This window comes from Lissotriton helveticus, chromosome 6 (genome assembly GCF_964261635.1).
Source record: "Lissotriton helveticus chromosome 6, aLisHel1.1, whole genome shotgun sequence".
Taxonomy (NCBI): Eukaryota; Metazoa; Chordata; class Amphibia; order Caudata; family Salamandridae; genus Lissotriton; species Lissotriton helveticus.
The window spans coordinates 881,741,954-882,030,311 of record NC_136067.1 but is presented as its reverse complement, the minus strand read 5'-3'; the positions used below and the strand labels follow the sequence as shown (position 1 = coordinate 882,030,311).

The following is a 288,358-nucleotide window of genomic DNA, read 5'->3' as shown; positions in this document are numbered from 1 at the left end:
TAAATGGGCTGACCTAGAGGCTATGGAAGAAGCAAGGGTAGGAGGGACTAAACCAGAAGCTGCCATCCTGACTTTGCCCGGTAAAATAATGACATTTATGAAGACACTTTTACCGGAAACTGTCATCAATTGGGATAAAATAAACGCCTGTAGACAGCGAAAAGATGAAAATGTGGCTGATTTCTTCACCCGTTTTGAGACTGAATACAAGGGGCATAGTGGTTTGGATCCCCGGACCCCAGGTTCTGGCCCAGTGTTTGTCGACAAATTTGTCAGCAATTTACTTCCCGAGATCTCTGCCAGGCTTAAGAAGGTTAGAGTACATGGTCTGCTCAAACTATGACCGGTATCTTGGCTATGGCTCAATACCACGATAATAGGGAGAACGAGGATAAAGATAAGGAAAGTAAGAAGGTTAGGGATCTTAAAACTAAGGCACTTTTACAGCAAGCTTATCCTCCCCGAGGTCCCGATGCCCACAGAAATTTTAGACCGCAACCCCAACCCCCTCCAAGGGCTCGCCAGTCCACGCCCTCCAGTCCTCAAGGTACGGGAGCCCTCCAAACAGATCATTGTGCTTATTGTAAGGGGTACGGCCATTGGATAGATGAGTGTCCCGTATTAGCAGAAAACATAAGAACAGGGAGGACTCGGCCTCGCGCTCCTAGGGAAGCGAGGCCGACTCGGGATCATGGCCCGCCCCATCCACAGGATAAAGAACGTAGGCCCAGGGATGATGCCCCTATCCCGCAGCGCCCAACCAACAGGTTTGATGGGAACGAGGCAACACGCACTTATTATAATGACGATTATGATGAAGTTGATGAGACAGGATCCTACCAAGCATAGGACAGCCAGGAAAGGGGTATTACCAGAGTGCACATTCCAGTAGATCAGAAGGGCCCGTATGTTAAAATGTCGTTTGTGGGGAATGATAAGAATTTTCTTTTGGATACTGGGGCCACCAGGTCTTCTATTGCACTCTGTCAGTCCCGGAGGCACCCCTTTCTGGCAATATGAATGTCTCCGTGGGTTTTGCAGGGACGCCTGTGACCAGTCCTGTCTCAGAACCCCTCCCTCTCAACATTGGCCCTGCACATATTGACGCTCCCTTAGTCCTTACTACAGGTTGCAGTGAGAACTTGCTAGGTTTGGATTTACTAAAAGCCCTGTATGCGACCATATCATGTAGTCTCCAAGGTGTATCCCTAACAATCTCCCCGACTGCAGCTTCCTACATGTATCTGTCCGGTCCTCTCCCACCAGAGTTGCAGTCTTTACCTTCCTCCCTCTGGGCATCATCAGACACTGATGTAGGGTGTCTCAAAATACCCCCTCATGTGGTACGCATCCAACCAGGTGCACTTCTCCCCCGCCTCCGGCAGTATCGACTGCCCGCGGAAGGAGAAATGGCCCTGTTGACAATAATATCCGAATTGATGGACAAGGGCGTAGTGGAGGAGACACGTGGCAATATCTGTAACAGTCCCATTATTCCCATTCTTAAAAAGACTAATGGAGATGCTCTCTCCCCTAAAATATACAGATTTGTGATTGACCTGAGAGCCCTTAACAAAATAACAGTATCTCAATATCCTGTTGTCCCCGACATCACTGCCATCTTGACGATGGTTCCTTCTGACGCCAGGAATCACAACATTTCCCAGGCAGTAGCCCGAGGAGGGAACAAGAGGCAGTAGGGTGCTGGTGGACGGTCAGCCTCCAGTCAAATCTAGTAAACACAATAGAGACCGTTCCCAGCGTGAGACCAAATCAAAAGAAGGGTGAGGTGCTTAATGATCGTGGGGCATCTCACAAAAAGTGATAGACTGGCATCACACACCACCAGGTGTCATGCTTCATCATCTGCCAGTCCTCGCCCTCCAGAAACCGCATTTGGTGGAGGACGGGCATGCACCTGAAGACAGGGTTGCACTTCTAAGTGAGTGGGGGCCCAGAAAGAAAAAAGGTGAGTATTAAAAGGCCATCACAGTACACCCATAAATACTTTATTCAAAAGGGAGACTGTGTGGAATTAAAAAATGGAAAGTGTGGTGAATAGGGATACTATCATCCCATCACCTCTGTGAAATTTTTAGAAAAGGTCAACATGTTTCTGCCACTTGTCCTTATGGGTACTTGGCATTCATCAGGACCAGATTAAGTAGGGGCTCCAATCTTACCAAAAGCGATTTGGTAGTGCCACTCTGTGGGAGTAACCACTAACACTCTCCACTGGCTGGGTCCATGGACCTGTAGTGATATATAAAGAAAAGTGCAATTTACTGACACATTATTATGAAAGGATTTGCAGCCTGATTCATGTACGGGCCGTTTTGCGTGTCCCTAATAGCGATTTATAGCGACTCGCTATAGAGGAAACGCAAAACGGCATTCATGTACTTTTCGGGGAAAAAATAGCGACTCGCACGCGGGCGCTAAAGCCGTTAGCGACCAACTAAAAACGCAGAAAAATCGCTATTCCCGGCTACCTGCGATCGGGAATGCGACTCGCAATCCCGTGCGATCGGGAATGCGACTCGCAATCCCGTGCGATCGGGAATGCGACTCGCAATCCCGTGCGATCGGGAAAACGGGAAGACGCATTCCGAGCACCGTGATGACATCACATCCAGGAAGCAGGCAGTTCCCACCCCCAAACACCACAGTGACGCTATCCTACGAGTGAGCACGTCAGAAAGCAGACGCCTAACCAGCGATAGCGACTCCAGAAACGCCTGAAATAGCGACCGCCATGTCTGAGGAACCTGTCCCTGGCCCCAGCAACAGCGCAGGACGAAAGCGAAAGCTCAAGTTCTCAGAGCAGGAGCTCGAGAACCTAATTGAAGGGGTGGTGGCCAACCATGACAGGTTGTTCGGCGTCAACTCCAGGAAGGTCCCAGAGCAGGACAAGCGGAGGATCTGGCTGGGAATAGCCTCCAGCGTAAACTCGGTGGGTGTGGCCGATAGGTCATTGGAGGAGCTAAAGAAGCGCTGGTACGACCTCCGAGGTCGTGCCAAGGAGAGGGTGGCGGAGCGCCTTGGTGAGGCATCGGGCACTGGAGGTGGCGGACCGACAGTCCCACCCAACACACCCCTGGAGGACCAGGTTGAGAACACCTTGGAGAGGGAGGCGTGCGTTGGCGTGACCCCTCTGGACTCCTCCCGCCCCACCCAAGGCACCCAAGGTAAGTGGCATGCGACTGCGACCCTGTCCCCTATGACCGTCCCTGACCAAATAGGCTCACTCATTGGCCCTTAGTCATGCCTATGTTGTGCATCAGGAAATGCCCTGAAGCATTGTGGGAGATGTAGTATGTCCACAATGTAGTAGTACCACAATGCAGCCAGAAAGGTTCCAAAGTACGCTAATCCACAGCCATCCAGGGAATGTCACCCAGCATGCATGTAACATCTGCACGTCTGACAGTCACATGCAACTAATGAGTATCCACTTACCCTCACAGGTGGCGCAGATAGCAGTGACAGCGAGAGGCTGCAGATTGATGAGGAGGCCCAGGAGGAGGATTCACAACCCGAAACCCAGGCACCAGCCCCTGCCGCTGCACCAACACCAGCAGCCAGGCCCCCCACCGTTGTGGCCCCTGCATCTAGCATCCCACCGGCAGCCAAGGCCAGGCCCCCCACCGTAGCTGCATCTGGATCTGCCGCACCACCGGCAGCCAAGGCCAGGCCCCCCACCGTACCTGCTCCTGCATCTGCCGGCCCACCGGCTGCCAAGGCCAGGCCCCCCACCGTACCTGCTCCTGCATCTGCCGGCCCACCGGCTGCCAAGGCCAGGCCCCCCACCGTACCTGCTCCTGCATCTGCCGGCCCACCGGCAGCCAGAGCCAGGCACCCCACCAATGTGCCTCCAGTTCCTGCCGCACCAGCAACACCTGCTGCGACACCACCTGCGGCTCGTGCAACGAGATCTGGGCCTGCGACAGCGGCAACACAGCGGCCGATCAGCAGGAGGGGCAATGGGCATCTCCATGCCTGTATGAGCGTCGAGCGGCGCATGCTCAGAATCCACCAGCGCCAGTCGCAGCAGCAAGGAGCCATCCAGCTCCAGCTGCACAAAATTGGCCGCAATGTGGCGGGAGTTGGAGACAGGATGGACCGCATGACGGCGGCCATGGGCCGCATGACTGCAGCCATGGAGGAGAACACTGCTGCGCTCATCAAGCACCGCAGTGTAGCAAGCAGGCGCCACCACCAGCTAATGAGCCGGCTGTCGTCCTATAGTAGGTCAAATTATGTGGCAGCAAATGCCACCACCCAGTTGTCGCGGCGCTCTCTCACCCAGCAGCACCAACTGGTCCAGTGCTGCGAGGACATAACCAGGGTCCTGGAGCACCTAACCACCGCCGTGACGGCACTTCACACACCTGTGCTACCGGCCACTGTAGGGGGAGACGATGCCAGTGAGGGTGCCTCCAGCGTGAGCAGCCAATCTGCCACGCAGGTCCCGCCACCTAGGCGCAGCACCAGGGCAACGCCTGGTACAGGTGCCCAGGATGAGGATGAGCCTCACAGGCGCCTGGGCATTACCCGCCGGAGGCGCCTTTGACACTGTCTGAGGGACACTGGCACAGGCTGACGCTAAGCCTGCCAAGAACCTTCACACTGCAGTATGCAGGAATACTGTAATTTGTAAATAGTTGAAACCATAACCTTTTTCTTGTGAATGGAACAAATACATTTATTTTGCTGCACACATTAGCCTTGTGTAATCATTACATTTTGCATGCAATTGTGATATGTGGGGTGGGGGAAGAGGGTGGGCTAGAAATTGTTCGCTGTGATGTGGTTGCGACGTCTGTGGCCTTCAGCTGGGTTCTCCCCGCGTGCATGGTGCGCATGTGCTGGTGGCCGGTCGTCCCCCTCAGATTCACTGCCTGAGATGTCAACAGGTATCCGGCGCTTGGTTGCAATGTTATGAAGCATTGCACAGACAGCCACAATGCGGCAGCACGCTGCAGGACTGTAATACATCGCCCCACCTGTCTTGTGCAGAATACGGAACCTGCTCTTGAGCAGGCCAAATGTCCTTTCTATACAGTTCCTTGTCCGGATGTGCGCAACATTGTAGCGCCGTTGCTGAGGTGTGGCAGGGTTGAGGTAAGGGGTCAGGAGGTATTCCCGTAGTGCGTAGCCACTGTCACCTGAATGAGAGGAACAGATGTTGATTGCCTGTGCAGCGCAGTTACTTCATAGCAATGTGACATTGTCGACAAAGTGTACTTACCAAGTAGGTGTCCTTCCCCAAACTCTCCCCTGAGCAGTCGTGTGTGGAGTCCGCTGTGCCTGAAGATAAAGGAGTCATGGGTACTCCCTGGGTACTGGGCCACAATGTCAGTGATGATGGTCTTGGCATTGCAGACCATCTGTATGTTGAGGGAGTGGTAGGACTTCCTGTTGCGGTACATATACTCCGTAGCAGCTGGTGGGCAGATGGCGACGTGGGTACAGTCTATGCAGCCGAGGACATGGGGAAAATGGGCGACATTGTAAAAGTGTAGTTTTGTCAGGTCCAATTCCTGTTGGCTCGTGGGAAATGTGATGTGGCGGTGGAGCTGGCTGAGCATGGCGTCAACAAAAGTGTGGAGGCAGCGTGACATGGTGGGCTGGGATATCCCCCCAGCAGCGGCTACTATGCCCTGGAAACTGCCGGAGGCCAGGAGGTGCAGGCTGCACAATACCTGCACATGTGTGGGCACAGAATTGTTTCGCCTTGTTGGGTGCTGCATGATGGGGTCGAGTTCTTGTATCAGCCAGGTGATCATTTCCCCATTCAGCCTGTATTTAGCATAAATCTGTTCTCTGGTTTGGCCCAGCAAGGTGACCCGCTGCCGGTAAATCCTTTCCTGCCTCATGCGTCTCCTCCGTGCTGCTCGCTGTAGCCTTCGCCGCCTCACCACCATGTACATCCCTGGCATTGTGGAACGCCTAATGCTGCTGCTGAATGTCCTTATGTGTGATTGGTCAGGCCTGGACCTGTTGGTGATTGGCCAACAGTTTTTCAAATTTTACTTAATCATGGCTTTTATGGTTACCACCTGCTTTGAGTTGTCCTTAAATTGCGCTGCGCAAACGTGCGAATTTGCGCTTTTTCGCTATTGTATTTTTTTCATGAATGCCGATTGAGACAATATTGCGTTTCGCTATTCATTTCGCAGATTCCGTGGTTGGTCGCTATTTCCGTATCGCTAATGCTCGACTACCCGGAGTCTGCGACTATTATAGCGTAATCGCTATTTGAATCGCTATTCTGTGTTTGCGAATTCGCTATTTTGTACTTGAATGCCGATTCCGTGTTTTGCACCCGCAATTGCATTTTCGCAGCCATTGCGGGCGCAATTTCGCTTCATGAATCAGGCTGTTGGTCTCTAACTATTTTAATCCACATACTAAATTGTGGGATGCAGTAGTGAAAGTACCAGTTCTCAGTAATTATGCTGAAATCTGGAAAGGCTCAAATGTAATGTCTTACCCTTCTAGAAGGATGACTTGCCCCATGGGAGGGGGGGTTCTGATGCCACACATTTCTCTGTCATTGACCTAAAGAACGCCTTCTTCAGCATACCCATACATCCTGACAGCAGACAATTTTTTGGTTTCTCCCTTGGTGGGCGGAGTTTTAGATTCTGCCGCGCCCCTCAAAGATTTACCGAGAGCCCCAGTATCTACAGCCAAGCCCTAAAAAGCCAACTAGATTCCTTAGAACTTCCTGACAATTCAACACTATTGCAGCATGTAGACGACCTCCTCATAGCTGCAAATTCTGCCCCAACATGTAAAGAAGCTACTCTCTGTCTGTTACGCCACCTTGCCCTCCACAACCATAAAGTCTCTTTGAAAAAGCTTCAGTTTTGTCAAGAGAAGGTGACCTATTTAGGTCATCTCCTCTCGAAGGAGGGAATGCAACTCACTGCTGATCGTGTAGCCATTATCAATGCAATGACGGCCCCACGAACACAAAAGCAGGTACGAGCTTTCATAGGCCTAACCTCATACTGTAGACAGTGGATTTCCAATTTTTCGGCCATAGTCAAACCCCTTCTTGCCCTCACCACCAAGGATGTATCAGACAGTTCCTTTCCATGGACTACAGAGCATGCGCAGGCCTTTGAAGATTTGAAGAGGGCCCTGTGCACTGCTCCAGTCCTCGGTTCCCCTGACTATAGCAAACAATTTTTTCTTTTTGTACATGAGACAGGTGGCTGTGCATGCACAGTCCTGACCCAGATGTTTGGAGGTCACCAACGGCCATGTGCCTATTTTTCAGCCACCTTAGATCCTGTTGCGAGGGCTCTCCCAGGATGCCTACGGGCGACAGCTGCGGCCGCCCTCATGGTCCGTCAGAGTGCGGGAATCATCATGAACTCCCCTCTGACCCTGATGGTCCCCCATTCTGTAGACACCCTCCTTAACAACACCAAGACACAGTACCTCACTAGCGCACGACTTACAGGGTATGAACTTACACTCTTTTCCAGCCACGTTAATATCAAAAGATGCACTGCACTAAACCCCGCCACATTACTCCCACTGGACACTCCAGATGCCTGCTTAGACCCACATGACTGCATTTTAAGGACAGAGGACCAGACAAAGGGACGGGTTGACTTACAGAATACCCCGATAGAGGACCCAGAAGGTACACTATATGTGGACGGATCATGTCTCAGAAGGCCAGATGGTAACACCTCAGCTGCCTACGCACTCACAACATTAGAAAAGGTAGTCGAAACAGCTCCGATTCCACAGTGCTCTGCCCAGGCAGCAGAACTAGTAGCCCTCACTAGAGCCTGTGAATGAAGCAAGGGTATAACGGTAAATATCTACACCGACAGCCAGTATGCCTTCGGGGTGGCCCAAAACTTCGGGAGGTTATGGAAAGAAAGGAATGTCCTTACTTCCCATGGGACCAAGATCCAACATGGCCTCCTAATACACAGACTGTTAGACTCTCTGTCACTCCCCAAGAAGGTGGCCATTATGAAATGTCAAGCCCATAATAAAGTGACAGACGATGTCGGGAAAGGCAATGCTCTGGCTGATCAGAGCAGGAGAGAAGGTCGCCGAGCGTTTGCCAGAGCACCTTGGAAGAGTCTACATAAGAGACCTTTCCAGTTTTACTTACGGGCATTTGTTATAACAGTAAGAGACATGAGTTGTGGTTGTAATATTTGACAGGCAGCCTAGCCCGGCTGGGCAGGCCGCGCTGCTGGTCCGGTGTAGCATTTGGAGCCACGTTGATGTTATTGGAGAAAATATTAGTTTGCTGCCCAAGTCCTGAGGAGGCCTTAAGAAATACAGGTTGAAACGCATCAGCTTTAGTTCACATTGGCATCACTGAAATATTGAACTAATTAAAAGGTTTTTTTGAAAGCCTAAATTTTAAAAGGAAGCATAAAGGGTGTTTCTTCCAAGGCTTTTTTGTTTAAAACACAGTGATGACCAAGACTAAGGAATAAGGCTTTATAATCATGTGCCATTTCTTTCCTTGTTTATAAATATTTGGGCACTAGAACCAGATACAGGGTTCTTGAGATAAATTGTCATACTATTTTTATATTTACAATTACGTTTGTAGATACTGTGTATATTGTATAGAAATGTATATATGTTCAAAAAAATGATTTAAATGTATACATGCTGTGAAAAAATGCAAATGTAAAATATTTTAGAAAGATAATGAAAACTACAAAAACAATTTCAACAAAAAATTGGTTTACTAAAACAAGTTTTGAAACCAAAATTTGCTTTATTTGAATTATTGATTAGATAGCAAATGGATGAAGCAAGATAGAGTGATATTTTGATTAATTCATGAAGTAGGTTTACTAAACCGAAGACCGTTAATTTGCGGTACCTGTCTTAATAAAGGTTCTTAGAATTGTTACCATAGGCATCATTGTGTAAAAGTCTGGCTGATCAGACGGCCAGACAAACAGCGCTGAGGAAGAGGGAAGGAATGTATGTAGGAGGTCCCGCTAGGTGGGTGACAGAAGGGGGCATGGTTGAAAATACAGTACAGAGTGTGCTTGACATTCAGTCCCATACTACTCCTGAAGAACTAAGAGTGTGGGAAGATCATTTAGCAAAGGAGGGAAGTGATGGTTGTTGGGTCCGCACAACCACGGAGAGACAATGGATGTTGCCTGATAGTCACGTGCTGGCAGTAGTTACAATGGCCCATGGTCCTGCCCACATTAGCGCGAAAGGAATTTGCAAACTGTTGGAACCTACATGGTACAACTCCAAAATACCTGCATATGCTGAAAAGCTGGTTAGAACATGTATGGTCTGCCTAATGTACAACCCTGGAAAAGGCACCGTTACTCCTAAGGGAGGATTCTCTCCTCCTACCTTCCCCTTTGAAGTCCTCCAAATGGACTACATCCAGATGGACAGGTGTATTAACTTAAAATATGTCCTGGTAGTGGTCTGTGCATTCAGTCGATGGGTGGAAGCGTACCCCGTCAAAGACTGCACTGCCATCACTACCGCCAAAGTACTACTCAAGGAATATTTCCCACGCTTTGGTTTGCCCTGTTTGGTCTGGAGCGACAACGGGACACACTTTACAGCTCAAATCATGGACCATGTCTGTACAGCACTAGGCATAAAGCAGAGATGTCACGCCGCTAACCACCCCCAGTCAGCAGGTCTAGTGGAGGTATACAATGGCATCCTAAAAACTAAAATGGCCAAAATAGTAGCTGAGACAGGTGTCACTTGGGTTAATGCTCTGCCCTTGGCCCTACTGTCGACTAGAACAACGGCCCTCACCAGGATAGGATTATCACCCCATGAGATTGTGTTCGGGAGGCCTGCCAATTTCTGGGGTGTCCCTCGACCTAAGAAACTGTCCAATGTTGAATACCTTGTATTGACTGATTACCTGTACAATCTAACCCACAACTTTCGTACTCTTTATCACCAGGTGCACAAGGCCATACCAGACAAAAGCGAGAGCCCAGGACACGTCATCTAACCTGGCGACTGGGTCCTGGTGAGGAACTTCCAGCAGACCAAGAGCCTCGAGCCCTGCTGGACACAACCACGCCAAGTCCTATTGGCCACCCGCACTGCTGTAAAAGTGGATGGCCGGAAAAACTGGGTGCACTCTACCCACTGCCGGCGTGTCCCTCTGCGTCTCCCCTATGATCAGTGGGTGAGGGAAGGACTGGGAGACACAGAGACAGAGACAGTTCCAACCTTTGTCCCATTCAGCGACGCCAGGCTGCATTCCACGTCCACTGAAGCGGAGAGTGACAACATCCTAGGAGGAAGGGTGGAACCCTCCCTTAACACTGCTCAGCATCAAGAACTACTGTTTCCTGATCATACTGTCCCTGCTTCCGACAGGCATAATCTACGTTCCAGAGGGAAGGCTTGCCCTTGACTTCGCCAGGTGCCAAAGGCTGTAGGGCTGTGATCCTCCCAGGCTGAGAGTAGTGCCGTTTGTAAGACTGAGGTAAACCACAAGGGCCCTCGGCCCTCTGCATTCTGGTGAAGCAACCACCAATCACAGACAGCCACTAGGGGTCCCTGGCTTAGCACAATAGACGTTGAGACGTTGAGACAGGACGAATAAAGTTTTTTCGGCATAAAACAAAGGTTTTTGGAATAATCGAAGAAATCACGTAATCGCGAGATATCAACATAACAGAGGCATTTTCCATCAGTGGACTGAGTTTGGTCCCGTTCTAAGATGGCGGTATCCTTCCGCGTCGATACATATGTCAGACGCCGATCACGTGGGGTCTTAGACGCTCATCGAGCTGAATAAAGAAGGGAGCCTGTAACGGGCAGACATTGAGGCTGATGAAACGTGGCATGCTCGTCGCCCTATCGGTAAGGAGAAGGGGAGGTTTGTGGTCGAAAGACAGGAAGGGTTACATCGAGACCTTTAGGACCCCTTGATTTAATATTGAGAGATTTATTATTGAGGGGTTATACTCCGTGCAATGAATACTCGGACACGAAGTGGGTCCGGTCAAGAGCGACATAATAACAGAGAGAGGCTGTTTCTTCATATTTCCATATCGGAGAGTTTTAAGGAAGAGGGGTTATAACACACTAAATAATCCGTAATAAGAACACCAGATAAGTGGGAATGCGTAACAGAAGAGGCAGTAATTAAGGATGCTCTATTTCTTGCAGTGAAAATTACCGAAGGGAAACAGAAGCGACTTACATTGGGAGTCTCAAATAAACCCCAGAAGGGTCCCGCCCTCTCGGCTGGTACGAGTCAGTTTGGCTGATTGAGGGTAACTATTATAGAGTTATGTGCATTTGGATTTACCCGCACCTAAACAGGTGTTTTTTAGAAGGCAGGTTGACAATTATGTGTATTATATGTTTTATAGTTGTGAAGACTACATTTGTCCGATGCAGTGGCAAGAAATTGTGACGCCCTGAAGAAATTGCCTAAAACTTTGAAATTACTGAGAGGAGGGGTCCCAGCAATTTGAAAAGGATTTAAATAAAATAGCAAAGGTATAAATCAAAATTAAATAGCAAACAGTTAGCATACATTGTTGTTTATTCACAATGTAGACACATATTATATATCACGACAGTGAGTTGATAATATACTTCAACGGTACTCAAAAAAGTGCCCCTAGAAGGGAAGGGAGTGGTATGGTGAAGGATAGTGCAAAAGAGGTAGTGACATAAAAAGGCTAAATAGCCACACTGTACTATGTATATTCAATTAGACATAGATAGAGCCATCATCAACACAAAAGTTCCTTGGGGGTAAACATACTCCACATTGTACATTTAATGTTATATTCGTGGGGTGGAGCTGAAAACAACAAAAAGCTGTGGACGTTTCGACCCCTATTGGGATTGGCAGGCGTTAATAAAGTCCTTGCAGCGGGGTCTTCATCAGGACGGGGGCGGGGCACAGGACCTATTCAGTAAATAATAAATAGTTTCAATATATCGTATCAATCAGGAATTAATGATATTGATAAGCACATGAATAACAGACAAGACATACCAGGCGGTCGCTTGTCATTGGTGGAGATAGATAATGCTCCTACTGGCGAGAGCTCCAATTCCTGTGGAGAAGAGGAGGTACGGTTGTTGGGACTCTAATGATCAACTTTAATAACTGAGTGGTAAAGGAAGTAAAAAGAGACTCACGGTGGTTGAAACCCCAAAACGGTCATCCAATCTAAGGGAAAGGCAGAACACACAGTGTAACTACCACGCATCTATTTTGTAAGTATAACTAGAAAATACTGATCAGGCAGAGAGAAAATGTACTGGGCTTACTGTGGTGAAGAAGTAGTAGAACCGCCCACAGGTCGGTAGCAACGCGGTAGAAGCCGCTGTAGTACGCAGACGTCATCGGCTGATTTTAACGTCTGGAAAGAGGGGTATAGTCAGAATTACTACTAAGGTTAGGTTGGAGACAAATTGCATCGTAACACGCGTAGTGGTACGAGTTCATACCTGATGGGTAGAGAGTGAATCCGTCTATTCCCAAAGCGCGGTCAGCAATGGAGACCGGCTTCCTCCTGTTGAATGTATCACCTAGAATACAAGGTCACGTGATTGCTGATGTCCTCAACAGAAAGGGAAGAGAGACTCGGCAAACGCCGGTCACATCCCCCATTGTTCAGTACAGCTCTAAATTAGTCCAGAGGGGATAAAAATTACTATTGAGCCAATTTAAAATATCAAGTCTGCACGTGATATACAATAGATAAACCAAATAACACAGTGCAGCACAGGTCAAATGACGTTCTTATAACATTTGAACAGATATGGTGTATGTACACAAGTTTTGTAATTAGTAATCAAGATGGAGCAGCGTACCTGTCAAATGACGGTAAAGGCTGCTTGTATCTAGAAATGACTATCCAAATAGAGATGCATGTAGTCTAAAACTATAGTGGGTCAGCATATCACAACCTAACATCTTAGGTCAGTAGATCACATTCAATTAAGGGTAGCTATTTGCGAGAAAGAACTATCATTCTCATTGAGGCCATTACGGATTGAATCAAAATAGAACATCCATTTGGATTCGCAGATGTTTAGAATGTTGGTGATACTCCCACCACGAGGTCCCAATGTGGTCTTTTCAAGAATTACCCACTTGAGGCTTTCAGGGTGGTGTTTTGCCGCTTTAAAGTGTTCAACCAATGGTGCACCCTGTACATCACATCGTATCCGACTCGTATGTTGTAGAATACGTGCCTTGGCTTTTTGTTGGGTCTGTCCAATATAGATCTGGTTACAGGGGCAGACTATGGCATAAATGATACAACAAATAAGCTCTCGCAACTACAGGTGTGTATAACAAGACAGGGTACAATGACCAACAGTAAAAGGAAACGCAGATGCAGGTTCTTTGGTGTGAAGTTTCTTATTACAGCAAGACGTTGACTTTTCTCCAGACTTAAAAATGATATCAAACGCCGACACGTGTTTCGTCGTGTACGGGTGAGTCAAACACGACTCTTCAGGGCTTATACTCCCAATCCACAGTGTGGTTGGAGTAAGTCTGGGTCTTTAAAAGCTCAGTTATAGGCAATGGGTATTTGGTGTGTTCATATATAGACGAAACTGGTTGATAGGGTGATTAATTGCGGTAAGAGAATGGAGTTGTCCAATCCCGTAGGTAGTCTTGTAAGATTGTAAAAGCGCTGTATCCTGTTGTGTCATCAGGCGGTAAGCCGGGAGGGGATTCTTAAAGAGTGCCGGCTTGAGGAAACGAGTCTGTCTCCTCTGAGGCGGTGTGCCGCTTCGTGTAATCCCTCCTCTGTTTGTTCCCGGCGGTCGTCTCTCGTGTACACAACAGGATACAGCGCTTTTACAATCTTACAAGACTACCTACGGGATTGGACAACTCCATTCTCTTACCGCAATTAATCACCCTATCAACCAGTTTCGTCTATATATGAACACACCAAATACCCATTGCCTATAACTGAGCTTTTAAAGACCCAGACTTACTCCAACCACACTGTGGATTGGGAGTATAAGCCCTGAAGAGTCGTGTTTGACTCACCCGTACACGACGAAACACGTGTCGGCGTTTGATATCATTTTTAAGTCTGGAGAAAAGTCAACGTCTTGCTGTAATAAGAAACTTCACACCAAAGAACCTGCATCTGCGTTTCCTTTTACTGTTGGTCATTGTACCCTGTCTTGTTATACACACCTGTAGTTGCGAGAGCTTATTTGTTGTACTATTGTCTTGTCTTTTGACCTGTTGAGACGGTTAAGGGCGTTTTGCCGTCTGCTCTTTACGCACTACACAACGACACGTTTGTTCCTTACACACTTTGTAACGTTTAACCCAGGTAGTGCGCCCCTGTAGTCCTACTTTTCTAAAAAAACCCATGCACAGTATCTATGGCATAAATGATATTCGTTGAATTGCAGTTCGTGTGTGTTTTCAGCTGTGCTGTCCAATGATTATGTTGAAAATCTTTGGTTTGAATGGTTGTTCCACAGGCCTTACAATGTCCACACCTATAGTGTCCCACAATCAGCGGGAGATTCCACATGGTTGTCACGGTCTGTTCTTCCCTAGGTTGGAGGTAAGAACGAACCACATGGTCCCTGATGCTTTTGGCTCTTCTAAAAGCGTGTAATGGTGTGTTTTTTTGATCAACATCACCCGCAATCAGCTTCCAGTGTTCATTGATAGTTCGTTTGATCATGTTACTCTTGCTGGAAAAAGTGGTAACACAGACCAATCTGTCTGCTTGTGAGTCTGTCTTTTCTTTGGGAGTTAGCAGATGTTCCCATGGGTTAAACCACGCACGTTTTCTAGCCCTTTTGATGATTCCTTTGGGATATCCGCGTTGTAGGAGCCGATTAGACAGGTCAGAAGATTCCTCCATATAGTCATCCTTAGTGGAACAGTTCGTACGAATTCGTAAGAACTGACCAAAAGGCAGATTGTCGCGAAGGGCTCGTGGGTGGTGGCTGTTGTACTGTAGGAGAGAGTTCCTCTCTGCCGGTTTCTGGTAGAGAGTAGTTTGAAGAATGCCAGCCTCCTCATAGATCGTGATATCCAAAAAAATCAATTTTCTTATTGTCCGATTGAATGGTAAACTTCAAGTGAGGCGACTGTTGGTTGAGCCAAGTATAGAAGGTTGTAAGCTCAGCTTGTTCACCGTTCCAAATCAGTAATATGTCATCTATATATCTCATCCAGAGACCAAGATGGTCTCTGAATGGATTGAAGGAATTTAGAATCACTTTGTCCTCAAACATCGACATGTACAGGATAGCTACATCCGGGGCAAATGTAGCCCCCATGGCTACACCTTTTATCTGGAGGAAAAATTGTTTTTTGAATATGAAAAAATTCTTCATCATCGCAATCTTCAAGAGAGCCACAATAAATTCAGTGGGCACTGCCACAGGTGCTGGGCGTTTGTTAAGAAAGCTGGTAACCACCGCTAGGGCCTCCTCCTGGGGAATTGAGGTGTATAGGGAGATGACGTCACATGTTTCCAGAATCTGCTTGCTGGTGTCAAAAGTGCGGCCCTCCACAAGATTGATGGTGTGCATCGTATCCCGAAGATATGTATATGTTGATTCCGCAATAGGTTTCAAGAAGTGGTCTACGTATCTCCCAATCGGTTTAAGCATGGAACCACAGCCCGAGACGATCGGTCGCCCTGGGGGGTCAACCATACTTTTGTGTATCTTGGGGAGTGGGTAGATTGTTGGTAGCCTGGGGTTCTTCTGGTTCAAGAAGTTGAATTCTTGTTCACTTAGAAAACCCTGTTCCAACCCTTCTTTGGTGATTTCAAGAATTTCCAGGGCAAGCGGTAGAGATGGATCGGCCATGAGTTGTTTGTAGCTGATTCCGTCATTCAACTGTTTAAGAATCTCAGCTTCATAGTTGGAGACGTTCTGGACGACTATTGCTCCACCCTTGTCGGCCGGTTTGATAACGACCTCTCTGTTCTGGGCATGGGATAGGAGTGCCATTCTTTCAGTTTTACTTATATTGTACATCGTGTAAGTTCTGTCTTCCAGAATTCTGTCAATGTCGCTCCAGACAATTGATTCATTTGCAAGAATCCTTGATGACATGGCATTAGCGGGAGGGACAAAGGTGGATGGAATCCTCAAGCCTGTGTGGCTTCGTTTCTGGTAAGGTAAGGAGTCACGGAAGAAATATTTGAGGTGAATCTTTCTAAAGAACTTGAACAGTTCAGTTCTCACTGTGAATTTGTCCGGTAGATGTGTGGGGATGAATGACAGCCCCTTGCACAAAACTTTATATTCTGCATCGCTTAGGGTGTGGTCAGAGATGTTGATAACTGGGTCCAAGGTAGATGTTTGATTTACCAACGATATGTTTTTCGGCGTGTGGTCCTCTCGCCATGTTGTTCTTGTTGAAAGTGTACTTGTTTCTGCGGTTGACCCCTGCCACCATACCAGGTGTTGGTGTTCTGTTGTTGACCCCGCTGTCCACGCTGTATGCCCCTGGGCCAGATGTTGCTTCTGCCTCTTGGTGGTCTCCATTGGTCCTGGCCTTGTACCTAAAAAAGGAGGGTATTGGTTGGGGTTATATCCGTAGTCTTGTCCGCTGTAGGCGTGACTGGGGCCTGCCTGATCTGGCTCGCCCTCGGAGCTGTAGGAGGAATCTGAAAATGTTGTATAGGTGCGTCTACCACGGTAGGCACCACGTCCTCTATAGGTGAAGCGACCCTGGTTATCTTGGCGGTAGTAGTCCTCTTGTAGATAAGGGTAGGTTTTATTTTTGTCGTACAAGCGCAGATCACGTGCAAGTTTCTCAATTTTCTTATTTTGTGTGGTAAGTTCAAAGTCTTTCAGAGAAGCATCAAGGTTGGTTAATGCATCCTTGGCATTGCTAAGGGTAGCGTCACCGTTGATCTCTGCCTTGAGTGCACTGATTTCTGCTGTTATAATCTGGATTTGTTCTGCAGCGGTTTCCACACCTAACACCATCCAATGGCGTGAACAGTATTTAGCCACGTGACCTTGTATCCTAAGTGATACATTCAACAGGAAGAAGCCGGTATCCATTGCTGACCGCGCTTTGGGAATAGACGGATTCACTCTCTAGCCATCAGGTATGAACTCGTACCACTACGCGTGTTACGATGCAATTTGTCTCCAACCTAACCTTAGTAGTAATTCTGACTATACCCTTCTTCCCAGACGTTAAAATCAGCCGACGACATCTGCGTACTACAGCGGCTTCTACCGCGTTGCTACCGACCTGTGGGCGGTTTTACTACTTCTTCACCACAGTAAGCCCAGTTCATTTTCTCTCTGCCTGATCAGTATTTTCTAGTAATACTTACAAAATAGATGTGTGGTAGTTACACTGTGTGTTCTGCCTTTCCCTTAGATTGGATGACCGTTTTTGGGTTTCAACCACCGTGAGTCTCTTTTTACTTCCTTTTCCACTCAGTTATTACAGTTGATCATTAGAGTCCCAACAACCGTACCTCCTCTTCTCCACAGGAATTGGAGCTTTCGCCAGTAGGAGCATTATCTATCTCCACCTATGACAAGCGACAGCCTGGTATGTCTTGTCTGTTATTCATGTGCTTATCAATATCATTAATTCCCGATTGATACGATATATTGAAACTATTTATTATTTACTGAATAGGTCCTGTACCCCGCCCCCGTCCTGATGAAGACCCCGCTGCAAGGATTTTATTAACGTCTGCCAATCCCAATAGGGGTCGAAACGTCGACAGCTTTTTGTTGTTTTCAGCTCCACCCCACGAATATAACATTAAATGTACAATGTGGAGTATGTTTACTCCCAAGGAACTTCTGTGTTGATGATGGCTCTATCTATGTCTAATTGAATATACATAGTACAGTGTGGCTATTTAGCCTTTTTATGTCACTACCTCTTTTGCACTATTCTTCACCATACCACTCCCTTCCCTTCTAGGGGCACTTTTTTGAGTACCGTTGAAGTATATTATCAACTCACTGTCGTGATATATAATATGTGTCCACATTGTGAATAAACAACAATGTATGCTAACTGTTTGCTATTTCATTTTGATATATACCTGTGCTATTTTATTTAAATCCTTTTCAAATTGCTGGGACCCCTCCTCTCAGTGCCTACAGTACCCAGGTCCCAGCGACTTATACTGGGTGAACCCCCATTGCATACTCTACCTTTAGCAGGCGCTGGCCTGCGAGGTTCTTTGTCCTGTTGAATTTATTTCAAACTAGCACATAATGGTTGAGAGAGAACTCCTTTCCTACTCAGAAGATTATATCGATCAACTGTTACAAAACCCCAATCATAATTTTCTATCTACCAGCATTTGTAGTGTAGCTCCTATTTTCCCAATAGGCTCTGCGCATTGGAATAGTACCTACAGCAGTAAAGGCCTAGACCAGACGTTAACTAGGTCTACTACTGTCGATACTAGACTTAATTTTTGGGTTTGCCAGCTAAGCTCAGAGTTCGCTAGAAACTTTCTCGAATGTTCAAGGAAGGATTAACTCCCCTGATTAGACAAGAAGGGATTTAGTTTCTGACAACCATAGAACATGACAACTTTGCTCTCCCCTAATCAAGAGTCAATCTCAAGAGTCGTGTGAGCACAAGGCAATTATTTTACTCAGTCAGTACGTGCATTCTTAGTCTCATCAGAATGTAGAGAAAAGGAAGAGACGGGCGTGTTCAATAAAAAGGTGTTATTTATTGATCAGTCTCTTTTCTCGTACAAGAGAAATGGATCGATATTATTGCAATACTTATAGTTAAGTAAAGTGCATACATTAAAAGCAATAGTATAAAATAATACTGTAAAAACATTGATATGGTTTCTGAGCCATATGATGTTTTAAAATGATTAAAATATATTTACATACACATATACATTTGACTAAACGTACTCAACTGGTGTTTCTAAATACGCCTACCCCGTGTACCTGACCTAAGTCTAATGCGTGGGCGGGAATAGAAAGTTACAGTTTAAGTTAAGTTTGTTTTTGCCAAGTGAATAACTAAAGAATTCTCTGTGAGGGGTTATTCAGTTCTGTACCTGGAAGTTAGGATGAATGAGGAATGGTATCTCTTTCTCTGCTCTCGATATTCCAGGCTGCCTGCGAGGGCTACCCGGAAGCGCCGGTGCTGGGTCTCTCGGCTTGAGATAGCAGCGCGTCTCTCAGCGCGTCAGGAAGGCGGGGCTGCTGCCAGCGGGGTCTGCTTCTGCTCTCGGCTTCGGCAAGTATGGCTGCTCCGTCTTGTCACCACGCGTGTGTTTGCATAGGGCAAGGTCGGCAATATTTATACCTTAAAGGTGCCGAGATTGACGTAAGGATGGACATAGGTACGTCAATAAAGATGTCATACGACTTGCTCGTTAGCACATTCTTTACTAAAGTTCTCTGTGAAATCAAAACAATGGCCGCACGGATTATCCAGGTTGTCATAGGTTTGATTTGTTATGAGAACGTCGTATGCCTTATCAGGGGCTGGAGGAATGTCGCTTGTCTAATTAGATCTCAAGCGTTATGACCTAATCAGATAACACGTTCCTGTGCCGTAGTGTGACTGCGTCAGATAACGGTATCTGCATCATGGGGGATTTCTTGCCTCATGGGCTGACTGTTAGTTAACTTGATAGTTAGTTTAACCAGAATAGGGTCAGGAATAGGGGGATCGATTCAGAACCTATAGAAATACACGACACCCACTCCACGCTAACTATGGTCATATCTACTAATCTATGCATAGTATAACATAGTACAACATACTATAGAGTATAGTGTATACCTTACCACCCCAAAATACATAAATGCATTTCGAAATTTTCCAATATACTGAAAAATTGCAGTCATATATATTGTATGCACTTAAGCTATGAGTTAAATGCAAAAGTAAACACGCATTTTTATGCATTATTGCTTTTTGGTATATGAGTAGTACACATGAAATGGCTCTTAATATAGCTATACAGAAAGGAAAGTCGAGACCATTTCATCACAAAATAAAATATTTGTGAACATACCAGCGGGCAGCTAAAGTCTATATAAAGTATCTAAAAATAGAAATCTTAGTTCTCTAGGAATAGTTTCTTACTATAAGCAGAAGATCAGTGTCCCGGGAAAAAAATATATAGAAAAATATTTTAAGGGGCTTGCTGAAAAAGGTTGCTGTCCGTGAACTGGATTGTAATTGTTCATGTGACTTTATTTTTTAAAAGTTGAAGGCCGAATTCAGGGAACGCCGTGTGCGAGTTTACTCAAAAGTCTCTATTTCTGTTCCGGAGAGAACATCATATCATTCAGGCTTTCGAAAAAACTGTCAACAGCTTCATGGGAAAGTTCCACTAAGTCGGAAATAGGTGTAACCATGCATTCATGCGCATGATTGTCTGCATTGACATTCTGATTTGCATTGCTGACAGAAGGTCGTACCTGTTCGATGCTGCTTTCATCTTGAACTTCACTACCCTTCAATCGTAGTGGTGAAGATTCCAGGAATGCCGTCATCAGAATTGGCAGCCTTTAGGGCAGCACAAAGCGTGAACCTTGGTAGGAACCAACAGTGTATCTGCATCCACCGGCGCATCCGATTGTAGCGTCAGACAGGTGTCTAACACGCATTCTTCTCCGCATAGCAGACACCTTAGTACAGGTAAAACACACCTTTGCCACATTGGTCGAAATGATAGAAACCAAGTCATGTTTAGGTCTCTAAGCCGGGAGAGTCCCAGGATTTTTGATATCCGGTCCCGGTATCCAATGGCTAGGATCGTATCTTCCATTGTCGCGAGAGTTTGATCTGTGACATGGGTTGCCATAACGAAAAATAAGGACTAGGAATAGGATTCCTGCAATTAGTCCTAGGATCAGGGGAAGTCCGCCAAAAATCGAATGGACGAAATCTGGAAAAATACCCAGTATGGCTTTGAATGGTGTTAATGCCATCGAAAATACTGTCTTAAATACCTTTGAGACCCCAGTGGTATCAGAAATATTTAAGATTTCGCTCAGGATTTCCGCGAAATGTACGGGGGAATTGGTTGATAATAATGTATGTATCTCTGCAGTCGTCCTTGCGACTTGTAGATCATACGTTTCTTTAGATGACGTGAGCCTTGTAGGCGTCTGAAGAAGCACTGTTTTCATTCTGCTTAAAGTGTCTATTCGAATAGAAGTAATTTTCAAACTGGGCCATGCCCTCGCCTCCCTGTCTGGAAAGGAGCTGGGGAACAAAGAACGTCCACAGCACTTGACCTTCGCCGTCGTAGTGACGAGATAAGGAGTCCCGGGCATAAGACTACAACATCTGCGGTCTACAATAAGAATGTAACTCCCATTATAGAGTCTTTGAAAGAATGGTTCTATTTCAGTTGCAGGTGCGCCTTGCTGGTGACATGAAAGGTTGTATGAATTCCCTTCACAGGCTCCGTGCAAACTAATACCGTTACACAGAAGTGTGCCTCTTAGTGACATAGCACAATTGTTGCCACTAAGAAACACTTTCTGTCCTTTATTACTGACACATGCATGTGAATAGGGCAGGTTCCAAGTTGTTTTAAGGTACCCCTTTCCCAATTTCTCGTACATGCCAGCCTGTATATATTTTTGGCGGTATTGAAACCTGAAGGTTGAGATTGGAATATTTATGATTCCGTGGATTATCCATTCACTGACAGGTCGTTCTGACTTTGTCATTGGTAATCTTTCTAGTTTTTCAATGCTCAAGATTGTATAATCAGCACCCTTTTGCGCCATACCGATTTGTCTATCAGTAAGGTTAAAGATTTGGAATAGTGACGTTGTGTTGATTAAACGCCAAGGCACATAGCCTGAACGCAGATTTTGTAACGTCCAGCCAAGCTGTACAATAGAACGCAATTGTGACTGACCATGTTGTAATAACAGTAAGTCTTGCGATAATATATCGATTGCTGAAGACACAATGCTGTCCAATGAAAATATTCTGGAGGACAGAGTCATTAACCCATTGTCCACTACAGAAAGTGATTTTTCCAAATTAATACGATCAATTTCACGTATTCTCTCTGCTGTTTCAATTTGAGTAACCTTCCAGGCCTCATTGTATGCTGCATATACAGAGGCTGCTATGAAACGCTTTTGACGCTGTTTGCGTGGTCCCAGTATGAAATCACGCAAGTCAGCACCATCAGTAAGTAAAGTTAGGTGTTGCTTAATTTCTGGCAGTGTGGAAGTCTGTAGCCATTGAAGGCATAATTTGCCCACACTGTAGGTTGTTATTATCCCTGGGTGATGTCTTTGGGGATATCTAGGGTCTGGCCTGGTCATTTTGAAACCCTGTGTTTTATTCAGGAATCTATCTTGACAGTTATTTGTATCTGTGGGCCAGATCAACCATTGTTTCCAATCAGGATGTGTTCTGTTTTGGTTAAGTATATGGTTTATGTCTATTTCTTCATCTGTTTCAGAGCTATTGCTAAACATTGTTGGCTTTGGAATAGACGGGTTATTTAAATCTTTGATTTTGGCTAAGCCAAGACAGGTGGTTTGTTGAACAGTGTCATTTAAAAATATCATTTGTTCTGGGATCATGCAGGCTCTAAACAAAGCTTCTAAACCCTGTACTTGCCATTCTTTTGTACCCCAAACACTTTTCAAATCAACATTTTTGTCCCAATAATCAAATCCAAAAGTATTCATCTTTTCAAAGAATATATCTGAATATATCAATTTTGTGTTCGTTATCATGGTTTTCATCCCTGTCTTGTTTGACAATTTATAATAAAATGTTTCAGCATTACTAGTGTTAAAACCTTGAAAGTATGAATATTTGTCATAAACGGTTCTAGAGCTCCCTTTTGGAGGTGTAGCACAATGTTCCCATTGATTATAATTTAAAACATTTCTTGGTTGTGCAGATTTATGCAAAAAACTGTTACCATAATGGTTATAGCAATACATACTATCATAATTTGTAGAACCTTGCAAATAATCATGTTTTGTAAATTTAGCAGACATTACTAAGTCAGACATCATATTGTTTATACTTTCAAAGTCCCAATCATCAGCAAATGAGTTTGGTTTTGCAAAGTCACTCAAGGAGATCTTGATTTGGTGTGGATATTTCAGGATCTCGACCGGACCATAAATTTCATAGTCAGTGTTGTCCCAGGCTACCCCACCAGGTATCGGAATTGCTGTGAAGTTGGCTGAAGAAAGTTCTGAAGTAAGTTCTCTTTTCTCGACGTGTGAAGATGTGTGTGGTTTGAGGACCAAGTTGATGTTCTGACTTGCTGTGTCCATTTTAGCATATTTTCCCTCAATGAAGCGTCCCAAAGTAAATACCATGATGAGCCAAAATATGAGGATAAATGCACCAAAACCCACCCAAAATTCAATCCATGGAGAAACCAGATATGTTTCTTTCAGTTGTTTCAAAAGTTCCTTAGCTTTGTCTTTAAAGGATTTTGATGATGGCTGTGTCTTTTGTTCGCTGAAACCTTCAGAGGAATCATCGAAGTTGATTAAGTAACCAGATGCAGTTCTGTCAATTGTTCCAATTGGTTCAGGATTTTTGTTTCTTGCATTTTCACTTGGAACTTCATTGTAGATTGGTGTGTCTCTGCTAAATGTTTTTATTTGGGTTTTCAGAGGTCTTAGTTCTATTGCATTGTTGCATAGTCCTTGTTGTTCTTCAGTAGGCGTTTCGAATGTGATGAGCCTCTTTGATAGGACCTCTGTACTGGTAGCAAACCTTGGTGTTCTGCTACCTATTGGGAGTCCACTTGGCCTACCGTTTGTTATCGGCCACATGTTGTGGTTTTACCAGGTCGATGGATACAACTCGGTTCTCCTTTTTTCCAGCAAGTGGCGGTAGTACAACTGATCTTGTCCCGTTGACAGACAAGACAGGAACTGCTTTTCTGTAAGAAGGCCCAAATTCCTTCTTTACCGCGATCTTCTCCCTGACTAGATCCCCGACTTTTGGAATCCAGACAGGTCTTGCTGGGACAGGTGGTGATTCTTCAGTGGTTGTTGGCTGTTGTTTCAACTGTATGTTGCTCAGGTCTTTTCTTGTTTTGTTTAAGTCCTGCAAAATAGCCAAACGGTCTTTGACATCAAAGGTTTTTTCTATTACCACTGAAGTCTGACTATCAAGGTCAGAGATCAACATCCTAGTTCCGAATAATAATTCGTACGGACTGAATCCCTTCAGAGAATTTCTTGGCAAGTTGTTTAGACTACGTTGGACACTTATTAGATGTTTGACCCACCCAGCTCCCGAACCTAATATCCTTTCTATTATAGATTGCTTTCTGCCTTTGTTTTTTCTTTACACCATCCCATACCCTCAGGAAGGAAGTGAGAAGATTCCCGCTGGGCTGTGCTCATTTGGCCATGTTTCCCCCCCAGGCTGGTTTGCCTGAGTGAGAGAAATGGTCGAACGTAGCATGCTCTTAGCGTATATGCCATTTAGACTCGCAAATCTTGTATAATAGTACGGACGTCAGCCGAGTGCTGTGGATCTACATTATAAGTGGAAACTAGCCTGTATATGTTAATCGCAAGCCATTCTTTTTGCTGGTAATATTATCTGCCTTGATACGACGAGGTATTAAACTGCTTCTCTCCCCACTGCGATCTCTGTTGCAGTTTGGGCAGTTTTTTACAAACATGGTGTAGTGCAGGCTCATGCCTGGCCACCAGTACCGTGATTGTAATTCTTCCAGAGAATCTTTTAATTTAAGGTGTCTGTGACCCTCGCCCATGTGTGCGTCTGCGATTAACAAGTTTCTCCTGTCCATGTTTGGAATCACTCTATCCCCCACTCCAGGGATTCGAGCAAAAGGGACGGAGTTTGCATCGATTATGTATGTATAATTGAGTGGATAGTTGATCGGTAACGCTGAGCAGTCGCCTTTTGATGACGTTTTCACTGCCAGCAATGTTTCGCCGTCAATGTATTTTAATGCACGCTTTTTTCGATCTACGGGAGCCAGTTTAGTGGCTGCCGCTGCGGCTTCTTCAGCCAATGAATTCCCCACAACGTGAACGCCATCACGTTGATGACTCAGTGAGTGTGTCACGTGAGTCTTTGGTAGTTCTTTTTTCAAAAGAGCTACTTGTTCCCAGAGTAGTCTCTGCTTTATTGGTGCATCTGTGTCATCTTTGTAACCGTTCTGAATCCATGTCTGCAAATCCTTGTTATATGCTTTGACGCAGTAATATGAATCTGACACTATAAGTGTCGGGAATTCGCGATCCGCATTATCTAGCGCCATTTTCAAAGCTATTATTTCAGTTTGTAGTTCTGAATTAGTTTCTACTGAGTGTGATTTTGTTAATAGAGGTCTTAGTTTACCTCCGCGCCACACTTCTTTTGTAATCTCACATGTGGGATTGTATGCATGTTCTCCCCAAACGGAGGGTTGAGCATGTCCGTCTGTATAGATTACACAGGCGTAATGTCGTAGAGGCAGAATGTCGATTGGCAGAGGATACGTCTTTTCATATTTTAGATTTTTTAATTCTTCTAGTTCTCAAAAAATTGTCAACCAGGCTATACTTGATAATTCATATCCTTCGTATAGAACTTTTAGATGGGCAATTCTGGATTTTTTAAAGTTGAATTTGTAACCCTCTGCAGCGAAACCAAGTATTATGGTGTGCACCCTTTTCAAGTGAGTCTCCAAGTCATCGTCTGTTAAGTAAATGTCATCGACATAAGATAATGCTTCATCATCATATAGTTGTAGTAATTCTGTTACTCTCGCTGAGAATACCCCTGGGCTGTTCTTGTACCCCTGGGCTAACCGACAGAATTCTTTTGAGTGCCATTTACTGAGAATGCAGTTAAAGATCTGCTCTCTGGTGCTATGTTTTGACAAAAGAATCCATTGGAGATGTCCAAGGTTGTTTTGTATTTTTTGCGCACTATGTTATTCATTAGTGCAGCACTGTGTGAGTTTTGCACTGCAAAGGTTTTGCAACATGTGTTAAGGTGTCGGTAATCCAAAACTAGACGGTATGAATTGTCTGGTTTGGAGACCGGAAACAAAGGATTGTTCATTTGTGAGGTGCAAGTTTCAATCACCCCCTGGTATTCTAGCTGGTCTAGTATTTCATTTACCTTTTTTTTAGCTTCTTGCTTAATTGGGTACTGCCTTTGTGCAGTTGGTTGTGATTTTAACTGGATTTTGTGAGGAGGAGAATCCTCATCCCATCCTACATGATTTTTATATAAAGCAGGTGCTAAGGCCACTGCCCACTTTCTAGCAAGTGTATATTTTTTATGAATCGGGATTTGATTCGAGAAGGCAGGCATAATTACTTCTTCGCCATGAGGGCACTCCCTGACAAACTCTGGTGGCCAGTCTTTTTCAGCTAGAAGGATGTCATAGCCCTTGGATAGGTTATCCCAAAATAGTCCCCTTATTTTCCTAGTCTTATCTCCCTCTATACGTAATGTTATCTCGTATATCTTGTGGGGCTTGCTAACTCTGGTATCTGCAGTTTCCACTTGAAGGTATTCATTCGTGTCCACTGTCTCCAGATGATTCATAAGGACTTTGCGAGCTATGCTCACCTCTGCTGCGCTGTCTAGCATTGTCTGAGCCCACTCTCCGTTTTTCAGTTGTGTCCTCAGTATTCTCGGCATTGTTGACTACCTTGATACTGGCTACCTTCTTTTTTGGAAATTGTAATTTCTTTTTCAGTTGAGCAGGTTCCTTGTCTTTGGACTTGGCGTGCTCTTCTGATCGCCCTCTTCTTTCCGATTTCTGCGAGGAATTCTGAAAAGATTGAGAGGGACGTGTATCAATGTCTTGATATCTATCAGGTTTTTTAATATTATCCCTATTTCTAAGGTTATATCTATTCCCAGAGGGGTCACTCTGGGGTGACCTTTGTCTCGGGTTTGGAGATTTCTCTCTTCGCCTAGGAGACCTTCCTCTGGACTGGAATTTCTTTTCTTTAGGATTGGATTGTTTGTTTCCATCCCAGTTCTTTTTTGGTGAATTATTATTATTGTTAAAAAACATTTTTTCTGGACTTGTAGTCAGTTGCGGTTTTACTGGTATTCCACCTAGACTATCTCTGCCTAGTTCTTCATAGGATTTTTCTATGATTCTGGCAATTTCAGCTGGTTGGTCTGCTATATCTGTCTCTTTTAACCTCTGGCGGATCGCCACGTTCGCTGCTTCACCTTTTATGTTGGCTAGTAATATAGCCGAGACCTGCTTGAAGTCTTTCAGTAATTTCATACCAAGAGTTAAAGCAGGTTCTGGACCGTATTCATCTTGAATTTGTTTAAGCACATCTGGTATTACCGAAATGGATGGAACACCGTGTGTTTTTGTGTAGATGGAAGCAAAGACTGTACCCCAAGTGTCACAGTCCTCAATGTGTGGTGCGATTCCCATTGGGAGACATATAGTCAGAATCCTGTGTTTTTCCAGCGGGGTGGTGTCAGGAAACACCGCCTCTATTTGGGTAATTTTCTGTGCCAACCAGAATGGTATTTGTTCCCGTTTAGCTGGAACCTTACCTAGGCAGGATTGGATGTTCTGTGGTGTAATTTTATTTGTGTTCCCCTGGTGTGGGGTCAGCTGTGGTAGTTTAATCGCTGGCTGAATTGTTGAAGTCCGCATTACATACTGAACTAATTGTCTATGAATTTTTAGTAATTGTTTCAGCTGTGTTAATAATTCAGCTGCAGGCATCCTATCGATGTCTGGATGTGGTGTGCATCCGGCTAGGACCGGCCACGTTGCTCCTGGTCTTCCTAAAGGACCGAGCCTTGTAATGTGATTGTTATGTATTAGGGCGCCATCAAATAAGAGCAAATGCTCTTGGAATTTGAGTGGTACTTCCACCTCCTCGAAAGGAGTGTAAATGTCAGGAGGTTCCTCTACTTTGTAATAGTGGAAGTACTTTGTTACAGCATTTGCTGCTGGAAAATTTATCCATGTATAGTATACCTCTGTCTGCCGATATTCGTGTGCCTCAATTACGAATATGACTGTGCCACCTCTAGGTGTCAGTCCATTTTCTATAAGTTTTAAGGTTATAGATCTCCTTTTGGCGACCTGGATGAGTATTATATCCGGGTCTGCTGTTTGCATGGTAGCATCAGCATCTGCTATTTCAGTAGCTAATCTAATTGCTTCTCTTTCTTCATCACTGTCTCCCATTTTACAGACAGGATGGTATTATGTTTATTTGCAGATCAGGTTTCTTTATGGAAACAGAGATTAGATGCACAATATTCTGGAACTGTTTTATCCTTCAACGTTGACTTGACCAAAAACCATACATAGGAGTTCCCTCCTGCGAGGTTTTGGAGGATATAACCTTTCACCCACTCCAGACGTCTTTGGAGTATTTGGGAAAAGGGGTCTGAGTGAGAAAGCACGACTGAGTTACTCTAAATGTCTTACGTTAGTTTTATCGCCCTTTCCAAACGCGTTGGGCGCCATGTAGTGTAGCTCCTATTTTCCCAATAGGCTCTGCGCATTGGAATAGTACCTACAGCAGTAAAGGCCTAGACCAGACGTTAACTAGGTCTACTACTGTCGATACTAGACTTAATTTTTGGGTTTGCCAGCTAAGCTCAGAGTTCGCTAGAAACTTTCTCGAATGTTCAAGGAAGGATTAACTCCCCTGATTAGACAAGAAGGGATTTAGTTTCTGACAACCATAGAACATGACAACTTTGCTCTCCCCTAATCAAGAGTCAATCTCAAGAGTCGTGTGAGCACAAGGCAATTATTTTACTCAGTCAGTACGTGCATTCTTAGTCTCATCAGAATGTAGAGAAAAGGAAGAGACGGGCGTGTTCAATAAAAAGGTGTTATTTATTGATCAGTCTCTTTTCTCGTACAAGAGAAATGGATCGATATTATTGCAATACTTATAGTTAAGTAAAGTGCATACATTAAAAGCAATAGTATAAAATAATACTGTAAAAACATTGATATGGTTTCTGAGCCATATGATGTTTTAAAATGATTAAAATATATTTACATACACATATACATTTGACTAAACGTACTCAACTGGTGTTTCTAAATACGCCTACCCCGTGTACCTGACCTAAGTCTAATGCGTGGGCGGGAATAGAAAGTTACAGTTTAAGTTAAGTTTGTTTTTGCCAAGTGAATAACTAAAGAATTCTCTGTGAGGGGTTATTCAGTTCTGTACCTGGAAGTTAGGATGAATGAGGAATGGTATCTCTTTCTCTGCTCTCGATATTCCAGGCTGCCTGCGAGGGCTACCCGGAAGCGCCGGTGCTGGGTCTCTCGGCTTGAGATAGCAGCGCGTCTCTCAGCGCGTCAGGAAGGCGGGGCTGCTGCCAGCGGGGTCTGCTTCTGCTCTCGGCTTCGGCAAGTATGGCTGCTCCGTCTTGTCACCACGCGTGTGTTTGCATAGGGCAAGGTCGGCAATATTTATACCTTAAAGGTGCCGAGATTGACGTAAGGATGGACATAGGTACGTCAATAAAGATGTCATACGACTTGCTCGTTAGCACATTCTTTACTAAAGTTCTCTGTGAAATCAAAACAATGGCCGCACGGATTATCCAGGTTGTCATAGGTTTGATTTGTTATGAGAACGTCGTATGCCTTATCAGGGGCTGGAGGAATGTCGCTTGTCTAATTAGATCTCAAGCGTTATGACCTAATCAGATAACACGTTCCTGTGCCGTAGTGTGACTGCGTCAGATAACGGTATCTGCATCATGGGGGATTTCTTGCCTCATGGGCTGACTGTTAGTTAACTTGATAGTTAGTTTAACCAGAATAGGGTCAGGAATAGGGGGATCGATTCAGAACCTATAGAAATACACGACACATTCCAATGATTGACTTTACCTTAAAAGAAAAAATATCTCATCTTGAACGACTCGAGAAAAAACTGATTCGGACTCGCTGGCATGGCCACCTTATGACCAGATATCTGAGAGAGAACATTATTCCCATTGGCCTCCAAATAAAAATAGAACCAGCTATTTTTGTTGAAGTACCAAAATTCAAAGAAGGTTTCAGCCATGTGGCTAATAACTGTTCACGCCATTGGATGGTGTTAGGTGTGGAAACCGCTGCAGAACAAATGCAGATTATAACAGCAGAAATCAGTGCACTCAAGGCGGAGATCAACGGTGACGCTACCCTTAGCAATGCCAAGGATGCATTAATCAACCTTGATGCTTCTCTTAAAGACTTTGAACTTACCACACAAAATAAGAAAATTGAGAAACTTGCACGTGATCTGCGCTTGTACGACAAAAAGAAAACCTACCCTTATCTACAAGAGGACTACTACCGCCAAGATAACCAGGGTCGCTTCACCTATAGAGGACGTGGTGCCTACCGTGGTAGACGCACCTATACAACATTTTCAGATTCCTCCTACAGCTCCGAGGGCGAGCCAGATCAGGCAGGCCCCAGTCACGCCTACAGCGGACAAGACTACGGATATAACCCCAACCAATACCCTCCTTTTTTAGGTACAAGGCCAGGACCAATGGAGACCACCAAGAGGCAGAAGCAACATCTGGCCCAGGGGCATACAGCGTGGACAGCGGGGTCAACAACAGAACACCAACCCCTGGGATGGGGGCAGGGGTCAACCGCAGAAACAAGTACACTTTCAACAAGAACAACATGGCGAGAGAACCACACGCCGAAAAACATATCATTGGTAAATCAAACATCTACCTTGGACCCAGTTATCAACATCTCTGACCACACCCTGAGCGATGCAGAATATAAAGTTTTGTGCAAGGGGCTGTCATTCATCCCCACACATCTACCGGACAAATTCACAGTGAGAACTGAACTGTTCAAGTTCTTCAGAAAGATTTGTCTCAAATATTTCTTCTGTGACTCCTTACCTTACCAGAACCGAAGCCACACAGGCTTGAGGATTCCATCCACCTTTGTCTCTCCCGCTAATGCCATGTCATCAAGGATTCTTGCATATGAATCAGTTGTCTGGAGCGACATTGACAGAATTCTGGAAGAGAGAACTTACACAAAGTACAATATAAGTAAAACTGAAAGAATGGCACTCCTATCCCTTGCCCAGAACAGAGAGGTCGTTATCAAACCGGCCGACAAGGGTGGAGCAATAGTCTTCCAGAACGTCTCCAACTATGAAGCTGAGATTCTTAAACAGTTGAATGACGGAATAAGCTACAAACAACTCACGGCCGATCCATCTCTACCGCTTGCCCGGGAAATTCTTGAAATCACCAAAGAAGGGTTGAAACAGGGTTTTCTAAGTGAACAAGAATTCAACTTCTTGAACCAGAAGAACCCCAGGCTACCAACAATCTACACACTCCCCAAGATACACAAAAGTATGGTTGACCCCCCCAGGGCGACCGATCGTCTCGGGCTGTGGTTCCATGCTTGAACCGATTGGCAGATACGTAGACCACTTCTTGAAACCTATTGCGGAATCAACATATACATATCTTCGGGATACGATTCACACCATTAATCTTGTGGAGGGCCGCACTTTTGACACCAGCAAGCAGATTCTGGCAACATGTGACGTCATCTCCCTATACACCTCAATTCCCCAGGAGGAGGCCCTAGCGGTGGTTAACAGCTTTCTTAACAAACGCCCATGACCCGTGGCAGTGCCCACTGAATTTATTGTGGCTGTCTTGAAGATTGCGATGATGAAGAATTTTTTCATATTCAAAAACCAATTTTTCCTCCAGATAAAAGGTGTAGCCATGGGGGCTACATTTGCCCCGGATGTAGCTATCCTGTACATGTCGATGTTTGAGGACAATGTGATTCTAAATTCCTTCAATCCATTCAGAGACCATCTTGGTCTCTGGATGAGATATATAGATGACATATTACTGATTTGGAACGGTGAACAAGCTGAGATTACAACCTTCTATACTTGGCTCAACCAACAGTCGCCTCACTTGAAGTTTACCATTCAATCGGACAATAAGAAAATTGATTTTTTGGATATCACGATCTATGAGGAGGCTGGCATTCTTCAAACTACACTCTACCGGAAACCGGCAGAGAGGAACTCTCTCCTACAGTACAACAGCCACCACCCACGAGCCCATCGCGACAATCTGCCTTTTGGTCAGTTCTTACGAATTCGTAGGAACTGTTCAACTAAGGATGACTATATGGAGGAATCTGCTGACCTGTCTAATCGGCTCCTACAACGCGGATATCCCAAAGGAATCATCAAAAGGGCTAGAAAGCGTGCGTGGTTTAACCCACGGGAACATCTGCTAACTCCCAAAGAAAAGACAGACTCACAAGCAGACAGATTGGTCTGTGTTACCACTTTTTCCAGCAAGAGTAACATGATCAAACGAACTATCAATGAACACTGGAAGCTGATTGCGGGTGATGTTGATCAAAAAAACACACCATTACACGCTTTTAGAAGAGCCAAAAGCATCAGGGACCATGTGGTTTGTTCTTACCTCCAACCTAGGGAAGAACAGACCGTGACAACCATGTGGAATCTCCACCGATTGTGGGACACTATAGGTGTGGACATTGTAAGGCCTGTGGAACAACCATTCAAACCAAAGAATTTCAACATAATCATCGGACAGTATAGCTGAAAACACACACGAACTGCAATTCAATGAATTTCATTTATGCCATAGTCTGCCCCTGTAACCAGATCTATATTGGACAGACCCAACAAAAAGCCAAGGCACGTATTCTACAACATACGAGTCGGATACGATGTGATGTACAGGGTGCACCATTGGTTGAACACTTTAAAGCGGCGAAACACCACCCTGAAAGCCTCAAGTGGGTAATTCTTGAAAAGACCGCATTGGGACCTCGTGGTGGGAGTATCACCAACATTCTAAACATCCGCGAATCCAAATGGATGTTCTATTTTGATTCAATCCGTAATGGCCTCAATGAGAATGATAGTTCTTTCTCGCAAATAGCTACCCTTAATTGAATGTGATCTACTTACCTAAGATGTTAGGTTGTGATATGCTGACCCACTATGGTTTTAGACTACATGTATCTCTATTTGGATAGTCATTTCTAGATACAAGCGGCCTTTACCGTCATTTGACAGGTACGCTGCTCCATCTTGATTACTAATTACAAAACATGTGTACATACACCATATCTGTTCAAATGTTATAAGAACGTCATTTGACCTGTGCTGCACTGTGTTATTTGGTTCATCTATTGTATGTCACGTATGATGTATATATATATCTTTACATTTCTCAAGCTTCGACAATCTACCATGAAAATTTATGTTTGTGCAGACTTGATATTTTAAATTGGCTCAATAGTAATTTTTATCCCCTCGGGACTAATTTAGAGCTATACTGAACAATGGGGGATGTGACCGGCGTTTGCCGAGTCTCTCTTCCCTTTCTGTTGACGACATCAGCAATCACGTGACCTTGTATCCTAGGTGATACATTCAACAGGAAGAAGCCGGTCTCCATTGCTGACCGCGCTTTGGGAATAGACGGATTCACTCTCTACCCATCAGGTATGAACTAGTACCACTACGCGTGTTACGATGCAATTTGTCTCCAACCTAACCTTAGTAGTAATTCTGACTATACCCCTCTTTCCAGAAGTTAAAATCAGCCGACGACGTCTGCGTACTACAGCGGCTTCTACCGCGTTGCTACCGAGCTGTGGGCAGTTCTACTACTTCTTCACCACAGTAAGCCCAGTTCATTTTCTCTCTGCCTGATCAGTATTTTCTAGTTATACTTACAAAATAGATGCGTGGTAGTTACACTTTGTGTTCTGCCTTTCCCTTAGATTGGATGACCGTTTTGGGGTTTCAACCTCCGTGAGTCTCTTTTTACTTCCTTTTCCACTCAGTTATTACAGTTGATCATTAGAGTCCCAACAACCGTACCTCCTCTTCTCCACAGGAATTGGAGCTCTCTCCAGTAGGAGCATTATCTATCTCCACCTATGACAAGCGACCGCCTGGTATGTCTTGTCTGTTATTCATGTGCTTATCAATATCATTAATTCCCGATTGATACGATATATTGAAACTATTTATTATTTACTGAATAGGTCCTGTGCCCCGCCCCCGTCCTGATGAAGACCCCGCTGCAAGGACTTTATTAACGCCTGCCAATCCCAATAAGGGTTTAAACGTCAACAGCTTTTTGTTGTTTTCAGCTCCACCCCACAAATATAACATTAAATGTACAATGTGGAGTATGGTTACCCCCAAGGAACTTTTGTGTTGATGATGGCTCTATCTATGTCTAATTGAATATACATAGTACAGTGTAGCTATTTAGCCTTTTTATGTCACTACCTCTTTTGCACTATCCTTCACCATACCACTCCCTTCCCTTCTAGGGGCACTTTTTTGAGTACCGTTGAAGTATATTATCAACTTACTGTCGTGATATATAATATTGTCTACATTGTGAATAAACAACAATGTATGCTAACTGTGTGCTATTTAATTTTGATTTATACCTTTGCTATTTTATTTAAATCCTTTTCAAATTGCTGGGACCCCTCCTCTCAGTGCCTACAGTACCCAGGTCCCAGCGACTTTTACTGGGTGAACCCCCATTGCATACTCTAAAACCTTGAAATGGCAATGAAACATGTCGGCAGTAAGTAGAGTATGGTGGGATAGGTAGGAGCCATACCTACTTTTTTAGAGTCCATAGCCAACACGAAAGAGACAGAATAAAGCTAGAGATCCGTGTTGTTTGTGGTTTTATATGTTGTTTTTACACTTTATGTGTTGGTCGTGGTTTTTCTACACTGCATACTTTCACAAACACACTGTTTGTTTTTAGACACATTTTTTCTTTTGAGATTGATGGTGCCAATGATGAGAACAGGGCAATCCTGGTGAGTACCTGCCAGGTTCCCGTTGGTGGTTCGCACGTGAGGTGCCCTCTCGCTCACACACACTTTTTTCTTTGTCTGAGTCTGACACATGGGTGTGTGGAGTGTGTCTCACAACGTCTGTCAAAAGGGAATGGGCTATTTTTAATGTGGCACAACATAGGTGTATCTCCTACCCCATCAATTAAAATAGGGGAGTTAGTTGGAATGGTTTTCCAACACAAGATACACTATCGAAATAATTATTTGTTAGGTGCCGACTTGGTCTAGGTCATATTTGTGGAAAGTTAGCACAATGGCCGCCTTCCCAAACACCTGTATCCGGAAGCGAGATGCCAGTCTCCGGCATAGCAGATGCTTCCTGGACACCGTGGTAACGCTGTTTATCTCCCTCCTCCTATCTATCATTGGTTGGCTCTTACTGATCTTCCATCCTTCTACATCACCAACTCCTATCCCGACTCCTGCAGAACATCAATATTATTCTGTTGTATTCGCCCTGTGCCATGCGTCACTGTCATTGTCGCGCGCTGTGCTCGCGCTGCCGACTTGGTGACATGTCTCGTGTTCGGTCCAACGGTCGTCAGTGGCCCGTTTGGTTCCGTCCACGATGGTTGGGTTTTCTACGTCGTATCTAAATAAACGACCCTGCCTGACACGACGCTGGTGTGCCGCCTCTTACTTCTATTTATAACATTTTGGCGACTTTGACGACGGCCGGAGGCGGAGGATAATCCAAGGAAGAAAAACAGAGTTTAAAAAAAAAAACGACGCAAGTAAAGAAACCCGACCAGAGGAGATTTTCACTGACAAGAGGAAGCCTTTGAAGCATAACGTAAGCCTCTCCTGAAGGTATGTCAGAAAATCACTCACCGTGAAGGGAACCGCGTTTAAAACTGTCTTCGCCCCAAGCCTGACGGAGTGTTAACTCTTCCTCCTCAGCCGGTCTACGTTGCCTCCTGTATTAAAGGGGAAGTCGTTGCTTAAAGGGGAAGCCTGTGATTAAAGAAAGGCAAAACAAGTGAGCCCCACTGCCCGGAGGGAGGAACGAATTAAAGGGGACACGCACACCTTAAGGAAAAGCTTTTCGAGCAGATTTCAGCGCAATTCTGCCTACAGTGACACACTCACTTCCAAGCAAAATCGCTTCTGTGTGTCACGCAGCCACAAAACGTTTGTCAATAAAGACGACCGTCTTGGAGGAAAGCAAATTTACAGTGACACACACACTTTAAAATCGACCTCGTCACAGTGTGTTACTCAGCTTCTGTCAACTTAAGTGTCAGTGACACACACACTTTAAATTGGGACATTGTGAAATTTACTGAGTGTGCAAAAGATTTTATCCTGTTTAACTTTTCCTCTTTTGTGTTTTGTGCATCACTTTTTGGTATTCACTATGAATGTGAGTAATGCCATTCAAGCACCTGTTCCTTTTCTTAGTGCCCCTGGTGAACCCTCAATGGAATGGGATGACTGGTGTGAGGCGTTTGAAAATTATATCATAGCCTTGGATGGTACAAAGTTTTCTGCCATCAGGAAGAAAGCGTTGCTTCTGGGTGCCCTAGGGAAGGAGGGACAAAGAATATTTAAATACTTGCCAAATCCGCCTCTTGACATTGATGATGTGTACAAAGATGCTCTGTTTAGACTTTACACTAGATTTGCTAAGCAAGAAAATGTTGTGATGCGCAGGCACAGATTCTATACTGCTCCTCAAAAGGAAAATGAAACAATAGATGAATTTGTCTCTAGGCTAAGGGAACTCTCTATGAAATGTCAGTTTGGGAACATACAAGATGAGATGATTCGAGATCAGTTAATTGTACAATGTTTTAGTAAAAAAACACAGGAAAAGTTGTGGGCAGCTAAAAACCCCACCCTTACTGAGGCAATTACCATTGCCAAAGTCGGTGAAGAAAGCGATAGGTGTATGAAGGAGCTTAAAAGAATACAATTGGGACACAATAGTTGTCAGGAGGTTGCGAGTTTACAGGCAGATGCTTCGGAGAGCATTGGTTTAATACAAGGGAAACAGACGAATAAGGGGGGGAAACCCACAACCTCTTTTAATAAAAGTGGTACAAGCAAGTTCAGACCGCCTACACGGTCTTGTAATAGGTGTGGAAGTCCTTTTCATTTAGCTGATTGCAAGAATTGTACGGCTTTGTCCAGGGATTGTTTAAAATGTGGGAAGAAAGGGCATTATGCACGGATGTGTAGAACTATTGGCTCAAGAAAGGTTGCTATGGTTGAGAGCGAAATTACTGATGATGAGGCGGAAGTAATGATGATTACGTCTGCTGGCAGCTTGGAGTCAACTGAGGGTGTTGTCCTATCTCGGCCTAAAGCAGATTTTGAATTGAATGGTATTGTTGTTAATTTAATGGTGGATACAGGGTCGCTTTACACAATCATCCCTAAGAAATTGTATAATTCAGCTTGCACTGGTTCCATTTTAGTGAAATCTGACATCACACTAAGGGGTTACCAAGGTGTGAGCATTGGTGTCCTTGGATACTTTGAGGCCAATATTGAGTTCAAAGGGAGAGTCACCCAGGGGAAAGTTTATGTGTCCCCACATGGCCCTGCTATTTTAGGGTGGCTACACCAATACGAGCTCAACATAAGGGTGAACCCGAGAGCTGATCCACCTGTTATGTGTGTTGAAGTTGAGAGTGCAGCATGCAATATAGTACAGGAGAACTTAGTGGTTATTCTTAAAAAGCATGAAAGCATTTTCAGTGAGAAGTTGGGGGAGGCCATTGGTTACCAACATGTTATCAAAACAAAGAAAAGTGTAGCACCTGTGAAACATACTGCTAGGAAGATACCCCTATCTGCAAGAGATGAGGTCAGAAAGGTTATCAAGCAATTATTGGAGGATGACATAATTGAGCCTGTGGAGGCCACACAGTGGTTGAGTCCTGTGGTTATCACACAGAAACCGGACAAATCCTTGCGCTTCTGTGTGGACATGCGGAGCCTTAACAAAGCCGTGATAATGGATAACTTTCCGCTTCCAAACATTAATGAGATTGTCCTGAGTTTGGGTGGAGGCAAAAGTTCTCTCTGCTCTTTCAAGGGCAGGCTTAACATTGCGCAGAGAAAAATGTGTGTTTGCTGTGGAGGAAGTAGATTACCTGGGTTACCACGTATCTGGCCGTGGCATACAACCCAAAAAAGACCTAGTAAGTGCTATTTGTAATGTGTCTGAACCTGATGACAAAGACAAACTAAGGTCCTTTATGGGCATGGTTGAGTACTATGCGAAATTTGTACAGAACTTTGCAGAAAAGGTTGAACCCTTGCGAATTATTTTGCGAAAAGGGAAAGGTTTTACTTGGGGTGCAGATCAGAGGAATGCCTTTCTATTGATCAAGCAGAGCATATTGGATGCTAACATTCTTTCAAGTTTCGTGCAGTCATATCACACCATTCTCACTGTTGACGCCAGTTCTGTTGGGATTGGTGCCGTTCTAACACAAAAAGGGGGTGGCAAACAGAACACTATTGCTTTTGCGTCGCGTTCTCTGACTGAGACTGAAAGGAATTACTCAGTCATAGAACGTGAAGCACTGGCGGCTGCGTGGGCAACTCGGTATTTCAGGGTGTATTTGTGGGGAATCACCTTCACACTCAGAACAGACCATAAGCCCCTGTTGAAGGTTTTAGCCCCTGGGGGGATTAGGAACTGCTCTGGGAGGTTAGCGAGACTTGCTGTCAGTGTGCAGGAGTTTACATATAGTGTGGAATACTTGCCTGGTTGGTGCAACAGTGTAGCGGACTGCCTATCTAGATTACCTGACACTAAAGTGTCGCCTAAGGAGTTGGTGACCGAAAGTGTGGTCGCGTTTTTGGATGACTTAGAAAGCGACTTACCCAGCTCTATATCTAGGAGGGAATGGATTGAGGAAATGGGGAAAGATCCTGTTATGGTTGGCCTATTCAAGATGTGCAAAGAAGGGGCGTCAAGGCAAAGTACAGTCTCACCTGCTCTTAGGCCTTATGTTCAGTTACAGGATGAGATTTCTTTACAAGGGGAGCATATCCTTGTGAGGGGTGAGAAATATATACCTCCGGTATCCCTCAGACCCCGTATCATTGCCCTGGCGCATGAGGGCCATCTAGGCCAAACCCTTACTGGCAAACGGGTCAAAGCTGATTTCTGGTGGCCGGGGGTAGATGCACAGGTGAGGAGTTGGGTTGAGCAATGCCAGCCCTGCAAGGAGTCTGAAAAGAGGTTGCAGGTTTGTGCGGGCAAAGGTGACATGGGGAAAATTATCACAGACGATGGTGTATGGCAGAAAGTCTGCATTGACTTTATAGGCCCCTTTCATGACTTGACTGATGCTGAGAAGTTCGCCTTAGTATTGGTGGATTCTACTTCAAGGTGGGTTGAGGTTGCTTTCATGAAAAGCATTACTGCTGAGTCCACTGTCAGGGCCCTTGATGAGATATTTCGGCGTGAGGGTATTCCCTCAATGGTGTTAACGGATAATGGCACGCAGCTTACCTCTGCCATTATGGAGGATTACTTTATTTTTCTGGGAGTAAAGCATTTGCGTACATCGCTTTACAACCCACAAGGGAATGGACTTTGTGAGCGAATAAACAGGCTGGTTAAGGGCACTATGCAGCTCGCCTTAGCGTCAGGACGCCCTGTGCAGAAAGAGATTAAAGAAATGCTGTGGGCATACCGCACAACTGTTCATAACAATATGTCTGTAACACCTTTTGAGCTCATGAGGGGGAGGGTGCCAGGCACGAAACTCATTCCTACTTGGCTACATGAGAAAAAGAACAAGGTGGGAGGCTACATCCGGGGCAAAGCCCTCTCTACCAAAATAGCTGAAGGGGACCTGGTAAAAGTTAAACCGGGAGGTAATCAAAAGATGTTCAACAAGTTCAGGGGACCCTACCTGGTCAAGTCTGTAGTTGACAATTATGTGAAGTTGCAAAATGGTCAAACGTGGAACCTCCGCAGGGTAGCACTTTACCAGAAAAGGGTTAAATCTGTGCCTTTAGCTCAAACTTCTAAGAATGTGGTTGCAGATAAGGTTTATAGACCTATTCGCTGTAAGGTTGCTCCTGCCTATTTGAAAGACTATGTGTAATTCCGTTTGCTTAAGGGAGGATGTGGGGTTGAATGGCCTGTTTTACCTTGTCCTGCATTCTCAAGTGTAGCTAACATGTTCGATTCTGCTTTGTTCCTTTTGGTGTTTCACCTTTTCTCCGCAGAAGGTTACTGTGAAGCTTTTGACTTATGTATTCTACTGCTTTCTTTTTATTCTCTGTTTAAGGAAAAGAGATGTGTTGTATTCGCCCTGTGCCATGCGTCACTGTCATTGTCGCGCGCTGTGCTCGCGCTGCCGACTTGGTGACATGTCTCGTGTTCGGTCCAACGGTCGTCAGTGGCCCGTTTGGTTCCGTCCACGATGGTTGGGTTTTCTACGTCGTATCTAAATAAACGACCCTGCCTGACACGACGCTGGTGTGCCGCCTCTTACTTCTATTTATAACATATTCCTTACCAGGCCACGAATTACCCCGCCGTGCAGAATTTTTCAATAACACCTTCATCCAAATGCTGCATCACCACCAACTGATCATGAACACTTCCAACTGCTGGGTGTGCAGACTGATGCCTTATTCCCTGCTGCATCCTGTCCCTTTCTTTCCTTATCCATTTTCCATCTCTGGGTCTTGCCTTGCATGGTGGATGTAGATACAGGAGGCCTTCACTGTCAATGGCACTGCCCATCCTGTCCTTGGAACATTCCGTGATGACTTCTGGCGGAACAGATCTGGCAATACCAGTGCTCCTTTTTGAAGCAGGGTAAGGTTTTGATGTCAGTAAAAACGGGCGCACAGCTTAGAGATCAAACGCGCATGAATGTGCAAAATAACAACCAAAGATTGGTGGTGCAACTGGGTGAATGGAAAACCTATGAAACCACTCAGTGGTCCAACCAGCGAGCCGGTGAGACCCAGACTTAAAAGAGCAGATACCCTATGCACACACACTGGCAAGTACATACAATAGTCATATCATTGGATAAGTACAAAGTCATAAAAGGTAAGGTGGCAGAGAGACGAAAGAGTCTTGTGTAGACTGAAATCCTCAGTTCTTTATTTTCATGATAGAGAAACAGCAGCCAGCCGACACGTGTTTCATCGCTCACGCGAATCTTCAGGGCTCGGACGCCACTGTATACGCAGAGTAGGTCGCTCTGCCGGTAATACTTCCGACCCGGTGGGGCCCTTGACCAATGTAAATGTATCCAGGAATCCGGGAGTTTTGAATGCCGTTGCGCACTTCGCGTCTTTTCTCTCTAATACGTCTTCCATACTACTTTTTGGGGACTCCTCCATCTCAAGTAAAGAAAGTGGACGGATAAGACTCACGATATTTGATAGTGGGTTCACTTTTCCAAAATTGGCATCCCTATCGTCACCACGTATAATTTCTCAACAGTCCTGACCGATGCTACTCAGTCGGAGGTGACCTTCCTCATATTTCTGCTATCATTTACATTGGTCAAGGGCCCAACCGGGTCGGAAGTATCACCAGCAGAGCGACCTCCTCTGCGTATACAGTAGCGTCCGAGCCCTGAAGATTTGCGCGAGCGATGAAACACGTGTCGGCTGGCTGCTGTTTCTCTATCATGAAAATAAAGAACTGAGGATTTCAGTCTACACAAGACTCTTTCGTCTCTCTGCCACCTTACCTTTTATGACTTTGTACTTATCCAATGATATGACTATTGTTTGTACTTGCCAGTGTGTGTGCATAGGATATCTGCTCTTCCAGTGCTCCTTTTTGCTCGACCAGCTCTTCCACATTGCTACTACCACCAGATGAACTTGGTGAGACGGTAGTATTCAATTCCACCACTCAACCAACATTTTCAAGGTTCCGCACAAGAAAGATACTGCCCAATGAAAGAGACACTTTGAACGTCAAAAATGTACAAGGCCGTGTCTGCATCCATGGCCTAGGGACTAAGAATGGTGATGGATTAAACCCAGATCAGTTGACTGGGGGTGGGTGTTTGATTTGCTCAAACGCTCCGTCCATCATCCCCTTTTGTATCGCTTTGTTCGCCCTGAGTGTGGCAGGGTGTGCTCAGACGTGAGTCCCTTGCTCACTTGGCCACTGGATTCAAGATAGCTGTAAGGATTTCGTCACCGCGCCTGCCTAGACTAATAATTAACTACAACTTCCAGGAGCCTTTGCTGTAGGAAGTATATGATGGGAAGCGCCCGGACGAAGGTGCGCGTAATTCTGAGTCCGTCGTCAGTCTTGGCGGCTAGTTCCAGCCTTCGTCGGTTGTAGGAGCGGCTGCTTCTGCCACGGAGTGCAGCAGTTGCGGAGCCAAGGGAATAGAAAGGTACTGTTTGGGGTTATATCGCTGGGAGCCGTAGCTCGCGTTATTTCCCTGCGCCTTGGATCATTGTACTTTTGTGTTTACTCGTATCGGCTGATGCGAGCTGGGATTTTCACTGTCGTTTGTTTTGCTTAAGGAGCGCTGTGGCGGGTGCTGCGCGCTGCCTTGGAAGCTCTGACATTGGAGTTTAACGGATTCAGAGAGGACTAGCAGCGGAGCGTCGTGGTGTTCCACACGCTGCCGTGTGTTGTTTGTTTTCAGGTCTGGAGCGGTGAGGTGGTCGCAACTTCCCGCTGCCGGATAGTCGTTTGTATAGGGCACATTGTTCAAGCGGAGCCTAGGGGTGTCATAACTCCATGCTCCATTGATTTTTACATTGCCATCTCGTGGCAAACACCTTCACAGGACCCACCTGGTCGTTTTTCTCTTGTACAAGGAAATTTCTATCAGCACAACAAAAATCCATTTTTGTAGGCCTGCATTTCTGCCCAGGAACTGTCACCCGCCCAACCCCCTGTTCTCTGCAGTTCATCAGAAAGCCACATGGCCCTCACCCCAAGTTAATGATTCATCTTTCCTCTCCTGCTCCCAGCCTGATAACACATCCTTGACATCCTGATCAGGGTATCTGGACAATGGTCTGACTGCTGGCTCCTAATCAGGGTGGGTAAAAAATGACTTGAAAAACCCGGCTTTGATCAGACAGTTGAACAATCACCTGAAAGAAAGAGCCCTGATCAAAGCAGAGTGGACAATGCTCTGTGTACCAAGCCTTGACCAGGTCACCAACTACAATCATAGAGTGGACAATGCTCTGTGTACCAAGCCTTGACCAGGTCACTAACTACAAACACCGCCTGGGTCCAGCTAATCAACAACAAACACTGCCCTGAGTGAATAATGGACTAACAGCCAAATGAATGTACTAAGAAACATATAAAAGGCATGTACGCTACCGAGTGAAGTAGCAGCCTCCTTTGCACTGTCCTTTGACTCGCTTGGGACTCTGTTCCATAGCCCGGGCTATTAAAATAAATCTGGGTTCCTCCTGCAGACGAAGGCTCCTGTGTCTCCTTTTTATTAAGTATGCAAGGTATGGAAGACTAGGGCGGTTCCCCCGTCGCCGAGACCCCGTGAGTGGGTTATCCCGGTTCTTCAGAGCTAAGGGATCTGAGGGTTCAATGTGTGGGTCACTGTGGGGAGGCATAGCATTTTTAATTTGTATTGGTGGGAAGGTCATGAAAGTCTAAAACAAGAGGGTTAAGTGGGGCAAATTTTGGCAAGTGCAGACCGTCTCTAAAGAAGTCTGTCATACACTATGCAATGCTTTACTTTTGTTGCACCACTCCACCCAGTAGGTATCCAAGGGAAAGTAGTCAATCCTCAAAGTACGTTGGTTTGTGCGATCTTTGGTTACTCCCAATATCCATGGACTTTTGGTGTCAATGGAAGGGAGGTGTCTTCCATAGGCTTTAATGGGTGTGGTCTTTTTTAGGTTGTCTTACTTTCTTTTTCAGGTGGGTTTAATGGGTTGCTTCATTCCCACTGTGGAGCATAACGTATTTTTTTCTAATCTAGACTGTCCCTCCTGGGTTGAGGAGCTTTTTTGTGTTAGGTTTGCATAAATTGGGTCTTTTGGTAGTAATTTTGTGAGACAATTAACATTGCCGAGATTATTCAGCCATATTTAATAGTCTTGAAGGCTAGATAGGTCTTGCTAGTTGGGATGAGAAGTGAGGATTGTTACTTGTAGACTTTAGGAGGGAGTCACGTGGGTACAAAAGTTATAGTTGGTTTGGCCAAGCCAGTTTGGCATTCTTGGAGATCCAGTTAACTGGCAGGCTTTGGTGTCCCCATAGGTCTGGTGGGGAATAAAAGAATGATGTATCCGTGTGTCCAGGGGAATGAAGGTTACACATGTAGGGAAAGATGGAATAGAACTGTAGTTAGGTAAAATAACAAGTGGAGGTATGGTCAGTTCAAGACAGGGAACTGCCAGGCCTGTTTTTGAGAGGCAGCAGCAAGAAAGGACATGTGAGCCCTGGGCTGAATATCAAGGCTGATAGAAATGAGAGGGATCTGCATAAGGGGCTGATTTGCATTTGTGAGTTCCTTAGGTTACTGTGTAAAGGTGATGCAACCAGATGCTATACATTTTATAAGTGCAGCCCTTAGCTCTAAAAGAACATCTTCTACACTATGGAGTGTCTGCTGGTTTTGCTCCCTTTCTAATAGATGACTGGCCGCTGATGGTGCAAAACACACACAAATCATGAGACGGGTCATCAAACACAAGTATAGTGAGGTACACAAAGCTTATTATTTTTTTAGGTCTCTGGCATGTAGATTAAAGCATATAAAGGTGCAATGTATTTTTTTTACATATTTTTAATGGCATTTGTAGTTTACAAAGACATGGTGCATTAGGAAACATTGGTTTGCTTGTATTCATTGCATTTTATAGCATTATACATTGTTAATCATACAGTAGATAGACATGCATCCTGCCATTATGAAGGACTAGCATTCAATGTTTTCTATATAAAGGTGCAATGTATAATAAGTATAAGTTCTGAATATAAATACATTCGTTTTCAAACAGTATGATTTTCAAATGTCTTTTGATGCAGCGGCACCGATACACAGAGGCGTGCTTAGCATGGTACTGTCTGAAACGAGTGTCATTTTGGGACTACGCAAACACACCATGGCTGGGAGGGCCTCCCTCTCAAATGAGTAAGACTCACTTCTAGTGAGTGAAGTGGATGAGCGCGTGGGTAGGGCAGAATCTGGCTGTGGTGAAAAGCGAGTGGGTAGGGCAGGAGTCTGGCTGTGGTGAGGAGCGCGTGGGTAGGGCTGGAGTCTGGCTGTGGTGAGGAGCGCGTGGGTAGGGCCGGTGTCTGGCTGTGGTGAGGAGCCTGGCTGTGGTGAGGAGCGCGTGGGTAGGGCCAGAGCCTGGCTGTGGTGAGGAGCTCGTGGGTAGGGCAGGAGTCTGGCTGTGGTGAGGAGCACGTGGGCAGGGCAGGAGCCTGGCTGTGGTGAGGAGCGCGTGGGTAGGGCAGGAGTCTGGCTGTGGTGAGGTGCGCGTGGATAGGGCAGAAGTCTGGCTGTGGTGAGGAGAGCGTGGGTAGGGCAGGAGTCTGGCTGTGGTGAGGAGCGCGTGGGTAGGGCAGGAGTCTGGCTGTGGTGAGGAGCGCGTGGGTAGGGCAGGAGTCTGGCTGTGGTGAGGAGCGCGTGGGTAGGGCAGAAGCCTGGCTGTGGTGAGGAGCGCGTGGGTAGGGCAGAAGCCTGACTCTGGTGAGGAGCGCGTGGGTAGGGCAGGAGCCTGGCTATGGTGAGGAGTGCGTGGGTAGGGCTGGAGTCTGGCTGTGATGAGGAGCGCGTGGGTAGGGCAGGAGTCTGGCTGTGGTGAGGAGCCTGGCTGTGGTGAGGAGCGCGTGGGTAGGGCAGGAACCTGGCTGTGGTGAGGAGCGCGTGGATAGGGCAGGAGCGTGGCTGTGGTGAGGAGCGAGTGGGTAGGGCAGGTGCCTGGCTGTGGTGAGGAGCGCGTGGGTAGGGCCGGAGCCTGGCTGTGTTGAGGAGCGTGTGGGTAGGGCAGGAGTCCGGCTGTGGTGAGGTGCGCGTGGGTAGGGCAGGGGTCTGGCTGTGGTGAGGAGTCTGGCTGTGGTGAGGAGCGCGTGGGTAGGGCAGGAACCTGGCTGTGGTGAGGAGCGCGTGGATAGGGCAGGAGCGTGGCTGTGGTGAGGAGCGCGTGGGTAGGGCAGGTGCCTGGCTGTGGTGAGGAGCGCGTGGGTAGGGCTGGAGCCTGGCTGTGGTGAGGAGCGCGTGGGTAGGGCAGGAGTTCGGCTGTGGTGAGGTGCGCGTGGGTAGGGCCGGAGTCTGGCTGTGGTGAGGAGCGTGTGGGTAGGGCAGGAGTCTGGCTGTGGTGAGGAGCGCGTGGGTAGGGCAGGAATCTGGCTGTGGTGAGGAGTGCGTGGGAAGGGCAGGAGCCTGGCTGTGGTGAGGAGAGCGTGGGTAGGGCAGGAGTCTGGCTGTGGTGAGGAGCCTGGCTGTGGTGAGGAGCGCGTCGGTAGGGCAGGAGTCTGGCTGTGGTGAGGAGCCTGGCTGTGATGAGGAGCGCGTGGGTAGGGCAGGAACCTGGCTGTGGTGAGGAGCGCGTGGATAGGGCAGGAGCGTGGCTGTGGTGAGGAGCACGTGGGTAGGGCAGGTGTTTGGCTGTGGTGAGGAGCGCGTGGGTAGGGCCGGAGTCCGGCTGTGGTGAGGAGCGTGTGGGTAGGGCAGGAGTCTGGCTGTGGTGAGGAGCGCGTGGGTAGGGCAGGAGTCTGGCTGTGGTGAGGAGTGCGTGGGTAGGGCAGGAGCCTGGCTGTGGTGAGGAGCGCGTGGGTAGGGCAGAAGTCTGACTCTGGTGAGGAGCGCGTGGGTAGGGCAGGAGCCTGGCTGTGGTGAGGAGCGCGTGGGTAGGGCTGGAGTCTGGCTGTGATGAGGAGCGCGTGGGTAGGGCAGGAGTCTGGCTGTGGTGAGGAGCGCGTGGGTAGGGCAGGAGTCTGGCTGTGGTGAGGAGTGCGTGGGTAGGGCAGGAGCCTGGCTGTGGTGAGGAGCGCGTGGGTAGGGCAGAAGTCTGACTCTGGTGAGGAGCGCGTGGGTAGGGCAGGAGCCTGGCTGTGGTGAGGAGCGCGTGGGTAGGGCTGGAGTCTGGCTGTGATGAGGAGCGCGTGGGTAGGGCAGGAGTCTGGCTGTGGTGAGGAGCGCGTGGGTAGGGCAGGAGTCTGGCTGTGGTGAGGAGTGCGTGGGTAGGGCAGGAGCCTGGCTGTGGTGAGGAGCGCGTGGGTAGGGCAGAAGTCTGACTCTGGTGAGGAGCGCGTGGGTAGGGCAGGAGCCTGGCTGTGGTGAGGAGCGCGTGGGTAGGGCTGGAGTCTGGCTGTGATGAGGAGCGCGTGGGTAGGGCAGGAGTCTGGCTGTGGTGAGGAGCCTGGCTGTGGTGAGGAGCGCGTGGGTAGGGCGGGAGCCTGGCTGTGGTGAGGAGAGCGTGGGTGGGGCAGGAGCCTGGCTGTGGTGAGGAGCGCGTGGGTAGGGCAGGAGCCTGGCTGTGGTGAGGAGAGCGTGGGTGGGGCAGGAGTCTGGCTGTGGTGAGGAGCGCGTGAGTAGGGCAGGAGTCTGGCTGTGGTGAGGAGAGCGTGGGTGGGGCAGGAGTCTGGCTGTGGTGAGGAGAGCGTGGGTGGGGCAGGAGTCTGGCTGTGGTGAGGAGCGCGTGGGTGGGGCAGGAGTCTGGCTGTGGTAAGGCAGGAGCCTGGCTGTGGTGAGGGGCGCGTGGGTAGAGCATGAGTCTGGGTGAGTCTGGCTGTGATGAGGAGCGCGCGGACTCCCTGGTTCTCACTCCTGGGCTCACAGCATCTGCTGAGCGCCTCTGCAGGGCCCGGCCCCCGTGTTTCTCTTTCCCGCCCACAGCGCGAGGGGAGGAGCCACAGGGAGCGCTGGAAGTCCGCGCTGCTCCCGGGTGACAGCAAACGGGGAGCCCCGAGAGGAACTCCCGCAGCACCCGGGCGCGAGCGAGGTACTGGCCAGCACCGCTGCCACCCGCCACCCGCCACTTGGAAGGAGGGAGCAGCGGGGCAAGGGTGGAGGTCTGACTGGAGCAAGAGCGGAGGGCCGGCTGAAAGTTAGCAGTGGAGGAGCCTGGGAGACGAGGAAGGAACCGGTGCTTGAGGAACATGCCGCGGCCGCCGGGGAGCCAGGAAGCCGGCCGGGGCTCCTGCCTGCTGCTGGTGCTGGGCGTGCTGCCGCTGCACTGCCTGCTGGCTGACACCCTAGGTGAGTCCGTCCGTCCAGGGTCTGGTGGCAGTGGGGTTGCAGTGCGGGCAGTGTCGTTGGAGCAAAGTGCGGATAGAGCGCGCAGTGCTGCAAAGTGCTCACTGGGCACAGGAGAAGGCGAGTACCATGCTCGCTGTGCACTTGTCGAGCCAGGAGGATTGGGGGGCTCGTGCTTTAATGGGGCAGTGGCAAAGCACGCCTCGCTGGGGGCAGATACAGTGTTAAATGCGCACAGGAGTTGTTGTAAGTGCAGTGCATTAAGTGTCGGGTGCAAAGGGGTGGCGTGAATCACCGTGTGTCTGCCCCATGGGGGTGCAAACAACGGCGGGTGTGATGCCCGGACCTGCTCTGCTTAATATCTCGGGACAGGCGCTCTGTGTGAGGAGGCAGCGTGGGTTGTGGTTTAGTGAGAGCGGCACTTCAGCCCTGCACAGGCGGCTTATTGTTATGCTTTCGAAGTCAGCAGGGGCGTGCAGGAGACCGGGAGTTGCTGTGGGACAATGGCAGAGCAGAGCTGTGGGTGGGCACTACCTAGGAATCCATGTATCTTTGATGCAACAGAAAAATGCACCAAATCCATTCTCTGAAATTGTTATTTTGACGTGGAAGCCTGCTTTTGTCGAATTCGTTCTGTGATTCGTGTGTTTGCTTTACTTGTTTCCACTAGAATGTTTTTTTTTTTTGGCATCGCTGGGTAAAGTGGAAACCCCGTCATTTAACTATTCACATGCGTATAGCGCTCCGTGCTGCAGGTGACAGGTTACACGCCAGTTACTCGCCTCCATCCCTCCCCCAGTGTGCGTGGACGTCAGCTGTGACACTTTGTTGTATGTAAGCCGAGGCAGGAAGGTCGTAATTAACAGGGCGATTTCTACAGTTTTCACTCTGTCACTCTTGGCCCAACCAGATGTGCTACTGGGAGAAAGAATGACAGTTCATCTGAGTAATATTTCCAGGGGAATTTGCACCCCCCAAGGCGTATGTGGCCCACAAGCTTTCGTTTCGGAGATGTCTATCAGATACGATCTAAACACCAGAAAATGATGTTAATCATTTAAAAAGTTATTGAGCAGCTACTAATTTAATAGAATGTCTTGTCACAGAAATGAAGCACCTGTACCCGGAGGGGTGCACATAGGCTCAGAAGCTGCCGCCCACAGGGCCCGACAGAGACACAGAACCTTGCAGGGCAGCAGGCATCAGTTGAGGGTCTTTGACAGGCCGTTCAAGAAGCACTGCTCGCCCCGGAAATACACGCAGCAGACATGCTCTTTGCTACCTAATGGTCAATCAATAGGTAAAGAAGCCAAAGCAATTTTTATTAATTCATATGCTGACCACGTGACTCCTTCTTCAATCGACCTTTATGTGAAATGATCTTGTCTCCTTATTTTACTGGATGTAAACGGCAGTACTACGATAATTTGCAGACGCAGACTTTTTTTTTGAGAGCGGAGTATTTGCAAAATGTGAAAAGTACCATGCATACGTGAACCCACTGTTGTTGCAAAGTCCCATCTCCATGCTTGGTTTTCCCAGTGCTTACCTGAAGCCAGGTTGTATGATCGAGGGTTGTTTTTTATTTAAATCACCAGTTAATTGAGCAAACTGCCCCTGGGTGTACAATGTGTGTTCATTAGTTACATGAATTGTTTTCACGCGAACAGTGTTCCCAGATCTATCAGACCGTGGTTCATCCCCGGGCCTTGAACGTGTTACTGTGTATTGTAACATAAGTGACACTTCCGGGCGGAGGCGTTCTTACATTGTGGCGCTAAAAACAGCACGTCTGGACCCATGCCAGGCGGCAGACAGGACACCCAGAGGGGCGAGAGCACAGTTAAACTGTCTTATCTTTAAAACAGTATCCATTTTGTCACTTGGAGTTCTGTCTACGAGCTCTTTTTTTTTTTGTATCACAGTATTTCTGGCAGGTGGGTTGTTTTTTTACCCTAACGAAAGAGCTGCGTTTGAACATGTTTGTGTAACGCCTGGGCTAACATTTGTTTTTCTTTTGGCTCGGCCTTTTTTACTGTTAAAAAGGTGATAGCAGCTGGTGACTTTATTTTCTTGAAGGAAGAGTACAGTGAGTTGTGGCACAACTTTACCAGTTTTTTTTTACCAAAATGTTAAATGCCCTGACCGGAAACTGTGGCAGATTGCGCTAATGGCCCCCTAAATAGGGCACGTGCATAATGTATAGTTCTCAGCGGATTTCACCCAAGGGAGAACTGTCACCATTATGTGAATGTTGAAAATGGCGAAACTTCCAAATATGATGCATGGCACATTCTACACATTTAGCCCTTGGTGATAGCCCATTTGTGTATCTTCAGGGAGTATTGCAAGCTCTCTTAGTGCAGAAGAGTACATGCCGGCCATTCATCACAGGACGTCCTCAAACGACACCTCTTGTTAGGGGTTTGCATTTGTCCCCAATTAACGCTTTCAGCATGAACCTAAATGGTTTTCTAATTGACCACTTTAACATTTATTTTCTTTTCCACATACCTTTTCATGTTAGAATTGTTGGCAGAGAAGTGCTGCTTTATAAACTTTGAATATCCGTTTTTTCAGTAGGGTAATCAGACCTAACTAATTTAGAACATCATTAGCGGTTATGGTGGGCTGATTGCATGAGGAATTCCTAAATCATTTGGACTTTAAATAAAACTTCAGGATTCATTTCCGATGTATACTACTTGGACATCTTATGTAATGCAGATTTGTAGAATGCACTATCACTCAGGAGGATATTCTAGCATCGAACAGGTGAGTCTAGCCAGGCCTGGGCTCTAGTGGGGCTACTCGAAAAGCCAGGTTTCTTGCAGAATTCAAGAAGTGAGAAGGAGGCTCTTATATGTAGCGGCAGGCCATTACACACTTTAGGAGCAATGTAGGAGAAAGTTAGACCGCTGGATCTGATTTTCCATATGTGTGGGATTTATGCAAGTGTGTCATGAAAATGCCTCCAGCTTTTTCAGTTCTGTTTATAGGATGGGCAGATTAAAAAAAATAACAACAAAATAACGAAATATTTAATAAACATAGAAGTGGGACTAAAACTTGTGAACTTAGGAGGGCTTCAGAATGAGTTAGGGCAAAAGTTGCTGACATAGAAAACACAGACAACGAGTATACATTTAATGCAATTACACGGATAGTCGTGTGTGTGTTGAATTGATTCCTGAAAAAGTCCTGACAAAAATTGTGCTTGGAAGACATAAAAGCATTACACTCCTTAAAAACCGGGACGTGAGTTGAAATCCGTGAAATTTGCCAGGATAAATTATGAAAACCGGGACATCTAGTCAACCTATTTATAAAGCCCGTACTTTGGTCATTATGTCAAAGCACTGACAATTATTGAAATCTTATGACAACACTAGTGTCTCAATACAGACACCCCTGATACAGATGAAGCTTTGCAACAACTTGTTTTCAGAAAAGCGAGCACAACTCTACTGCAGTTTTGTAAGCTTAATAGCCGTGTATGCTTATTTTAATTATATATAACTGCGTCCAAAATTACAGTTGTGTGCCTGTATGGTTACAGTTTCCTACCACATCCTATATTTGAATCGGTGCTGCTGTATTCCTTTTGACGTAAATAGTGCTGGAGGTTTCTCTGGGAGTTGTTTGAGCGCGGCGTATTGCTTTTTCCTGTCTCCCATTTTTATATCTAATCTAGGTGCGTTGATAATGTCAGCCACCTTAAAAGGAAAGGGGGTCGAGTTTGTCTGAACACAGTTATGTTGTTTAGACTATTCATATTTAAACAGCTGCACATTAGCCTGCTATGCTAAGGTCACCCTCTTGCATTTTCTTGTAGTTGGAGACTGTGTTGTGGAAATGGACTTTTACTACTAAGTCAGTTGTATTCTGAAGACAAATGTTCTGGACACCTCTTTACCTATTCTCATGAATAAGGAGGGACTTCATGGGTGTCTCTTAAAGAAATTATTTTATACTGTGTAGCCTGAGCAATATGGTACGTGAGATGTGTTGTGGTTAGGTTGCTGGTTGTGCCTCATCTAAGATGTAGGTTGTGATCCATCTAGCAAGTCTGACCCGAGTGGTGTTGTGACTAGATTTGACTGTGGGCCTGTCTGTCCGAGTGATCTTATGGCTAGGTTGTTGGGCCATCTGATCTTTGGGGCTGATGTTTGTCCGTCTGCCCTGAAGGATGGCGTAACCAAGTTGTTGGGTGTTGACACTTCTGAACCACAATCCTGCTTTCACCTAGTTGACAACCAACCTGAACTGAGTTGCTGTGTGGCACAGTTGTTGACTCAGCTACTCGGACCAGAAAGGTGGTGTGGCTAGGTCTTTGGCCTGTATGACATAATGGTATTGTAGGTATATTACTGCCTGTGAGCCCACCTGACCATACTCGTCTTTTGGGTAGGTTGTTTGCCTGTTTGGCCTAAGTGGTTTTGGAGATGGTTTATTGGTTGGAGCCAGTCTGACTTGAGAGATGACGTGGTTAGGTTTTCGTCATATTGGATCTAAGTAGTAACTCTTGATTCTCAAGTTAACCAAATCTTTTGATTGTCAATCAATCATTTGATCACACAGTGCCTAGTTTTGAGTGCCACAGTAATCAATCTAACTCCGTGTTGCGCAATATATGAAAAACATGACATTTATATTTCCACTTTATCTTGAGTGACACTCTGGGAATCTGTAGGGACCTTCGCTTCCACTACTGCAGTTATGCACCTTAAATGGTTTCCCATGATTGCCACGTCATTAGGTACAACTTTTTTTATATGATCTGCTTGTCTCCTGGTTACTGCTCTCCTATGACTGCATTTTTGCATTAGTGCCTTGCTTTTAGAAGTGTGTAACTTTTCTACAAGTCTTCATGGAGTTTTTCTAATTATTTTTACAATTCCTCGCATTTATATGCTGTGACGAAAAGATGACACTACTCCCAAGCCTCTAGTTATTAAATGAGTGTCACTCGTTTTAGGCTGAAATGCTGAAATGCAAGAAAAACCTGTTCTGATGCAAGATACTTGAGACAACGCCTCCGTCAAAAGGAGGGTGACTCTTCGGACTTGCCTGTTTTTACAATTTGTGACTGTACGTTTCTCCAATGATTGCTTTTGTGGTCACCCTTGAAGCGCACATTTGGATGGTTTGTCACTACATATATTGAAATCTACATAAAACAACACAACTCTAAAAGAATAAATGCAAAAAACTCCTGATAGATACTTTTATGAAATGTTTAATATTGGGAAAATGAGCGAAATGATAAGCTGCTGTTTATCTTTTTTTATACATGTTTCTCTGTGAAGGAGTTAGTCAAGTCTTGTTGAGCGCTTTACAGTTAATTAAAGGTTCTATATCTGGTTGTGCAGCAAAAGCTGAACATGCAGATATATCAAACCAAGAGGTTTTTGTGGCCACCTGTGGGTATAAATAATGCTTAAGTGACCAACGACAAGGTTATCAGAGAGCAAGTCTTGTAAGGTTAAACTGCACAACCCTGTGGCATTGTGGGTAGTCAGTTAAGCAACACTGAGAAGCCATGCGTCTTGTTCTTTTAATCTCAGTAAGTAGTAACTTTCTTTTGCCTAACTATATTCCAGTCATGTTACGCAATATTGCAGTTAAAAGAGATGTTAACAGAACAGACCAAGCCTTCGTTTTTTTACCTGATCAAATATCTTAGTAGGGTAAGACATAATCTAGAGACAATATAAATGTACATTCAACATGTCCAACTTAATTCATCCGTGCGGTTAGTAGTGTCTGCCTCTCCTGCAATAGAGTACTTGGCTTGTTGTCTGCCAGATAACAAATGGTTACTGTTTTTGAAAGCAATGGATACCTAGTTGATTGGAAAAAAGCTGCTCTAAAATGGATAATGTAAGTTAAGACTCTTCGATATGGTTTCACGTCTTTTCTTGGTTCTGTTCACCTTGTTGGTTTAGGTCCTTTTTAGTGCTTCACAGCAAAGGCTGGTTTTGAGGTTTGCTTAAAAGTAATACAGAGGCATTACTGACATACTGGGGGAAGTCAGTCATATTCTCTATTGACTTGGGGTCGTATATAAATGCTGAATCATTAAGGGATCAATTTCAAGCTTATGGCTGTGATAAACCACACTTTCTGGCCACTGCACAGCATGTGCGATCATTCCATCCCTGATGTCCTCCCCAGACTCACAGCGGGATCTGAGAAACCTGGTGCTCAGCAATCGTCGTCCGTCACATTCCAGGTGGGGAGGTCTAGGATATTGGGTATCACTGCTTTACTCTCAGCAGTCCACAGCTGATCATACCATGCCACCAGCCTCTCTCACCTCATTACAAAGCCAGCGTCAAATTATATTGTATAGGAGCGCCTTGAGATTGCAAATGGTTGTCAACTGATGTAATGCTCCTCTCGGCCTTGCCAAGGAACATTACTTAGAACAAGAGTGATAATTAAACCCTGGTCTGCGTCCAAGGGCACATTTCTGAGCACAGTGGTATCTTCCATGTAGTGCAAGCTCAGTCTTTAATTAAAATAATATCTGCTTTTCTTAACCTTTTCAATGCTTAGGTGAAGACTGGAAGGCTAGCCACAGCTTGCGCAGTATCCCACTGAAAGCAAAGGTAGTGTTGATAGAAAGCTGCTGGCCCCAAGGCAGAAATATTCATCTACCTCGACTGTTCGCAATATATATAGTATTTTGCTAGGCGCGCCATTTAGCGAAACAACCCTTGACTATCGATCACAGCTCGCTCTTGTCAAAATGGCTTCAGCTTTGTTTAGAATAATTTTCACAGCTTATATTTTGAGTATAGGCCTTGGGCAGACAGTGCCCGGTTGGGATCAACCACTGTCCTCTTGCTGTCTCTGATGTTTTTCTTGTGTTGTAAACTTGATTGTGAGCCTCTTCGTTTGACAGAAGGCTTAAAACACTTTTTATCCTTAAAGTTGTAGTTTTTACCTGATTCAGTGACTGTAATTTTGGGCAACCTATCAGAAGATATTTCCCCGCATTCAAGATGTGCAAATTGCACCTAATTCTCTATTGGGAAAGACATTTTGGCAACTTTGGCCTTATCTTTGACTTACGCAGTTCGCTGTCAAGTCTTTAAACTGTTGAAAGGTGATGTGATCCTTGGTGTTTCAGAGTAGATAATCACCACGTCAAATGTCCAGTTATCTTTGCAGCGTCATCTTGAATCATCGGATACTAATACTGTGACCATACTTATTTTCTTTCATAGCCGAAAGAGATGCTGTCAATATTTAACATGTGTTTGCTACCCAGCGGCACCCTTCAGATAAGTACTGTTGTAAAACTTCTGTTTAGGATGGGTCTGTCGAGCTTGAAGTTCTTGCAGCTGAGGTTCTCTTCTTCACCTAGGAGGAGCAGCCGCAGTGTTGATTGAATCTATCAGTTTTTCCAGGATCACAAGCCCATAATGATGTTTGTACTTTATCGATTTGCTGCTTATTGACCGGTATCTTAATTAATTTATCTGCAGTTGCTTTATATATCAGGCTCCTAGTTTTCTGTTTTTACAGATTTTTACAGATAAACACAGACACAAAAGTTTTTGCTTTCTGTATTTATTTTTGAAAGCAGAAAAATACAGAAAACCGTGATTCATGTTGGTGACTCGCCATGCTATCTTTCGTGATTTCCAGGACAATAGCTGAGCCGATAGACAGCATGGGAAGTAAAAAAAAAAAACAGGTTGAGATTTCCCTAAATACAGACATACGTGGACATATATTTGTGTTATAATGCTGATATTTACCTATGGGTGTAGTGTTTCGCTATATTTGACTGTTTAATTTGCCAAAACGTGACAGGGAAAAAAGTATGAGTGCATATTTATCAGTAAAATAAATGTGGAAATATACCATGTTACAACTCCATTTATTCTCAAAACCTAAAATAAATGTGGACAAATAGCAATAAGGTGGCCAAAAAATAACTACGGATAAATACAGGTGGAAATGTTAAAATAATAAATACCATAAAACTGGGAGCCCTATTTATACAAAAACCGTAATCAGTTTCTCCAGTCTCCAGCTTTTTCAGTGGCAGTTTGCTGGTCACTGCTGGTATGTGTTGTGTTGGAGTTCTTTGCTTGCACTCCTTGTAAGTCATCCTCCTGCTTCTCTAAACGTGTCCCTCATTGGCATCATTTGTGCATCCACATGTCTGTTAGTAACGCGCTATTACTCACTGGTGGTGGCTGTAGAGCAAATTTGTTTTTTTCTCCTAAGACAATGCGATATTTTTCCCGTCATCCTCCTGCGCCATCTGGCACAAGGGTCAACCTGGCTCCTTTCAGGGCCGATCTTGTAGGAGCCTCTGCTGGTAACCCATAGAGCTGACCCTGTTTGTCTTTCTTTTCTGTCTGCTCCGCCGATTCCCATTTTAAGTCACATGCTCATAGTGAAGGCTGAAGTTAACCCAATTTAGACTTCTTTGTACAGGAAGTAGGAGTTATCACTATCCCTTACATTCATTGACTCAGCTCAGTAAAAACATTTCCAAATCCATGACCTGAAGCGCTCCTTGTACTAATCATTGAAGTATCTGTGGAGAAGCTCAAAGATAGTTGGTTTCCTCTTGACCTAAGCGGATTAAGAAATTCACACCCTGAAAGCTTTGCAGCGATTCTTTGCAACAGTCCTCTCTTTTTGAGAATCTTAGTGAATGAAGTGTCTTGAATTCCAAGCTTCAGTGGCACAGTATGGACCAGGAAGTGCATACCATAATAAAATAGGAATGGCAGTGGGCATTGACTTGTGTGTCCTGAGGAATGGAACCCGTGACCTTCTTTGTTACGGTTACAGTAGTTTAGTTTTACTGGACAAGTGGACTTGGTAGTTTTATAAGTACTTCTCCATCTTATTCTTTGGTGACTTGTGGAAGGCACGTTCGCATTTGTATTAAAGTTGTTTACTGTGGGAGTAAAATGTGTGCATTAGGAACCAGCGTCCCAGAAGTGGAGCGATGTCTGTGTAAGTAGATGAAGTGAGTCTGCGGCTTCAAATGCTGAAAGGCAGAACCGCTCCTAAAGTCAGTATGTGACACCACGCTGTTACATCTCAGCTTGTTCAGTCTTTCTTTTATGGAGAACTGCAGCAAATATTTTTTCTCTTTTGTGAGAAGATGGAATAAATGTGGGAATAAAACCCTACAGTGTAATGGGATTTAAATTTTTTTTTTATGCATTTAGCCATTACAGCCAAGTATAAAATCACATTGCCTGCACATGATCTTTATGTTGAATTTTTTACAAGAATCTTTGATGTTAAAAATAGTCTTCCTCCAAGGAATTTGTGCATCACTGCTGCCCCTGCTTGCACTCTGCAGTCTTGAGTGAAATCTATAAATAAAGTGGCTGGTGGTATTCAGAAGTTCGTTGGAGATGTCCTTTTTAATGCTGGTTGTTCAAAAAAAAAAAAAAAAAACTCCCATGCAGAATTTCTCTCATAGGAGAGATTCAGAGTGCTAGATTCCACACTAGTGCTGCATTTGTGTTTTACTGAAATTATAGGATGCGTTTTTGTGTAACATTTGCATGTGTGAGTTTTCTTGCCAGTAAATGTTTTGCTAATGCTGCGACTGCTTCATTGTTGAGACACCATAAGTGTTGTGCTTGACATTGCTTGGATGTGTGTCTTCAAGTGTTAATACATTGGACATCTTGTTTTTTTGTTTTTTTTTGTCCTCCTACAACCTTTGTTTGCAAAGTCAAGCCTGACATCCGACCTGTACCACCCCCAGGCTATTTGCAATACCACAAATATTCCTGCGTTCCAGCCCAACCAGTTTCCTGGTTGCTGGTTCGACGCAGGTGTAATCATAGGACACAATGGATTACGTTCTTATTATACCATTCCAGTTCAGGAAATCATCCCAGATCATAGTTTGTGTGTCAACCTCGATTCCTATGTCCATTTTACAGATATGTTAACCGCCTGGAGCCAGTCCCAACTATGAGGTGATGCAGCGTCTATCCATTTTTTACAAATCACTCTTCTGGCGAGAAGGATCAGATAGAAGAGTTCGCCGATAGGGGCAAGGTCGGCTGATCCTCCACCCCTATCATAATAAATGTTAAGCTCATATTAATATTGGTACACAGAATTTCGTTTATTACTTTCTCGACTGAAGACCAATAGTCCTATAACAATGGGCATTCGAAAAACATATGCTGATTATCCGCACTTAACATACCACATCTATGACATCTTGGGGCTACGGCTGTAACACATTTTTACAACTTTTGGGGTGTCCAATATAGCCTATTGACTGTAAAAAAGTGGTTCCTTTTCAGATTTGCTGGCTTGACCACTCTATAAAGTAGTTTGAATGAAAGTTGCCACATTCTCTGTGGCTCAATCCTATCTAAATAGCACCATCCCAGATCTCATGAGGTGATTTCAACTTCTTGTCTTCAGAGAACACCAGAGTCCAATACCAGTCAGTAACTTCCTTCCTTCCCAGGGGCCTCGTTCTGCAATTTCTTTTCGAACTCCCAGATTCCCCCGATCTCTCTCCAGTTTGCCTCCCCCCAAGATAGCAACTGCAGGTATTTAAACTTTGAGAGGGAACCCCCTGTCTTAGCCATCAAGATTTCCTATGGGACCACCTCTTTCATCACCATGAGATCCCCCCCCCCCCCCCCAATAGTTCAATTCCCGCCCTTCTTAATGGGATACTTAACTGGTCCTGCAAGCATTCTGGTGTACCTGGTGAGTCCCATATTGTTGCACCATCCGAAAAGTACCCTGTTCCAAGTATGTTCCTTATTCCTACCCATAGGATAAGTGCTGCCTTCAGCGTCTTCAGTCTAACTTAAAAAAAAAAGAAATTTGCCCCAAATTTGTAAAGAAAACTTTCGAGCCCTACTCATTAACTATCTCCTCCAGTAGTCCACCCCACTCCAAGGGCCCCGGTGTACCTAAGAGAGCTCTGCAATTTTTGAACTGCAAGGCCATGCAATATAATCTTAAATCCAGGAGTGTCAATCCGCCTTCTCCCGGTTTACGCCTCAATTTTTTCCAAGACAACCGTGCTCCCCTGGCTGCCCAGACAAAAATGCCCAATTTGCCCTGCATTTTATCGATCAAGCCTTTGGGAAAAGTAAGAGGGACTTAATTAAATAGGAATGTCAACTTGGGAAGTAACACCATTTTAATGAAATGTACTCTTCCATATAGTGACAAATGCAAGTTCTTCCATCTATTAAGTATTTTCTCGATTTCTTGTACTACCCTCTCTAGATTGTGCTGAGGGATTCCCTCTAATGAATTAATAATGCCTATTCCGAGATACCTGATCTCTCTCTGGACACTCCCCCTCCAATTTGAGACGTTCCAGCACATTATCCCGGTTTTCTCATTATTTACCAAACAGCCTGAAAAAGCTCCAAATTCTTTTGCTAATAGCTCCACCCTGGGGATTGTGACAGCCAGATCTGCTGTGTATATTATAAGGTTATATGCATACAACGCGATTTTCTTTTTATATGCACCTGCACGGAAGGCGATAACCTGATTATCCTGGCGAAGCATCTGGGCAAATGGTTCGATGTATATATCGAATAATAATGGGGAAATGGGGCACCCCTGTCTCGTCCCTCTAAGAATCATAAAACTCCTAGTGAGAGAACCGTTGAGGAGGATCCTAGCTGTAGAGCGATAATATAGAGCCTTTAGTGTTGTTACACAATTTGGCCCAAAACCCATGATCTCTAATCCTGCCCATAAATACTCCCAGCAAACACGATCAAAAGCCTTGGCAGCATCCAATGTGACCGCCGCCAAGGGTACTGATCTAGATGTAGCTATGTCGATACCACCGATCAGTTGCTGGGTCAGTTCGTGCATCAGTCTCCCAGGGATAAAGCCCTTCTGATCTCCATGTTTGAGCTGAGGAGCAATTCTAGCCAGCCTCCCTGCTAAAATGTTAACAAAGATCACATAGTCTGCATTTAGAAGGGATATCGGTCGATATGACTCTGCTTTCGCCGGGTCCTTGGCTGGTTTTAATATCAAGACTATAGAGGCCTCTCTCCATGATTCTGGGGCCTGTGTCTCCCCCTTATATACCATATTAAACCGGCCTTCACAGACAGGCAGTACTTCCTCTATTAACATTTTATATACTTCTGAGGGGATAGCATCTAAACCAGTGGCCTTCCCATTCTTATGTCTTTTTATTGCCACCCTAATCTCCTCCTGAGTGATTGGCAGTTCCAAAAATTTTTTTCCCCTTCACCATTCAGCACAGGTAGATCAAGAATGCTAAGCCCTCTTTTGAGTTTTTGGGAGTTTGGGGTAATATCTTCCTAGTAGAGCTGTGAAAAGAGTGTCACTACATGTTCCTGCATTGCAGCCCAGCTGTCAAACACCTCCCCTGACTCCCCCTTCAGCTCCTTTATCTCATTCCTGGTTCTTTCGACCCTGGACTTCCAGGCCAGCAAAGCCCCCGCTTTCTCTCCATACTCTAATTCCTCCACTTTGCAGCTTGTCATCTTTCCTTGCACTTCAATTCCAGCCTGATCCTATATTTTAGTTGTGCCTCTTCTAAACTCCTTTCCAACCTCTCTCTTTCCTCTCCCACGCTTATAGATTGCAAAGCTTCCTCAACGTTGCCCACTTCTTTTTCGATGTTTAATAATTCCGCCCTTTCTTCTCTGCTTTTTTTGCAGGCTAGGCTTTTTAGGACCCCGCTTGTATATGCCTTAAAGGCATCCCATATTATTTTAGGGGAGGTAGTATCTTTATTATTGATAAAGCATTCTAATGGGGCCTTTTTCAAAGTATTCTAATGGTGCCTTTTTCAAAGCTATCTCCACTCCCCCATCTAGGAGAAGGGCGCGCTTTAGCGTCCATCTCTTGCAGGGCTGCGGTCCTGGAGCCTGTCAACTAATAATAACTGCTGAATGATCCGAGATGTGGGCTGGAAGATGCTCAATCTTTTTGATATTGGTTGCAAAGCATCTATCTACCAAAAAGTAGTCTAGTCTTAAGAAGTGATGGTATTTTTTAATATGATAATTATACCCTCTCACCTTCCCTCTCAGATGCCTCCAGATATCTAGTAGGTCTAGATCCTGTATCGGATTTTTCAATGCATTCCTCATTCTGGGAAGAGGAACATTCTCCCTTCACGTTGAACAATCCATTATAGGATCCAACAGCACAATAAAGTCCCCGCCCGCAATCGCAGGTGCTGAGATATCCGCCAATCTCAATTCTATAATGTGCTGTGGATCGTCCTCATTGGATCCATAAAACCCGACACACATAAAATCACTATCCGCCCATCTCATTCTGGCTAGAGCCCATCTACCAGTGCTGTCCATACTCGACGACTTAAGCTCGATCCCACTGCCACTTCAAATTATGATTGCAACCCCCTTTCAACATAGTGCTTGATCAGAGGTAATGACATTTTGGACCCAACCACACCTACCAAACAACTAAATACTTCAGCACTTTCCTCTGTCTGGGTTTAGACCTAAGACTATTCACCTTCCATGTGAGTATGTCAATGCTTGGAATTCCGGCCATAATACTTCCTCCCATATTCCACCTCCTGCTTCATTATTGACTTATTAAAACACTTCCACGTAGGAGGTTCTGGGGACTGCACCCCACCCCCTTTAGCCAACCCCGGGGAACCCTCCTTCTCTTTTTAGGCATACAAATGCCTATGGGCACACCATTGGGGGAATTGAAACTAATTCAGCAATATACACAAGAGAGCAAACTATCCCAGTGGTCCAAAGTTGGTCACTTAGCAATATCACCCTTCTTTTTTATCCTATCAATTAAGGGACTCAACATCTTCTACTGTCCAAAAATTGTACCCTTGATTATCCCACATAATGTGCAGTATTGCGGGAAATTTTAACTGAATCTTTGCTCCCAACTTCCGTAGCTCCTCCATCTTGCTTCCTAGCTTCCACTGCCTTTGTTCTGTAGCTTTACATAGGACCAACCTAACTAGCAGTGAGTAGCCATCTACTAGGAAGGGCCATATTTTAGGGCCCCGCTGAGAATCTCTTCTTTGATGGTATAAGAGAGAAAATTCACAAGGATCTTCCTAGGTTTAGCCCTTTGGAGACTGCAACGAAAAGGCTCTCTGTGTGCCCTTTGAACTTCATGCTCAAGATTAATATCTTCCCTGCCCTTCAAGATCGTATTCCGTAGCAGCTTGATGACAAAAGCCTTCATATCGGACCCTTCCTCGGCTTACAGGACATTCAGAAATCTCAATTTCTTCCTTCGGGAATGGTTCTCCACTCTCTCAATGTCTTCCCTTAAGGTTTGGTTTTTCCTTGCTAGCTTAGAGATCACAGAAGCGTTTTTCCCCACACCCTGCTTAACAATGACCACCTCTTCCTCTAGTTTCTTTGTACGAAAGGTTACGTCATCCAGTTTTTGAGCTAACTCCAAGCAGGATGCTTGTATGCCTAACTGATTTGCTTCTGAGACCTCAAATCGATGCTTGATTTCATTTTTCAGACCCAATAGAATGCTTGCCAGCGAGGCTTCTGAGACTTCTGAGTTCCCCTGGCTCACTTCTGATATTCCCGCGCCCAATCTGCTCTGCATATTTCCATTCTGAGCTTGAACAGGAGCTCCTGGCACAATATGGTGCAAACGAGTGAAATGAGTGACGTTAAGCAAAATAAGAGGATAATGGAAAGAAAAGTCAAATAGTACGTGATGAGGCAAAAGTGTGAAAAATAGTTGCGGAGAAGTCAGAAAAAAATACATGCAAGCGTAAGGAGGAGATTGTGATATGCCTAAAGATAAGGTAGGGAGCAGGTTGATTATCATATTGTCTGCATTCAGCCATAATGTTTAATCAAAAAATTGACGCAATTGAAAATGCAAACCGATGATTGCCTTAAGATCTTGTTTACTGCTTTGCAACCCTTGTCTGTAGTATACCTAATGTAATTTTTTTTAATGAATTCAAATAATTGTGTGCGAGGTACAGTATCATAACCTAAACTCTTCAGTGAGACGTTTGGATCTAAGAGAGTGCACCTGGTGTTTGGAAATTTGGGTACATTTTCAGTTGTGACTGTGACTGCACTCTGTTTATCCTGTTTGCTCTTGCTGAGGTTATTGGGAGATTCCATTGGTTGCATGACAATGTGGACCCATGCTCCCAACCCCACTGCATACATTACTACCGTAACCATAGGCGATTGCTGAAGTTGCTAAACACTCAATCTGCTCTTTTGGGGCTGGTGCGGGTCCAAGGCAGTTGGGCTAAAGGAGGGCAGAGTTAAATGTGGGAGAATTACCCAGGAGCATAAGCTCCATCTTGTCCCCATTAAGTTTGAGGCAAGAGAGCTCCATCCATCTGGCAACCTCCTCTAGGCAACAACCTAGGGTGCTAGATGACTGCTCGTGTTGGTTTAGCGCCACCACGAGTTGAGTGTCATCTAGTAGGTGATGATTTTTATACCAAATTGATGGACAATCTCTGCCAGGGGCTTCATATACACGTTAAACAGTGCAGGGCTCAGAGAGGAGCCCTGAGGCACCCCACAGTTAAGAGGCCATTGATTGGAGACCGCATCACCTTCGAAGACCTTGAATGACCGCTCTTTTAAAAAGGATTGTATCCATGTTAGAGCAGTACCGGATACTCCCAGGATTTTAAGTCGGAGGATGAGGGTTTTATAATTTACAGTGTCAAAGTGGCACTGAGGTCGAGGAGGATAATCGCAGCATTTCCTCCTCCATCCAAGATCCTCCTTGCCTCCTCAGGTGCTGCGAGCAGAGCGGTATCAGCCCCAAAGTGGGGGCGAAAACCGGTCTGGGAGGGGTGGAGTAAATTATTTGACTCCAGGTAATGCACCAGAGTAGTATGAATGTGTTTCTCGAGAATTTTGCTCACCCAGGGAAGAAGGAAAAGGGGCCGATAGTTGGAAAGATCGTCCTGATTTAAGTTGGGTTTCTTTGGGATGGCTTTAACCATGGCACACTTCCAGGCTGGGGGAACAATGCCCGATGAAATGGAGGAGTTCACAAGGTCAAGAATAACCGGGCAAATGATATTGTTGGCTAACGTAAGGATGTGCGGGGGAGCAGGGTCTGTCGGGGAACCAGATTTGAGTTTCGTAATGATTGAACCCAGTAGTGCAAGATCAAGAAGGGGGTACTGTCCAAGGGAAATTTGGATTCCAGGTTGTGGATCTGGTATAGATGACACAACAGGAAAGTTCTGAGGAGTTGGAAATGAAACATAAATGTTTTGAACCTTCTGAGAAAAAAATTCCGCCAAGCTATTACAGCGTGAAATAGCGCCATCCGACGAGGGCTGTTTCTGAGGCAGTTTGGTGAGGGTTTTGGTGATACGGAAAATTTCTTTGGGAGAATTAGCAACTGAGTAAATTATTTCTTCATAGAACACAACTTGGGCAAGTTTAATTTCAAGTTTATACATGAAGAACGCAGACTAAAGCGTTGATTCTTATTCCAAAGTGAAAAGCCTCTTGTTGCTAATAGATAGTAGACATCAAATTAACTCTGATCTCTTGGTTTTTGATCCGCTAATTTGTACAAAAGATATGTTCCCACTGCTCTCCCTCTTATAGACTGATGGACGTTCCAGGTGTTTTCTCCTTCAATTGGAAGTACTCCTGTGCTCCACTTTGAAGAAATCTGAACTCCTTCTCAGGGGTCTCACTGATACTTAGTCCATTCAAACCAATAATAAAGAATTTGGGCATGAAGCTGAAATATAAAAGAACATTTTTATTAACCTTAAATTAGGTGAGACTACGTCACACAGAAGCCTTAGCAACTGAATGAGGCAGTCTGCTAGAATGGTCTTACTTCACATCTTATATACTCTTTATCCTGCCCCAGGCATGTAAGGGAGTTGTACCAATTACATTCCTAAACAAATGGAAAATCTGGAGGGGTCAGCAGGTGAGTAGCCTTTGGGGTTTTAGCAGTGTTAGAAGGGGCGATCTCAGAGGGCCAGGTTATGCTCACCCGACCACCCCGGGACCCACCTCTCCCACAAGTAATGCCGAGTCTTAACGTGAGGTCCTCGCCGGGGAGGACGTCGGGTCTAGGATCATACACACTGAGCTCACACCACACTTACGAACGGTTACCACACCGTAGGTTTTCAGTAACAAGTTCTTTATGAACAGTAAAAAGGGATCAGCACTCTTATTTACAAGCAATCGAGGGATCGTAAAGTCTCAGGAATTCGGGAAGCGGGACAGTCTCAGTCTTTAGGCTAGTACGAAGCGTACCCTGTGCACAGCTCTCAATCCTCGAGCCGGGGGATATGGAAGATGATGGTCGTACTGGCGGCTTCACTCACTTCGAGTCGACTCGGGTCGTGTTGGTAGCGTCGATGGTCCAGCCGGACCAGAGTACTCCTCGAGCCGCGACGAGGTCAGCAGGGCTCGATCCGGAGGTGTTCTTGAGGAGCCGCGACAGCGTCAGCAGGGCTCAGGAGGTTTCACGAAGATCTCTTTAGAGTTCAAGCTCGAGCCGCGACGAGGTCAGCAGGGCTCCGAGGTTATTGTTCCGTCTTTACGAGGACGAGCCGCGACAGCGTCAGCAGGACTCCGATGTTCCAGTTCCGTGTTACGAGAAGGAGTCGCGACAGCAGGGATCCGATGTTCCGATGTTCCAGTTCCATGTTACGAGAAGGAGCCGCGACAGCGTCAGCAGGGCTCGAAGGGTTCAGAGGTTCAGTTCTCCTCAAGGTTCAGCCGCGATCAGATCAGCAGGGCTTTCTTGTCCAGAATACAACTGCCCGCTAGTTGTTGGGCGGGCCTTGATATAGTCCAGTGGCCCTTTGATGTCCGGACCCTCGCAGGCGGAGGTCTCAGGCCTTGGGGGCTGGTCGTTGGAGAGGTCCGTTGGTTAGCCCTTTGATCCTTTTGAAGATGCGTCCGGGAATTCCCAGACGCCCAGCAAGGTCTGGAGCCAGCTCTCGGGGAGGCCAGAGGTACGATCGAAACCGGCCCACAGGGGAGGCCAGAGGTGTGAGAGAAACCAGTCTCTCAGGGGAGGCCGGAGGTGCAATCGAAACTCCCCTTTACCCCCCAGCCGGGACTGGCGCGCCTTGGAGTCTAAGTTTCGCTGGGGCCGGGGCCATGCTAGGCCCAGGGAGTCAGGGACCTCGGGAAGGGAAAATGGCTGCCGGGGGCCCAGTGGGGTGATGCAAGTTCTGGGCGCTCGGAGCCAGGAAGGAGGCCAGGGGCATGCGGGGCTGGTCGTCGGCTGGCGGGGTCATGCAGGGAGTTTGGACGTACAGGGAGCAGGACGACCAGGGGCTTCTGGGTGCAGGGCTAGGCTAACAGGGTGCTGAGGAACGGGGGGGAACCACGCCACGAGGCCAGGTCCAACACGCAGGATATGGGCAAAACATTATAATTACATAGTTCACAAAGGTTAATCTGATTTAGATGGCACTGCAGGGCATGGCATGATTACATGTACAGAATCCCAACCCAAAAGTTAATCATTAGGAATGTCCCAAATTCAATCTCCAAAAGCCAGACAAACCTATAATTGAAAGCATAACTCATGTAATGAAGAAACATAAAAAAGAAACAGTAACAGATGATGAACAAGATAAGGCATATGCAAGGAAACTAAAAGTTAATGATGTCCTGAACATTGATTGGCAATCTCAGACAAAGATCGATCAGGGAAATTGGCTTTGCGAGGTCAGTTTCAGGTGAAGAGGTCCGTTTCTTACAGTTCATTCCAGAGTCGGAAAGAAACCTAGTTAATGTATACATGGACTAAGAAGGCCAGGCCACTTTGTTCGCCAGGCTACCTTCACAGGCCTACGTGAGGGCAACACGAAAATGGTGGCACAATATAAAATGGAGTCAGTCTCGAGAATTACAGAACCTCAACATGGTTGTCTTGGGAGCCACACCTGCACAAATTGCTGGTACAACATTACCCAGGAGCTGGTTTGATTTCTGGTTTGGAAGCAATTATCATGCCATTACTTCTACTGTAGTTGTCAGACGAGGAGCTATCTGAATTAAGAGAATACCTAGTAGTAATAAAGGTAAATATGGATGAGCATGAGATTCCTGCACAGCCATGTACTTTCTTGAGGGCTGCAGTTTTGCCCGAGAAAAATGATTGTTCTCCCTATTGGGACATGTTTGAAGTTACATCAGTTAATATTTAGTTAGAGGATTATTATATGGAGCATTCTGCCGAATACTATCCATTCTCGTCTGTTCTGGATATCCATGTTCCCCATCCCTCGAGTTCTGCAGTACACTTTTGTTTCTTAGCTTCAATTCAGGTGTCTTTGTTCAGTGGCCACTGTACAGGCAGCACGCCCTGGTCTAGGAAGGTGTAAGAAGTACGCATCACTACAGGGCCCGCTTTATACCTCTTTGTAAGAGCATCAACAATTCCCTTGTTTACATATGTAAGCATCTGCCTCTGCTTTCTTACCAGTGTTGTTATTATTGTGTCAGGTTTACTGTCTGTATCTACTAGCCTTTGCCTTTTTCTAGGTGTATATAAGGGATCTTGGACTACTTTTTAGATAGACCTGCTTCAGTTTTAAATATGGGTGCTCCCACCATTGGGTGAATGTACATTGTATATTGTCTTGTCCTTCAAAAAGCACGTAGTGTTACCATCCTTTCCAATAATTCCGAGTTTTGTGGAATAGATGAATCATAAAAAAAGTTTCACCCATTAAGGATCACTTTGCTAAAATTTTGTTCTAGGTGGAAAAGGAAGGTTCTAATGATATGACTGTCAACAAATTTTCATTTTGCTATTTCATAGATTAGTTTGGCTGCACACAGTCTTACAACATCTGTAGCATAGGCAATTTTGTAAGATCCTTTTTTTGGTACGTACACTGGGATCAATATATACTGATCCTTAGGGGGGTGGCAGAGCTGCCAGGGTCTAGAAAACCTGTAGTATCACAAACGCAAATGATAGAAATTGCATGATGTGCTTCACCAGTAGAACATCGTGATCCAGCACACATTCCAGGCTATGTACAGAGATAAGTTTTTTTACCGACTCTTCTGGCGTTCACTCAAGCCTGGCAAAGGTTTTAATAAGCTTGTGAGCTCTTTACTTCCTTGCTTCGCTGATTGCAGATTGTGCCACATATCCTTGTCATAAGGATGATAATTTATTCCAATGAAAAGCTGTAAAGACTTTTGATGTGCTTTGTATTCGATCCCCAATTAAGAACAGAGCAAAAAGTAACACCGGACAAAGTCTTAGCCAACAAAGCCTTAGCTGTACTAGCCTTGCATGGTCAGAACTAGCAACAGGTGAGTATGTTTGTAAGTTCTTGTTTGAGTAGTAGCCTGTTAATCCAACACATTTGGCAAGAAAGGCAGGTTTGCTGTATAACGATAGCTCAGTTTTTTTTTGCAGTACATTGGTTTTATTGGATATGGATATTTTTTAGCAGCTGGGATCTTAGATTAACACAGGTTTTGGAATAAAAATTGCAATGGGCTCTACTTCAAAGTGTATTGGCACTTTAGATGATAATCTATGGGAGACTTGTACCCCTCTGATACGAGTATAAACATTGTCACATTTAGAGCAACACATGTATAGGTGACCAGGTGATATTGGAGGATTTACTCTCTCATGAGGTCGGGGTCTGTGCTCTCCCATTTAGTAAAGGTGAGGGGCAACATGTTGTTCTGTCTCAGCAGGCCTCACAAGGTGTCTTATGTGTGTGAAATAGAAGCTGATCCATGTTTTGGGCACCCATGACAAAGCTGCGGTTTCCTTATGGGGCTTCTGTGCACGGGCCCTGTTCTGCTGTGAAAAGGCATCAGCAGCATGTGATTGCGGTTGTAGGAGAGTAGGCTGCCAGCATTTTGGGGAAGGGAAGCGCTGATGGCCGCAACGTGCTTTCACTATCCCGCAGTGTACTTGCAAGTAAATGTGAACATTTCAACCCCTATGGGAAGTAGGGGCTGGAAGGGGCAGCTCTGAATCTACTACAGGAACTGGCTATAAGCATATCTTGTCCTATCCACTGAGCCCCCAGTACAGTGGGCAATTGGATGGCGTTGCTGTCCCTGCCCCGCCCCTCTTCACTGTCTTTGCCCTTTAAATGCCGCTTAGCTCCTGTAGCTCAATCAGACTTGATGGTGTCTGAAGACTTAAACAAAGCATTTCAAAAATAAAGAAAACGGAGGTGAGGGAATGAAATTCTCTTCCAACTATCTATTTAGAAAATTCGTGAGCATGTAGAAATATGATTTTGATCATGTTTGTTCCGTTAATGTGTAGGATTGAAGGATTGTTCATAAGTCTAGTTACACCAGTTGTCTGGTCTTTATTGCTGAGTAGTTCCAGCATTTCCAGATACCAAACACTATGTCGTTGGCCCAATGCTGAGAAAAGTCTAATTTGAGCTCTCGTACAACCTTTGTAAAGCTGTCATGCTTAAAGGTAGCTCCTCTTAAATTTAATCTTTCTTTTCAGTTAATTAAGTTCCTCGAGCCCTATCATGAGTGCATATGCTGCATTACAACGGACGGAATTTTTCAATAACATGAGGTAGTACAAATATTAGTCCTGCGCCTGTCTCACTTCTCCTCACATAAACTTCCATCCCCATACAGTGGGACCAGAAAGAAGCAATACAAGACTGGTACACTGCATCCATGCCCCTCTATTCAGTCCTTTTGTCCAGCTCTACGCATTTACTGCGGTTCACTGTCCTTTTTGGCACCATTCAAGGATAGGGATCCATTTTCTGTTTTAAGATTGACTTTGCTTGTTTGTGCCTACGTTATTTGTACTGCTTTTTTGGTTGTAGTTTGTTTGCCACTGTACTGGTAGTTACTGAGGTGGGTCAGGTGAGGAGCACCCCAACAAAAGAGGCTCTGTCTGCTTCATATGATCCCCATGTCAAAATCACAGGCAAGAGCGAGTTGTCTAAAACTAGTGGTTGGTCTTCTAATGTTGACCATAGGATTGCATCTGCCTAGTGCTTGAACTCACACACTTTGGATCGGATCAGTTCTACATGTTGAAAACTGAGATTTGGGCAATTCCTTCTGTGTAGGTTAATGGTCCATGTTCCAAGCTCACAAGGTTTCAATAAATACCATTGCAGTCGTCAGCACCAGTCCTTTCACCCGTTCATCAACCGTAACATCTGTGGAGGAAACTTCAGAGAACTTGTGGGGCGTGTTGTTCCCTTTTTTTTTAACCAATAACTTCTTTGAATTTGAGCGCTTAGGTTTGTCCAATAGGCTATCAGCCACACTTGTTCTGTAAAGATTATAGAGCCTGCTAAGGTATATGCTAGCCAGACTTAATGTTACCCAGGTTTCTACACTCACGGTCTCTGCTTATAAAACAGATACACACCCTTAAAATATCTGGTAAATTCTGAGCTGCTCAGTGTCTAAAACTAGGATTATTCAATTCATCACATCAGAATGCACTGCTCAGTTGTAATGAAGATAATGAATTCATGCTAAACATAAACAGGGCAACCTAGTATTCACCCAGGGGGACTGGGTCAATCTATAATATTGTAAATAAATGGATGTTTAATTGGGATTGTGAACCTACGCAAGTTGAGAGAAGTCTACGCCTCTCGAAGATCCTTGGATAAACTCCAGAGTGTGGGATCTTACTTTTAGAGCGGTGTCGGTATTGATTTTGTTGATTTAATTTATTCCTATGTAATCATTGATATATGTGGGTCTATTTAATACAATTTGTACAGAACAGTACCCTTTTCTGATGTGAGTTTATTCTGTGTTTTTTTGAGAACTGTTGGATCCCATCACCAACCGAAAAGAAAAGTTTGAATACATCCTTCAGGAAGATTGTTAGTTGTAACTGTTCATGAATGCATGACATTTGCTCTTGGCGCCTTAACCTACTCATGAACAAGGTATTATTTAATGCCAGTGTCACACGCACCATGACTCCTAACACTTTTTGGGTCACTAAGGTGTGGTTCTAAGGAATGTACATGTGTAGTAGAAGCAGGCGACTTTCAACAGTAAGGTATGTTTCTAAGCAATAAGTCTAAGGTATCAAGATATGATCCTTTACTTCTGTGAGTCACTGCATTCATGTCTGCTGTCCAGGTGGTACCGCTGCTCCCTTGTCTTTAGCCCTTGGCAAAGACTGCATACAGAAGACAAGGGACTTTCCAGAATAGAGGCCCGCCTTTATATCAGGCAAATTCTGCAGCAGTCATTGGTAGACGCAAGACAAAAGAAAAAGAGAAATAAACAAGCATTGGCAAAGCATAAAGGCATCTCCTACTAAATGAGAGCTATTGGCTTCGTAGGTCTTTTTAGTTATATTGTAATAGCAGCATAACCGCTGTGCAGCATGGCTGAAAGTAACAAACATATTTAAGAGGTATGATATAGCCAGCGGCATTGCACTTTTTTTTATTGTTAGAAGGAGGGAGTGCTGGGTGGTAGGCAACACGGATGGAGGGAGTAGAGGTATTGTATTGTAATTGCATTTATATAGCGCTTACTACCCCTGACGAGGCGTCGAAGCGCTTTTTCGGCGAGTAGCACGCTACTCCAGGACCCATAGAGGATTAGTGTTGAATTAGTATAGTGAAACATGAAAGTACATTTTAAGTGGTGGATAGGTTAGTCAGTTATTTGGATTTGGAATGATAGCAGAAGGATAGAGGAGGACAAAGGTTTGTATTTATATAGCGCTTGTTGACGCACCCTATTCAGGAAGCCCATAAAGGATTAGTGGTGAATTAATATGGTGAAATATGAAGTAATTTCAGTGGTGGATATTTAGTCAGTTATTTGGAGTGTAGCACAGTGGTCGGGTTGGGATCAAAATGGATAATGAAGGGTGTGGGGGTAAAAACTGCTATGATGCAGCCAGAGATTTCCCTCATACGAAAGCAAGTTTTGACAAATTTTGACACTTACATGGCGTGCTGCTGACATTACCAATTTGTGTTTGTGTACTTCAGAGCTGGTGCATACATATGCATCTGCAAAACTAATTGTGCAGGAGTGTAGCATCAATTTTTTCATGCATAGGTCAGCCCTCGCTCCCCAGTGCTATCGGGTCCATTTTGGATTGGAAGATTGTACCTCAAGCATTCCAGGGAACACAGCTAACACTCCCAAAGAGACATTAAAAAATGTTGAGGCTGAAATATGTCTGTGGACTGTGCCAAAATGCCATTGAAAATGTCTCCAGCCAATAGCTGAAGGGTTTTGGAGTAAAAGAAGCCCGTTGCTGAAGAAGGCTGACTGACTCAAAGCCCATTAAAGTAAGCATAGTATATATTAACTATGAATGGAGCAAGCTCCTTTACTAGTGTACCTAAAAAGATAGTGGAAAATGAAAAACAAGCATTGGCAAAGCCAATATATCTTGCCTTTGGAACCCACTGACGTTGTCAATGTTTCTAGCCATGTAGTACAGCTGTGCAGCATATCTTTTAAAAAAGAGGAAAAAAGCATAGGAAGCAAGCACTTTTTTCTTTTTGTTTGCCAATCTGAGTTGCGTCGGTAAACTAAAAGAAAGAAAAAGCACAAGTGTGGGGAAGGAACACAGAGTGGGGGCGTTCAGAATTACAGAGGACTGTGGATGCAACAGGAGATAAGGTAACGTGGGGCGTAGATGGAAGTGGGGTGAGGGAAACTATGGGCGCCGGTGTGGAGAAGCAAAGAAAGAGGAACGTTGGCGGTGGGCAAACAAATGAGGGAAAGTGCAAGGTGGGATCGAGAAGAGCCACAAGGGAGAACAAGCATTTGCAATGCAATAGGTCTCGCATTATGAAAGTTTGAGCTATTGGTCTTGTAAATGACAATTTTTTTATTTATGTGTTGATTTTGAAAATAGCTAAATTAATAGCTTTGTCATTTTCAATGCCAATAGCTATAACTTTCGCACGGGACGACTATAGCATTTGTAATGCAACATGTTTTGTATTTACGTGACTTAGATGTATTGATATTACAAATAGCAACGGCTTTTAATTTTTTTAAATAATTAATACTTAAATAAAAGTGATTGTAATTTATATTGGCAATAGCTTAAACTTTTGTAAATAATGTTTGTGAAGATTATGTTCAGTGTATTTTTTTCAGAAAGCATCATCAGCGACGAGTCCCTCTAGAGTGCATGAAATGATGCGATGAGCACGGACCAGAGGTGTTCCCATGGATGCGTACATTTCCCCCCTACCGTCAGATTCACCTCCATTAGTACAAAATAAGGAACTAATTAGGGACGTGCAAGTCTGTGCTGGTGAAAAGAAAGGTGCAAGATCCCGGGAATAAGCAAAAAGATGCTCGTCTGTTTGAAATCTAAAATTGACGCGAGGACACCCTCAAAATAGGACACTCTTCATCACAGGCACCTGCAGCAGTAAGGACCCTTGCATGTACAGAGGAGTTCCTTAGTATACTACAGCATTGAGACTCTGCAGATAATGCAGTGAGAGAATACACTTACCAAGGGAAGCACTTATTCAGAAGAGCCGCACAAGTGACAGTGGCAGAGTCCCAATTGTTACAGATTATCATCCATCAGCACTCAAGTGGCAAATTCAGAAAACAAGCGGTGCTGTAATTTCCTTGGGACAAAGAAAATATTTATCGAGTAAGACTGTAAACTTTAGTGTCGACTAGCGGTGCTTCCACAGCTAGACTGCGGCGATGATAGTGGCTGTTTCACTCGCATTGCAACCATGCGTGCATTGCAGACAGTCACTCGCAGGCAAGTCATTGGAGGGCTCGGCCAGGAAGCTGACGACATCCTAAGGCTGAAGTTGCAAGTTCGAACCCAGAGACCATGCACAGCTCTCGCGTCTCCCATCTATATGTGCGAGAACCTCACCCAGTCCAGGTTTCCTTTGTCTTTGACCATGGGTCATCGGATCAAGAAGTCTACAAATCCCAGAATGCATAGCAAAGTCTGAACTAGCCGAGGTACCCGTTAATGGTTTTAGGGGGGGGGGGAGGGAAGAGAAGCAGACCACCGAGCGGCCAATGCTCATATTTAACCCTGAGTCAGCTGCCAGTTGCACATTCTGGAACTTGCAATCCCGCTTTGGAAAGTAAAAAGCAAATAGCCAAGCACATGAATTCAGTGATGAACAAGAAAGGGTGGAGGGGGCAGGGGAGGAGGGGGCAGGGGAGGAGGGGTCCGGGGAGGAGGGAAGGGCCAGAGGGACTTGATGGGAGTGGTGGGGGGGAGGGGGAGGGTATAGAGAGGGAGAGGAGGAGAGACAGGACAGGGGGAAGCAGCAGAGACACGGCGGGTAAAATAAACAAACAAGCCTTTCACCGTAACACGGCTGGCAGGGGAGGGGGCGGAGAGGGGAGAGGTGCGACACGGCAGTAGGAGGAGGAGGGGGGAGGAGAGTAGGGGAGGCACGGCCTAGCGGCAGGCAGGCAGGGGAGGAGAGGAGGAGGGGGGAGGAGAGTAGGGGAGGCACGGCCTAGCGGCCGTGCAATCAAGTAGTGAGGGGGCGGAGCTGGGGGAGGCTGTGAGAGAGAGTAGGCAAGGCAGGCGGCTGGGGGCATGTGCACGCGCTTTTAAGCTCAATGCACATGCGCATTGAGCTTAAAAGTCACGGGCACTGCAAGGAATCGCCACGATTCCTTGCAAGTTAGATAAAGTCTGGATGAGCCCCTATAGTCTCGCTTGCTCGATGCGCATGCGCATCGACAGGCGAGACCTAAAAAGCAATACTGGGGATATGCTCATGAGGGCATTAACAAGGAAGGCGGGGAGACTCACCAGGCCAGCATAAGAGCAACCTAAGTGAGCAAGGAAGATGGGTAGAAGTACATGAGGGATACAGCTGGAAAATACACACTCTCGTAGAGTGCTTAAACAAAAAGAAAAAGTTGAAAAATTGTAGGCTGTGGAAGGACAATAGTAATGTGTCCATGTTCCAGGGAAGGGACAAACGCAAGAAGAGGAAGGAAAACCCACAGAAGCTAATGAATAAGAAGCAAGCAAATGAGTGACAATGAAGCCAACCAATGTAAAACAATGGGATGCTCTAAGTTCACACTGTAAGATAACAGTACCTACATGTGTGCTGTACAGTAGTCGCGACTTAAAAAAAGAGCGACTGAGGTGCAACGAAAAGCATACACCGACAGCAACTCTAAATTTAAATTAAAGCAAATACAATGGGAAGAGAATAAAACATAAGTAAAAAGGAAAATTAAGTAAAATATAGGTTTAAAAATGGGATGCTAAACAAATTAGAAGTAAAACGTTCACAATTGTAAGGTACATTCATGCAGTTGCATTTTAGTGAACCTACACAATGCATGCTCCCAAATGTCTACTCATATGACTTGTACTCATATCAGGGTGGAACAGTCCCTGTGCATTATAATCAAGCCATGTGAAACACCACTGTCCTGGAAAGTCCAGGCTTTGCTGCAGAGTCAAAAGGAGGCCCATTGCTGTTGGTCTTTTTTTGGAAGATGCTGTCTCTGCCAGGCCAAGGCTGAAGAGTTCACTCCCATCCTGAACTCTCTAAAGAAATCTTGCCACAGCCAGTCGACTGCAATCTCAGCTGACTTACATGGTATATCTAAACACTTACCTATGGCATACACAACGATTACTGCTTTTTTCTTACTAAGTGTATGAAAAAACTGTCAATTGTGCAGTGTGCATTACAGACTACGCAACCCCCCCCCCCTTTGCCACCCAAACACATCATAGCTGTGACATTTACTCACAGAAAGAAGGCACAACGCAATTTGTAGGCAAATGTTCATTTATAAATAGCCAATATATATGTGCAAACCATTGGACATAGTTCATGTTCTTTTATTTTTTTTTTTACATCACCATCTGCATTGGAAAATAAGTTGTTTTAGGTTTGGAATATTTGAGGACATGGATAACCTGTTTTATATAGGAGTGACCGGAAATCACAGTTTTGCTGCTCAGGGTTACAGAAAAACTCAGCGAGATTCCACGCAATTCAACCAACGGGCAGAAATATGCGTGTTGTGCTGCAAGTTAATGCCTGTAGCATGAGCATCACTGAAAAATCAGTGTGAACAGTACCATACAGTGTTCAATCGCCCGCGGTCATTCGAGTTGAGTTTGTTGTCGCTCGAGTAGAAAATCCACTCGAGCGGCAGTACCTCTACTCCAGAAGCAGCTCTCTGACCCCGACCGCCCAGGTTAGAAAGTGATGCTAAGGGACTGCAATTCTTGTTCGCACTCACATTTCTGGAGCCTTGCATCCACCACACAGGAATTGGTGGAATTTGGCCAGAACTCCGGGTTACAAGTGTAACACAAAGTCACCAATTCCATGGGCAGTATTAAACATTCCACCTACCCCTATTTGTATTCCTAGTTCTTTAGTGGATGTATATAAACGAATAATAGTGTACAATTTCATACTTATTCCAATGCTAGATCACCACTGAGAGCACTTTACAGTTACGGGAAATGCTTCAGGCAGTTAAGCTGTTCCTGTTACTAATACTTGCTCAGGTTGTGTTTACATCGCATCAAGCCAGATTCATTGCCCTCTGCTTTTCCCCTCCATTTGCGTAGGTTGTGTCTGCATCTATTTGTGCGAGCCCTTGAAGCATCACATTAGTGGAAGCATTGATTCTCTGATTCTGTAAATGCCCCCAGGGGAGACTTAAATGCACAGAGGCAACGCTTACAGTTTATTAGTCATTTTATATTTTATAATGTCATATGTTAGTATATTTGAGACGTATGCTATGTAACTGGAGGTGTTGAGTGTGCGATTCTACAGGCCTGCCTCACTAACCTGTGCTACACCGGCTTCTGTAACTTGGTTTGCCACTATTATTTGCAGCTTAACAGTTTCCTGCTGTTGTAGCGCTTTAGCTGGTGCGTGGAGTTCTATAGTTTCCTTTGAGATTTTTTTTTACTGGGAATTTATTGGTGGTATGGAAATTGTGTAAATTAGATTTCCTCCTGTCCTTAATTCTTATTTTCTTGTGACTTGGTTCAGGCCCTTCCAGTGTTCTGCAGTGCACCTAACATACATCGTTTGGACTAAGATGCTGGGCTCTGATAATAATGGAATTTTCTTTTTTACCATTGACACTAGAGTAGTAAAATAAGTCTTGTGTGGGTCCAACCAACCCTGGGCATTTCGGTTTCCCTAAATATTGGGCCTTGTGGCACTAAGTATCTGCAGTGGCGAGGGCAATATGGCTGCTGTGCGTTGTAAGCATTCAAAGCCGGACAAACGGCATACTTCTGTAGCAGTGCGGTGATCTGCTGACATCTTCACAATGATGGCAGAATGGTTCTGTGGGTGCCTCTAGCAGTTAAATGTCTGAATGACAACAATGACCACAAACGCAGTGGCCGTTAAGCACATTGGGCCCCAGGAATTGAGTCAGAGGGACAGTGGCACAGGAAAGGATCCTGTAACTTGGAGCACCCTACCTGGTCCTACTTATTACGCAGCAGTTTGCTGTTCATTATGTAACCTATCCATCCTGCAGAATGGCACAGTGAGCTAAACATTAACCCCAGCAAGATGCAATGTTCTCCCCCTACAGTCTGTTTCTACAAGAAAAGCCAGTCACTGAGACTGCACATTTCAGGAACCGGGAAAGGGTCGCTTGTGCTGGTGGTGGCACAGATCTAGCAGAAACTGCCATGTTGAAACCCTTGATACTTTTGGACAGTTTAATAGCTCCTCTAGAACGCCAGACAATTCAGTAGGTCCCCACCAACATATAACAAAAAAGTATCTCTTGGAAGTATTTTATTAAACAGAAGCTTTTTGGACATTGTCATAAGGGACATTTTCAGGCCTCCGTTCTTGGGACTTGCCGGGTAATGACAAATGTCACTAGGATTATTCGAATCTAAGATGTAATAATATTGAAAATCATTATCGGCTCAAAGAGCATATGCTACTTACAGGCTGTTGACATTTTGGTGGTCTGCCGATGGCTTCTCTTTTTTAGTGCTTACTTGTTAAAGTTCAGTGTCGTGGCACAGATCTCAAAGCTATAAGCCCATTTGTGCCATGAAATAAAGACCTAAAATGTGTGTTTTCAACAGAAATGGATAATGACCATGTGAAAATGAGTGAGTCCGTAATCGCCCTAGTATTTTTTCATAGTGCCTTCCCTTCTAAAGGGATCGATGCTTATTTGAAGGTTATTGCTGTCGTGTTGCTATGTTTAACTTCTCAAAACTAGGTATATTTAACTTCCCAAAACTAGGTATATTTAAAGATTGAAAGGGCTTCGTCCTTTTTAATTCTAAAGTAGATCATCAAGTGAAAGGTGTAATGAAAGCTAGTCATGGGAGAGTTTCTGCACCGAAGTTATATCCAGGCATGCATATTCTCTTTTGCAAGTTCATATTTCTATTGCTAGCTCATCAAATTTACCAGTACATTGCAACTTTAGGTGCAAGTAAATTTTGCTGGAGGGAGGCGTGGGAGTGAATAGTCAGTCCAACGTAGGCATTCCCTGGAAAATAGGTGAACACCCCAGACGTGCAAGTTTGTGGGCATTCACAAATATTTCAAAAAGACTCATTCCTACCCTGGATACAGTTCGATATATACTCCAGTCAATGGCAAGACTAAATAGGTAGCCTAACTGGAATGAGGAGGGAAAATCACCAAAATTGGAGCGGTGCGGGAGAAGAGGTTTTGAAATGAAAAATAGTTTTTCTCCTTCGGAAAACAAAAGATTTTTTGTTTTAAAGATCAACCTAACTTTATCCAAGCTTTCACACCTCCGTAAATTTACACCTACTACTCTATGGATGCAAAACATACTTGTGCATGCAAATACTCCTAGAAAGCTGTGATTGTTGCAGCCTCACAGAAGCATTCCTGTAATTTGTTTTGAAGTGCCAAAAATTGAGAATTTACTTAAAATGTAGTAATAAAGCTAAGAGTGCTAATATACAACTTCTTTTGAGTACAGTTGTGATTTTCATTGGAGTGGAGCATGTTGCAAGGACTTGGGCGTTCGAACTAGCTGTGAGAACAGCTACACTTAAGATGAGGTCGATACAACTTGATCTTCCAGTATCTCCTTAGAAGATATTAGACAGTTTATAGGAAAGCGATGACCCTGTTAAAAAAGCCTCTTTAATTTTGGTTCCCAGCCTCTGAGTCACAGGGTGAAACCGAACTCCTAGAGATACTCAGCTAGCGACTCACTGCCTCTCCCTGCCCCAGAGTGTAGGCCACGGACACCTGTAGTCACACACAGGTGTGGAGCAGAAAGATCTCTTCTGTCACAGGACGTCCTGGGCGGTGATCGGAAGCCTCACCCAAGACCATGTCATCAGAGTTTTCGTCATAGTTGCAGAGAAAGGTGAACTTGTGGCAAAGACATTCCATGGCAGGACAATCAGCCTCTGAGCAATTACATCAAGAGCTAGTGCTTTTAATATTGATGTGGGATATTGAATAGCTCTCCTACTAAAGGCAATCCTACACACGTTGCTGTTTGTGGTGCTGTTTGAAAGCCTGGCAGAACTTTTTCATGTGGAAAAAGTACATGTGTGGATGATTTCATTCTTCTGTTATGGAGGTCCTCTCTTATTTGAAGATGGTGAGCCACTTACTGATTGCCAACATCTGAGCTCTCTTTTTGATATATTGTTGTATATTTAGGATATTAACTCTGTATATATTCTTTTAACGTGTACAATTTTAATGTTTTGGGAACCTGCTATTTTAGTGCTGTATTAATCTCTGAATTTTATCATGAAATGTTATTGTTATTGTATACTTCTGTGCTTTTATGACTTATTATTATGGTCGAATAAAGCTTTTTTGATTGATTGATTATATTTAGGTAATGCTTTATTTCTTAGAGTTCCTTGTTCAAAATGTGATACGTTTTCAAATATTATTTTAAGGTGAACTTTCCCTATAGTCCCTCCAATGGCTTACTGTCCACCATGCTCGTTAAAAAGAAAATTGTTTGCAAAACTGAGAGTTCACGTAGATGTTACATTGTAAAAAGCTGCTTGCCTGGAAATTCCCATTTGCTGCCCAGCTCTTTTTTTTTATTATTTACGAGGCTAGATTACTCTGTAGCCACATGCTGATGGAAATCTTGGCAGAGGGATGCAATGTTCTGACCATTCGATTGGAGACTATCTCCACATGCCAATCCCTGGAATAAATTGTTTTGTTGATTAAGGCCACGTGCACATCCGTTTTAAGGCCCTATTTATCTATTATAATTTTTGGCAGGAGATTGAGCAATGCTTCTCAACATAAACCGGTTCTTCGTTTGATTAGTTACCATACAGTTTTTGCCAGAAATAGATGCCGATCTATGCCTGTCTGACCTAAGGTTTGTTTTTCCCACACCCACGGGTTCATGACTGATTCGTGCGCAGCTGATGCACAGGTGACGGAACCTGACTCAGTCCAGACAGGTGGAATGCTAAGAAGGGCTGTCTCCTGAACTCCACGTGCTTGACTTTCTACGTGTGATAAGGAATAATCTATTGGAAACGTGTTTCGATGTATATGTTTATCATTACCTTTTTTTTTTTTTTAAATCAAAGCAATTTTTTTTTCCATTACTATTTTATGTTTTTTTGTGTGGACAAAAAAACATTGACACTTTGCTAAACCAACAAAAGCTGCCAACATCTGTCCTTGACTTACATTGAAATCAATTCCCTATAGCAGATACATGACACAAGTGCCGTTGTCTTTCTTGTTTATGCTGTATATGTCTCCTTTATTGGTGCTTTCCCAGGAGACAGACTATAATACAGGACAAGAGGTCAGATTGGGAGAAAAGTTTCTCTCTCACCCTTTCTTTTCTCTTCTCTCTCAACTGATGAAACCAGCTAGTCGTGGTTTTTCAGCCACTATATTGCCTGCCTTGTTTAAAGTACATCGATTCTGGAGCATGTGGGGCTCCTGGCAGGTGCACTAAGGAAAACTAAACTTTTCCAAATCCTAGCTTGGGATAAAACACTGCACCAGGGCTGGGCATGGAAATGTTACAAACCGGTAAAGGTAACTACCGCAACGTTACCTTCTTCTACTGCAACTTTAAAGAAGGAGCTTCCACTGCTATAGGAGCTTCGGAGACTGGACTGCTTGTTGATTTCAGAGATCTTCGGACGTATGCCCAACAGGAGAGGAGATTTTAGAATTTTGGACCAAATTGTCATGCTTGGTCAGTAAAATTTTGAACAGTAAGTGTAAGATTCAGTTAAAGTGAACAATCCTATGAGGTGAGTAACCAGATTTAAAGGCCCGTTCTTTGCTCCCTGTGCCTGGTGAGAGGTTTACTGAGTTTCAAACAGGACGATCCGTGTGCTGCTCCTGTGCCCGATACCTGCAGCAGCAGTGTTGTTCTGCTGTGATGCGTTCTTTAGTGGTGTAAGTTGCATGCATCTTACATGGTCCCTATGTACTTAACCATAGCCATCAAGAATTTCAACATTTGAATCGCCTCCTGTGCTGACTCCTTGGCCCCCTCAAATAGAGCAATACAGCATGGTGTAGATCCCAGGCCACTTGGTACACTGAGGAAACACCACTGCAAACATCTGGAGCTCAAATAGAGAATGAGCCAGGACAATGCATACAGAAGCACATTAAAATCTGCCCTGTGACAATACCACCAAATGATCCAAGATAACCAAAAGCCCCGCTCAGAGAGACCACATTGATGTGAGCACCAACAGAAGCAAATAAATCCTTGCCAGCAGAGGCATCCACCTTGCTCATCCCCTCACAGGACCTCTGCAGTAATCTTCATCAACAAAATCACTGCCATTTACAGCAACTTCAGCATGCAACCCAACACAACAGACTTCTTCAAATTCTCCCAATATTATCCAAAGAACCTGTGCTGAGCACATGACCTGCAATCCCCCAGAAGAAGCCACCACACACATGAAATCCATGCCTTCAGGGCCTGGTATCAACTAAACCTTCACCTGAAGGTTATAAACCATGCCGAACTTGATGGCCATAACCACTGTCGACCTCTCGCACAGCACTCTCATTACACCACACCTCGAGGAACTCCACTGGCTCCCCATACACAAACAAGCGCAATTCATACTCCTCACCCAGACTTTCAAGGCACTACATAACACTGACCCAGCATACCTCAACAATCCAATCTGCTTTCCAAACCTTCCAGATACCTCCGCTTGTCCTTACTCCTACTTACATATATCCTACACATACAGAAAATATAATCTGGTGGTCGAGCATTCTCCTACGTGCTCCCACAGTGTGGCACGCCCTGCCACTACACATAAGTCTCCTCACTTATTGAATTCTGCACAAAACTGAAAATTTGGCTTTTTGAGTAGTCCCACTAGGCCCGAGGTTTTGCAAGACTCGCACCTCAGAGCCAGGACACCCTCCTATGTGACAGTGCACTCTATAAATCTGTATGACATTACATACTTGGCATGCATCCTGTGGGTGGCCTAGCTGTGTGTGGGATTCTTAACTACCCCGTCCTTACAAATTACCTCCCTCTGCCCCTGGAGTACAGCATCATCCAGATCTCCGTAACAAGCAGGTGACCCATCTTGTGACCTCCAAAGTTTAGCAGAACACACTGATGTGTATTGGACAACCCTCTGTCTTATAGATGGACTGCACGGGCATCCACCTGCACATATATGCAGAGACTTCCACAACCACTACTATACTTAGAGACAAAACTTCCTTTCGCAGATGCATACTGCCGATTAACCCCTCGCATTCACTGGGTAACTGTGCCTGAGAGTTGCAGGTTTGGTCCAAAATTAGCTGAACAGCAGAGAAGCCAGGCTCAAGGAACGGTGAGGAATGTCCAGATAAGGGCATGCTGCAGAATGTCACCCGTGCCACCTTTACCTGGCATCCTTACCCAGGGACCATTCCCACCCAAGTGAGGCGGCCTGACCCTTAAAACTGTTTGCCACCTACAGTAACCTGATGGACAAGACTAGCGTAATCGTATCTCTTTTCCTCAGATGAAGGTTTTACAAGTGCATTCTTGCTGTTTGTCACATCGAAGTCATCCAGCATTCAAAGAAGCGCCCCATTGACACCAAAGAACATTTCAAGAGCCCTGGCGTTTTATCTGACCTGCCTGGCCTTGGTGTTCCCTTTTCAAGTTCACACATTCACTTTGTACCCAAGAGCACTTGGAAAAAAATACCTTTATATACATACAGTAAATGATGGGCCTCTGGTCGTGAGTTACCGAAGCATTCAGTGTAATGCAGTGCCAAGGGCTAGTAGTGGGCTCATGAGTCGCTGCACTGGTACCTTTTGGTTGCAAGCACACATGAGGAATTAAACTTCGTAGACGTGTTTGCTCTTACAATATTACATTTAAACTTCTTATTTTGAAATTATCCTCCCCTGTTTCTTAATTTGCAAAAACATATTTTTTCTGTTGGGTGTTAATTAGGCCTGTCGTCCCAACCTCTACTAAATGCTTGATTTGAGGCTCGGTGAAATTATGGAAGCAGTTCTTAAGAGTTCTGTAGTAAGCAGCGCTGCGAGGCACTGTTCCTACAACCCCATTTTCTGGTCTTTGAAAATCTAGGAATCTGTGATCTTGTTAGCACTTGATGCTGACCTGCCCTCATTGTTCTCCCGCTGTTTTAAAATACTGGAACATCACTGCATCACAAAAGGACCCTTTTATTGCCCAGGACCCTTTGTTCCTTAGAGTAGGTTATGGCGGCGGACCCAGCCTGCAAGGGATTTCGAAGTGGAAATCTCAGTTGCCCGAATCGCACAGTGCCTGGTTTCCTGTGCCTCCCCTCCAGGCTAGCCCCAATCCCATCAGAGTAAATGCAGCATGTTGCTTGGGTGACCTGCTGTGAGAGCTAAACGTCACCCATGAGCATGACTACCTTGAAAACACATTTGAGGAGAGAAGTCTGCGTTTTGCTGCAGTGCTGCGGTAGGTTTATCTGTTGACCCTGTAATAGTGCTCTTCCAGAAGCGCCAGGCAAACACGCCAGAGATGACTAACTGCCGAAAAAACCCACTTCCTTCTCTAAGCTGCAGACTGGTGGTGCCTGTTGAATGAGTTTAACAATGTTGTCGCTGATCTGCATACACAGGCAGCTCTAATTATTGTGTACCGGAGTCTGCGGCCTGCCTACACGGTAGGTATTTGTTGAGACTTGTGCGCATTTTTTGCAGACGTGTCATTTTCTTCTGCCCGGGAGCTGCGGCGGTTTGCTTGCAAGCAATTTTAGTTTTTTTGTTGCTGTGCCAACAAATAAACACCGGCAAACCGAGGGCCTACTTGTACCGCCTTGCCCTGCCCCCGTGGCTGTGGGGTCATATGGACCACCACTGAGGCAGCGCGGGTATCTTATGACGTGTCTGCGTGGTTGCTGGACACAGGCCGCGTCGGTGGTCAGGGGCTGTTCAGAATCATCCATACAAGGCACCCGGCGAGCAGAAAACGAGTACCTGTGAGCGGAGAGGCCTGCAAGACGGTCAACATGACCTCGGGTTAAAGTTAGATGGAGCAGTCCTCGTTGTTAACAGTGAAATGAAAAAGTTCTGTGGTAGGGCGAGTAAAACAAAATTTCTGAAGCCACCGGTCTAATAAGCAGGAGGAAAACATCGCCAAGGAAAATACACACCACACCTGGCTAATGAGTACACAAGGAATGGTAGTGATGATTCAGCTCCATTGTTCATGGTGATGGAGGACACAAGAATTGGTTGGACCATCAGATACACAAGTTACATACCTTTCATAGTTGAGGTTGCTGCCTGGCTGGCCCTTGTGGCCATTCACCACTAACAAATCAGCATTCCCTTTGACTGTGTACTATAATGAATTCCAATGTACGTTTTGCATGTAATTGTATTGTATTGTTATTGCATTTATATAACACTTACTACCTCTGATGTTGCGACAAAGCGATTTTTCGATGAATAGCACACTACTCCGGAACCCATAAAGGATTAGTGTTGAATTAGTATAGTGAAATATGAAAGTATTTTGAGTGGTGGGTAGGTTAGTCAGTTACTGGATTGAGAATGATAGTGGAGGGATAGAAGAGGGTAAAGGTTTGCATTTATATAGCGCTTGTTAGCCCTGATTGGGGTGTTGAAGCTCTTTTTTGGCGAGTAGCACGCTACTCCGGAACTGTAAAGGATTAGTGGTAAATTAGACGAGCTCTCATGTTAGATCTTCCTTGTGAACCCTGCTGTTCAGAATTTCAGGTGCCAACTTATTTCTTGCAACAAAGCACATTTTGTTTACTGTACACAACACTTTAAAGCATTTCTGGTAGAAAAGCTAAACAATTACTAATCCGAGCATACTACGATACTCCTCACAGACACAATGTAATAATGCTATCTGTGTTAACAGTATGTCTCTGTAGTGACCTTTGTGACTATGCTTGCATACTTTGGAAATCATTGCTCCTGCTGCTACTTGAGTAAATTACTGAGGGTTATTAAGCCTGGTTGCCAAGTGCAATATAATGCACTGAGGTTTTCAGAAGAATCAGTTGACCAGATCGCGTACTTGTTCGTATTTATCCTTCTGCAACCTGCATTATTGGTACTTCTGTTTCTGTCACTACCCCCCACTGGCCCTGCTCTGGTGTTAGCAAATGTATTTCAACTCCATGCCAACATTTTTTTAGAGAAACAGTCTTAACCAGTGCTTTAAATGGGCCGGTACAGCCCAGTATGGAGTACCAGCACTTCTCAGAAACAAGTAGGTCCTCTGGTAGAGAGTACCTGCACTTCTATGTTTCCATTTCAAGCACTGGTCTTAACAAATAGACATTTGTTGCTTGCTAATGTTGTGCCCCTTACCAGGTAGTTTGGTCAAGGATCTGGTATACACTGATGTAATTGAGGTTAACAAGAGGGTGAAACACAACTCCTCCAGGTCCGAGTGAGTCAGGTCCATTGAATGGAATTGTAGAACTTTCTCTGTAACTGGTTTAAAGCCCACCTCAAAGAAAGCACACAGTACGCGTCTTGCTTTGCAGCCTAGTGCATCAAGTGGCAGGAGGGTGCTGAGCATCAGTTCCATATGGCTTCTTCACATCCCAGTTGTCCACTGTTTCCAAATAAACTCGGGTTTTCCAAGGCTAGCTCTGAGTGTAGAAAACACATACAAATGTATGCAAATTCCTTAACGTCAGCTCTGACTGAGTAGGAACAAAGGCTCTATTTTGTGGTATCGTTTCAGGCAAAGGTGATGCAAAACCCTTTGCATCTTTTATGAATAATTCTTTATTTTTGTTGAAATGTGAAAGTGAGGCCAAGAGTGGCTGAGCGCCCTCTTTGTATCTGATTAATACTGATGCAAGCAGTCGCAGATTTTAACACTCTCAACAACTGGCTGTAGTGCAGTTCAAGGTCAAAACTACTTTAGAGCTTTGTGGTGGCAAGTCTGTGGGCAAATCTTAAGCATGGCTTACTGAACGTCTAAAGCCACATAAAATGTTGCAGCGTTCGTCGAATTTGTTTCTTTCACTGAAAATAGTTGTTGTAATGGAAGAGCAATGAAATGATGCATGAGATGGGGCGCAATACATTTGAACATAACACAGTATACAGAACACAGAATGAAGCCAGGAGAAATTACATAAAAGAGAAGTCTCTGGTGACAGCCTTATTAACAACGAATTAAAACAAATATATTATACCCTTCAAAATGGCGGGCATAAGAAAGATGTTAAACGCTGGGGCCGTCATCTGAGTGGCCAGTTTTTAAATGCCCATCCATATGGGCCTTGTGATCTTGGAAGCAGGTTTGTAACTTGTATCTGCTGCTAGCCTTGTTACTACAGGGCTGGCCTTGGTTCAGGTATATAAACAACAACAACAATTCTAAAACGCAATAGCCATTATCATTCATTAGTCCCTTATCCTTTGTAAATTCAAAGATTCGCCCCTCATGCCGTGCGTATGGCTGGCGTTGAGTACTTGGTTTATTTAGAAAATGCTGCCAAACTGCGTCGCTTTTGAAATAAGGAAAGTAGTTTTGGATTTGCCACCGTTCTGGAGAACAACATTACTCTACGGTCTAACTACCATTGGTAAAGCCAATGCATCTCGATGTTGATTTTGGGGGGAGGGTTTAATTACTTGATGGGCAACTTTGTGTATGTTGTTCTCTGCTGTCCTAGCGGGAGAAATACTTTAGCAACGTCTTGGACTACAAATATATTGAAGATATTTGTAGACACATTTGATGAAAAGGCTGCAATAGCACAGTAAAGCTGTTTACCCCCAAGATGAGTATTTTGCTAAGTTGTCAGAAGGTGGAGTTTGTGTGGTTTGAAAGCGGTAAACTTAAAAGTCTTACAAAGTAAAATATTGTATAGTCGATACGTTTTGACAAATGGCCAGTATTTTCATTCCACTATTTAGAAAGCATTTTTACTGATAGACCAAAAAAGCTGTAACTCCGACTTGTGATCATGACGGAAGAGCAAAACAAATGAACATACAAGGGCGATTAGGGAATAGCACTGTGTCCTAATGACAGGCTAAGGGACACAAATGGCAAGGACTTGTATAAAAACCAGCATTGGCATAGCCAATAGGTCTCGCCTTTGGGACCGTATAAATATTTTGCCATGCAGCACACCTTTATTTATTAATTACAAATCAAGCACCTTTATAAAAATGACTTTAGATGTATTGGAAAAACAAAAGAACAGCACGTTCCGTATTAAGCACCAATTTCCTTTCGCTGTGCTCGTGCAAGGAACAGATTGTGAAATGCACCTAAAAGAGACAACCACTAGTGCAATTATCGACGGGAATTCTCTATGGCTCTAAAATGCAGTGATGAACAAATGCCGCTGCCACTACAGACCACAGAAACAGGGCCCTATAACCCAGAGAGAACTTGAGCTATAGGTGTTGGCAATGTTAATGCATTTGTGTATATCAATAAAAACCGCCCCAGAGACGTACACAAATACATTAACATTGGCAGCGCCTATAGCTCTCGGATTGCCGAGACCTATTGGCCTTGCCCTGATGGCCGATTTACAAACGTAATATATTGTTACATTGGTGCACTGTCTAGCCAAGACGTAAATAGCATCACATCGTTGCCTGACACACAATTGCCGCCCATCCCCATAAGCATTTCCTGTTCCAGATGAGTGGCCTTCCCTAAAACAACATCCACTCATTAAGAGAGGATAGCTGAGGACTCTCTTACAGCTTAATCCATTCAAAAGGACAGTGGGAGGAAAACGAAAACAAAATACTCACAGCCCTATATGGAAACCCAAAAACATTTTTTTGTATCACGTAATTGACTGCTTCTGCAGATCTGGGGTTTATTTCTCAAGTACATCAGACATCGTGACAATAAAAGGGCAGTAGTCTAAGGCGATGTGTTTAGAGAGTGACTGAAAAGCGGCCTAATTTTCCTAATATCAAATATGTATCGCGTTAAGAAGATGCATCAAACGTACTGCTTAGCCAGTTTTATTTGAAAACAATTACATTCAAAGGTCAATTTTGTTTGACGCACTTCTTTAAATATTTACCAATAGGGGGGAGTGTTTCAGCAAATGTATATTTTGTTCTCGAGTTCTGGACCTTCACCGCCGACAGCAATTTTATACCCAGCTATGGATTTTAGTAGTAAAAGTCCCAGAGACTGTGAACTTTAAGACGGATAGAATAATTTTGCAGCAACACACCCTATAATAGCAGGGATTAGAAAGTAGCACTTGAAAAGCCTAGTAGTTACTGTAGTGTCTTTACCTGCTGCAGAAAAGCGGCTGTACTCCGCGTAATCTGGCATGAGGAGAAATTTGATTAAGCAGTGGTATTGAAGTGCTACGGAGATTTAGTATTGTGCACTTGTTGCTAAACGTTCAGTTCCAAGTGAGCCCATTTTAATCATGCGAGCAGAGAGTAAGGATTGCCTCGCGGTTCCCAGATAGACGTGTGCTGTTACTGTCCACTAAGTGATCGCGGCTGCGGCACCACGGACTAGAAAGTTTCACCTCAAGGTGGCGTCTCACATAAAAAGATCCAACGTCTTGAGAAACCCAAAAGATAGCATCTGATCTGCAACTTCACGAATTGATTTGTACACCGGCCGGTGACAAAACCGTGAGAAACAACGTTAGAACGCAAGAATAATCTACGTTGAGGCAGAAATAGGACGCCCCAACCCCCTCCTAAAAAAGAAACTTCAGGTTGTCCCTTCTTCCTTCCGTCCTGATGAAGACCCGAACTGGTCGCTAATAAGACAGCACCGCACCCCCTGGGTCGAAACGTCAACGTAAATTCACGAATTGGTCCCTGTTGTATCACAGCAGAAAAACAGAAATAATTGTACTGTCTGTGAAAAGTGAAACTAATTTTGGACCTATATTCTTTTTAACTTTAGCTTTAAATCGTTTCATTGTATTATACACTTAAACCACGTGATCACAATTTATTCACTTATGCACTTGGCTTTGTAATTCTAATGTATGGACTGCCTTTTTAAATGTTAAAAATTAATTTGTATAAGGGGATTGCTGAATCAGAACCTTTCTCTTTTTTGATATTTCAAAATGTGTGGTGTGTGATTTTCATATACAAATAAGTCTAGGTATAACTAAATGAGAAAAGTTATAAGAAATACACGTTGTGTAGCCAAAAATTGTTCAATCCCCGACAGAACCAATTGTTATCTAACATTGTGTACCCAGGTTCTGAGGGTTACTGGGTTACCCCATTACAAGTAATGCCCATTTTAATCATGGCACATCAGAGAGGCTTCCCGTGTCCATAGGATGCTGCATAACACTAGGACTGAGGCGCGTGCTGGAAGAACCCAGAGCTCTTCTCTAGACTGTGCCGAATGCGTAAAAATCACAGAGTGCACAGCTCAGCCTGAACAGCTTCACATAAGATTGTGATTCTTTTCGTACCCCACTCGCGAAGCACAGGTCAAACAACCAGGCAACAGATCGCCAGGCTGCGTGGGCAGAAGAAAGAGGACCGGGGCAGATGTAGATAAAGAAAAGTAAACCCGCGCCTTTAGGGAAACTACGTCTGACATTTGATCTCCGTCTTCTATTGAACAGCAAATGCAACGAGATAAGAATTAAGGCTCTGTTTACACAAAATCTCAGAGGAGTGAAAACACAGAGCTTGTATGAACTGCTCTTACACAACAACAAAAAAGTTCCTTTAGTCGTTTCTGTAATAGGACCAGTGAAATGATGCACGTAACAGGGGCAGTCCTCATGGGAGGTTACAAAAGACGAAAGGAGGGACTATTAAACATATTCACCAAATAAAAAGAAGCATTTACAAAGGGCAGTGGCATGAACCCATGAAAAAGATGGGAGTTGCTCGAAGCCCACATTGTAGATACAGCATGTCTCAAAGAGACAGCGTGTGCGCTGCATAGGCGAGACTTAAAAAATGTAAATAACCATCTAAAATTAACGTTGTTGCATCAGTAAAGTAAATTCACCACTGAACACATGCCAGCTATCAATAAAAACCTACAGTCTTGTGTCACATCCAGCCTTAACAAAAGGACATGTTGATGACCCACCACCAAAACCTAAGGGGAACAGACATAGGACAGTGAGCCTTTGTCGAAATGCCATGGGCTTGATGGACAGCACATCCAAGCACTGGCAAATAAGGAAAATACATGAAAGCCTGGGGCTGGCCCAAGTGTGCAGACCCTCTGTACTTATTAGGTGTTTCAGACAGATGAATCTCTGTGTTGCAGACATAAAAAAGGGTTCAGCTTTCTTGCATGCATGTCTCCTCAGTGGCCACAAACTAAGAACAATAAATTGCGACTCGGAACCCGTAATCACCTATTCTGGATCCATCATACAGTATTGCACAGCACAATACTCCGTTTTGGACCTTGAGAATACTCTAAAAGAACAGCTAACATTAAAGGCTTCTTTCACCTACCAGCCAGCTTTTTCTCTCTCGACTATAATGCAATCATACATTTGTTATTAAATATGATAAAATCAGAAATGTATTAACTTCAATAACAGTTGTGTGAGAATAATAGATTAGAAATGGAGATAATGAAGGCACAGCCAAAACAATAGTTGACTGAAGATTACTATCCAAAGGTGCATTTTTTCTCTCCATTTTTACTTTCACGCTTAATAATTTTTTGCTAACTCGTTTCTTTCAGTGTAGGTTGTTGAGAAAAGATCACTGTCTAAAAATCTGCACTTCCTGTTTATTTGTTTTTCATTATAAATTATACATGCTTTATCATTTTGATTAATTTATTGTGACTACCATGACTTGAATATTTAATGTGTGACTAGTCGACACCCTAAATATTAATAGTCATCATGTGAAACAAAATGTATTAGATTTAAAAAAATGTAATTAATAAATGTATTGCAACTTGCCCACTTTTGTCAGAACGTAACTTGCGTATAACAAGGCCTGTTTTTTAAGTATTAGTTTTCCATAGATGGACGAACAAAAAATACACCAATGATGCCCATTGTCTAAGTCTGCACACCTTAGATTGGAATATTCATACAGCATCACAGTACTGTTTCACTCGCATATCTAAATGCGATGAATTCACATTTTGTAGAGATGTGATATGAGCCTGCAGCTGCATATATATAATCTAATTTTTTGTGGGGAAGAAATTTTGATCAGGTCAATCACGTTTGACCACTAGGAAGAGAAACAGTCTTCCTGAAGCCGATTTCTCCTCCTAGTGGTCCCTGAAGATGGTTTCTCCTTCCAGTGGACAAACGTGGTTGAGCTAAAAGTCTCCGGCTAGCGTGTGCTCTTTCTGCCCAATGCTCCCTGACTGTCTTGGAACGTCCAGATCGCATAGACAAGGGGCTGTGGTTCTCGTGGGGACACACTGGCTGTTTTAAACCTTTCCTTCTAGTGTCTAGATGCCCACGTGACTGTCTTGATTGGTTCCCATCACACGCAAATTAGGGGAGGTCCTTCTTCAGGACCCCGTCAACGCTTTGTGCATACCGTGCTCAAAGTTGCTAAAACGTTGTGAAGCACACAGGCGAAAAGGTACAGGAATGTTTATACATCTGGCCCTAGGTGCCAAAACGAGAGGCGTTAGAATTGCTGTTTGCAGAAATAGCAGGTGTCTTCAAGGGCTCTCAAAAGTAGTGATGTTTCCAAAGTGTATTAAAACTGTTTCGCAGAGCAGGTTGACTGTGTAGGGTAAGCAATCTCGTACTTCCTTACAGGAAAGGGCAGTGAAAGTTTTCTCTATATAATGTATCCAAAGGCACTAAATAACTATTAGAGGGCTTATGAATTTGAATGCAGAGACTCTAGTCATGAGATGATGCTTCAAAACCATTTCGGTTTCACTTTACATGAAAGTGTCTTTACATGAAAGTGTCACAGCTATTTTTCAGTTTTTCCTATTACAATTTTCTTTATCCTCCTCATATAAGTATTAGATTATTTTCATTATTTTTTTTTGCAATGGCTGTTGCCTTTATGAGCATTGAATATCTCACCACACTCGGTTTCTCCCGCATTTCTTGCTAGCATAGTCTGCTATTAATTAGCCCTTAATCTGTTCTTCAGTTATCCCTCCATCGTGGCATTTTATAGCTAATTGTTTTAAGCAAGCGACATATTCCTTTTTTTATGGAGTCTCTGTGGTTGAGTATACAATTTGTGATATTTAATGTATGTGTTTACCGACTTGTCAAATCTAGCTTCCAATCAAGTTTTTACTTCCTAATAAGCATCCGCAACCTGCCGTCCTTGTTTATCCACCATGCAAGGAGATGCATGATTATGTATATGCTGGTCTTTGCCCAGTGCACTCGCCAATAATGTATGTTGTTCTATTAGGTAAACTCTGAAATAATTCTAAGATATTTTAATCCCTTCTTCCAATTCAGTTCTAGGTGGTCCAGGTTGTGGCGGGATGGAAGATGGTTGAATAATTGTGTGGGCACCATCCGTGTTGCAATGAATTGATTAAAATGTTCAGAACTCTGCACTAAATAGTTATTGTAATGGCAAAATATGTACTAGGGCAAAATGAATAAGAATAGACATGATACTTCAGTAATAGGATGTCTCCTGCTCAGTTGGGCGTTGATACCGATGTACAGTGCGCTGCAGTAGTCCAGTGTTCTAATGATAAGAGCCTGCGTGACGGTTCTGCATGTGTTGATAGGAAGTGTAAGTAGGCCTTCGAAGGCAGCTCGTTGGAGTGGCACTATATTCTATTTTCCCGACTGTGGTTAGCACTTCATTGTACAGACTGCTGTCTTGGGAAAAGGGGTTGGAGTGGTAGTGACTCAACTTGATAACAAAAGTAGCCTTAATCAGCCACAGACTGCATCCTAGGGCACAAAACTGGGAGGCCATTGACAATAAATGTTTGGCAATAATGTGGGCCTTGAAGAGTTTCCTACCTTATTTGTTTGGTGCCAAGTTGGTGATCCAGACAAACCACTCAAGTGGTTGATAGCAATGAACGGTGAGAGTCCCAAGTTGTTGAGCTGGTCGATCTCATTGCAAAGCTTAGATTTTATCGTGGGCACTCTGCCAGAAAGAATTATAGGAATGCAGATGGACTTTTGTGCCTTTTGCTCTGGTTTTGTCAGTCTGATTGCTAGACTCCTAATGGTGGAGTACGTTGTAGAGTAATTTATCTGGCAGGGGTGTCGGAGATGGGAATGTCCTTTACTTGGTGAAAGGGTACGTGCCCATGCCCTGAGTATCCGACTGCACGTGAAACTGGTATGCTGAATGGCCAATCTAGCATGTGCACAGAGGCTTAGGCTTGACCTTGGGAATATGAGGTACAGAACCTGTACCGAGATATGCAGGGTACACAAAGCGTGTCCACATCGCTGGTGGAGAGTGTGGTCTACTGACTCCAGTTGTCTGATGTTCTGCTGTTATATGAACCCTGGATGCCCTTGTTACCATTCCTCGTGCTTGTCTATATTTGCAGTGAGTGTGTGGCACATGTATGATAGTAGGGCTCCGAGTGTGGTGAGAGACTGAGTACTGGGACCAGTGGGATACATTTTCATTTAGCACAGCACAAGATGGAGGGTGGATAAAGCTTTCCCTGATGAAGGAAGTGTATTGACTGTGTTCCTCTAGCTGGAGAGTGGAGTCCAAGGAATCAAAATGATGAATGATTGAGCCAAGGCTACCTTTAAAAATTAAAGGAGTTCCTTGTTAGTCCAGGGCTGCTGACAAGTTCTTCCTGAAAAATGCCATTGGTTGATTAGTAGGGGGTGAGACTGCAGTTTCAATTGCTCAAGGTGATGAGGTAGGAAGGGCCTGCCCTATTGTCCATCTCTGATTACTGGTTCAGGAAGGATTATGAAATCCATATTCACGTCATTGTGCCCTTGTTTGGGATAGTCCTGCTTGGCACTGGCATCGGTGCTACTTGCTGGGATAATACCATGGACAAAGGCATTGTCTGAAGAATATCCATAAAAAGGCTCTTGAAAAGGAACTAACCCAAACCGTTTTTTGAAATCTTAGCGGATCCGCATCCTCGTCCACAACATGTGTATTGAAAACCAAGTAAGGAATGGCTCTACAGAATACTCAAATAATTCTTGTATGACTAGGGCCTGGTGTCTGTAAGACAGCCAATGTCCCCGAGGTGAGCGAACATTACCTGAAGTATGCACTTTCTGCTGGAGGAGCTGATGGTCTGCCTAGGAACCTTCCTGCTGGGTGAGGGAAGGCGTGCCCTGCATGAGGAGAAACGCTGCAAAAGGAGAAGCCATGCGTGTTCTGGCATGAGGAACAAGCGGGGAAATAGAGTGACTACAAGGTAACAAAGGTAGGAGTGGGCAGTTTATAAAGAGGTCTGCCGATCTCCAAGACTTTGAAATTGCCACGCATTGTATGTGCTTGGCATCCTGCCATGTGCTTGACAAACTTTTGCTGTCACTTTTGACATCGATGATTTCTCGTTGCGGCCTAGGCAGAAGCTCTGATCAACCAGGAGGCCTCTGTCGTTTAGTTTCCAGTTTCCAGTAGGAACTGCATGTTTGTTGGGCAACATAAATATTAGGATGGCGCCAGGCTGACTTTGTGCACCCCCTCAGTATATCTTGTCTTATAAGCCAGCTTGCTCACAGTGCTACCATAAGCACCCCCTCAACCTAGACAGGGAGCAAATGGTTTTCAATCAATCCAATCCGGGATTTGTAAAGCTCAGTACTCACTGTGAGGGTCTCAAGGCGATGGGAGGGGGGGCGTTCAGCTCCAATTCAGCCAAAGAGCCAGGTCTTGAGGCTCTTCCTGAAGGTGTGCAGAGTGGGGGACCATCTGATGTTGAGTGGGAGCTCATACCAGGACTTTGCCAAAATGTAGGAGTAGGCTCTTCTACTCGCTCTGGCTGTGCGGGTGCGTGGGGTTTCAGCAAGGGCGAGGTCTGCGTCAGAGTGAAGGTTTTGGCACCCACAGAATATGACAGCCCTGGTTCCCCCATAAATCATGGTAGAAGACCTAGAAACCCTTTTACTCAGTCGCTCCTGTTCTCTCTTGGAGAAATATACAAAGAATACACAGAGGGGCGTTTTGCAATATATATTGAACCATTGTGATTCTTGTATATTATAAATGTGCAGCAAAAATCAATAGACAGAAGCTGATAAAAGTGATTAGTAGTATCAGAACAGTGAACCGAATGAACAGTTCTGCCTTCTTGCTAAAACAGTGTATTTATGCAAGCATATGAAACCGTATATAGAGAGCATCCTCATACTATGCTTTTCCCTAACCTAGATGTCTAGGGTGTATGTATGTGTTATGCCAAAAATCCCCTATCAGATGATCCAACCCCGGTTACCTGAAGGGAAAGTGTGTAAGTCCCCGTGTTGGTCACAGGTTGGACATCCCTCCTCGCAGAGGGATCAACAAGCAGCTGGGCTGAGGTTTCTGTGTGTAGTGACCTTGCAATGACAGCAAGTGCTCCACTGCCAAAATCCGGAAATGCTTGTATATATATATATATATATATATATATATATATATATATATATAACAACAAAAAGCATCCTTGCTCCTTGCTCTGAGGCCTCCATTGCTTATGTTCTATAGATAGCTGTGTCGCCGCATGGACGAACAACAAACAATCACATGTGCACAATGTATGTTTAGACCGTATATGGGATGTTCAAGGTGTTGTGTTCTTACGAAGTGGAATTTGCTAGCAAATGTAATTTCATGGAGACTAATCCTGCACTGTCACACATGCAAACGTGTGTCAAAAGTCAGTGAGTGAAGGAGAAGGGAACTTAGGAAAAACATGTACGTGTAAAATGGCAGGGCTTCCCACTTGGCCTAACTGAGATGCGAGAGACACCAACCTACCCATGACCGGCCCAGAGGCCGCACCTGCCATCCAAGCAAGCCATCTACTCCCAGCTAGTGAGGCCGCTACTGCCGAACACAAGTGCCCACCATCTAAGCCACCGTGTTAATTTTACCCAGTTTTTACATTGTGAGAGAAATTGCAGTTGATGCCTCCACACTCCAAGCATCACGGCTGCATGAGGGATGCCACTGCATGCACCTTTCCTGCGCTGCCAGAACTGAACCTACAGAACTCTGGTAATCTGGGCACTAAACTTAAGTCGAATGAGAAACCAAGGAAGAAGAAATAATTGTCATATGAACTAAAGACGTTTACCAGGTGACCTCAAATTGGTGAAAGTGAACTGAGCTGTTGTGCACATCTATGCTTTGGTGTATTGAACGAACTGCACCAGTGTCAAATCTGTGCCTGCTCCTGTGCTACCCACAAGAGATTGTAGACACCAGAAAACGTATTAGCAAGCGTAGGGTATTAAAAGGCTGCAACACCTCACTGGTGAATGCAAACAGGATTTCTACTCTGTCTGTGCTGTGTGATATTGTGTAATATTCTGAGATTGACGTGATGATGAGGATGATAAGTTTATAAAGCGCGACAAATACCCTGGGGTGTCTAGGCGCTGCCTTTGATGAGACGGAACAGTATGGAGAGAGGGGTAAAATTATGCTGTAAACAACCACGGTTTAAGACCCTTTCTAAATTTCGAGAGACTGGGTTCTTTCTTAAACATGGTAGGCAGGCAGTTCCATAGGCTAGCAGTTGTAGCAGTGAAACTCTTGCCGCCCCATCTAACCTTATGAACTCTCCGCACGTTTAGATTTCCCAGTTCGGCCGATCTGAGAGCTATAGCTGGCATGAATGGCTTTAAAAATGTTGTCAGCTGTGTTGGCCCCATGTTGTTAAGACATTTAAAGGCAATACATGTTGATTTAAATTAAATCCTCTTGGCTACTGGTAGCCAGTGGAGTCGGACTAGAGATGTGGAGACTGAATCAAAGTTAGAGATGCCCAACAGAGTTCTTGCTGCTGTGTTCTGAGCTGTTTGAAGTTTGTTAATGCTACGCCTCAGAGCACTGGGGAAGAGGGTGTTGCAGTAGTGCAGTTTTAACGATATCAGCACTGATACCACTGCTCTCCTTAGATCCATAAGTATTGCAGGAAGGATTTTTAACCAAAAATATACTCTCTGGGCCAAACAATATGTTATGGTGGTTTTCATTTTTAGTTGAATCTTGAGCTCTTGCCCATCCCCAACTCTGCCCCCTCCCCTCCCCCACCACTACCTCCCAGAGAAGCCTTTGACTGCTCTGCTTTGTTACCCTGAGACTCAAGTGTGATTAGGGTGTACTTGGTCCAGTTTGCAGAGTCATGGTAGGACAGGTAGATTCAGGGTACCAGTGGTAAAGAGGGTGACCGCATTTATTTTTAGAAAAAAATATTTATCTACTTGTATTATCTTGCGATCAACCTCTTCAGTATTGCTCAATTCAGTGCCTTCTGCTGGGTAAATTTAATCCTTGCTCTGATGCAACATCTGCATCTCAAGTGTTACCAACAAAATTTTCACTGGCACGAAAACCATGCAAACTAAACGGTTGACATTTGCAGTGATAGTACGTTAAGTTGTGTGGACTGGGAGCAATGCATTAAATGGACAGGTACTGAGCACCTGCACTTACAAAGAGAGTACCTGCACTTCTGAGTAGAGGTCCTATAGATTTAATGGGACAGTACCAGCACTAGTGGAGAAGTGTGGCTCACTGGTTAGAGGAGGCAGACCTGGAAGCAGAGGTCAGCCCGGGACCAGGGTTCAATTCCCGGCTCGGCGTGGTCTTGAGTCCTAAAATGTCCTTGGACTCGACAATTCTCGCTCCGGTGCCTACTCAAATCACGGGTTCACACTCTGCGACTCTGGGCAATAGCTTGCTTAATCTCCACAACGGCCCCTCGCGGCGGAATGCCTGGCTTTCACCTTGCGGATACCCTGCCGGGGTTATCTCACAGGGGAATACCAGGACGGGTTCCCTAAGCAAGCGCTTAGAAACCGCTCGGTGATTTGCGCTATATAAATTCCTGTACATTTACATTTACATTTACTTCTCAGTAGCAAACTGATAGCCTGGGATAGTGAGTACCTACACTTCTGTATTTTCATTTCAAGCCCTGTCTAGGAGGTATTAAGGGAAGTACTGTCTGTTATCTCTGCGGCAAGATTAATCCGTAAATGATCGCAGTGAGTAGCTTTAGTGGGTTGAGGATGTGAAAGTGAACAGCCAGAAGCACACATAAGCAAACTGCAGATAGCATGGTGAAAGCCAGCACTGAGATGCATTGATAGAGAAGCTGGTAATGTTGTGCCAGGTAAGAAGCTAAGCTCTTATAGACACTGCTGAAGATTCACCAGACAGTAAAACAACGCTGACCGTGGTTCTCCTTGAAAGCCATGTTAAAAAAGCGATGAATAATGCCCAGCTTAGTCAGGTTGTGTTGTGGGTTCTTGCCCTTTACCCACTGACTTTATGTGCTTTGGCTCCTGCCTTTCCTGCTGGGAACTGCTGTTCCCTTTTTCTCTGCCATGTGAGTCCTTGGAGAGAACTACAGGTTATGTTAACAATTGCTTAGAAAGCGCAAGCTCAACCATTGGGTCTCTTGGCAGTAAGAAGATTAATCTGTAAACCTATCTCACAAAGGCAGGTGGCTAGGAAATGACAATAATAATAATAAGATTATTTGTAGAGCGCATAGTTATGTCAGCTGACGTGCCACAGTGCTTGGGTTTCATTCCTGTGATGTAGAGCATACTGTGCCCAAATAGCTGAGATAAAGTTGATCTAAAGAGCCAGGTTTTTAGTTTCCTACAGAAGGATAACTTTGACTATTGCTGCCTAAGTGGGAGAGGGAGGGAATTCTACAGCTTGGCTGTCAAATAGCAGAAAGAGCAGCCTCCGATACGGGCTCTTTTGATGCTGGGAATACAGGCTAGGAAAGCCTCAGCTGATCTCAATTTTCTTTTAGGGGAGAAGGATGCAATCAAAGGATGCAAATGGGTTTGAAGGAAACCCATTCCCTCAGAGGAAGCTAATGCAACTTTGCCGCAGCTGAGGAGGGGGGTCTAGGCAGTTATAGTAGCTGCCGAGATGCCATATTCGTCACACACTGGAGTCTCAATCGTGCCTGAGAGACCCCAAGATACAGGACCTTGCAGTAGTGTACACCTCTTTATTAAAAAGCAGTGTATTCACTTTTCCTGAAGAGCGTCATTATGATTTTACTGGGAAGTACGTTCCAGAGAGTGCCTGCCAAAACAGAGAAAGAGCGACCTCCAACTCTAGACTTTGTGAGCCCAGGAATTGTCTCCAAGTAAGAAGAAAGTAGGAACCAGCTTGATACAAGTTTGATTAAACTATACTGAAGAAAGCCGGTAGATCTTCTGTGTAGTGAGTGATGCACAAGACAAATACACTTGACTAGGCAGCTGGTGATGCTGTTTGAGAATGAGAGATTCCTCCTGAATCTCTGGGTATGGTAAACCAATAGCTGCGTTCTCCACCCATTTTAACTCGCAAAGGCCTAAAGCAGCAGGTGATACTGTTGGGTGCACCAGTACTGTTTAATCTGTGACTCTTTTATTGGAAAGTCCAGTAGTCCGCAAAGAAAGCACACGCAGACGGAGGAAAGAGCAACGAGGTTTAATTGCACGTCTGCTCGTAAAGAAGTCAAGTCGATAATGCCCCCAACCTCCCATCACAACAGTCCCCCAACATTCCACATAAACTTGAAACATAACATTCTTAACATGACACGAGTCAGTCACGAGCTGGGACAAAAGGTCACGCTCGTGTCTGCTCGTGTCAGCATATAATGTTCCCAACATCTTTCTTCTCCTTAGACTTAAATGTCTCCTGTGGATTCCTGTGACTAATCAATTTATAACTGAGATCTAGGTGGGAATCTGCTCTTCAGTGCGAGAAAAAGGGAATATACTTTCTTCACAGAGGCGTTTTAAGGCATCGGCAAAGTTGGCAATCGCCCAGGGCCCCCACCTTCTAAGGGACCGCCTGGTAAACTGATATTACTTAGTTTCACGTTCTCTCGCGCTCTCACTTTTATAGACTTCTCTATCAGATCCTCTCCCCCTGCCTCTTCCTCTAATTCTCTCTCGCTCTTTCTCGGTGCCATTTTATGTATTTTTGTGTTCCAGGCAATTCAGCATTGTAAGACCTCAAGCAAGCTTGAATGATTAGAAAATAGGTAATAAAGATCTCCCAAGCAGGGGTCCCCAAAAATCCTTAAGAGAACACTCACGCTACGGCACAATGTACTATTGTGCTGGGGATGCTGTAAGTTTTAGGTCTGTGGGACTTAATTTTCATCAGACCTTGATCCAGGGCAAAAGAGAGAGAGAGAGAGAGAGAGAGAGAAGAGCAGAAAACAGAGATGGGGAAAGAAAACGAGGAGTGGCGGTGACAGGAGGGAAATAAAGTGATGTGTGTGTGGTGGAAGAAAGGGATAATGTGGGATTGAAGAGTAGGCAGCCTAGGTATTTTTTGAAACTCCAGCACATGGCACTATAAGCCACAAAAGGCTAGGAAAATCTTTGGGGCCCTGCGCTTTTTATTTTAAATAAAAGTTAAGCACTGGCAGGTTGGTTCATGTTCGGTGACCAAGGTGACTCCTAAAGTACCGAAAATGGGGACCAATTATTTCTCCTACCCTCCTCCTTGAATATGTCGTCATAGTCCCTCTGGTTTTATTACACTTAATGTTGGAGTTGCGTAGCTTCATTGAAACAAAATAAACCTTTGCAGTGGACTCAGAAGAGGGAAATCGAGCTGTTTGCTGAAGCCCATACATTTGTTAATATTTAACAGGGAGGAAAGATAGGCCATAAATCCGTTATGCATTATGAAACCGACATTGACCTAGAACACGTGCCCATTCTTTGTAAGGACTCTTTGCTATGCATGTTTTAAAGGCATCACCTTTTTAAACTGAACCTCAGCTGGAGGCAGACATGAATATGTCAATCCCTTGATCTCCTTACTATACAGTTTTCGAAATATAGCTCAGCCGTCTTGTTGGTGATCGCAGCGAGTCTTTTCATGTCATTTACATGCAATGGAAGTCAGCCATTTTGATGTTTCAGTAACAATAAACATCCCGCAGGCCATATTAATAAAGGTTATCTGCAGTGCCATTATATATCGGTGCAGTAGTTTGAGATTCTGCATCAATCCCTACCAAATCCATACTGATGTGTTCATTCCCTTGCTCCTAAACCGGTGTTTCTTCAGATCCTTCTGACAGATGTTCTCCATTTTATTTGAACATATGTATATTTATTTTAGTTGTCTTATGTGGCAGCAAACATGACGTCTTGTGCCCACTGCGGATATCTGTGCGTCGGTAGGCTGGCTGATTAAGCCCACATGAGTGTGCTAGTTGGTGGTCTGTATCAACTTTTTGTTGTGCACTTGGATAGGGAGGGGTTCTGAATGGAGAGGTGGCGGCTATGCCTGCGCAAATTTGTGTCACGCTGAGGAGTTAATGTTGATTAATTCCTGAATTTTGCATTGTGTGAAATGTATAAATGTTTACTATTTAGCATTCTGAATAAACGTGCATGGCATTTCCTCCATGAAAGTTGTTTGAGTAGGAAAATCCTCTACGAGAGAGATTTTATCTTCAAACCAGGTTTCCTGGCTGTGTCTAACATGGCATTCTTGTGTGGAGTATACTTTCATGGAGAAAACTTACTGCAGCTACCAGTGAAATGCATTCCTTTTAATAAGTGTAATTTCACAAAATAAATTTTACGTGTCCACACTACTAGCCAGTGACTTGTGACTTTCGTCTACCTGGCTGCGCGATGGCTCAGTCTACGGTTGGATTTTGCATGTGTGTGTGAGAGGCAAGTCTTTGGTGGAAGATGGAGGACTCCATGCAGTATGGTTATAATCCATCCAGGATAAATGATCAATATTACCCTATCATGAGAATTGGCATGAGTTGGTGCTTGGTTATTAGGAGACTCCTAAACTTTAGTGACTGGGTATGCCATCAAGGATGGATTGAGAGTGTTTCACAGTCCCTGTATCCTAATGGATCAGTCTTATGCTTTTGCTCCTTGAAATTTTTTTGTAAGGTGGCCCGAATGTTAAATGATTAGAAAATCGTAGTTGGCACAAAGTGGGGTTCGTAATTCAAGATTTTTTCCAGTTTGTTTAGCACATGGTGGACAGGACATCACCAAGAGAGTGCTTCACACAATCCGCCGTCCTGAGCTTCCGTTGTTTGCTACTTGTCATCTTGAAAGCTTCATCTCGCTGACACGGCTGCAGTATATCTTGGGGGAGGAGCTACTCACCCATACCCATTGATAACTCAAAGGATCAAGAGATTATTGCTTTACTGTTGTCATTTGTTCTAAGATAGAATTGATGTTCTATTACAGGCCATTGCAAGTGCATTTGTTGAGTTGATACAGCTCTGGTTGCGGGAATCTGGTAAGGAATGCCTTGCTGCTGTTCACGTCTCGAGGTTGGATCTTTCACACATTCGGCTCTTATGTTCTTAGGTTTGAGAGAGTGAGATATGTGAAGATATCAATGAGAGTGCACATGCTTACGTTCTTGTTGGTGGTGGTTAATCCAGTATGTTGTGTTGGGAATGTACCAGAGGTTTGCTGCCCAGCATACAGCGGGAAAGGTGGGCTGAGTGCGTAAGTGGGATTTTATGATTTGAAAGGTGAATACTTCTGGGCGAGGCCAACCTGTAGCATTTGTACCGAAGATTGGCTTTTTATCTTTTCTTCTTTTTTGTCAGATAGAACCAGCATACTGCTTGTTGGAAAACATAAAACATTCTATACTTATTGTTATGGCATGCACAGGCACAAAATACAGCCAGTGGAATATATTGGTGCCTAACTTGGCAGCTGGGTGGCATCATTGAGCCTTCTCTGTCGAATACCTGCTTTGTGGGCACCAGATTGTCAAAGAATTTGTTGTCTATCTCCCTTTTTAAAAAAAAAAATGTAAGACCTTTATTTGCATTTCACAGCAATACAAGTATGGGCCTACAACCATCCCGGCCGGCCGCTAAGCAAGTCGCAAGGTAAGCATAGCAATGTAAAAGAAACAGCGGTCGATAAGCCGGGGCAGTCAAGTATACAGGATATAACTCGTATGAAGCGTACAGCGTAAAATACAGGAATTAAGAAGGTCAATTTTACAATGAAGAAAAAAAAATTGAAAAAACATCAGAAGAAGTGCCAGACAGTCACACACGGTCCTACAATAGCAACATGATACAGAACCCCGGAATGAGTGCGAACACAATGAAGGACACGGGGGCAAGGCATACGAATCAGGATTAAAGTAAACCACACATACACGGCATGGCCAATCGGCACCCCAACCCTTAAAAACAAAACAGATTGTAGGAAACATGAAGACGACGTTACCAAGATAAAGACGAAGCAAAGGGCCATAGAGACAAAGAAAGGACAAAGAAACAACCCACTTCCCCCCTACCCCCACCCTGCACCCCTGCAGAAGGCTACGGCCTACCCCCCCCAGCAGCGTGCCTATCGCCCTAAAAGAGACCCGAAATATAGAAGAAAGAGGAAGAAAAAGAAAGGAAAAAATACGGAGAAGGGCCATCGAGCAGACCACCCGGCCCCCCCCCTCCCCCATCGCGCACAGTATACAGCAGAAGCGAAGTCAGAAGAGCCACAGTAGTAAGAATCATATAGTCAATCTGTATCATCCCCGTGGAGTGTCCCACCAAAACACCGTCAGCCGACAATGTGTTCCATCATACCCCAGACGATATCATCCCTGGCCTCCTCTATCAATAGCACCCACATATGGCCATTCGTCAATCGGCAGACAGTACAATGTGGCGGGTCCAGCCGAACCGGGCGGTCCGAGAGGCGCCAATACTCCATGGGACCGTAGCCCCCAACTCCCAGTCAAGGACGCATGGCAGAACTCCGACAACCCCCAGGCAGAAGACAGTCTCAGCGGCCAGGAGTAGAAAGACACACAATCCAACAATTGTTGAAGCGCCGCCGGGGAGACCCAAACCATGGATCGGCGTTGTTTCCTCCGCCGCCGTATATATGCAGACCCAGACGGGTCACTCCCAAACACAACAGAGCAATCCAGAGCGATACAATTGACCGGGTCCATCGGCGTCTCCACAAACACAGGCGCAGCTGGAACGTTCAACACAGACTCAAAGGCGGGCACTTCGGCGCTTCCTTGCGATTGAACTCCACCCACGTGGAGCGGCGGGACAACAATGGCGGCCATCCTCCGTCCCAGTTCCCGGGCGTCACGGACCACGGTCATGTGCAGAGTTGTTAATGCAGCCAAAACATCTCTGAACGTGGGCTCTCTCTCGAGGCGCCAGACCCCAGGACTCTCTCGCAGAAAGGTTTCTCCGCCCAGGTGAGGCGTGCACACGAGGGCATTCCCCGCCATCTCAGCCGCTCCGGCCTCGTCCCTCACCACCTCACCACGGGACCGGGTCTCACATCAGGGATGGACAGGATTCACAACGGGAATCTCACAGGCCAAGGCAGGTTTCTCAGCGGATTCTCACGGGCCAGGGCAGGTGTCTCAGCGGAGAGTCACCAAAAGGCTAAAAACTCCGCCGCACCCTGGGGGCAGCACGCCCACTCCGGGCAATGGCAGCGATGGGCCCAGGCACAACACCGGAATGGGGGGCCAATAATCATGTATCTCTCTTGACCCAGCGGCATCACACTCCCCACACGGTTCTCCTCCAGTCGGGTGGGGTCGACACCTTCGCCATCGGCAATCCGGTCTTCAGTGTCCTCCGGCCAAGTCCACACCACCACCAGAGGCCGCTGCTGTTGCACTCACGGCCGGCCACTCCCCGCACTCGAGACTCCGGACCCAGCTCCACGAAGGCCTCAAAACTGTCAGGGACACCCCAACGGGTCCGCAGCAAGCAGAAGCCTCAGGAGCAAGCGGTAAGTAAAAGCGACTCTTCGCCTACATGTAGATGCCGTTGCAGCTCAGGATAAGTGCCAGGATGCGTGCGCGGGGTGAGGAGGCTCACGGAGCCGAGCGGTTACGCAGCCATCCCGATCGCCATCTTGGCTCCTCCCCAGTATCTCCCTTTTTTTTAAAACAAACTTTATTGATTTCGACATGCATTGTAAATAGGCAATAATACAGTGTATAGTCCTAGTTCAGATTCACGTTTACATTTCCCATATTCTTGATGTCGAGGGCACGGTGCCAGGAGAAGGGGGTAATGTTCGCCACCCCTCTGCTCCCCCGCTCTTCCCTGTTCAAACCCAGACCAGGTGACTATAAGTGTTCTGTTGGTTCTTCTGTCCTGGCCTTAATCTTAAGTAAGTCCTTCAACTTGAAAGAGTCCCCACTCCCTGCCCTCCCCACAGGCGTGCCACTAGGCTACTTGGCTCCAACTTGCAATCCATTGTTGTTGTCTACCTCCCATGTTAGATCATTTATATTGGTTCCAGATAAGGAGAGTTGTCTGGCTACGTCTGAGCTGAGCAGTTTTATATAACTGATGCTGTGAATAGTGTGTACATATATGCAGTCTTTATTTGTATTTTTTTTTTATTTACTGAATAGGGTAAAGATCACAAACTTCAAATAATGCTTCAGTGCTCGACATTTTTGGCAGAATGACAGTGCATGTGCAGGTTCCTTGGCATATAAGAACAGTCTGCCAAAGATGCCCGTGGCTGGGAGCTGAGAGTCTGGGCCTCCTTGCCCACTATGTTTATGTCATGCCACTCTGTTCATGTCATGCCTCTCTGTTCATGTCATGCCTCTCTGTTCATGCCTGTAGCCAGGAGTGCTGTCTGTCGTGTTCAGTGCATTGTGGGCAGGAGAGCTGAAAGAAAGTGGGTGTCGTGTCCTGCTGTGGCTAGGCTGCTTGTACCCATCAAGTATCAGACCACGTGCAGCTTTCTGTGCTACAGTCCTGTTTGTTACCCTGACTAATTGAATGGTCGTCCAGATGTCCACACTTGACATGTTCCCTAGCTCTATATCACACCAGTGATTTACTTATAAAAAATATTTGTATGGCTGTTGCAAAATTAAAAAAAAAGTAAAAAAAAAAAGAAGTATCAGACCGCATGTGACAGCAACATACTTGTAACTTTTGCCCCAGCCAGAATGTGGTTGGGTATTAGGGCTTGTCACTAGGGGCCTAGTGTGAAAAGTTCCTACTGTACTCTTCCCGTACCAACAGCGAACTTTCTTTGGACTTAAACACTCAACTGTTATCTTTTACCCTACCCCCCTAAATTTACCTCTTTTATGACATAAAATGGCAGGAAGAATATCGAGAAGACTTCATCCCCCAACTAAGTATTCACTAGATGTCAATTAGAGGGGAAAAAACCTTTCCAAAGCCTACCCAGTGAAGCCCATTGTAAAACAAGCATTAGAAATGCAATAGGTCTCGGATTTATTTGAGTTAGAGCTAATGGCATTGTAAATGGTAATGTCTTTTAGCCATGTGTTATGGAGTGTATGCAGCAATCACTCTGCAGCACTCACTCTGCAGCACTCACTCTGCAGCACTCACTCTGCTGCATTCACTCTGCTGCACTCACTCTGCTGCACTCACTCTGCTGCACTCACTCTGCTGCACTCACTCTGCAGCACTCACTCTGCAGCACTCACTCTGCAGCACTCACTCTGCTGCACTCACTCTGCTGCACTCACTCTGCTGCACTCACTCACACTCTGCAGCACCAGAAGAGGCTTGGACGCGCTGACTGAAACCGCTCATTATCCTAAAAAATATTGAAGGCATTAGACGAAGAAAAATAGGCACATTCGCGAGTTCCTCTTAAAGATATTTTAATGTTTTGAATATTGACGAGCCTGGTGTGGTGTGCCGAAGTCTATTTTCGCAATAACATATTTAAACAGTAGAGGCGTGGTCGGCAGATTAAAGTTTCTATCAAACTTTGAGCCAGCAAACAATTGTGCCTGTTCACGGAGCAAGGACCAGGTTTAACGCTGGAAGACCCGGACAGGATTGCAGGACTGGAGCGAGGTGTCCTATTGTTTATGTGGCTGTAATGTGGCAGCAGCCTGAGCGGGATGGGTCAGGTGTCTGTCTCTGCGCTTTCGTGTCAATGCACCGTAGTCTGTAGGAGTGATTCGTGATAGACGCATTCTAGGAGTATATAACTATTTTTAACAGTACCGTTTGTGGTATATGTGTTTCTAATTTCTAGCCGTGGGCATTGATATGTGAATTTGCCGCATAAATCCAGTCTCCATTATTGCAAGGAAATGCACATTATATGGCATAAGGCGGCACATTGTGTCAATCTAATCTCGCTTTGTTGTCTTTGGAACAACGAGTAGTTTTGTCTGGGCATAAGTTTCAGCTCATTGCTATGCATTCGGCTCACAATTTTGCCAATCGGCTACTAAAAGGTGAACAGTTAACCTTTGAAGTGGCATCTCGAGTTTTAGTAACTGTTGAATCTATTGAGCTAGAAACTGTGTCTGTCAAATGATAATTGTACAGCAGAATGTGGCAAAGCCATAATTATGCTGAAAACGCCGCATTAATATTACCGCATAATTACTACAACCCTGGTAATTGCTGCTGGTAGCAAATGGAGTCTGTTTCTCAAAGGTGTGCCTGTTTTCTTAAACGGCCAAATGCCCCCGGTCTCCTTTTAGTAAATGTGCAACTAATGTGTAGCGCCCAATGTCGGCCTTTTGCAGTATGTAAGCGCTAACAGTTTTGCCAGATAAAGGAACTAGGTGCAGAAAATAAAGAGATTTTGTCCAGGATCACATAACATATTCTGTGGGGGCGGTGCTCTTTTAGTCCCGTCTAATATGTTAATATTATTTGTAATAAAAAAAAAATGTTATGTGCGACTTTACCTGTCCGGGTTTCAAGATGTTGATTCTGTGTAGCGCTCAATTCCTACGCCGCTTCTAAGCACGGTGGTTAACGGGTGTTATTACTACCCAGTGTCTTAGTACTCAGTTTGTCGACCTTTGAAGGCTGAAAGGGTTAGTTGGCCCCTGCAGGGTTTGACCCTGTGCGCTGCAACACCAGCTGTCACCAGTGAACCCTTAAGGGCCGTTAACAGATGGGCAGATTCCCCACAAAGGGCATCTGCTTTTAAGTAATTTAGCCGTCAGATCACACGCCTAGGGAAGTAGCAGTCCTTTGGGGGGCGGCACTTGTACTTTCTGCTGGTCTCTTGGGGCGCTGCGCGTCAATCTAATGTGAACCCAAGACAGGCTGAAAAATACGATTTGAAACGGCGACGCACTGTATTTGAGCGCGCCTTTTTTTTGCACTTCACAGCGTTGGGGCTAATGTGTTCAAGCGGTGCTCTTTTAGTCCCGTCTAATATGTTAATATTATTTGTAATAAAAAAAAAATGTTATGTGCGACTTTACCTGTCCGGGTTTCAAGATGTTGATTCTGTGTAGCGCTCAATTCCTACGCCACTTCTAAGCACGGTGGTTAACGGGTGTTATTACTACCCAGTGTCTTAGTACTCAGTTTGTCGACCTTTGAAGGCTGAAAGGGTTAGTTGGCCCCTGCAGGGTTTGACCCCGTGCGCTGCAACACCAGCTGTCACCAGTGAACCCTTAAGGGGCGTTAACAGATGGGCAGATTCCCCACAAAGGGCATCTGCTTTTAAGTAATTTAGCCGTCAGATCACACGCCTGGGGAAGTAGCAGTCCTTTGGGGGGCGGCACTTGTACTTTCTGCTGGTCTCTTGGGGCGCTGCGCGTCAATCTAATGTGAACCCAAGACAGACTGAAAAATACGATTTGAAACGGCGACGCACTGTATTTGAGCGCGCCTTTTTTTTGCACTTCACAGCGTTGGGGCTAATGTGTTCACAGCCTGTGTTTTTTGCAAAGTTCGGTCTTGCCCTCAATTACGAAACCAAAAAAAACTAATATAGCTTGGAGTTGCAGTTCGGTTTACCTTACCTGAACTTTGAAATAAGAGTTGCGTCTGGAAGCCCAGTCTGAACTGGAACAGTTTAGATCAGTAAGGGGTGTGTTCCATCATGGTGAGGATCCGAGTTTGTGATCCGGATGAGTGAGGCTGATGAAGCCCTTTCCCGGCCTGGCATGCAGCAGCTGCGCGCTGAGCGCTGCTGAATGGTGAACTCACCCGGCCATCTGGATTCACTTACGGAGGCACCCTGACAGCTCCTAATTATAATTAATGTACTTCTTTGCGCGAGCACGAACGAAAAATGCCCAAGATGGCGGAACAAAACTACATTTACCCTATCACTTCAAGCCTATTAAAACGACAACACAACGAAGACGAATCACTGGCCAGATGACAGAACACGCTAAGGAATGTGTGGAATTTCTCTCGCCAAAGCCCTAGGAGATACTTTTTTTTTTCTTTAACATTAGGATCTCGAAACTCCTCCCACTTTCAGTGGGGAGGAGTCCGAGCCCTAAAAATATCTTGCAATGGCTGCTCTTCAGTCACTCTGCCCTTACGTTCCCCTGATGGTGATTCCCCACCCTGGGTTCCTTTTAGGTTAAATAATGAACTTCAACACCACTTTCTCTTAGGCGCCACCAAGCCTTTCTGAACCCTTGTGCTCGCCTTGCTCCCTCTAACCGAGCATACAGAGCAGTTGGTCTCTAACTCTTCTTTATCCACTTATTTACATGAGCTTTTACTGTGGGCTCAGGCCTCTCTCACTCTCTTAAGCACTAGATCCAATTGTATTTCAAGAGGTTATATGAGTTGATCCAATCCTGATTCTCCTCTCAGCTTTCCTCCAATAAGCATTCAGTCTCTATGTGTCATATCACAGCCCATTGGCCATCTAGGTACCTCTGTGCTTGTACCCGTCTATCACACCATTCATGTTACTGGGGTCCATCTCTAACTCAGTCTTTCCCAATGGGATTGTGGATACTCCCTCCAGACAGAATGCTCACAGTACTTCTGGGCTCAGTTGGTGGTGCACAGATACCCAGAGTCTTAGGCATGATTGATCCCATGGCAAATGTAAACTCATCTCTGTCAATGGAGGGAACTGAATACAATAATCAGCTACTGAGAAATGTGCACCAAAAATGCAATTCTCATTAGGCTTTCTGGTCCATTTAAAAACATAGCTATTGCAAGCATTGACACCATAAGCCCTGGGGTTAAGCAACGTATTCCTCTAGGGTGTAAACCCTGTGGAACCTAAAAGCATTGCTATTTAACCTTGTGACATAGTTTCTCCTTTTTGGGTGGGGATGAAGTACCCTCTCCTCTGTCAGACTAGACTGCAGCCTGCCTTGGTTGTAGTAAAATGCTCTATGTCCATTCCGGATATATAGCTTGATTTGATTCACTTGGACAAGCAGAAAGCTAAGCCTGTTTCCGCATTCTGACATATCTCCAAATAATTGTTTCCTGACTTCCCATGAAGCCTGGGCTTCATTTGTTAGGAAATTAAGGCTAATGCCTCGCTTTCAAAGCAGTACCCAGAGTTTGGTTTCCAGGATTTTCTGAAATGTGATAACTGTTCAAACCATGACTGTTTCCCAAAAAGATGACCGAAAGTACCATTTGGATATATTTGGATGTTATTTTGTTTCTGCAGCGCCTTCAGGAATCTTGCATGTGGTGTTAAAAGGGGGTGACGCTACCAACCAGAATATAAGATCCTTAAGTATTGCCCGGCGGTGTCGCCTCTTAAACCCACAAAGAAGTTGAACTATTGAAGAGGCAGGCGCTGGAGACTGGAAGGCAGGAAACAAGGTTTTTATTCTCTCCGGAGGAGAACACGGCAAAACAGACAGCAGGTATCGTTCGGAGGTGCTCTGCCTGCATCTCTGAGGCCTGGCCTCTTATACATAAGTTAATCACTTTATTGCATGAAACACATTCTCGTTAATCCTTTGATGTATGGAAAGACATCCTCGGAACCACCCCTTCAGGCCCGTTCCCACACATAGTTACAGTTGAAGTCCCCACCCCGGTCACAACAGGTGATGATCATCGCGCTGCTGGATATTCCGCCGATTCACGGAATGTGTGGGGTTCGATCGGATCTCGTAGGGTGGGGGCTTTGATTGACCCGAGGGTCCTTTAATGGGAGGAAGCTTCCTACTGTACTGGGGGCAATAAACGGTATCCGCAGAGTCAGGTGGTGGCCTGGGAACGAGGAAGACAAACGGGCACACAGGGAAAAAGGGGTTTGTATCAAAGGACCCGGGACCATAAAAGGAATGAAGGGAGGTGTCGTGCTGGGAACAGGATGGGATTCCGAGGCAAAGCTGCGCTGAAGAGGGGTTTATGACCACTGTTCCCACTAACGTGCGCGCGTGCGCTGGCGCGCACCTATATCTCCTGGAGCGCGCACCTTAAAATACAAAGCGCGCACAGGGAACCGTGGACAGTGAGCCGCCGCTTTTAAAATGCGTGTGGCGCGAAAACGTCGGATTGAGTGCCTTTGTTGAAGTAATCCTGTTAATCACTGCGCCCGCCATGCACTGCAATGAAGATAATTACTTTAACAAAGGCACTCAAGTGCCCTGCAGCTGTGTCCTATCAACAAATGAAAGGCAGCAAGTCTACAAGCATGACGTGTGCATCACACGTCGTGCTTGTAGATTTGCTGCCTTTCATTTGTTAATAGGGAAGTGCTGGTAATTGCTAGCGATATCATTGGTGCCTTCCTGACCTGCCGCCAGTGTCTTCGTGTGTAACCAGGTCATCAATAAAAGCAGGAATTCGTGTTTTAACTCTATCATCCCCGCAATGTGCAGAAAACGTAGTCACTACAGATGGCCCTGTGAGATTTTTCTTGGAAGCAGGTGGGAAACTCAGTATTCAACTTTTCAGACGAAGCTGTTGCACTGACTATTTTAGACAGAGTGAACTCTGTTGTGGTTCGTCTCAGGAACAAAAGAAAAAATAGCTTGGAAAAGTACCAGAGAATAAAAGGAATGAGTGCGTTAAACCGTGTCTTTGTTTATTACTTTATTTGCTGCTTAAACTGCTATTGCTGGCCTAAGTACCTTTCCCTGAATAGTTGTCTAGGAATGTTTTATGCAGTTTCCTTCTGCAGATTTAGGCTCATAATCTGTGTCGGAAAATATTTTTTTTTAGAGCACAGCATTGCCACTTTTCCATTCCAGCGTGACCATAGACTCATTAGCATCAACATTCATAGGGTGAACTCTGCCATAATCCGAGGCGAACTGGCAGAAGTCAAATCCTGCTTGGTACGATCGCATTTGATAAATATTTATGAGAGCAAGCCCATCTATCATTGCTATTGATAGGAATAATATGTGGTTTAACTATTAATAAAACACTGCTTTGTTGTTGCCCTAGAAGATACACGAGGGGTTTATATATCATTTAGTAATCTTCCAAGCAATGTACACATTTACAAATGAATGCAAATTTTTTTCATTTTTTCATTTTTCACAAAATGCTGAAAGTCTTGGTAACTGTGCCTAACTGCACAGCATAGTTATTTGTAGGTGTATGCCAGTTGCCAATCAGATGCAGTCGCTTGCTTCTTTAACTGTGACTCGTACAGGCCTGCCAAGTATATCCATCAGACGTGACTCTAATGCCCACCACATAAACTTTGAGAGAGTGCTGCCTGCACATTACCCGGCCTTGGACCCCGGACCGCAGCATCATGAATCAATACTGACTATCTCGCAGCATCAGGGCTGCGCCTGAGAGGCCTGTTGGGCGCTCAGCTAAGGGAAGAGCTGCCTACAGCTGTGCTGTGCCAGTGTGGGGCCGCGACCGACTGGACACGTCTTCATTGCTTTATTTTTTGCTCGCGAGAAGTGTCACTCATAGTCTTCGAAATGTCACTAATAATTTCACTGAATTATGAAAATGTCACGCATGGCAATCTGAAACCTTGGCAGCTATGCACGTAGTTAAATTGTTTGTATTTCATGGGTTCTGGCCATTTAGTTAAACCAGAATTTTTTTATTGCAATTAACTTCCTGGGTATTTAACCTTTACTATGGGTGACTCGCACTACTGGAGTCTGACACATGGTAAATTCATGGTAAGTGGAGTGAGCGGGTTACTGCGAGTGTCTGCCTTTTTTAATGTAAGAGGCATCAAGCTGGTTAAACGTGAACACATGTAAACACATGTGTGTGGGCTTCACGTATGAAACTACAGTCATGCACAGCCTTGAAATTGCACATAGCTATTCTGGCACAGAAGGGACTCTGCATTAATAGGTGCTGACCTGGAGTAGGCACTATATTATTAGTGGGCATTCTTACAGAGGTCAGTAAGTCTTATTGGAAAATCTGTGATGTTTTCATTGTGTATTCATCTAGGACAAATCTGCAGTGAGTTTCACTCCAAATAGGCTTCCACAGTCCTGCAAGATCTCAAATTTGTAAAACTCATACAGTGAGTTTGAACATACAGGGCTTCAACATAATACATCCACATCTTATGGCACTACACAAATTGTTTTATTTATCATACTCTGCTCCTCATCAGATTCCAAGCATTTGTACCCCCCCAACCAACTGGGGCAAGTAATTTACCCTGCTACCCAGCCAAAGGAACAAAGACCCCTCCACACAAAATGGTTGCTCTGAATTGCTTTTCTTTATTGACAGTATTAATAATGAACAGTGAAATGCCTATACATTTTATGAACACATTTCAAAATGTGTATTAATTCCATTGGTTTAACTTATGATACAGGGGTAAATCACAATATACTGCTATTTTATAAACATGGTGAAATCGTGACAAACCTTTAGGCCTGCCTCTTACCTATTGACATCCCTTTTTACACATTATTACATGGTTTCTGTTATTAATGTGGTAAAGGTAATAACCTGACCAGACCAGTCATCCTGCTTTATATATAATGATACTACCTTATAATGTGATATTATAACTGATACAAGTGGAGGTGATTCTGATTATGTCGTTCAGTACCCACTAAGGGTGAAATGTGATATGAGAATGCCACCAAAGTTATTTTTATCTACCTGATGTATCTATTCATCAGTTAATAGTTGCGTATGGTTGTGAAATAAGTGTACTTTTCCCTTTTAAAAGAAAAGGCACTAACTGGAATTTTTTTGGGAGTATTGTTTTTACGTGCCAGAAAATTGGGATTGCTAGTCCACACCATCTCTTTTAAATAGGCCTAGGACTAATCAGCTTTGCTACCCTAGCCAAGTGCTACAATAGGGTACTTGGCTCTGAGTCAAAAGACAATTGCAGACTTTCATCCTTCCCAACTAATAACCCAGTTTCTCATAGTCTCTCTTAGTGGTTTTGACATGTTTCAGCCAATACTGATTTGCAGACCTTCTCTGGACAATCCTGCTGGGACCTATACCAAAATTCTTTTCTATACACTTGAATATTTATTGTCTGTGCACAAGCGAGTATATTATATGCGTGTGTGTGTTTGTGTGTATATATATATATATATATATATAAACATACATACATACACACACAGAGAAAGGGAAGGTGGCTGGGTATGCAGGCAAACACAACTCACTCAGTACAGGTAGAATATATTCAGAAGTGTCAGTTTCTTAAATGTCCATGTATCATGTGGTGACCTGGAGGAGGGAGAGCCACCTAGTCTTCCTCTATTGGAAAAAGAATTTTCCAAATTGAATTCAAAAGGGTTCTCAGAGCATGTAAAGAATTGATTTGAGTTCGCTATGTTAACTGTTCATGCCCTGCAGGAACTAGGGGTGCATGCACACAGGGGGGCATAACATGTGCCCCCCTGCATGTATCCCCAGTTAAGCGATCATGTATAGGCTCCCAACATTTCTCCACCCTATGAACAGAGCTCTAGTTGAGAATCTTTAGTAAATCTTATCTTTGTACCACCGTTGGAGCCTTGTGCTTTTACTGAAGCCGAAGTGAGCTTGCTTGTGTAACCAATTCATGTCATAGTGTGTGTATGTAAATTGCAAACCTGTCTTAAAACCCATCATGTGGCGCTTTATGTCTGGAAATGCAGCGTATTTTCACTTTTTAAGCAAAACGTTTAGAGGGATTTTTGCACTGATATTTGTCGCTGCACCCACATACGCGGTCTGGTTCTTGGTGCACATAGCATTGGCTGCAGCGCACAGAGACCTTCCACTGCCGCACATAGATGAAACAAATTAGAGGGAACATTGTTTATGACCCGAGGCATGTGAGGGCGAGGGGGTTGTCGGTATGCGGGGGGGGGGGGGTGGGGGGTTGCCTGCGAGGCTAGGAGAGGGAGAGAGACGCGCTGGCTATCAGCAAAGGGCAGGGAAGCCATGGTGTTCAAAATGGCGGCTGTTTATGTGCGTGAAAGGGTTCGAGAAGAGCAAGAGGGCGCCGATAATGTTGACGGTTTCAGCCTAACTTTCAACAGTCCTCCCTTTTCAACATATCTGGCCAACTTGCTTACTCAATGTCAATTTTCATCAAATTCCTAACCTCGACATCATACAACGCTCTCATGTGTTCGTTTCCAAAGTCCACAGTTTTGGGGAAAATACAACTTGCACATAAAGAACACAGAGGTGGCAGACATTGAATTCCTAAGCATAAACCACATATTACAACTACAGGAACCAGGATAATGGTGAGCAGTCTCCAGCCCCAGTTCTTAACGGTGTCCCAGAACCAACCACCGAGTGACCATTCTTCTTGTTCTTGGCGGACTTCTGAAGAGAGTCTGTGAAGATGTTCGATGGCTTTGTACACTGAGGGTGAGTTGTCCGGTATGTATGTACAACAGCTGGACCCAATAATGCGGCATGCTCCTCCACGGTCCGCCAGAACCACATCTAGAACAAGTCGGTTCTGAAGAGCCACCAGACGGACCGCTTGGAGCTCAGCAGTGTTGTTAGCAAAGATACCAGCTGTGATGTTCATGGTTGTCTCAACTGCCTGAGTCAGATGTCGGATGGCACGGCTGTTTGCCATCGGGCCCCAGAGGGGGACGAGTCCTTTCATAGCATCGAGGAACTGCGCTCCCGTTGAGTCGGCTTGCTCAATGTCTTTGGCTCGTTTTTGTCTATGGTGATTCGCTGGTGCCACATAAGTCGGGGGAAGGACGAAGGAGATGAAACAAGTGCCCCCCCAGCCTTTGGGGAGCCAGGTGTAGGCTTTTGTGCCGCAGACGAAATACATGTTTGGGGACGACACAAAGGAAGGTGGGTCCGTGGAATCCAAAGTTCTGGTAAAGCGGCAAGCGCTGCGGCCCACCAGCTGCGTCCCAAGTCCTTCTACACACATGTGGCCTGTGACGTTGATGACCGATAGGGCCACAGTCAGAGTGGCAGCCGTTCGTTTCCGCAGATAGGAGAAGGTGGGTCTGGTTGGATTGTTGAACACCTGCATTTCAATTCGTTCTTTTTCAGGGATGTCCATGTGGATTGAGTCGCTGGGGGTCAGCGGGCAGAAGTGTGTCTTTGTCTTGTTTCGCCCGACCCCGTGAGAAGAATGTGCTGCAGTTCTGCTGGAGGTGGCATTGTCCTTATAGCTCTCTTGCAGGAGGATCAGCCAAGCAAGGCAGGAGCCGTGGACAGAGAAGGGTGAAGGGATGAATGGTATTGAATGTCCAGTGGCATGGGGTAGCAACCCACAGATCCAGCAGTTGGTGGTATTGGTGGCAAGATTGTGCTGGTGAAGTAGCTGCACGAAAGAGTTGTTCCAAAACTCCCTTCGCCTCTCTCTTAGTTGAGGAGAGAGCGAAATCAGATAATGTTCCTTCATGGTGGTAGGTTGAGCAGTGGTTAGGAATGTTTCGTGAGCAGGCGCATGTTCTTCCATAATCCAGAGCGTGGTCATGAGGAGAAAACAGAAGAGGATTGTGATGAAGAGTGCAATCGTCTTTGAGCGATGAAGTCTGTCTGTTCTCGGATTTCTGTAGTGGGTATTTCCTGCTGTCTCCGTCGGCTTCTTATTTGGCGCTTCCATCATCTTCTTATCTGGCGCTTCCATCATCTTCGTTTTCAAGGTGCTCGGTAGTGGGCAGGACCACAGACTTAGTTTAGCTTCTCTCCAGGTAACCCTTGGTAGTTTGGGTCACCGTTCTGAGATCCTTTAACCTAGTCCGTGGCCTACTTAGCCGAAGCTCCCTCCTTTCGACGCAGGAAATACCCTTCTCGAGATGGTACAGTGGGGTCAGGATGTTTTGAAAGTTCAAGTGTCTGTGTCAGGATAGCAATTCAACGATGGTCGGTCCTGGTTCAGGAGCGCTTCTTGGGTGTTGACGGTGTCTGTCGCGGCCAGGGCTGGGGAGACCTTTTTGCAGTGATGGGCGTGCAGCCAGTGCTTCTTCCCCTCCACTCGAAGTGCGGTCCGAGTGGTGATCAGCACTTGCCAGGGGCCCGTCCACCGGGGTTCCAAACTCTTTGATCGCTGAAAATTTCGGATCAGCACGAAGTCCCCCGGCTGGATGGTGTGACCCGGACCCCTAGAAGCATCGGGGATGGCCTGCTGCACCTGCTGATGAATGACAGACAGAGTTTCAGTCAATTTATACAGATAATCAGACATTAGGACGTCCGGAACGTCATGAATGGAAGTTGGTTTCGGGGCAGACCAGACGCTCATGGGTCGACCGAAGACAACTTCATAAGGAGTTAAGTGATGTCGGGTGGGGGTAGAGCGCATTGATAGCAATGCCAGTGGGAGGGCGTCTGGCCATTTCAGGCCCGTGGTAGCCACTATTTTGGCCAGTTTAAGCTTTAGTGTGGCATTATGTCGTTCGACAAGTCCAGCAGATTGGGGGTGGAAGACTGCGTGGAATTTTTGTTTAATACCCAACCCATTTAGGATGAGCTGGATAACTTTGGCTATGAAGTGGGGGCCATTATCACTCCATAAAACACGACAGAGGCCATAACGGGGGAAAAACTCCTTTAACAGAACCTTTGCAGTGGCCATAGCGGTGTTGTCACGGGTTGGATATGCTTCCACCCACTTGCTAAATGCGCACACCACAACAAGTACATATTTCAGGCCTTGGCATCTGTCTAGCTGGATGTAGTCCATCTGCAGGACTTCAAATGGGTGGTTTGGGACCCCAAATCCCCCCCGGGGTACTACAGTTCCTTTCCCGGGGTTGTGTTGCAGGCATATTAAGCATTGTTGGACCAGGCGTTTGGCGGAATCTGGGATCTTATCATTGTGCCAAACCCTGGAGACAAGTTCGATCATGGGGGCTGATCCTATGTGGGCAGGGGAGTGTGCCATGGTCAATATGGGAATCTAGTATGAATCAGGTAGCAACCATTTGTTCGTGTCTTTTGTCCGCCAGCAGCCTTCATCGTCTTTCAATCCCACCCGTGTCCATTCAGTCAACTCGTGTTGTGTGCTAGCCGTTTGAATGTCCCTGATAGTGTCTCCAACGTCAGTCCATTTTTCCGCTTGTGATCTGGTCACGTACATATGTGTTGTCGTCCTATTTTCAGCTGTCGTTCGGGCGGTGATGTCGGCTAGTGCATTTCCCTGTCCAATAATGTCTGTCACCTTCTTGTGTGCCTGGCATTTGATGACTGCAAGCTTGTTGGGGAGGAGGACAGCTTCGATTAAGGCGGAGACTAGATCCCCGTGCAAAATGGGTGTGCCGTGTGAGGTCAAGAATCCCCTTTCCCTCCAAAGGAGCCCAAAATGGTGAACCACCCCGAAGGCATACTGGCTGTCGGTGTAAATGTTCGCTGTGGTTCCTGTTGCCAGGATGCAGGCTCGTGTCAAAGCAATCAGTTCCGCTGCCTGGGCAGATCGCTGGGTGATGCGGGCTGTTTCTACTACGGTTCGAGCCGTGGTGACTGCATAGGCAGCGGAAGTGGTACCATCGGAGAGTTTGATGCAAGAACCGTCCACCCACAGCTCCCCGTCGGGGTCAGGGAAAGCCGTGTCTCTGAGATCGACCCTACTCCTGGTCTGTTCGTCCGTAAGAGTCTCGCAGTCATGCACGGGGTGTACATTGGGATCGTTCTCTGGCAAGGGTAACAGAGTTGCCGGGTTCAGTGTGGTGCATCTTTTCAGGGTGATATGGGGGGCAAGCAAGGTCAGTTCGTATCCAGTCAGTCGTGCACTCGTCAGATGTTGCGTCTTGGTTTGGTTCAGGAGGGTGTCAACTGCATGGGGTACCAGTACCGTGAGGGAATTCGAGAGTACAATCCCCTCACTCTGTCGGATAGAGATTGCAGCAGCAGCTACAGCTCGAAGGCAGGCAGGCAAGGCTCTGGCGACAGGGTCAAGAGTGGCAGAGAAGTAAGCGCACGGTCGTTGCTTAGGGCCGATGGCCTGGGTCAGGACAGATAAAGCGCACCCCTCCCTTTCGTGAGTGTAAAGGGAGAAGGGCTTTTTGTAATCAGGGGTACCTAGGACAGGGGCTGAGCAAAGGGCATCTCGCAGTTCCGTGAAGGAAGTTTGACACTCAGGGGTCCACGGGAGTGGGAAAGGGACGTCTTTGTTTAGCAGAGAAAGCAGTGGTTTTACAACGAGGCTGAAGTTTGGTAACCATTGTCGGCAGAAGGAGGTGAGGCCTAATAGGGAGCGAACCTGCTTCTGGGTCTTAGGGACAGGGGTATCTAGAATGGTTTGGATTCGATCAGGAGTGAGTTTTCTTCCATCTTTGGACAAAAGGTGGCCTAGGTAAGTGACCTGGGGTAGGCAGAATTGCAACTTCTTCTTGGAGACCTTGTGGCCATTTTCCGCAAGGAAGTGCAAGAGTTGAATGGTGGCGGTAACCGCTAGAGGGGTGGTGTCGGCTGCCAAAAGGATGTCATCGACATATTGTACCAACACCACTCCGTCGGGTAACTGGACTTGGTCTAGTTGTCTTTTAAGGGCCTGGCTGTAGATGCTAGGGCTTTCCGTGTAGCCTTGAGGCGCTCGGCAAAACCTATATGAGCGGGCTTTTAGGGTAAAGCCGAAGAGATATCGGCTGTCTGGGTGGATGGGGATGGAGAAGAATGCGTTCTTGAGGTCGATGACGGTAAAGGTGGTGGCGGTGGATGGAATCAAGGTCAGGATGGTGGTGATGTCTGAGACCACAGGGTACTGGGGTACCACCACTTTGTTGATCTCTCGGAGGTCGATGATAAAGCGGTATGCTTTCTCATCTCCCTCTCCCTGCTTCTTGATAATGGGCAAGATAGGGCTGTTGCAAATGTTGCTAACCACTTCCTCTACCACTCCTGCGTCTATCAGTGACTGGATAATCATTACCAATGCCTTCTCGCCCTCTGGCGATATCCGATATTGGGGGAGTTTTGGGAGTGTTACGTCTGGTCGGACAGTAATGTGTACTGGGTCAATTAACATACGCCCTACGTCCGAATCCGCTTTGGCCCACAGATACGGAGGCAGAGTGTCAAGCAGGGATGCGTCAACGTCGGTGATGGAAAACATGTGTCGGGGAGAGCAATGTCTAAGCAGAACGGGGTTGTCGTAAAGAAACACTCGAACTCCATCTTGAGAACACCTGATCGTCGCTCGGAAGTGTTTCAGTAAGTCAAGTCCCATAATGGCGTCAGGGCTATTGGAGGAGAGCAAGAACGTGGTGTCGGTGGTGTTGTTTTCTACGTCAAAGAGAATCGGGGCAGACAAAGGGTTGGTGGAGGGCGTTCCATCGAAACCTGTCGATGTTATGAGTGAGCCAGACAAGGGTGCCCTTGGAATCAGTCGTTTAGATAACGCACTACGTGTTGCGCCAGTGTCTACCAGAAATGGTGACTTGGTACCCAGGACCTTAGCAGTGACGTAAGGGCCCTGCTGGTCAACATAGAGCTCGACTGGATCCCTCCCTTGCCCTTGGCTGTCCTATGCGAAGTTGTGGGTGTCTTCATAGTCAGATTGTTGATATTGGTTCTGCCTGGGTCGATCGAACGTATTTGGTCTGCCTGATCTGTCGTTAGTCGCGTCATTTGGGGGCCCTCGCTGTTGTCCCTTAGGTCTCGGTCCGTTTGCTACGTCCCTGGGGTCTTTGTTTCTGATCATTTCCAGAAGAACTAGGCACTGGGATTTCCAATGGCCAGTCCCTTTGCAGAAAGCGCACTGGTTCTCTCTAAGGTCTGTGCGCCCACTGTAGGAAGTCAGAGTGCGGTCTTGGGGAAATGTAGTCTTGGGGACGTTCGTCTGGTAGTTTCCCCGGTATTGGTCTCGTCCTATAGTCACCCCTTGTAGTTTGGCAATCATCACCCTCTCTTTCAAGTCCTTCTTCTTTTTCTCTGTTGCCCTATCGTTTTCATTTTTCTGATGTTCATAATATTGGGCCATTTGGAGAATCGCTGTAGGTTTGGAGGCTGCCCAACTACTCTCGCTGGCCTGTAGTTTCTGGGAGATCTCCGATGACAGGCCCTTAACATAATTCTGGACAAACAGATGGTGTCCGGTTGCAGTGGTCATGTCCTGGCCGCTGTAATCGGAGAACACCGTTTCAAACCGGGAGAAGTATTCTGATACATCCTCCTGGGGTTTCTGGCGACAGGCTGTTACTATCGACCAGTCCACTTTCTTTTCTGGGATCAGGGTTTTTAATTTCTCTACGATTTTATCTGGAAGGTCTAGAATGGATTTCAAAGGCTTTTGTCCTGGTCCCCGTTGTTTATCCAGGTCATTGAGTTGTGACCAGGTTTGTCCAAACAGCTCAAGGTGGTCGACTTTCCGGATTTGCTTCCACACATCAGCTGGTAGACATAACCCGAAGAACAAGTCGATGTCAGCCAGGGTCATAATCGTTGAGCCCAGGGCTGTACCCAATTCAGTATAGAAGGCAGTGGGGTTTTTACGTAGGTCGGGTAGAGATTTTCGGAATGTCAGTATCTCTTGCCGGTCCCATGGCTGGTAGACCCAGTTGTACACTACCCTTCCTTTCGCATCTTGGTTGTTTGCATCATCGTGAGTCCCTGTACCTCGGGGAGGAACCCAGTAAGGGGCAGCCTCTCGTATCGGCATCATGGTGTTAGATTGCTCGGTTGGTGGTTTGGTCACTACGGAGGTCGCGGATTTAGCTCCCGGCTCTCGTTCAGTGAGGTGGCGGAAAACCTCAAGCGTACGCGTAAGGAGGTCCGACACATCACACTCGCCCTCATCCCCGATATCGACCTTCCGGTACAGAGTCGTTAGGCTCCCGGGACCGTTGTCTCGATATCGGTCCTCGTATGCATTCAAGACATGATAACACAGTCGTACGGTAAAATGTCGTCTGTGACTCCCTGTATACGAGCTGAACATATCTGTGATGTACTCTTCATCATCCTTCCTTTCTACCAGTGTCCTTGCTATTTTGTCGATCCCCGCTCGCTCATCTTTGCTTAGTCTGCTTGTTCTTGCAGGGCCAGCCCCTCGAGTCTCATGGTCGTCTAACGTTGTTGTTGATGCGGTTTTTAATACAAGGGGTTCGGCTGGCACAGGGGCCATTGGGGCCGAAGCTGTGGCGGTACCTTCGTTTGTACCTGGGGGTGGCGCGTGCTGCGCCAAGGGTTGGGAAGGGGCATATGGAGGGGGCATGTAGATGATAGGAGGACCTAACAGTAGATCCTCGTTGGCTCGTTGTTTCGAGGGTAAATCAGGGTAGAGTATGGAGGGAGTTCTAACCGGACACTGGCTTGGTGTTTCCATTTCTAGTTTCTGTTTAGCTTTCTCTCTTTCCTTTATCTCTTTTTCTAGTTTCTGGGCAGCAAGGTGGGCTGCTTTTCGCAGCTCTTTTTCCAACCTACTCTCAGTTTTCTTTTTACGTTGTTCAGTTTCTTTTCGCCACATGCCGAAACTGTCAAGCATAGTGGGTGTTGTCTTGTTTTTACCCAGGGCAGTTTCTAGCGTTTTTATTTTATCATCATCGAAGGATCCTATCAGGGGCCACTGACTTTCTTGACCCTTTTTCGTATATTTATGCCATAGTTTACTATAGGCTATAGCGGTCAATCCATGCTTCATGAACATGTCCTTATTAGGGGTGCCTTCCAGCGGGGCTGGATGGTCCATCTCTAATAAGCGGTCCGGGCTAAACAGGCTACTAATCAGTGGGGAGAAGACAGACATGACGGCTCGTAACGAGGGACTAAAAAGTCAGCACTGCCTATCTTATCACTAGGTGCAAAGACTGGACAGAATATTTCTATTCTATGTTGTTTGCAGGCAGTGAATACCTCATGGATCAAAATAACAAAAAGACCAATAAATATTCAATGGGGAGAATGAGTAGGTCCGCAAAGATCTGCGTTACCTACCCTTTTCACTATCTGCAAAAAGGGTGGTCTCTTCCCTGTTTGCAGACAGAGAATCTCCAGAAAACAATAGTTTTGCGAACAACAGTTCAGTTTCAAGTAATTATTGAGTAGGGGAGAAAAAAATAAGTACGGCTGCTGCCCTACCTATCCTCCACTGCTTGCAAAGAGAGAGCCCGTTGTTTCTCCGTTTGCAGACAGTGAATCTCCAAATAAATAAAAAGAGCAATACTAGTATTTTTAAACAATCAAGCAATCAAGCAATCATTTCGCAACTTGTCGTGATTACACGACCTTACCCGGACCGCATGGACAGTTTCTTGTCTTCCGAATCCAGCGCCCGATCGTCCTCTCTTCTCCGTTATCCTCGCGGCACTCCTGATGGTTCCCAGTCAGGACCGTAGATCACTCAACAGAGGTCTGTTCGGAACCAGTGAAGTTCGGATGATCGGCTGTCAGACGAGGGTCTATCGGACAGACGCGTTCCCGATCGTTGCAGTCGTTCACTCTGTCGTCAGGACCTCTCCCACTGGATCCACGAGTCGCTGATGGGCCCCACGCTTGGGACGCCAATTGTTAAAAGGGGGTGACGCTACCAACCAGAATATACGATCCTTAAGTATTGCCCGGCGGTGTCGCCTCTTAAACCCACAAAGAAGTTGAACTATTGAAGAGGCAGGCGCTGGAGACTGGAAGGCAGGAAACAAGGTTTTTATTCTCTCCGGAGGAGAACACGGCAAAACAGACAGCAGGTATCGTTCTGAGGTGCTCTGCCTGCATCTCTGAGGCCTGGCCTCTTATACATAAGTTAATCACTTTATTGCATGAAACACATTCTCGTTAATCCTTTGATGTACGGAAAGACATCCTCGGAACCTCCCCTTCAGGCCCGTTCCCACACATAGTTACAGTTGAAGTCCCCACCCCGGTCACAACAGGTGATGATCATCGCGCAGCTGGATATTCCGCCGATTCACGGAATGTGTGGGGTTCGATCGGATCTCGTAGGGTGGGGGCTTTGATTGACCCGAGGGTCCTTTAATGGGAGGAAGCTTCCTACTGTACTGGGGGCAATAAACGGTATCCGCAGAGTCAGGTGGTGGCCTGGGAACGAGGAAGACAAACGGGCACACAGGGAAAAAGGGGTTTGTATCAAAGGACCCGGGACCATAAAAGGAATGAAGGGAGGTGTCGTGCTGGGAACAGGATGGGATTCCGAGGCAAAGCTGCGCTGAAGAGGGGTTTATGACCCGAGGCGTGTGAGGGCGAGGGGGTTGTCGGTATGCGGGGGGGGGTGGGGGGTTGCCTGCGAGGCTAGGAGAGGGAGAGAGACGCGCTGGCTATCAGCAAAGGGCAGGGAAGCCATGGTGTTCAAAATGGCGGCTGTTTATGTGCGTGAAAGGGTTCGAGAAGAGCAAGAGGGCGCCGATAATGTTGACGGTTTCAGCCTAACTTTCAACAGTGGTGCATGAAATTATTTGTGCAAAATGGGGAGGTATGCCAGTGTGTGAAGCTGAGGTGAGTCTTGGGTATTTGCCACTGAGTATTTTGTTTTTGTGGGTCTGGTATGTCTGGTCTGAATTGCTTCTTAAGAATTTACAGGCCAGTTTGGTACTTTTCCTAGCTTCTCTGATAAAGAGGGTTACCACCACTGGTATTGTTTGGTTAATATGACTGAGACTCAATGTCAGGCTGTTAGTTTGGCTTCCTAATAGGCCTTCTGCTCTCAAGACTTTGTCTACTCTACATTCCATAGAAATGTAATGCAGGGAACAATTGTAGAGAAGGTGGGTTCTTTGCTGGTCCACAAGCAGGCTGGTGAAGAGGTTTTGCCCCAGAGGACCGTGGTGAGGCGGAGTGCAAGATGTTAACTTGAGCATTCATGAATTGGTGGTGTCTTCTCCGGTCAGAAGCACCAAGTAGTTTAGCATTTTTGAACCACCCTAGAGGACATTGGGAGAAAGGTGTTCTACTGAGGCCTTCAAGGGAACCAAGACAAATCTCTGGGGCTTATGTTTTATAGGGCTTGGATAAATGTACATTCATTCAGCCATGGTGCTGGCTTTCAAGACAACGATTGATTGCTTTCTTCCACGTAAATTCACAATAGAAACTTGCAGTTTAATGAGGATGCTGGATGTTATAACCTCTTTCATCCTCCAAGAGCTACATGTTAATCTGCTGATCATTCCTGTAATGCTGGGTTAACTTTCCTGTGGGCAGTTGGAGTCAGACCCATATATCGAGCTCCTAGTGATACAGCAGATTTGCTTGGTACTATAGTGATGGTTTACAGAGGCATTTTATAGCAATGTCCACCTCTGAAGAACCAAGTCAGATACTCCTTCCATTGAAAGAGCCGAACCTGCGCACTTAAAATCACACATCTCCTTGTTTGGTTTACCCCACAAGAAAGTGGTGGGGGTGAAAGCTAAAAGAATATATATTGAAAGATATTGGACGTTTGTTAATGTCCTTGCAAAATTTAAAACCTGCTTGAACTATTTGCGTATTTGATTATTGGAAAGATGAAAGGCACCAAACCTGTTGAAAAAAATTATTTCCAGTAAATTCCATATTCTCGCTGCTGCCAAAAACTACTCTCCCAACTCATTTGATCTGGGGATGACTGAGCCTTTTTTGTATGAAAAATGAAACAAAAAGGTACAGATCTTTTCAGTTTGTGTTTATAAATTAGGCACCTGATAGACAAATTAGTGAGATTAAATCCATGCTTTAAATGTAGTGGAAATTTGACACCTCCTCTCAAACGCCACCACGGCCATATTTGATGGTGGTAGGGACCGGCTGGCTACTTCAACTTGACTTCCCTCGAACTTCCTTTGTGCTAGTGATCTCAAAAATCATAGATAAATGTAAGTTTTCTTTAAGTTCTGAAATGTAGGAAACATTCTGTTCCATGGACACTTTGGGTGCTGTTACACACAGCTTGTTGTGCGATTATAGAGGTACCTCTGGCACTCGGATGTGGTAGAAATTCAAAATGGATGTTTTTTTAATTGATCTGAATTCTTCTGTGATATACATACATACACACATTATTGGCAGAAACATAACATAAGTTCATTCATCCAAATGTTTGTGTACATTTTAACTGAAAGTTGAATGCTGATTAATCTTCGATATGTGGCTTCTTCTGTTTCAGCTGATGGGTGCGGGCACATGGTGATTGGTAAGGAGAGTGGCACGTTGGCATCCAAGAACTACCCCGGGACCTACCCAAATGACACTTTCTGTGAAAGGCGGATCAAAGTCCCCCAAGGGAAAAAACTGCATATCAAATTTGGTGATTTGGACATTGAATCCCATGACTGTGAATCGAGTTACTTCAAAATCTTCGACGGCTCTTCGGAATTGGAATCTGGTAATTACATTACATTATCAGGGGTGTGGAATTTATTAAAATATCTACTTGTCCATGGGGCAGGTTGCTTCATAAATCTACTTGTCCTGTAACAAAATCCACTTGTCCCTTTGGTGCCATGTTGTGCGGCAACAAATTATGGCAGCAATCTCATTATATAAGAGCTCTTATATAGCCTCTCTGATTATGCCAGGGCTCATACCATAGTAGTGTTTGAATACTAGCAATCACTTTATGTTGCTACGTTTCCGCAGATCTACATACTGGGACTGAAGGTAGTGGTAAACAATAGTTCCAGGGTTGGAATGTCTTTTTGAGTCTGTGCAAATCTATTAACTTGCATGTTTTAAGGGTTTTCAACAACTCTTCTCTAATCTTTTCCAATACTGAGAAATGTTGGAAATTTACTCCTGACAATGACAGATGTAAACCTTCTTCCAGAGTTGGGGAAAAAAGTGGTTGGAGGGAAAATAAACTTGTAAACACTCAGGTGTTCACATGAGCAAATCTACACATGCAAATTTGCTCATGCTAAAATGCAGTTCACAAATATTTTCTAGGAGTACTATTTCTTGCCCTACTGCTGTAAATTCTTGTGAATTCACGAAAGCCATATATTTGTCCTTAATGCAAGGATATATACCAAGGGTGCACTTTTGAGACTTTCTTTAATAATTGGGCCCCTAATTTGGTCTGGCGTTAACTATGACCTTTTGTGTTTATTAAAATTCTCTCTCTGTATCGGCTGGCTTCACGGTGAGTGACAGCATTCTGCTCTTTCACAAGTAGCATATCGGCACACAAAGTAGTTTTGTTCAGTGCCAGTAACTAATGTGGCAGTGTGTGCTTTTTTGAGACCAAAAACTATTTTTGCTTTTTCCCATGATTGTTATATTGGTGAGGGTCCGGCAGCTCTCACATCAATAAGGTTTTACAAAAAGCACGCCAAAACAAATCACGCATTGCCAAAACTAAAAAGTCGACTACCATTTCAGACCTACTGGCTTTGCCAAAGCTTGTTTATTTTTGTTTCCCAAAATCTTATTGTAACTGGTTCCACTAATTTTCTAATATGAATAGTTTGGGGAAATACTAGCATGCATCAACACATTTTACAAAATGATGCTGAAAAGAAATGGTATCTGAAATTTTACAGTAGTTTAGCGAAAACAATTTTTTCCTACTTTCATTTTTTAGGAACATTTTATATTGAAAGCAAAGAATCAATCTTGCTTTCTAGCTTCTGCAAATATTTGCATCTAATCAGAGAGCATTCTAGGAGCATTATGCATAGCCTCATATTGCTAAACTTTGAAACAGTGTGTCCACATTTTTATACTGGAACCACTGTCCGTAGTGCAGTCAGAACTTATATTTACTGAGAGCGCTCAGCCTAATAATAAAGGCTCTCAATTAACCCCTCCGCTGCGCCGAACGTTCCGCGCTGGGGCGGAACGTTCTATTGCGCGGGCGGGGCAGGAACGTTCAGCGGACGTGCGCAGCACTACCGAGGTAGTGCACGCGACGTCCGCTGAACGTGCCCCGCACGGAAGGGGTTACTGAACCATAAATACAAGTTTGAACAGCATTAACATATGCACACAAATATTAACTTAACTGCAGGCAGTGCCCTTCCCTGATCCTTAATGTGGTACTGCAAACTGGCAGCCAAAGTATTTGTGCTGCAAGGTGTTGGGCCTACTTGTCCCAAAGACAAAATACACATTAAAACTTGTTGCCCTTGACCCCAAACAATATGTCCTGGGCGTCTTTGGGAATCAAGTTATGTAGGCACCATATTCAAGGGAAAAAGTAAGATTAAAAAAAAAAATGTAATGAAAGTTTTGTGGGTCCATGGCATTGTTTGCTTAGTATGCTGCTCACCGGCAGCGAGTAAACCTAGTTTACCACGCATGCGATACAAAATATGCCATTACAAAGCGGTCATTACAACGATAGCATTGTTAATCCGCATACCATTACTACGAAAGTCGTTACCGCGACTTGCTGTAGGGGGCAGAAGGTGTTGGATGTAAAATCCAACACATTCTCCACTGTTGCACAGACTGGAGTTGGAATAACAAATTATACTAATCCAAAATCCAGCGCCCCGTACTGCAAGTTGTTGTAATGACTTGCGTTGTAATGGTATGCGATGTAACAACGTGGTCGATGTATGTCGGCGTTGTAGTGGCATGCGTTATAAATGCATGCGATGTAACATGGCCTATTCGTCTAGCGCCATCACTGAGCTGGCACCTGTTTAGATAGCTCCATAATAGATAATAGTGGCCTCTTGCGTCATCAGGGGTGTCCTGGGTCAGGTTTTGAAAATGTAGTATTTTATGCTCAGAATTTCGAAACTTTGATTTAAATGAATTCTTCCGGAGTTAGAAAGGAATTCTCTTTTCTTGACGTGAGCATTGCATGTGGACATAAATTATTCATCAACCAAGGCTGGATGAGCGCTTTCTCGCTGTATGTCACTCGCTGCATGTCACTCGCTGCAGATATCGCTCATATGTAGGCAGGCAGTGTAGGTACAAGCTTTCGCAGTTCCTTCGTTATTTACTGTTGAGAGTTTGGGCCTGCTTATAAGGAGTACAACTGGCCAGTATACTGCTCATCTGGGGATATTCGTGTCATTTTTAAGGCGGTGTAAAAAGAGCCATTTCTGAGGCTTCCTGTGAGAGTTCTAGTTCTGTAAGGACTTGGAGCTCACTCACGTGCGTAAAGTTCACACTCACCTGGAAACTTCTAAGGACGTACCTCACCTTGAAAACTGCCCCCTCCCAGAGACGTACAGACGTTAACCCATACACAATGCTGCTGCTTGTTGGAGTGTAATGTCCTAGATGTACTTAGCATAATTTCGAATATGCCATTGTGCCTAAAGCGGATATCAACAGTATTTGGTTTGTTTCAAATCCTTGTGTGTATTAAATCTTCATTGGTGCACAGTCGTGCAAAGCTCTGCGGATTTCAGTGTTATTTCTACGACTGATCCCAGAATGCAGCTTTTGCTATCTATAGAGCAGTAACCCGCAGTGCCACTGGAAAGTTTTGTTTACAGAGTAATAATGTTACTTTAAAGAACTTCTTCCCTCATGTCTGCTTTTTCTAGGATATGTAAAGAACAGGTGTTATACATTTTAATAGTATTCCTTTATTGACCTCGGGAAAATGAAAGGCTCAGTTAACCTTGTCAAGGTTTAAAATCAAGTCTAGCAGATGAGGTACAGGAGAGATGGCGGTGAGCGTCAAAATCACTGAGTTAACCTTGCCATTCGGCATATTGCTGGTACAGTCCACAAGTTGTTTGTATTGCTAGTATAGTGACAGTGGTCCTATTCATTCATCAACCCTCACTCCCATTGCCACAAGGCAGACTTTTATTTATGCTTCGTGAAGGCAGGCAGTGGCAGGCGTAATGCTGCAGTGCGGGTAAATTCTGCAAGTATGTGGGTAGGGTCTGATATACACTACTCCACAGCGAATAGGGTCAAACCCCTCCAGTTTCTCAATTCCGTACCTAAGAATTTAACAAGTGCCGTTTTTTAGGGCTCGGCTAGAAACGCGCTGAAAGCGCGTTCTCGCCAGAGAACTATAGTCGGCGTCTCAGCAGTCTGAGAACACCGAAGTGAGACAAGACCTGGCCGCGCGCAGCGTTTTCCCATAGGATAACGTTGTGCGCACGGCCAGGTCTTGTCTCCTCGGCATTGCATTGCAGTCCGGATCGCGTCGCGCGCCTCTCTGGAATGCAGGGGGAGTCTGCAGAGAGGCGCGCGGCGCTGATAAGCGTCGAAGGTTGTTGTTGCTCTGTGGTGGATATCGGGTTACCGGTGCCTCCAGCCCTGGATCGCGCCAGCTATGCTTTACTTCTGACGCTTTATATAATGAGGTGGTTTTGGATTTGGTTAAAAAACGTAATCCTCTTTAATTGTTTTCACTGATATGAGAAACCCGTTTCAGCAATCACTAAAATGTACCCATGCCAAAAAAAAAAAAAAAATACTTCAAAGTTAAACTTCTGCTTCTCGTGTAAAACTTTTTAATGGCCGGGCCATGTTTACGCTATCCGACCATTGTCTGTGCGTGCCGTCTCTCTACCTGCCTACCTTCTGCCCTACCCCCACCCGCACAGCATGTTAGATTTCGGTTTTCAATGTGTAGGCTTCTATACTTCACTAGCTTAGCAAAACTGCTGGGACTTCGCATATTGAAATTAGAGCAGAAGAACCCGTGTTCAATCCGTCAACATGACAACTATAAACACGTTCTACATTCACAAACCACTTCAGGAACATCTACACAGTGCCACGTAAACTTTCAAATTAGAGCTTCAATTTAATGCAGATGAATGTTCAGGGAAGAGCATTTTATTTCAAATAGCGGGGGAGAGAAAACTTGAGAGCTTCGGTCGTTTTTTTGTGCCCCTTTCTCTGGGGCACGCTCTGTGCAACACCATCAATCAGATTGACTGCCGATGTTAACAGTAAAACGTCAAATGCCAGGGTCCACCGTTCCCACCCATCTTTTTCAGAAAAAAATCTGAAGAAGCCAGTCTGCCGTGTACAGCTGTTTCCCAAGATATAAGTGATAGACATAGGTGGTACTACATTCAATTCCATACATTTAAACTTACAAGGAGGAGCACTGGGAGAAGTAATCAATACTTTCAAAAGGTTATATCCTGGGGATTTAGCAATGAAAATATTTGCTTCCATCGCTCCATAATATTTCGGCTTTTCAGTGGTCCTCTAAGAACCATTGGCTCCGATTTTCCCCAGGCATACAAGATTTTGATGCCAGACCCATGATGTTTACATGGAATTCAGGTGGAATCCCCATATTTGAAAATACTTGTATATTTGTGCAGCAATCACTAAAATCTACCCATGCCAAAAAATAAAAGAAATGCTTTCAAGTTAAACTTCTGCTTCTCGTGTAAAACGTTTTAATGGCCGGGCCATGTTTACGCTATCCGACCATTGTCTGTGCGTGCAGTCTCTCTACCTGCCTACCTTCCGCCCTACCCCCACCCGTTGTCCGTGCCTTCTCCGCCCTTCCGTCGTCTGTGCTGTCTCTGCCCACCTCTATCATCCTGTTGTCCGTGCCTTCAAAATCCCCCGCTCCCGTTGTCCATGCCTTCTCCGCCCGCCCTCCCTCCCGTTGTCCGTGCCCCTATTCTGACAGTATTTAAAACGTGTATTTTTTTTGTTTGCTCCTTCACAACAAGTTAGTAAATGTTTAGTCTCTGCATGATCAGTGCCGCCTTGTCGCTCCGTCAGTCTCCCAGTGTGCACAGGTTTGTTGTAAAATTAAACCTGGTGCTGGAGGTGCGGGGTGGGGGGACATCGGGCTACCATCTGCAGTGACACTCTCCTGATGGTGCTTAATCACTGCTAGTATTTGAGCCCCGCTGGGAGGGAAGGGTTGTCGAACACGTTGGTAGTGCTGGCCACCAGGTAGGCATTTCCCCACATTGCCTCTGCAGGGTATCTTTAAAGATGCTAACAGGTGATGGCCCCGAATTCTGCATCTACAGGGTATTTGCAGACTACACCCTAAATTCTTATTTTGAAACTACTCCCTGCCTGCTCACACCAGAGGCTGCACAGGACTTGTCTTTAGTTTGGGGCTTAATGTGCTTCGATGCCTCGAGAGGCGTATAAAGCGCTTTATAGATCCAACAGCATTATAGTTTATCACAGTTACGCCTCGTGGGGAGGAACAGGTGTCATGTTTTGAAGTTTCTGGGTGTTTGGGTAGACTAGTTAACTATTGTCGCTTGGAGCCGTCCCTAGCGGTGTTACAGCCAGAAGTGGGCGTTGAAGTGACCGGCTCCATCTGGCCTCAGGCCCAGTAAGTAAAACCGACATTGAAACGGGTTTCAGGCCCTTTTTTATGTAATTGACTTTACTGGCAAAAAACACTGGCCGATTTCTGAACAATTTGTATAAAAACGTTAAAGGAATACATGTCCGTGATACCGGTCGAGGGGCACTATTAGATACAATTCAATGCAATACACTATTAGGATCACAAAATGTCAGCTTCCGTGTTTGAGCCACGCCTCTTTCAGAACCCCGCCTTTCTATACTTACACAATTAACATTCAAACCCCTCGGGGCTGCCCTCTTCTCCGATACGATGATGTGAGAGTGGCCAGTGGAGGAGAGCAGGGTCGGACTGGCCAATAGAGTCACCAGGTACGGCCCGATTGGCAGGTGTAACAGGTCAGTGCGATTAAGCTAAATGACAATGCCATTTATTTATGATTTAAAAAAACAAAATGAAATAAAAAAATCCTGAGCATTGCCAATAGCTCTACCTTTAATGCTGCCGAGACCATTGCATTGTAAATGCTTGTTTTTCTTTTTTGCGTTCTGGAAGGTGAAGTCCTTATGAATCGTGATCCCATTATAAAATCCTGACAACTATTCACAGAGTGCAAAGAATAAATATGGTTGGATAACCTATTTAAGCATGGACTGGGGATGGTTGGATAACCTATTTAAGCATGGACTGGGGAAACCTGCGAGGTCTGTGTGGCTTGTTGTAGTGATGAACGTGAGGTTTGATAAAAGGATGCAAGCTGAGGCGATGATAAAAACACAGAGGCCCTTAAGCTGCACAACGCAGCTAACGTTTGTACTCCCCCCCCCCCCCCCCCCCTTAAATCCAGTTTTGCACGCAGTGCTTAATATGATTGATATGAAGCTACTCACGGCCCTAAGCGGACAGTAAGTATCTCTTAGAAGTTTGGCTGGTGTCTGGACAAGCTGCATATGCCTTATGCAGCAGGCAGGGAGTTGTAAAGAATGTACAAGCCTCGAGTATTTTAACCCTTCCAGGCTCTTGGGATTTGAAGGGGTTTTCCTTCAGTGCTTTCTGGTGACTAAGGCCGGCTCTCCGCCGTGGCCTCTTTTGTCCATCTTTGCAGTGGTGACAAAAAGCGGGTTCACACACCGACCAGAGTCAAATGACGACGCGCAGAAGTCTTTTGTTGCTATTCAGTAGTTGCAAATGACCAGTGGGTTCATTCCATTGTGACCTGCCAGTGCGTGCGGGGGTCCCCCATGCTGATGAGGCACAATGGAATGTACGGATGGTTTTCTTGAAATGGTGACGTGGTGACGTCACGGCCCTTTCAGCACGCACCACCTGCTCAGAGCAGCGGGAACCGCGCAGACGTGGCTGGCGTCCTCCTGGCTGTGGGCTCCTCGCCATGCAGGCCTGACTGGCATACCTAGCTCATCGTGGCACACTAGTCAAGTGTGCCTTGCTTTAAGGAGCTGTAGGGGGGTCGGTTGTGCACTACGTCCCCCGTGACATATAAATGTTTATTCACAGCGCTAGAGGGCAGAGTGTGTCCACCATAGGGGTCATTTGGTGCTTTGTTGGCGTTGTACATCAAGCACTGTAAAAATGCAAGCCGAAGCATGGCGCAGCAAGTGCTGGAATTGGACACAATTTACTGCGGGGAAACCCTTAAATTGGGGGTCAAGGTGTGGCAGAGGAAAGGAAGTGGAGTCACAAGGGGAGGAGCTTGAAAAGCAGAGTTTGACAGTCCACTTATACATTTTGTTTAACATCTGCTGCAAAGAAGACTGTGTTCTTTAATAAAGTTAAAATGTGTGGCCTGGTCCCTGAGGGACTCCAGGACTCTAGCGCGCACTACAAAAAATTCAAATTTTTCAATTGTAAGTTTCGAAAATAGTTTATCAAGAGTTCATCAATGTTTCACTTTACTCATACGTGCATTTCACATTGAACAGACCGGTTGGGAACGTCGTACCCAGTACAAACACTTTCACCATCGCTGTACCGTCTAAATTCTCTCAGCGAGACCGCTAGAACGGTAACGGAGGCTCGCAGGATATTTACTATAGCGGCCCTACTTAATACTCGCAGATAATTCACGACTAAAGCTCAGATCGACTGTAATCAACGAAATAATCCTCTCGATGTAATTGCTATCGAGTTACTTTGCATCAGTGACCCCCGACGAAGGGGTTTCAGCCCCGAAATGCATTGGGTTTTTTAATGTATTGTTTTGTGAATATGCATTTATGACATAATAATGTAACTGTTCATTTTTATTTATGTGTTAATGTTCAATGTGAAATGCACGTATGAGTAAAGTGAAACATTGATGAACTCTTGATAAACTATTTTCGAAACTTGCAATTGAAAAATTAGAATTTTTTGTTGTGCGCGCTAGAGTCCTGGAGTCCCTCAGGGACCAGGCCACACATTTTGATTTTCACAGTGAGCAGGCACTGATCTAGCGCAGCACACCTATCGAATTAATATACCCAACTATTGTAAAAACTGAGTGCAGTACCCAAACTCATTCCTTTGATAAAGTTAGACAAAAATGTGTGTTTTTTTAAAAGAGTTTTGTATGTGCATGTTTGTGTACATTGGGGTATAGATCTGGTTCAACAGAGTAGGTAACGATAGCTCGGCTGGTACGGCTGTTTGGCAGTTATTGAGGATGTCTTTGACCATAAGTATATGAAAATATGAAAATGGTATGTATATGTAGAGCCTGCTAAATTAATACCCTCCCATATTTGTGTCCAAACTGCACTATGTGTGTATCCACACTGCCCTAAATGTGTATCCAGTTTGCTTTATTTATGTATCTAGAATACTGTGTGTATGTGCCTCCTTCCATGTATGTATTAACCTGCTGCTCGCAGGACACCCCCGCACCGCACGGCCACCAGCTGCTGCGCGTGCCCCCTGCCCGACTGCCGCTCTCAGCCTCGCTGAGCCTGCCGCCTCTTCCCCGCCGCCCCAGCGGGATCACTCTCCCTGCCGGTGGGCTACCGCGCCTTCCTGCTACTCTGCGCCACTGTTGAGCTTCTGTTCGTATTTTCTCCCCCTGAGCCTGTGTTAATATTTGCTCCGTATTTCTCCCCCTGAGCCTGTGTACTATTTGGTTGTACTTTTTTCTAATTTCTTGTTCCCCGTGTTCCCCTGTGCCCCCCGCCCCGCTTCCCGCCGCCGTGCCAGCGGCCACGCCCCCTTTCCTTTGTGCACGCTCCCCGCCTCCCAGCTCCTCCCTCCCTGACACTGCGCCATATATGGCGACCGTGCAGACGCGCAGCGTTGACGCGCAGCGGGCGCGCCGAAGGCGCGCCAAAGGCAAGCCCGTCTGCGCCTGGACCGCGCCCAGTGCCAGGACCCCTGGCCCCCGCAGACTCCAGCCCGCCCGCCGGACGTACGACGCCGCCTCCCTCAACGCACTCCACGCCGGCCGATTCCCGGGCTGCTACCAAGCCACCCCGAGACGCACCCACGGACCCTTCTGCTGCAACTCCTGCAAGTTCACCTGCCTCCGGACCTGCCCTACTCCAGCAACTACCAAGACCAAGACGAGCAACAGCAGCAGCCACCTGAAATGCATCCTGCTCAACACCCGCTCCGTCCACAGACACGCCGTCGAGCTCTGGAACCTGCTCGACACCACAGCCCCAGACGTCGCCTTCCTCACGGAAACCTGGATGAACGCCTCTTCAGCGCCCGACATCGCCATCGCCATCCCAGACGGCTACAAGATCATCCGAAGGGACCGCACCAACCACACCGGAGGAGGCATCGCCATCATCCACAGGAACACCATCCGCATCACGACTAACACCGACGGCACCCTCGCACCCGCCGAGCGCCTGCACTTCCAGGTCCACATCAACCCCAAGACCACCCTCAGAGGCACCCTCATCTACAGACCCCCGGGACAACGCACACAATTCAGCGAAGACATCGCCGACTTCATCAGCCCGCACGCCCTCTGCTCCGCTGACTACATCCTCCTCTGGGACCTCAACTTCCACCTGGAGAACAACAACGACCGCAACACCACCACCCTGCTGGACAACCTCGCAAACCTGGGACTCAAGCAGCTGGTCACCACCCCCACCCACCTCGCCGGACACACACTCGACCCCATCTTCTCATCCAGCAAGGACATCGCCTTCAGCCACGCCACCGGACTCCACTGGACGGACCACAGCTGCATCCACTTCAGCTTCGGAAGGACCACGATCCACCACCACCAGCAACAGGTTGCACGCAGAAGCTGGAACAAGCTCACAGCCGACCAGCTCGTGACCTCCCTGAGCATGAACCCTCCCACCAGCACAACAAACCCAAGCCAGGCGGCCACCAACCTCACGAAATGGATCAGCGACTGCGCAGACGACCTCGCCCCCCTGAGGACCCCGCCTAGCAGACCCGGCAGCAAGAAAGCCCCATGGTTCAACGACGAACTCAAGAGCTCCAAGAAGAACTGCCGAGCCCTAGAGAGAACCTGGCGCAGAGGCCCAACTCCGGACAACATGGCTGCCCTCAAGCTCGCCACCCGAAAGCACCACCAACTCATCCACGCCACCAAGAAAACCGCATTCAAGGAACGACTGGACAACAACGCACACAACAGCAAGGAACTCTTCAACATCGTCAAAGAGCTCTCCAACCCCAACGTCGGAAACAACGACATCACCCCTTCGCAAGACCTCTGCAACTCCCTCGCCTCCTACTTCCACAACAAGATCGCGGACATACACAACAGCTTCAGCACCCAACCGACGCACGCCACGACCGAACCACCGCCCCCCACCACCACCCTACGCGCCTGGACTCCCATCAGCACCGAAGACACCGTCCGCACGATGAACTCCATCCACTCCAGATCTCCGACCGACCCCTGCCCTCACCACGTCTTCAACAAGGCCGACGCTGTCATCGCACCCCACCTGCGGGACATCATCAACACCTCCTTCGACACCGCTACCTTCGCGGAGAGCTGAAAGCACGCCGAGCTCAGCGCCCTACTGAAGAAACCAACAGCGGACCCCACCGACCTCAAGAACTACCGCCCCATCTCGCTGCTCCCGTTTCCTGCAAAAGTCATCGAGAAGACCGTCAACCAGCAGCTGGCCGCCTTCCTCGAGACAAGCGGATCCCTCGACCCCTCGCAGTCCGGCTTCCGGGCCAACCACAGCACTGAGACCGCCCTGATCGCAGCTACCGATGACATCCGAGCTCTACTCGACAACGGAGAAACAGCGGCCCTCATCCTCCTAGACCTCTCCGCGGCCTTCGACACTGTCTGCCACCGTACCCTAGTACAGCGCCTCAGCAACGCCGGAGTCCAGGAGAAGGCACTGGAGTGGATCATCTCCTTCCTCGCCGGAAGGACACAGAGAGTCCGCATCCCTCCGTTCAGATCTGAAGCCACCGAAGTCATCTGCGGCGTTCCTCAAGGCTCCTCACTCAGCCCAACCCTCTTCAACGTCTACATGAGCCCCCTCGCAGACATCGCACGCCAGCACAACCTCAACATCATCTCCTACGCCGACGACACCCAGCTGATCCTCTCCCTCACCAACGACCCCGCCACCGCCAGAGCCAACCTCCACGAAGGGATGAAAGAGGTAGCCGAATGGATGAAGAACAGCCGCCTGAAACTGAACTCGGACAAGACGGAAGTCCTCCTCCTGGGATCCTCACCCTCCGCCTGGGAAAACTCCTGGTGGCCCCCCGCCCTAGGCAGCGCACCCAAACCAACAGACCACGCACGCAACCTGGGCTTCATCCTGGACTCCTCCCTCTCCATGACCAGACAAGTCAACGCCGTCTCCTCGTCGTGCTTCAACATCCTGCACATGCTACGTAAGATCTTCCGGTGGATCCCCACCGAGACCAGGAAGACGGTCACCCAGGCCCTCATCACCAGCCGTCTGGACTACGGCAACTCCCTCTACGCCGGAACCACCGCCAAACTCCAGAAGAGACTCCAGCGGATCCAGAACGCCTCAGCACGACTCATCCTGGACATCCCCCACCGCAGCCACATCTCCGGACACCTGAGAGACCTGCACTGGCTCCCGGTCAACAAGAGAATCACCTTCCGTCTCCTCACCCACGCACACAAAGCCCTACACAACCAAGGCCCAGGATACCTCAACAGCCGCCTCAACTTCTACGCTCCCAAACGCCAGCTTCCATCGACCGGCCACGCCCTCGCCGCCGCCCCCCGCATCCGAAGAGCCACCACAGGAGGACGGTCCTTCTCCTACCTCGCCGCCAAGACATGGAACTCCCTACCGACCCACCTCCGCCTGACCCAGGACCACCTCGCCTTCAGGAAGCAACTCAAGACCTGGCTGTTCGAGCAGTAGCGGACCCCCCCTCCCCTAGCGCCTTGAGACCCTCTGGGTGAGTAGTGCGCTATATAAATGCTGTGATTGATTGATTGATTGATTGACTGTATGTATCCACTGTGCTGTATGTACGCACCTTACCTTACCTTATGAATGTATCCACCTTGCCTCATGTATGTATCCACCCTGCTGTATTTAACCACTGTGTCCAATGTTTCCACTTGACCGTGTGTATCCATTCCCCCTATATATGTATCCTACTGGATGATTGTGTACACGGTACCCCAGAGGCACAACTGGAGCCAAATTCCGGGGTGTGGGGGTGGGGGACGCTAATAAAAATTTCGGGGGGGGGGCCTAATTCATGCAGCAATAGTCAGAGTGGATATTCAGGGGCTCCAAGAATGGGTGTGAAAAAAACAAAGCCTCGTTAACAATTAAATGGTCTTTTAAAGACCTGTGAAGTACTCTGATGTGGCTGCAATAAGACAGGTGCCAAACCAGCCATCCCACAGCAGCTCAAAAAGTCTGTGTGCGCGCGCCCGGGAAGCTGTTACAGCCCGGGTTGACGCACACAACGGAGGGGGGCTGAAGCCCTTTGAGCCCTATCCACGTTGCGCGCCTGCTGTACCGTATGTATCGACCCTGCGCACTGTATGTATTCAGGCTGCCATATTTATATATTAATCAGGCTGCATGCATGTGGATGTATATATTACCATATAAATGTTACCTTATCGACCTCCAACCCCTGAACTCGACCGCTCCTACACCCTATATATACCCTTTACCACCCGAAACCCTATCCACCCTTAAAAATCCCCTTACCACCCAAAATCCCTACCACCCCCTAAACTCTAAAAATCCCTTTACCACCCAAAACCCCTACCCACCCCTTAACCCTAAAAATCCTCTTACCATCGAAAACCCCTACACACCCTAAACCTTAAAAATACCCTTACCCCCCAAATACTCCTACCTACCCTAAAATTCCCCTTATGAATGCGTGCTCCCTGCCTTGTTTATTTTATAGTAAATTTTTTATAGCACTTTCTACCCCATATGAGGTTTCAAAGTACTTTGCCGGTGAGGAGCACCCTACTCCACGGAGCCCAGTGTTCGTTTCTAGTGTCGGATGTATTTCAGTTAATCGAATATTAAGCCACGCTATTAGATTGCCAGTTGTGTGCTGTTTTTTGTCTAGAGGGAGTTAGTTGTTCTTGTTAATTGATGTAGATGTTTTAGTTATGGGCAGTATTGCATTTTTGCTTGTGTCCTTGTGATTTGAAATTAAATGGGCAGTATCCAGTCAACGCCCTTCTATAATTTGGTGCCCTAGTGCACGCCTCAAATGGCAGTAGTGTTGTTAGTGTGGTATTACATCTAGGGTTTCTAAAGCATGTTTATTCGTGCTGAGTCAGTGAAACTAGGAGGGAAATTAGCCTGGCAAGTTGAGAAATGTAGGACAGAGGAGGTAGGGATAGATGCATAGTTTCTTGATGTAGGGACACGCTTATTATGTAAATCATGCAGTGTTCAGAATAGTTCCTGTGTGGTGTCACGCGAAAAGTACAATTTCTAGAAGAATTATATGGCAGAAGAGATCTAGACCGACTCTGATTCAGTTATTTGATGCAGGAAAAAGCTTGCTATGTAATTCATACTAGTTTTCGGAATGGTTCACGCGCAGTGTTATGCAAAGGGTGCATCTACTAGAAGAACTGTATTTGGTATGCTTTTTTAATTAGGATAAATGTTCCCTTAAGCTTTATTAGTTTACTGCGAGTTGTCGGAATATCTCTGGTGCTGTTCATATATGTACGCTCTCTCTACTCTGCAGCCATTCTGCCACACCTGTATGTGCGTGCTCCCTGACTTTTATGTTTATGTGTACTTCCTATGTCTGCACCCTTTCCTGTTCATTTACGACCACTGCCCTTTTGCATGCACCATGTCTTGTACATCTAGCTACAGTGTAGTGTATGCGTATGCTCTGTGTATATCGCTTGAATTATGTATGTTTACATAGATCATTCCCTGTGGACGAAGATGCCAGACCATATATATTTATATGTTTGCACATGTGCTCTGTATGCACGAGTTCAGCCCTTAATGTACCCTTGTCTGCGTAGTACTCAGTGGTTAAGTACTCCGCTTTTGCATTCTTTTTCGTGAGCAACATTTAATAAAAAAAAAAAGATTTTAGAATTCAAACTGATTTCCATATGCTCACACTGGAGGAGGGAACACACGCCTATAAAGTCATTGTGTGTTAATGTATCATCCACCACTCTATTAGCATCTCGCGGTAAAATGTCCCCCATGCCCGGTTATGACATTTGCATTGACCTTTCCCCCCCGTGGGACACTGGTGCGGAGAGCGACAAGAGTGAAACCCTGACCCCCGAGAGCTACAAGTGTGAATTGGGTGGAAACTTCACTGCTATCATGAAAAAAGAATACAAACCTAAATACCAACCAAATATAGATATAAAAGGACTCTTTAGAAGATGTACAATCTTTCTTCTTTAATGTGCACGCTCCGTAGGGGCTGGGATTATATCCCCTTGTACTTTTGAGACTCGGCTGCAAGCCCCAGGAGGGGTCCTGCCTGGATTCCTGTGATGTGCTGAAGCCAGTGCGGCTTAACTGTGCATCTCTGTGCACCGTGCCACACACTGGGCCTGCAGGAAGCCCATTCAGACTCGACGGCTTTCAAAATGCCGCGTTCAAACAATACCTTTGTGTTTCCTACACATCTGTACCGTGCTGCCTTCACAGCCTTAGTTTGCCATTAACGTGTGTTTATCAGTTCTGCGCTGCAGTCACTGCTCGTTCATTCAACATTCCTCACCATGGCGAGATCGAGTGCATTGTGGGATACCTGTGCGTGCGTGCGTGGGAGTTACTGTATGGCAGAGGAGCTAAAAAAGGAGCTCTGGTGTGACCTTCATTTATAATAACATAAAGGAGGGGACCCCTCTAGCAATACTTGAGGCCAGGGGAGAGAAAGAGTACAGCACTATAAAATTCCCACATGGCCTATTTACTTTACATTTTCTAACATTGTTTCTCCATTTCAAATTTTAAATTTCTGAACCACAAATACTTTTTTATATCATTTCTTATTTATGTCTTTTATTTCATCATGATTTCTTTATACTTTTTTCTTCTTTTATATCATATTTTATCCATTTTATACATAGCACATGATTTATCACAATCGCACATAGTGCATCATTTTATATAAAAAAAAGAGTTCATTATACAAAATTAATTTACCTAAGACAATTACATAACATATATCCTCCTGGCTATAAAAAATCACCAATACTATCAAAACACACTCACTCAAATTCATACCCTTTCACAACAACCGGATACATACAGTATCTGTACAAATCTTGATTTATAGGGCAAGAGAAACCTCTGCCCAAATATGAACCACAAAAAGTCTGGCTCCACGCAAGGTCGACGCGCGTTTCGGTTGATTTACAACCACCTTCCTCAGGACCTATGCAGATACACACACCTCAATTAACCAAAGGCCAGGGGATTTTGGACCTCCAAAACATTAACATCAGGTCCAACTTCTATTTTCAATTTAATAGTATGGATATTCTCGTCTGTCTGGGTTGTATCAAGTTTAGTCAATTCTATGCTTCCTAATTGCTTACATCAATGGCATAAGGTAATGGTCACTGTGGTATGCATCCCCTCCCGGTTTACAAGGTCGATAACAAGGATGCTCGTAAAATATCTTTATGTATCTTGTGTTGCATCAAGTACCCTTCATTGAGTTTGAGTTTAAAACATTTGTAGAGCGCGCGTACACCTGGCGGTTTCATGGCGCTGTGAAGTACTGAGCCCAGGAGGGCAAGACAGTCGGGGGGGGGAGGGAAGAAGGACAGTTATTGTGAAAAGACCTGAGCGAAAAGAAAGGTTTTGAGCGCCTTTCGGAAGTGCGAATAATGAGTGGAAGATCTGAGATGGGCGGTGAGGGAGTTCCAGAAGGCCGGGGCAAGAGTGGAAAATTTCGTGCCCCACCCACTTTTTACGCCTGAAGCGGGGAACTGTCAACAGGTGTTGGGAAGATGAACGAAGTTCCCTGATATGGGCGTAAGCTTTGATTTCTGAGGAGATGAAGTCGGGGGCAACGCCGGCCCGGGCCTGGAAAATGATACATCCCATCTTGAACTGAGCTCGTTCTCGAATGGGGAGCCAGTGCAAGGATTTGAGGAGCGGCGTGACGTGATGGGATTTGGCCAGGTTGTAGACCAGGCGAGCGGCCTGGTATTGGACCAGCTGTAGTCGTCGCATGCTGTAGGCGGGCATGCCACAGTATAGGGCGTTGCCATAGTCTAGGCGGGAGATAACCATCGCCAGGACAATGAGCTTAAGGGCAGAGAAGGAAAAAAATCGAGAGACTTTGCAGATGGTGCGGAGGGGAAGAAAGGAAGAGGACACCACGGAACCAACCTGGGAGTGTAGAGTGAGTTGATCATTCAGTTTTATCCCCAGAGTTCTCACAGTGGAGGAAGGAGAAGGAGGGGGACCTAGAGAGGGGGGCCAGAATAGAGGGGTCCAGGGACTGGAGCAACCACCTGTTAGAACCAGCTCAGTTTTATCAGGATTTAGCTTCAGGTGGTTGTAGTTCATCCAGTCCCGGATAAAGATCATGACAGACTGGAACTTCGTCATGGACTCAGGGGATGGGGACAAGGTAAAAATAAACTGCAGGTCATCCGCGTAATTGTAGACGGTGACCTCCATTTGCTGAAGGGTGAAAATGAGAGGGGCAATGTACAAATTAAATAAAAGGGGGGAGAGGGAGGAGCCCTGGGGAACCCCGCAAGGTACTTTCCGGAAGTCCGCCGAGAAGTTGCCCAGGCGCACAGCCTGGGTGTGGTCCCTCAGGAATGAGGACAGCCAGACCAGGGCCGATCCCCTAATCCCCGCCGCCCTGACACGAGAGAGTAGGATAGAATAATCAACTGTGTCAAAGGCGGCGGAGAGGTCGAGGAGGACCAAGGCCTGGGGGTGGTTGGTGTCCATACCCTCTCTGAGGTTGTCAAGGACCGATAGCACCACGGACTCCGTGGAGTGTGCGGGGCGGAACCCAGCCTGACGAGGGGCTAATGCTCCGTTCCTCTCAACAAAGGTACTGAGCGTTTTGGTAACGTGGCGCTCTAGTAACTTCCCCAGAAATGGCAATAGTGAGATGGGGCGATAGTTGACAGGAGCGGAGGGGTCAGCTCCCGGTTTCTTTAGGATTGGAACAATGGTGGCCGTTTTAGAGGTGGAATAACAATGCCCTGGGACAGGGAACTGTTAAGAAATGTGAGAGGGGGCTGCACGCAGACCGAGTAGATGTGCCTAAGGATGTGGGCAGGGCAAGGGTCCAGAGGTGAGCCTGATTTGACCGTAGGGAGAAGGGACAGAAAAACCTCCTCTGTCATAGGGGGGAGAGAGTCAAGGCGTGCCCCGACTGAAGGAAACTGGGGGTCGACGAAGGAAGGGGAAGGGGGAGGGATGTTTGCTTTAATGTTTGAGATTTTGTCCAGGAAATAGGTGTTGAGAGAGTCGCATAGTTCCTGGGAGGGAGAAGGTTTGAGGGTGGCTCTGTCGGAGTAGACAAGATCATGCACAATGGAAAAAATCTCTCTAGTCTGATTTTTGGCACCCAGAATTTTTGAGGAGAAGTAGGCGGTTTTTGTAGCCAAAATAGATTTTTTATATTGGCACAGGAGGACGGTATACTAGGTTTTAAGATTGGGGCAGTAGTCTCGTCTCCAGGCACGCTCGGCTTGGCGCACAGAGAGTTTCTGGGCCTTGGGTTTCTCACTGAACCAACGATTTGCGTCGTTCGGACGTCTGGAGGACACTCGTCTGAGGGGGGCGACGGAATCGCAGCCTGACAGGAGCCAGGAGTTGATCGAGTCGGCTTGCGCGGAAGATGACAGACCTTGGAGGTCTGGACTGGATACGGAGAGTGTGGCGGAAAGAGCGGCCACATCCACCCGGCTCCAGGAACGCGCCCAGATGTTTTTGGGAAGGGAGGGCTTAGTGACTGGGTTAAGATGTAGGGAAAACGATATCAGGAAGTGATCAGACCAGGTGCACGGGGAGATGGACAAGGAAGTTATAGGACAATTGAGGGACCAGATCTGATCAAGGATGTGACCCTGAATGTGAGTAGGGGAGTGAACATGAGGGAGCGAAGAGTGTCCGAGAATTCCTTAGAGGTCGAGCATTCTGCGGGGTCGGATGGCCAGAAATTGAAATCACCCAATACCAGAATGGAGGATAAGGTGGCCATTAGGTCTTGGAAACCGGGGAGAAAAAGTTGAGAGGGTTGGGGAGGACGGTACATGAGCAAACAAGTGAGTGGGACTCTGAAGGATGGAGAGCGGACGACTAAAAAATCAGATGAACCAATGGGGGAGAAGGATAGAGGCTGAAAGGAAAGTTCTCTGCGGGCGATCAAAGCGACGCCGCCTCCTGATTTGCCTGAGGGTCGGTCGGTGCGCAGCGCGTAGTAAGCGGCCGGAAGGGTAGCTAATAGGGAAGGAAGGGAGTCGTCGCAAAACCAGGTCTCTGTAAGAAGTAGGAGATCTGGTTTGTGCAGGTACAGTAAAACAAAAAGTTTGTGAGAGTGTTTAACTGCAGACCTGGTGTTTAGATAATAAACGGATAGGGTGATAGGCACGGAAAGTGCAGGGGGAGCGTGAGATGGATCAGAGAAGGGAGAGGGGAGGGAAGGTGGGGCCGGGAGAGGAGGGAGAGGGCGCGAGGCCGTCAATCCCAATCTGCCTATGAGCGACGTCACAGAGTCATGCAAAAGCCACGGTCCTCGAAGATTGTAGAGCTGTGCAGGAGAGTATTGAGTGATGTGGGCATGGTGGGGAGCCCCTAGGCCCGGTCGGATGCGGACGGGCGCAGATGGGCTTACCTTTGGCGCGCCTTCGGCGCGCAGACGCGCGCCCGCTGCGCTCGTCCGCTGCGCGTCCGGAAGTTGCACATAATTTATAGGTGTGTGGGGGGGCGTGGGCTCTGAAAAGGGGCGTGGCCTCCGGCCTCACCGAGATGGCGGCAAGAGGAGTTGTTAGCTAGGGGTGCCGCGGCAGCGCTAGGTCCACTGCGCAAGCACAACCTGAGCTAAGTAAGTAAAAATACAATTTATTCAAGTGACAATCAAGTGAGGTAATTTTTTAAAAAACAAGTAGAAATCTCGCTCCCGGCTTCCGCCTCATGAGCTCAGTGCTGTCTAATGAGAGGCGCTTGTGTTCAGCGTCTATTTGTAGGGCGGCGGGGGCGTGGCCTCTGATCACCGAGATGGCGGCAAGAGGAGTTGTTAGCTAGGGGTGCCGCGGCAGCGCTAGGTCCACTGCGCAAGCACAACCTGAGCAAAATAAAGTAAGTAAAAATACAATTTATTCAAGTGACAATCAAGTGAGGTAATTTTTAAAAAAACAAGTAGAAATCTCGCTTCCGGCTTCCGCCCCAAGAGCTCATTCTAGTTTCCATCCTTGTATATCTGGACTATCTTTGATTGTATCTTCTTCAACCTTAATTCCCGGTCGGACTATATTTACTGTTATTCTGCAACCCGGTAACTTCCAGCGACAAAATCAATTGTGCTTGTGCTGAAGAGGTGTAGTTTAATTCGAAGATTATTGCTGTCATTGTATAAGAAGCTTCTGCATACGCAATAACGGGGCTCAAGGCCTAAAAAAGAATTCCGGGGACTAGCCAAGTTAAGCAGAAGGGGTGTGACATCACTGTGCGTGACATCACAGGAAATAACATCACTATGTGGTACATCACAGGAAGTGACCTCACATGTGGCATCACAGGAAGTGGCATACCAACCCATGACCTCACCGGAAGTGACATCAGCTCTTAAGATATCACATATGTTTAGTAGGTCTATTACGAGTGTATTTGAGGACATTACAATATTTAACAAATTCGATTTTGCATTGGGGTGGTGCCTAAATATTGATGCAACTGAGTCACAAAATCTGGGCCTCAACTTAAACATTTATATTTTTTTAAACCCTACCACAAAGAAATTGGCAACATGGAGAAACGTGATAGTAAATCTGTTCTGCTTAATTGGTTGCAGTGTCTGTATTTTAAAATATCCTATGGAGTTAAGGCACCTGTTTCAGAGATCTTTGTGTGCCAGCTAAATCTCAGGGAACAATAATAAAGACAAGATAACTCTGGAGGATACATTATTTGCTGGAGAGACCTCTGTTTTGCCTGGTCCTAGTTTTGGGTTAAAGTAGCATAGATGGTTAATATGTCTCCTGCAAAGCACTTTATGTAACAAGCAGATGACAGATTTTGTATTTTATGCAAATGGGTAAGTCGGTTACTTCTTTTCAGACAGAGATCCTTTTGTTACTTGCAGTTCATAAACTGTAATCCTTCGAATAAAGCATAAGCAGGTATAAAGGACACGTGGCTCCTGCACCTTCTCCCCTCACTGTTTTATGTAATGCATCCTTTATATTGATGTACACACATATGATTTGTTGCCAATGTATTATACGTACGTGTGATGTAAAGCGCATTGACCCTGCATTGGGATGAGTAGTGCTAAAGAGCTATAAAAGAAATAAAACAAAATAATGGAATATAAATTGTTATTTGTGTAAATACTGGGGAGAACAACACATCTGACATTATTCCAGTGTATTCATGTCTGTTACATACAGGGACTGAACAGAGTCAAAAGCTTTCCTCTCTTAAGTACCTGTGAAGTGATGAGATGCAAGTTTTTGATTCCCTTCCATTGGATCTAGGTGTGAGGCTCCCAATATCTCCCAGCTAGGATACCCCAACAAAAAGAGCTCTAATGGCCCCTTAGCTCAGACTTTTCGTATGAGTGAAGCCGGAATGTGATAAGCCCCTTCCCAACCTGCACATTGCAGCTTAGAACAAAAGCAAACAATGTGTAGGCACTGCTGAAAGTGTCCTGGTGTCAGAAAATGACACCAGGACGAGTTCAACATATTTCTGTGCATTCCGTGAGAAGTAGGAAAGGAACGTGACAGTCTGCTAAAAGTGACCAGCTTTACAGCAGGGTATACAGTGTATACTCTCTGAAAATAGTGGGTAGATGGCAGCTACTCTACCCTTGACTCAAGCCCTGCACAACAAAATACACAGTTTAGAAGCAAAATCGAGGACAGAGCACATCTGCAGTCCCCAAACTGCGGTGGCAGTTCATGCTTTAAACCCAAACGACATAGTTTCACTGTTGATTGAGTAATGCAGGCCATTGAGCCCCTTTCATTTTCATGCACTGCACAATGATTCCTGCAAACCTGCGACGTTGACGGGAAGGGAGTGGTCTCCCTTCCTCTTTCCTTATTTGAGCATCTTCCTGTCTGCATGCATTGTTCTCTACATATGGCTGATTTTGGAGGGCCATTCCTTCTCTAATGAGCCTTGATTAAGACATTGCTGTTTTTCAGAAACAGGGCATGAGTAGGACAGTACAGTTTAGCTTTATAATTAAACACCACCCCCCTGATGCCTAATCGACTAAACTAGCGCTGGCACACTGTGAGACCCTGGAGATAGTAAAATTGTTATTTGACCCAGGTTTGAGGAGAGTCTGTTTTTAGGTCTCTGCTAGACAACACATCTGTGGTCCCTCGAGACATGCTGCATCTACTGTAGGGGCTTTCATTGATGAATAGGTTACACTTCTCCCTACTTTTGCTGTTTTGGTCACACCCTTGATAATGGCCCTGTTACATGGATCATTTCACTATCGACCATATGATAGTTTCGGTGCACTACTTTTTCTTTTTCGGCTTGTTTGGCTTTCGAACGCGCTCAGCTGAGGGCTGCAAATCATGTCCCAATCTTGTTTTCCAGTGTTTTTGGTTTTACAAGTGCTTTTTCGGTCATGGCTATGTTGTTTTTCCATCCTGTAACATTTTTGGATTTATTAGCTCAAATGTCCAATTCTTAAATAATATACTTACTTAATGGAAGTGTATTTTAAGAAGACGTCCAAGAGTAGATTCAACCTATTTACATTGTGCTTTTTGACATCGTGATTATTTGGATACGATTGAAGGGGTAGACATGCTGTTATTGCTTTGTTCTATGAAAATGGAAGGAAAGTTGCACACTTGCAACTTTTTATGCTTTCTTTTAGGTTTCAGTCATTAGAAATAAAACCAATATCAAGGGATGCCTCCTCGTCCTCTCCAAATGTGGCATGTAATGTGAGGTTACTTAAAAAATATATCCTGCAAGTAGACAGTGGAATATCATCTTGGCACCACTTCAGCACCAATCAGTGTCACTCAGCAGCAGCACCTGAGCATCACTCAGCAACACCTGAGCACCACCCAAGCCCCACCGCAAACCCAGCGCACCATCACCTCAACCCCAGCGTACCATCACCTCAACCCCAGCGTACCATCACCTCAACCCCAGCGCACCATCACCTCAACCCCAGCGCACCATCACCTCAACCCCAGCGCAGCATCTGCTCAGCATCAGCACCACCTCTGCATCAGTACATCACCTCACTACCAGTGCAGCACCACCTCACTACCAGTGCAGCACCACCTCACTGCCAGTGCAGCACCACCTAACGAACCAGCGCAGCACTACCTAAGCATTAGCGTAGCACCAGCACAGAATCACTCAGTACCACCACAGCATCACTAAACACCACCTCAGCTTCACTCAGCAGCACCACTTCTGCATCAGCACCACCTCCGCATCAGTGCACCACCATGAGCAGAGCACCAACTCAGCACAAATGCAGCCCCACCACAGCATTCACGCAGCACCACCTCTGCACCAGCGTAACACCACTTCAGCACCAGTGCAGCATCACCTCAGCACCAACTCCGAATGAGTCAGCACCACCTGAGCACCAGCACAGCATCTCCTGAGCACCACCAAAGCATCACTCAGAACCACCTCATTATCGCTCCGCACCACCTTAGTATCACTTAGCACTACCTGAGCACCACCTCCTCACAAGCACATTACCACCTCTGCATCACGCAGACCACTTCAGCACCAGTGCAACGCCAGCACAGCATCAGCGCAGCACTATCTCAGCATCAGCGCAGTACCATCTCCGCACCAGCACTGCACCATCTCCGCATCAGCAGTGCACCACCTCCGCATCAGCACTGCACCACCTCCGCATCCATGCACCACCACCACCAGCACAGTCCCACCTCTGCACCAGTGCATCCCAGCTTAGCTTTGGTGCCTTTCTATTTTGGTTTCAAGTCAGCAAAAACATGTTTGTTTTCATTGTCTTTTCTACACTCCTTGTGTTGACCTACCTGCTACTTGCCATTCTAGGGCATAACAATGTCCACTTGTAAAGTTTATACTCACTTGTTCGATTGTCTGTCAATGTATGAGAAGTAACAAGCAATGTCCACTTTTAATGTTTATGCTCCTTTGTTTGATTGTCTGTCCGGTTATGAAAAAAAACAAGCCTTATCCTTGTGACTTAATCGGGGATTGTTCTTCTTGTAAATGTTTTACACATCCCCAGACCATGCAATAGGTGTAAATAAACTTGCAGAACTTTGTACGATACCTATGTGCACCTGCGCAATTATAATAAATACAAGATATTTTGACTGACCTCCAACTACTTACCTCCTTGTTTGTAAGGTAGAAAAGAAAGAAGTTTGTTTTCCACAACAGCAGGACTCTGCACCGCCACAGCATCACTCTGCACTACCACAGCATCACCTCAGCACAACACTAGCTCCTCATCAGTGCGGCACCACCTCAGCACCAACGCAACACCTCAGCACCAGTGCAGAACCACCTCAGCACCATCACAGCACCACATCTGCATCAGTGCACCACCACCTCTACAGCCCCACCTAAGCACCACCGCAGCCCCACCTCAGCAGCAACTCTGCACTAGCGCAGCACCACCTCAGCATCAGTGCAGCATCACCTCAGTACAGCAGCAACTCAGCATGACTCCGCACCCCCACCATGGCATGACCCGCACCACCACAGCGTCATGACTCCGCACAACCCCAGCATGACTCTGCACCGCAACAGCATGACTCTGCGCCGCAACAGCATGACTCTGCGCCGCAACAGCATGACTCTGCGCCGCAACAGCATGACTCTGCACCGCAACAGCATGACTCTGCACCGCAACAGCATGACTCTGCACCGCAACAGCATGACTCTGCACCGCAACAGCATGACTCTGCACCGCAACAGCATGACTCTGCACCGCAACAGCATGACTCTGCACCGCAACAGCATGACTCTGCACCGCAACAGCATGACTCTGCACCGCAACAGCATGACTCTGCACCGCAACAGCATGACTCTGCACCGCAACAGCATGACTCTGCACCGCAACAGCATGACTCTGCACCGCAACAGCATGACTCTGCACCGCAACAGCATGACTCTGCACCGCAACAGCATGACTCTGCACCGCAACAGCATGACTCTGCACCGCAACAGCATGACTCTGCACCGCAACAGCATGACTCTGCACCGCAACAGCATGACTCTGCACCGCAACAGCATGACTCTGCACCGCAACAGCATGACTCTGCACCGCAACAGCATGACTCTGCACCGCAACAGCATGACTCTGCACCGCAACAGCATGACTCTGCACCGCAACAGCATGACTCTGCACCGCAACAGCATGACTCTGCACCGCAACAGCATGACTCTGCACCGCAACAGCATGACTCTGCACCGCAACAGCATGACTCTGCACCGCAACAGCATGACTCTGCACCGCAACAGCATGACTCTGCACCGCAACAGCATGACTCTGCACCGCAACAGCATGACTCTGCACCGCAACAGCATGACTCTGCACCGCAACAGCATGACTCTGCACCGCAACAGCATGACTCTGCACCGCAACAGCATGACTCTGCACCGCAACAGCATGACTCTGCACCGCAACAGCATGACTCTGCACCGCAACAGCATGACTCTGCACCGCAACAGCATGACTCTGCACCGCAACAGCATGACTCAACACCTCCACAGTATCACTAAGTACGAATTCAGCATCAGCACAGCGCCACCTCAGCATCAGCACAGCACCACCTCAGAATCAACACAGCACCATATCAGCATTGCACCAACTCTGCATCAGTGCACCACCACAAACGTAGCCCCACTTAGTCAGTCAGCACCAACCCAGTACCACTACAGCATTAGCGCAGCACCACCTCCTCATCTGGGCACTACCCCAGTGCAGCAGGAATTCTGCATCAGCGCAGCACCGCCTTAGCACCAGCGCAGCACGACCTCAACACATCACCATCTGAGCATTTGCACAGCACCACCTTCGTATCAGTGCACCATCACCACCAGCGTAGCCCCACCTCAGCAGCAACTCAGCAACAATGCTACACCACTTCAACATCAGCTCAGCACCACCTCAACATCCGTGCAGTATCATCTCATCACAGCACCAACTCCGCATCACTCAGCACGTCTTGAGCACCAGTGCAAGCACAATCATCTCAGTATGACTTTGCACCACCAAAGCATCACTCCGCACCATCTCAGCACCACCCAGCACCATCTCAGCATCACCCAGCACCATCTCAGCATCTCCTCAGCATCACTCAACCTCACCACAGCACTACTTCAGCATCAGCACAGTTCCACCTCTGCATCAGTGCACAATCACCAGCGTAGCACCAACTCTGCATCAGTGCAGTCTTGCATCAGCACATCACCACCTCAGCATCACTCCGCACCACCTCAGCATCACTCCGCACCACCTCAGCATCACTCCGCACCACCTCAGCATCACTCCGCACCACCTCAGCATCACTCCGCACCACCTCAGCATCACTCCGCACCACCTCAGCATCACTCCGCACCACCTCAGCATCACTCCGCACCACCTCAGCATCACTCCGCACCACCTCAGCATCACTCCGCACCACCTCAGCATCACTCCGCACCACCTCAGCATCACTCCGCACCACCTCCGTATCACTCAGCATCACATGAGCACCATCTCAGCACCAGATAGCACCACCTCAACATCAGCACAGCACCATCTCACCATCAGCACAGCACCACCTTTGTATCAGTGTACCACCACCAGCGTAGCCCCACCTCATCAGCAATTAGCACTAACGTAGCATCACCTCTGCATCAGCGCAGCATCACCTCAGCACAGCACTATCTCAGCATTACTCAGCACCATCTTAACACCAGTCAGCACCACCTCATCACTCGGAACCCCCTCAGTATCACTCAGCATCACATGAGCACCATCTCCACAACAGATAGCACCACCTCAACATCAGTGCACCACCACCAGTGCAGCCACAACTCAGCCCCAGTGCATCCCCACCTCAGCAGTGATTCAGCACCAATGCAGCACAACGTCAGCATCTGTGCAGCCCTACCTCTGCATCAGCGCATTACCTCAGCACAGCACAAACTCGGCATGACTCAGCACTGCCTGAGCACCAACCAGCTTAGCACCACCTGAGCACTAGTGTAGCACTACCACATGAGTATCATTCAGCATCACCTCCGCACCACCACACCATCACTTCGCATCACCCAGTGACACCTCAGACTGCCCTCGGAATCTGGCATTTGTTGATTCTCCCCTAGTGTTTGTCTGCTGATGGTGTTGAAATTCAGGTACTATTTCCCAACCTCCACTCTCCTGTTGTTTATGTCCCCCTCCTCCTCCCATTACAAAAAAAGCTATAACAAACGAGCATTAGAACAGACAGGAAAAAGTTGCTAGCATTGCAAGGATAAATAAACTAATAATCTTTTTTTATATTAATTTTTTTTGTAAAGGGTCGTTCAGTTGTACATAATGTCTCCTTGGTTATATACAAGGTAAAAAAAATGCTTGTAACTTTTTTATTATAACTTTTCAACAAGCTCCACAGCAGCCACACTACTCTGCAGCATAGCTTAATGACATTGGCAAAGTCAATAGCTCTTGCTAAACACTTATAAGATTCCAAAGGAAAGACTTTCTGGATATGCCAATTCTTGTTTTTCTTCTTGGTGGCAAAATACCCATCTTTGTAGAGAAACTGCCAACTTTTTAATGAAAATAAAGTAAATGTGCAGTTTTCACCTTTGAGGTTGTGTGCCCTACATAGATCTAGGCAGATACTTGGGAATAGATGCTGAAACACCAAGAGGTTATATGCTGGTAACCCATCTGTAGGATAGCAGTTCTTTCAGTGTGTATTCTTGCATTGGATTCAGAAGGCAGTACTTACAAGACCAAATATTCCCTATCGAAGATGTCTGGGAAACAATGAAATATGCGGAGTCAAGTTGATAGCATTTGCACACATTAAGGCTCTCCCAAAACATTATACAGAGACAAGAAGCCGAGGCACCGTTTTGTGATAAAGGAAGTGATTGAGAACAATTTAGGGGCAGTTGCTGATGTAACCAGTGCAGGTGTAAGATGGATGTCATGAGAGGAGGAGGAGAAAGAGGAGCTGTCGCAATGGAAAGTTTCAGTAAGGAACCCTGGGAGAAGGCTGTGTGGATGGGCAGTGCAACTGCAGTTTGAATGAGCTAGAATTAAATCGGTAATCTGCGTTAGTATGAACCTGGCGTCTTGAAGGTAATGCAGGCCACATCCTAAGTAGGAGAGAACCTCTAGTGGCAACGGTATACACAGGAACAAGTGTGTTTTTATGTTATGTGGAAACGTGGGTTGTAATCTAAACTCTGGCACTTGACCAAAGAAAATGTGTGATTCACTATACCTCCATGTGCCTTGAATTGTAATTATGGTCAATATAAAATAAAACATAATCTAGTGGCTTGTATTGTCCCATTAGTTTGTTCTCCCCTCCAAATGCATTCAGCTTTTTATAGTCCAGGGAGAGGAGAAAGAAAGGTAGGGTGTTAGAGGAGCGGAGGGGAGGGGGGTTCGAGGGGGTGTTCGAGGGGGGGGTAGAGTGGTACAGTGGGAGGAGCATAGGGGTAAAGATAGAGCGAGGCCAGGCAGTGTAGAGGATGGGCAGAAGGAAGGGAGAGGTGGTTGATGGAGGGGGTGGTGACTAGGGGGGTAGAGGGGCTGAATGTTTGAGATGTTCCTGCTATAGTTCAAATACATCTCGGTGGTAGGCTGCAATATGCCAAGTACTTACAATAAATTTGCTAACAGAGCTTTTAATTGAGCATCTAAATATCCATGATAAAGTTCCCCTAGGTGGCACCTGTTCAGTCCAAGCAGCAGGCTCCTGTCCAAAGGTCAGCCGCAGTGTCCATTATCAGCCCGCGTCAATATTCTACGCCCACAAAGCAAACACCTGAACAGTGCCTCTGCCTTGATGTTAAAGAAAGTGATCCCATCCTGCAACACTACCTTTTTTCAGATAAGGCTGTTCCCAAGCCCTTTATTTCCCATTTGAAAGAAAGAAATCTCAGATAAATCAGATACAACTCTTGTAGCCCCTTATGACTTGAGTGATTTGCTGGAGGCTCATCGTAAACAGGTCTCTGCAAGAAGAAGGGGCATTTTCCAGGACCCGCTGATTTGCTGACGTCTCTTGTAAATACTGCTCTGAGAAAATGCGTGTGCGTTGTTGAGCTCCATCTCGTTAGGACCCACTGGTGCAGTTGGTTTTGAGTAATCCAGTCAGTGGAGTTTAGATCTTGTGAGGCATTGAGTGCATTGCCAGATGCGAATATCACCAGGTGGGTGGAGCGTTGTGACGCGCGTTTTATTCCGTCGTCCCAATGTCTTTAACCAGGAAAACCTCTGCCCTCCCGCACACGTTATGAACGTTACTGGGGTTTCTAAGAACGAAATACTGATCACTGCTGGAGACCATTGGTGTCCGCAAATATTCACAGTTGAATGTTATTATTTTGCTAAGTTTGATGACATTCAAATCATGATCAGCATGTTTTTGTGGTAATGATGATTGACAACGGTTTGACATGACGCAGGCATACAACAATATCTTTATTGGTTTTTGGTAGGTCAGCTTTTCAATATTGTGACAGCAAACAATGCAGGAGACATACCTCCTACACCCCTCCCCCCAGCACAAAGCAGAATTGCATGACATTACCATAAACAGAAGCAATCACAATGAGTACAGTACCACTCCCATACGGAACGCCACAATACATTTATGGCGAGGAAGCCGCAGTTCCCAACGTAAGGTGAATGTCATAGTATTGCAACCACTATCATCACACATTAGAAGTTGCGCCGGCATATCCTCCTTTTGTACGTGACCCTTTTGCCCGCCATGTACAAGTCCATTCCCCTCTTCCATTCCAGTAATGTTGGGGGTTCAGGTGCTTCCGGTGTCTTGCTACATCCTGCTTGGCGACTACCAACCCTAAATTATAGAAAATAAGTTGTGACATGGGGATGTAGTTAGTTAGATAGTTTTTTTTATTGCACAATTAATTACATCTCAGCAATGAGATTACATAAAAATATACAATATAAAATTGTTCCCTTATTAAACAGGATAAAAAGAGTGGATTTAATTCAATTATGCAAAAGTTTAAGAAAATGGAATCACCATATTGGTTGCTATAAACTTAAAAACCTTAAGAAAGTACATAGCATACCCCAACTTTACAAATGAATGTTCTGAGCAATGGGGAATCCAGAAAGGCCCTTATTGCCATCAAGTATTTAAAAAACCGGGCCGCCAGTTGTGCTGATTCACCTTTCAAGCATTCAACTAAGGCGGCTTGACACGTTCGTATGTTTAAAATGCGCCAAATTGGACGAAGCCAGTATATTCTGAGTGGACGCAGTTTAATACAAATGCACATTATGTGAATTAATGATTCCTCTGCTACCCCGCATGCTCGGCACTTGATAGCTACCGCCTCTTTGTACCCATGCCCATATTTGTATGCCAACAATGGAATTAGTCTGAACCGCAGCCTCATAAGTTGTCACTTCATTATTGGTTTTAGAGGGGTGGACAGATAAGATGGCAAGGTCACACTAGTGTAGAGAGTCGAGGCCCAACTTCCATGACTTAAATTTTTTCCGTTTGGATATCAAATTCGGCAGAGAGTAGCTTTGCTTGCTTTGTCAAGCGTCTTAAAACAGATGATTTAGGTAACGAGGCTGACCAAATTTCCTTTGCTTCCAATGCCTCAACGCAGTGGGCTAGATAATCACACCATGTGGACCTTTGGGTATTTATCATTGTCCAAATATATTGTTTCAAGGTGTTTTCTCAAGCTTGTTTAGCCTTTAAACAGTATGTAATCAATCTTCAGTGTCCATTTTTGAGAAGAAATGTTGAATTCTCTCCGAATCTGCGCATTGGCGGTGGCAGTTGGCAGGAAAAAACCTTTAGGAAAACAGGCCGACTGAGTTCTATCCAACCATGTTATCATCTTATCTTTGAAGACTAATGCACCATGAGCTGCTGATGGTAGGAATTTTGCCCCCGTTAATCGAATTAGGGGAGTAAGATCAGGGGAGCTTATGGCTTTCCTTGCTCTACAAAAAATGCCTTCCAGAGAGTGGGCGGTGCCTTTGCATTGCAGTAATATGGGCCGAAGGCGGGCCTTTATGGTCTATCCAGACTCCTAAGTACTTATAGGTGGTTACAATCTCGATGGGTTTTCCTTCGATATTCCACGTGCCCTTTCTTTTTAATTGTCGCAATATTACCATTGCCTTAGTTTTTTGCGGTATTCAATTTTAAATTATTCTCCCTACAATATAGAGATATTACTGTCAGCAGCCGCTGTAGACCAATCTGAGTTTGGCCGAGCAATATCGTGTCGTCCGCATATTGGAGTGATTGGATTTTGGTTTCGGCCAATTTGGGGGGAAATGCTCGTGCAACAGCCAATCTTTCGGGCAGATCTGCCAGGTATAGATTAAAACGCATTGGGGCCAGTCAACAGCCTTGCTTGAAGCCTTTATTAGTGAGAATTTTTTTAGGTGGTGGAACAAGCAGTTGTATCTCTGAACTTAACGCAAGTGTTAGAACATTGGGCAATCCGTGCTGTTAGGAGCGCGTTGTCAATGCCCCCATTTTTTTATTTTGTCCATAGTCGCTGACGGGAAACACTGTCAAAGGCAGTTTGAAAGTCAATAAATGCAAGGTACAAGGCCCTGTTTTTTCTTGCCAGTGTTGTTTCGATCAGGTTAGAAATGCAAATCAGATTGTCTTCAATATGTGCCCCCTTTTGGAACTCAGTCTACGTATAAGGGATCAATTTATTCTTTTCAACCCAAGCAGTCACCTCTTGCAGCAGACTAGCATATCCCTTCCCATCCACATCGAGAAGTGCAATCATTCGAAAATCTTCTGGGCTGGATCTTGAGCAATTTACTTTTGTATCGGGACAAGTAGAGATCCCTTCAACGACTCCAGGATACTTCTTCCCCACCTGAACTCATGGCATAGGGGAGCCATTATTTTTACCCACTTATCTGCCATGCCCTTGAAAACCGTGGGAGGAATTCCATTGGGACATGGTGCCACTCCAGAACTCATTTTTTTTAAAGAGATGTAGAATTTTGCCTGATGAAATCTCTTTTTGGCCAACATGGTTAGTCGGCTATTCCGAACTCCAGTGCTCGTTGCTAATGCTCTTCATAAGAGGAGTTGTACCATTATAACTAGGTGTCTCCACATAAAGTGCCTCAATGTAGTTTTCCCAGGTTGTAGGAGAGATATTTGTGGTTGTAGAGCAGTAGATGGGCCTGTAGCACTTATTCATCCAGTTTCAGAAATGCTTCTGGTCTTGTGATTTTATAATCTCATGAGCTTTACTCCAATGATTTTCTTCCACCATTCTTGTGTAGGAAAATCTTGCTGTTTTATATTCACGGCGGATATCATTACACTTGGCCTTAAGGGATTTGTACCCCAACGCGTCTTTTGTAGTTTTAAGCACAAGATTATTTAATTAACGGTTTATCGATTGTATTAGCAATTTTTGTTAGTGGGAGCTCGGTAGACCTTATTTGTGACAGTGTTGTTAATCTATCCCTTGTATCCTGCAAGAGGAGTTCCCGTGAGTTGTTTGAGGATGATTTTGTACTAGGGGATCTCTGTGTATAGTCATAATCTAGTGAATAGTCCCGCCCATGTGCGTGGACCCCGGAGCAATCAAAAATAATCTCTTACAGTGTCGAAAAATGCAGACCTGCACAGACACTTAAGAGAGAATTAAAGACAGATAATGCAGCCTATAACACAGGCTACACTGTCCAGTACTTCAACTTGAAATTCCACCACAAAAATCCACAACAGCAAAGCCTGTACAGATTTCCCTTGCTTCAGCAGCAAAAACCCTCTGGAATGATAGAGAGGAGGATCTGGACAGACAAGCCCCATAGGCTGCCATTATGTGGCTCAGAACAGGATACTGTGCCTTTAAGAGAACTTTCCAGAACTTCACAGTATCCCAGAATGCACTGCAGGTCCCATTTACTTTCAGTTCTTTTTTCCGGCTCCTGCAAGCAGGACCCTGGAGCATTGAGCTCTCCCTTTTCAAGGGTTTATTGGTGATTTTTCACTATTAATTTCGTTTTGAGTGCTTCTAAAGTACTTTAGTGCTGTTCTTCTTGGGTTTTGCTCCTTTTTTATGTCAAATATGCCTGCATTATTTGACAAATGCCCGGAGTGCTCCAGGAAGAAGGCCAAATCGGATTCCCATGAGGTGTGTATCCTCTGCCTTCCCTCTTCCCATGTTCCTGAGGAGTGTGAGATCTGCCAGGGCTTCTCTGGCAGGACCCTGAAGGAAAGAAAGAAGATCAGGCTTCAGGGACTCGAGGAAAGAAGGCTGAAGGCACAAGGTGGGTCTGGAGGGGCTCCTTCTACCCATGCTGAGGCCTCTGGGGGCTCCCCAGGGGCAGGAAGACCAGCAAACGTGCCCACTCTCCATCTGGGTCGATTGCAGAGACCACGATGTCGAGAGGAATGACTGCGGTCTGTTCCCCGTCCCCCCAGGGCTCTGGGGTGAAGCGCCGTCGAGGGATGTGCACAGACCGCCGCCGAAGTCTCCAGTGACGATTTCGTCATCATCCTTTTCGGTCTCGACGTCGAAGGGCCCGGCGTCGGCGCTCGCCGTCGAAGTGACACCGCCGTTTGCCGTCGGCGAAGAGGAGGAGAACATCGTCGTCGAGGGGTTCCTCGTCGTCGAGGAGTGGTCCGACGTCGAGGAAGAGGTCGCCGTCGAGGCGGAAGAGGTCGCCGTCGAGGCAGAAGAGGTCGCCGTCGAGGCGCAAGAGGTTGCCGTCGAGGCGTACGAAGTCGACGTCGAGGCATGGGCGACGGTCGACGTCGAGGAAGAGACGCTCGACTTCGAGGGGCCGACGCTCGCCGTCTAGTCACCGTTCTTCGACGTCGAAGAAGCGGGAGAAGAGGCCTGATGCCATGGGAGGCTCGCCAACGTCCCAGGCTGGTGGTGGATCACCGGGCTCGGTGTATTCCGAGGTGTATACGCCTTCGCAAGTTACGCCTCCGCCTCCATTGCCGAGTGGTCTCCCTCCGAGGGCTCCTACCTTTCCTCCTTTGCCTCCGCTTCCGCAACCTGTACCTCGACCTCAGGTGCCAGAGAGGCCGCCCCCGGTTCCTCTGAGGTCGGCTTCCTTACCCAGGTTTCCAACTCCTCCCAAAGGGACTCCTAAGACGCCCGCTCCGGTGGAACCGGCGGATCGTCCGAGGCCTAGGAAGTCGAGATCACGCTCCGGATGGAGAGGAAGATCTAGGAGTCGGCGCAGATCCTCCACTAGATCTAGGCGTCGCAATAGGAGGCGAGGATCCAGGTCCAGTACGGACTCCTCCAGGACACGATCCTATTCGCAGACCTTGTCGGATTCCCCGGGGACAAGGATGTCTCCGGTGGACGACATCAGTACGTTCCAGGAGGTTCTCCTGAGGGGGGCTACGAAATTGGGCATCACGGTGATGGCTCCTACACCTACGACGTCCGTGATATTCGAGACACTTCACAAGAAGCATCTGTCTCGCCCTCTACTGCCATTGGTGCCAGGGCTAGTCGAACCTGCGGAGGAGCTGTTTCTTACGCCTGCGGTGGTGAAGGCCGCTCCCTCCCGACTTCTGAAGAAGTATAGAGCACCGGATTCGGGCCCAGCCTTTCTGCGGATGGACCCAGTGCCCGATTCAGTTATAGTGACGGCGGCCAGGAAGTTACACTCTACCTCCCCGTCCTCCACTGTGCCGCCTGATAAGGAAAGCCGATGGATTGATTCGGCTGGTCGGAAGGCTTGTGGAACTTCTTCCACGACCATGAAAGCCTCCAGCGACTCGGCTTTGCTGGGGCGGTAAAGCCGTGCCCTGTGGGACTCCCTGGAACAGTTCACGGACCTTCTGCCACGTGACAAGAAGGAGGACTTCCTTGAAATACTTAAGGAAGGGATGCTGGCTTCAAACCAGGTCATCAGCGCGGCTGCGGATATTTCGCTGTTGGCAGCCCATGGTTACTGTCACGGGATCAACCAGCGCCGCCAGACTTGGCTCAGGCTCACGTCACTCAAGCCGGAGGCCCAGCAGCGGGTGGCCAATCTGCCCTTTTCCGGAGAAACACTGTTCGGAAAACATGCCGATGATGAGATGGCCCGCATGAAGGCAGAGACCCTGACGGCTGTGGGTTTGGAAAAACCCAAAGAAAAGAAGTCCTACCGCCCGTTCCAGAGACGGTTCAGTGCACAGGGAAAAGGACGAGGCCAGTCTTTGGGACAGCAGCAGCAACAACCGCAGCAGTTCCGGAGACCCTTCCAAAAGCGCCAGAAGGGTAGAGGTGGACAACAGACCTCTACAGCTAACAAAGGCCCGGCCGGGTCTCGACCCTGAGCGGTTACTTCCCCTTCATCCGTTACCCGCTCCGGTGGGGGGAAGCGTTCAACTTTTTCTGGCAGAGTGGAGAAAAATTACTCAGGACAAGTGGGTGCTGAATATTGTTTGCAATGGATACAGTCTTCGGTTCATCAGCCCTCCTCCATCGATTCCTCCGGTCAGCTCGCAGTATCAACTGCGCGAGCTCCAGGCGGAGGCCGATATCCTGTTAAGAAAAAGGGCGATGGAAGAGGTACCTCTGCCTCAAAGAGGAAGAGGTCTGTACTCCCGGTTCTTCCTGGTCCGCAAGAAGGACAAGAACGAGTTCAGGCCCATTCTGGACTTGCGACAGGCGAACAAATGGATTCGCAGAGAGAAGTTTTGCATGCTGTCGTTGCATCAGATTTATCCTCAGTTGCAACGGGGAGACTGGCTATGTGCAATAGACCTACAGGATGCGTACTTCCATGTGCCCATTGCACACAAACACAGGAAGTTCCTGCGATTTCAAGTCTGCACCAATCACTACCAGTACACAGTACTTCCATTCGGGCTGAAGTCTGCGCCCAGGACTTTCTCGAAGTGCATGGCAGTGGTAGCGGCACACCTGAGGAAGAACAAGGTGTTTGTCTACCCGTACCTGGACGATTGGTTGATCAAGGCCTCCTCCTTCTCGGAAGCTCAAGCGCACTTCCAGAAGACGTGCGTTCTCTTGAACAAGCTGGGGTTGCACATCAACATGTCCAAGTCTGTCCCGACTCCGGTCCAGTGCATTCAGTACTTGGGGGCCACCATCGATACGAGGTCAGCAAGCGTGTCTCCTTCGGAGGAGCGACGATTATCGCTTCGTCGGAAGGCTCAGGCTCTTCTGACCACTCCTTCTACAACAGTGAGCACGGTGTCTTCTCTACTGGGATCGATGGCCTCTCGTATCTTCCTGATGCCACATGCGCGGCTGCACATGAGACCGCTGCAGGAGTGCTTGGAGGATCAGTGGGACCAGAGGAGAGGATCTTGGGACGACAAGATACGACTGTCTCTGCATGCTCTTCAGTCTCTGAAGTGGTGGTGTTCAGCGGAGAATCTCCTCAGCGGGGTTCCCTTCCACAAGGACATTCCCACTCAGACTATCGTGACGGATGCGTCTCTCCAGGGCTGGGGAGCGCACTCCGGGGACTTACAGATTCAAGGGATGTGGTCCCCGACGGAGTCCACGTACCACATCAATTTCCTGGAACTCAGAGCTGTTCACTTGGCGCTGAAGGCTTTTCATCCGTCCTTCCAGACCAACTCTCTGCTTGTACAGACGGACAATACGACCACGATGTATTACCTCAACAAGCAGGGGGGCTCGAGATCACGCACCCTGTCGCAGGAGGCGCAGGCGATCTGGCACTGGCTTCTGGCCAGAGGACTGACGATAACGGCCACCCATCTGCCAGGTGTGCAGAATGTTCAGGCAGACACACTGAGCAGACTGATTCAGGAAAACCACGAATGGGTCATAAACGACGAAGTGCTAGGAGAAGTCTTCGCAAAGTGGGGAACTCCAGACGTAGATCTGTTCGCCACCGCAGAAAACAGTAAATGCCGAGACTTCGCCTCCAGGTACTACCAGCCGGGGACGCTGGGGAATGCGTTATGGATCAACTGGTCGAACAGCTTTCTGTACGCTTTTCCACCCATTCCCCTGATTCCGACGGTTCTCATCAAGCTGTCCCAGTCCAGGGCGCGGATGATACTGATTGCCCCGGAATGGCCCAGGCAGTGGTGGTTCACAGACCTGCTTCACCGGTCTCTCCTTCCTCACATGAAGTTGCCGTGCAGGCCGGACCTTCTCACAAAGTTCGGGGGGCAGATGTTGCACCCCAACCTCTCGTCTTTGAGTTTGGCGGCATGGCTCCTGAGATAGTGCAATATGGCCATCTTAATCTCCCGGAAGATTGCATGGACATACTGAAGGAGGCTAAGCGACCTTCCACTAGGACTTCTTATGCTTACAAGTGGAAGAGATTCTGCATCTGGTGCAAGTCCAAGAACTATGACCCAACGACGTGTAAGGAAGATGTCATCCTTCCATACCTTCTACATCTGGCGCAGTCTGGTCTTAATGTTCATTCCATTAAGGTCCATCTGGCTGCTTCACTGCCTACAGGAAATGCCCTTCACAGACTTCCTTCTTCCAGATCCCTGTGATCAAAGACTTTTTGGAAGGCTTGAAGAAAGTATTCCCTCCTGTCAGGCTTCCTTCGCCTTCATGGGAATTGAATGTGGTGCTGTCCAGATTGATGAAGGAGCCTTTTGAACCTATTCATAAGGCTTCGTTGCAGCACCTGTCCTGGAAGGCGGCGTTCCTCGTGGCCATTACATCGGCCCGCAGGGTGAGTGAAATTCAGGCGTTGTGTTGCCAAGAACCTTATACTGTATTTCATGCTGCTACGGTTGTTATGCGTACTCACCCTAAGTTTCTTCCCACGGTTATTTCTGATTTTCATGTCAACCAGACTATAACTTTGCCTACGTTTTTTCAGAATCCTTCATCTCCAGCGGAACGGTCTTTACATTCCCTGGATGTTAGGAGGGTGTTGAAATTTTACCTGGATAAAACCAAAGATATTCGTAGGTCGGACCAATTGTTTATCAATTATGGATCAGTCAGGGCAGGTCTTGCTACCTCTAAGCAGTCCATCTCGAGGTGGATTGTGTCCTGCATACAATTGTGTTACCACAAAGCTAATAAGACCTTAGGGGGTAAACCTAAGGCTCATTCCACCAGGGGCAAAGCTGCCACGCCTGCTTTGTTCCGTAATGTTCCAATTGCAGAGATCTGCAAGGCCGCCACTTGGAAGTCGGTCCATACCTTTGCTAAGCATTACTGCCTGGACACTGATGCCAGAGCAGACGCTCAGGTTAGGCAGGCTTCGCTGCGAAATCTGTTCGTACAATAGTGGTGTTGTTTCTCGTTTCTCCACCGCCGCTTTGGTGTGGGGATGGGCTTGCCATTCTATTCACTAGATTATGACTATACACAGAGATCCCCTACTACAGAAGGAGTAGTTTCTGTCCTGTAACTCCAGTTCTGTAGTAGGGGTATCTCTGTTATAGTCATAAGCGCCCGCCCTCCTCCCCGGTGGAGAGAGAGATATATTCATGTAAGGAATGCTACAGGTCTGGCGTGTTACGCCTTCAAAAAGAACTGAAAGTAAATGGGACCTGCAGTGCATTCTGGGATACTGTGAAGTTCTGGAAAGTTCTCTTAAAGGCACAGTATCCTGTTCTGAGCCACATAATGGCAGCCTATGGGGCTTGTCTGTCCAGATCCTCCTCTCTATCATTCCAGAGGGTTTTTGCTGCTGAAGCAAGGGAAATCTGTACAGGCTTTGCTGTTGTGGATTTTTTTGGTGGAATTTCTAGTTGAAGTACTGGACAGTGTAGCCTGTGTTATAGGCTGCATTATCTATCTTTAATTCTCTCTTAAGTGTCTGTGCAGGTCTGCATTTTTCGACACTGTAAGAGATTATTTTTGATTGCTCCGGGGTCCACGCACATGGGCGGGACTATTCACTAGATTATGACTATAACAGAGATACCCCTACTACAGAACTGGAGTTACAGGACAGAAACTACTCCTTCGCTGTTATCCTGGATTGCTTTGTTTAGCAAAAATTCCACTTCTGAGTTGATTATTTCTTGGTTCTCTGTTGTCCACCTAATTGTATTCATTAGTTCCAGTTTTACTTTCTCGCCAATAAGTTTCATTCTTTGTCGGCGGCATTGTGGAACTAAGATGCCGCAAGAGATTATCACATGGTCACTTGCCCCAGTGGGTGTTACCAAGAAATCCTGTATTGCATGGAAATGGGCAATCGAAATCCAGATATAGTCCAATGTAGCCAATCTATGGTTTGAGAGGTGAGTGTAAGCTGCATGGGAGTCAGTGGCAGCTCTGCCATTTAGGAAACGGAGACCCAAATGATTGAGAAAGGCAGAGAGTTTAAGGCCATGATTGTCTTTCCTTTGGAACTGGTCAATTAAATATGGGATACCCCAAGCATAATCTTCCAGGGCTACTAGAGGGGAATTTAGGTCAGAGACCATTAAATTAGCATTAAAGTCACCCATTAACATCCATAAGCAATCTGGGCACTGGGAGTGAAGCTCACTTATGGTTGGTAACAGTTTGCTTAAAGTTGCTTCACGTTTGCTCTTTGAGGGTTGGAGATAATCACAGCCAAGAATCATGGTTTGGTCAGACTGAGCTTGCTGAACTATTTGTTGCCACTTTGCTTTAATGAGAACGTACTCTCCTTTTCCTTCACTTATCAATGATACCTGTGCGGCCAGGTTGTTTTTGACGTAAATGGCGGCTACACCACCCGAAGCATGCACACATGCTTGTGATGCTATGGCGTGCGATTTATAAGCTGTGTAATCCTGCTCGGGAGATACGGACAGGGCCCAGGTTTCCTGGACCGCAATGATCATGATATACCTCCTGAGATTTAGGATTGCGTCCCTTTTGTCATCGTCGTTCGTGAGGCCCCTAATATTCCACAAACAGATTTTCAGCCTGAGGGCAGAATTCAGCTTCTTAAAGGAGGGCATTGCGTTGTTAGGGACTAGGGTTTAAGGCCCGGGGAAGTCAAGACCAATCTTTGCTGATATTCCCCTTAGTCAAACAGCGCTGATTGCCCCCTTCTGCGCATGCTATGATTTGAATTGAACTAACGCCGCTTAAATTTGTTCTTAGACCCCCTTTGACGCCACGCAGGATAGACCCTGTAGCTGGCCGAGTTATATCCTTTCTGTCTGTTCTTTCATGGTCGTTTGGTTCTTGAGATCGCTGCAATACATTCAACACTCTGCTTTTCAAAATCAATGGATATTTTAAAATAAGCGGGTCTTGATTTTAATGCCCCAATTTTCCAGTTTAGTTTTATTTCCCTTTAAGGCGTTAGCCATGGCCAGGTTTGTAAAATTAATGACTGTTGTCTCATTTATCTCGCTTGGCCCTGAGGGAGAAAAAGCAACTCTATCGATGTCCGTCGTTTTGATATTTTCTAAGCCCGGTATATTTGCGCAGAGCTTCAGGAGGTTTTCTTCATTAGGAATGTCCCACTTCCCCTGTGAGATATATTCTGGGTACAACAATAATTTTAGATTTTCTAGATTTTTTGTTTGATCTTGAGTGGGGGATTTTTGTGGAGTATTAGCATCCTGAGCTTCCGGAGCCTCTGTGGAGTTTGGAGGAAATTTCCCCCTGGTATTCCAGTGTTCCCAGTTAGGACTTACTACTGGTTGTACATTGCTCCTAAGCTTGTAGTAAGACAGTGAAAGATCATCAGTGCTCGTTTGAATGGACTTCTTGTCCCTGTTATTTATATTTACGGCTGTTATAGACCTTTTGTCTTCTTGGGATAAGGACTCCTTGTAGACCGTTGTTAATGTGGGAACCAATGTATTTATTTTCCTTGGTTTGGGTTTTACTTGGTGGATGCTGTTTTTACTTGGGTTGTCCATTTCGGTTGCTCTGGTCCTCTCTTTGTCACTTTTCTTATGTTCCTTTTGTTCCTTGTGGATGTAGACTTCTCCCACCAACCACAGCAGAGGATGTACTTGGGATCAAGAGGAATGGCTTCACTCCCCACCCTACTTGGGTCTCTTGCTACCCATGTCCAATATGTCTGAATGTCCGGGCAGGTCCAGAGTCTATGTATGCAGGACCCCTTCTCATCCCCATATCGGAGAAAGGCCGCCCATCCTATTTGGTGTAACTGATCTCTGTCATAATACACACAATGCAGGGTTTCCAGTTTTATCAAGTGCAGGTAAGATTTTATAGCCACCTCCCTCTGGTGCATCAAAGCGGCCTCCCATCCCATGTCCTTTAGGTCTCCCACCTCTAGGTAACACTGTTCCCTCAGTCTGTCTGGCATATTGTTGTTCAGTGTTTTGTATGTGAGGGATGTGGCCTTGGACAACTGTTCATGCAACAGCCGGCCCTCCAATGGGGCAAACTCGGGTAGGTCCAGCGTCTTCTCGCCCTTTGCCCGCCAGGCATGTCGCAACTGGGTATTCTTCAAGAATTGGTTGCTGTGTATAGAGTTTTCTCGCTGGCGAACCCCTAATGTCACCAACTCACCCCCCCCCAACCAGGAGATCTCCCTCACAAATAAGATCCACATTAGGTCCCAAGTTCTAAATGCCTTCAGCTTCCACATTTCTCTCAGCCACGTCCCTTCCCAGAGTGGTATCTCAGTTTCTGTATGACTGATAGCTGTAAAATCAAAACCACTATCTTGCCACAGCCTTCTTTTTGTCTGCCCCAGTCATCCACATTCTGGTGGAATTTGTATTAAGGATCTATCTACTCTTATCATCAGTAAGATGTGGCTGGGGTGTTTTTACTGACTGAAACTTTTCAATGTTGAAATAATTGAATAATTAAGGTTTTATAGAAAGATGATTGCTCCTATTACATGCAGAAGGCATTTCCTACCCTGTCCAGAGGGGGCACTCTGTCTCTGGAACTCCTTCATCCGTGCAACAAGCTTTACTCTTCCACTCAACTTCCTCACCTGTGGCACTGTTTTTGAAAACAGCAGGAAGGACTCCGACTCTTTCCGGGTCATCCAAGGGCTAGTCGTCTCAACCTTTTTTAATTAAATTGGTAAAGGGTGCATCAAAACCCTATGAACACTCCCATATTACACTCACAAATAGTTTGACTAACACGGAAATGATTCTGCCTCTTACATTAAGTGCCTCTATTCAACCCTGCAACTAGGCGCTATAACACAATACACAATTATTACACATACTTTTTGTATGTGCTTTGTCAAAATTCAATCAGTTGAAGAAACAATCTCCATCCAATCAAGGGTCTACGGCATTCTATTAATTGTAAACCGAATTGTGTACTAATAAAAAGTAATCTTGACGTTTTTTCTGCATAAGCCCTTATGTGAGTCCCAGGCCTGTCGCAGGTCTCTAGTTTGATCAAGCAGCGTGGCAGAACCTCTTGCTGAGTGACATCTTTTTCAGTTTTGTCCCTGCTCCATGAACCACTGCTTGAAGCCCTATGTGAAGAGTTTGGTGCCATAAATATTGCACGAGTATCAATTTAATATATGCTATAGCTTACAATCGTGGGTTCTCTTCTTTTTTGTGATCCCCACCTTTGCGTTGTACTAAAAACCCTATATAGAAGCCATTTTCAATATTTACAAAAGTTCTCTCTCGTGCCAAGGAGCCCTTTAATGTGGTCATCAGTGGCACATGCAATGATACGGTCTCATCCATTTCCCCTGATTTGAATAATATGCTGTGCAGCGTCATTGGCTGGGTGCAGCAGTGCTATGGGGAGGGGGGTTCTTTTGACCTTGCACCAACCTTTCTAGGTCCTGCACCAGCGCACTTTGCTCACCAAGAGGTCCATACCATAACATGCAGTCATTATAAATCACAGTCTATATTTTCCCGTCCAAACTTTGTCCTAGAACAGGCTATTTTGTGGTGTCTGAAAACCGCGGGTCTGTTTGAGAAGTGACAAGAAATAGAATATTTGCATGATACACAGAAGCGTTTCTTCTGAATTGAGTATGCCTGTGGACCTTATTATTATTATATTCTTATAGCGCGCCTGAATCAGCCCCGAAGGGGTATCTCCGCGCGTAGCTTCTGTATGAGTCGGACAAGCTTATAGAGGGAATAACAGAGAGGGATAATAAAAAAGAATTAGTCTTGGGTGAATAGGTATGTTTTTAGTTTTTTTCTAAAAGAAAGGAGATTGGGGACATGTCTCAGCTGTGGTGGAAGGGAATTCCACAACAGGGGGCCTTTGAGAGAAGGTGCTCGGCCACCCTGTCTTGCTCTGGTAACTTTGGGTACATGCAACAGCATAGTGTTGCTGGATCGCAAAGCACGTCCAGGAGAGTAGGGGAAAAAGATGTCTTTCAGGTATTTGGGACCGGACCCATAAATGCACTTATGCATTATGCAGCAAAGTTTGAAGTTGACCCGTTGTCGCACTGGGAGCCAGTGAAGGAGGGAAAGGAGAGGGCGTGACAGGGTGCGGGGGGGGGCATTCAAGATGAGTCTTGCTGCGGTGTTCTGCACCACCTGCAGTCTGCGTATTTGTTCATGATTGGCAGAGATGAGTAGACCGTTACAATAGTCTACCCGCCCAAGAACTAGTGCCTGTACCAGCGTTTTCCTGTGGGTGTTAGGCAGGAAAGGGAAGATACGTCGTAAAGACCAATTATTCGGAAACACGTTCCCGTGACTTGGCTGACATGATCTTTTAGAATCAGAGTTTGGTCCAGGCGTACTCCTAGGTTTTTGATGGTCTGTTTGGGTGTTGGGACAGGTCCTAGCTCGAGTGGCCACCAATCCGGAGACCAGAGCAGGGTGGCCCCTCCAAACAACATGACTTCGGTTTTAGTCACATTGCATTGGAGGAAGTTCTGGGCCATCCAACCTGCCACAGCTCTCATGCCATTTTGGAAGGATTGCATGACTGCAGGTGTGATAGTTTGGAAGGGAAACAACAGCTGAGTGTCATCAGCGTAAGAGATTGGGGAGAACCCGTAAGATCTTATAATTTCCGCCAAGGGGGCCACATATACGTTAAATAACGTGGGGCTCAGGCATGAGCCCTGTGGCACACCCTTGGTAAGCTTCCTGCAGACAGATTTATGGGAGCCTAGTTTGACACCTTGTTGTCTGTCTTCAAGAAAGCTTCCAAGCCACGCAAGGGCGGTCCCTTTTACTCCCACTCCCTTCAAGCGGTCGAGAAGAATTTGATGCGACACCGTGTCGAAGGCAGCGGACAAATCCAATAGCACCAGAATCACTGAGCTCCCCCTGTCAAGTGACATTCTGATGTTATCTGTCACTGACAAGAGGGCTGATTCGGTGCTATGGTTTGGCCTAAAACCAGATTGTGAGTGGTCTAGGCCGTCCGCTGCCTCGATGTAATTGGACAGGTGTGCGTTGACATGCTTCTCGGCCAGCTTGCTGAAATACGGCAAGAGGGAGATGGGCCGGAGGTTAGAGAGCTCCGTCCAGGGGAGAGCCGCGTTCTTACGGATGGGGTTCACCACCGCTCTTTTCCATTCAGTTGGTACTTTTCCCTCCATCAGAGACTGGTTAATTACATCTTGAATGTGGGGGCCTAACAGGGTGCTGAGGGAGGTTAAGGTTTTGACAGGGATGAGGTCATCTGGAGACCCAGATTTTACTTGGGTCATTAATATAGACAGCTCTTCATTATTAATAGGGGGAAATGTAGTCAGCATGGAGTTGGGGTTTTCGTTGGGGGAGAGAACAGTCAAAATGTCACTGTCTGTTTGGGATGCTAGGATTTTATCATAAATGGATTCTATTTTGTTTTCGAAGTATAGAGAGACTTCTTCACATAAACTTTGTGAGAAGTCATCTGGACTTACACAAGCCATAGGTTTGACGAATGTTTCAAGAATCCTGTAAAGTTCTTTAGGAGAATTACCAGCTTCAACAAGCTGTTGGGCAATGTTATTTTTACGGGCCACTTTAATATGTTTATAGTAGTTAGTTTGAGCTGCATGATGTGCCTTTTTATTCTCCTCGGAGTGTGATTTTCTCCATCTCTTCTCTATCCTCCTACATACTTGTTTCTCCTTTCTAAGAGCCTCGGTATACCATTTTTCCTGTTTAGCCACAGGAAATTGTCTAAATGTTTTCAGAGGGGCAATTTTGTCAATGGCTGCAGTTAGAGATTGCTGAAACACAGTAAGGCTATGTTCTACTTCCTCAGTATCTATAATATCGGGTTTTTCCCACACCTTTTGTAATGCCTCCAGTGTGAGTTTGTGCCACTGTCTGCGTATAGTAGAGGGTAGGGATTTCTTATGGGAACCTGTGTTGACTTTAGGAATAGTAAATTGTAGTAAAAAATGATCTGACCAATCTAGTTGGGTAGGTTTGTGACACAGTATATTGTCAAAGTTAGTGTATATCCGGTCGATGCAGTGTCCACCTTCATGTGTGGGACCCTGATTCTTTTGAGTGAGGCCAATGGTTGCCAGATCAGTGGACAGACTTTTGGTCCCCGTGGATTCAGGTTGATCTGTGTGAATATTAAAATCTCCAAGGAGATGCGCCTCAGTGGGTGAATCTTAAGCATGTAACAAAAGCGTAGTTTTCCAAGGTGAGGTTTGGATCAAAACGAGGATACTGAAATATTAGTTTAATCTGACCAGATCTTTATTTTCCAGCAAAGGGTGATGCATACTAGCTTGAACCAGTCCCACATTCTGGAACAACTTTGTCGTTATCTTTATCTATGTTGGGTGGAGATGCACTCTCTGCCCAAATAGGCATCAGTTTGCAAATTTGATACATGGATATATTGTAAATTGAGACGAACACCATCAATAATCGTATTCATCGATTATGTTCCATTACCTATTTTAACTATGACAGGATAGGTGCTTCTGGTAATGATATGTGAATTTTGATTGGCTAGCTGCGTTTCTATGCCATGAATTGCAACACATGCAACGAGATTGTTCAAACATGGAAAACTGCCTATAACTAGCCTTACTGGTTTCTAGGTGCTGTTGTTGAAATGCAAAGCGATGCTAAGATGTATTATAAAATCACCTGAGTAATTACATTGCAAATCATTAAGTTAGAGAAGACCTGTTGGGGTAAATGAGGAAAAGAAGAATTAACACTGCCTGGAAGAAAGGATAACCGGGTACCGGAAGAAGCTTACTCTTAAAAAAATCTAACCAGTACTACAAACTCAACAAGACGGGACAAATACAACAAACTCAAACAAGAAGGGAAAAATCATTGCTAAATTACACCAAGAAAGTATCTGCAAACAAAAGAAATGTAAAAGCAGGGACTACAAAACTGCAAAGAAAAGAAACCACACAAGGGAGGAGTGTCATAAATTGCTGCAGGAGGTTAAACCTGCAGTACAGGTTGGGGTGGAGGCCTTGGCTGCATGTTGCAATGCTTGGAATGTAGGCGATTTGTTAAGCGTGTGTTTTCATTATCTTCCCTGTCCTTCAGTATCTTAACTTTCCAGTTAGGCTACTTGCCTTGTATGAAGAACAGTCTGTCATTTCCGTAGAAATATTGATTTGTAAAGATGGGGTTTGATTGTGGGCAATATCTATTTGTACTGTATTTATTTTATATTTTTGTGAGTACTCATTGCCGACCTAATTATATTTCTGAACGGATTTTTAGCAGTTTAGAGTTATTTAAACTTTATGGGGTGCGAACGCTTAATATATGGATATGGTTATGAGCCTGGAAAGGAAAAGGGATTTGCAATCTGTTTTGTGGAGTCTTAAACAGGAAGAGACAGGGCTGGAACTATGACACATCATTCACCTAAGGCACATGTCGCGCAATGGTAATTGGTCAGCAGACCCGAGACATGTTTTTTAAGCTTGAATTCCATTGAGGTGGATGGAGTGCAAGGAAGATGCAAACGCTTGGCGCCTGTCTTGCCTCGAAGGGAGCGATTTAAAGCAGACTGATAGAGCGCAATTGTGCTTTTTCATTTGTAGGGGTGCACTATAATCACAAGTAATCTGCACCAGCATTTATTCTTTTGTTGCGTTAACATTTGGTTACTAGAATGTGAAATGTAATAACGTGTAAATGTGAATTGGTGGAAAATACTTTGTGTAACATGGGGAAATTAGCATTGTAATCGCGTTCTAAATTATGAAAGTCCTAATGTCCGTTTATAACTGACTAATGAAAGCTAATTCACCGAAATGAAATGCATTGATTTAAATGTGTACCATATTAATGTCCGTGTATATGTTTAATGTAGTTCCGTGGTGATTCTTATGTTAGCCAATTTTCAGTAGGCCTCTTGCGCATTTCCCTGGCTCTCACAAAACGGGTTTGTTCTTAATGGTCATGTGTATGAAGAATCTTTTTCTTTCTCACGTTTATGTTAGAGGTGGAGAAATTCATCTTTGTTCGTTAGAATAACGCTTTTGTTTTAGGAGCTAGGCTTAGGTAGTAGAGGATACATTTGAGCAAGTAGTGCTGCTAATGTGTGACGGTGTTCTTTCCCACTGGAGAAGGCCTGGAAATCAAGGTCACCGAGCCTGAGGATGGGAGTATGGAAACTAAATGGAAATCACCATTGAGTATGCGCCCAGCCGGATTGAGGCGATCAAATGATGTGAGATGGGTGTGTCCTAGGATTTTGGTGTTGGAATTAGGGACAGTGCCCGGGGGTTGAGTCAGAGGAGAAGAGGAAATCGATGGCAAGAGAAGGAGCATCTTAGAACAAGCTCTATAGCATTATGCTATTTTACCCATTCAACGTGAGTGCACTTCTTATGAAGTCTTTACGTGCTGACACAATTTTCCCGAAACTTGCCTGGAGAATGCTAAGTAGGGATGTCACGTTAGTGGTAGAGTACAGACATACACTAATGGTTTTTACTTACCAAGCTCCAATGAAGTCTAATCTTGATGTTGGGGTACTCATTGCCCACGTTTCTGATCTTGGAATTTGTCATTCAAGGAGGGTATGCTTCAGATATTCGACTTTGGTTTGGCTCCCTCAGGTGCGTCTTCCTGCCCCCCATACATTTAGAGATTCCAGTCGAACTTTTGCAGATAGGCCTGCTCCAGTTGCTGTCTGACCCAGTGCAAAGTCAGCCCTTTCCAGTGCCAGGCTGTGCATCAACTCCTCTATCACGAGTCGTGCTGTTATTTGTCCCATCAGTGCTGGCACCAGCTCCAGTAATGTAAATTTTGGGTCCAGTTTTGGCACCAGCCCAAAATGTGGTTGCCAAAATTGGGACTTACTCTATTAAGGAAAGTGAAGGTCAGGGCCCAAACATACTAGCCATGACACAAGGTACCTTCACTTACCATCAATCATAAAGTCACCTGTGTTAGAACTACATTTTTGTCTTTTATTATATTCCTGTATATATTTATGTATTATAGTGTTGCGTAGGGTTGAGATGTAGCAAAATTACTAAAATTGATTAAAGGTTGTAATATTGAACTAAATGTTCACAGCATGCTGAATGAAGTCAGCATGTTGTTCTAACCCTACCCTCACCAAAGAAATGCCACTGTGTTGTCGAACCTGCCCAGACTTTTAATTCAGAGTTGGCAACCAGCATATTTTGGCACAGTGATAAAGCCGGGATCATATATCAAGTCTTCTACTGCCATGGCTAGAACTAGTGGTGGATACCGAGTGTTGGGTCTACCCAAGTGAACTACTCACCTTGTTTAGGGGGATGGGGGTCACTGATTTTTTTAAAATAGAATGTATTATCTTAAATGAGCCTGTTTCTAAGCACTTCGAATGTTTATGGGTACGAGACTAAAGGCATAAGGAGATTGTCAGGCTAAAGATTCTATTTAATTCCAATTCAATAATCGAGTTACTTCCTTGGTATACTTGACTCACCAAATGTAGCTACAGCAAGCAGAAAAACATTACTCTGGGTGAGGTAAAGGGACAGCAACTCAGATACAGCACAACATGGTATTAGACAGCTGTATGGAATGAAACCCTCAAAATAACTTGATTCCTCATAGTCAACACTGTATGCAGGCTTTGCTTCCCCTATACTCACCTTACCCCTCCCCTAACCCCACCCTCCTGAGATCAGCATGCCCTGTTCCACCATAGACAATACTAGTTTGGCTATAGGAAAATGTTTGTGAGTACTCCTGATCTAGGTTAATATCGTTCCGAAGGGCTAATGGGGTTGGTCGGAGAGGAAAAGTGCGATTTAAAAAAAGAAAAAAATAATTATTTAATTTACATTTTTTTTGTAGCCACATAGCACAGACACTAAGATATAAAACAATAATACGAACACACACACACACACCTCCCCTTAAATGGGAAGAACTTTTTTTTATTGGGGGAAAGAGGGTTGTCTGTTTCGGCAGTTTGCCAGAGCATTCATGTAAGAGGCGGTAGCAGAATGTTGAAGCACTGCATTCTTTCACTGGTTGTTGTTTTGTGTATCCTCTGCCCGAGCACGCCCAGTCATGGTGTACCTTGCCAACTCAGCAAAAGTCATTTAGCGCAGAGGAAGATCTTGTAATCATTGCTGAGAAGTACAATAAACAATTTTAGGATTATATATGGTTCAGCTATTGAAGACCTATCCAACCTGGCATAGTAACCTTCGGTGATTAAAAAGATCTATTCACACAAGTGCTCTAGAGTTCAGATCCGGCAAAGAGGAAGCCATTAGTTTATTCTTTTATTTTTAAATGTATCTAGAGGTTTTGCAAAGTACTACCTATTACAGTTTATTAGTCTTCATTTGTATTTGAAGTAAAAGGAAACTCTAGTGTGCTTAAGTGCGTAAGCAGAGTTGTCTGCTGGGGTGAATGTTCGACTGTAGAGAGTGTAGCTGAAGGGGAGAACACTACACCTATGGAGATATGAACCCACACTTGAGTACTCTGCCTGCTTGTGAACGGTCTCCAATAGTATCCCTAGGCTCCCTCCCACGTGTGGCTCCTACCAACGCGCATTGCTATATCTCTCTTTGGCTAGGTTTACACTTTACAAGTACCCACACATACGTTCATGCATAAATACCCATACATAGGTGGCAGAGTCAGTGACTCCTCCTCACTCTGTCCTTGATTTCCAGATCACAGCCCCTACTTATTAAAAAATGTGTACATTGAACCAGGGCCTTGGGGTCGTCTATTTCTGTCCTTCATCGGCTGAAGAAAATAAAACGGTGCCTGCATGCCAGCACGACAGAGCAGCAACACGCTGTCACCATAAATCCCCTTTGTTGCATGGGGGATGAAGTGACATAGTGAATAATGGTGGTTACCATTGGTGTCTTGGGCCTAAGATACTATTTAATTTGATTCTAATAACTGTTATCCCCATCGTACATTCAACATTCTAATGGCGGTGAGCAAGCAGCCAAGCCGCCGCCTACTTCTAAATTTGCTTTGTAAATTGTTTTATTGCTTATTGCCCAGGATGATGGTGCTATATAACCTCTTAAATCTATATCTTGTTGCCTGCTGATTTTGGCAATTCTTTGCCACTAAGGCTATATTTATGAATTTGTAAAACACAGAATTCTACTTCACCAACAATAACCAATAACACTGGGCTAATCATTAACCATGGGCTCTGGAGCAACGTGCTGCCCTTTGTAAAGCGATTCAACGCTTTGTCAGTGCTAGTAAGTGCTGTATAAATGCAATTACAATACAATGCATGTCTTGTGCCTCGCTTGTTGTGCAGGTTTCTTTGATACACGTTTTAATCCACACCCAGTTTGAACTCCCCCACAGTTTTTTCATCCCACTTTGAAAACATTATTTTATTCTACAAGAGTGTTCATTTTATTTGCTGAGAAAAACTATGTCTGCCTTTCTGTAATTTCAGTTATTTTATAGTTGAGACTTGAGTATTGAGGCAGGCGAGGACACAAGACAACAGGAGAGAGTAAAGGGTGGTTCAAGTTATTAATTACCAACGTACAGTGCAAAACACTACTGCTTAATTGGCATGTTTTTGTCTACAAGTATTGCCAAAGTTTAGGTTTTTAGAATGTTACATTTATATTATTATTTACACATTATCTATGGAAGGAAAAAGCAAAGGAAGAATACAGAGCGAGCTCTAATATGCAGAAATAAAGAAAGGTGACATAAAAAACTTTACCCCTGGAAATGCACTGCCTTCTGTAAAAAATACTTGGGGAGGTACACTTGCTGCTAATCGGGGGGACAATCTTTAGATACAAGTATGAAACATATAGAAAAGCCTGTATCTTGAGAATTTGAACTGTGGCGAGGATGATGGTAGTATGCATTGAAGTGATGCCACCTTAAATGCTTCTGTGGAAGATTCAAAGTTCTAGCTTTCAAGCTACTGGTGATGAATCACTGTTTTTGGATCCCTCAAACTGTTACCAGAGAAGTCCAGCCGTATGCAAATATGTTTAGCCTCACTACAGAGGTAGCAGTGCAGGTCGAACAGCAAGGCTGTCTGCCATAATGAACACAAACCAACGCAGATGCATTTGCTATTTTGCACTTTATCATGGAGGTGCAGAGTTCTCCTCTGCATAGCAAATCTTCTCCCCACCCTGGGTTACATTTCTAACACAAATAAGGTCATGGGAAAATTTGCAATTTTGCATAGTAAGCTACTGAGCATATATTCTCTAACTTGACGTTGATTCAAATATATAGTCCGCATCTGTAGATTATCCATCAACCACCATAGCCACATTGTCGGTACTCAGTAGTGTGTTCTGTTTGAAAATCGATAACTACTAAAAGTACTGAGAATCATCTAGAACCTGGCATGGCAAAGGAACATTTTGGATTGTTAGTGGATAATACAGTGATGGATAGAAGGCCGCTGGCAAGTCCTGCTCCGGGATAGCCCTCACCACTCTGTCGCTTTATTTTGACTTCCTGGTGTGCATAACACCTTGCTGGAAGCCGGAGAACAGGGCCCTGAATATGTGGCACTTGGATTGTTTGCAGATCTGGCAAAGCTTTTCTTCTGACAACTGCAAGAACGATAGATCCATATATTTTGTAACACTACTGTAAAACGGGGGCAAATAAAACACAAACTCATAGCACAGAGAATATTGTGGGGCTTAGATTGGTCCATATTGGAGCATGGTGCAGATTCAAGGCTGAAAGATTTAGAATTGCTTTTCACTATGGCAGGTGCCAAGAGGAACAATAAAGTGGTTTGCCTACTTTTGAGAGTACCGGGCCCGGCAGAAGAAGATCCAATTATTTTTCTTTGTGATGGATACTGACTTGTATACCTCTGAATTTACCATTCTCTCTAGCCTTCTTTAATGTTTATCTCATCACCCTCTTTCATTTGTTTAGGATAAGTGAGTGTTAATAAACCTTATTCAGATGACCCACATGTCTATACTAAACTCTTGGAAGACACTTGAAATGTTGTAACTTTTTTAGCTTCAGAAAATTCAACAAATGGATCAAGGCACACTCTCTGCTACTTAACGGCTCCAGTGCTGAGATTCTCATTTTGGGTGCCTCCGAAAGGCTTGGTATCCCCACACCTGCTCCCCTCATTTGCTCCTCTGTTCCCCCTCCTACCATTAGGTTATTTTCGTGTTTTAAACTCTGCGCTTTCGTGCTTAAAAACTTTATTTTTTCATTTACCAGGTGGCATCTGCCATCTTGAATCGATAAGAAATTGGAGCACATGCTGCCCGAGTCATTACGCTGGTTCTCACTTGTTCATACCCCATCACGAATGCGTGCTGCAGTAGAATGCCGTGACCACCAGTAGGGGTTATGTAATTGTGCTTTTTATTTATTTCGATATTTATTTTGACAATGGTGCACAGCATTGTGGAGAAAGCTCAACAGTGTAGAGTGTCGTCAAAAGGCATTATCAAAGCCAGTATTTGCCAAAGGCCTGACCTAGTGGCTTTGCCAATGCTTGTTTTTAATCTGAAGCCACCCCATCTCCCCTGGTTGGGGTCTGCAGTCAAGAGTTGTGGTATTTCAGTTAGGGAGGATAAGTTCTAATCTCCCGGTGATACACAGCTCACTGGGTTCTGTTTATTGCCGCTTCCATAAATTCACATCAGGGCTACTATTATGTATTTTATTGTTGCCTATTTTATTAAAACGTCTTAAGGCTCCAAAGGGCTCAAAGTACTGCCACTGGGGTTATTCTTATGGTTTTGAAGATGAGTCTGAGGAGAGGAGATCGTTGTGATGGATTCCTGTGGTTGAACAGTCAGTTCAAAGTAGCTTGTTCTATCTATAAAAGTCTGCACCACGTGGCTCATGAATGTTAGCTCCTGGCTTGCCACCCGGATACTAAGAAGGGGTCTTGGAGGTTTGAACCTATCCGTACTCCAATTTCCCAGATGCAAATTCAAACCCAAGGGTGCCACTCTTTTACTGTCCGGTCTTCAGATATTTGGAAATCTTTTCTGCTGGATGTTACACGTCGACCCTATTTGGTGAATTCAGGAAAAAGTTGAGAGCCATACTTTTTTGTTAGATTGATAGAACCACGAGCCGAGTGCAGTCCATACCTTTAGTGATTGTAATTTTTAAAATGCATTGAAAAGTTAAATGAGTATTAGGCACTTGATCTCCGGGATAGTTAACATTCACGAGATCCAATCTAGGAAGCTACTATCTAGCAACAGTGCAACAACAAAAGTATTGGTGTACCATTCTGCACAGAAAGGGCCCACCGCTCACATTGTATTATAGGTCCTACAGGCAAACAGTCACAGTCAGAAAATGTTGACACCTGTGCCCGTGGAACAGGAATGTCTTATGTTTCGAAATCATAATATTGCCCCTTGAATTGTGTCCATTCGGGTCATGAGAAGTCATATTGTTAATTAGATTTTACTATAAAATTACCTTGTTTGCTTCACAGATACCTTAACGAATTTAAAAGAGTGCAACAAATATAGAAAACCTGTTTTTCTTTGTTTTTTTAAAAAAGATTTCCGATTGTTCTATCGTAAATGTATTTGTAGAGAGCAGGATCAATACACATTTTATAGTTTTCAATGTGCCTTGCCCATGTGTCTGTGTATGCTGACTCTATAATCTTACCAGCAGTAGCAGCATATAGTTTCCGGTAATTTTAGGGCACTACAGAGGAAACTACAGTATAGGTTGGAGGCACCAACATTGTGGAAACACTGACCTGTAACTGCTTTCGCCGAAATGCTGATTAGATGTGGAATTCTCTTCCTTCTACTTTGATGTCTTTTCTAGTTTTTTCCTTTTAGAACACGTTGAGTGGGCTCCTTTGAGGGTTTTATCCGTGCTTTGTTGTAAATCTCCATAGAATGGGTTGCCTCCCCCTGGCGTCTTTTAAATTTGCATTCCTTTAGTAACGCATATGTGTTAAGATTGCTTTCTAGGAAAAAAATACTAAAGAAGTAAATTAAGTTGGAAGCGCTAGAGCCTCTTTTAGATGATAATTAGATAATAAGATGCTAGTGTCGTGTCTAATTCGGCACGCAGAATTGCGGTTTGATTGTTTTGTTTCCATCCCTTTAACTTTTTTCAACCTGCACCACAAGGCATTTGTTGCTGTGCTTTGTTGTCTAATTCCTCACTTCCTTCTCGCCTCTTTATGGAACATTTCTCCCTTTTTTCACATCAAGATCCGTGTCACCTTTTAGCTGCTGCAGGGTAGTTCTCATGCATCCCTCCCCCATGCATGGCTGGGGTTTTCACAAAAAGTAAAGAAAGACTGTTGTCGGATAAATTGGATTTCTTTATACATGCATGCTTAGCTACCCACTGTTCACTTTGTAGTGAAGCTCTACTTGCTCTCAAAGCCAAATGCACGAAGCCATCTTTATAGTCAGTTTCAGCCCAATTTGAGATATCTCAGGCTCCCTCATACAGAATCACTAACCATTCACCTTGCAAATATGATTTTGTCTTAATGAACATCTCTAGCCAGTTGTTTTGTTGTTTGAAGAAGTAGCAAGGGAGCATTATGACTGCCAGTGCGCCGAAATCCTTTTGGGAGGGTCCCCAAAGGTATCAGAGCACTATACATTAGCACCAGTTGCGTAACAGACGGACACATTAATTTTGTTTGGCATGGGGGGATTAAGGGATTTGCCCAGAATCACAGGATGTATAGCGTCCCTGCCGAGATTCGAACCTAGTTCCCCAACTTCAAGGTCAATTGCTCTGGCCGTAAGGCCATGTCCTGTTGCTTTCACCTTAGTCTCGCCCTTTAAAAAAAAAAAAAATAATAGCAAGAAATCCAAGTGTGTGAATACCAGATTCTCCTTCTTAGGTGTTAGCCAATTTCTTACCTGTTGGCCATTTTCTATTTTAGGAGAGACCCACGTGCTTTAAATGCTTGGAGATAGCCCTTATATACAATTACTGTGTCATATGTAATTTTGATACAATTAATCCAGCCAACAACATAACAGCTATTTTTCCAATCTTTCTTCCAGTAAACCACTGTGGATTAATGACCAACTCACCGAGTGAAATCTACTTGGAGTCTAATGAAGCAACTGTCCGCTTTAAGAGTGGGTCCCATGTATCTGGACGCGGATTCCTTTTAAGTTTTACTTCCAGTGACCATCCAGGTACTGTAGTGCGAAGGAACAAATCTGTTTTTTTTTGTCTGTCATCGTTTGTCATTATCAGAACTGTAACTTGTGAAGTACTATCTGTTGCATATGCTATGGCACTTGCATTGTTTAAAGTGACTTTTCATTTCTCAGGGAAACAAAAATGTGGCCTTGTATACCGAAAAGGAGGGTGCAGTTCTGCAGCATGTTGGCGAAATTCGACTTTGCCATAGGTTAGCAAATGGTGTGTTATCCATATCCTAGCATATACAAGGTTAATGCACATGTTGATCATTTAAGAGTCTGGGTATTTAATTGACTGCCTCGGAGTTCATGAACCGCTTCTGTGTGTAGTTCAAATAGCCCAGGTATAGGGAAATATTTACTAAGTTTCTGAATGTTCACTTTTTTCACTGTAGAAGGAATCTCGCCCTCCATTCCATCCAGTTAGTTGTCCCTGCATTTCAAAGACTGGTATAAGCTCCTTTTCTTATAGACATCATAAGATGGACATAAAGTGGGAGCGGCCAAGAGGTGGCATTCAATCTTTATTTAAATAGCATGCCTTTTAATGCTTCATTGGGCCTAATATGTGGGCATTTGTAGGTCTGGTATTAGCCAACACCTTCCGATTTTACTTGCTTTATATGTAATATACTTTATGGGGCTTTCATCCATCGGTCTTTTATTGTGTCATTCACATTATTCTTCTGCCCACTACAGCATAAATGAGGCAATGAGTCACCCCACTTCTGTGATTTGACTTTCACATTGTGGGCAACAGAGTTCCACCCTTTCACAAAGAGCACATCCACACACAGTAGTTCCCTTAGTGCCAGTGCCTTCTATGACAGTGAGTGCTTTTAAGACCAACAAGACTATCTCTGCTTGACGTGAGTCCCTTGCTCACTTTGCCTCTGGAGTCAAGCAAGACGGCTGTAATGCCAGAAACCGGTCCTGGGAAGCTTGATTCCGGTCCAGGGAAGACATGGCTTGGCAGTTCGGGCTGGACTGTTCCCATGAGGCACAGGGTCAGACTGATTTGCATATGGCCATGTCTGAACTGGGGTGGCGAAGTGAGCTAAAGAACGGTGATGGATTAAACCCAGATCAGTTGACTGGGGGGGGGAGTGTTTGTATTGTCAACGCTCCGTCCATCATCACCTTTGGTTTTTCTTTGTTCGCCCTAAGTTGGCAGGGTATGCTCAGACGTGAGTCCCTTGCTCACTTTGCCACTGGAGTCAAGCAAGCCCGGCTGAAGACGGCTACAATTTAAGCTCCAATCGTACACTGTTTCTCGAACTGGAGATGTTTCAAAGTGACTACAGAAAATATTTGAGCGTATTTTTAGACAACAAATTGAGAAGTTCTTGTTATTACACTGCAGCTATCCACGCATGAAGCATACTATTCTAGATGACACTTGATTTCTATGCAAAGTTGGGTACTTTAAGGTAGTGAGAGATTACTATCTATAGTTGAAAGGAGGACTGTAAATAGGTGTGTCCTCACAGTCCTGCGACAGATATAGCTAAAGCACCCTAGTCTTTCCGAGAGGATCACTTTTAATGCGATCCTATTTGGACACATTACATTCACTTGTCAAGGATAGTCCTGCATCCTTAGGATAAGGGACCTTCTGTCCCATTGAGTCTTTTAGGGAATACATTCAAAATAATCATCCAAATGAATCAGGTCATAATTGATCCTTTCGGAAGGTCATTCGCCTTTGCAGCAATGCCACTTCACTTGCATTCACCATTGATGTCTTACTTAGCTTCTCACTTATCATTGGTCAAAGCTGAACACCCTTTGGCCCAAACAATTGATGCTTCAGAAAGTAAAGTATTTCCTTCCAGAACAAGACTTCAGGGGCCGTATTACATAAAGTGCCCTGGGTGCACAACAGGCGTTTGCGCCTGCTTTGCGTGGCCCCCAGGACACTTTGGTATTACAGAAGGGGCCGCAGACGCTTGTGCGGTCCCTTCCGTAATACCGATAGCTGTGGCACACATAAAGTGCCTGCGCTATTTGCAGGGGGCGTTCCCTCATGTCCATCTAAAAGGTGGTGCACTGTCCATGCAGCCCCTGATGGCAGCCCTCTGGACGGGGGAAAGGGGGTTCAGCAACTACTGTGAAAACATGTGTGACCACTGCGCCTCTCACCAGGCCTGGTCACCCCCTTGCTCCTCCTGCCGCCTCCTGCTCCTGCCTGCCAGCCTTGCCCGCCTTGCCGCCTTTTTTCGCCGCAGACGGCCCCCAGTCCCCCCGAGCGGCCCAGCCTCAGCAGAGCCGCCCGCTCGCCACTTTCCCGCCGCAGCTCGCCACAGGCCCCGCCCACCACCGGCCCATTGGCCGAGCCGCTCCCGCCGCCCAGCTGACCCGCCCTCTCGTCCCCCTTCTTATGACGCCCCCAGAGCGACCGCGCAGCGGACGCGCGCAGCGGGAGCACCGATTGAGCGCCGAAGGTGCGCCAAAGGTAAGCCCGTCTACGCCCGTCCGCGCCCAGCGCCAGGACCCCTGGCCCCCGCAGACCCCTGCCCACCCGCCGGACGTACGCCGCCGCCACCCTCAACGCACTCAACGCCGGACGAATCCCAGGATGCTACCGAGCCACCCCGAGACGCACCCACGGACCCTTCTGCTGCAACGTCTGCAAGTTCACCTGCATCCGGACCAGCAATACTCCTGCACCAACCAAGACCAAGACGAGCAACAGCAGCAGCCACCTGAAATGCATCCTGCTCAACACCCGCTCCATCCACAGACACGCCATCGAGCTCTGGAACCTGCTCGATATCACAGCCCCTGACGTCGCCTTCCTCACGGAAACCTGGATGAACGCCTCTTCAGCACCCGACATCGCCATCGCCATCCCAGACGGCTACAAGATCATCCGAAGGGACCGCAGCAACCAGACCGGAGGAGGCATCGCCATCATCCACAGGAACACCATCCGCATCACGACCAACACCGACGACACCCTCGCACCCGCCGAGCACCTGCACTTCCAGGTCCACATCAACCCCAAGACCACGCTCAGAGGCACCCTCATCTACAGACCCCCGGGACCACGCACACAATTCAGCGAAGACATCGCCGACTTCATCAGCCCGCACGCCCTCCTCTCCGCCGACTACATCCTCCTCGGGGACCTCAACTTCCACCTGGAGAACAACAACGACCACAACACCACCACCCTGCTGGACAACCTCGCAAACCTCGGACTCAAGCAGCTGGTGACCACCCCCACCCACTACGCCGGACACACACTCGACCCCGTCTTCTCATCCTGCAAGGACATCGCCTTCAGCCACGCCATCGGACTCGACTGGACGGACCACAGCTGCGTCCACTTCAGCTTCAGAAGGACAACGATCCACCACCACCAGCAACAGGCTGCACGCAGAAGCTGGAACAAGATCACAGCCGACCAGCTTGCGACTTCCCTGAGCAAGAACCCACCCACCAGCGCAACGAACCCAAGCCAGGCGGCCACCAACCTCGCGAAGTGGATCAGCAACTGCGCAGACTACCTTGCCCCTCTGAAGACCCCGCCCAGCAGACCCGGTAGCAAGAAACCCCCATGGTTCACCGACGAACTCAAGAGCTCCAAGAAGAACTGCCGAGCCCTCGAGAGAACATGGCGCAGAGACCCAACACCGGACAACATGACTGCTCTCAAGCTCGCCACCCGAAAACACCACCAACTCATCCACGCCACCAAGAAAACCGCATTCAAGGAACGACTGGACAACAACGCACACAACAGCAAGGAACTCTTCAACATCGTTAAAGAGCTCTCCAACCCCAACGCCGGAAACAACGACTCACCCCTTCGCAAGACCTCTGCAACTCCCTCGCCTCCTACTTCCACAACAAGATCGCGGACATACACAACAGCTTCAGCACTCAACCGACGCACGCCACGACTAAACCACCGCCCCCCACCACCACCCTCCGCGCCTGGACCCCGATCAGCACCGAAGACACCGTCCGCACGATGAACTCCATCCACTCCGGATCTCCTACCGACCCCTGCCCTCACCACATCTTCAACAAGGCCGACGCTGTCATCGCACCCCACCTGCGGGACATCATCAACACCTCCTTCGACACCGCTACCTTCCCGGAGAGCTGGAAGCACGCCGAACTCAGCGCTCTACTAAAGAAACCATCAGCGGACCCCACCGACCTCAAGAACTACCGCCCCATCTCGCTGCTCCCATTCCCTGCTAAAGTCGTCGAGAAGACCGTGAACAAGCAGCTGGCCGCCTTCCTCGAGACGAACGGATCCCTCGACCTCTCGCAGTCCGGCTTCCGGGCCAACCACAGCACCGAGACCGCCCTGATCGCAGCCACCGATGACATCCGAGCACTGCTTGACAACGGATAAACAGCAGCCCTCATCCTCCTAGACCTCTCCGCGGCCTTCGACACGGTCTGCCACCGTACACTAGTGCAGCGACTCAGCAACGTCGGAATCCAGGAGAAGGCACTGGAGTGGATCATCTCCTTCCTCGCCTGAAGGACACAGAGAGTCCGCCTCCCCCCGTTCAGATCTGAAGCCATCGAAGTCATCTGCGGAGTTCCTCAAGGCTCCTCGCTCAGTCCAACCCTCTTCAACGTCTACATGAGCCCCCTCGCAGACATCGCACGCCAGCACAACCTCAACATCATCTCCTACGCCGACGACACCCAGCTGATTCTCTCCCTCACCAACGACACCGCCAGAGCCAACCTTCACGAAGGGATGAAAGAGGTATCCAGATGGATGAAGAACAGCCGCCTGAAACTGAACTCAGACAAGACGGAAGTCCTCATCCTGGGATCCTTACCCTCCGCCTGGGACGACTCCTGGTGGCCCCCCGCCCTAGGCAGCGCACCCAAACCAACAGACCACGCACGCAACCTAGGCTTCATCCTGGACTCCTCCCTCTCCATGACCAGACAAGTCAACGCCGTCTCCTCGTCGTGCTTCAACATCCTGCGCATGCTACGTAAGATCTTCCGGTGGATCCCCACCGAGACCAGGAAGACGGTCACCCAGGCCCTCGTCACCAGCCGCCTGGACTACGGCAACTCCCTCTACGCCGGAACCACCGCCAAGCTCCAGAAGAAACTCCAGCGGATCCAGAACGCCTCAGCACGTCTCATCCTGGACATCCCCCGCCGCAGCCACATCTCCGGACACATGAGAGACTTGCACTGGCTCCCGGTCAACAAGAGAATCACCTTCCGACTCCTCACCCACGCACACAAAGCCCTACACAACCAAGGCCCAGGATACCTCAACAGCCGCCTCAACTTCTACGCTCCCAAACGCCAGCTTCGATCGACCGGCCACGCCCTCGCCACCGTCCCCCGTATCCGAAGAGCCACCACAGGGGGACGGTCCTTCTCCTACCTTGCCGCCAAGACATGGAACTCCCTCCCGACCCACCTCCGCCTGACCCAGGACCACCTCGCCTTCAGGAAGCAACTCAAGACCTGGCTGTTCGAGCAGTAGCGGACCCCCCTCCCCCAGCGCCTTGAGACCCTCTGGGTGAGTAGTGCGCTATATAAATGCCTTGATTGATTGATAGCAGCAGCTCTGTTTTTCACAGGAATGCGCTGCCCTCAGGGCAGCACAACTTTGCTGCTGCCCTGGAGGCAGCGCATTCATGGTATTAGCGCAAATTTTCACTGTTTGCACCCCATACATCTTTAACCCCTCCCATGCTCATGATGAGCTCAGCTCATCATGAGCCATGGTGGCCGTGTGCTCATGACGAGCTGAGCTCGCCATAACGGCCACAACGCTCGTACGCGGGGCTAATTCCCCTGCTGTGCTGAGCGTTCCAAAGAAACGGGTGTGGCCGTGACGAGCTCAGCTCGTCATGAGCACATGGCCACCGTGGCTCATGACGAGCTGAGCTCGCCCCCCAGCACAGCGGGGGAATGAGCCCCGCAGGCAAGGGGTTAAAAAGGTGCGCCGGGCGTAAACAGTGAAAATGCGCATTTGCTATAATACAGCCCCAGAACTGCAATGCCTACTACTATGAATGCAGAAAAACTATCTCAACACTCGAAAAAGTGTCTTCCATGTAGCAGCCTGTCTATTTTTTTGTGTCTGGAGGTTTGACTTGATCCTACCCACTTTGAAAACTCCTCTGGCTCTACCTGCCAGCATACATTGTCTTCAAGACAAACTGTATCATTTACACACTGCGAACCCATAGACCTTTCCTTGCCCGGCCTCAAAGATCTGAATCTTTGGTTGGCCCAGTGACTTTCAGAGGAGCAATATTGGCAGATTGGTAAGCAAGAGATGGAAGAGGAGAAAAAATGACTGTAGGAAGGTGGAATCTGACTGCATGGTTACCCCCCACTGTTTTCCTGGCGTTATGTTGGTTTTTGACTAGTGTGACTGGGATCCTGCTAATTAGGACCCCTGTTAATTTGCTTTCGCCCTAAATGGATTGCATGTACTTTAGGTACACTCCATATTGGATACTGTGATACCCTATCAGTCCCTGGTATATGGTACACCAAGTATCCTGGGCATAGGTACCCCAGAGGCCTCCCAGGGGGTGCAGCATGTATTATGCTACCCCTGAGAGATCATTCAAAATGGCACCACAGGTCTGCTACTGAAGCCTGTGTAAGGTGTTGCATGCACCCCTTACTTAGATATAGGTTACCTATATCTATTCTAAATCACTACACATATAAACCCACCTGTCACCCCTATGGTAGGCCTTATCAGTTCAGTTCAGCTTTATTCGGATACAATAGTACCCATAAAAGCACATAAAACAAATACATAAGATCAATTGACACAAAAGATTAAAAATAATTTAAAAATATCCGGTATACAGGTACTAAAGTGACTTGTGCGAAGCTATACATCATATCAATACATGTAATTACTAAAAGGGAGAAACATTGCAGAATCTATTTATAACAATATCAAGGGTCCATCATGGATCTTCGCACCCTTACTGCAGATTTTGGGAAAGTGCTAGTGCGGGAAATAAGCCTAACATCATCTAGTTCTATCATGGATCGATATGCTACCTCTAAACAAATTGGTCTTCTTTTGTTAACATATGGGCATAAAAACTGTTTAAAATATTTGATATAGTATTTGCAGAAAAATATAAAGTGCGTAATAGTTTGCTTACTCCTCCCGTCACAAGAGCACAAGTTAAAATTTGAATTTGGGCTATAACCAAGTGGAAAGCAGAGTGCAAACCAAATTGTGCCGGCTCTTAGACGAAACAGTAGACTCGTCTCCCAGCGGCTCATTGGAAAGGACAAATACATGTGGAGTGGGTGACTGTACCGTTCGATGACCACATGGTTGCGCACAGTTATTTTTCTAGCCTCAGCCGCCTCCCGCTCAATCTTATATAGGGAGTACAGAGTGTTCTGCAAAACTTTTTTGTCGACTGAGGCAGCAAGTGTGGGGTCCCGAAAAATGCTTTCCATATTTATACGATTCAGAAAAGGGGGTGGTGATGAACAGAGTGTCTGAATTAAGCAGACCACTCTTACCCAGTCCAAAGATCAGGGCTTGATCCATCACCGTTATTTAGCTCACTGCCCCATCCCAGCTCAGAACCTGGCTATATGCAAATTAGTCTGTCCCTGGCCCAGTGCATCATGGGAACAGGGCAGACCAAACTACCAAGCCAATTCTTCACCAGAAAGGAGACAAGCTTCCGGGGACCGGTTTCTGCCATTTCAGGCGTCGTCGGCCCGGCTTGCTTGAATCCTGATGGAGCAGTGAGCAAGTGACTCATGTTTGAGTATACCCTTCCACGCTTGTGGTGGACAAAATGATTCAGAAAAGGGGGTGGTGATGAACAGAGTGTCTGAATTAAGCAGACCACTCTTACCCAGTCCAAAGATCAGGGCTTGATCCATCACCGTTATTTAGCTCACTGCCCCATCCCAGCTCAGAACCTGGCTATATGCAAATTAGTCTGTCCCTGGCCCAGTGCATCATGGGAACAGGGCAGACAAAACTACCAAGCCAATTCTTCACCAGAAAGGAGACAAGCTTCCGGGGACCGGTTTCTGCCATTTCAGGCGTCGTCGGCCCGGCTTGCTTGAATCCTGATGGAGCAGTGAGCAAGGGACTCATGTCTGAGTATACCCTTCCACGCTTGTGGTGGACAAAATGATTCAGAAAAGGGGGTGGTGATGAACAGAGTGTCTGAATTAAGCAGACCACTCTTACCCAGTCCAAAGATCAGGGCTTGATCCATCACCGTTATTTAGCTCACTGCCCCATCCCAGCTCAGAACCTGGCTATATGCAAATTAGTCTGTCCCTGGCCCAGTGCATCATGGGAACAGGGCAGACCAAACTACCTAGCCAATTATTCACCAGAAAGGAGACAAGCTTCCGGGGACCGGTTTCTGCCATTTCAGGCGTCGTCGGCCCGGCTTGCTTGAATCCTGATTTTGTCCACCATAAGCGTGGAAGGGTATACTCAGATGTGAGTCCCTTGCTCATTGCACCATCAGGATTCAAGCAAGCCGGGCCGACGACGCCTGAAATGGCAGAAACCGGTCCCCGGAAGCTTATTTCCTTCCCAGTATAAGAATTGGCTTGGTAGTTTGGTTTGCCCTGTTCCCATCATGCACTGGGACAGGAACAGACTAATTTGCATATAGCCAAGTTCTGAGCTGGGATGGTGCAGTGAGCTAAAAAAACGGTGATGGATCAAGCCCTGATCTTTGGACTGGGTAAGAGTGGTCTGCTTAATTCAGGCACTCTGTTCATCACCACCCCCTTTTCTGTTCCATATTTATACTGCACAAGCTACTCAGCACACCGCTCAACCATGGGATTTCTAGGTGCTTAGCACAGCGTAAACAGTCCTTAATGATCAACTGTGTCAAGGAAGCTGCTTCGTTCTTCCATACTGCAATCCACATTAGTGCCGGACGTGCCCGGATAAAATCAGTTATAAAATTAATATTAAGCTCTTTGTGACATATATATTGGGGAGTTGAGATTGGAACATTCAATAGTTTCCTACAAAACCTGTTCTCTTCTTGCTGTATAGATGAACAGTTGGTCATTCCCCAGATCTCGGCGCCATATGTGGCCACCGGGGTGCACTGAAGTTTGTAGATTTTCTGTACAGCTAATAGTGCACCCATGGTCTTAGGGCGAGGTATGCTTAAGATCGAATTGGTGGCCTTCGAGAACTTGCTCCTGGCGTGAGCTAAATGCTCACTCCAGGAGCTGTTCGCAGCAAAGGCCAATCCCAAATAGACAAAGGATTTTACCGAAGTCATCTTATGGCCATCTATTATGATCGGGCGTATGTCATGCTTGCCCGGGCCACTACTCATTAAAAATGATTTTTTTAAATTTACCCGCAGGTCTAGATTTTTCATGAAACTATTAACATTTTGGACACGGAGGTGCAGTGAATTTGGTGTGCGGCCTATAAGAACTGCATTGTCTGCATAAAGCAGCACAGGGATGGGTTCTTTATTAATGTATGGGACGTCTTGGGTGGCCAGTTTCAGAGAGGCGTTTAGGCCATTTATATATATATATATAATAAAAAGCAGGTAGGCCTTATCAATCCTGAAGGCAGGGTGCTGGATTTTGTGAGAGGATGCCCCTGCATGAACAGAGCCCCTCTGCAGCCTTCGGAACCTATTATCCGGGGTTGTTTGTGATGCAGCCAACCATATATATTTAAGCGCATTATAACCTCGTGGTAAATGCTACCTTTAAAACGGCTGCTTAGAAACATGTTGTGTTTGGTGTCCAACACCTTGGAATCATATCTCCCTGCCAGTAACTGGCAGGGGAGGTATGATTCCACCCTTCTAGAGGGACTTATGTGAAACACCGGTACACCCGGTACCAGCTTTCTCGACCTGGGCATCACAAAATGGATGATGCCAGCCACAGACACGAGTCTGCCCTCCTGCTGCTGAGCCAAGCTAGAGCAGAAGAAGGCCTGACAATAGGTTTCCTGTCACAGGGAGGTGTGACCACCTCCCAGCCAGGCTTTAGTGTATTGGGGCTGGGTGGGTGCAGTCTGAGAGTGCCAGAAAGTCTGCACTGGGGGCACATTTGGTGTCCTTGTGCATAGCCCAGTTCAAACCGGTTGCAGGGGCCATTTGCTCCTGCTCTGGCGCGAAACTGGATAAAGGACATGGGTGTAGCCACCCCTCTGTCCTGACCCTCCCATAGGTGGGTCCCCAGAGTTTTTCCAACCCCTTCCTTGGGTATAAAATAGGAACCCTGACTACAGGACTAAACTCTGCAATCAGAAACCAAGTATTCGACGATCTACACTTCGCTGGACGACAGAAGAATCTCCCTTGGAGTAAAGGAGTTACTCCCCTGCAGCAGCACGCACCTTAACGCATCTGATCCGTTTGCATCTACCGAGCTCCTGAGGACTCCGAAGATTTCTGCAACACAGGAGGTGGGTTCCCGACTGTCCCTGAGGTTGATCTGATCTCTCAGCAATTCTGAGACCAGTATCCCTCGTGGGGACTGTGCAACCCGAACCCCTGTGCACCGTGTACTTTTGCAGTAGCATATGCTTTTTGGCAATCCTTGAGGCTGTGCTTTGGGCTACGTGTAGTCCTGACCCCGAGCAGGATTTCCCCCGAAGATTTCCGGCTTACACTCCACGAGTGTTCCGTGGGCTGGTATTTCGTCATTCAGCTTGAGGTCCCTTTGCGATCCCTGGTCCGTTGGCCCGTGGGTCCCTGTGAAGGTAACTTTGATTTCCCGTGGGCCTCTCTGGTTGCTCTAGGCGTGCCCTGACTCTCCATTGCTTGGAGAGTCCCCAGGACCTTGCTGGTCCTCACCGTAACCTGTTTCCTATACCCGCGTGGGTTGCAGTTGCCAAGGCTTGTTGGTTTTCAGTCTGGACACTGACCCCCAGCACTCGACACCCTTCATGGGACAGCTCACCTCCGGGCTTTGGTCGACGTCTCCTGGTCCCCGTTGCTGCAGAGTCAAGCATCCTATCTTCTCACCTGAAGCACCCAACATCAGTGGGCATTAGTCTACTGAGCCCCTGGTCACCCTGAAGTGACCCAGACTCTGCCCCCTCTGCTTTCAGGTTCTTCTCACCTCGGATCCAGGCTTGGATTCCACCGACACTATTCATCTTCCCGGCAGCAGCACTTCTTCGCATCACGCCATTGACAACGACGAGGGTTTCCGACACCACTTGACCCCTATGTACCCGGCTCCTCTGGGATAGGTAACATGGGTACTTCGGTACTCACAAGGGTGCCGCCTTAGAACCTTCTACGTGCCAAAGGGTTTGCTTGAAGTCCTCTCCGAAGTGTCCTTAAATTGTACATTTCCAACCATGACTTTCCCATAGAGTTGTATGGAGCTTGCGCCAGTGTTCTCACACTGCACTCGTCCTCCGTGGGTCTCCTGTGTCACTACTTTGGGTGGTTCCTTGGGGTCCCTGTGGTTCTACGCGCTCTAGGCACTGTCTAGTGAAGTCGTCGTTGTTATACCATTTTTTTAGTATATGGTTCGGTCTCCCCCTGAGCATGCTGTGTATTGTGCTATTTACTATCATTCTATTGATTCAGTTTTGTGTATCTTGTGCTTTAATCTCATAAAGAGGTTAGTTGAGAGTATTTAGTTATAAATACATATATTTTATATAACACTTGTGTGGTTCTCCTTTCATTTGGTCATTCAGGAGGTTCTGTTCTGGTAAAACAAGCTGCTTTACATTCCCTATAGACTTAGCCTGAAGGCTGCTCTCCACAGCTACCAGTAGGATAGCTTTCTATAAAGGTTGTCTTTAACCTAATCCTCAATAAGGGTTGTTTGGACTGGTACAAGGTGCCCACTTTAATTAGTGGACAGCATATACCAGGCCAACTTCTCACACTGACTGCAACCCTTCTTCTGCTGCTCCCCGAGAATATGGAACCAGGATTTCAGTCTATCTCCGGCAAACACCCCTTGCCACCCTTTCTGCAAGCAAATGAAGAAACTCTTCTGAAAGCATCTTGACGCATCCTTATATCTCTGACTGTTCACCCCTCCCAACTTCCAATCCATTTAGGATCCTCTTCGCCCATGTATCCTATCTTATTTTAGTCGTCTATCCTGTAACACCCGCCTGCTTTTTGTAATGTACTGTTATTCTGTTGATATGTTCAGCTCTATAGATCCTTAATCTGTTTAAATTATAATCTGAATTGAAACCGGTAGGTTAGAACAGCCATTTTATTTACCAGCTTTGAAAACTATTGGGTCGGTTACAGGGACAATAAAAATAGCTAACAAATTGTTTAATTTGGTGCAGAAAATCGACCAATTCGTCCGTTTTATATGAGTTATAAAAAGAGAGGCACGCCTATTTTATTTAATTCTCATTGGGAAGCGGAGATTAAGCGGCAATTAGATTCGTCTTCTTGAGTTTATGGCTGTCATATTTTGCAGTGATCCTGTAAAGTCACAGAACCATAGAGAACGGAGGGCTATCAAGGTTAGTTGAACAAAGATATCAATTTGCTTTCTGCTGTATCCTGAATTAATTGGTGGAATAAGTTCGCTTGTTGCCTCACTGTTAGGGATTTTTGATAGACGGGTGTAGTGGGGGTCTGCATTAATTAATGAGTAATAACATCTTTGCTCTGAACAGTTTTAAAGCCAATACCTTCGTTTATTCCATGCGATATTTTTTTCGGATAAGAAATAATTCATTTTTGTCTTTCTTATAATAAACCTTGGCGAGGTTTAACATGGCCTTGTTGTGAGTGTATTTTGCATTCTACATTTCTATAAATTACTACATAAAATGCTTCTTGCACATCAACGAGGAGAAAGGTCAACTTGATTGCCTTTCTCATACTAAAGGTTCTAAAAGTAAGTTTTCTTCTTTGGTGTTCTTCGTCTAATAAAATGTATTACCTTTTATAGAAATAAGGCCGTACAATGCCAATTTGTGATAACTGTGGGGCAGTTTGAGTACTAGTTTATAAGTTGTGTAATGAATCTGATGTTTGTGATGGGATTGTACAGTAAGCCTTAAAGGGTTTTGTGGGGTGTCATTATTTTCATTAATAGAGTAAACGTTCATTATTTTGACTGTAAGAGAGACAGCAGTCAGAATTTTTTAGGCACATCTCTATTACTGTTAGTTGCGTTCTAGTAATTAATTGCAAAATATAATGGTGTACGCCTTCCTTAAACATAATTTCCATATTATAAACATGCAACGTTTATTTACATGCCATTTTAAAATTGGTACTTAAATATTTAAATATGTCATGCTGTGAGTTGTATTTGTTTCTGATGCAGCTAACCTTTTTCATTTGTAATAGATCTGGTCACATGTTTGGAAAAATCAAATCATTTTGCTGAGTCAGAGTTCAGGTAAATATACGTTGTTGTTTTTTCATGCTTTTAAGTACTGTTTTGTCTCACTAAATCTTTTCTTAATCGTCATGGCTGATTTACCAATGTGGCTTGCGTTTGCTTTTTGTCAAGACATGCTTAGAAAACCCAGGTGAAGTTGTTTGCTTAGAAGAACTATTTCCTGTCTAGCTTGGGTTTGTAGAACTCACTGTGTATTCAGCGATGGAATTGGTGGTGATGTGGCGGGTAAAGTAGGATAGTGGTATAGAATGAGTATTATCAGCTTTGTCAGTTTTTTTATGCGCACATCTGAAGAATGCCATAATAAGCACTTGTTAAATCCTCACTAGATCAACTGTTACCTGTGTTTTGCTCGCGACAGAATACTATGGCCTGCACGGTTGTTCAAATCTACCAAAACATGAATAGCTCGATAAAAAGTGACTCGTGCCTGCAGCAAAACGCGTCTAACCTCTAACTGGTGATAACCCCAATACTTGATCTCAGTTTAGCATGAACAACTAGGTGTTGTGTCCTGTTTGAAAACTATATTGTGTTGAGGGTAACTGGGCAATATGTGTTAACAAGATTTGAGCCACCAGAGGCTAAGTCATAAGCTTTGAAACGTGGAACAAATATTTTGTATGGTAGTTTCAAAGAGGCAAGCTGCCTTGATGTCACGCCTCTTCCATTTATTCATTCTGGCTGCGAAAAATCAAATTTAAAGTCCTCAGGAAAAGTATCCCTTGATTATTGTTTCATCTTTGTTATGCTGATTACTGGAGTTAAAGTTCATGAAGGAATGTCCCTTTTAGAAACAACCCAACACCCAGATTACCATCAAAACTGATTTTCAGAATGTTTATCCTTTAGCATTTTGGCCCCTTGACATGAGTGCCATTGCATTTTGTTTCTTCTGTTGCTATAAAGCATGTATCTAATGTAAAGGTTGGATCCACCAATACCAAACACCAAGATACTCTCCAAGGCAACTTTGAGAGACTTCCCACTCCTGCCTTTTCAAATAATCTGTGTGGAGCATCAGTACCCTGATAATAGGCCTATACCGTAGGAGTGCTGGTACACTGGTATTGCCTCTGCAATTGTGTGTTTCATTTCTAATACCTCCCAAGTGTAGCCTCTGTCAATAACTGGTTCAGTGGCTTCTGAACTTGGCTCAGAATAAATTTGTGTTTTGACATCATGGCTGCTGGCATGGTACGCTCAGAGTGATGGCAGTTTAAGTTTACTACAATCATCTGCTACCTAGTGTACTGTGAATGGTTTCAACGACATTTTTTCTGCTGGGTGGCTAGTTGGCAGTGTCATTTAAGTAACATATTTTATGCCCATTCCGAAACCTAGAGTGAGGGGCTACTGCTACTTACTGAAATTAGCTAAATCTTGGAAGACCACCAGGGACAAGGGTTATTGCCCATATTTCTGGAGAAGGAGTGATATGTATATAGAATGTATCAATAAGCCATGCCTACTAAATGCTATTGTTCTAGATGGCTAAGAGAGTTAGATGTGATGACGACGTTTGCCCGAAGATTCACATTATAGGGATTACAACACTCGCAAGTAAACTTGATATACAAATTTCGAAAGAGGCTGGAGTTAATACTCCAGAGTTACGCATATGCTATGCCAAGATCTAACATGTTCTACGATAGCCCAAAGTGACAATTGTAATGCATAGGACTTTATCAATGGCTCTGTGGAGAATATAGTGCACAGAAATCACACAACGACATTGAATTTAGGTACTGCAGATGACACTGGTATTGGGAAATGTGAAAAAGCCATCACCTTTAGAGGTGGGCGTGCCACTGAAAGCTCAAACAAGGCGCGAGCCAGATGCTCGCCTCTGCTCGAGGACCTCTTAGGACTTGGAGCCCCAAACCAGCCAAGTGAGGTTTCATGGGAGGCCATGTTGCTAATTGACCACAAAAGATAAACATGTAAAATGGGGAACCTGTTTAAACTCCCCAGCTGGGCTACACGTCTTGTAAATGCAGCACACCTCCCTGTGTCAAAAAAGAATGTAAAGTAATCTGTATTTGTTGTGAGGCCCATGTGAAAGTGCCAAATATTAAATATAGATTCTGCCTGGTATGCAGGCGCTAATCTGTTCTTACAAGAATTAAGGACAAAGCATTAACCTTTGATCTAGTGACTGAATTGCACAGCGTGAAACTACAAAATAGGGGATCAATGCTTTCTCCCCTGCTTGGCCAATCTGTGTGAAACACTTTTTTGCATTGAGTTTCCCTTTTGTTCAATATAATATATATGAGCATCTTCCAGGTCGTGTGCTGTACGAAAAGCTCTCTTCTGCTTGAATTAATAAAATGTTTGTCTATGCACTACAAGAATCTAGACCACATATTGAGGCACATGTGACAGCTGACTTGCATCTTAGTTTTCACCAATGGCATTGTCATCACATCGAGGGTATGAATGTTTCTCAGTTTCTCTCACTTTTAATAAATACTCCATGCAGGGATACAATCTGATGTACTAATCTGGAAAGCTTTCACATGTTTCAAGAAATATTCTTTTTTTAAATTTGATACTCCATGCAGGGATACAATCTGATGTACTAATCTGGAAAGCTTTCACGTGTTAAAGAAATATGCTTTTATTTAAAAAAGAAAATTGAAGACACCTTACCATATCCTAACGTGATGTTTATTACATGCCAAATATTTGCAGGGCTCGGCTCATGCACTGACTCTTCGAGCCAGAGCCCACCTTTGGCTCGCTGATAATTTGCTGGGTCGCCCACCTGTAATCACATTACTATAGCAATTCATCTGAGAGTACATAACATGTTGGAAGGATTGTGGGTGACTTGGGCCAGAGGATTTAGGAAATTCCAAAGGCTTTAATTAGCCCACGTTATTTCTAGTTGTGGGGCAAGTAGGAATGCAGTGAAAAGCCTTATTTTATATATACATAAAAAACAACATTTTGCCTTGAATGTCCTCATCAGCTAACAGTACTGCTAAGAACACAGCCCTCAGCATTCGGCTGGAAAATCCAGGTTCCGTTCTTGGGGCTTATGAAACTTCTACAGAGGTCAATTGGTCTCTTTCTTCATAACCTACAGCAGTTATATACATTCTAAAGCTCGGTCCTGCTGCGTTATGTCTCCATGCTGCCCATGCGTAGCTCCAACATCTTTTTTTCCACCTACACGACACTAGTAATTGTTTTTTTAGAGAGGTTAATTCTTTGTGTAACTTGGGAATTATTCTGTTAAGTGTTTCTGTAGGCTGATGTACTATTTAGTCAGATTATGTGGCATTTTGGAGTGGACAAGGGTAGATTTGTGACTGGCATGGACATGGGTTAAAACCACAAAATAAAATGATGGATGGAGTGTTGAACCCTTTCAAACAATCTCTCTGAGCCTCGGATCTGGGTTTAATCTGTAGTTATTTTGCTCGCCCCATCACCCCAGTTTGTACCCAGCCATATGCAAATCAGTATTGATCCTTCTCCCCATTGGAACAGTCCAGCCCGAACAGCCAAGCCAGGTCCTCCCTAGACCGCAAACAAGCATCCTAGAACCGGTTCCAGAAAATAAACCCCCTAATCATCCAGGCTAGCTTGAATCCAGTGCACAGCGAGCAAGGGACACCCACATCTGGGCATACCCAAGCTACTTAAAGTACATATAGCAACTTCACAAAATTAAATGAGGGACAAAGCATTGAAACTTTTCAAACACTCACCCCCAGTCACAGATCTGGGTGTAATCCATTGCTATTTACTCGCCATGTCAACCTAGTTTGGACCCAGCCATATGTAAATCAGTCTTAATACTGCTCCCAATTGGACAAAAAACAATTGAAGGTGACGGATTTAATGGAAAGCACTATAAGGGTGATTGTGTACAATACTCAGGCACCTGTCACCTTTTGGTGCCACTGGTTACAGATTCCCAAAGTACTTTAAGCAATAGGAGGTGCCCCGAACACAACACATGTAGTCTGTTATTTCATTAATCTCTTCTTTTATTTCAAAATAGTTCATAAAAACGGCCAACGCGTTTCGGTCCCCCAAAGATAGAACCTTAACACAAAAATCTAAATTATTACCCAGCACCTCAGAAACTTCCAGTGGCTATTAGTGAAAGCTGGAACCCCCTTCAAAATACTGAGAAGGCAATGCACCAAGATATCAGCTGGAGAAAATCAAACAATACTAGCCCTTCACCAAATGCCACGCAGCAGATTCCACCTTAGTGGCCTTAAAGAAAACTGCAAGAGCAGAAGAGGTTGATGCTGACAGTAGCTGGCACTCCCACACGGAATGACCTCTTGTAGATGAGCAGCAGCAGTCATAACCTCTTGCCCTTCAGAAGAAAAAAAACACACACAAAAAAACACTGTGCTAACCTCCACACCACCGCCTCCTCTAACAGCTTCCAAAAGCGCATTCTCGCAAACAACAGAAAGGAATTAAGGGCCTGGTGTAGCAAAGGTTTTTTTTCCCATTTTGTGTCTATGGTAAAATGCTTTCATACATATCTCCCAATATTCTGTAGTGTGCCCAGCACAAAACAATTATTAAAAGTAAACAATGTACACCTCTCTAGCGATTTTATTTATACTTTTGATCATTCAAAGATTGACCTCTTTCCTCTGGTCAGCTTCCAAAACAACCTTTTCCATTTCCCCCTAAATGTGTGTGGAGACTGGGGGAGTGGGAGGTGCTGGAGTAAGAACGAGTTACTCACTGTAGTGAATCTCCCCTTCCCCCAGATGAAACTGGCTTTCAGACCTCTCTCTGCCTTGGCCTTCAGGAGAGAGGGAGAGGAAAGATCTGTGGTAATGGAGTTTTCTGGCCTATAGGAGGACTCAAACTGTGGTGAGCTTGTACACTGGTATTAAAAGCTAGATCCCTAGACACCAAGGTTAGCTTCTAAACCACAAGCAATGAGCAATGATTTTTCTTATATGGTGTGCTAAATTGTTAATTAGTAAAGAGCAAAAAAATGTTTAACAAGTAGGTTATGAAGTATGATTATTTATTTTTGTATGCAGAAATGTAGTGATCTCGACAAATTCATAATTTCCATTTGTCATTGTTCTCTTTGTAGTCGATACTGTCCTGCTGGGTGCAGAGACATACCGGGAACTGTTTCTGGAGACCATCTTGAAGGCTATAGAGATGTAAGTGCAAGCACTGAGATAAAGTGGTTTGATTTATGAAATGTATGTGCCCTGTGCAGTTAATACTAAGAAAATGTGGAATATTCAAGGACAGGAGGTCTGGCTTATTAGGACCATGGGGGTTGAAGGTTCTTCCCTTCTTGACGTCATGGAACGTGTTTATTTACTGCAAACAAGTTCCTAAAGCAGTGCACAGTAAGCGCATAACAGGAGAAACGTCAGCAGCCTTTTGTTTCCATTTTCCAAGCATGAGTATGTCTAGTAAACAGATGGTGATGGTCTTATCTCTTGGAAATCCTTTTCGCTGAGTGCAACGGAAGTTTTTGCTTTGTCTGCAGTGACACACTGGCACCAGTGGGGGCGCAGTATTACTTGAGCAGGGCTGGGGTATTCGTGACATTCCTGAAGGGATGTCTCTTAGGCTTCAGTGTGGCTGTTCACTCTCCCACTGCAGGGCATAGGGGCACATCAAAGGGTACAGTTTGTGGTACATGCCAGCTTGGCCATGGGTACCACTCAGTACTTAACTTCACTGTCAGCCGCACCCCCCTGACGATGGCTTTGGAACATTCTGTACTGTGGTTGCCGGTAATTACTAGAATCCATTTGAAGGTTACCTGGTTGTTGATTGTAATAAAGACGCTGTTGTCAGTAGTGTAGAAGGATGCTATAGGCCCTGGTGCAGTCAAGGAAAAAGGCAAATGTGGCTGCTGTTGGGGTAGTGATGTACAGCAATTATCGGGGTTCAATGGGCCCCTCAGGACTTTGGGTCTCGGTGCCACTAGACCTACTGCACCGACTGTAGCCACGCCCCTGGCTGTTGTATCACGGTGTGGGAGTGTCGGACAGACTGCTTGTTCATTCAACTGATGTAAACCGGTGAACTCCAGCACTAGGATGCTGTGTATGCCGCTGAGTTCCGCTTCTGCTGCCCACGGTTGCGGGCCCCCTGAGCCTACTGCACCCTGGCACCCGTTTTGCCTTCCCTCCACCCAAGGCCGCAGCACCACTTTCCTACTCCGCCGCCGTTAGCTGTGTGCTGGGGACTAATGGCCCTTTATACTCAAATTACTTTCATATTTAACTATACTAATTCCACACTAATCCTTTATGGGTTCCGGAGTAGTGTGCTACTCGCTGTAAAAGCGCTTCGACACCTCGTGAGGGGCAGTAAGCGCTATATAAATTCAATTACTATACAATACTCCTGCACCTCCCTTGTCCTCTGTCAGCTCTCTGGTGCGTGTTTCTCCTTACATAGCCAGTTGTCAGCTGCGACCCCGCCCCCCTCCATCTCTACCTCTTTCCTCCGCTCTGTCCAAAACTGCAGCGATCCTTCTGCACTTAACAGCACCGCCCTCCCCCTCGTACTTCCTCCCTTATCAATCCCGTGACGCAGTGTCCTTCCGTGTCCTCCTCTTAGCTGTCCTGGCTGCACGTGTCTGCCTGTTCGTGGACAAAGAAGAGCTTTCTTTTCTATTCAAATGCCCAAACTGCTGGTTTTATCAAGGTCACGTCAGTTTTTAGGCCATTCTACCCATTTCCGGCGTGTTTTCTATTTTAGTCCGTGGCCTTGAAGAGAGATACAATACATCCCATTGTATGACAACTTGAACTTCAGTAAAAATAATGCATAACTCGAAATTAATGTTATAGGTGTTGTTGTTAGTTGTGTATGGGGGAAGTGCATCAAACGGTACAATTAATATCGACATGAGGCATTTTTGCGCAATTTCTGGCACATTTTCAATTACGTTTTGATGGAATGGCAAGAATATTTCAGTAATCATTCTCTTTAATTGCCCAGATTGCTCATTTAGAAAAATGTCATTTAACTGGTAGAAGAGTAATTTTCGTGTGAGTACAGTAGGATTAAAAAGATCATTTTTGCAAATGAGCAATGGGAAATGACCGTCAAATCAGACATCACGTGACAGTATAATTTTGAACATGAAATATGACTTGTACTTGTGAGATTTTGAATCAATTTAAGTACCGTTTTTAGGTCTCGCGACCTATCGATGCGCGCATGCGCATCGAGCGGAGCGAGAATTCATGTCGGCAAAATCCTCTTCAAACTAAGGGCTTTCAGCCCGGCGTTTTCTTGCAGTTCACGTGAACATGCACGAGCATTCACGGCCAGGGCTTCTCCTCCCCTAGCAGCACTCCTCCCACACCAGCAACTCCCCCCTCTCACACCAGCACCTCCCCTCTCTCTCCCCGCAAACACAGCCTTGCCGTAGCAGCACTCCTCCCACACCAGCACCTCCCCCCTCCCACACCAGCACCTCCCCTCTCTCTCCCTGCAAACACAGCCTTTCCTTTCATTTCTCCTCCCCCTCCCCAGCCCGTAGCAGTTGCCGTAGCAGCACTCCTCCCACACCAGCACCTCCCCCCTCCCACACCAGCACCTCCCCTCTCTCTCCCCGCAAACACAGCCTTTCCTTTCATTTCTCCTCCCCCTCCCCAGCCCGTAGCAGCACTCCTCCTTTTGTTTGCCTTTTCCCACCTATCTATGCCTGTCCCTGTCTTACTGTCCGTGTGTCGCCACAAGCTAACTCCTCTCTGGTGTCTGAAATGTGACTCGCTCTCTTGTGGGCTTCTGCGTCAGCCCCTCTGTCATACACGGGGCTTGTGTGGTGGGGGCCTCGGGCTCACCGTGTTCTCTTGCCGCTCTGCAGTTGCGACGGGATAGGCGCGCAGCTGCCCAGCGCGGCTTCCAGGGGTCCTCAATTGTATCCGGCAGAGTCAGCATATACCGGCTGGAATTGCATACTGCATCGGTGCAAGCTGAGGCTGGAGCTGCAGAGGGGAGGGGGAGTCGAGCTCTAGGCAGAGGAGCCAAACGGTGGCGAAGCCCTCCAGCTCAACGGGGAGAGCTGGGACTAAAAAACAAGCATTGGCATAGCCAATAGGTCTCGCTTGTGGGACCTTATAAGTATTTTGTTTTGCAGCACAATATCCTTGTAACTAAATACTTATAAGGTACCACAAGCGAGACCTATTGGCTATGCCAATGCTTGCTTGTTTTGTTCTAGCAGATAAGTTACCCCAAATTTTCGGTCCGTCCGCCCGGTAAAGGATTTCGGCCTTTAAATCTTAAAATGCTTTTAGTCATCTCCGTTGCTAATGATAGGTGCCCCGCTGGGAGAGTAGAACTGAAAGGGAAAAAAAAACATTAGTCGTTTTAATTACATCGACTTTCCGAGCCTGTTCAGGCCCCCTTCCTACATGGCCTAAGCGTGACGCAGTGCAGTGCAGTGCAGTCAGTCTTCGCGCGTGGACATTTTCAATTCAATTCAAAATATCTTTATTTCGGCATAGTTGCCATAAAAGAGTCACTACACATTCATTACAATAAAAAAACATTTAGCATAAAAGACCAGCGGCTAAAATACATTTCATAATAAAAGTAAATCAGAGCACAAACATCAATGAGATACTAGAAAAGGAAAAAGACCCCCACTAGTTGCTATATTATTCCTGTTTTTATGGATAAACTTTATTTACAACTGTTGACCCTTTTTTTTCCTTAGGAAAAAGATTGAATATAAGAATCTACTAACACTAAATATTATTGTTTGGTTTGTGTTAGTTGTAAGAATTCTCAAAGCCTGTGTACATGATCTCACGCCCAACAATAGGCATATTGGTTTTATCCATCTTTTCCTGGCCAGTACGTAAGCAGGACAAAAGAAAAAAATATGAGACTCATTTTCAATCTGGTGGCATTCACACATGGAGCAAATTTCATCAGTCACTAAGGATGGGGCATTAGGCCTCTTTGCCCAACGTGCCAAAGTTGTTTTTAGTAAAAGATTCCCGTACCTTAATTTTAAGAATAAAGTTTTGGCAAGAGGGGGCTCTATCTCATCCATAAAGGTCTCGAATAGTGGTACATTCTTAAAGCTAAGAAAATTTGTTACTATGGTCCCAGCAGTTGAGGCACTTGTTGTCATATTAACAATACAGCTCCAGAAGGCCCTTTTTAAAATTAATTTCGAGTTGGGCGGTAATTGCTCAGGGTTCTCCCAGAAGTGTTTTAGGCCTATTTTACTGAACCAGTTTTTAACGTGCTTTAGCCATGGGATAGTTTTTAAATTATCTAACTCCATGATTTCTTTTAGCCCGTCCCTATAGTCGTGTAATTCTGGCACCCGCCATAGTCTGACCATAACATCAGTGGCCTGATTATAGTGTAGTGATCGGTTCTTTTGATGTTTAGGTCTAATTGAAGGGGCACTAGAGGAGTGCCTCTTGGGACCCTTACCAGGCTTCTCATAAATTTATTGTCCAGGACACTAAAAGTATCCTTAGACCCTGGTCCCCATATTTCTGCGCCATATAGCACTGCTGGTTGTACCTTAAATTTAAAAAGTTCAATCGCCGGAGACACAGCTTTGCTAGTGCTCAGACTTTGCTCCCTAAGGATTGGCTTTGCATTCTGAGCGAATGCCACTTTACTTTTTTCCATTTGTGCTCTCCATGAAAATTTGGAATCTAATGTGACCCCTAAATATGAGAATTGGGAGACCGATTCTAGTCTTACTCCTTCCAAGAATAAACAGCCTTTATCGGTTTTTGTTGGGTTTAGGGCCATACATTTAGTCTTTTTCCCATTTATCTCCAGTCCTTTCTTACTACAGTATTTGCTAAAAGAATCCAGTAGTGCCTGGAGTCCTTTCTTAGTTTGGGAAATCAGAATAGTGTCATCAGCAAATAGTAGAGATGTTACCCTTTCTCCATTCAGTTTTGGAGAGTCATTTTTGCATCCCTCTAGGTGTGACGGGATGTCATTCACGAAAAGGGAAAAGAGCGTGGGGGCCAGTACACAGCCTTGGCGAACACCACGCTCGATAGGGATTTTTTGGGTTAGTTCCCCACTTGGACCCCATCGAATTTTCGCAAAATTCCCTTCGTGTAACTGTTTTATCTGAACTACTAAACTAGTTGGCATCCCTACTACATTCAACATTTTCCATAAGAGGTTGCGTGGCACTAAATCAAATGCTGCCCTCAAATCAACAAAAGCAACATATAAATGACCCTTTTTAATTAAAACGTATTTCCAATAAAGGCAACAAAATCTAAATATCTGATCAATTGTGCTTACTTTACATCGGAAACCAGCTTGGAATTTGGTTAAAATTGCATTTCCCTCCATCCAATCACTGACACGAGCTAAAATGTGTCGTGAGTAAATTTTCTGGAGGATATCCATCAGGCTGATTGGCCGATAATTAGAGGGATCCATCCTATCCCCTTTTTTAAAGATTAAAACAATTTCAGCTCCCCTCCAACTTTCGGGGAAATCTAAAGTAAGGGATAACTTATTGCACAAAAGGTTAATGTATGGTGCCCATACTTTTAAATCGTGCTTATATAAATCCCCTGGGATCTTGTCTAGACCTGGTGCTTTGCCAGACTTTATTTGGTTAATTGCCAGCTCGGTTTCGCCTAAAGTGAAACCCAGGCAATCTGTGGGGTGATCGTAGCGTGGGACATCCAAATCCATGTGAGCATCATCATATTTTTTATAAAGACTAGTAAAGTGGTTAGTCCATGTTAGCTCATCCAGGTAGATGTCCTTGGCCACTCTCCCTATGTGGTTTCCGTTGGCTACTAGCCTCCAGAAGCCTGCGTTATCTCTTGTTTTAGCAGCCAGCAACATATCAGCCCATTTTTCTTCCTCCCAGGCTATTTTAGATGCCTTTTGTACTATCTTATAGTTATTCCTTGCTGTTTTTATGTCCAAAGGGGACTTACATTTAATTGCTGATAAAAGAGCCCTTTTGGATTCTCTACAGGATCTGCCATACCAAGGTTTACTATGGGACAGATTCTCTGTCTTTTGTTGGTTCTTCTTGGGCATTTTAGTAACTAAAATTTTTATTTCATTAAAAAAGTTTTTGTGTAGTGACATAAAATGAATTGGATTTACCTCCTCTATCGTAAGACCTATGTATGAACCAAAGGTCTCTGCAAAGAGAGTGTATATTTCTGCGAGGATCTCACCATGGTCTAGTATAAATGGCCATTTAAGTGCTCGTCTGTTGTTGCTAATATGGATCTCAGCATTATCAATATTACTACCATCTGCTAAGGGAGAGGAAATTACTCCTTCGAACAAGGAGGCTTCCATTGAAAGACTTACAGGAAAGTGGTCGCTTTCTAGCCTGTCCTTTACCTCAAAGTCTAGAATATTCGGCCAGATGGATATGGAAGCGATCACAAAATCCAAATTACTTCTGCAATTATTCCTACTAAAGGTTGGTCTTTTCAAGCTGTCAGACGGAAACCGTCCATTGCAAGCCCTGAGGCAATACTCCGTACATAATTTTGTTATTTGGAGTGCCAAAACCGAGCATTTTACGGGTTTCGCATTCTCCAGGGCAGGGATTTTATTGGCTTGATCTTCCTCTTCGAAAATATCACATAGACCCACGATAGGTTCATAGTTACAATTTAGATCACCTGCCAAGATAACATGGTCCTCCCTACCATCTAATGTACTTAAAAAACAATATAATTTGGATAATGTTAGTGAGTCTCTTGATGAGGGTGTTGGTCTATTATAGACATTTATTAGGAACATTTTTTTCCCTTCGTATGTAGTTATTTTTAAAGCTAATATGTCAAGAGAATTTGCATCCAACACCTCAATTTGTACCCTTAGATTTACTTTCACCCAAATTAATAGTCCACCCGAAGGCCTTCCACTTCTAGATTGAATAGCACCTATTCCAAAAGACTTATATCCAAGTCTATGTGGTGTGACTACTGCCCAAGTTTCCTGTAGCAAACAAAGGTCAAAAACATCAATGAAACTTGCCCATTCTGGGTCCCTTAAATTTTTTGCGACTCCGGCTATATTCCAAGAGACTAATTTTACAGGCTCTCTTGTTCTAGCTAGGATCTCTGGGGCTAAGTTAGATAACTCCCTTTTTCTAACTGGGATCTCAGGTTGGGTCACCAAGGGTGCTTCCCCAGTTGTTAACATTCTACGGCCCTCCCCCTGAATGATTCCATCCCTCGCAACCAGATTGAACAAAGGTGAAAACCCAGTATTCCCCAACACTTCAACTCCATTGACAACACCCTTTACACTAGGGGTGTGTATTCCACTTTCCTCGCCCCCCAAACTCAAAAAACATCAATCACAGTCATCTAGGCCACTGAATATATCAAATCTATTTATGGTCTCTAGAGGTGTGAATGGTTTTAGATGATCCATTCTCCTATTATTTGCATTGTTGGGTCTGGCTGGTACATAGTTCCACCCATAGGGATCTGGGGTTGACATAGGATAGGGCACATATTGGGGGTTCCTGACACTCTGTGCAATCAGGGGATAGGTGTTCAAATGGGTTTGTGTTGTTATAAGATTGGGTGGTTGGTGCTGGGTTGGAAACACCACTGATCTTGGGTAAAAGTATGTCAATGGTCTGGGAATTATACGGTTGTTACTGTTACCTGGTGGCCAGTTTAATATAAATTGTACGGCATTTGGGTCCCTGAAGTTTACTACCACCACATCACCCTCGATGTCCTTGGGTCTGCCCCCCAACCACTGAAGACGGCGAACGTGAACAATGTCGCCACTGATGTTATTTATAATTGGCCTAAATAAACTCAGCCAATGCATAATCTTGTTCTTCAGTTGTGCAAAACCCTCCCGCTTATTTGGTTCCAACACAGGCACCCCTGTCAAAACTACAACAAAAGGTACTGCCTCCGGCGGGAGTTCTGGGAGTGGAGCCCGTTTGGGTCTCCCCCAGTTGTACCTAGTACCATCCGCCTCCCTTGTTGGTCTCCCCAGTAGTAAACTCGCCGTGCCCTCATGTGGTTTACTGGCTGGGATAGCCGGGATCTGGTCGGGTTTATCTTGTGGCAGCTTGGAGGGTGGGTTGTGATGTTTGGTAATCTTATTTTCAGGGTGCTTCGAGGTAGATGGATTCGTATTTGGAGCAGAGATTGGGGCAGTTACAGTAGGTTGGATTGGCAATGTAGTGGTTTGTAAGACATTACTTACAGCTGACTTAATAGCAACTCCCTTGCTTCCCAATTCCCGTTCGATTTTCCCTAATCTATCCTCCACTTTGTTCAGTCTCTCTAAGATTGCTACTGAATAGCTTCTGATTAAGCTCTCTATACTATGCAGTGTAACGAGTTCCTGAACTGCTTGGGGCACGTTATCAGCCACACTAGTATCTGGGCTAGCCTCCTTATCTATCAGCATGTTCGGTGAGGGTGGAGGTAGAGTATTAATTCCTTCTGTTGTGGCTATTAAGGCCTTAGCACTTTCAGCAGAAGTCTTTGACTTTTTTCCAAAATCAGAGTGGCTCAACTTTATTTGTTGTGATTCCCCCATTTTCCGCCGTTTTTTATTCGGGGGTGGGCCATATATTCTAGGCATAGGCATTATTTTTTTAACCCTATATCGTGTTGTTTTGCCTAGAATAGGAGCAGGGGCAATCGGTGGCTTCATTGTGTTAGGAGTGCTAGTATGATTAATAGACGGGGGGCCATTCATAATCAATGTGGGGCAAGTGTTGTGTATAAGCGTGGTATCTTTCAATGCTATTGACTGGCTTTCCAGCAAAAATACACTGTCATTAACATTCTGGCTGCCCTCATCAGTAGAAATAGCAGGTAAGGATGGAACAATCACTGGCCTGTTCTTCATGCTTTCTACAGAACGGCGGCGTTCCGCTCGTCGCTCTTCTAGGGTGGTTCCCTCGGTGATGTTAGCAGCAGGCTTTGTGAAATAATTGTCCAAAGTTCTATTTAGCAAACCCCCTTGCTTATCTGGCATAGCTGAATCAAAGCTTAACGGAGAAAATGACATTTAGCAAAAAATGACAGCTATTAATAATCAGGCACAGTGGACCCTATTACAATGGCACAGGAATGGCTGTAGGCCAGGGGGTTGTGCCCAGTCCAGTCTCTTCAGGCCTCTGAGGGCCACAGAGGGCCCGCCCTTTGCCCGGGCTTCGCCCCGCGCGCTACCGCGCTGCGGTAGGAGCAGCTTGTTTATGTAGAGCTGAGGTTTGTGAGGGTAGAGGGCGGGGCAGTCAGGGAGAGCACGCCAGGTGGATCAGGCGCGGGTTTACCGGGACTCCTGGGAAACAGAGTCCCGGTTCCGTTGCTCGCAGCCCTGCAGTCCTTGCACACGCCTACAACAGCTTCCAAATGGCGAGGGGCAATACAGACGATGCGGGACCCGCGAAGCGGGTACCGCGAGGTGTAGAGTCTAAAGTCCCAACAGCGATCCTCTCAGGCAGCAAGAACACGCCCCGACGCGCAGTTTGTCGTCTCTCTCTGGCAACAGAAGCTGATTAGACAGCTCTGGACTAAGTACCGATTATTTTTTAAACAAACTGCCTTAATTCAAAGCTGATACTTCACAAAGTGGCGCGTGACTCAAACCACTCTTGCCTAACAAACAGGTAGCATATTTCGTGGGAGGGTGGCGGGTGCTGGAAGGTCCCTGAAACGTTTCTTGGACTGGATAACCTATATCAAGTGCCTGCAGGAAACCCATGAGAAAAGTGGTACAGAATGTTGTGCTTTGGGCGGCCTCCAAGTTCAAAATGAAACAAGCAATATAATGCAAAAGATGCCCAAGCACCCTTGTTTTTTGTAGTTTGCCCTGTAGTCCCTTCTCATTTTCCTCTACAGTTCGGTACCACTGTTTAAAGAGACTCGTAATGGAGCAGTGTTATCCTCCCATACAATTATATTTACAGCATGTTGGCCCAAATTGCTAACAATTGCTGTCTTTATTTTATCATAAAAACAACAATTAATGGACAGAATGCAGAACAATGTCATACATTCACAGAGATCTGGGCCTAAATCCATCACGTGGGTCCATTGCTCACTGTGTCACTGGATTCAAGCTAGCCTGGCTGAAGAAGGGTTACATACCCTGAAACCGGTCCCAGGATTCTTGTTTCCGGTCCAGGGAGGACCTGGCCTGGCAGTTTGGTCTGAACTGTTCCCATGAGGCACAGGGTGCCTGATTTGCATATGGCTGGGGTGGTGTAGTGGGCAAAAAAGAACCATGGATTTAACTCCAATCTTTTGACTGGGGAAGAATGTTTGCATTGTCAGCATTCAGTCCATCATTTGTTTGTTGTAACGCTATTTTATCACAGACATTTCTTTTCTAAAAAAATGTTATCGGGTGGTGAGCAATACCTCTTCCTTCTCTCACGTAGATGCGCTAGATGTAGCCTGTTGACTGCCTCGGACTGCATCCGCGCCCATGACTAATGGGGCGATCACAAAAAAAAGGCGCTATGACATGGCCGCTACTGGCGGCCACAGCATCTCATTGGCAAGTCCATCCGTGAACTATGTACGCTCAGGTGTCATCGCACAGGTGCTCACCTATGAAATGACGCAAGCACCTTTTAAAAAAATATATAATATCCAAGATGGATCAATAAATTTAAACAACATTTACATTTGAGTTGTGTGAAACCATTATTTGTTTCCTTTTAGGTGAAGGGGCTGGCAGAAATTTCCTGCTTGCCTAAAAAAAAAAAACCTAACACATTTCTCATCAAACACCCCCCCCCCCACCCGCCCAAAACGACGATTTGTCAACGGAGCAGCAGGTCGCAGGATCAATAAAGTAAAAAGGAAGCTGGTTAGGAGTGGGAGGGAAAGTAGCACATGAGGGAGAGAGCTGCACCCTAGAGGTGTGGGGAGAAGTGAGCGATGGAGAGAACAACATGTAGGAGCAAGGGCAGAAGTACATGAAAGATGGAGCACAGGGCAGGAAGTTTGGAAAGGGGAAAGCATCCTGGAGGGAGAGAGAGGGTACATGAGGGAGAGAGAAAGAGAATGAGGGCAACACAGGAGGGAGAGATACTGAAAACATGCACTCCCCTAAAGTGCCTAATCAAAATAGAAACATGTCATCCAACCAAAAGGATTGTTTAGATGCTGGGTTCCAGGAAAGGGAAAAACACTAGAAGTGGAAGAAGGCAAGCCAGCAAATAGGAAGCAAACAAATGAGTGACAGTAAAGCCAACCAATGTTAAGCAATGGGCGAGCTGTAAGCTCCCTGTAAGATCCTGGTAAGGCCACAATAGGTCTTTCGCAACCAGTCAGCTTCCACTGTCTGGGAGGAGATAACTGAAAAACGTCCAGAATCTCCAGAGAGCCACAATGCCACGCTGTGAAATAAACAGCAGACTCAATATCACCTGAAAGAATCAGTTACTGGTGCTTTGTAACATTGTTTTTGCCACTATGTTATAATTGGTATTTACTTAAAGCATTCAAATTGATTGACATATCCAGAGCTTTAAATGGGCCAGTACTAACAGGTACTGAGTAGCAGCACTTCTTATTTTTTTCCCTTGTGAGTACCGGAACTTCTCCAGGACTGAGGAGAGTACCGTTACTCACTAAGGCTTGTTGGGTTTTGGGTAAAATGGTCTTGTCAGTATGCACAGCATTTCTACTAGAGCGTACACTTTCATCACCATTTTCCAGTGAGGAGCCACTGCATTAAACATGGCTCATGACGTCATCGTAGATGTTGCAGTGTGGCAGGAAGGAAGAGATCCCTTAAAGGGAGCGGTTTCCAATGACGTTCTATTCCGCCTCCAAACGGAGAGGACCATACATATCCAGCGAAGCCCCACAAGGGCATAGAAGAGGACCTTCTTTGTCCCTTGCAGTTCCACAGCAGCCAGGCCGAGGACCCAGCTAGGAGGGCTGTTTTTAAGATTCTGCAAAGGCCTGCACATAATGCTTAAAAATAGGCATTTAGATAAACTTGCCAGTATTAATTTTTAAAATGATTTTTTTGTCTTTTTCTCTTTATTTATCAGTAAGGGATAGTTAATACAGTTCGAGCACAGATTTTTAAGTGCTTTCTTTATTTACAGTTTTTATTAGGGAAGGGAACAAAAAGACTTATAGAAAAGTCAGAAGATAATGGGCAGAGTAGTGAGATGAGAGAATGCGATCATTCTCCCAGGTGTCATGCAGAGGGTGTTTAAGCACGTGGAGGATACGGCATTGATCTACTGGCTCATGGTGAGGGAGGAGTCAAGTATAATGCAAAGGTTTTGGGCGTGGTCCGTGAGTGTGGGAGAGTTGCAGAGGACGGGAGGTCACCACGTGTCATCAGAGGGGGTGGATCCGAGAATGAGGACTTCCGTTTTCGCTGAGTTGAGCTAGCTTCAGGCAACTGCTTCTCATCCAGGAGGTGAAGTCCTTCATTCCTTCCTGGAAATTGTGTCTGGTGATTTCAGGTTCCTTGGTGAGGGAGAGAATGAGCTAGGTGTCGTTGGCCTAGGATACTATGCTGGGTCCGCATTTCTCTGAATAAGGTTGTGAGTGGAGCTATGTAGATGTTGAAGGGCGAGGGGCAGAGGGAGGATCCTCCAGGTACTCCACATCTGATCTCTGTGGGTTCAGAGAGGAAGGGCAGGAGTCTGATTCTTTGAGTTAGGGGAGCGAGGAAGGAGCATGTTCATGTTTGTGCGTGAGAGGGCAAGGTGAAGAGGAGGTGAACCAAGGCTGTCATGAAGCAGGAAATTATGTGAGGGTAAAGGCTGTCACTACAATGGAGATAATATGAGAGATATCAGAAAGGAGAAACATTATCCAATTTCACCCGATAAAATGATGTGTAGTGGAAAATGGGGTTAAAAGTCCAAAAAAGAGTACCCCTTCCAAATCTTAATAATGTCTAATTCACAAACTCATATTTTCAGAATTGAAACCTTTTCAATTCAGCCGAATCTCATTAAATGTTCGCCCCTTGCTCCACCTCCAAGCCATGACCCCTTGCGTCGCCCCCATCACAAACCCAGGAACCTAATTGGGTGAGTACCTGGACTTTTCCCACCCATTTAAAGCACTGCTTATATATGTTCATGTCCACACTAGTTTGGTGATATGATGCCTTCTAGGCAATGTGTTTCCTTAGATAAGTCTTTTTGATCCACGATGGACTTTTACTTGCCCCTAAATAGCTAAAGAGTTATGTCATATTGCTTTCCAGACCTCACTCTTGTGCAAAGCCGCCATCCACGCAGGGGTCATTGCAGACGAGCAGGGTGGACGGATCAACGTGACGCAGCACAAGGGGATTGGCCGATACGAGGGAGTCCTGGCCAACGGAATTACGTCTGTGGAGTAAGTAGCCAATTCCTCACTGCAAGCATTGAGCCGCTGGGGCAGAATCAACTGCGTTGGAACAGGTCTATAAACAGTGTAATTTGCTGCCTCTAATTAAAACATGTAGCCTTGCTTTAACCCAAACTCAGCTGTGAACAGCGAATAGTGATTTTGTAATGTACACCGTGGTTCTGTAAATAAAAATTGCCCTGGGTAGTCTAGTATAGCAACAGTTGTGTCGGCAGATGTCAGACATGTCCCACTTTTATTTTCCTTCACTTGGGCGAAAGGCAAATCAGGAGTTAAGAAAACGCAAATTTGCATGCGAAGGAGAGGGAATGCACTGCCACAGAAGCGAACCGTCATTATTGCTACCACGAAACAGTGGTCGGGCTGTGAAAGGTGTTTTGTAAACTGTGTTTGGTATGTCTGTGAGTGTCCTCTGCCACGACCTCCATCTATCTTTTCTTGCAGCATTAGAAAGCGCCATAAAAAAGACATACCAATACTCAATTGCATAACTGGAATTGTTAACTGGGCACTGTCTTTAATATGCGACAAGAAATAATCTGGTACAAAAGAAGGCTTATAGTAAAGTAGCTCTGGGCACTGTTCATCGCCAATTCCCCTTTACAAATATGTTAGAGTTTTTGTCCTCAAACAGTAGGTCTCACATATCTACACACAGGTGGTGAGAAAACCTGTGTTGTAGGTGGTGCTGAAAAAACCCTCCCAAGCATGCAACCAGTTGAAATTGAAAGAGATAATCCCATTAGCATCGCGAACACCATAGAAAAATATTCATTTATATATTGTGTAGAATTACATTATGTCACACATCTTGCGGGCACCTCAGAGCTCTTCGTTGTCGTTCCAGTACGTTGGAATTTGTGTGGCACAATTAGGATCGTAGTGGGTTGTGGGGAAATTCGGTCCAGAATGTAGGTCACACGCCTCACATTTGTTTACCCTGTCTGCATTAGCCTCTGCTACCAACGCAACATCTCACAGTACGTCTCCTTCACTTATAGGAGTTCAGCTGGCTGTTAGCGTGACATATTCATGGACGTCAATTCACCGAAATGCAAGGGGTAGCAGAAGTGACACCACACGCCCTTTGACCGCCACTTTCACTCACATGCACACAAATTCACACATATACACTCTCTCGCACATAAACTCACTCTCACCTGCAAGCACGCACACAACATGCATTTAAAGGCATTTTGTACTTACCTCAGCTGCCATGGAAGGGCATATTCCAGCTTATTGTACTCCATTTTTATGACACTATTAGTGAATAGTATATTTTATTTATTACTATTAAATTAGTTAATAGGATTGTATTGTTAAGTGTGGAACATCAGGAAGAGATGGTTGAAACCGTGATGAACTTCAGTGTCGCTGCGTTTTTATTGGAGTCTTCTGTGGTGAATGAATTGTATGTTGTTTGGCTGGGGTGTTCAGGTGTCTGTCTGCAGAATAGACAGCCTTAAGTAGTGCTAGGTAGTAAATTATTTTCTTCCTTTTGGATGGCTCTTTTTAGCCTTGTGTGTTCCATGGTAAAGATGGTTCCGATTTAGATGACCACTGCTTTTTTGGTGAATACGTCCCTGTGCCTTGTTTCAGTGCGGTTTAGTGGGTTGCAGAGTGTGTTGAGGTTTTTGAGCTGAGCTGTAGTTGCTGAAGACAATCATTTTTGAGACACTCATTCAAGAAGACTTTTAAGTAGTGCACCTCTTGCATTTGTATGATTAGGCTGGCCCTGATGGATGGTGTTTAGCTGGCAGTGTGTTCGGTCTGGTCCAGTTGTGTTCTTGAGTGGCATTTTAGTGAAGGCATGACCTTAAGGGCTAGCTTGAGAATGCTGCCTATGTCTTGGGATGGTTCAGAGAGGTTAAATAGGTTTATTTTGGAGAGGAGATCAAAGAGCTCTTTATTCATTTTCAAGGGTTGAGTGTAAGGACCAATGTATCCTGCTAGATCCAGTTACTTTGTGGCCCCCAGTAGTCCTATGTAATCCACTTTTGGCTGTGTGTCAATGGCCCCTAATCTAAGGGATACCCAAACTGCAAATATGGTGCTGTCCATGGCCACTTTTGGTGACTCCTGGGACGGGTAAGCCTCTAAACTGTCTTCCCAACCGTATTATCTGAAAGGGGTAACCGCTCAACCTCTTATATTGAGTTGTAGCTGGTGGAGGCATATTCATCATTTTGGGTTGCAGTGACTGTCTATATACATTTCTTCTGGAGACATCTGGTCACAGGAACCTTTTTTGTACTTATTTCTATGGCGAGTGATTGATTGGGGGTAGAAGCGGCACACTGGGAAAGATGCTGTCAGCCAATCCCATTCTTCTTTCCTAGGAGTGTGGAGTGGATGTTCCCCCAAAGCGACTGTGCTGGCATGTAGAGGAGCAGAACAAACTTGCCCGTGGCTAGAAATGGTCCAGCCTGAGTGGCAGGATTATTAAAAATGCACTATTTGTAATGGTGCGCTTCTCCACATCTGCCATCATAGCTCATTGAAAACTCTCACCTCAGCCAGATCTGTGTGGACGCTGCCCTGGTGGCTCCTACACATGGGGCTGACAATACCTGCTTCCTACAGTTTGGGGTTAAGTCTGTGGATCTGTCCTTGTGGTGATTTTGCTTGCAGTGCAAGCCCCTGCCACCTCAGGCGTCCGTAGACACTGATACAAACTGCCTAGATGCCCTTTCTACTCAGAATCTGAGATGGGCTGCACAAGATAAACACTACAAGCATAAGCGAGCTGGGTGTTGTTCCACTGGTGAGAACACTCCCTTTGTGCAACAGTCACTTATTTCATCTTTATATAAGCCCTCCACCTTACCCATCGGTCTCCATCTGATATGACGTTGAGCTTAAACCCATCACTAATCTTAGTGTCGACTGTTAGAATAGTATTGTCATTGAACCACATGTAGGGCCTCTAATGTTGCTTACTGTGCAGAGGTCCAGTATCTGACTGAGTGTGCACTGACCAAACTTGGATCACGCTGAAGGGTATGAGTGACCCTTGAGTGCGTTTGTTGCTCTTGAGGGCTCTCTGTACAAACCCAAAGAGCCCTCTTTTCTGGCAGTATATATCCATCCTTTTTTCTGAGTCAGTGTCCATAGTACCTTTGGTTCACATGACGTCCTTTGTAGAAGGTACACTGAAACGCGAAGTTTAAACTGCAAGACCAAAGCAGGTTACTCTTGTGGAAACTTGCAGGCAACGAGGTGCATATTCGTGTCTTATTGAAAGTGTTAGCTAACTGCTCTGCTGCATAATTTGTCTGTTGTAATAGTACCTGGGATTGTAGTAAGTAACCACAAGCAGTTCCTTAAAAAGCCATAGGATTGTGGCAGGTTGACTTAGTATTCAGAACCGCTCCTACCGGATAACATTAGTTCATTGTTTCCTTTGAGAGAAGACGTGAAAATGGGGCAGATCGGACCCCAGGGGCTGAGATATAGCCCCAGGAAGGTAGGCAAACTTTCATAAGTTGGGAGTGCTGAGAGATAAAGGGCATGAATTTTGAGTGTCCAGAATTTAGTTCTAAGCACATCGGACATACTATAGTATCGGTTATTATTCTTGTATATATATGATCATTATTTTTGGTTTGGTTATTATTCCTGTACATGATTATTGAATTTTGCTCCCCTTAAGTCATTATGCTCCATCGTCTAGCACATTCTTTGTTCACCCAGGTGAGATGTTCAACATTTGATTCAATGCCTTTTAGACTCCCCACTTGACTCTTGTTTCGATTATTGTTTTGCGTACTGGTTATTATTCCTGTATATGATTATGCTTTATATTTCGATACTTTCATTTATTTGCACCAATGTTGTTGTTAGGCTAGTGTGCTCCCCTTAAGTCATTATGCTCCATCGACTAGCACATTCTTCGTTCACCCAGGTGTATACATGATCTGTTAGATGTTCAACATTTGATTCAATGCCTTTTAGACTCCCCATTTGACTCTTGTTACGATTATTGTTTTGGGTACTGGTTATTATTCCTGTATATGATTATGGTACATACTCCCCTTATCTCTCTATGCTCCATCGCATAACCCATTCCTACTCGTGCACTCTGGTTATATTGAGCAGTTATGTTTGTTTGATTTCATTCAATGCCCATTAGATTCCCAATGTTAGACTAATGTTCTGATTTGTTACCTTTGCCTCAAATTGTAAAGCGCTCTGATATCCTTCGGGATCAAGTTCGCACTATATTAAACTTTATAAGTAAAAATAAAATAAATAATATTGTGGTCTGTGATTTATGGTCGGAGGTTATATTTTAAAGAGTATAGTGAGAGTCATTATTTTTAGTCGAATACCCTGCTTTAGGATAGCATTATGCTTCTTTTCCAGGAAATTGGATTGCCATCCTTGTAGTTAGTAAACACTTAATTCTGAAAAGCAGTGTGAATTGGGATCATCGTAATGACAGCTGTATGTTGACTGCAACTTGCACACATAGAGTTGTTACTTTGTATTCATTGCTGATGCTTTCTGTTTGTGTTGTGTGATTTTCTACTGTTTGGTTTACTTTCTACTGTGAATGTATTTTAAGGTATTTAATAGTAAAGTCTTGTGCTTTTCACCAGGTAGCAACTCTGACTGGACCTTCCATCTATATTGGGATTGTAAAAGCCGCCTCCTTTGTTGTACGCATTGACTGCTTGTTCAGGGTATATACTTTAGGGATTCAAGGAGGCTTTGGAGGTCAACTTTGTGCCTCAGAGCTGGTGTCCAGAATCCTGGGATCACATGCAGTCTCCCTTGTATACCTCTGGGGGGGGGGGTCCTACATACTGATGAATAGGGAAGCAAAGCCTTGAAATAGTAACCAGGATGGCGGCATTATAGAGAAAGATGTTTTGGCATGATAGGTGGTTGAAACTGAGGATTTTCTTGTTAAAGTATTGGCCCCAGCGGGAGGTGGGATTGGGTTGAACGTTGTTGTCTTGCCTTGGAGAGGAGAAAGTGAGAGGTGACCGGTGATGTTGTGCATCGATCTGAGTCTTCAAGTGAATTAGTGTTAATATGACTTTGTATTGCAGACTCGGGTCTGTTTGAGTCGTGTGTTTTTATTGTAATATAGATGCTTTCTTTTGGGAGTCTCTTTTGTCCTAGCAAGAATTGGAGCTTATTCAAATGGCCAATTTGTATTAATTTGTTGGCCCAAGTTCCCTTCTGTGATGGCCAGATGAATTCTCTTTCCCCGGGCCCCCTCCCTCCCAGAATAGTCTTCTTGTGAGTGTGTTGCCAGTAATTATCCCCACCTCATTATTTGAATTCTGTATATCTTCGGTTTATGATTGTGCTTTAGGAAACCCTTGCTTGTATCACCGACATCTTGAAGAATACCACCCGAGTTCTGTCCTGTCCATCAAACGGCTAGAAAAATAAATTCATCAGTCCACAAATACATATATTTCAAATTAGTGTTTTTCATCCATTTAGTAATTCTGAGCGTAAAATATTTTTCCAGAGAAGCTTTCACGTGGTTCATGCAGGCCCAAATGTTTTAGGGAGCATGGCACTCCGTAATGACAAGTTAAATGCGCTGTGGGGCGAATAGGACAGATCCCCCTTCACGCATGTTTATATGGTATGTAGGACAGAAGTGGCTCTATGTAGCCACTTGTGCCCTATGCATTTCCAGGCCTTTCCGGTCTTCATTAGGGGCTGGCTATTTGGTTTCTAATCCACAACCACTGGTATGTTTCATCTGCGGCTTCCGATTGTGCCTTAGTTAGCCCTATGAAGAAGATCGATAATCTTCCATTACTTCACGTCTTGAGATGCATTGGGCATAAGTGAATATTTAGGATCTTAACGTTTTGGGGACTGAATTTGGGCACAAAATGATGAAATAAAGGAACTGGATACTTCTAGTTACAGAGTTGACATTAATAGTGACTTGTCACTAACAAGAGAGTGCGACTTTGAGAGGGGACTAGATTGGCCACAGCATATACATATTGCATACGTCAAGCAATTTCTGGAACGAGCAAAGGCCAGCACTAATAAGCTACTAACGTGTACATACCATATACTAAGCAAGTTGGGCAGCCATACAGAATTTCATTTGAAGCATTAAAACAGGAAATTCCAGGGAGACGTAGATTTAATTATGTTTTAATGAATTCCCCCGCTTGCCCCCAGAACGTCTGTAATTTTTCAAATGATAAAAAGTAATGATTTATTAATTAGTACCAATTAGAAGCCTTTAGGCTCCTGATTAAAAGATTCCTCTGTGATTTGCTGTGTAGGCGCAGTTCATAACTAATTGCAAACCTGACACAATTAAAGGTACTTTTAAGTTTTTGTTTTTTTACTAACTTCAATAGGACCCTGTCACAAATTAGTGTTAGGTACAAGGTAAATTAAATCATCCTAAAAAAATGCCCACTACCAGTCAGAATCTTCCTATGGGGAACAAAGTGATAGGTATTGATTTGAGAAAGGTGCCCCCGTTTAATGAAATACAAGTGAAGCTGCCACTCTTGGTGCATATCGCAGGGCGGTAATCCTAGTAAAGGCAGATCTCCAAAGGAAAATGTTGTCATGTAAATAAAGGATCGTTTACAATGAAATAAACCGACATCTTGCAAGTTCCCGCTGAAGGGAATTCACTGTTCCCTGTATGATTCAGAGTCAGACCTCCACTTGAATTCCAGGAGGGCAGCAGTGGGTAGGTATTGTGCAACTAGTGTTCCTCCTCCATTCGTGTTTATTTTTTCTCTGGCTTGCTTTAGGACCTCTTTGTGTTTTAAAGCAGATACTTTTAGGAAAACCGAACCTCTTATGCATATGTTGCAATATTTGAGAAGACCATAGAGGAAGACTGAGAACCAAAAATATGCGAAATGTATTTCACGTTCCTTTACTTGTTTTGGAGTCAATAACGTTTTGAACCACAGAAGGCTTTAATATCTTAATTGTTAATAGAAAAAAATGAAGACTCCTGCCCAATTTGGGAAAGTTGTCGTGTAGGCATATGTTGTATCCATGAGTACCCTGAGCTCTGAATTCTTAAGTCAGATTGAACAATCGACCCCTAACCCCCGCTGCCCCCTTAACCGAAATCTGGAGATTGCAAATTGTCTGGTAATTGGGTTAGCAATCGGTTTTGTAATCTGAAACCGTGCAAACCTTTCCAGAACTCACCAAGGGATGTTGTGTTAATACTGCACACTTTGTTTCCACTTCTGGAACAAGTCCAGTGTGGGCTACAGCCTTTTTATTCCAGGGGGCATTTGCAGTAACGATCAAAGGAAGCCTCACCGAAATTTCCTGACTTGTTTAAAATATAGGAGAAATAATCGCCCACAATGATGGATTAAAACCTGTAATTTTCCGTATTTTACAGGAATACCTACATTACTACAACCATGTATTTCGGTTTCTACCGCAGGAAGGTGGAGTTAAGTTCTCCCTTAATTTAAATAGTGTGGGCTGTAGGGGACAAGGACAGTTGGATTCCATGCATGACGAATTCCTGCATGTATAAAACTAAGGGCCCTTTTTATCACTTTATATGGCGTTCCAGTAGAGCTGGTGTGGTAGCATGACTCCTTGCATTGTCTGCTGTGAGCATTTTACATATCTCCATTTCCATTTCATTAAGTCCACACATTGGAATTATTTTGCAGACTAGGCCTTGAAGGTCACCTTCCCTTGCACACTGCAGGTGGTTTCCATTAATTGATTGATGGTACTGTAACCTTTCCAAAAACGCAGCCTTAACCTCCGCGCATTCCAATAAACAGCTGCCATTTCGTAGCTGCAAACGTCCTTCTGTCTGGTTGGATCGGTCTATTTCGCCACGGGGGTCCCTCGTGCCCTAAGCTCATCAAACGCTCCGGCGGTGTATCGATCCCTTTAATGTCTACCCCAGAATGTGTTTGTTGTGATGTAAAGCGCTCCCCTCCTATCTCCGCAGACGTGACCTTGCCCTGTCTCACTCACTCAAAGCTCATTTGTCGCGCTCCGTTATCTGTGATTTGCAGTTTTTTGAGGTGAGTCTGTCGCCCGAGACTCATTTGCGCATTCATGGAGATATAATGGCCCCTGTCGAGAGTTATGGGTGAAGGAGGGAGAGAGGGCGTTCCTTCTGTTGTGCAGACCGCGAGCTGGAATTTGCACTTGCTTTTCTTTGTCAGAGATCAGACGTTTTTTATTTGGAAGAATAGAAAAAGGTAAATCGGAGGTTAATCTTAAAGGGGCCATCCATATTTAGAGAAAAAAACAGTTCTTTTTAACATGTCCTACCACATCTTTAGCAATCCCCAGCAATAAGCATTATTTGATGATGTCATCTGCGGGTTGAGATGTATTGTGACATCGTTCAGTGGGGGGCCCTTTTAAGAAACCAGTTCAGTATTTCGAAACTTGTTTATAAAAAATAAAATATAAATTCACAACTCTTGGCTTACTCCTCTATTCGGACGAAACGCATCATTCAGTTTTTTTTTTCTAATCTTGAAAACATTCCAGGAGTATTTGTGGGAATCTGTCACAGCTTTTGTACTCGCATGCATAGGTGTCTAATGTAGTTGTGTCAATGAAGCAGGTTTACAGTTATGCACGTGTAAATGCATTGGGTCATTTCTTAAACTTTCCTGGTGTTTTTCACTGGAGAATATCCTTCCCCTACACCAAAACGAATTTTATGGGTGGCCCCTAATCCCATTTTGCAGAGGGACTTACTCCTGCCCTTGAGAGGATTAGTTCTTCGGCAGTATTCCGGGTGGGAAGGTGCCTTGCAAAGGGTCGTGAATACCCACAGAATCCTAGCTCTGTGAGTGTCCCTCGGCTCTTCAAGTCATCCCTGCCCAGTGACACCCACTCCCCGCCTCTTACAGGAGTTTTGCTCACATGTACAATTGTGCTGTATGCTTCAGTTAATAAGCTTACAAGTGTAAAATGGCCTGTTTTCTTTGAGTAAACATGCTTTTTTTTTTTATTCCCAGCGTGACATTAAGCTCATAAAAATGATGTTTTTGGATCTGAGTTCAGCTTGGGTGCGCAGGTGGATTAGCCAGGCCCTGAATGTTGAGCCACATTCTGTTTTCACTTTTCGCAAGAGTTCTTCATTTAGGAAATGTTTGTGGGCTTGGACAGAAATGAGGCCGATAATTAAGAAGGCTTAAGTATTTAATTTTGGAAAATGTGGATGCGTGCACTGTGTGGGCAGGGAGGATGACTACAACTAGTGTTTTATTGTTTATGCAAGCTCCTCCCGCTCAAGGGTTCCTTCTTAAAATGCGCAACCCCGCTTTTGACATAACAATTGAATGGTTCTTGTCCTTGTCTACGCGGTTCCTCTTAAATGTCCCTTTCCTGGTTTGTGTTGTTGGGCCAAGTATCACTCCTATATCACTCCTATCATTTTGTTACATTGTCGTGTGCTCAGATCAGTTTCCCTCCTGAGCCCCCAGTCCAGTTTCCTTTCGGCAATAGTCTCCCATTCTTGCCAGAGTTCCACCCTTGTACATGCCACCCACCATTACAGGCCTAGTGACACAGTAGCAGCTGAATGGCAATATGTGACACCTTCAGTCAGTCATGTGTTTTTTTTTGCCAACAAACATTGCTTTCTGGAACTTATAATTTCACTTTTAATAATCAGAGGTGGGTCAAAAGTCCTAGCATGCAAAACGATGTTGTCTACGATGCTAGGGCTCATTTAAGGTGTCACATATAGGGTCACTTAGCAGATATATCACCCATGTATAGTGAGAGGAAATGTATGGGTGATCATACCAGTAAATATATTTAGGACTATTAAAAAAAAGATGAAAATGGCAGAACCTTACAACATGTATCATTCATCTGGAGTGAAGTTATTGAATATGTCCCCTAAACATGAGTTAAATTCCCATTTCAAATGTTTTGCGTTACAGTGCGTGGGGTCAGAAAAACAAGTGCTGCTGATCTAACTGTTGCTAAGTGAAAATTGCATTGCTACTATGGATGAAGTATTTCTCCACCAGCATTCCGAACACTGGTTTGCTACTTCTACCTGCTACTTTTTTACCTCTTTAGTGGCAGCCATCCATGCTGCCTTTCTCGGGGCAGGCTCATGATCCGATGGGATCCCTCCTTTGTTGATTGGTCCTTGTGTTCACCCATTCCTGCTCCACTCCTCGTCAAGCTCCCCAAGCATTAATGTCTTTCCTAAAGACGAGATGTCACAGGACATATAACTTTTTTAATACTACATAACTAATTTTCATCCAACATCCCTTTCCTGCAATATTGTATTTGATTCTTCTCCATTCTGCTCAGTAAAGCCATCTTACCCATGTGGCCTTCAACTCTATATACTATTCCACCCCATTATTTTTCTTGCAAAGTTCTCCTCCATGAATCATTCAACATCATGTATCGGTTCTCTTCCTACAGTGTTCAAATTGACATACCATTTCTCTCCATGTAATGTTCTACACCTTGAAATATTCCTCTGGATTCCAAAATCCAACAGATTGACTGTTTAATTCAATTCCTCTTTATGTAACATTCAACACTGTATACCACTTCTCTCATATTACATTCCACTCCATATTATATTTGACTCTACTCTTTAGTATTACACTGCATGCTCCATTATATTCCGGGATACATTTTTTTCTGCAACCAACTTTCTTCTCATGAAATATTTCTCTCAATTTACCCGTAATCTCTGCATAATCCTCCTCTCTATATATCCTTCCGATATGCAATATTCTCTGTGTGCAATATGCATTCATATAGTGAATTATGTCATAATAGCGCCTTAAAGCCTACTGCAGATGGTGATACCAGTTGTTAAAGGGCCTGAGCTGCAGGCAAGGGCCTATAATGAAGGGGCGGGCCTTTTACAACTGGTATGTTCGAAGGGCTGTAGGGCTATTAAAACATTCCACCCACTAAGAGCAGAATGTGATACATTTAAAAGTGAGAAAGAGAAAAACAAACAATGGACTGTTTGAGCAGAAGGCCTATATGAGCCATTATAAGCCCGTAGCTACTCCATTGTCTTTAATGGAGTCAGTGGCGTAGCTTGGGGGGGGGGGGCACCCCAGGCGGCACAGGTTTTGGGGCGGCAGGCGGCCCCCCTTACCCCTCTCTTACTTGCGGCTGTAAGAATCGACATTAAGCCCCCCCCCAGCCCCTGCTCTTACGTGCGGCCGCATGAAGCACCAGCATCTCCCCCGCTCTTCGATTAGGCCGTGGGTAGCAGATGCAGTGGCCGCCACGGGCGGCCTAAAGCCTAGCTACGCCACTGAATGGAGTGCCGAACATTCAAATGCTTTAATAGATCTTAAACCCCAATCAGACGTCAAACACAGACATTCTGGAATGCCTATTTTTGGTGATAGAGCTGCAGGACTGGGTAAAGAGTATTGTGCTTTTCTCTACACTTAGATAGCCCATTTAGCATCCTTGAGTTAACATTCTGTTCCTTGCACCTTTCGGCATCTCGCACCATTTTGTACCTCACGTCGACCCTCTCCAGGAACTATTCTGCTCCTGCACCGTTCCTCTCGTGCAACTTTGGCCTCTGTGCAGCATTTTACATTAACATTCTACTCCTATCACATTTTGTTCTGTACAACATTTGTGTACAGTCTAAGCAACTTGGCTACTGAGACCTGCAGAATGTCAAGTGTGTGGCATTTCTTTAGTGCAAACCTCACCAGAATGCAGGAATGCTGGACAGGGTCAGAGAGCAGCATGAGGTCAACAAGTGATAGGACAGGTGGCTGGTTTGTGGATGTTTATGCGGAGTGACGTGATGATCTCTAAAGGGTGAGTCCAACTCTTTCCTGAATTGTAGTAGCGTTGGGGCAACCAGTTGTTCCACATCCTGGGCGCATGGAATAAAAAAGACCCGCTGCCTTAAAAAAAAAATGGAACACTTCTTAGTCTGCAGAATACAAGTATTTCTACAGCGGGTGCCTCTGCCCACTCACAGAGGGTGCCCTGACCCAATTGGGTATCATGCCAGTTTCCTAACATACAGATTGCTCCGTTTGTTAATATTCATACTCAGGGCTTTAAGTGGGATGAAGAAACGGGGGGGGGGGGGTCTCTCAAAGGGGCGTGGCCAGTGTAAATGGGGGCGTGGCTTTAAAAACACCTATGCTAAAAATCTGTGGTTAGCATAGTGTACCACCCCGATTGTATTTTGCTGTTTGTGTCATTGCATCTAGATATGCAATACAACAAGTAATATCATACCTACAACAAGTAAGGACTATTGGCTTTGTCAATCGTTATTAGTTGCATAAGATAAATAAGCTGCAACTATGGCTTGTTACATATAATATTGAAAAAGCTTCCAATTAAAGCCCTGGTGACCCTACCACAATGTTGCTGCTCTTGCGTTTCAAGAAATAGAAGGGAAATCCACAGCGAAAATGACTCTTTAAAGGATTTCCCTTCCCCCACAACGCTCACCTGGCATGAGTCATGCCGTAACTTCTCCACTAGTGAGAAGTGAGCAGTGTGGGCAGCGCACATCGATGTGCCTGTTGTCTCGAAACGGGTCTCTATCGGGCTGTTTTGCGCCCTGGCACTTTTTTCCGGACTGCAGTGACAGCAAACTGCTGTCACTGCAGTCGGGGAAAAAAACAGACCGCCTGTCCCAGAGCTCAAAACAGAGCCCGATAGAGACCCGTTTCGAGGCCCCCTTTAAAAAAGTGCCGGTGCTCAGACCCCTTGAACCCCGGCCCACTTAAAGCCCTGTTCATACTTATAAATTGAGGGGCGAACGATAAAGGTTCCGCTCTCATTGAAGCCTTCCCGGAGTTTGGGCATATTCTGGTCAAGGGCTAGTACTGATTTGGGTAATAATAACCATTGAATTTATAGTGTTGTTTAACTGCAAGACCATGATTAAAATGGTGCACACACGAAGCTTGTGCCCAAACGATCACACACCCAGCGTTTATAAATGTTTATTGGTGGCAGGGTTAAGATATATATTTTTTTTTTACTCGATGGCCTCTGTAATCTTTACTGTAACTGTAGCTCTCACTGTCACCTAATGATGCGACGACACAACAATGTCTCGTGACAGCCCAAGCGGCAGGTTAGTTAGTAAGCAAGCCCATAGCGGGCTAGTTTTCTCCCCAGTCACCAGCCCTGGGTGCAAACTCCCATCTCCCCGGGCAGCGGCCCTGTAAATGACCGCGCGGGGAATGTCGGGCAACGTGCGTGGTGCAGTGAGGCCTATGGACGCCACATGCCCAGCCCGCAGAGAAACCAAACGGACACCGCCACCTAGTGGCAGGTCGTGGAACGGGCTAGAGCCAACGCATTTCAAACGTCCTCTAGTCTTCCAGTTTGGCCGGGCTTAGTTTTGAGTGAGAGCCAGAAAACAATGCAGTGTAAAAAATTCTGCTGTGAATGGCATGACGGAAAAAACAACGTCCCGGTTATCGTGGAGACGTTTGGCCTTATCTTGTGGTGTGCCATTTAAAGTTAACTGTCGCTCTGAATTGCCTACTTGCACTACATTTTTGCTGACTGATTTCCTGTTACCAGAGTCTGCCTTCAAGCAGCGTCGGACAGTCTTACGTTTACTTTTACTCACCCGATTTCTTTGCTGCGGCAGGGAGGCTTGTTTCCCTGACACCCTGTAGTGTAGTAATTGCGAGTGGGATGTGAGTGATACCGGAACAGTGGGCAGTTCCTTCCCATTGACTACGGAAGACAATGCACTTTGAATGGTCATTCTTTCAAGTTGTCAGAGCAAAAGCCACTACCTCGTGACCAAGACATTGTTCTGCGCAGACAGGAGGAGGCCTTTGTTATCTGCATAAGAATGACCTGTTTCACGTGTATTTTTGTAGGCCCGCAATAACTCTTGAGACCTGCGTGTTTTCACACGCTATTTAAATGCAGAACTAAAACTGGTGCTTGGTGAATGTTCGCAGCACAAGAGTGAATTTGAGACTTGTATGTATTTAAGTCTAACCACTAGTATCTGTTGTAGATTTTTGTACTTACTGCCAGTCTTATGTGAGCTTAGAGTTTATCTGTTTGTATCTTTTATGTTATTCATGTACTCTGAAGTCTTAATGTAATGTAACTGGTTCTTTTCTAATGCGCTCTGACGCGCTATATAAAAATGCATGAATAAACAAATAAGAATTCTGGGCCTGGTTTACAGGGGAGCTTGTGCACCCAAATAGCGCAGTCATAGAAAAATACGCACCGTCACGCATAGTTTCAACTCTTCGTCAGTGGTAGGAAGCGCTATCTAAATGCAATTTCAAATACAAAGTTTCCCGCCATTCTGAATTCTACATCCTGATTAACAACCAGCTTTCATTTTTTTAGAGCAACATTAATTTACGACTGCAGAAGAGACACTGTTGTGGTGGATCTTACACCCACATAACAAAGGAGGTGGGGGTGGGGCATGTAGTGAGTAGGCTTTTAAGATAGAGAATGAAACCAGGCACCTTGGCGCAAACACCCAAGGACTTAACCCTTTGTGTTTATTCACAAATATTTTGCACCCATGAAAGGCAAATAATACTGCTTCTGTTTATGGAAGGAACCTTGGCTCTCACATGGTGGAAAAGGGGGAGGGTTCAGTCTCCTATTTCTTTGCACATGCATAAGGGTGTATTCGTAGACAAATATTTTCCCTGTACATAATAAAGAATTATGTGCAAAACACATTTTCATATAGCGTTCTCGTGTAACTTTTTCTTACAGAGAGTACATTTTTGAATGTAGGAGATCTCATAAAGATATACGAATGTTGTACACTTCCGCATGTACTCTTAGAATCAACAATTCTTTGTAAATCCAACAAGGTTAGAAAGCTACTCCTTCAATAGGTGGAATCCTACAAGATTGGATTTCCGTTTTTTTTTTTGTTTTAACCTGTGGTTTGTGAACCGGGCGCAATGTGTCATGTAGATTCCGTTAGTTGTATGGTGTGAGTGCACAGATGAATAGGATCAAAATTGAGGTTTATTGGCTTATTATTTAAGACAATAGTAGAGACACTGTATAAATTAAAAATACATGAAATTAGATTGAGTGGGCATGGGTGAAAGCATTAAAATAATCTTTTTATTCCTGAACAGGCCTGAAAAGTGAAATATTTTGTCAACGGTTTTACAAATAGATTGCAATTCTAAAAACTTTAACAGCTCCATTCAAATAAATGAACTGTCTAAATTATTCAGAAACATAACAATCATGTCTAGTATTCTTTGATAAATGCTCGTGATTTTGGGCTAAGTTTGGTGGCAGCGGGTAAAAAAAGGCAGTAAGTGGGCACTGATGCAGTTAGGGTAGGCTGTTGACATTGGTCTTTTCCTAGAATTCCTACCAATTACCACCATTTGGAAAATCCGCCGCATCAGTTTCCCTTTCTTGACCATTTCTTGGGCTTTGCAGCTGTTTGAGAAACTGAAGAACGCAAATTCTACTGTTGTACAAAAAAAGGATCTTACAGAAAAGGCAAGGGATGTAAGCAGTAGGGCGGGACTGTTGCCCTGAGGTGATGTTAGTTAATGATAAAATCATACTTTTTAGGTTTACTTCTTGAAAACCAAATTAAAATGTAGGTTGTACAACCCTCAGGAAGCAGGCCTGTGAATGCAGCGTCTCTCGAATTAGAAGATCATTCTAAGCGCAGGCACCATGAGGTGATTTGTACGTATGCGTGTACCATTTACAATTTCTTTTTATGCAGTACATGCTTAAGGATATTGAGTTGTTTTCAAGGCACATTGCAGTCTAACACATCGTACAGTTGAACAGTGCTAGTGTGAGAGGTGTGCCCTAAATATGCAGTGCAGCCTTTAGGGTATCAAGTCCGTATCACCATAGCAATGGGCGAGTCTAATCCTGTGCAGGGTAAGTAACCCTGATTGCAAGATGTGCTCTTCCTTTTCACCATGGTAGTAACATTTGCCACCAGTATGGAAATTGATTACCTTTGAATATCTCCCTACTAGATTAGGAAAGATCCGATAACCCAAGAGGGTTGAAACCAGGAGTGCAAAGATTTCTGCACTTGTTTATTTGTGATCATAAATACCACAAATACATTGTCAATAATTATTACAGTACAGATGTCTCATACCAACCTTTATCATTGGAAAGCATCATAGAGTTGGCTATAAAGAGAAATATTTTAAATAATGTGATGCTCTTCATAGACTTTTTTTTTCTTTTGGTAAAAGCAAGAGAAATTTATTTTAAGCATATAGATGAAATTAATACTGTTCTCCATCTTAGAAAAAAAAAAAACATTTTTCTGACCTGTTACGTCGCAGCGGTCTGGATCAGCTGCCATTAATGACCCGGTCACCTCTAGGCAGCCACACTCGCTCTTGTATTGCTAAATAGAATTTTGGCCTTGACTACCATGTTTGCTGGATTGTTAAAGATGTTCATTGCTTTTGTGGTTTCTTCATTTATTGACTTTTTTCCCCCATATTACGTTTTTTTATTGACGTTCTTTTGGGCATCGAGTGTGATAAGTCAAAAAGATAATGAAGATTTCAATATGTTTCTGATGCGGTTATTAAAGGAGTAGAAATGGTGCACTGCTTATAAAGATCCGTTTTTGTACCTTCCGACCTATTGCAAATTAATGAATGGAACAGTTTGATAGCCTGGCATCACATTTGCATTAAAAAAAAATGACTGCATCTTAGTTATCAAATCAAAACATGTGTTGCAGAAAAGTCAACTTTTGTTCTTTATTTTCAGTGGTTCGCTTTCAGACAGGCGGTTCGTCTTTACCTCTAATGGTAAGAAAATTTATTTTTCCCAATAGATGCATTTCTATTCAACACTTTGATAAATTTAGATCTTACAATATAGACTCTAAAAAGTTTTCAGCGATAGCTGTGAGGAAGCAATTCAAAACCATATCCCATTTTGGTAAAACTTGGAGTTAAATTAATAGTTTGGATTTTTTTTAGGATGCAGTACACCCCAACTTACGGAATTTGGAGTCAATTCAAGTAGCAGGATCACAGCCTCCTCTTCTTGGGAGTCCACCAATGCCAATGGAGAGGTCGTCCGGTGGACTCCAGCCGGAGCGCTGTTCCAGAACCAAGGCCCATCCTGGGCTTCCAATCGCAACACTAACGGAGAGTGGCTGGAAATAGACCTGGGGGAGAGAAGAAGAATAACAGGTAAAGTGGACAACTGGAAATTGATTAGCTAACATTCTTGATGTACTAATTGTTTTCAAAGATGCATCTTTAGTTCGACTATTCTTAGCCATGAAAGGCAAGTTAGCTGGGGCTCTCTATGGACTAATTAAGTCCACTAACATTTCAAAAGTATGGTTGTCTCAAAAAAATTACTTTTCTGTTAAAAACCAAGCCTTGGCCTCTAACCACGCCTGCCCATTTTGAGTCCTTTTGTGACATTGTTAAAACAATATCAATTTCAAATCTTTATTTCGATCTGGTGATCATAAAAGATATACAATATAACACATAATTTAAAATTCCGAAGTATCAATATATCATAGTATTAAATGCATAAATTAAAAAAGTTAAAACAAGGGTGACAGTGAATCAAGGGAAGGGAATTTTCAAGGGTCTCCTGCCATTTTTATGTGTCGGGTTCGGGCGTGCCACATTGCAGTTAAAAATTTAGCTAGGGCAAACACAGTTGGCGGAGATAGATCTGTCTTTAGCACTCTGAATGCAGGCAGGAATGTTCTGAATCCCAGATTTTTAAGGAGGGGGACGAGCCAAAATTTCCTGCTTTTTTGGTAAGCTCGACAGAAAAAGATAACATGTACTTCGTTCTCCTTAGTGTGGGCACATGCGGGACACGTCTCTGTAGGGGACCGACCAGACCATGTTTTAGTAAGAGACATTAGAGGAAGGGTCCCATACCTCCATTGCAGGAATAATTTTCTTGTTAGAACAGGAGTCATGCCATCCAAAACACTTTCAAGGTTGTATGAGTCTTTGAATGTAATAAAGCGATGTGTCAAAGATCCCTCTCGTGCACTGTCCAAACAATATATAGGAGGTTCAAGAGAACGAAGATCTTAAAAATATGTGTATGCTTTCTGTACAATTTGTTCTCTTACACATATCTGTGAGTGATTTTGGCTTAATTTTCCTCATAATTCCATGTCCAAGAAATTAGAAGTCTTCAGGCACAGCATCTACATTTTTGTTGCTTTGCTGACACCTGTATCAATCATTGTCACCAAACTCTCTATGTGCTATAGAAACCTACATTTGTGCTACCTGCAAATATGACTTTGGTTGATAACCCATATCAAGTGTTCAATGAGCATGCACTATACATAGAAATACATCTAATAAATTGCTGGACATGCCAGGTTAGGTACAACTCATAACCACACCTGTGTACATGTTAGCCACCTTTTATTCTCACAGGAAACCTAGCAAGTCTACACGTATGTGCACCGTAGACCAAAATATCGAAGGTAAAGGCCAACACAGATGTGTTTATGGGCCTTGTTTTCTTGCTGACCCACTATGAAAAGACCGTCCACAAGGACTACATATCTAGGTACTGGATTGGAAGGAAACTCCTTGACTTTTCCAGAACTTATGGCAGTCAGGTGCATGTTGAGACAAAGTTGACTGGCACACAGTCATGTTTTATGCCACTAAAGGTTGGCACCTATGAGTACACCCCCCTTGTGGGTCCCGTTGGGCATTGCAGCGCTGGCCCTACGAGGAGCTGCCCGATGATGAGGCATGACTCCTCTCTGGGTGTGTGAGGGCCCTTACTCCTAATAGGTGCTACTCCACCTCTATCCTTATTCCCTTGTGGACACTTGGTACATTGTCCTTCCTTACCTCCCCTCCTGCTTCCTCTAGGAACTGCCTACCCCTGTTTTCGCCACTGTTACAAGGGCACGTATGCTGGACCTGTCAAGGCCCAATCCCTCTCCTTGTGATTCAACGTTTTAGATACACTGCAAATTGTCGTATGACACTGCAAATTGTCGTATGGGTTGTCTAGGGCCTACCTTAGGGCTGACTTATACGTATTAAATAGGAAGCTTTAGGCTTAGCAAAGGGGTTATTTTGCCAGGCGGAATTGGCAGTTTAAAACTGCATCCAGGCTCCAATGGCAGACCAGAGACGTGTGGGTGGCACAGAAAGTCAATTAAATATGCCAATCAGGTGTAAGCCAATATGACCACATTTTAGAGAGTGAGCACAAGTACTTTTTCACTGGTTAGCAGTGATAAAGGGCACAGGGGTCTAAGGCCAACAAAAAAAATCAGTAAAACAGGATGGGGTAAGGCAAAAAGTTTAGGACAAGACCACCCTAAGGCTGACGGGTCTAACAGTAGCCAATCCTAGGGTTCACAATTTGTGACTGTCTAATAATTTGTTTTGCTGCCCCCTGCAAATAGCTTTTTTGTGATGCAATCTATTATACATAGGTCACTTCACAAAATCAGTCCTATTCCTAAAAAATGGTCTGGAATTAGTGGCCTCTGTTTGCTAACATACTATTAGTACACCTGACCCTTATTATATGGTGTCACTGCTATCTTCTGGGTTATCTTCTGTATGTGTTCCTTTTCCTGCTTGCATTGAAGTTTGTTTCATGCATGTTTCATCATTTTAGGGATTCTCTCATGAGATAAGGGGGGCAGTCTCACCTGAGGCATTGATCAGATCTCTTTGCAAAGATTATAAGCAGGTGAGCATCATTTGTGTAAAGGAATTAAGGTAGAAGTCCGTGGATGACCTTGAACAAGCTGTAAGATCACATAATAGTAGGGAGTTCTGAAAGGTTATTAATGCCCCATTTTTAAACGATCCGTCCCTAGACCCGCATGTAGAGGAAGATGCCTGGATAGAGAATTTTGACAGTATCTTCGCACGTCAATCCCCCCTTGAGCTTTCCCAACTTGATTTACCTTTTGCATGAAGGAATTATTGGAAGCTGCAATGTGTGGTACATCAGTTGTAATATTATGTTCAAAGTTATATTCACCATGAAAATGTGCAGCTCAAAAAGTCCTCTGCAGTCTTGTATTGATACATTTTTCACTGGAATGAAAGCACAGATAGTCACTTCGAGCAGAGCAATGCTCACCCAGGAACATTAGTCATCTACCAAAAGTCTAATGAAGTTTGTATTTTGTGCCGTATTGAAACCGGTTCTGTAGAAGCACAACATATAAAACACTTTTGATAAAGAAAGTGCAAAGGTTAGTTAGCTGCTAGGGCAAAGTATTACCTCAATCACTATACCAGGTTTTGGATCTACATGTACTTCAGAGTCAGAGCACAGAGCTCAGCTTTGACAGGTAGGTGTAAGAAAGTGGATTCATATTTGATTGGGTGACTACCCACCTCAAGGAATAATCACAACCCTGGTTAGTGTGAACTGCTAAAGGTACTAAATAAGCCTGACCTCAACGTTTTGGTAGCAATGAGACAGAGCAGACAGGCTTCACTTTGAGGCAATAAGTAAAGTATTTATGCAGTGCCAATACAGTAGTAAAGTCACAATGCTAAACAATTAGGATTGCAAAACAAATGAGAAAAATAGAGCAAATGCTATTGAAGAGAACACCACCAAAATGACAAAAGTCCAAAAGGGGAACCAGAGATATGGATTTTGAAACTTAAGTAAGAGCAGCAGCAAGAAACTCAAGCTCAAAGTGTCAATGATAGTCAATGGTCACAGGAGACTGGGACCTAGGCACAATTTGGCACTGACCGCCAGGGCCTCTGGGTCATATACACCAACCAGGGTCGTTCTGGTCAAAGATTTTACCTTCTGACTTTAGTGCTTTGTGTAATAATCCCCCACAGGAGTGCACTTCTAAAGCCCTCCGGAACCTATGGGGAGATACTTAGAGACTCATAGGGTGTCCGGTTCAGAGGAGTCATCTCTGCCCATTCAGGTCCGGCTATTGTTTGCTCCTGGGCGGTGCTTCTCAGATTTTTCAGTCATATCCAAATGCTATCTGGCTGATAGAAGTGGGAGAGTACATGCAAATAAGCCTCCTGGTAGAGAAAAGCTATCTTTCTAAAGGTAACTTTTCACTAATATTTATTAAAAATCAGACTTCACCATTCGATGGGATATTAATAACTATTAAAAAAGAGTTGTTTAATTACAATTCTAGCTACTTCTGTTCTCGACATACAGTGTTAGAAGTTTGAATCTGTACTCTGGTTTTCTGCATAGGAGAGCTAGGCCTGCCACAGTGAAAATAGCTTATGGGTGCTAGTCATTGTAAGCATGTGATAGGATTATATTTTTTAATGTCCTACTTTTAAATTTCAGGAACCTTGCCATGTGGGCTACAAGGCCTACATGGGGTGGTTTATTTATATTTAAAAGTTAGGCTAAAATAGTAGTCCTGAGCCATGTTTTACACTGCCACTGTAGTAGATGACACAAAAGCTGTTGCAGTCCACTACTGAAATATAACTTGCAGGCAGTGGATACATTTTGTACTATATACTGGCGACTTGTAGGCAAGGTAAATAAACCAGTTAGGAAGATGCCACTTCAACCATGTTTAAAGGATTAAAGGAGGCACACCGGCACTTTACCACTGGCTATCAGGGTGAAATGCATGGAGTTCTTAAGCCAGCAAAAATATTGAGTCCAGAAAAATGTGGAAAAATCAAGGATGACCTTGCAGTAAAGTCAGATTTCCTACAGCGAGGTTTTAGTATGAGACTTTGATTGGTGTGGTGTGCTTGTCAGTGGCGAGGGCTGTGGATTGTGGTACTCGTTTTCTTTTTGATTACACAAATTTAAGAAGCTACTTACTCAGTTGGTGACACTATTACCCATGTTGTAGTTGAACAAATGGACATACAATATTCAAGATTCTGGAATTGAATGTTTTTTCCTAAGTGCTCCTGTAGCTTTGTTATGCCAGTTCATTTTACCGTGAAAGTTTGCAATGCTAAACTAAGGATACATTTGTGACTAGCTACTGTTGTAACTATGAAATTAAGGGTACTTTTGTATGAAAACCAAAAATAACACTAGAAACCTCTTCTTTTTTTAAAAGGAATTGTTACCAAAGGATCCACAAAACGAGATTTTATTTTTTACGTGCAATCGTATAAAGTCCAGTTTAGTAAAGAAGGCTTGAAATGGAAGACCTATAAAGACACCCCAGGCAGCGATGAAAAGGTAAGGAACCCACAATGATTTTAGAACAACGCCTGCTGGCGGGCACCAATCCATAGTAGGCTCCTGGCAGTGAAAGCGACTGTTCAAGTTTGGTTTATGCATTGTTAAAGCAGTCCTTGACAATGCTATTCTAAGAAGTCCTTAGAATGAGAAGACTGATGCCATACGTCTGAATGTTGTTCAAGATAATGCAAATGAATTTGTAAACTATTTATTTTAGCTGTTTGGATATTTTTAGTGTGAAGTATATTGCATATGCCCTGGGGTGCCTGACCAGGGACTAGTTAGAAAAGGCGAATGAGATTTGTCAATAGATCCTGAAGTGTAGATTTTTTTGATTGTTTTAAAGAGGAGAGATACGAGATCTCTTTGATAAACACCTCAAAGAAAAGTTTTGCTAACCACAAGTTGATTCCCCTTTAGAAGAGATTCAGAAATGTATGGTGGGAGGTGGGAAGGGAACCCCATGTTTGCTTAGCATAAACGTCTTTCAAGTTGAAGGCAGACCCCAATTGTATGGATACTTCTCCAGATACTGGCATGCTTTCTTCCCCAAACATGGCTACAGAGGAGGGAGCTTCATTTGCAATTGTGATGAAGAGGTTGGCTGAGGTCCTGGACTTTAACTTGCCCTCGATGACTGTCAAGACTTGCTTATGTCCTGCTTGGGACCTGGTTCAAGCCTAAACACAGGGGGCACTGTGAGCAGGAAAATAGCATGCCACCATTACCCCAGAGTGCACCCCAATTTGTCACGTAGCACCCTGCTTCGGAGAGCTTGGTGATACAAGCCAATTCCAAGGAAATCTTGGCACATTCCCAACCGAATCCCGGATCTGAAATCCAAGAGATGCTGGACAAATTAGACAAGAAGATGTTTTCTTCCACCAGCCTGGTACTGAGGTCCATAAACACCGCATGCCTTTTGGGATGCTATTCTCACTCTCTGTGGGATATGGTTGCTCAGGTGCTTCTAAAGGTCCCAGAGGAGGCCTGGGCCTTACTCTCCCAGGCTGTTGCTGTCGGGAGGGATGCAGCCAAGTTATCCATTAGTTGTGGACTCAACAACGCCGACTCACTGGGCAGAGCGTTTTTGTCGACAGTGACTTGGTGGTGTCGAGTCAGCAGGGCAGCAGGGTTATGGTCAGGTCCTTAGGTCTTTCAATGGCCCCTCGTCACCCCAAACCCACCATTCGCTCCCTTCATCACCACAAAAAGAGGCTTACAGCTGCATCTGTAACCCCCACCACTGTGGCATACAAGCTTCCCCGCCTCTGCATGGTAGAGGGCGCAGTTCCTACAGACCCCATGGGTCAGGCAGCCACAGGTCGAACCAGTCTACCTCTCCCCTGCCGGTCGCAGCCTCCAAACCCTTATAGTCTGCCCTTTTACCTTCATGGGGAGGATCCACCATCACCTGCTCCACTAGTGGTCTATAACATAGGACCGCCAGGTTATAGACCCCCAGGAAGTGATGGCTTTCTTGAGAAAGGAAGCCATAGAGAGAGTGCCGCCACCAGAAGCAAGTTATAGTTGCTATTCCCTCTACTTTTTGCTGCCGCTGCCCAAGAAGGACAGAGATCTTCGTCTTCTCCTCGACCTGCACTCTCTCAATTTCTTCCTCAAGAAGAAGTTCAAAATGCTCACTCTCTCTCGGGTCCTGTCTACCCTGGACCCACGAAACTGGATGGCAGCATTGGACCTGCAGGTTGCTTTATCCACATTCCTGTCATTCCTGCCCACAGACATTACCTGCAGTTCAAGGTGGGCCAGGAGCACTTTGTTTGCCGTGCTTCCCTTTGGCCTTACCAGTGCCTCTCGGGTAGGGACAGGAATGAGTGACTGAGATGTCGGCCATTTTATACAAAATTGAGTTGTATACAGACAGGTGGCATAACTAAAACAGGTCAATAATTTCACTTCTATTTATCATAAGAAATGCGTTTCAGTTGCAGTTATGTTAATTCAGTCAATATACAAAACATAAACCTAAAAAAAGTTCTTCTATTGCTCAACATGGAAATAGCATATGCCCTGGAGGGAAATGTGGTTGTGCATGTTGAAAGGCGAATGGTGCTCTATTTACAAATCTCCAAAGTTGAGGGTGCAAGAAGTACTCCATGGTAAATGAGGTGAAGGCTGTACACACCTGATGTGGGTTAAAGAGGCATGTTTAAAATCAATTATAGTCCAGGCTCACAGTTTTCCTTTTATACAGATTTTTAAAGGTAAATACTAACAGAAACAATCAATTTTCTTGGCTGTATTGGTTTTTAAATTTGGGAAAATAAGAAAATAGGTTTTCTTCTGCACAATTCTTACTGCTGTCAATCATGTATGCTGGGTCAATAGTTGTGCAGACCGAGAGGAAGGAAAGTTAAAAAAAACAAAAAAAAATAAGGAAAACGGTTTCCTGCTGAAGCGTAAATAACTGCAGCAGTAACGCTGTTTAAGCTGTTCTACTATGAAAATGAATTCAGATGACTGTATTTTACTGTAAATGTCAAACTCATTGGTCATTCGAATGTGAGTAAACATTTGTTTGTTAAATAAATGTGGAAATCTATCCATTGCACCATCATTTTTTTACACTAAGCACAAAATAATTAGGGATAAATACCGACCGAAATGTAAAAAAAACAACCAAAAAAACTACAAAAAAGTCAAACCGGGAGCCCTGGGTTCGAGGCATGTGGGCTGCTGAATTCATATCTATAGCATAGATCGCCGCCTAGTGTTGGGTCCGGATGATTGCACATTGTTGTCCTGGAAGAGTCTTCGAAGTATCACAAGATAGGTGGCTCCTCCCCTGGACTACAGTGCGCATGGGCATCGACTCCATCCTTAGATTGTTATTTTCCGCCATTGGGTTCGGATGTGATTTCGTTAACTCCGGTTCGGAATCGTTCAAAACTAACTTTTTGCAGGCCAAAAGGCCTTTTTCGAACCGTCGGTATTGTTTGCGTTCGGTGCCCGACTTACTCCAACTCTTCGAGTCAGAGATCCGGGGAGTCGCGTGACTCTTCGGGGATCGAGGCCCAGTCGACGCAGCAAGACTTCGACGGCATGGAGCGGAGTCTTTTCAAGCGCTGTCCCGTGTGTGGATCCAAGTACCCACACATCGACGTCCACCCAGTCTGCAATAAATGCCTGTCGCCGGACCACGACGAGGCCAACTGTATGGCCTGTTCCAAGTTTCGATCTAAGAAGACCATCAGGCTTCGGCGCGCGGCGCGCCTCGAGGCCCAGCGATCGGCTCCGGCACCAGTGGACATCTTCGTCAACGAAGAAGCGGACGAGCAGCAGGTTCACCTTCAAGTTTCACCTCCATCGGTGGTCGTCGAGTCCGACTACGAGGCGGATGCTGAAAGCCAAGACGTGGAGGAAGTCGTCGACGAGGTAGGGGACGACGACGAGGCCTACGGGGCCATGGAAGATAGCTCAGTGGAAGAGCTATACCCCGTTCGTACTTTTACTATGGCTCGGGTCGAGGGATCGCCACATGGCCTTACCCAAGACCTTCCACCAAGATCCACGGCCCGCCTTCCGGCCCGGCTACGGACACTTCGGCGGAGCCGCCATTGTCTACATCGAAACCGAAACAGAAACCACCGTTGTCGACGAAGACTAAAATGGCCGACACGCCATCGAAACCGAAGACGTCTGCTCCCCCATCGATGCCGTCGTCTTCGGAGGCCTCAAAGCCGAAGAAAGTTGTCGGACCGTCCACGGCGCCGACAGTGGTCAAGGAGCCCAACCCACGAAAGGCCGTCCAATCGGTGTCGAGCAAGGCAGTCGACCCGAAGCCCAAGAAGGCAATCGAGGCCGCTCCACACAAAGCCGCCAAGCCGAAAGCCATAAGGCCTGTCGACACTACGTCTACCAAGGGCGCGGAGTCGAAGTCTGCGACCCCGACGCCAAAGGTCAAGGCTGCCTATCCGAAGCCATCGGCGTCCGCATCAGCGGCAGTGGTCAAAGATCTCGGCGCACCTGTGAAGGATGCTCCTGCGCCTCGATCGGAGAAACAGAAGGCGTCCACGCTCTGATCTTCTCCTGGACGCGGACCAAGGACACAGGTCGGGTTGACGAAACCATCCGCTTCCTTTACAAAGCAGGTCTCGGACTCCCTCAAACGAATTAAAGACAAGGCTTCTGCGTCGGAACCGAAGACACATTCCGCTCCGAAGCAAGCTGTCCAAACGCCACAGGCTTCCATGCCGATCCTCTTCACGCTACCGCCTAAGGTGGCGCCTAAGGCCTTTGCTCCACGGTCGGTGACCACGGAGGTGTCGAAACCAACTCCCCCGGCTGGTGGCCTGCAGCATCGACCACACTCTTTATCGGAGCACTCAGGGCAGTTTATCGATGCCAACACCGGAAGGCTGTCCCTTTACAAACGGAAGATTTCGGCATCACAGCCTTTGGAGTCCTTTAGGATTCCACTAAAGCGCAAAAAGCCTGCAGAGGACACACCTTTCTTGACTGAGCCAGTTGTTCCACAGGCTCTAAGAAGTGCAACACCCTCGCCCACCTATTCTCATGGAGAGGATGAGGAAGAGCAGGATGAGGAGTACAATTTTCCCACCACCACGGAGCCTGATGAGCTACAGGACTCGTGGGTGGAGCCAGGTGATCAAGGAGATCAGCAGGCGGCCCTTGACCCCCAGGTGTTCAACATCAAAACGTCTCCCACTGAAGATTCAACAGCGTTTCATGCTTTGATTGAGAGGGCAGCCAAAAACCATAATGTTGATATGCATGCTGACCCTGTGGAGGCTGACTTCCTTTTTGACACTTTCTCCACTGCTGAAAAAACTGTGAAAACTCTTCCCATGCTAAAAGGGGTCCTCAGGCATGCTGCGGACATTTTTAAGGAGCCCACAAGGTCACGGGTTGTTAACCCTCGGATTGAGAAGAAATACAGGCCAGCACCTGGTGATCCAACATACATAAGGGGCCAGTTGCCGTTGGACTCTTTGGTGGTCTCTAATGCCCGCAAACGGGCGAACTCCCAAACCACGGGTGAAGCTCCTCCCCCAGACAAAGAGTCAAAAGTGCTAGAGGCATCAGGGAAGAGAGTAGCAGCTCAGGCAGCAAACATCTGGCGTATTTCAAACACGCAGGCACTATTGGCCAGATACGACAGGGCACACTATGACACCCTAGAGACCCTGTTGCAACACCTGCCAGATCAGTTCAAGGAGGGAGCTGAGATGCTGGTCCAAGAGGGAAAGCTCATTTCCAACGCTGCTATAAAGTGTGCACTAGACGTAGCTGATACAGCAGCAAGGGCTATCAACACTAGCGTGATGTTGAGGCGTCAGGCTTGGCTCCTAATTTCCGGGTTCAAGCCTGAGATACAGACTACCATCCTCAACCAGCCGGTGAACCCAGATAGGTTATTTGGTCCAGAGGTGGATACCACCCTAGAAAAGATTAAAAAAGATACTGAGACTGCCAAGTCCATGGGGGCTCTCCAGTCCCAGCAGTTTCGAGGCAACACTTTTCGTCGCTCAGGTAATTGAGGTGTTACCAGAGGCCAAATGTCACAGCAGACGCAGTTCAACAAAGGTGAGGCGCAATCATCCTACCCCAAGCAGAGTAGAGGAGGATACCGAGGAAACAGCTCCAAGGGCAGAGGTAGAGGCAACAACAGTTCCCGTTCCTCTGCCACCAACAAACAGTGACTCTCTGTCACTGCCCCCCGACCAACCAACACCTGTCGGGGGGAGACTCCAACGGTTCCTGTCAGTGTGGAAGTCCATCACCACAGACAGGTGGGTCAGGAAACTTATCCAGTTCGGCTATTGTTTAGAACTAACCGCCACTCCACCCAACATGCCCCCAAAACACTGTCCTATGTCACATTTGCACTTATTGCAGCAGGAGGTTCTGGCCATGCTGCAAAAAGGCGCGATAGAGCCCGTGCCAGTGGAGGAAGAAGGCACAGGAGTGTACTCCCTGTACTTCTTAATCCCGAAAAAGGACGGGTCGCTCAGACCGATTCTGGACCTACGGCCCCTGAACCAGTACATCCTTTCAGAACACTTCCACATGCTCACACTGCAACAGGTTCTTCAATTGCTCAACCAGGGAGATTTCCTCGCAACCTTAGACCTCAAGGATGCTTACTTTCACATCCCACTCCACCCCTCCCACAGAAAATACCTCCGGTTCACCATTCAAAACAAGCATTACCTATTCAAGGTCCTTCCTTTCGGGGTAACCACAGCCCCCAGAGTGTTCACGAAATGTCTGGCGACAGTGGCGGCGCACCTCAGGAGACAGAACGTCCATGTCTACCCTTACCTGGACGACTGGCTTGTTCAGGCGAAGTCAGCCCAGCAATGCGCAACCGACATGTCCCACACCATTCACCTTCTTTACAGTCTGGGGTTTTCACTAAACTATCCGAAGTCGCACCTCCAGCCAGCCCACGTGAGGCAGTATTTGGGCGCGACGATAGACACTTTGGCGGCTACAGCTCAGCCAAACCCAGTACGGATAGGCAACATCCAGTCAATAATCATAAAGTTCAGACCACAGCACTCACTTCCTGCGAGAGTGTTCATGCAGTTGATAGGCATGATGGCCTCCTGCATCTTCATAGTCCCGCACGCGAGACTGCACATGCGTCCGCTTCAGGAGTACTTGGCACGTCAGTGGAATCAGGCTCATGGGCAATTAAAAGACCTAGTGTTGGTGACCGGTCGGACATACAGCTCTCTGCATTGGTGGAATCCACACAACCTTTGCAAGGGCCGACCGTTTCAAGAGCCTGTGCCACAGATTATCCTGACGACGGACGCATCTCTCCATGGGTGGGGAGCTCATGTGCTCCACTACACAGTGCAGGGACTGTGGACAACGCAGCAACAGAAGATGCACATCAACTACCTAGAACTGATGGCAATCTTCATGGCACTCAAGTCATTCAAAGTACATCTGTGCAACAAAGTCGTGTTGATCCGGACGGACAACATGACGGCCATGTACTACATCCAAAAGCAGGGAGGTACACACTCTCCACAGCTGTCTCATCTGGCTCAGAGCATGTGGAAGTGGGCCATTCAGAGGAACATCTTCCTCATGGCGGAACACCTCCCGGGCAAGGACAATCAAATGGCGGATCTGCTCAGCAGGTACAGCCATCAAATGCACAAGTGGGAGTTACACCCATCAGTACTCCGCCCGTACTTCCAACAGTGGGGTCATCCAGAGATAGACCTGTTTGCCACAAAGGAAAACGCAAAATGCCAAAGCTTTGCCGCCAGGTTCCCTCACCCACAGTCGCAGGGCAATGCGATATGGATGAACTGGTAAGGAAGATTTGCGTATGCTTTTCCACCAGCACCTCTCATCCCGCTGGTGGCAAGGAAACTCCAGCAACACTCGATGACGCTCATCCTGGTTGCTCCAACGTGGGCAAGCCAACCATGGTACACCACGTTTCTAGAACTCTCCGTGGTGCCGCATCAAAGGCTGCGCCTCACACCCAGGCTTTTGACGCAGAACCATGGCGACATTCAGCATCCAGATCCGCAACAGCTCAATCTGGCGAACTGGCTCCTGAGGTCTTAGAGTTTGGCTACCTTAATCTGCCTCCTGAATGCATGAACATCATCCGGGAGGCGAGAAAGCCCACTACCCGAGCTTGCTATGCAGCAAAATGGAAGCGGTTTGTCATTTACTGTAAGGAACACAATATCAACCCGCTAGATGCATCCATTCCTAATATCATCTGCTATTTGTTACATCTTTACAAATGCAATCTAGCATATGCTTCCATTCGGATACACTTATCCGCCATAGCGGCTTATCTTCAAAACAGGCAGCATCTCTCTGTTTTCAGAGTGCCTGCCATTAAAGCCTTCCTGGAAGGGCTAAAGCGCATCATCCCTCCCAGGACCCCGCCAGCTCCAGTGTGGAACCTCAACGTGGTCCTCACCAGGTTGATGGGCCCACCTTTTGAGCCTCTCCATTCCTGTGAGGTTCAATTCTTGACATGGAAAGTAGCCTTTCTCATTGCCATTACTTCTCTACGGCGTGTTAGTGAGCTGCAGGCACTCACTGTACAAGAGCCATTTATTCAAATTCATTCCAACAGGGTGGTGCTGCGCACTAACCCTAAGTTTCTTCCGAAGGTGGTGTCGCAGTTTCATGTTAATCAAACCATAGAACTGCCCGCATTCTTTCCTAACCCTCAAACAGTGGTCGAAAGAATGCTCCACACACTTGATGTCAAAAGAGCGTTAATGTACTACATTGACAGGACGAAAGACTTCAGAAAGACACAACAGCTCTTTGTTGCCTTCTCAGCCCAGCACAAAGGCAACCCCATTTCCAAAGCAGGAATAGCCAGGTGGATCGTGAAGTGCATTCAGATTTGCTATCACAAAGCTAAGCGCACTTTAACGGTCCCCCCCAGGGCCCACTCCACACGCAAGTTGGGGGCCTCCGTGGCGTTCCTAGGCAATATTCCTTTGGAAGACATTTGTAGAGCAGCCACATGGTCTACACCACATACGTTCACTAAACATTACTGTGTAGATGTGCATTCCAAACAGCAGGCAGCTGTAGGACAGGCTGTTCTCAGAACACTTTTTCAAACTTCTGCAACTGGCACGGGCAGCCGCCGTTAGTGGAGGGACTGCTATGTATTCTATGCTATAGATATGAATTCAGCAGCCCACATGCCTCGAACTGAATATGCTACTTACCAGTATGCATCTGTTCTTGGCATGTAGGGCTGCTGACATTCATATCGCCCACCCTCCTCCCCGGCGCCCGTAGCGGTTGCAGACTTCTTCTTCTTACACTTACTCTTAAGCATGGTCATCGTTTACACTATTGCACTCCATCTTTGCCGCAATGGCTAAAAACAATCTAAGGATGGAGTCGATGCCCATGCGCACTGTAGTCCAGGGGAGGAGCCACCTATCTCGTGATACTTCGAAGACTCTCCCAGGACAACAATGTGCAATCATCCGGACCCAACACTAGGTGGCGATCTATGCTATAGATATGAATGTCAGCAGCCCTACATGCCAAGAGCAGATGCATACTGGTAAGTAGCATATTCATTATGGCTTGAAGCTAAAGCCCCACGCAAGAAATCTGTGAGTAAGGCAAAAGTTTCTGTTGACAGTAGATTATCCACCAGTGGCTATCTAGGCTTGTGCCTGTGTAAAAGAGTTGTAATTGAGAGCTATAGGCAAATTATACGTAGCAGCCACATTTATAAAGTATAGGTGTTTATTTCCAGAACTTCTCTGAAGATTTTAAGACATTGCAAATAGTTGAATGAAGTAGACAATAGGTTTGTCCCATTTAGAATTTGGTTTATCTCGCACCAGTTTTGTAAGAATCGTAACAAGGTTGTATGTCATTGTGCAATTCTTAGGAATGTGTGCAGTGCATTTTACTGAACTACAAAGGGTTGCCCATAGGGTCTGGCAAAAGGGGTTCTTTTCACTGGCAAATGTATACATGTCAAACTCTTTAACTTAAAATTGCTGTGCATGTGAAGTCTTTAAGAGTATAATCCCTTTAAGGTGAATAGAAAATTGGCAATCGGTGAAGACTGTTGCTTCAAGTCCACAAACCCTCTAGGACGCTGCCGCAATGCTAGTATGATGTTACTAGGTATGTAATTTAAGATGTCGTCAGTCATGTCATCATTGATGTGATTGAATGTGTCCATAGATACCAACATTTTTGAAGAGGAAAGTTGGAGATTATAAAACCATAACCGGGAGAATGTATTTTCCCCATTGACTTCTGTTCAACCAAAGGCAATTTCAGACAGGAGGCGGGCAAAATTAGGCCATTTTTTGCTTTAAAAAATTAGAAGTCTCCCACCTGATTCGGGTCTGTCGGCATCTATGCATGTAATATTCGAGGTTCTAAGCAGTGCATGGCGGGATCACTAGTTATAGTTAGCTCAGTAAATTATAACTGGTGAATATTGTCTTTTATTTTTATTTTTTACGTTAGTTATCTCATTTCAACACCTAAGTATTATGTCACTTTAAACTCTTTTTTGTTTAGTGAATTTCTGTTTTTAAAAATCGTATTCAGCAAACTCCCCTGCTGTGCCCGACCTTTGACCCTGCACAGCAGGAGATTGACAACAGTGCCTGTTCTCTGGCCAGGCTCTGCTCTTAACCCCCTCTGCAAGTGGCCAACGCCACGAAGGGCATGCGCAGTTGGGGTGTTGACCACCGTGCCTGATTTCCGGCCAGCCCCAGCACCCAAAGGCCAGCCATCCAACTGCTGCACACGGTCCTCTGGCCAGGCCCTGCACCCATCCCCATACCTCACAAACACTTAACCCACAATAATTTTTTTATACTTAATTTTTTCAGAGACTGTGGTACTCTGGCTGTACCTGCTGCTCGTGCCTAACCCCCATCCCACCCCCGATGGCACCGCAGTACTGTGCAAGGTGGAGTACTGTGGTACCTCATGGAAGGGTCATTCAGTGTGCCATGGTACTCGTAGCACAAGCTTTTTTTCCTTTTGAGTTTGGCCCCGGTGGATGGTGAGGTGCCTCTGGTCCCACTCCACAAGGGCCTGTGTGTCAAGGTGTTCCCTACCCTGTCCCCTTACGCCTATTTTGAATAACTTTTTCTGGACACAGTGGCTGAGTTCTCAAGTCCTATAATGGCATTTTCTTCTAATTTGCGGTAAGCGAATCCTGTCACTCAGATCTACACGACCTATTCCGCACTGCCCTAATGGCGGATGGGGAAAAATGCTGCCTTAACTAATCAGTGGACCCTGTTTTTAAAAATGTTCAATACCATGGGACTTCTGTGGGACCAAATGTCCAGGTATACCTAACTTTTTCAACTCCTTCATGCCCATCCTGAGCACCTCTTTATACACAAATTTATCAAGCAGCTCAATGGATTAACATGAAATCCCAAAAAGTACGCTATCTGAGTAAAGTTCAAAATGTTTGCCAAGTTTGGTGTAACTCTGTTCAGCTGTTTCTTTCTGTATATTAGAGCAAAATTGTTGTATGGGAATTAACAAGAGAAATCAACAGTTTGGGGCTCTCCTCACAATTTGCCTTTGCCCTCGCGAGACAGATCGGTGCAATACGTCCCAAGAAGGCACTGAGGCTTTTGAACCTTTTTAAAGGAAGTATTGTGCAGATTTGTCAAACGGCGGCAAAGTTTTAGCAAAACAAAAAATGTTTACACTAAGTAAACTCTGTCCTAACTGTAACTATACAGTGGAGATTACCATGTGTGTGTTTGCGTGCATGTGTATTTACATAAATATAAAAAGTCACTGGAAAAAACAAAGGTATAAGTAAAGTTATAGTCAGGTGATTATGTCAGAGACAATATTAAAGTTTTGAACAAAAAAACCCACAGAAATTCGCCAGTTATAGTTAGCAGAGCTAACTATAACTGGACCCCACCATGCATTGCTTATGACTAGCCATATTACATCACTCATGACATCATTTGTGACGTCACTGATGACATCATGCAAGCTTCTTTTGTACACATTGCTCTATAAATGTGTATAGCATTAGAGCTATGAAAGTAAAAGCAAAATAGATCAGAAGAATCTGGAACCTCGTTGCTATTTTTGTATTTAAGGGGAGAGGGGCTGTGTGACCTCCCTCATTAGCCTTATTAGGCCCTGGGGATCTCATCCCCGGGGCTTCTACTTAGTCCATCAGTGCGGGCAGGAAAACAGATCAGAAAAAAACACGCAGGAGCAAACGCTGCTTTCCCTGTCTGCGCTGGTGCAAGCAGGGGAAAACAAGCATTTACAATGCAATGGTTTCGCCTTTTGAAAAGTTTGAGCTATTGGCATTGTAAATGACAACATTTTTATTTATGTGTTGGTTTTGAAAATAAATAAATAAATGGCATTGTCATTTACAATTCCAATAGCTTAATCTCTCGCAAATGGGGCAGGGCCATGACGAAGTTGTTGCTTTTGAGTAACTACACCGATTTTCAAGAAAATGATATAATGTTGCACTGGAGCATTCTGCGCAGGTGAAGGCAGAACTAGGTCTTGAAACCCACGTCATACCCTCATGCACCCCTGGAGAGTACCAACACTGTAAGCAAGGCTGTGCTGCTTCATGATTTTATCGGTCAGTTTCTAACTGTAAATATATTATGCGCACAGTCTTCAGATTACATACATCTACTAACAAAACGGGAAGACCCCACACACTGGTGTGAGATGGGATAGGAGAACCAATCAATGTTATATTATCCAAAAGAGGAAAACAGCGACACTTTAAAATCCAAACACCCTGCGGAGGCCCAGACATAGGTTGATTAATTAATCGCTTCTGTGAAACTTGAGAAAAACCAGCATTTAGGGCCGTAGCATCAGGGCAGTGTGCCCTGGCCGTGCAAAGGTGAGCACATACATTTGTATTTGTTTCTAAATCCATTCTAATAAATACACTGCAAAGGGAGAGGGTGTAGGTTCTTGAGTGCAGGTCCACGGAGATTACAACATAAAACAGATGCATTGGTATCACCCAAGCAGCTTGGTATTTTGTCAAATTGTCTGGGGATTACCCTTGAGAATGTAAATACTAGTGATAAAACGAATTCGTTTGGACAGGAACAACGCAGATCCGATGCGTAGACTTGTGCGCCTCGGGCTCTTCGAAGCAGCGGAGCCATGACACGAGGTGATTGACAAACTGAGGGGTAAATGGCGCACCTGCAGGTGTTGTCATACTGAGTATATGAGAACTCCCATGCAAAAAGTAAGTGTTCGAAAATACGCAGTTACTGGCACAGTTTAAAAATGTTCTTAATGACCGAAGGTGTCACGAAGTTGTGTTTTAGGCCCGCCCCCTGACGATTTCCATCTCTTGATGCCAGCATGTTTATATCATTAGAAGCTGCCTTCAGACTCGCGCCAAGTGTAGAATTTTCAACATATGAAAGCTGTTGCTCCCAACAGTGCTGTATGTTTAGAAAAGCCCACTTGCCGTGGCGTTGCCCAAAAGGAGGCCCCCCACTTGCAAAAGGATGTTCTGCCCCCTCCCACCAATTGCAAAAGGATGCTGCCCCCGCCAATTGCAAAACAACGCCCCAATTTGCTAAACATCCTTCGCGCGCGCATAGCTTTCAGGTCCAAGACGTGGCCTCGCGCTTGTCCTGTCTGATCGCGAGGCGTTAATCCCTAGAGATCCGCGAGGTCACACCTTGCCGAGCCCTCAATTAGGCCGAATAATCGCGCTCAATAAAAAAAAAACAAGGAGCGAGGGGCGCGAACAAGGCGCCATGGCAAACAAGGTAAATTTGAGATTCGGGGGGCGTGTTTTTCGCCCTCTCCCCTTCCCATTGGCTGGAAGGTAAAATTCCAGCCAATGGGAAGAGGAGAGGCCGGGACTTAAAAAAAGACCCAGAAACGCCCCCGAATCGCGTCAAGGCGGGCCCTGAACTGAGTGACGCTCCTTTCCTCCAATGGCTGGCCAGCATTTACGAGGCCAGCCAATGGAGGAGAGGGGCGTGTTCAGGCCCCCATACTACAGACATAAGATTTCGGCTCCGCCGACTGCTTACGCAGTGCGACGGTAGCCGAAACCTAAAAAACACTATGTCCCGGAGTTGGGCTCTCCTGGATATAGCATGTGAGCCAGTGCATGACTCGGTGGGGGGGGCGTCCCTCCTCCCCATATACATTAATTTAGGCCCAGGGGATGGGCTCAGGGCTTGTCATGACTCGGTAGGGTGTCTGCGTGGCCCCCTCCACATTTTAGAAATTTCAGCCCAGGGGTAGGCCCCCCAGGTTCTCTGATGGCTCGGGAAGGGGGCCGCGCATCCCTCCTCTCTTTATACATTAATACTGGCCCCAGGGGCGGGCACCCGGAGCCTTTAATGGCTCAGGGAGTGGGGCCACCAGCCCCCTTCACTTATTAAGTATGGCCCCAGTGATGGGCTTAACTTAATGTAAGCGACCCGGCCACCATTATATTGTCCTTCTGGCCCCCATCGGATTTAGGGAGTCAGGGTATCCCTACCCTGCCCCCTTATATTACTTTCAATTTGTAATTTCAGGACAGGGAAGAGTCCTGTAATGGCTGCCAGCAACATTTTTCTGATGTTGCTGCCAGCTTATTGGAGCGCTCGCTCCTAAGCAAGATGACCCAAGGGAAATAGAGCTCTGTGGATCAATCAGAACACTCTGTTTTTAAATTGGCGCTCCCTCAAGAGTCTCTTGAGCCTCTCACGGACTCGACGTCCAGATATACAATTATTTTTCAACCTTAACTTCTCAAAAACTGCAGAACGGATTTAAACCAAATCACAAAGCACAATCTGCGGACCAAAATCTAGCTTCCTCCCTAATTTGGTGTAATTCAGTTCAGCATTTGTACAGTAGCCCATCTTAAAAGAAGTCTGTGGCAAATGCATGGGGATTTTGAGATTTGAGACCCCACTTTTTTTCTCAGCCCTCGCTTAACAGATCGTTCCATGCACAAACTAGTCAAAAAGTAGCACCTTTTTGGAAAGTTTCTTGGAGATTCGTCAAACGGTGCCAAAGTTATTAGCAACACAAAAACGCTTTTCCTATGGAACAGCTAACCTAGGTATAACTGGGTAATATGTATGTATGTATGTATATATATATATATATATATATATATATATATATATTAAACGATGTTGTGATTGAAGGCGTCAAGCAGCACTAGCATGTATTAGGTTCTGTTGTACATGCCATTGAATCCGTATTGATAGGGTTTAATAGCGGTTGCTGCTGTTGTCATGAAGTGCTGCACTGGCTGGACTCTGCTTTTACTGTGATATTCCAACTTTAATCCTCAGCATTAAAGGTTACCAAGAATTGGATAAATGCAATGCAGAGCTGACCTCATGGGGTGAAAACCGCATCTGTATTGTATGATGACTTTTCAAACCAGTGATTTCTTATTCGAAGGTAAATTGGTTGGTCTAAAGAGAAATAATCAATGGCAAAAGTATACTCCTGAATGTGGTGTTATTTTTGGCGCATATTTGAAGTATGTTTTTGAAACAAAAAAACATGCTTCACAGAATAACAGATTTACTGTCTCTTAAATGTTGTCCTTGCAGAAAGTAAAGTAGTTTGTTTTTTTGCCCTGCAGATTTTCAGTGGCAATGATAACTTCCTCAGTGGCGCACGAAACAGCTTCCTCCGCCCTATTGTGGCCCGCTACATGCGGATTGTTCCTTATTCTTGGCACCAGAGAATAGCACTGAAAGTGGAACTGCTGGGCTGTCGACTAACCCAAGGTAGGTGCATATGATTGGCTGGAGTAGCTGCAGCCTGGACTCTGATCCTTGCGTTGGCTTGAAATTGTTTCTTCTGTATTGTCGCTAATACAGGCATTGCTCCATCTGCCCAGCCCACCCTTCAGAAACCAATCTATAGTTCAGGAATTTCATTGGTGGCCGAAGACAGGACCCGGACAGAGCCCATTCACTCAGGAGGAATTGATTTTGGTAAAGGAGCGCTTGCCGTTATCCAGTACTTTCCCCAAGTTTGTGTAAATGAGTTTAGTCGTTAATTCTTCATGGATTTTCATGAAATTATATAGTGCTTCAAATTAATTAGTACCTAAACAATAGCATCTTCAGGAAGAGGTATTAAAAGTAAAGAAATAATAATTTAGATTTATTTGTACGCAGTATATATCAGATAATGAGGCAGAGCACTTGATTGATTTAGGGGCTAGAAGGCAGAATTTATATTGATCAGATTTTGTGCTTGAGCCATAAGCTCAATGTAGAATCCGGCCAGAGCCAAAATGACTACTGCAACATAAGGGAATGCACACAGAACCAAGGGTAGAAAAGTTAAGAGGCGGCAGTATGGCCGGAAATGCTTGATGTCTTTTGTTCATGGGAATGGACTCATCCGAAGAGCGGAACAGAATGGCTCTGTTGAGCCATGCATAGGTCAACCAACAAGTTATTTTATGTAGCACTAGAGACTAAACCCATGGCCACTATACACTGCAATTGCCAGTGAAGCACTTAAGAGTTTTCAAAGCCTTCCTGAATAGCGGTAGTACCTCAGTGTTTTAAAGTCTTCTGGAATAATGTCCCCTGAAACATAGGCTATCGCTGGAGAAACTGTACCACTGACATGCTCGCTCATGCTTTTAGGTGGAATTGGTAGTCTCTTACCCGAGGATCTCATTGTCTGGATAGTAAGAATATGCTGGGTCAAGTAGTATGGTGATTTGCAGAGAACTGCTGTATAGATTATTGCCATTACCTTGAATTTAAAGAAGTACGCCTCTGGGAGTCCATGAAGTTTAAGCACCATAGCCAAATAGGAGCTTTTCTTTAGGGAAGATTGAACACTGATAGGTCGATAGGGTTAGATTAGCAGGATTCAGGACACCGGCATTGTTGAATTCCCACCCACCCCCGCATGGTTCCTAAGGTACTCTTTTCTTTTACACAGGTAATGCTACTTCAGCCAATCCAATGCTTCAGAAGCCAAGCCAAAGTTCACCTACTACTTTAGTGAATAATGACGAAACCATTCCAAAGCTGATTTTTTATGAAGAAAGTGATACAGGTAAACCAGTGCTAACTAATATTTCTTAACTGGTACAAGCTTTGTGGATCTTGCAAGCATTTACCCTTCATTTTACTAAGCTTATGCAGTGCTGGTGACAGATTTTTTATAAAATGAAGTAAAAATGAAACATTGATCAAGCAGCAGTTTTTAAAAAGGAACTTAACAAATAAACTCTTCTGTCGGGGTCTACAAATACTACAGGTTGGCACACGATTAACAATGCCACAAAAATGTATTTCATTGTGGGTCTTTTATCCATTTCTACGTCATGCAAATCTCTTTCAACCACTGCTGCTTACCGTCAGAAGGTAAATAACAAGCATGGACATTATGGAATGATTTGCATAAATGATGAAATGATGTGAGAAGATGAAGTGAACCCAGACAGATAGTGATTTAAGGCAAGTGGAGTTTAGAATGTAGACACATGAAGCTGGGAGAGAAAAAGGGGTAGAACGGAAAAAAAATGTGAGTTGTGCTAAAGGCCCCCTCGCGTATAAAGGGGTATGAAGGAGTAAATTGGCTGGGCCATATTGTTCTCTTTGCATTGACCCTCACAATATCCCTTCATTGGAATCTGGGAAATGCACACTTATCAACTGAGGAGGGAGCCATTCAGATTCTGGGAGGCAAAGCACAGTGATGATTGGGGTAATAAATGTGTACACTGCCCCAGATAGAATGCACAATTGAGATGCTGGTGCTTATGTTATGTGCTCAAGATACCTGCAAGGGCAAATGGAAGCAATGTCTATTAGAACTCGCATACAAATATTATAGCGTTGCGGATGGCCTTTATGCCAACAAAAAACACTACATTTTTGTTGTTCTATTATTATTATTTTTTTATCTTCCACCCTCATCTATCCCACACATTTTTGTCTTCCTCGGGGAATAAAACCGGTTGTCTGACTATTGAAATGTTTATATTCCACCACCCCATGCTCGCTCCCTGTCACTCGTCAACCTTCCTTTGTGGCCCGTTTCCCATTGCATTGGTTGCCCTTCATGAAAATTATATCTGGCTCTCTTTTCCTTCTTACCTGCAGTATGTGCATTTAACATATGGTAATGTTCAGATTGATGTGTTGGTGAACTACCGCTGACCACAACATCCTAGCCTTGTGCCTCCTTATCGTGGGTGTGAGAGCAAGCGGTTTTGACTCGTGTACAGCACATTTTTATTTTGTTTAAGGGAGTATGAGAGCATTACAGGAGGTGTACCGTTAGAGTCTCATTTGTGGAGATTACAGAGAACATTTTTTAATTTCCCCTGTGATCCCCAGCCCTGTGCCACTGTAGTTCATTAGAGGCACATGCAGCTGTTGACAGCATGTGGCAGTCTTTATCTTTGTTGTCTTGACAGTGATGGATCATAGGTCCACTTGAGAAGCCTTACCACTAAGTAAGGATAGGTCTTTAGCAGTAAGCACATTTCTGAACTTGTAAACTCTCTTCCTTTAGGATTTCCAAATGCTTTATCTGTGATTTAACCTCTGCTCCATCCAGCTACCTTCTTAACAGTCCCTCATCATGCCCCTCATCTCTGCCGTAAACGTTTGCTCACAAGTACCCACTGCATTTGTTGGGAATCATTAGAATTAGGTCCTTAGTCTTTCCCTTTTTGAGGATGAGGTATAAATGCAATACCCCCTTTCTCCTTCTTGGTGTGCATTAAAGAGTTTGTTTTGTGCTGTGAAAAGTTAAGCGACCAGAAATACATTTCATGGAAGTTTTGTTCTATTGCTGACAAAAAGGAGACAAAGGGATGAGGGAAGCTCAATAAAGTCTCTTACGGAGGTGTAGTTGTTATTGGTAGGTGAAAGTCATAGATTAAGAGGCACTGCCTGGTGCAGTTTATAGGGAAAAGTACTGAAAACGCTGAAAGAGCGACAACTGATTATCGACAGGCGGAAAGGAGCTAACGTGATGGGTGGACAGAGTTGAAGGATTTGAACATTGTAGCTGACTGATAAGGGGAGATTCGCGCACCACTAGCCTATAACAGTAGAAAAACTGAATTCTGAGAAATGTCTATCAATTGTTTCCATTTGGTTGCTGCATACATAGCACAAGTTTCACCTGGAATCTGAAACTGATCGTCCTGAGGAGGGGGCAGGTGAATGGCCTGCCCTAAAGTTGTATAGGGAAATCATTGCAGAGTTCTAAAAGGTTATTTGGGGGGTTTCTTTAACATAGGTACTCCTACCTCTGCCAATCCACTGCTGCAGAAGCCAAACCAAGTTGTAACCACACTAGAAATAAATGAAGACCGAAGCTTCACAGAGCCCATTCCATCAGAAGAAAGCGATTTAGGTAAGAAGTGCTTGACATTCTAAGGTATCTCCATTGTATTTAGTTTTTCTTGCATGTTTGTGTGTATTTTTTGTATCATCTTTTACTTAATTTAGGTATTGCTGAAAATCAAAGCTCTGGCTTTTGTATAGCTACATTAATACTCTCAGAACAGGTGCCACACAAGTAGCAGCAGGGAAAGTTTCCCACATATCCAGAACGTGCACAGTATGGACGGCAGTATTGCAAGACACACATACAACATAGACATTACGCCCTCTGCTCTGTTACTTTTCCATACTCCGATTCACTCCCACAAAAGGGTTAAATTGTACAAATGGATTGTGAACAGTAACAAAAAGGGACCATAAGAATAGATCTGTCTTGGAGTAAACTAGTAGACAAGGTCTCTGTGCAGAGATAGTTTCAGCAAAAGCTGGTTGTACGTCTTTGCAGTGACGGAGCAAGCGGACTGACACTGGGCAGGATGAAAAGCTGTAGAAGTAGAATGATGCCAGACAGCAGGACTATGAGCTCTGAGAAACAAATTACAGACCAACTATGGAGAAGATTCCACCATGGAATCTATTATCAAATTTGTAGGGACAAGACGACCTTTAGTCCATTGGGGTGAGGGATCAGGTACTCTAATGTGAGAGTACCATGTGACTGACCTGACACTCATTGCGAGTTTGAAGCAATTTGGCTGCCGGAGTCCGGAGATATCCTGTAGCGAATGAGGCGCCGACTGTGGAGGCGGAGACAGGCTGCTCTGGAGTTGGGACGCGGTCACTACGCGATCCCGTGGCTCCCACGTGGTGTGTGGGCCAGGACCGGAGAGCGCCTGTAACACCGCGATCCCCGCTGCGGAGCCATCGAAACGGCGGGGACGGACCGACTCACGCTGCGGCTGGTTTTGAAGTAGGGGACGCCAGAGAAGTGGCTGGGCCAGCCGCTGGTTGAAGCGGACCCTGCCCGATCGCGGGCTGGGACGCAGATATTGCGCGACCCCGGGGTTCCCGCGCGGTGTGTGAGCCGCGGCAGCAAAGAACCTGCACTGCCGCGACCCCTTCCACAGCGGACTTGAGGCACACCAACACGACCTGCAAAGACTGGTGAGAGACGCCGGAGGTGAGGATCGGACTGGCGCTGGGACACTGCCCTCGAGCTGAAGCCAGTGATCTACGGGCACTCGCCCCCTCCCCCCATCATACCCGGTGCTGTGTGCGATTGAAAGCTGCGAGCAAGGGTGATCGTGCTGCGGCCTGAATGCCTGCAAGCGCCGGAGGGAGCGGGTGAAAAAGGCGACGCGGGAAGGGTCTACATTTGAAAGGCAGCTGGTGATCTAGTGCTGCCTGACGCGGTGCATGTGTGGCGGACTGGACCCTGCACTTGCATTTATTGATCTGCTGAACGGAGGAAGATGCGATGAGATTTGCGCACGGAGTGTATTTACTGCGCTAGGGCTTCGCCTACACATCGGGCTTGGAGTGAGGGCTCAGGAATTTGAAGTTTGGAGTTTCTTTGAAAGGGGCTGCTGAGGACCCACTGACCCCAGGTTGGCTATGTCTATTGGGGCTGCACCGGGTACATGCTGGCACGTCCATTCTGGCTAATGCATACAGAGGTGCTGGGGACTTACCTGCTTGAGAATTGCACTTGGGATTGGCTTATGTCACCTTGCATGGACTTGCTGCGCCAACACAGATCGGTTTCATTGGTACGCTCCTGAGGCCGCGACGCTTGTTGGATGCTGAGCCCGGGAGGTGCGAGACGCCGCGGGGTCAGAGTTGCTCCCTTTACACTGAGTACCCACCGTGGTGGATGCATAGTGCAATGGTGGAGAGGCACGCATTGACGGCGTGTGTTGTGAATTGCGACTAGACGGATCTCCGTACATTGGAGGCAGGATTTGTGGACACTGCTGGAAACCTCCCTGGTGTTGGAAAGAGCTGGATGCTGCGGCCGTAACGGTACATGTCCGGGGCTTCTGACTCGCCGAGAGGTGGGACCAAACGAACGCATTCGCTTACTGCGGATAAATCAGCGAGAGGTACTGCCATGGGTCGGCAGGATACCCGACAACCGAAATTATCTTTTGACACGGCCCCGATGTCGAAGAAGACTATGAAGGCGACGACGGAACCGAATGGGACTCAAAGCCCTCCAGCAGCGGGACCTACCTGCGGCGCGGCTGCACCGGACATGCATCTACTACTGCAGGAAATGAAGCAAGGGTTCGCGACGGTGGTGGATAAGGTGGATCGCTTAACCTCCAGGATGGACGCCATTGTACAGAAGATGGATGTTCACGAGGAGCGCCTCACGGAGGCGGAAAGAAGGATTTCAAGTAATGATGATACCGCGGCGTCCCATGCTACTCGACTGTCGCGAATGGATAACATCCTCAAAGTAATAGCTGCAAAGAATGAGGAGTTAGAAGCGCGCAGTCGCCGCAATAATGTCCGTGTGGTAGGCGTGCCGGAGTCTACGAACACTGGGAGAATGGAGGACTATGTTGAACGGATACTCCAGACGGCGATTGGAGCTGAAGCTTTTTCCAAGCAATTCATAGTTGAGCGTGCGCACCGTTCCCTTGGTCCGCAACCCCAGCCTGGCGCCCCGCCTCGACCGATAATAGCTCGACTACTGAATTATCGGGACAGAGACACTGCACTCCGTGCTGCACGCACTGCTAAACAACTGACGTGTGATGGAATTACTTTCACACTGTACCCGGACTTCACGCCACTTGTCCAGGACCAAAAGAAGAAATTTCTCGGTGTGAAGAAGAAACTGAGGGATCTGCAAATAGACTGTGCTTTACTATATCCGGCTAAACTACGAGTCACGTATCAGGCAAAGCAGCACTTCTTCATGAACCCGCAGCAGGTGGAGGACTTTCTAAAATCACTACGACGCAGACGTGGGAACGGTCCTGTGGAGGAGGAGGTAGAGAATGAGGAGGACTGATATGCGTGTCTGGATTGCTGAGGCACCTCCTAGCCTGCTGTGCCTTGAGTTTGGGGCCGGAACGTATGCTGTTTTCATGGAGTTGAACTCGATACTATGCTGAGACACTTCGACTATGGACATTCGAGAGAACTGACGACGGCATTGGACTCTGGGTGGTAAAGTATGCCAGGCGACACCCCCCCCATCCCTCGAATTGCCCCTACAAGGGCGGTTTCGGATCAGGGGTCGAGGAGCGGGGGGTGCCAAAGTGTGTACCCTAGATGACCCTACTAGGGTGTACCCCTTTAACATTGTTTATTACACTGCAGCTGGTTGGGTGTTTGCTAGCAGTGATGGGAGGGGGGTGGGGTATGTGTGCTGGAGAATTGGGGTTACTTCAGTGGGCGGTGGGAGGGGCGGGTCCGAAGTTTAAATTGACGTACGAAGTTGGCTGTGGGGCGGGTGGAGGGGGAGTGAATGGGGTGGTATCTGGATTGAGTCATTGCTGGTTGCAGATGTGGCAGAGTGCTAGGAATTGGATTCACCGGATTGTGTGGGGTGCGTGGATTGGGACGTTTCAGTTGGTTGGGGAGAATGTATGGCAGATGATAGGCTACGCGCCTGAGATAGTTGGGGGGATTCAGGGGAGGGGGAGGGAAGGAAGGGTGTTTGGTTGCACTATGAGAGGGAGCCACAAGTTATTGCAAATTGATTGGACTGTGTTGGCGGTCACGCATGGGCGGAGGGGAATGCGGGTAGGGGGGAATATCGCTGCGACTGATGTCATTGATGATGGCTGATATGACAGGGAGTAAATTGACGATTATGTCGTGGAATGTGCGGGGCATTAATGATTCTAGGAAAGGGAGAAATATCCTTGCATATCTGGATAGGCATAATGTGCATATTGCTTTGTTACAAGAGACACATTTCTGCCCTAGATCGGATTCTAAATATGCTAGTAAATGGGCCTCGGTCAGAAATTTTTCGTCGTACTCGTCATATTCTAGAGGCACTGCAGTTCTGATCAAGAAATCGATTGCTTTTCAGATGTTGGGAGAGATTCTTGATCCCGATGGGCGCTTCGTGATATTGTGGGGTAGAATTGGCATGGACAGTGTTGCTATTGTGAATTGCTGTGCTCCGAATATCGACACACCAGAATTTTTTACCACAATTTGGGGACATGCATTGTTGACGGGTGCTACACACATTATTTGGGGGGGGAGACTTTAATGTTGCACTTGTACCTGGCATGGATCGCTCAGAAGGTAGTGGTCATTATAATCGGCAAGCAAGGGATGTGCTACTGGGAATCATAGAGGAGGCGGGGTTGGTGGATAGCTGGAGATATACCCATCATGCGCATAGAGAGGGCACTCACTTCACGTCATACACCAATACATGGGCCAGACTAGATTACTGCTTTGTGTCAAAGGGGCTTTGTGCGGGAATAGATAGGGTGACACACTTGCCTAGAACGTATTCTGATCACTGCCCGGTGTTAATATCCCTGAAGATGCCGGGACACGTTAGAATGAAACCTCCGTGGAGACTACTCCCTACTATGCTGCTAGATTTAGCATTTAGGACAGAGCTGGGTGATGAAATTGAGGAGTTCTTCCCCAGAAACAAGAATTCAGTTAATAGTGTCGAAATGGTGTGGGAGGCATTCAAGGTCACGGTCAGGGGTATTTGTATATCCAAGGGCGGGGGGATACTGAGAGACATTCAGAGGACATTGGGTAGACTGGAACGCGAGCTAAAGGAACTTGAACTTGGGATGGCAGAACGAAATGACTCGGCACTGCATACTACCTTTAGAGACAAATTGACTGTGTTTGGCGTAGAAGCAGAGAGGGAGGTAAAGTTTAAGGGAAAGTATTGGACAGCAAGGCGCTACTGCGAAGGGGAACGACCTGGTAAAGTACTGGCCGCGCTCACGAGAAAGCCGAGTTCCAATGCCAATATTTTAGAAATTATCACATCGGACGGCATGCGTTGTCAGGATACTAGAGGGATTCAGGAAGAGTTTCTCTCGCACTATCAACAGTTGTATACTTCTCAACAAACTACCGAGGTAGATCTGGGAGGTTTTCTCGATGACATAGCACTGTGCTGGCTCAGTGATGTGCATAGACAATTCCTTAGTGCACCATTGGAGACCGATGAGATCCGAGATGCAATTATGTCGCTTGCCAATGGAAAGGCGACGGGATCGGATGGACTCCCCGCTGAGTTTTATAAATGTTACATCGATATCATGGCACCGGTTCTTAAGGAAGTTTTCGAGGAGTCGCTGGCCGTTGGGGAATTGCCGGGATCGATGAGGGAGGTGATAATTACCTCCTTGTTGAAACCGGGTAAGGATCCGACGGACACGGACTCATATAGACCATTATCTCTCATAAATTGTGATGCGAAGATCCTTGCCAAGATCTTGGCGACACGACTTTCGTTGATTATGTCTAAAATAGTTCTGCCGGACCAGGCTGGATTTGTGCCGGGCCGCGCCACCTCCCACAATCTTAGAACGCTGTTCTCATTGATCCAGACGATTGCCCCAGAGTTGCCTGTGGCTGCTGTTTTTTGGGACGCCACGAAAGCGTTTGACTCGATTGAATGGCCGTATCTATTTACTATATTGCATAGGATGGGCTTCCCAAAACTGTTTGTTAACTGGGTCGAGCTGCTGTATACCAGACCCGCTGCCAGAGTGGTAATTAACGGGTTAATGTCGGCTCCAATGTTGATAACGAGAGGCACAAGGCAGGGGTGCCCTCTGTCCCCGCTGCTTTTTGCTATGGCAATCGAGCCCTTGGCGTGTCGCATCCGTCAGCTGCACAGAACAAGTGCATTTCGTTGCTTACAGCGCCAAATTGGCATATCGCTGTATGCGGATGATATCACGCTATATGTGAAACATCCTCAAACCAACCTTAATCCCATATTGCGGGAGTTCATTGTCTTTGGTGGGCTGTCGGGAGTGCGTGTGAATTGGAGGAAATCCCAATTTTTTCCGCTGACGGCTGCTGTTACGAAATTTCAGCTGGACTATCCACTAGACTGGTGTGACACAGATCTTAGATACTTGGGTATCGTCGTATCTCTAGACAAAGATGTAACACTCAGATCGAATTATGGAGTGGCCATCACGAAATTAGCTGATAATGTAACTCGCTGGAAGGCCTTGCCGCTGTCGTTGGCAGGGAGGGCGGCGCTTATAAAGATGGTGGTGCTACCACAATTTCTGTATCTTTTCCAGAATGTGCCATATTTTCCTGGTGCTTTTTTCTTTAAACAGCTACGCTCGGAGCTCTTACGTTTATTTTGGGGAGGCAAACAACCTCGACTAAGCTGGAACATTATTACACAGCCCTATGAGAAGGGAGGTTTTGATGTGCCAGATTTTGAAATCTATTACATCGCTGCCCAGGCGCAATATGCGTATCATTGGGTGAAACCCTCGCCATTCATGCCCCAGATCGCTGCAGAGGACTGGATCGCGAGACCTCTTCCCCTTAATGGCCTCATATTGGGAACAGTCAAAGACGTTGAGACGCCGTTCACCACAGTTACATGCACCATTGATGCATGGAATAGGATGGTAAAACTGGCCGGGGCTACGTGTTTATATTCCCCGGTACTTCCTCTTACGTACCACCCTAGACTGTCGCTCTTGCAGGAAACAGGATTTCAATTGATGTGTAGATGTGCGAAACTGGCGGTGTGGGGGGACTTGTTCGTTGACGGACGATTCCGTACCAAGGAACAGCTGTTTCAGGCTGTTACTCCTACGCCTCTAGAGGTGTTCTATTATATCCGTCTCCGACAGGGATTGAGGGAAGTGTTGCCCAACTTTCCGAAGGAACCGGAGGTGGTGTTGCCACTACAGACCATGCTGGTGTCGGATGGCCGCCATCTTGTCTCCCGACTTTACACCGCCATGAGAACACAACGCCAAGGGCCGGAGAGCTCAGCGCGGCGACACTGGACTGAAGACTTAGGCAGGGATATTACTGATGATCAATGGAGATACTGCTGTGCTGTCACGGCCAATATTGCATCTAGCAGCAGGCTAAAGATCATTCATTTCAAATTCTTACAGCGTTTCTATTATACACCTGAGAGGAAATTGCGCTTTCATTTGGCGGATACAGATAGATGCGATCGCTGTCATGCAGCGGGGGCGGGATTCCTCCATTTAGCTTGGGAATGCCCAGGAGTGCATGAATTTTGGACCCCGGTGCATACCGCACTACAGGATATGACATCCGGGGCGGTCGACAGAGACCCGCTGACTATGCTAGTGGGATACACACGGGATGTACATAAGTCGACTCGGAAATTCACAGATATCGCACTATTGCTAGCCAAGAGGCGGGTAGCTTGTCGCTGGGGACGAGGTCGATCTCCTAAGTTTAAGGACTGGATCGAGGATCTGGTTTACTGTCAGGATCAGAATAATATTTATGCAGAGTTGACGCCAGTGCAGAGTAGACCGAGGGATATATGGGGACCACTACAACTTTATCTGTTACGAACCGCGGCTGCAGCTACAGATTCAGAAGTCGACAGTTGAGATATATGGCTATACCTGTAAGTTAGATGAGACCCTCATGAGTCACATCTAGAGAGGCACACTGACACACACTAATACTTGCTGCCAAAGGTGAATAGACCGCAGGAAGGGAATGGACCTTCCCGGCCCATAGCTGAGGTCAACAGCTGCTTTAGGTTCTGTATATGATGCATGTTTCTTTTTATACAATAACATCGTATACGTTTGATTTCTTGCAATGCCATCGGGAGATTATTCCTTATTGGTTGCTGCTGGTTGCCACTGCCAATGCTCAATGCAGCTCCAACTACAAATGACTGCTTATTGCTATGTATTACTTGCCCCAATGTTCTGCATGCACTCCCTTATGCCACAATTCTCTGCCCGAACTGCCCGCTGGCCCGTGCTTTGATGCCTATATGATGTCCAAATGTTTAAGATGTGTACAAATGTGTATTGTGTGGTTGGCTCTTCTCAGTGCTGTTCAATGACGAAAAATTAATAAATAAAGGTTTAAAAAAAAAAAGAGTACCATGTGACTCCAAAGCTTCCTGTCGGGGTAGTGGTGTTAGTTTTATGGAAAGCCTAGCCGAAGCATCCCATTGTACATGATATACAGCTAAAAGTTATTTGAAATGGATTCAGATTGAGCATAGTCGCATGACACGAGGCGGGTAAGAGCGTTCTCTGTAAGTATTTGCAGCTCACCCTGTGTGAGACAGTATATTTACCATACACAACTGTGAAAGGTGCGTGTGAGAAATGCTGTGCCGTCTTGTGAGTTGTCAGCCTTGGAATCGTGAAGACAGCTTCCTATCTCCAGCTCCATTGTGGTGTGCAGTTGTTTTCTCTGCGAGGGTGAGGTTTATTTTCCGAAAGGTTTATTATTTATTATTATTTATTAAAACAATGGAATGTTTGGAGCTCTTATGAAGACAGTGAAGTGGCTCTGGGCAAATGTAGCTGCTACACACCTTCTCTCATCATTCCAATGCTTGTCTTTCTGTTTCTCCTGTTTATTTGAGAACAGTCTACACTCTGTGGGTCAAATGTTCTAACCACATTATAGCCCTTCTGCCCCGGGCTACAATGTTGATTAAGGCCTCTACTGTCATTACAGGCCCTTGCCTGGGATATAACTTGGATTCAGAAACTTTAACATCTGTTAAAACCCTCAGTCACGGGCTATACTGCTTAATTATTAAGGGCATGGAAGCAGATCCCAAGAAGACACTGAAGAATTTTACAAACTTTGTAAATAAACATATTTCTGATAATTACTTTTAAGTGCAGATTACTCATCTTTAGAATATTCTCCAGGTGCCAGACTGCATTCGGAAAGTTTTCATAGCAATGCTGCACTGCATCGCTAGGTGGCGCCATGTGGCTCTGATTTGACTTTGTTATGCCACGGAAGTAACAGAGGAGGTGCGTATATAAGCGCCACTCTTGCGTGCCGATATCGAATCAGTCAAAGAGCCAGGTTTTGAGGTCCTTCCTGAACCTGTGCAGGGTCGGGGATCGTCTGATGTTCACAGGGAGCTCGTTCTAGGTTTTGGCCGCGATGTAGGAGAAAGCTCTCCCGCCAGTTCTGTTTCTGTGGATGTGGGGATCTCTGCCAGGGCGAGGTCGGCACAGCGGAGGTTCCTCCTGGGTACGTGGAAGGATACTCTCTCGTTGAGGTAATTGGGTTCGATGTTGTGGAGGGATTTGTAGGCGTGGGTGTGGAGTTTGAAGGTGACCCTCTTCTCAACGGGAAGCCAGTGGAGGCCTCGTAGGTGTTGGGTCATGTGCTCATGGCGCGGTGACCCGAGGATGAGTCTGGCTGCGGCGTTCGGGATGGTCTGGAGCCTGTGCAGGAGAGTCTTGTTGATTCCGGCATAGAGGGCATTGCTATAGTTCAGTCAGCTAGTAATGAGTGCGTGGGTGACGGTCCTTCTGAAGTCTGGGGGGGATCCACTTGATGGCCTTACGGAGGATGCAGAGGCAGTTGAAACTAGTGGAGGCGACGGCGTTGATCTGGCGGTTCATGGAGAGGGAGGAGTCAAGGATGATGCCGAGGTTCCGAGCGTGGTCTGTAGGGGTGGGTGGGCTCCTGAGGGTGGAGGGCCACCAGGTGCTGTCCCAGGCGGATGTGCAGGGACGGAGGATGAGGACCTCTGTCTTCTCTGAGTTTAGCTTCAGGCAGCTGTCCTTCATCCAGGCTGCCAAATTCTTCATACCTTGCTGGAAACAGAGTCTGGTGTCATTGGGGATCTTTGTGAGTGAGAGGATGAGCTGGGTGTTGTCAGCGTAGGATACAATGCTGAGTCGATGCTGTCTGACGAAGGCGGCAGGGGGGGTAGATGTTTAAAAGCGTGGGGCTGAGTGATGATCCCTGGGGTACTCCGCAGTTGATTTCTGTTGGTTTGGAAGAGGAAGGGAGGAAGTCTGATCCTCTGGGTTCTGCCGGAGAGGAAGGATTGGATCCAGTCTAGGGCGGCACCTTGTATTCCTGCGTGGTGCAGTCGGGCTGCGAGAGTGCGATGAGAGACGGTGTCGAAGGCTGCGGAAAGGTCTAGAAAGATGAAGGCCGTGATGTATCCCTGGTTAAGTAGCATGAAGATGTCATCAGTGGCGGCGAGGAGGGCGGTCTCGGTGCTGTGGTTGCTGCGGAATCCAGACTGGGAGGCGTACAGGATAGAATTTTCTTCTATGAAGGCGGTCAGCTTGGTGTTTACGAGTCTCTCAGTGACTTTGGCCGCAAAGGGGAGGAGAGAGAGGGGCTGGGAGATTTTCAGGTCCGTTGGGTCGGCCAATGGTTTTTTGAGGAGGGGTTTTACCTCCGCCCGTTTAACATGCCCTTAGCAACAGACAGCCACTTTGTGGGAGGAAAGATTATAAAAAAATCCCAGTGTGGCAATCCATCACATCTATGAGATGGGTCATCCAGATAGTTCCAATTTGACCAGCGGCAGATGCCTTCTACATCAGAGCGACTATCAGAGAAGCACCTGTCCACCTTACTGTAAGAAGTGCAAGCTCTGCTTTCCAAAAGGGTCATCAAGAGAATTCAGGACCCGAAACAGGGAAGGGTTTGTTACTCCTATTTTGTTGTTACGAAGAAGGGTGAAAGCCTTCATTCTATTTTAGATATTCACCCTTAGAATGCCTTCCAGGGAAAGATAAAAACTAAATGCTCACACTGGCCCAGGTTTTGTCTGCCTTGGATCCAGGTGGCCAGATGGAAGCCTTCGACCTGCATGATACATACATTCATCTGCCTGCCTGCAGCACCACAGACGGTACTTGCATGGCAAGGTTAGTAAAGAGCATTTTCAGTTTGCTGGGCTCTCCTTCAGCATTCCCAGCGCACCTTGGGTGTTAATGAAAGCGATGGCTGTGGTCACCAGCCATTTTCTGATGTTCAGGATACCAGTTTTCCACTATTTCAACAAACTGACTGCTGAAGGCGGGCCCACCACAGCTAGTCTTAGTCCAATTTCAGATTACTGTGAACTTCAAGACATCATTGGACTTCCTTTTATAGTAGCTGTCTCGGAGATGGGGCAGTTCAGCGGTTTCTTCCAAGGCAACAAGTCCAGGACATTTGTGATCTGATCCTGATGTCTCAGCCTCAGACCTAGATCTCAGGAGAGTAGCTCTGATGCTTTTTGTCCTGCTGCCTCATGCATCTTGTTTGCGCACTACGTCAGGTGGAATGTGTGGGATCTGAAGGTTCGGTGGGCCTAGCACCAAGGAAACTTGTACAGTGCCATCCAGGTTTCAGAGAAGACTGTACAATATCTGCAGTGGTGGTTGCTCGACATCAACCTGACCAGTGTCACACCCCTCTATGGTTCCCATTCACAGCTCATGGTGCTGACAGATATATCGCTGCTGGGTTGGCGAAGTCATCTGAGAGAGGAGTTCAGAAGGCTCTAGTCTTCTGCAGAAGCCCAGCTACATATAAGTCAAGTGGAGTTGCCGGCCTAGTTCTTCCTACCAGGGTATTTTCCCGGTGGGCCAGAAGGTTGGGGGCCGATTTTGTTACTGGGGCATGTTTTTCAGCTGTACTGCAATATCAGCCCCCTGTAACAAAAGCGGCCTGGTGGCAACAGTGCTTCACTACAACCCCTTCCTGTATCCCCTCCCCCTGAGGTAGGAATATGTAGTTAGCAGTGTCCATTGAAAGAACAAGTTAATTACCTATGGTAACATTATTTCCAGTGGATACTCCATCTAACAGATTCCTCACTGCCCTGCCACCACCCTATTCAGTGAAGTGGTTTCTTATCACCATCTAAAGTGGTTCCATATTAGAGATTCGCACATAGGTACCAACAATCGTTTTGTGCTTTCTTCCTGAAGATGCGAAAAGAGTCAAGCAAGAAATGGACGTCAGTGCCCAGGGGTGGTGGGAGTGGTGCTTATAGTCTGTTATGTCTGGGCGGAATGAAGTCAAAGTTCAGCTGCATGGCACCGCCTAGCTGTGTTAATGAAAACTTTCCGGATCCAGACTGGCACCTGAAGAATATTCTAAAGGTGAGGAATCTGCGGTTGCGTAGTGCATAGCGCTCACTTTCAGCCTATCAAAGGGATCAACTTCTTTGTTCTTTCCAGTTGAGTTTGCCCAGCGAGGACTGAAATTGGCAACCCTCATTTTAGGAGATGAAACTAGTGACCCAAGAGTGGAACATAGATGAAAATATGGGTATTGTTATTCTAGACAATAGGTACTCAGACACCCTACTTACTGACATGGTGTATATTAATATTAATTTTTCTTATTTTGATCCTCAATAACATTTTGCCTTATTTTAATAAACTGCAAAAGTGTAATCAATTGATGTTGATTCAGGAGCTGTTAGAATGTATACAACTAAACTCAAGTTACCAAACATCATTCAGATTTCTTACATTTAGCTTGAACTATATGAATGCGGCCATTTTTTATAGGATATTCTGCTTGGCTGATTTCACTGGCCAGATAATCGCGTGATCTGCATATTTACAATTACAGTCACTCCAATTGAAAAAAGGATAGTAAACTACAGTTTTAAACAACTTTTGTTTAGGCACATATCACTTATCACATTGACCATCTCTTTCAATTCAGTTTGAAAAGCGTACGTTTTTCTGCGTCGTTGTTACAATGCAAACAGCGTGTAGTTTTTTTAGCAAACATATTTTCGCAAACTGAGCATTGTTATCAAATTATGACCATTTTCTGTTAAACCATAGCAAAGCTGTGTAAGTCAATACGATTCTATCAAATGTAATGGAAAACTGCAATAAGTCTAATATTTTCTTTTTTTTCTGTTGTAGGACTGAAAGTTGCAATCATAGTTGCTCCAGCAATCCTGTCTCTCTTGCTCCTGATTGGTGGTATTTTTGCCTGTGCAACTTTAAGAAAGTATGTTACTCAACTATCTATTGTGTTTTAACAAGACAAAACAAATTGTTAATGGAAGTACTAATGGACGTTTTAGATTGACATGATTCAGAAATCAATGCCTAGTTGGTTTAAATTTGTTACTACTGATAGAATATTTATTTTTTATTGAAGAAAGGTTATGTCCAATCCTCAAAAGTAAATGAACAACTACTTACTTGTAGGTCTGTGGATATTCATGCACCTTTAGCTGGTAAATTCCCGCCTTGGATACGCTCTGTGTGCCTTCTTTTAAGGACAGGCGTAAGTGCCCCTAAAAGAAGTAAATGGCAGGAAGAGCTCCCCAATTTTATTGGGAAGTTTAGGGAAAGAGTTTTGTCTAAAAGAGAAACAAGCAAAAGTGTAATGTTCTAGCTCACATTTATGTCAGATTTGTGGCTATTGATCTTGTGTGAGTTTCGGGATTATTCTGTAAATCCGGTGGGAAGTCTGTGAAAGTTTGACATTCCCTGCAGACTCTTGCCCTAGAAGCGGTGTCCTCCTTTTTGGCTAGCGGAGCCTTTCCTAGGGACACAGCATCTCACTATTTGAGTTCCACAAGTTGTCATTCATTAGTTGGTATAACCATTCCATCATTTCCAGGAACTGGAGTTATTTTTAGACGTTAGTTCCTCGTTGGCAAAGGTTTTTCCCATGCATTCCTTCTTTTGCATTATGTTGGTTGATGCCACCAGGCTACTTTTTAGTTCATGACATTTAAATCCCAGTTTTCACCTTGATTTGGAAACCCTCTACCATCCTCTCATAGTCTATTATTTTATTTGTGAAAGGGTTGTGGTAGCATCGCTTTCACTTCATCACTACAAATGGCGCTGCTTTTGGAGCTTCAGCCCTTATGACTGTATTGTTTTAGGGATCTGTGTTTCATTTTGCGCAGCACTGTGCTGATCGGCCATAAGTTGTGCGACTTACTCACGACTCTAGCGAAAGAGGCCCTGGACCAATAAATGAAAACACAAGTTGCCCGCTATGGTGACTCTTGTACTTGACTTCAAGGACTTGTGTTTTTGAGGGGGAATGGCAAAGGCCCGCACCCAGAGGGTGCTTAATGGGCCGGCGCTGTAACCTGCGCAGAGTCCCGGGAGTGGTGGTCCTCAGGAGGGGACTGAGACAAAGGACAGGAAGTGGCACCCCGCCCTCCACGAGTAGGAGGGAAAGGGGTTGCAAAATAGCAAGAGTAGAGCAAAAACACTGCCCAATGAGGAGGCACTGCACCTTTTGAATCATGCCCGTAGGGCATCAGGCTGTTATTAACGGCGTAAGCATCTTTGCCCGGCCACTGTACATGTGGAGGACAGTGCCGCCGCAGGGATAACATAAGGCCTGTTGGAGAACGCCCAGCAAGAGTTGTGCAGCCAGAGAAGAAAAGGGAGAAGACTTCCAGCCTTTCGTTTGCCGCCAGAGGACCGCTGCGGAAGGAACTGCCATGAAAATCTGAAGCTGCTGCCAGAAGACCGCTGCATTGCACACATGGTGCAAGGTATCGGAGGCATGATCCAGGCGCTGTTAGGACAAGAGAAGGCCACCATAGGGAGCTGCAGGAACTAATAAGGAAATAAAACTTTGCAGCAAGTGTCATCCCGGTGGGGAGAGTGTTCGCAAGATGGCTGACTCAATTGACTAAAGGGTCTACCACTTGCGAATAGGCGCATGAGCTAAGCCTTATTGAGGATCTGGCTATCCTTCCTGCAAGAATTTAACAGGTGCTCAGATGGAGGGAAAGGTGGATCTCGGACAGGGAGCTAGCCCTGTAAATGGACGCATCAGGCAGCCTGGGTTTTGGAGCAACTCTGAGGGGAAAAATGGTGCGCACATAGATGGACACAGGGATAACGAAGAACATTTTGTTTCTAGAATTGTTCCCAAATACTGTGGCTCTGACAATATGGAGTGCAAGGCAACGCAACATGAAGTTGAAACTGTGGTCTGAAAACCAAGCTGTAGTACACACCATTAACAAGGGAGGCCAAATGCACACTAGTGCTGAGACTACAGAGAAGACTGGTGAAGTTACATTTGTCAGGCAACCTGGAGGTGCAGGCGAGGCACATCTAAGGGATCAATAAAGCTCAGGTGGATGCGCTCTCTCGTTTCCAGATGAGGAAATTCAGGGAACTGGCTCACAAAGCATAGTGTAGTGACCCCCCCCCCTTCCCAGAGGAGCTGTGGTCCTTGGCAGACGCGAGGTGTCAGAGCTGGTAAAGCACTCATTGGCACCCAAGACTGTGAGAGGTATACCACTTACAAAGAGACGTTGAGTAAAATGATGGGGCCGCACTCTTTCAAAGAAACAGCGACTACAGCCCGAGCCGCAGAACAGTTTGTGAAGTGGGCATTTGATTAGAACAAAACCAGATCTTAAGCACAAGCACAAGCACATTTGGCGGCAATAGCACATTTTGCTAAGCTGGCCACTTGGAAAGATCCTACAACAGCTCCTTACCTCAGAACAGCAATGAAGGGTTGGCGGCGCCTAGAGGGGGTGAAGGTGGACTAACGGAGGCCCATTGAGTTCAGCATGCTGTCACACCTGCTAGGGGTTCTGCCTCAGATATGCACAGATGCATCGAAAGTCACTCTATTCAAAGCAGCCTTCATGCTAGCCTTCTTTGGGGCCTTTAGAGTAAGCGAGTTGGTGGCTCTATCTAAAAATGAAAAAGCGGTGAGTCCCGGGACACATGGAGGTGATGCTGAGGAGATCCTAGACGGATCAAGAGGCAAAGGGTACGGTAGCAAAGCTACAGGGCCTGTTAAGTTGTCCGGTGCGCTAGATGCAGGAGTAATGGGCAATCTACCCCACATGGTAAAGTCGGCTAGACAAACGCAAGACCGGGGAGTGCCCGAGAAGGTTCTAGTTTCAGGTGGTGCTGAGGATGGTGCTCCCAAAGGCAGGCTTACAAGCAACAGAGTCTGGCCCTCATTCCTTCCGCATTGGAGCAGCAACAACAGCCACTAGGTGGGGACTTACAGAGGAGGGCATCAAGAATGTAGGAAGATGGCGATCAACAACCAACAAACGCTATGTGAGGCTCTCTCAGGGGGGTGGACCATAACAATCCACCCCCCGTCCCTCCTCTCATTTTTAACTGTGTTTTTTGGGATGGGGAATGTGGCCCGTTATCTATTAACTGTGTGCTAGACAAAAAATATCTTCTGTAGGTGGAATGGAACTGGACCATCGGTGCAAAAGTCACTATTGTGTTGGCTACTTTTGGTTCCACGTCCTTTCTGATATTGAGATGAGCTTTTTCAAGTACAGGCCCTAGACTTTGTAAGCAGGGAAATGCCCCCAGGGAATAGCCCCTCTCTTTTATTACGTAGAAAATCCATGGCCTTTTTATAAGATAGTATTAGGAATGTGATATTTTGTGGCTTATGCGGTGCTGGATTTGTGAGAGCCCTACATTCAAAATCACAGAAGTTTGCTGATAAAAGATAAAGCATTCACGGCTGACATTAGATGTGATCTGCAGAGCACGGGTTCAAATTCAAACATGACCAGCTCAAAGGGCGGTGAATTGAGTATCATTTTGTGTTAAATCCCAGTATGACCATGCATTATTATTATTGTAGTTCTTGTTACTGATTATTGTTCTAATTGTTATTTTTGTTATTGATAAGTCAATGCTATCCTCTTGTATTACTTATGTTTTTCTTTATCTTGACCTCAAACGCCAGTCTGTTACAGCTCTACATCAAGCAGTTAGATGGTTCTCTGTCCTTTTGCTCAATTTCTTTCCTGGCATGCTCCATTCCCCTGGTGTGCATCAAAACATATTTTTCGAGATCCGTCCTATATATTTGGCCTGCAATTCCCAACTTGTCTATATCTCCCTGCAGCTCATTCCGCTCTCTCACCCCATGCCATAATTTGTGTACATTATTTGAGCATAACTGGCCTCCAGCAAAAGCAAGATTCATCCGCTCATGTTTCAGAACATGCTTTTGTTTGTGCCTCGTTTGGGGTTGTTATTTTAACAACCTGTGGGTCTGCAGAACCTGCACATTCAATGTTTTAGAGTTAGCGATCTTTATTGTTCATATTTAGTATATTCTGAACATAATCCACGTCACTGTTATTTAGTGACTTAATTATACTTATCGACAGAAGTGCTGTTTTATTTGGAGTTATTTACTGCCTACTTCATAGAGGGCTTTGATTTGTCAATTTCTGTTTAAGAATAAGGTGTTGCTCTTTGAACTTGACCGTCTTGTGTTTTACATTTTTGTATTCTTATAAACTTTAAAACCTTTCACATTTTCCCCCGTGTCCCTTTACAAGCAAATGTCTGGAACAGTTCAAGGCGGCCTGACACAATCTTTCTGTAGAGTGATTTTTTATTTATAATCGCAATTCAAATTATTTCAAGACTTTAACCAAGCGTGTTTTTTCTGATATTTTATTAATAGTTTTTTTAAGACAAGGCTGACAAGTATTCTAAAACCGTCTCTAGGCAGACTTGAAAAGGAACATGAATTACATAATTACATTTAACTGATATTTAAGAAAAGAGGCAAAGTCAATAAGGAAATAATACGTAGGTGGAGAATACTTTTGTTTATATAGCATACAGTCGTATTAAATATCACCACAGAAGCTCACACCCCCTAAAATTGGTATTTCTTGCAGGAAAAAGACGCAAGGAAGTGGCATTGGGTTAAACAAAGCCAAAGAAACAGGTTGGTAAAAATATATTTTTTCTTTTGGTCTGATTGTGTGGTAACTCACGAAGGCCAGCAATGCCCCTTACCCTGTCCATCCTTGTTTTTTGTTGTTTCTTTCATAGGTTGTTGGAAGCAAATAAAACAGCCCTTTGCCAGACAGCAGTCAACCGAGTTTACCATCAGCTATTGTAATGACAAGGACACCGTACAAAAGCTAGATTTGGTGACTTGTGACATGGCAGGTAACTATAACATTTGTTGATATCCTCACGATTGCTTCATTGTGTCACTGAAGAAGGGAAAGTATTTTGATGAATACAATACCAACTCGCTGAATGTATGAATGAAATGATGTATGCAGTATGGAAGATTGTAATCCAGGGGTTTCACATAGTTGTTCTTTATGTAATGTGTATTCCTGCAATTTTAGAGTTGACACAGAGCGCTCTGAGTTAATTAAGTAAGTAGGCTCTATTCCCTATAAGTGCAGAATGGCAGAGAAAATGCTTGTTGCCCCGTCCATGGTTCATATCCAAAATCTGTGGAATATAAGGTTAGACCTGGGAGGGCTGCTAGGACACTAGAACTAATTGGTTTGACCCATTATAATTTGGCATATTTCTCGATCATTATATCCTTCACCATAGATTGGAGCGATGCTTAATTTGAGACGGTGGTTTCCGGTGCTCGGCGACTGCACATTATTGTCAACACCAGTATTTATGACATTCTACCACAAGGTAGCAGTGTTGTCTAATACAGAGAAAAGAATGATAACCGTTGTTTAGTAATTTAATATGCATTAAAATGACTAATACCTGCCACCAAAGCCACTCTTTTAGCTGTGGGGGCCTGGAATAGTCTGAATTGTCACTCTTGTAAGAGTGTCATGGTTAGGAGTTGTGTTGGTACTGTCATTAGCAGCGCTGGCAGGGGCAATGGGTGGTGCAAGCTTCAGTGGCCTCCTAATGAAAGCCCTTGCATATACTTTTTTCTTTTTTTTAAAACAAATTAAGCATTGCATTGGAGGCACGTAGAAATTCTCTATGTACAAATCATGCCACCACTGAGTCGCAGTTATTCCATTCACAGTTGAAGCTGCACTTTAATTGTTGTGGCCCCTTTCTGATCTTGCTTATTGGCATACTTTGTTTCCGTCTTGCATGATAGGCTTTAAAGCAGGTGTCTCTAACCAGTCGATTCTGAGCTACGAGACACCATCAAAGTAGCTCACTGCCTTCAGTTCATTTTTAAATAAGCACAAGGTCACATTTTCCTTTTAACATTAAGGGAAGGCTGAGTTTACTTAACATTATTACCATCATGCTACAGATAGCAGGGCCTGATAATGAGCAATGCAGATTTATGAGCCAGGCTGGGTCACAGAGGTGAAGCACTGCAGTATTTAACTCTTAAATAAAAGTCCTTGGGGAGCATGAGAACAAAACTATGTTTCTGGAATGCTTTTTAAATGGGAGAAAATGAAAAGATACCTTAATGATTGGCATTGAAGCATAAACAAGCTTTGATGGCGAACTGAGGGCAACCAACTATGAGAGGTAATACACCACAAGCCAAATAAAACTCAACCACATTTGCAAAGGACTGCTAAGCCCATCATACATGTATACGTTGAATTTATTCTCTAGCAAGTTATGGGTCTTGCACTCTATCTTTTGCCTCTGTGAAATGACCGTGCACAATTGAAGACCCTTCGAATGATAGCAAAAATGTCTGGTGAGATTCCACTCAAACACCAATATGGGTGAGCCTCCTCTGAGCTTCTTAGATGCTTTGCATTGCACAGGTCCATTCACATACTGGGCATGGATACCCCACACATCCAACGGAGGGTTGTAGGCTAGAGGACAAGAAGTACTTGAGTTACCGATCAATAACTTGTATGTATATATGGTTATTTATACACCGCACTCCTAGCTGGGAAGCAACTGAATGTAAAGTTCGAAGGATCATCATTTTATTACTAGGACTTGCGTTGTAATGGGTGATGAGTTCCTATTGTGGAAGTGGTAACCTACCTTATACTTGTTTGAATTATAGGAGCGTTGCAGTGGTTCTAAGATCATCAGGGTTATGTTGTTCAATATCCTAGAAGCGAAGACTGGAAAGGCCGGCCTACTAGTTTAAAAAAAAAAAAAATTATATTGCATATTTTATTTTCTAGTCTGCTAATGTCATGACTCCTGGTTTGGTACTGGCTCTCTGAGGTGGTTAATTTCCTGATCAGGTATGTTGGGCTGACATTTCCGTTGGCCTTGTAGGGGATACATGTGGTTGTTATAATGCAGGCCAAGAGGAGAAGTGAATGAAGGTTCCCTCAGTGTGGTGGTACTGTGGTTTTACTTCCAAGGCCCTTGATCGGGCAGGTTACTTTGTGGAAGATGAGTTTAAGCGGTGCCGTAGTGAGTTCATGTCAACCATGGTGCAGAGCATTGCCTCTATCTAAATGTGAGAGGACCATGGCCTTCGCTGTGATTATGAAATCCGTTTCAGGATTGAAAAGTTTAAAGTTCTTCAAGAAGGAGAGACCATGCTGTCTATGTTTTCCTAGAGATATGTTCTTTGAAGTAATTTGTTGAGGACAAATCAAGTGATTTTCACTGATGATCTGTAGGGGTCAATCACTCTTGTTCTAGTTGGAGAATCAACATTACATTTGTGGTTGTTTGGAGCTACTCCTCTATGTCGAGACAAGCTTCATGTAGGCACTTGATATCTTGTTCTGGAGTAGCATCTTCAGCTTAAGGAGACTTTAAGGTAAAGGTGGGTGCCAATTACACGTTTGTGGATCTTAATGTCATTGGTGAGAAGGGATCTTTTAAGTGGTTCCATCCTAAGGTTGAAGATTATGCAAGAAAAAAGGTATCCTTGAGGAACTTTGCATTAGAAGGGGAGCTGCTGGGATATTGTGTGTCCAACTTGGATGAACTATTGGCATGGTAGGAGGTGAACTATTCCAGGACTGTTTCAGAGAAATCAAATGCATGTTTTCATGATTTAACTCAATGTACAGTGGTCAACTGTGGCAAATGCTTCAGAGAGGTCACACTGGAACCGGAGTCACTTGTCATGTTTTCCAGTAGCTTATCAGTAGCATCTGTCTCTGTGGTACAGTGTGGGCTGAAACTAGATCCGTAGTCCTTTAGAAGATCATTCTTGTTGATTTACCCCAGGAGTTGGGTGTGGACTTATTTCTCAGTGGTCTTTCCTAAGAAGAATAGTAGGTGATGGATCATTGTTGGTGAGATCATCTGGTTCCAAACTTAGTTTCTCCAGTAATAGGAAGATCTGTTCTGTCTCGAGAGCATCTGGAGATATTCCTTGGCTAAGGTAGGAGTTGATGATGGTGAGAAGGGGAGTCACGGTGCTTCCTTGAAGAGATTAATGAGGGAGGATGTTGTTTTTAGGAAGGCATCTTTTTTAAATGATTTAATGATGGAGGATAGTAGAACGTTGTCTTCATTGGAGATGGCCTTTAGTGAGTTCAGCATGCTGGTGATCCTGAATTCCTTGTAAGAGAGGAGGTTGAAGGCTGTCCAGTTGGGGGTCTAGTGGTGAGACATAGGAAGTAGAGTAAATGTTCTTGTGTTGTGGGTGGGGCCTAATTTTGTTGATTTTTGTTGGTGAAAAATTGATCAATATTTTGCAGTTGACTGAGGGACGGTGGGTCTGGAACGTGAAATGCTTGACTACTTTGAAGAGCTTTGTTTCTGTTAGAAGCTTTGTTGATAGTAGTCAAGAAGTTGGATTTGGTATAGGTGGTGAGGGCGTTGGTGCCTGGAATGCCTGGTCAGTGTAGCAAACCCATTTAAAAAACAATCTGTTCACATTCAGTTTTGGTGAGGACTCCATCCTTATAGACAAGGTCAATGTATTGATGCCACTTTACTTAATGTTTTGTTTTATTCATTGCTGTTTAATAAAAGGGTTTTCTTTACTGGTAAGTTGCCCTCCTCCAGTGTTACATTTTTAGAAGTGGTTTCCCCATTTGTCAATGGAGTGTTTTGAGAATTCAGAAATAGGGAACTTCCTATAATTGTTAAGAAAAACCAATCTGGCAAGTTCCGCAAATAGCAGACACACATGCATATGTGCAATACAAAATGCAGTTATTTTCGCATGGAAGCAATCACCGTTGTACTGTGGTTTCTTTCTCTCTGAAGTAAACTCTTCGCTTTCTTTAGATTTTCAGCTGCCTCTCATGGTTGGGACAGACACTGTGACAAGAAAAGGCTCTACCTTCAAACCGCTCGACACGGAGATGAAAGACCAGATTGGAAGAGCGGAGATTGAGAATCACTACGACTACCCTCACAGAGCGAGTCGACATGAATATGCCTTGCCACTGATGAACCAGGAGCCAGAATACGCCACCCCTATCATAGAGCGGCACACCAAGCGAGAGAAGGCATTCGCCACTGTTTCTGGCTACAAGGTACCAGTCCTTGCTGCCACCCCTCAGTTGAACATTCCCCTCATAGGGATTTCCAGCCTAAAGGATACTGCAGGTGGGGACTATAAATCTCTGCAGAGTGCTAGAAACTCCGAGGGAGAATATGACAGGCCTAAGATTATACAGAACACGGCTGCTGTGGATGACAGTTCAGACTATCAAAAACCTCAGCTGAATTTAGCAGTGGATGATGGTTACGCATCTCCCAGAGACTGCCTGAAGCCGATAAGCCATGCTTCTGTGATCGGCGTTTGAACAGTGTTTTACAGTGCAACATTAAGAGTTGTAACAGCCCTCACAGTGGCAGGCTCATTCTGAGGAAAAGCACATGCGCCTTAAACTTGGGTACAGCCCCACCACCACCTACATCAGCAGGGTACTCAAGTGACCATCCTGATTTCATGTACGTTAACGAGATGCTTGGAGTTTGAAAAAGGGTTACGTTGCAGTTTTTGCCTGCGGTGTTCCCTATGTGACCCTCGTGGGTGCCCGCCCCCAAGCTATTTGCTGTAATATGTGCAATTTGTATAGATGTTTATTTAAAAATGGCTCTACTTTACTCAGGTTGGGTTTGAGGTGACTGCAGTTTAAAACAGAAACATATTGAGTCTGCATGTCTAAAAGCCTTACAGATAGTCGTGGTCTTCACTACATTCTTTACTCTGCGGATACATATGTACTTATTCATTCCTGCCTTCGGTGATTGCCTACGACTCAAAGGCTTGCTTATTACTTTACTTTTTGGTGTAGCATAGAGTTCCTAACCACTTCCAGCTCAAAATATAATGTTATTTATAATTCTTCTGAAATATAGTTTCAAATTTCAGCAACTGTTGCAACAGTTGTTGCACTTGAGGTAAGGCAGTCATTTGCGCAGTCATACGTTGTACACAAGGGGACATTTACTAAGGATAATTGTTACTTTGTTACCTATTGGGAGGTATTTGGAAACTTCTCTTTAAAGACCAAAAAATGTGCTTCATCTCTTTTTTTTCTAAAATCCAAAGGAAATCAAGTCGGACACCTGTGTGCTACATGGAGCACCATTTGGTTTTACCTCAATGCTGGACACTTTTCAGGGCAGGCGGAATGGAGACATTGGATTACTCTTCATATTTTTGTAATATGACAACTGTAAAGTTAACTGTCATGTAAAATATAATTTATGTTTTGATAAGGTATGTTAAAAACTAACTGGCTTGAACACCCTTTGCTTGGCTAGTAGCACTTTAAAAGAATTTGAGTTCTGTTGTCCAGGTGAGACTTCACAAACAGTGGTGTCAGTGTATAGGTAGGTGGCCCGCCTCAGATGGGGCCTCTTATGAGAACAGCAAGTGGTGATCATCCACATATGATTAAAATTTCTCCATGTTTGCAATACGAGGGGTCTGGCCCGCCTGTTATCCTACATGTTATGGGAGAAATCATACAGAAGAACCAAGTTGTGGAAAAAGGCGAGGCTGATGGCCTCCCGCCAGTGATAGTAGTCTGCAGTTAATTCCTTTGATAGTTTTGCGATAACAGCTGGAAGAGAAAGTCCAAAAACACAAAAGTCTTAGAGTTCAGAACTGTGCAACACTTATTGCAGTGTTGGACTGGTGTTTGTAGGATGCATATCTATCCTACCAAGGCCTGAACCAGCATTGAGGCTCCCAGTCGTCAAAGCATGTATGCAAACATTTGATCAACTTTCTGCCAAAAGGCCTGAGAACATGAGGTATGCAACTCTTGCCTAATAAACATCTTTTCTTACCCCTACATGGATGTTGTGAATAGATGGTAGCTGTTCTGTATTTGACATGACTTACTCAGTGCTTTGTTTCCCCTAACAAGGACACTTGTTGCTGTGAAAGGAAAGGGGAAATGTTAAATTTGGAGATGTGATTAAAAATATAACGATAATTATGAGTACAGAGGAGAACGGGCATTATCTTGTAATTGATATACAAATGTACATGCATATTAACGTAACAGTCTTTCGGTAATAATAGGAAGGATAGCATATCTCTGAGGATCTCAGGCTTGCACTCTGAGGGTACAGACATTTTGATGCGTCCACAAGCTGGAATAGTGTCTTCATAAGAAAGTCCAGTCCTCATTATTGTGGAGAACATCTCAAGCGAGATGTTGTCAAGGTGCACTTTCGAGTCCGAAGCACCTGTTAGTGCATTTTTCAATGTGCATAGAATGCTTAATGTTAAATGATTAACTTTGTTGTATTCTAGTTGGATGTGACCAAGTGTATCATAGACTGGTGTTTCAGATCTCACAGCTGCTGCCTCAATGACAGGCAGGGAAAGTGTTTCTGTTCAGGGACATGTTCATGCAGTTTCACTTAAAAACGAATACAAAAATATTTGTTGGAACCAAAGAAAAATAAGAACATTTTGGCCATCAATCCTCACTCGCAGGAATGGAAACAATCACAAAAATTGCTATTTACAGTGTTAATCTATATTACTGCGAGTCCATGAAAAATGTTCTTGGGTTAGTCTTCTGCAGTCGGATGGCATTAGAAATTGCATTGCACATAAACCAAAGTACAGTGAAGGCCAGTAGTGCTGCCATTTTTTTGCCTGTGAGAAGATACTATTATCCACCCATCGTAATGCTCCTAACAGAATCATGGAAACGCAAGCACTTTATGAAAAGTAGCAGGCACTTAAGTTAATGGAGCATGTCCAGCAATTGTTTATGGTATGACTGCGTCAAACTCTACATGGCAGTTTGAGGATGGGAAGCACCCCCACTTTGATGATGGTTTGCTTGCATATGCCAAAGCAAATTCTTGGCTCAGTCTGCTTTTCTTCAAGCATCATTGAGCTGCATCACAGTATGTCACTTTATTTTAAGTGACTGGTAAGTTGCCACACAGGGAATATGCAAACAGTAGTCAAGCACGCTATTGTGGTTCACCTTTTGTAAGTTTCTTCAATGCTTTTGAAATTCTACACTGTTTAGGTTGTTTTTTAGATTATTTGGAAATCCAGTTCTACATAAGGAACTTGCATAAGTTATGTAGAGCATGTGTAATGTATTGTTTTTGTAACATTGGTAAGATGAAACGGTATAAAACGAGAGATCGAAATGTATAAAACCAGGAAACTATCCAAAGCTATGTTACCTAACCTATTTTCCAGTTTATTGCACAATTTTGATTTACCTGCTGTACCCCAAAAAATTGGGAACGAATCTTACATTGTACCTTTGCAATCGAGCTTCCTCGGCCTCCTTTCATTTGCTTTATCGTTCTTACCTATGGAGGAACATTGGCAGTGGTAGTACCATTTCCTGATGAAGACTCCCTACCTCTGTGATATTTCTCTCACACTCATGGTATTTCTGCCCCTGCCCTTATTCCTGCTTTCCTTTTCGAAGTGTTATCCAAAACGAGATGCTGTGGGTAAGGCACGTGTCTAACTTGGTAACTTGTGTGTCCATCCTGTTATATGATGTAAAAAAGGTAGTAATAACCAAATAGTCTCTTTATGACCCATGTAAATTGAGAAATCATTGTATGTATATCATCCCCTCACTTGGCTGAGGGTGATGTCGTTGCAGTACTTCCATAGCACCTTTCCTCCTAAAGAGTACACAAGATAACTTGATGAACAAGAACCTTTTGCTTGTTTGCAGTTGCACATATTAGATTTTATCTACCTCAGACGAATGAGAGAGCTACTGTAACCCTTCTGATAGCCTGATGCAAAGATTATTGCCAAGCTGTTGAGTATCTTCGACCATATGAACTAGGCAAGCAAGCCGTAGCTGAAATTGAGTCTGGTTGATACGCAGCCGATTGAAGCTATGGCCGAGAGTCTAAATGGATATAGACCTACGTACACCTCTTTGCAAGTATCAGCCAGCTCCCATGTAGATGTCATATTTCTTCTTTAGACAGCATTAGGGTCAAACAATGCTCAAATGTTTTATTTCTTTGTTACAGATTATATAGATTTTTGTTGTGCAGTTTTAATTCTTACTTACGCTGAGCAAAAGGTGCTTTTGTTATTATACTGTGACCAGGAATTTAATAGCATCTCACCAGACCCGGTTATCAATGCAATTTCTGTGAAATACCTTCAAGCTTTTCAGATCCTGACATCATACTGTTAAAGCTTACTTCGTTTCAGGGTTTTGGGACACTTGTATTTGTTTACATAAATGTGTAAATAATTGTGTATTGTCTTTTGTTATTAAAGTTATGGAATATGGGTGCTGAATCGCAGTTGTTCTTTGCTTAGTCCTAGACCTTTCTGTGACCGTCATGTTTGGGGATTTCTAGCACAATTGAAAAATGTGTATTTCCTAAGGTGGGATGGTAGAAGGGAGTGGGGAGTGCAGCTTCAAGCCCATTATCACAGAAAGTGAGGTTACATTGTGAAATTAGAAGAACTTCATGAATTCACTGCTAATAGTGTTTGTTTACCCTGAGCAGCTTCATTTATTAATTCATTTATCTATAAACTGTTGGTTATAGGGTGGAACCGATCCAAGAATTGAAAGAGTGGTCTACATAAGACCAGGTTACAATTGATACAGATATAAAGGATAAACATCCTGTGATGATTTACCCAAAAATAGTGTATGTTTATGTATATAGAAAATGCATAACTGGTAACTGTACCCAGTATGGCCATTAAGGGATTTTGGGGATGACATAAACACCAAGGGACCAAGGAACAATTGTTTTATGAATATCACCAGAACCCTGAGATGCCATTTTAGGGCCATATTGCACATTACTGGTTATGTATTTTATATATAAAAAATAATTCTGTAAGCTATGGTGGATATGCTTCAAAGATCTGCGCATCAATACGTCTCCTAAATAGTCTATATAACATTACAACAATGTCCTTCCACTTGATGCATTTTATATATAACATGTCTGTTTTAGGTTGGTTAGCCTGAAAAAGTTGTTTTATTCCAAGTGCAGCTGACAATGGGGCTGGTTAGAATTGTTTACCTTTCATGAAGTAATTGTTGATAAAAAAATAATGGACAACGGTAAAGGCCATTTGCCACATAATTTACAGATAAAAAAAAATGTTCAGCTTAAATTGATGCAAGAATACTGCCAGAGAATATCCTGCATTATTTGCAGCTTTTGCCACAAACTTGAGATCACTTTGCAGTTTAACTTGGCCTTTTGTGTTGCATAATCTTAGTAGCTCGCACCAAAAAAAACTCTACATAGCAGTGTTGAAAATTTTATTTTGATGATAAAATCCATATTTCACAGTTTCCTGTGAACAAATATGTAACGGTTTTCCATACCACTGCATTTTGTACAATAAAAGCACCCGATCATTTAATATATCTATATAAAACTAAAGTTAAAGTTGTTATGGTCCAGAAATTCACTTAAAACAGTTAAAATGAAGTTTTAGTTACCAAACATAACCTACAAATCTCTGATGTTCACTAAATATGGTATAGCCGTAACTCATAACCTCCATCATGCACTACTTATTACCTCCCTTATGACATGTTAAATGATATCTGTGAAGACATCCAGGTTCGAGAACCTTCAGTCACTTTATGTTGGTATGTTCATGGATCTTGACTGCCTCCTTCGAACTATTTCTGTCTCCCAGGGACTTGTATCACACATCATTTTGCATTAATTTTGGGGGCACAGTTACAATATTGGTTGGAAGATTCCAGTAAGTTTCCAGCTATACTGGCCCTCCTTTTTTATGTAAATATTTTTATTATTTAAAAAATAACAAACAAGTGCATACAGGGTAGTGGCATGGACTTTGGCTCAGTATCATTTTACATTGTAAATGCTGGTGTTCATCTGTCCAAAACGGTGGAAATAGGAGAACGTCTAAACATGAACCGGGTAACACAGGGTGGGGTTAAGGAAAGGGACAGAATAGGGGGATGGTTGGTCAGGGAGATCCTGTTGGAGATTTCGGGGTAGTGCCTTCCCCAAATGTACGGTCCCAAAGTGCGCAGTGTGGTTGGCCATAGATTAATATTGGAAGCCGGATATCCTGCTCAAAGCTGGCAGTAAAAGAGCAGAGTGGTTCCTTGTGGAGAATTTGTAATTGGCAGTTTGACTGCGTTTGGGTAGTAGCGAGTCCAGCAAGCTGCAGGTTCTGTAGGAGCTCGTGGAATGTTAGTGGTTTGGAGTCAGCAGTGTTGTAGTTTCTCTATGGGACCTTCGCTAGCCCGTTCAATCGAAAGGAAGTAAAACTCAGAGGCGTTGTGGGTTGTAATAGGAGAATTCTATTTGAGACACATAGAGTATATGGGGTTGCCAGATGCGTTTGAATTTGCACCCAATATAATTGAGGTTGTGTTATTTTGGTCTATAGCCAGAACCTGCCATATTTTGTGGAACCATTGAGTCTGGTGTGCAGTTTTCTGTTTCCAATTCACCACTATGAGCTGTTTGGCTGCCCCCTGTCATGTGGTGGCAGGGAGTCCTGTCATATTTTGGAGGGTCGGAGGTTGAATGCCCAGGATAATAATAAGTGGGTCATTAGGTATCGGATATTCCAGCACACCTTTGATATGGCCTAAGATCTCTTTTCAAAAGGTTGGTATCACAACACAGCACAACCATATGTAGGAATATTCCTACATATATGGTGCTTTATTGCATCTCTAGCATTCTGATGAAGGCTTGGGAAACATTTTGTGTAATCGGATTGGAGTGAGGTTGGTACATTATTATGTAAGCTGAGTCCCTCTGTGGTACGCTCCTTCGGTTTTTGGGGATCTCAAGCCAGAGTCCTTCACAGCCCTTAATCTTAAAAGTTCTGTGAAGATCTATTTCCCATCGGATTGTGTACGTATGTGTCATAACTGGCCTAGAATCTTGGAGAGTTTTATACGTTTTAGAAATTAGGCTCTTTGTGACAGAGTACGAACGGACCAGGTTCTCTAGCGGCTGGGAATTTGATGGGTGTAGGGCCCCGTGCTGTAGCTGACACTACTGCAGTCTTGCTGGTTCCAAAACCTGGAATTTGAGCTTGGATTGGTCAAAGGATATTATAGTGTCACCTCTGAATAGTTCTTATAGGGTCTTACAGTTCTCTTAAGACCACTCTGGAAATGCTGTTGGGTGTAATGCTGGTGTCCAGTCTGGATTTCTGGCTATGTGTGGAGAGGGACATTTTCTGAGACCCTTGAGGGCAAGGGGTCCCAAATATCGAGAACTGCTTTTCTAGGTGTTGCTAGGTAGGCGCTTTTGGGGGAGTGGTGTGGGGGAGTGGGGCTAGATCTCATATCGGTCAAAATGTGATGGCTTTGTGCATGTAAAACCAATGCTTTTTACTGTCTATTACAGTACATTCTGAGATGAAGTGTAGGTGTTCAGTTCTTTAGTAGTCTAATAGGTTTGGGCAGGCAGTCCAGTCAGTTAGATGTTGTCTGATGTGGAGACCTAGGTAGCGGATCGAGGTAGTTGCCCATCGGAAAGGGGTTTGTGTTAAAGGGATGTTAAGTCTTGTGCGGGTAGTGTGAGTTTGAGGATGTATGATTTGTCTGCATTCGCTTTGAACTATGACACTGTTTCAAATTGAATCAAGGGTAAGAGAAGGGCTGGTAGGGAGCTAGAGGAGTTTGTCAGAGTAAGTAAAACATAGTTTGCGAAGAGACTGAGCATAGGAATATGACCCCCAAAGAGGATCCCTGTAATGTCTTGCTTCAGTCTGAAGCATAATACTCTTGGGGGTGTGTGAGGGCCCTTTCTCCTAAAAGGAGCACTCCCCCCTGACTTGACCTTCTGGCAAATCTAGAATTACACACAGGAACTGCATACCCCATTATTTCTGTCTCACACATTGTTGAGAGTGAGACTGGTAGCGTGATTAAAGGAATTGAACAACGGGATTAGGTGTTCCTGTAATGATGGGAGGAATATCCTATAGAAGGTGGGGTGAGGCCATAGGGGCTTGAGGATTTCCCAGCTGGGAGAAGTTTCAAGGATTTGCAGTCATCTGTAATTTAATTTGGAGCTTCTAAGCTTTCTCTGGTTTATGCTTCAATTGGGTTCCATGGCAATCTTGTAAAAAGGAGTTGATCTTGCCTTGGTTTTCGGGGACTCTGTAATATAGGGTTTGGTGAAAGCAGCGGAAGGCCTCTCTCTTCACCTCTTCCCTCTTTGTCCACCCCTCCCCCTGTTTCTCTGTACCTGTGAGATCATCTTTTTAGTTTAATGTAGACTAATTTTCAATCCAAGATGGGAGCCCACTTTGTATCCTGTATGCTAGCTTGCGCTGGGTTGTTTTCAAATGTTTGCTTTTGTCTGTTCTAGTTAGTGGATTTCAGATGTCATGTTTTTTTGGAGAATGCATCCCTTTTGTGCCCTCTCGATTTCTTTGGATATAATGACTTCACCTAAAGTGGCTTTGAATGTGTTCCATATAGTCTGAAGAGATGTGTCTCGTGCAGTATTATTGGAAAAATAGTATGCAATTGTGAAGTTGATAGTTGCCCTGTTGACTTGTTCTCCTAAGATATGAGGATTGAGTTGCCAGCGAGGAGGACCTCTGCTGGGGGTGAATTCTCCTCTCCATGTCCGGGCCAGGTAGGCGGGTGTTATCTGAGATGGAGATGTCTTAGATGGATGCTGTTTCTAAGGGGGGGGTAAGTAGGGAGTTATTAGGAGGTTGTTGGTGCAGGAGTAGGTGGCGTACACATGTGGAAAAAAAGGAGTAGTCCTTTTCCTCTGGGTGTTGTGTCTCCATGCATCTATTAGTCCAAAGTTTATTTATGTTTTAAGAAGGGCAGACATTTTGCAGCACTGTCTTGGTAGGCATTATTTTGTCTATCCAACTCTGTGTCCCATGCCAGAATAATGTCCCTGACTACAGTGTGGCCTGTAATGAATAATTATGAATGAATGAATATTGGAATTTATAAAGCACACAACTACTACTGGAGTGTCCCATAACTAGGACTGGAGCAGAAGGAGGGAAACATATTCATCTTTGAACAAATGTGTGTTTCAAATGTTTGCGGAAGGATCTGTTGTCAGCGAGCCACCAGGAGTTCATTCCAATATTTGACTGCCAGAATTGAGCAAGCCGAACTGCCCCATTTCTTTCGTCTGACAAAGGGAATACTTTATAGATGGGCTGCCTGAGACCTCAAGGGTCTATTAGGGCAGTAGGTGGGTCAGTTTAACTTGAAGGTATTTAGGGCTGGTTCTGTAGGAAGGTTGCGCATGCTATCGTCAACCCTTTGAAAATGACTCTTTTTCACTGGTAGCCAGCGTAGCAGGTTTCAGTAGTGGGATATTGAGGTATGCTTAGCCAGCTTGAACAAAAGGCAAACAGTCATGTTTTGAAGTCTGCATAAGGTAGTCTGGTATGCCTAGATATAGGATATTAGCGTAATAGAGTCTAGACAGACTAAGCGCTTGTACCAAGGTTTTCTGGGCTTCTTAAGCCAGGAATTTAAGGAATTTCCTTAACAGCCTAAGAATCCAGCATGAGTTTTTGATCACTGCTGAGATCTGGGGTTGAGTGATCAGCTGTGTTGATAAGATCTCCTAGATTTCTCGCCACTATGGTAGGGGAAGGAGGTACTGCGCAGTCATTTAGCCAAGCCCCTGACCAACCGGGCAGACGGTTGTTACCAAATAGCAGGACCTCTGTTTTCTCAGGATAACATTGCAGGGAATCGGCCATCTGCCAACCCATCATCGCTGACACGCAGGAAGTAAAATTAGCTTTTTTCCTAGGTTCATTGTTATTATAGGTCAGAAGCAGTTGTGTGTCGTCGGCGTTAAGAGATCACAGAGATGCCAAAAGAGTCAATAAAGCTAAAAAGATATGGTTCTTTCCTGCAGGTTCGGTTAGGCACAGGAGGCAGCAGGCTCAGTGGGACACCTCTTGGCTATTTTGACTTGCAATGGAGTAGTGGGGACCTCATGTTCCTACTGGTGCCGCGGCTCACACCCTGCCATGTGGCTGGAGGCGTCCCACTTGGGGCTGAGGATGCAAGGGATCTAGGAGGCCACTATTGCCATGAGGCCTGCGGCTTGTGATGGCATGTGAAGCCAGACACGGTGTGGAAGCGAGATTTGGGGACACTGAATACTCACTTACCGCTGTGTGCCCGGAAGGGGCCCGTCGTTAGTCATGCCAGGGGCCGGCGTCTTCTCCTGCTGCCTGAGAAGTCCTGTGTGCACCCACTGAGAAGACAATCAGCCCAGTGGAAGAGGCAGTCCTTTTCCCTGACCGTCGCACAGCGTGAGCAAGACTGACCACTCAGGGGGCTCGAGGTGCTAGTGGAATCTGAGGGGAAGCTTATGCTTCCAATAATGGGGTGCTTTTGGCTTCTGTGGGCCGAGGAGGAACGGGGCTTGTTCAGGGTGTGTCTGCCTCCATGCATGGCTTGGCCACCCAGCCCCTCCCCTCTCTATCAAAGGTTAGAGTATGGCGAACATAAATCTGCAGTTCAGTGAAAAATTATTTATAGCTCTTCAGAAACATGGGTCCAGCCACATGCTGGTCAAATGATGCTGGAAAGCTTTGCCTTTTAATTGGTGGAGGGGGCAAATCCTTGTCTACTACTCCATAACTGATAATGCAGGCAAAGCTGTCTGCATTTTCCAGGTGATTTAAAAGGAACTTGATATTAATACACTTTCTATTATCAGTCAGAAGCCATCATAAACGGCAGGATATGTACCACAATAGCAGGGCGTCCACTCTTAAGACAAAAACATGACATTTTAAGCAGCGGGCCTGTGGCTGGTGTCAATTGAATACCCTTTCTACAGCATAGAATTACTTTCAAGCTGACCAAAAAGGAAATAGTTAAAACACTTTAAGCAGGTTTACCCCCACACCGACCATCCCTTGGTGTATTATAGTGTCTAAGGACCCAGAAGTCAATCTGATTATCTTTCTGAGATTGAAGAGATATCAATCTATTTTCCTGTGCTCACCAAAGCAATTGTTCTGAGGGGTTCTTATGGTGTGGAGTAAAGATATTTAAATCCTTATTAGCTCTGACTCCAGACAACCTTGGTTGTTTGACAGAGTAATCAGCCCACGTAGTCATTGGTTTGTTTGAGTTTGGCTCTTCAGTTATTCCGTGAAGAATTGTCTTTTTTGGGATCATGCCAGTCTCACCATTACATACTAGCGGTGAGGTCTGTTAGCATGCTCTCCCTACCCCAGTTGATGGACGACGATCTGAGGCAAAGCAGTGGAGGCTACGGTTTGCATTTAAAACTGTTGCCACCCTCCTTTTTGAAGCTGCACCAACTGGGATTTAGCACCTAAATGTCATGTGAGCTCCTAAAAGTATTTTCATTTTGCACCTTAATTCAATTTTGCATTTGTTTTTTCTCCTA

General features: G+C 45.4%; 1 protein-coding gene across 1 annotated transcript; it reads left to right on the top strand.

Annotated features, from left to right (window-relative positions):
* Window positions 1-47,688: 47,688 nt before the first annotated feature.
* Window positions 47,689-281,252, top strand: DCBLD1 (discoidin, CUB and LCCL domain containing 1). The gene is made up of 17 exons (XM_078648486.1): window positions 47,689-48,055; window positions 126,824-127,042; window positions 182,054-182,191; window positions 195,514-195,565; window positions 200,661-200,733; window positions 213,767-213,900; window positions 230,647-230,687; window positions 230,862-231,077; window positions 235,943-236,067; window positions 251,198-251,345; window positions 251,439-251,555; window positions 252,526-252,642; window positions 254,845-254,961; window positions 267,764-267,851; window positions 272,521-272,570; window positions 272,678-272,797; window positions 276,761-281,252. The coding sequence occupies exons 1-17, from the start codon at window positions 47,956-47,958 to the stop codon at window positions 277,282-277,284; spliced, it is 2,379 nt and encodes a 792-aa protein (XP_078504612.1). The 5' UTR covers window positions 47,689-47,955; the 3' UTR covers window positions 277,285-281,252.
* Window positions 281,253-288,358: the final 7,106 nt, after the last annotated feature.

Excerpts from the sequence above, each read along its gene's own strand:
- DCBLD1 (XM_078648486.1), top strand. The coding sequence starts at position 47,956 with ATGCCGCGGCCGCCGGGGAGCCAGGAAGCCGGCCGGGGCTCCTGCCTG. Across the intron at positions 230,688-230,861 it reads GTTCGTCTTTACCTCTAATG|GATGCAGTACACCCCAACTT; the intron begins GTAAGAAAATTT and ends GATTTTTTTTAG. Across the intron at positions 231,078-235,942 it reads GGAGAGAAGAAGAATAACAG|GAATTGTTACCAAAGGATCC; the intron begins GTAAAGTGGACA and ends TTTTTTTAAAAG.